Source organism: Pogoniulus pusillus, chromosome 9 (assembly GCF_015220805.1).
Source record: "Pogoniulus pusillus isolate bPogPus1 chromosome 9, bPogPus1.pri, whole genome shotgun sequence".
NCBI classification, from domain to species: domain Eukaryota; kingdom Metazoa; phylum Chordata; class Aves; order Piciformes; family Lybiidae; genus Pogoniulus; species Pogoniulus pusillus.
The window spans coordinates 18,042,693-18,331,050 of NC_087272.1; the positions used below are offsets into that span (position 1 = coordinate 18,042,693).

The following is a 288,358-nucleotide window of genomic DNA, read 5'->3' on the forward strand; positions in this document are numbered from 1 at the left end:
TGAGGTGATACAGATGGAGGCAAAGAGACTGAGAGGCACAAGCGGTGAGCATCACTGATAGCATTTGTTCCTAGAGATGTCACTTAAATACAGGGAGTTGTTCTGTAATCACATGCAGCACCTGGGCCTCATAGACAGAGAAGCTAATTGAAGTTGGTTTTGCCACAAATCTGTTTTAGTATGCTGCCTGGCAGAAAGGGATCTGGGGGTTGTAATGGGGAGGCAGCTGAGTATGAGCCAGCAGTGTGCCCAGGCAGCCGAGAAGGCCAATGGCACCCTGGCTTGTAATAGAAATGCTGTGATCAGCAGGAGCAGGGAAGTGATTGTCCCCTTGTACTCAGCTTTGGTAAGGCCACACCTTGAATATTGTGTTCAGTTTTGGGGACTCCAATACAAGAGAGATGGGTCGGTGCTGGAGTGTGTCCAAAGGACGATGAAGCTGGTGAAGGGCCTAGAGAATAAATCTTCTGAGGAGCGACTGAGGGGTATGGAGATTATTAGTTTGAAAAAGAGGAGGCTGAGGGGAGACCTCATTGCTGTCTACAACTACCTGAAAAAGAGGAGGCTGAGGGGAGACCTCATTGCTGTCTACAACTACCTGAAGGGATATTGTGGAGAGGCTGATGTGCTGCTGGTCCCTTCTCACAGGTAATTTGAGACAGAACAAGGGGAAATGGTCTCAAGCTGAGGCTGAGTAGGTTTAGCTTGGACATTAGCAAGAAGTATTTCACAGAGAGTGGTCAGACACTGGAATGAGCTGCTGAGGAAGGTGGTTGAGTCACCAACCCTGTATGTGTTTAAGAGTCATTCAGATCTGGTGCTTAAGGATATGGTTTAAGGTGAATCCTGTAGAGTAGGGCTATAGGTTGGACTTGGTGATCTGGAGGGTCTTTTCCAGCCTGGATGTTTCTGTGATTTTCTTGTAATGCAATAATTTCGTATAGCTGTTCCACTTTGCAAGAGCATGCTACTTGTTATACTTTTCATTACAGTGTTGTCTGCTGGAGTACAAGTCACATGTGGAGTTTTTCATGGAAACATTTATTTTTCCTGTCCTGAAAATCTGGTTATTGGACAAGTGACATGACATGAAACAAAATTAGCTTCTTCTGGTAAAAAATCCATTTTTGTCCTTACTTTTGTTTAGGTGCCCACCTGTCTAAACAGTGCTTTCAGTTGTATTTACATGAACGTGTTCAGGAAATGAATAGCCAAAGATAAAAATTCAAAGTGGCTTTGCTTTACTAAATTAATGTAGGTATTCTAATCCAGAATTGAAGTGACTTGAATTCATTTTAATTGGCTTATATTTAAATTGAAATTGAAGTTAAAATATCATTGAAGGCACAGCCACTACAGATAGCAAAGCTCAGTGATTTTAACAGACTTTTCAGGTCATTCAGACGTATGTCTACCAAGAATTTTAGTCCAGAGTGATGAAGTAGTCTGAATTTACAGAATGAGATGCTGTTGCAGCTGATCAGATGCGTATCCAGAAGGCATATTTGCCATATTCACTGTTGCTATTCCATTGAGTCTTCAGGTGGGATATCTGGCTGGAACATCTCACAGCTCCCACATAGCCTGAGTACCTGAATTTTCTTTGATTGCAGTGCAAGACACTGGACTAAGGGATAGAGCTAACCTCACTGTTTCACTTACGTTGAGACTTACTAGTAGCCATCACATCAATGTTTTACAGTCAAAAACCCAGACAGTGGTGCTCTCTGCAAGAAGTCTTGTGCTATACAGTCTATATGGACTAAATAGAAGTAAACAAACCAAGCCTTTAGAAAACTGCTTTAGCAACACAGAAAGATAGAACCTAAACGTGAATGCAAGCAGTGTCTCTCATCTGTGCAGACAGGGCAAGAGTGTTATGAGAACTCATAAATCACCAAAGTCTCTGTAGCAGCAATTTACAGCCTGAGATTAGTATTGATATTTTTACTGCTAAAACTGAAGGTTGTTAGAGCTTGACAGCATATGAACTGCAGGCAGAATCTGCCTTAATGGTTATTACAGAGCACTTGGATAATAGCTTCAAAAAGGATCCCCCAAATTAGTATGACTAAGTTGTTAAGATGTCTGAGTGGGACAGTCTTGTTATGATTTCCATCATCACCTTTATAACTGTGACTTTATAACAATGCAACCAGCAAATATCATTTGGTCAGACAAACCACACACAGGTTTCCAGCCGAGGAAATATTTGTTATCTATGTTCGTGGGGGGGAAAAAAATAACCCAAACCAACCACAACAACAAAACCCCAACAACAAAGCCCTAGCAATATTTCATAACTGTAGTAGAAGACAAGTCTTTGGGGATCAAACAGAGTCTCTTCTGCACCAGGCTCAGCCTAAAGGTTTGCCACCCAGAGAAACTATAAAGCATAGTGTGGGCTCAGGCCTCTGTAAAAGCCGCAAGTGATGTTTTTAGTTAAAAGGACAAACCATCAGAAGCATGCTGACAAAGTCTTCTACTGGAGGAACAGCTGATGAAGCCAGACAACTTCATTGCTGGTATAGATTTAAATCATTTCACTGCTGATCTACTGGTATTTATGCTATTGCTTCAGTTAGTAGAGGTGTATTGGCTCAGGCTTAGGATGAATAAAAAGTGATCCTCCAAACTATGATAGTTATCAGGAAATAAAAGCAAAAGTGCAAAACAGGAGGGTGAATTTTCACAGGAACAGAAAATAATTAAGTGTTAATCTAACTAAACTTTAAAATCTAGGTAACACTTGACTCCTTGTTCCTAGACAAGGGACTAGTTTCTAAGCCATATATCTTCTCAGGACCTATATTAACTGAAAATAGGTCACTATATCCAGAGACAATTGAGACAAAGATCATTCCAGTTCAATTCAAAGTCAGTCAGCATCTTGCTGAAGGCTGACAATTTTGTTTTCATTGTATTACATTAACAGGGAAGGATATCTTTTAAGATCAGACTCAGTAATATTCAGCAGGGGGCTAAATATTAAGTGTGAGGAGTCCATTCAATGCTTCTTTTAACACCATATCCGTATTTCCAGCATCTTGTAATCAGGAGCTGAGCTCTGAGAAGCAGGTACTAACTGACCCTGTTTCTCTGAGTTAATAGCTGATGCACAGTGAGGATCCAGGGTCTTTTCATGATGGGGATCTGCTAATTTATAACATTTTTCACTGTTTATTAAAGGTGATAGAGAAATTTTCCTGAGATTGTTTCACTAATCCAGTTTACAGCACAGCCCCAAAGCAACCTCATCAACACAAGTGCATAGGCAGCAGACTGTGCCATAGGTGTAAAAATAAAATGCAGGAACCTCTTAAATGAGCTTTGCTGTCAGAGAAAAGACAGCTTGGAACCATGTCCTGATTTTTTCCATTGAGTTTATTATTTTTTAACTCTGTAGTCTGGACCCTCATGTAGCAATACATTGTCATTTTTTGAGAAAAATCTTTACTAATTATGTGTGTGCTTCAGAAGAAATACTTTGTTTGAATAATCTGAATAATCAGTGGAAATTGAACTGTAATTTAATAGAAAGTCAAACAGTCTCTCAATGCTCCCCTCTGTATGATCAACGTTATGTAAGGAATGAATGCCTTCATGTCTGTCATACAGAAAGCAGTTTAGACTTTCATTCTTCCTTGTAGAATAAGGGAAAGACTAAACAAAGAAAATCAATTATGAATGTTCATTAATAAGGATGAAGATGAAGGTGGAATATATCTGTAACTGGGAAAACCCCTGGCTTTATTCCTAAGGGACTGCCTCTCAATAGTTTTGGCTCAGCAAAGGCTTTTTGAGCCTGCAACTCTTGATCAGAAGTGAACCACTGATGGTAGCACGTGCTCCATGGGGACTCTAGATCTCTGCAATGTGCTCCTCAGGTTGATCCAGACACACTGATTCTCCAGGCACAGTGAGAGACATATTTATGTGATCAAGGTTTTTGAGAAAACTGGGCATATTCCCAGAATGATGATGAATAAAGAAAGAGATGATGGTAATAGTGACAATTATTTAAATAGCATTGGGACTGGTTTTCCTTTGGTTTCACTGCTACTGCTGAAATATTAAGTATAATCTAGGGCTTAAAATTTTATTTATACTAATGTAAATAAATAATCATATAAAACCTGGCAGTCTTATTCCTCAGAATCTACATATGCTGGTAGGGTATATTTAAAAGCACAGAACCAAATAATTACTAAATATGGAACCGATGCTTGAATTTACAACACTCATCAGGGAATTGGTATCCTCTCACTCCTACAATAACAGCAGAAATAGTTCATTTTACTGGCCAAACAGAAACTTCTGGAAGATGATTTAACCAGCTGGTGGTCAGAATTACTACTCATGGTAGATATGGCTAAGCAAATTTGCCTTGTCACCCTGTGGTGAACATCTTTAACATGACATAAACTGTATAAACATAAAGAAAATGCCACGAGTTGTTCTTGGTATTGCTCTGGTTAACTTTTGTGAAAACTAATTCTGTGCGTGGACTTTCTTTTTCTGTGGTTCTTGGTTCCAGTTTAACTGGAACATCCCAATTGTTTTCCAGTATAATTTGGCACAGCTGGTATTGTCTAGGAACAGCTATTTCATGATGGCTTAATGAAAAGCATAAGCAGACCCAAGCTGTGTGTTTACAACAGAACCTATTAATTACCACAGGAGCTGAAGGTACTTTGTGATTTGCAAGAAGAGTGAGCTGCTCAGCAAGCAGCACCCCCCAGGCCAATGATTCTAATCTGTGATAAGAAGGTTTTATGTTATGCTTTAAAACTGATGAGTCAAGTCAGAACAAGTGCTAAATATTCATTTGTGAATGAGAAATAGAGAAATAATTAAAAGCTTAAGCTTTCTTACAGACTGCAATTACAAACATTACGCCAAATGCAAATACATCTCTGCAGCTTATTTTGCTGCCATTATTTTCTTCAAAAGATGAAGGCAGAGTTTCAGCATCATGAACTGCTTTCCATTTTTCATCTATTAAATGTGTCTCCTCCTGAGAAGCATCAAATGGCAGTCAATAAACAGAGCCAGCCACTCATCTGGGACAGCACAGTCATCAATAGCTCCTCCATCTCACTACTGCTTTTTTGACCTTTTTTTTTTCCTGTTTACCTTCAGATTAAAAAAATAATAAATTCGGATATCTCAGCCTGCTCTGCAGGATGACAATCACAGCATTCACCTGTTGGTGTAGGAATCCGTTGGCTGAGAACTACCCTGAGATCACCGTGTAATATGAGCCATTAGCACTAGCTGGGATGCTACATGTCATTTCTCTTCAGTGCCAACAGCTCCAGCCCCTCTGACGGCTTACCTAGGGCTGTCCACAGCTCTGAAACAACTGTTTCTCAAACGCATAGTAAAATGTTTTGGGTTTTTTCCTGGTTTTTTTTTTTTTTTGGCTTTTTTTGTTTTGTCTTGTCTTTTTCAAACACATCAGCTTGCTGATCTGATTTTCCACGTGGCCTTGGGAGGCTGACTTAGGGAGAAATAGTTGTGACAAAACAAAGAGCATAAGATGGGAACAAGTGGCTGAAGGTGAGAGCTATTTAGATGGTATCATCTGGAGGAGGACTGCACCTGGAGCAGTGCTTCCATTCTGGTTGATGTTAATATCTTTGGGTGCCTATGGGAAGAGAGGCTTCTGCAATGAGCAGACGAAGGCTGGCACAGAAGGATGGTCTAAGTTTCCAGTGTAATCCTCCCGAAGGCTCTGAAATCACAAAGAGACCCCCAGTTGTGGAACTTGAGTGAAGCATGGAAGTTCATTAATATATAGTCATGGCTTTTCCTTAGCACTTTCCTTCTCTACATACATGTTATGAAGACAGACATAATGGATAGATATAAAGATAGATACTGGAAATGTCATTTTAATCTTCTAGTTAAGTATCTTCAAAAAGTAGTATACATCACCTGTGTCATATGTCGTGTAGTATGTAACTCTGCTTTGTATTTGCTTAGCTGCTTCTCCTAAATTTGATTAAAAGCCTGCAGCTGGAAGAAAGCAGAAGAAATAAAAGGAAGTTTTAGCCTCCTGTCAATGCTAACAGCCATTAACTGCTAACAGCAGTTAATCTGGATCCTCTGTGAGAATGACTGAAAGTATATAGAGAAGAAGTCCTGCCTGGTGAGGTTTAATATTCGGTGTATTATCTTTGCTTATTTGAGAATATTGTTTCTGAGGCTGTATGGGAAGGTCAAACCCTTTTTGACCTTAGGGTTGCCAGTTGGATCAGGAGATCAGTAGAAATTCCAGGTCACAGCAGTGGAGGTATGTGAATGCATGCCCTTTTTTTTGTTTGGGTTGTTGTTGTATCACAAGAGAGTAGTGTTTTGCTGAAACTAGAAACAAGAAGCTTACAGATGCTATTACATAAATAAGTCTTGTTTTATTTGCAAGGAATTATTTAAGGGATTTAAAAAAAGAGAAAAATCTTCTAATCCTTAAACCATTGGAAAAGTAACAGTAATCATAACCCCACATGAAATACTAGGAACCTGAGAAACAGATGCTTAGCTTTTTATCTTGAGAGTCCGAGAATGCCTATGAATAATATACTAATTGTAGATGAATCTGCTAACTTGTAAAGCTGCAATAACACTCTTGTTCCATTACATGCAATAAGACTCCATAAAGATATCTGTGGCACTAATAGCAAGCTGTGCATTCTTGATTAGTGATTATGTTGTGATAAAGTTACTTCTGGTGCTTTAAAAATAACCCTGACTGTTCCTCTTGTCTCAGAATTACCTGTCAGAAATCTTTCACAGGGGCAATGTCTGTGTCACACAACACTGTTGCAATGTTATTGAATTAAGGACAGTCAGCAAGAAGAGTCCAAAGCACTTCCCAAGATTAGTGTCTTGGGAAAAGTGCTTTCCACAGAATACTCACACCCCTAAGAGGGTGTAATCTACCATCTACTGAAAGTAATAACAATCTTACCATCATATTAGATAAAATGCAGGGTACACAAGCTCTCTGGTAGAAAAAAAACCTCATAGGACATGTAGCATAGTAGTTGGATTGAAATAGGTCTACATGACCTGACATTTTTCTGAATCTCACTTAGTTTTTTAATAGTATTAACAGAGCTGCAGAGGAGTTGAGTAAGTTGTCAGGCTGGTTTTGTTACCAGGTGTTGTATTTACAACTTAAACCATGCAGCTTTGTTGCTGTGTGCTCCTTCTAAGGAGAAGAGTTGTCATTGTGTTGGCTCATAGCAAAGAGGCTATTTAACATGACCTACAGATATAATGTGACTGATTATATTGATGATGCAATTATATCTCAACTATTGTGCTCTGTTCTGGTTCCCCATTCTTATCAACCACATGAAATGATCCTTTAAAATGAGAAAATGTACTGAGACTAGTTGATGTTGATGCAATTATCTACCTGTGCCATTCTGTTTAAGAACTAAAAAGTAGCAGTAATCTAGAATTTGAGACAATGTATTTCACTTTCCTTTTTTTCTGTGAGTCTAAATGAATTTTGTGTTCTCTGTCTCTCAGAAATGACTGAAGAAGCTGCAGTAAAGAATTGTTAAATAATGGCCTTTCTGAATAAGGAAAAGTTACAACACTTTGTAAGTCAAAACTTAGAATTTAATTTGCTAGAAATAGATTAAAAACATCAAAGGAAATACATTTTCACGCAGTTCACTGCTAAATCGAGTCACCTTTTGCTGCAAAGAAGTTGCAAGGCAAAAACTGTGAATGAGATTTAGAGGAATCCTGTCAAGGATATTAGATATTATGAATTCTTAATCTTACCTCAAACTGCAGTATTAATGTTCTTTTGACACTACTGCAGTGTGTAACTCAAGGAGCACATACTCATATACTCAATGCTACTGTAATACAGAGGAAATAGAATATAGAAGTACTCTTTGTGCAATTCTCATTTAGTTACTGCAAGGTACAAATACACTTAAATGTATCAGCCTCTAGATTTGTATTATTTAAACAATCATTATTAGTGTGAATCTACATACAGACCATTGCTCTGACTTAAAAGCAAGGGTCCAAGACAAACTGAGGTTCAGTTTAAAAAGGTACATGGTTTTTAGTCCATCAGTTTTATTCTTGAGTCTGCTCTTTTGTACTGGTGCATTTGAAATTCAGATGGAGCTGTGGCCAGATAATGTCTTTGTAAATGCTGTTACACTGCTAGAAACACTGCGAAAGCTTTGCTGGTGCTCAGCAGGAGGTGCTCATTCACACACACACCCCCCCCCCCCGCACCAAAACCTACTTTCCTTCTTGAATATTGCAAGGGCTTTTTCTCCACTATGCAGATGCAGTGCACACTGTTAAAGTAATGGATGAGAACTGCTGAGCAAGCCACAAAAGCTTCCAGATTGATAAAGTTCATGTTACTATCTCTGAGTGTGCATATGTTTGTGTGCCTAGCACATAACAAATAATGCCTTGTGGTTGAAAAATACCCAGATACTTACTTGGTAAGCAAAATGTAAACAGCTAAAGTACATTTTTTTTTCTATTTAAGCATTAAGCTGCCCAATGAAACTAACAGTACCATTTAATATACATTTTTCAGAACTACATAAACTTTCTTATCTGTATTGCTTGTATTTTAGTCACCAGTCTACCATGCTAAACAATAGGTTAACTGGACAAAGACCAGCAATGCACAGTAATACTGCTCTTTTCACGTTCCTGTAGGACCTGTGGTCCTCTTCAGGCTGAAGCAGCATCCTCGATGTGCAAATGGTTTAAAAATCCTGAAGTCATCACCTACCCAAGAATATCACCCTTGCCTCTACAAGTGCCTCTCCTGTTTAGACACTGCCTTGTGGGAAGAGCGCATTGTGTGAGTGATCTACCCTGGGAAGAGTCCAGACTGCTGCACCTAGGCTCCTGTGCCCACCACCACAATGGCTGCAGGCTCTTCCCCTCACACAGGTACTGAGAACTGATGCATTGTGATGTCCCCTTGTCCTTGCATGTATCTCTGGTGCTGGTCTGGCCCAGTTCCCCACCAGCAGGGTGGAATTCCTGGGGAGGCAGCCCCTGCAGGTGTGCTTGGAGACCTGACTCCAGGTCAGACCCACATCTCTTTCCATAGATACAAGAAGCCTGCTGAAGACTGCCCCTTGAAAAGTGAAATGATTTATCTTTAGGAGACTACAGTTGTAGAGACTGTGACTTTTGGGGTTTCAGCTGCTTTCACTGCTTCATGGGGTCTTTATCTAAAAAGGTGGCTCCTTCACAGTGCTTATGGCTCTTCAGTGTCCTCCACTCCACAAAAGATCCTTGTCTAGAGTTAGAAAATCTTGATTTTGCTGTAGTTGTTGTTCATGGTTTGGTTTGGGGTTTTTTTGTGTGTTTGTTTTGGGTTGGTTTGTTGAGTTTGTGTTGTTTGTTGGCTTTGGGGGTTTTCTTGTGTGTGCTGTCAGAAGGTATGGAATAAGAGAGTCTCAAACAACAGTCTGGCTGACGTGCCTGTCAGAGTTGCCTTGATTTCTACCAGTCTTCAGCTGCTGGTTCCATCTGTTGTCTCCTGCTTTTTCTTTCTTTTGTAATCACCTTAAAAATGATCCATTTCTACATACACAAATCCAAAGGGACTAGCCTGGTGCACTAAAAATCCTCAGTGTTTCAGCAATACATACAATATTGAAAATGCTCAGCAAGAGTTTCCCAGTATATTTTCAACCACATCTGAAATAAACTTCTAATTAATGAATACTCAAGGATAGCATAGTGTTCATTAACTCTCTAGTTAAACATAGATGGCAGCTCTTGTGTAGTGAGCCTTTTTTTTAATTGTTGCTTTAATCCAAACCACCCCTAAAGGGTAGTACTGGACTGGTGACGCGTGTCTGTGCTTGCTTGCTGGCAAATGATGATCTTCTGAATAAGAACTGAGGTGGTGGACTATGGCTCTGAATCACGAAGGGTTACTGACTTGCTCAACAGCATTTTGCTCCTGGCTCTTCCTCTTGACCTTTCTTTGACTCACCTCCGTCTCTCCTCTTTCCAATCTGGTCTCCTATTTTGCACTCTTCTTCCTTTTCCTTTCTCAACAAGCTCTTCCTCAAGCCTTTCAGCCTCATTGTTTTGTGCTGTCTTGCAAGGGTAGGAGTGGACCCAGCCTCTGCCAGACATCTCCAGGGCCTAGGGTACAGCCTTCTGCTGTCATCCGCAGTGGTCATCTGCAATTATATGCTGTGCTGCTTTCCAACAGGGAGACAGCACTTAGGCTGCAGGTAGACTTGCCTCATCCTTCAGGCCTTGTCTTCATGGGAAAGTTTAGCCATTTAAAACACCAGTGTGGCTGAAAAGGTGTAATATAAGCCATGGTGCACTTGTTAGATGTGTTTTTGTTGGTATTTTCATGCAGGAAGGGGAATAATGTTTGTTGTATGTCTTTAAGCTATGAAAACTTCTTCCACAATGGATGGTGCAAGTCAAATTACAAAAGTAAAAGACCACTCTTCTAACTGGCATAGTTACATTTTGTACCAAAAAAACCCCACCCAATAAATCACATAAAGACAAAAGATGGGGAAATATGGGTGCTCTGTTGTTGCACTACAGATTAATTCATATGGCTTAAAAATTTTCAGCAGCGACATGAACAGTAATGTTATTAAAAAGGCTTAAAAAAAATACATCCAGTTTTGAAGCAGCCATATGGTGGACATCAAGATCTTCTCAGGCTGTACAAACAAGCTGTCTTGCTGGAGGAGTCTGCTTCTGAGATGGAGAGGGAGATACAAGGCATCACTGCATCTGCAGCACATGTTCTGCTTTTTTCTACCTGCTTAGACATGGTGGTTTGTTTTATTTCAAAACAGAGTTTCTAAATGAATGACTGTAATAGTGAGGTGCAGTGATCTATGAATACAAGAATGTACAAACTTGCTCCCAAGGTTTTTGCTGAAAGGATAGAGGGGGAAAACCCCCAACTTTGTGTTCTGCTTATTGGATTTTACTGGTAGCAGTATTCATAATGCTATTTATCTGCTAGCAATGCCGTTCATTGTATGTGGTGAGAAGGTGGTAAGCCATGCTAAGAACCTTACCCTTAATACATCATTTTCATGCTTCCCAAGGTTTGACACTGAGAATTATGCTTACTCTGTTACTATACAATGTGGTTTGCTTTTGGTTTATTTTCTCTAGGCAATGCATACACTTGTCAGTACTTGTAGCAGGTCCAAATGCAGTTTAAAAAAGCCTTAGAGATCTCAGATTCTCTCATGGGAGTATGTACTAGCTTTGTCTGCATTTGAGTGACTTCTGTGATGCTGAAGTTTGCAGCAACACTGCAAAATGCATCCCAAATAATAGCCAAATGAAGGCTAGTACTAAGATCACTTTTGCATACTGCCGATCTCTAATGCCACTGTTTCCAGTTGCCAGTCTCTCTCCTGCAGGTTGCCATCCCTGTAGTGACTAACTGACTGGATGCCATATGTCCCCACCAAGGTGAATAGCATTTGCTTCAGTCCACAATTTGGCATCTCAGTTTCAGCTGCAAAGATTTTGAGTTAAGATGCCAGACTCTGGACTGGAACAGCTGAGGCATGGACACATACTCTTCCCCCCTTCCTGTTGTGGAGTGGGGGAGGTTAGGAAACAAAATAGTGGGATTAGTAACATGATAGAACCACAGCAGGAAAATTCACCAAGGCTTCAGAGAGTATATTCAAAATATTTTTTCTTTGGTGTGGGGTTTTGCTGACTTTGGGTTTTATTGCTACTATCATTATTTGTTAATTATTTACTTTAATTTCTGTGAACTGATCTTCTTTATGAATTATGCTCCAGTGAGCTATGTTAGAACTAGCCTGTTCTCCCTGGGCTTGCAGAGTGGACTGCAGGAAGATAGGAAGAGAACTAACACAACTATGAAGTAGGTGACCTGCAGCCACATGAACTATTGATCATGTTGGCAGTTGATGAGTTGCAATAAACTGATCTGTGATAAGATAACATGAATTAAAAGCTGCTTAAATGTTTAATTCTGAGCTCTATCTATATGGCAAGAATTTGAATGAAAGGCTAGGTAAGTCATGACTGGAATTGCATTTTCAATTAAAAAAAAATCAGAATAAAAGATACTGCCTAAATAGATCAGAATGTTGAAATCTCTTGCATTTCAGCATTTTAATGGAGGACTAGAAGGATTTCTGTGAGATACTCTCTAAATATATGATGATAGATGAAGGATTTCTTTAATAGTTCAATTCTTGCATATTTTACTATAATTAAACATTGCTGCATTTGAGGTAGGACATGAGGCACTGTAGGGAGAGAGAGAGAGACTGAAAGTCTGTAGGAAGTGAAAGAAGACTGTTGGCTGAAACTCCATATGTTTGCTGCAGCATTGCAGTGCAGTACAGCTGGAGCACAGCTTGAGTGAAATGAATCTGTAGATGACTGATGGGAGGAAGTAAAGGGGCTAGCTCTGACTTTGGAGATATAGAGAGAGATATATATGTGTGTGTATATACTAAGCAAGAGAATTTGCTGTTGATTCTGCATGGAGGCTTTTAATAGCAGAGAGGACTGATGAAGCCAGTGCCTTGCATGTCAGCAGCACCAGTTGAAGTGCCTTTGATGAGATAGGTCCAGTTGAATATAAAGATTGGCTTCACCTCATTTGCAGAAGAGCCACTCAGATCTGCTCAGCATGCTTGGATTGTACTGCATTGCCCCACAAACCTTTTTGAAGGACTTTGTGGTATCATTGATACAATTTCAAAGGTTGGCATGGATTCTTTATGGGCTGAGGTCCTGCAGTTCCAAATAAATCTTTCCCTTGCTTCTCTCAGCCTTTCTACAGAGAAATGCCTTTAATATAAAGCAGGCCTGATCCTGAGGTAGAAGCGTGTTTTATTTCAGCATTATAGCACACAGAATTATCTTTAGCAAAGAGGACCCTGACTACTGCAGTTTCTTCCTTCATTTTCACCTCACTTCATTCCCCCATGCACTGGAGAGCACTCTGGCAGCTGAAGTTATTCGTCTTGTTTTTTCTCACCCTTCACAAAGGCTGTCCTCTGCTTAACATGCACATTTTTGCCTTTGGAGCCATTTTCTTCTGTAGGCTCTCTGAGCTGGCCAGCTGCCAAACAGTAGGGTGAGCTGCATGAAAAAAGCCTTGATCATTGACAGGCTGTCTTACAATTTCTTTCTTGTATTCAAGATGCAGATGGATGTTATTAGAAAGGTTTTTACTTCGAATGTACGCGGCTTGTCCACATGCCTGAGATTAGTGCTCAATACTCACATAATGATTTTCATCCTCAAAAGGGCTTTACAGCACCAGCCCTCAGAATGTCCTGTGAGGTAAGTGCACACATTTTGTTATATGCATTATAACAAGGAGGAACACATGTTAGTGACTTGTTCAAAGATGTATTGAACAGCAAGTATTATAAAGGAAGGGAATCTTTACACTTCCCTAATGTTTTTCTGTAATGTTATCCTGTCTTCAAAAAAAAATCACCAGATTTCACTGCAACAGCCTGTTTTTCCATACAGGAGGAGTCATTAGTGACTAAAAACCTAAAATGTGTCCCAGGTTATAGTACTGCTAGATAAATATGCAGCGTTTCTACAGTTTATGAGGCCATATTTCCTGGTGCACTGAGCTTCAATTAATACAAGCAGAACAAGCCTAAGGGCATCCTCAAAGAGACTCAAGTTTGACAGCAGATTTGGAGCACTTGCCTCAAACTGTACTTCAAAACAGTGATGAAAAGTGCCTGTCTTCTCAGATGAAAGGATGGTGAAGGATAGCTTCTTCCCTCCTTTAACTGCATGATGATAATCAAAATAGCCACAGTAACAGCAACAGTCCTGATATGAACTCTCTTCAACCGAAAGTTCCTATAATATTGTATCTCATCTTAGTGAGGGGGTTGAAATAAGATCTATCTGTGAAAGGCATCTTTATAATGACATATTCTCATTGAGCTTTTGCTGGCATTGCAATGCTGGCGTTCTTTTCTTTGCACAGACAAGCCAATGAACGCTCCCAGTGTTGACCAGCATACATAATCTGGCTAGGGCCAAGATCACTCTGTGATTTGTTTCTAAACTATGTCGGCAAGCCCTTGAACTGTGTCTAATAATCACCATTAAGGGTCTTTGTAGACCCAGTGAGCCTCAGGGCCTGCATAGGTAGCTGGAGGAAATTGACTTAGAAAAAAAAGTAGAGTTTTTAGCCCCATGAGAAGTTGTTAATAAGGCTGTGAGATGGTGTCGCATTTGTCCTGAATAAATTAGCAGCGGCTAGCTACTAAAAGGCTGTAAGTATTTGCCTGAAACACATTCACCTGTTTTATAATTTCTGGGTAAATAGGTTGAGAATTGCCTGTTTAGCTCAAGTCATGAAGAGGGTAAAACTAGAGAGGCTAAAGCAAGTGCTTATTTTAATTATGCTCCATCTTTCCTATTTTGACTAAGCTTTCTCTTCTTTAAGTTTGGGTTTGTTTTGTTTTCACTGAGTAAATAGTTGCATAGTTATATCTGGTGGAAAAAAAATGTTATGCAGGAACTCAGGAAAGATATTGATAATTGGTTGCTGAACTCTGGCAGAGAGAACTGCTTGTTCACTGGATAAAGCAGGGTGAAGGAAGGCAATAGTAGAAATTGGTTACACTTTTTAAACCTCAATAAGAGGTCTATGATTTTTTGAATAGTTCTACATTCACATCTTTTCTCCCTCTTGTTGTTTGGGGGAAAGTGTCTGGTGTCACAAACTACTCCAGAGAAAGAGAAAATTTTAATTTATTTTCTGTTTTTGTTTTTTTTTTTTGACAAATAGATAACATTTCAGATGAATTCAGGGAAGTGATGGGCAGATTAATGAAAATTATTTAATGGAAAATTACAGCTGGAACAACTTATCACATTTTTATGGATTCCATATCCACAGCCTTTAATGTTAGTTCCCCTATATCATTTCATAATTGTGTAAATGAGTACATCTGGGCCAATTAAGCAGTTTCAGTTGCCTTCAAAAGAGTTGTGAATGCCTGCTAGAGGTTGAAGATACTGTACAATTTATCCTTAAACACTTGAGACAAAGAGATGCTTTACCAGTACTATGCTGTATCTGCATGGTTTTGATGACACATCATTTGTATGCCCATTGCAAAACCATGAGGTGTTTAAATTAATACCTCAAAACTACCTCATGCTTTGAATATGTCCAAGTATTTTTGTTCCTCTCTAAAATTTACTAAAACAATTACAAACACAGGTTCAGGCTACCTGTGGATCACTTCTTTTTTAAAATGCCATCACACCTTCATCCACTTAAGAGTCTCTTTTTTATTTCCTGCAAGACTACCACTGTAACTGTAAGGTTTCAAAATCCCACAAAGTGAAGTGCAACCTGGCTCGCGCTACTTTGAAGATATAACCACAGTAGGAAAATAATTCCCTAGCTTCAGTGTTGGTCTTCAGTTTAAAATCAGATGTGTATCCACACCACTATTTCCAGTTTCAAAAGTACATGTGATATTTTTACTTGAAAGCCCCCTCTGTGCACTTTCAAGATGTGCTAATGTGTGTCTTTAATCAATTGCATTTACATTGCCCAGATGTATCACCCCATTGTTTGGCTCAGATAGACAGTGAGTGGGACCCTTTACTGAAACTGTAGTGATAACCCTGGGTTAAGAATTACAGGTACTTCAAATAAAATTTCAAAAAGTCTATCTGAATGTACAAAAATATCCATGCAAATAGTTATCTTCTGGAGCACTGATATTTTTGGAACACAAGGGACCAAGACAAATTAATTAAAGATTAAATTTTCTCTTGTACTTCAACTCCTCCTCTCCACAGCAAGAGGAATCTAACTTCATACCTGAACACAGTAGTAATGTGAAGGCTTGAGGCAAAATTGTTAGCTGTTCACATCAATGGAATGAAGTTATACAGCTTACTTCCACCTGAGAGAAGAGCCATTTTAAAAGTTGGTGCATTACTAACAAGACACAGATGTTGCTACTGGGCAAACAGAGGCAAGGTTGTTTTGTTGTTTGTCATGCACCCCTTTCCAGGTGCATGGCTGAGTCTGTGTTAAGGAGATCTCTCTTTCTGGGGGGCTTAAAAGTGCATAATTTATTTAGCTAGAGACAAAAAGTGGCACATCCATTCTTTGCCACAACACTGTGAGAACTCTCTGTAACCTCTGATATGGATCAGAGGCAAGGAGCAGATCTTTAGCTATTTTGGACTAGCAGGATTTTGTTGATCTTATGGAAATGTGTGGATTTTAATTGGGCAAGCACCTCCATTGAAACAGAAAGATACACTGACGCAGAAATGATTCACCCTATCTTTTCCTCTGGTGAAGAATCTTCTTTCTCACGTGGGGCTTAATTGCACAGGAACAAGAGCATGCGGATGCCAATCCCCACCCTTCAGTTTATCTGCAGAAGGATACTTCTGAAGTATTTCAAGACTTTAACCCAAGAACTAAGCTGTTTCCATCCCAGCTAGCTCAAGCTGAAGGAAAGAAACAAAAATTAAATAGGGATAAAGGACATATTTATTGTGGCACATGGCACATCTCATGCCAGTCAGATGCCAGCATGCTAGTAGTCTTCTAAGTTGGTAATAGCACAAACCCCAGAAAATTTCTAGCAAAGAGCTTCCTTCTAACAAAATCTTAGAGTTCATGTGTTCTTCAAAAATGTGCCACTTTCAAAGAGTCACTTGATTTCCCACAAAATGCTAATCTCAACTACCTCTTTCTGTACAATTGCTTCTCACATTTTAGTTTCTCTTCCTGACTTGGAAAACACATTCACGAGACATACTTGTTCAGCTAGAAATCTTCATTGGCAACCTCCCCACAACAGTTGCTCTGCTAAGCACCACAACAATGTGAGAGGGGCAATTGTTTTATTTTTTTTGTTTTATTTAATTATTCTGGAGGTGAAAGTGAACTGAAGAGCAGATTGCCATGTTTTTCCAGCAGTGATACTACAAGACAGTGGTGGATGTTCCTGGCACAGGTCAGTTGTTACAGGACTCTATCACAGCTAGCTTTTCAATGTTTAGAGAGTATTTTATCCTCTTTGTAAATGATACAAACAGCAAAATCAATTAATAATTTTTTTAAAAAGGAAAAGTGATAATTTATTGCTGTCTGTCTTAAGTATAGATCCAGGTAATGCAAGGAATAAATTGTGTGAACTTTTACCCCACGCTGTGACTGCCTACTTGCACAGTACTACTTATTTTTGTCTGTTCTTTCATGTGTCTGTTTTTATAGTTGTCCAGGATTTCTTGCTTTAACTTAATTTATACATGAATTTTTCCTAACTTACTTGTACAGAAGCTGAAAGTCCCAGTGGAAATAGGGTTTACTTTGTATTAAGTCATTTACAAAGAGAAAGGAATAGAAAGTCTTAATTTTCATTGCTGACATTACTGGTGCCTGTAGAGTCTGTGTGAAACGAATTTGGTCATTACAATGTTTTGAACACAAGCTGTTTGGTTTTGATTTGCTTGTTTGTTTGTGTTCTTGAACTTTGGATGCAGAGAGGAGCTCTGCACAGAGAAGGTTAGGTATATTCTCATTATAGATTGTCTGGAATGATCTAGACAATTCCATGATAGGCTTAGATCACCTTGGTAGCTTAGTTTAGTGTCAGTCTATCCAGGATGTGATTACTTGGGATAAGGCAAAACTAAATTTTAATACTGTTTTATTCCAGGTATGGGATGGTTTATTGCTGAAAAGTAAATGGAGCATAAACTGATGGAGTGTGGTATTACTGATTTGTAAGAAACAGAAATCATAACTTTTCTAGCATTTACTGAACTTCAAGTTGAGTTTTGCTGTTTAAATTGGTACCTAGTACTTGTCACATTACATTATAGGTGTGAATGTGCTTTGCCAGGATATGCATGCACAGAAAAAAAAATCATTTCAGTGCACACCCACACATCCCCATATGCTTTGAACAGATCTAAATGGTGACTGAAGGATGAGGAAAGCTGAGCCACATAAACATTATACACAATGACTATTAATTGCAAAGCAAGGGAATAATTCATAAAGGTTGTTAGAAAGCAATGTAAATGCAAATGCTCTTCTAATAAGTACTGGTAATGTCATGTTGGAACATATTTCTGATGCAGTATGGCATGCTAAAGTGAGTGGGGAAGAGCACAAATGATTTCTGTGGAAGATGGTGACAAGAGTAAAGAGGTGAAAGCTGACAGGAATGTGGCATTCAGGGATTCAGTCCAAGACATAGTTCTAGCAAGGGCTGACTTATCATTGCAGTGAGCAGTGCTTGAATGGGGACAGGCAGTATCTGGAATAATTAATCAATAATTCATTATAGAAAAATGCTACCAGCTGTAAACTTAATTTATAGAATAATGCCCTGCAGCAATGCCAAAAGTTATAAATATATTCATATTTCTTGAAACAGCTAGCACAGACTGAAGCCAAACGCTTCAATCATGTATAATAAAGCTGACTTAAAAAAAAAAGGACTTCTGATGGTAGGCAGTAAAAATTACTCAATAGAATCATAATACTAAAAATAGTACATTTGGAGTGAGAGGTCTTAATAACAATGTTAACAACATTTTTTTTTCTCAAAATGAATATTTCATATTGTTGTGCAGGGATAAAATTCATACCTCCTATGTGTTTCATTTTCCTTGCAGGGCTTTACATGTTTTATTTATCGTACTGCATGATGTATTAGATAACTGTATCATCTTCTGGTGCTTTATGAAAATAATTATCATTGGATATTAATAATCATCTGGCTATCAATTGTTAATACACATGAATTAAATTCTTCTAAAGACTTGGCCAGCTTTGAAGCCTATAATAATCCTGTCTAGAGTGGCTTTCAATTTCCTCTTTTCATATTTCAGCACAATCATGTAATGTTTGGGTTGTAGAAACTTCAAAAGATTATTTTAAACAACTGAAATACAAGAGTTTATTGCTTGGTAGGTTTTGGGGTTTTTTTAAGAGTAAGTTTGTGTCTTCTTTTAAGAAATATATTATCCTAGCACCAAAACATTGAAATACAAGTTTGAGCTTGAATTCGAGTTTTATTTTGCCCAGTAATGAAAAGTTCAAAGCCAATGTATAAGAACAAAACACTTTTTCCTCATTTGTGATGCTGTGTGCCTAAGTATTATATTAGAAATATACATGACACTGAATATATTGTTCAAAACATTGTGTTGTGTTATATTTTCAGCAGTTGAAATCACTCCTGCATGTTGTGGATAACTATTTAAAAAGGAGTAGAATGCATTTTCTAACCTATATATCATTCAGAAAGTGTCATCTGTCAGTAAAGACCCTGTTATCAGTCTGGGTACCTTTGCCACTGTGTAGTGAGTGTTATTCATGAACCACCACCACCACCGAGCAACTCTCCCTGCTGGCAGCCTGTCCCAGGCCACACCAGCACCAAAGCCCTGACTTATGGCCATGTCCTTTGCACCATCTCCCAAAAGCAACCTCTTTAACTACACATTCTGACAATGATAAATATGCTATTTGACTATTTCTATGTTTGTGGTTAAATTTCTGTTTTAAAAGCTTTGACATGCTGTAAGTAACAACATGTTACAGTGTTTTCCTTATGTTTCTGGACATCTTACCTAAGAAGATGAGTTGATAGTTTCGTACCTCTCTTCACAGGAGGAGAACATGGAGAAGATGATGTTGAAACAAGGTCCTAAGCACCTCTTTCCCAAAGGGGATGCCAGGACAGGATACTCATCATCATCTCCTATTACCACTTCCACTCCTGTAAGGTAAGGGACACACCTCTATCATGACCATAAGCACAAATGAAGCTTGTGTAGGCATACTTGACCCTGCTTCAGAAATACAGGCTTGACCTTCAGCAGAGTGTTCATACAGTAGGTAGCATAAAGGGCTAGCATCTACTACTCTGCCTCCTAGGTGCTGCTGAAATAGAAATTTCCTTTTATCTGGGCACCTTTATCAGTGCAGCTGAAGGGAACACCGTGTGATCTGTCAATTCCTCTCCAAAAAACGTGCAAATACTTGGACAGTTAGTTCGTGCTGGTTCCTCAGCTGCCACCCCTAGTATTAACTAACTGGTTAAAGCCGATTTGCATACATTTGCAGCTGCAGCAGGAGCCAAATGATAAATATTCCCAAATGTAGGTATGCAAATATTGTGAAAGTACAACGAAATCTATGAAATGCATTGTAGTAGTCACAAGTTCTTCTAATTTTCCTTTAAAAAAACCCCAACATACACTTTTTGCTCTATGATACAGGAAAGGTTCTCTTTTATAACCTTTTGAATTTTATATTGCCTTACAAGTACAAAAGGGCTGTACACTGATGGTAAATGTTCAGGGATTATTTTAACACAAACTGTGTTAGGTCACTGATTATCTTTTTATCATTCCCCCTGGTTCAGGGGCACAGAGTGGTGGTCATGCATTGTACATTAACCACATAATTGGAGGATCTTGCCTTAAATAAAGTCACAAACAAACAGAAACCCACATGCCCTTCATCATCTTATATGATGAAACTGGCGTGGCAAATGGTAATAATCCAATCCATACATAAGTCACAAAAAGTGAGAGACAGCATTCTTGAAAATACTGTCATCTACAAGGAGTGTAGAAGCAAATAACAGTCAAGTAGTCTTTCCTTAGTAGGGGCCTTATTGTACCAGAAATAATTTATCTTTGACTTGTAAACTGTTAAAAATGACGTCTGCTGAGCGCAATGGGGATGGCTACTGTTCTCAAGGCCAGCTCCAGAGCTCATTGCTGGGGCAATGCCTCCATTCCCCTTTGCTGTCCACATCCATGGTTATGAAGTAGCTTTTTATGGTTGCTGAGAAGGTGCCAGGAGGCATCTGGGAAGCAAAAGGGTAATTCTGAGGACTGGAACTTAGCCACATGAATCTGCTTCAGCTGCCATACCTTCTTCAGAAGATAGATGAAAATGAGTATTTAGCCAAAGAAAGGAAGTAAAGGGACATCTGTGGGTTTATATCCATACCAACCATATATAACTTACTAAAGTCTCCAAAGAGGCAATGTTGTCTTTCCCTACCAGAGTAGGATGGCCACTCCTGAATAATCTAAGTGTTTAACTGCGGATGACTGATAATTTGTGTCATGAATTTAAAGCTGTGTGGCTAAGTCAAGTGCAAACATTTCAAAGTATGACTATCTTTTTCTTCTCTTCTCTTCTCTTCTCTTCTCTTCTCTTCTCTTCTCTTCTCTTCTCTTCTCTTCTCTTCTCTTCTCTTCTCTTCTCTTCTCTTCTCTTCTCGTTAGCAAATGAACAAGGAGCTAAATGCTAAATTTGTTGCCTTCACATTTTGGGAACTCTTTGACCTGACTGTTTCAATTTATCCCTTGAAAGAAACATAGCTGTTTAGGCAGAAACGCTGTATTTCTAAGGCAGTCCACTTTTCTGAAATACTTCAATGTAGTGCTTAGGTTTGGCTATCTGAAAGGGTATTATGCTGAGCTGTCATATTTCGAGTTGCAGCCTTTTCATATTGTTGAAATATCAGTGCTGCATGTGATGTGTAATGTGCATGGTTAACTCTTGGTTTCCTAGCACAACATGAGGTAGGAAAGCTATGTGAAGTAATCATACAACCAGTGCAATCATCTGCCTTCCCTTCAAGTCCACTGTAAATCAGGCTGGATGGTACAGACTTGCAAAATGAAAGGCAAGTTCTGGTATACATGTGATTTACTGTTCAGGCCAGAAAACTGGAATGACAGTGAGACTAAGAGAATGTTAAAGCTGCTGAAATGTTCAGTGCTTCATATTATGTTTTGTTGAATATTTGCATGAAAAATAGGGGTTTCCAATGATAATTGGATGTGTTGTCTAATGATTGTCTATATCTTGATGATTATTTGATTACTATTTTTTTTTACCATTCTAATTTCATCCAAAAAAAACATAGCATAAAGGACAGATTTGTATCTGCTGTGGAGAATGCAAGCAATCAAAAGCATCTGCATTGCACAAACATGTTACTTATAAGGAATAAAGATGTTAAGACAACACATACTTAAACAATTTTAAGAAGTTGTTGAGTATATTTGTATGCAGTTCTCTAGGTTTTGTTCTTTTCCATTTCTAACACTTGATACAACATATGATGAGGTTTAGATATGCTTTTATAACCATTTAGATTTGTTACACCTATCTGAGTACCATTGGAACCCTCAAAATAGGCATCAGTTGAAGTTACATTTCACTGTGAATCACAGATACTGTGTTGCAAAAAATAACCAAACACATCACATGATGCTGTTACAGCTAATAGGTCTGAAATGAAAGATAATTGCATGTTAAAACAGAGGGGGTAGCTCTGTTTTGATGTAGTGTTATGAAGATGTCAGTCTATAGCAGAAGGGAATGTATGCCCTGAAGAGACTGAGGAGAAGAGCCTAGGAGAGCATTCCTCACATTCCTGTGGCACTCGACCTATAGCTATATCCCACAAACCCAGGGAATTTTAGCACCTGGGATTGGTGAACTAAGCTTCAGAAGAGATGGCACTTTCCTATAGCTGCAGGCCTGATTAGTTTGAAGAAATGATACTCTCTGGATGATGAATGTGAAGCATATTTCAAATCTGTTTTTTCAAGACATAGGGCATTATATTTTCAATGTTAGCTAAAAAATCCATCCCCTCTCCCCCCCCAAAAAAAAACCCACAAACAAAAATCCCACCCAAAACAAAACCCTACACAATCCCTCATAATGGCTACGACAAGGAAGATGTAGTCAGGATGCAGAGCCCTTCCTCGTCTTTTCCAGTGGTCTGCCCAGAATTACTGGTATTAGCTCCTAAAAAAATTTGCTGGCACATGTGAGTGGGATTAGCTCAAAGAATTATCTGTGTTAATGTGTCGTATCTTAAAAACTCAGTAGGTTTAATAGATTACTGTCTGAAGACACAGCATGCTTGAGAATGATGTATGTCTAAAAGCAGAAGGCTTTGACTCGTGTGTACAGCAGTGGATGTTTCATAAGGAAAAAAATTATTATCCCTGTGACTTTTCACAAATGAAAAGCATGAATAAAAGTGATACTACCTTACTTGTGATTAAGATGTGCAAATCCCTGATAGTAGCTGTAAATCAAACATAATTCTTATTGCCGACATTATTTACATTGCGATCCGTATCAGCTAAGGGTACACACCACTTGTAAGCGCAAATACAGTAATAGAATTACACTGCCCTTAATGGCACATTAGCAATGCTTCCATGATTTGTATTTGTCAAGCTGCTGTTGAGACATACTCAGTGTCTGGGTAAACAAAGAACATCAACCATGTTGCAGACCCTTCGTTCTTTACAAACTGAAGCTCACGTGGGAAGAGGAAGCTGCTGGATAACCCCCAGAAAAGTGGTAAACGAAAGGTTTCACACGCTTCCTTTCCTCCTTTTCATCCCGTGTAGCAGTGACAGAGTGCACAGCCGGCAGAGAGGGATTACACTTGAGAAGAGTGACAACAGGTGGCCTCCCCAAAGCCAGGCAGTTACTAGATCCAGCGGATCAAGGCTTTTTTTTCCTGTCCAGCTTGCTCATCACCAGTATTCGCAGGATGCATCACCCAAGCTGTGATGATACGCTTCCCTCAGGATGACGGCGGTCATTCTTCTTTCTTGGGGCTTAAGATGACGGGGTTGAGGGGGGAAGCATGATTGTCGAGGCGAGAGAGGGTCACCAAGCGCTGCCGTAGACGGGATGCCCTCGCCGGCCGAGGCCCCCAGCGAACCGCCCCCCCATCCCGTCCCGCCCCGTTCCGCCCCCCGCCGCTCCGCCTCCCCGAGCCAGCAACTTCCCCGTCGCCGAGGCGGGCGCGGAACCCACCGTCAGCCCGGATGGGAGGAGGAGGAGGACGAATAGGCGAGAGGCGGCGACGGTGCCTGGGGGGATGCGGCGGAGCGGGCCGGCGGGAGGCGTAGAGCCGTGTAGAGAGGGAGTTAGCCGTTGTCGCCGCCGCTGCCGGCGGGGCTTGGCTGCCGTCGCCTCCTGCACCGGGCGGCGGCGCTGCTGAGCCCGCGGTGCCTCCGCGCCGCGCCGCCTCCCATCTCCTCGCCTAGAGTCCCGGCCGCGCAGCCAGCAGCGCCAGGCCGCGGCCGGCCCTCCCCCATCCCCTCTCCGGGCAGCGGCGGAGGAGCCGGGGCAGGCGGCGGCGGGAGGCAGCAGGGCGCGATGGCGTCCTACGTGGATAACAGCTTCCGCCAGGCGGTGATGAAGAACCCAGCGGAGAGGAGCACCCAGGTAGGCGGCTCTTTCTCCCAGCCCCACGGCACCCTCTGGCCCGAGCTGGCCGCCCCGCTGCCCTCCGCGCCCGGCGGGCGGCCCTAGCTCCGCGCCCCCACAGCTAGGCGGGAGCCCGGCAGCAGTGCGCTCCCGCTCTCGGAGCAGTATAGCTACTTCGGTGTGGGCTTCGCCTCCACCCCGAAGCTCCCCGGCGCCGAATTCCCGGCGGCAGGCTCCCGGGCAGGGGAGAAAGGCATTAATGCAGGCAACTTTCCTTCTTCTTAATTCTGGGGTACAGGGCCGGCAGAGAAAGAAACGGCAGCTGAGTTCATTTTGAAGGTTGCTTCCGGTAAAAAGAAAAAGGTGTTGAAGAGTCTGATTCTTGAGGAATTTTTTGGTTGTTTTGTTGTTATCCCGCAGTACATTGTGTCTCCGGGTTTGAATTCAACCCCTACTTTTGCATAGCAGGCTGGAGCTGGCAGCGCTGTTTCATAATGTTGGGTCTGAGGTCAGTGGTATTCTTGGCAAGTCCTTTCCCTCCAGAGCAGGGTGAAATCCTTACACAATGGCACCAAGCAGGAATGTTTTAGATACCTGTACCGGGCTCGGGAAGCTCTCTTTGTTAGAGGAGTGTGTGAGTTGAAGCTGTTTGTAAGTGTAATCGCACTTGAAGAGGCTAAGAAAGGTTAAGCTGGGGACTGGAGTGCGTATGGAAACGTTTTGACTTAACATGACCTGAAAAACAGCTAAACTGAAGGAGTTCCTTCTGCTCCCGAATGGTTGCTGCAGTGGCTGTCGCTGCCAACTGTCTAAAGACTAATAAGCTTTACACTGATCCCTGCATCAAGCTGTGGTTCAATAGCTAATGATACAAGGAGTTACTTTGCTTGGAGTTGTAATGCCATCTGTCCTATTTTCTGAAGGCTTGTGCCGTTCTCTGTGCCGTCCCTGTGTTCTGGTTTGGGGGAAGAGATGGCATTACTGCTTATTTTGGCAGGCAGCTGATTGGTTGTTGATGTTTTCAAATTGGGGGCAAAGAGGAAACCTTGACTTGTGCTTGGCACCCATAAGCCATTCCTCCTACTATAGATACGTCATTGTGGTAAAGTTATTTTTATCCTTGTGCTCATGGACTATGTGTGAGAAAATAAAAGCTCCCATGGAAAAATATACTGACTGCATAGGCATCGTGTTTAGCGTGGGGGGTTCTGAAAAATCTTCTTTTTCTCGTTTTTTTTTTTTTTTTTTTTTTTTTCCTTTTAAAGCTGCTTCTGGAATGTGTTTTTATGATGCTAAAGTTGTTTCTCTGTCCTTGTATGACCTTTTCCAAATGTCTGTTTGCCTTCAAAGCTGGACTCAGCCTTTCGGTGTGCTGTGAAAGCGGAAGGAGGCTGAGCTCTTTCCCGTGGAGGGGGCTCTCCGAAAACTTGTGGCTAGGTCCCTCACATTGGTAGAGGTGTAAATTCCAGGCAGGGGAGTTTGCCAGCGGTGTCTGGCCTCGGGAGATGCTTATCAAAGGACAGTCAGGTGTTCAGGAGGAGTGACACCAGCAGATGCTCAGAAACCAGTTGGTCAGGTAGTGGAGCCACTAGGCTGGGCATGAGGAGACAATGCTTCCACTGTGACATGATTCTGTGATATGTGAACTGTTAAATTTTCTCCTGCTCTTGCTGGTTGGTCTTGTTCTTTAGAGGGGAAAAAATAAAATAAAACCGCCCAAAACAACACCAAAAACCACACCTCCCCTTCCTCCCTCCACCCAAAAAAAGGCAAAAAACCCCCAGCCTCAAAAGCCGAACCAACAACAACCAAACAAACCCCCAACAAACAGGACTAAAAAGAGGGGCAGAGAGTAAGAAATGACGCAGTGAAGAACTCAGCCCAAACACAGGGATAAAGCCGGTACGAAGGGCATAGAGCAGAAAGCTAAATTAGGAACTCCGGGGCTGCATTAATGCTGTAAAACTTCCTGAATCAGCAGACTGGAAGCTTGCTTGAGAATTGCCACCGGAAAAGAAACCTACCCTTAAATCCATAAAGCTGACACTGGCCAAAATAATCCACAAATAAGACCAAATTTGTGGGAAACATAATGTGTTGTTGGCACTGGAAATACTTGAAACCAGTGGTCATGCGTGCCCTCCTGTTGCTGCTGGGCAGAGCATGGCTTGCAGCAGAAGACTTCTTTTTGTGAACAGCTGATGTTGAATTGTGTGGAATTTGAAAGAAATATATTTATGTATACTTCATTCATCTAGTAAATGTTGAAAAAGATCTAGAAAAAGACTTTTTTGAATCTTCCTTAGAGCATCTTTTATTGTCTCTACTTCTGTTTTTTGTTTCTTACTATACTGTGTCACAAAAACATTTAATTTTGGCTTTTGAGGAATCACAAGGTATTTTTAAAGTTGAAAGAGGGCTGGAAAGAGAAAATACATTTATCACACTCATGTCATTACAGGAAGCAACAAGAGAAGTGTGTTATTCATGTATCTGCTCCTTATATGCACTCTCAAACTCATTGCAACTTCTTCTCCCAAATCGTGAGGGGGTATATGTGTGCTTCATGTTACTGATTCACCTTGGCTTGTCATGGTCTGAGTGTGGCAAAATAGTTTCCCTGCAGGGTCAGAGAAGAGGAGTAGCAGTAGGACAGCCAGCTTGTATTTGCATGTACAGCTTGGAGATCTGCTAGATCTGGTACACATTCTTAAAGAAAGCAAAAACTTTGTGTGAACTTCTGTAGTGCAGAAATCTGTTGGTAATTTTGGCCTTCTGGGTTTTTTTGTTTGAGGTAAACACTGTGTTCTGCAATTGCTTTGAAAAGTTGATCGCTCTCTGCCTTTGGTGTATCCTTGCTTAGAAAGCTTTTCTGAATTTCTAGAATAACAACTCAACATTCCATTGACTAAAGAAGCTCAAAAAAGTAAAAGAAGAATGTATGTGTGGCCTTTACTCTAACATGCATGTTGTGTAACAGGACTGTCCTCTTTAATTGCTTTATTAAACTATTAATTTTCTCTTAGTGCCATGGTCTAGTTGAGTGGCTAGGGCTGGGTGCTAGGTTGGACTGGATGATCTTGGAGGTCTCTTCCAACCTGGTTGATTCTATGAACTAGGAAGGTAGTTTAACTACTTTGGGGAATCTATCTTCTAAATGTTCATAGATTACAAATGGGTTTATGCCCTTAAGCTGTGAGTGGTAGTGATTTTTCCTGCCCCTCTTTTTCCTCCCCAAACATCATCTTATATCAGCTCCTTTAAGTCTTTTTGAAAACAAATTTTTCTTGGTGTGGTAGGCCATCTTAGAAATAGTTTTACCAGTAGCTTAATCTGAAAAAAAAAAAAAAGGGTTGCTTTTGTTTTCAGACAAGAGAAAAGGAGTCCTAATCTCTTTCTTGATCCTAACAGCTCATTTGCATGTTATGTGAATAACCAGTTACTTTCGAAACTCCGCATACTAGTTCACTCTTTTCATGCCGTGTGGTGACGGCTTCAGGGAAAAATGTTTTAAATATATGCCTTATATATCTTAAGATGCCTAAGGTTTTCCTGTGGAAACTACCAATCAGGTAGACTGAGGCAATTCAGCACAGTAGTAGCAAAGAGGTAGCAGCAACAGACCACATCTTAAGAGGAGAACTGTGCAGTCAGCCTTAGTTTGATACTAGTGCGTCATTTGGTGTCAGAAGACATCTAAACAGGATGCTACTGCTGAGCAGATACTCCCTTCTCAAGCACTCGAGAGGAACAATGCTTTAATTGTAGGATGTACCTATTCTTTTTCCAAATAAACTTCCAACTCATTCTCCAATTACGGTGGCTGTTTTTTATACTTGTAACCACCGATAGCGTGTTTGTGTGTGATCTCAGATAAACCAAAAATAAACATTTTCTTCTTGCTGTAGTGATCTCTTAGAAAATAAATACAAGGCTGTGGATTTTAATGGCATCATAGGAAAAAAAGGCATTTTATGTGTGGCTCTAGCATAAGGAATTACACTTGGCCTTTAAATTCAGGCTTATTGTCTGTATCTGTGTCAAATACACCAGATGATTATCTTTGTAAAAACTGCTGCTTATTTGGGATTTCCTTCATTTGCAAAACACAGATTTTGGAACATCAGTTTTGCTTTTGGATTTTCTTGCCTGACAGCATGCTACGGTGTTCCTGTGTTTCTGATGAGAGAGGGAACCCTTGTTATGTTGTTAACAGCAGTATAATGCTGAGAATAGTTCTATTGCTAAATTCTCCTGCAAGTTCCTCATAAGTGAAGGACTGTGAAAGCTGATGCCTGATACTTGCTATATTACCAAATTATGATATAGCAAATTATAGTTTGCTGTATTGCTGCTTTTTCATCACAGAATACAGGGGTGTGTAACGTGGTTATTCAAGGGTGGCTTAAGTTAGTGAGAGTTGATGCTCTGTGTTTTAGTTTATTTTTTTTAATTAATTTTGTTTGGGGAAACCTGACTTAGCCAACAAAATGAAATTCCTAACCACCCATGGTAGTGTCCAGACTTTCTGCTCTGCATTAACTAATTCTAAGCAGGGGTGTGAGCCTGTTAGGTTTTGTGTTAACACTGTGAATGTGGTTAGTAACACAGCTTAATGAAGAAAGGCTGTTTCAGGTTTTTTGGTTCAGGTACTTAAAGCTGCCATCATAGTCAGCTGTAAAGGTAGTTAATCCGAGGGAAGAAAAGGCCTCTAGATATAACTATTTGGAAAGGTGTTTGTTTTTTCTTTTTTACTTGACAAAGCAAGTGGAAAGCATTTGTTGAATACAGAAATAATATTGGAGAATATATTTTTGAAATAAGTATCCATTTTTTTAACTCTTACCTCTGGAGCTGGTATTATTATGAAACATAAATTCATGCCTAACAAAAATAATTGTACTAATATCCCTTTTTTTGGCTGATAACTAAACCAGAATACCCTTATGTAGCTTAGATTTTATTATGACCTTTCTAATCTCAGTCTGGAACAGCTCTGCAATGCCTGATTCTGAACTTTCACTGCCAGTTTTCATATCTTTTCCCAAAACTCAGAGCAGGCTGCCCAATATCCTGTTTGTTTTGAAAGAAAATGTTTGTTTCCCAGTTTTTCAAATGGATTTTCCCATAGTTGTTCCTATTGTTGTTTTGAAGACCTTTGAGAGTGTTTGGAATGTTGAGATTTTAATTTCTTCTGCAGTAGTTCTCTCCCATTAGGGCTTTCTGCATTTGTAGATTTCTTTATCCTATAGTACTGAATTTCACCAGCACTTGCAGAGACCTCAGTGTGATCAGGAGGCCTTCAGTTATAGAATAGAAACAGCGAATTTGAAGCCTTATCTTAAACATTTACCTGCTCTCTCATTACAACTTGGAAAGCGAGGGCTTACCTGTAACACTGGTAAGCTTTGTGTAATTTCTGATTTGACTAATTGTCTCTTAAGCAGAATTTGCTTCTGATTTCTGCCCTGCTGGGTTCAGGCTGGGTACACTCCTGGGAGCATGTTTTTGACAGCCTTAAGGTATAGTGATGCTGCCTTGCCTTTTCCTTTTGTGGTAGTCTTGTCAGTTACTGAAGCACTGCTGGGTTTGAATCACTAGGATCTTAGCTCGAGTTTTGTCTGCTTACCTCTTAGCATGCTGTTCAGGTGTAACAGTTGTTTCTGTGCCATCAGTGATGGCAGAGGGACAGAACAGTCCCACCTGTCCTCACCTTTTTGGTTAGCCTGGTCTGGCCACAGTAGGAGAGGGTATTGCAAGGCAGTGCTGTCTGCCATAGCTTGTCTTGCCCTTCCACTAAGGTTAGTAAGGGAAAAAGAGAAGAGTAAGCAAATAGCAAGCAAGAGTAAGTGAATAAGCAAAATAATCTAGTGAACTTCTGACACAAAAAAAGACTTATCTTTTTATTATTATCTTGAGTGTAAAAGTAAATGATACAACTTCCCCAAATCTGATTTTTATTAGAAGGAAGATAGTATTCCCTGGATTATGAAGTCATTAACTGAAAATACTTTGTTCCTGAAAGGGAGGGGTGCATATGTGTAATCTCTGAAAATGCTTTATTTTTTGTAGTGCGTATTGCAATAGATGTTAGCTAAGGCTTTGTGAAAAGTTGTTTTTCTTGAGTTCCATTATTTTTTATAAACTCTATGCTTAGAAGTCTTTAGAAGTCTGCATGCTAATGTTAGTTGTTGAATGTTACCTACTAATTTGTTCTGGTGAATTACTGATCTGATTTTGATAGCTTCTTTCCCTAAATCAGAATGCTGCTACTTAATCTGTTAGCTTGTTTTAGGAATAACCATATGTATACTGAACAGTCATTGTAAAAACTTTGACTTCCTCTTTGAGAGTTTTTTGTATCCTCATGAGAAAATATATTTTGGCTTGTGTATTGGGAACTTTCCCACAGTAGGAGATCTTTTTTTTTTTTTGGGAAGTATTGTTTGGGAATTCAAAAGGAGCACTGACATAAAGATAGCCCTACAAAGATGCTTTGTGAAGGGCAGCTCAGCCTGTGCCTTGTTTGCTCACCCGGTGTTGCAGATTTAATTTACTGGATGTATTTTGCATGAAGGGATGTACTGGAATATAAGTCTTGAAAGAAAAGTTGTGTATTGCTTCCCTTTTTCTGAAGTTGGTGAAGTTGACCACTTTTCCTGAAAAGGGACAGGGAACACCTATTGCAATGCTTTTCCTGTGCCTTTGTTTTGGAGCTGAAAATAGCTATTTGTTCCCTCTGGGTTATGCCCATATATCTTTAGATATGCTTCTCTGTGTATCTCTGTCTTGTCTGACCTGACTAAAAATTATTTAAAGCTTGATTTTCAGCAGTTGTAAAAAATTCTGAGCAACAGTAGTAGGCAGCATGTGTTGTCACCCGATCACAACCCTGAAAGAATAAGCAAAGGTTTAAATATTTACAAGTTCTTTGAGGGGCAGGGGGAGCATGATTTTACCTCATTGTTGAGACAAATGGAAGGATTTTTTAAAATTAATATTTCTGTGGCTAGTGAGATTTAACATTTTTTTCTTATATGTGTTCTGATTAACACAAGTGATATAAAAAAAGTGCATCTGGTAGCAGTGTCAAGTACCTGGGAAAAGTTATTAAGTTTCATGGAAGACACATGGGTTGAGCATTGGTTTTTGTTGACTGGCTTTATGCAGTGGGTTGGTTCAGTTTTCTTGCTGTTTGTAGGCCTGACAGTTAAAATAAGTGTGATAGCTGTGAAGTAGATATTTATTTCTGATTTCCAAAGGGGGAAGATGAATCCTGTTTCCCCTGGGGTGATGCTTTAAAATGTTTGTGGGTTTTTTTGGTGGTTTTATATTTGTGGTTCTGTATTTATTTTTCAGTATAGTCTTGTCCCCCATCTTTATTCTACCAGTTCTGTACTTGGAGGGGGAAAACTGCTACAATCTTTTCCATTTGAAATTAGTAATTAGGACTTCTTTTCCTGTTAATGTGATCTGTAAGCAATTGATAGCAAAATGAGCCTGTGCCACTAATACAGTTGGAAGAATATTTGCCTGAGATTTGACATGCTGAAACTAAAGGCTAAACCTTTCACAGTGCCTTGTAGTTTCATAAGCATCAAAGTTTAAGCTGGTTTCCCATGCTGGTGTCCTCTGTGCCCATACGATTGTCTGTGAGGCTACAGTGTAAGCAGTATAAGTGATACAACCTTAGCTGAACAAAAGTTACTCATTTTTTGAGAGGCGGTGTAGGTGGTTTTTTTCTTTCTACAAACCAAAGTAACTCAATCTGCTTTAGGCTGAGGCTTCAAATGTCAGTGTTGGTGCAGCTGAAGGTGTGAAGGTTTGTGCTACAAGACTGAGAATAAATGCTTGTGGTGTTTGTGTGTAGGAACTTCTGAAACAGCTTAGCCTCCTCCAGAGAGTATGTGATGCTCCACTTTCAAACACTGTCTTGAAGTCTAAATATATATATATGGATACAGTACTATGAAATTGTTTATTCTTGATGGATTTTCTAAAATGATAATTACTTGGGTTTTGTGGGTTTTTTTGTTTGCTGACAAGGTGTATCTCTCAAGAAGCATCTTGCATATATATTTCTATTTGTTCTGATGATTAAATTGAAAATTTTTTAATAAGTGTCTAGTTTTTAAGATTATTTTTTTTCCCCATGAAAATACAGCAGTGGCAGAAAACCTGGGTAGTAATGCTACTTTTGCATGGTGCACCAAACTGGGTGAATAAGAGATAAGGCCTGATACGGTTTTTTGTATTGCTAATACTGAATCTTGTCTCTGTTTACATAACTTTGTTGAAACATGGTTCCTGGTGAACTGTAGATGACAAAGGTGTGGTGTGTGAAGTGAAACTTAATTTGTATGCCAATAAAACTAAGAGACAAACACACTTCAACTTGGTATCTGTCATCAGTTGAGACAATAATGGTTTTGTTTTGATTTTGAGATAAGTGTTTAATCTTATCAGAGAATTATTCCCTCACCTGCACAGAACATTGTACTGAGATATGTGGTCTTGCTGAAATCAGTAGTACTGTGCAATTGTGTGAGTAGCCAGCACTCGTTAGGACCGTTGTGTGAATTTCAACTACTTGTCAAAAGACAACAAACACAGGAATAAATATTTAGGTACCTTTTGAACTGAGAGAGAGACCTGGCCCTGCAGTATCGCACATCTCTTGGTGTCCCTTATCAGTGCAGCTGTGGATGTCCAAAGGACCCTCTCTCGCTAGGCAGCCTGGCAGATGGATGCTGTTGCTGCAACCATGGTGCTTGATCACTTCTATCCATGTGCTGTAGCTCTTTCATGTGTTGAAGCTGACATAGCTGTAGTTGTGAAACAAGACATGCTTTTGTTTAAATAGCTGCTTTAGTGTTTTGAAGTCATAGCATTTTACTGTGCTTATGTGATGGAACTTAGTGTTGAAATAGCTTTGGACTTCATAAGTTAGCAACTGCAAAATGAAAATGCAGTTAAAACATATGAACTTGAATTGTTGAGGAAGAGCAGACCCCACAGCAGATGATACTGTTAAAATATTGCAGAGCCCTGTGATAGCTCATTAGAAATCCTTGCTATTAAATGTGAAACAGAAGAAGTGAGTTATAGAACGGTTTGGGTTGAAAGGTAACTTAAAGATCATCTAGTTTGAAGCCTCTTGCTGTGGGCAGGGACACCTCCCACTAGATCAGGTTGCTCAAGGTGCCACCCCACCTGCTTTTGAACACTTCCAGGGTTGGAGCTCCCACAGCTTCTCTGGGCAACTTGATCCAATGCTTCACCACCCTCACTGGGAAGAGTTTCTTCCTAATGTCTAGTCTAAACATAGCTTCTTCTGTTTGAAGCCATTATCCCATGTCTGGTCATTATGCACCTTTATAAATATCCAGTCCATCTCTAGCCATTCTGTAGGCCTTCTTCAAATACTGGAAGGCTGCGATAAGGTCTCCCTGCAGCCTTTTCTTCTCCAGGCTGAACAACCTGAACTCTCTCAGCATATCTTTCGGAGGGATGCTCCAGCCCTCTGATCGTCTTTGTGGCCCTCCTGTGGCCCTGTTGTAACAGTTCTTCCTTGTGTTGGGAGCTCCAGAGCTACTCTAGGTGGGGTCTCACAAGAGCGGAGTAGAGAAGGAGAGTCATCTCCCCTGACTTGCTGGTCATGCTTTTTTCTTTGATGCAGCACAGGATATGGTTGGTTTTCTGGACTGCAAGAATGCATTGCCAGGCTCATATCAAGTTTCTCCTCAGCTAGTGCTCCCAAGCCCTCCTTGTGCTTGTTATTGCCCTGACCCATGTGTAGGACTTTGCAGTTGACTTTGTATTTATAGAATTACTTTGGTTGGAAAAGATGTTCAAGATCATTGAGCCCCACTGTCAACCTACGACCACCTACAGGCATTAAACCATGTCCTGGCATTGGCTCACTTCTCAAGCCTGTCAAGGTCCCTCTGGATGACATCTCTTCCCTTCAGCATTGTGAGGGGAAATGAGAAGGGGACCAGCTGCGCTCACACTGTCAGTTCTGCTGGGGATCTACCTGTGCAATCATTCCTTGACTCTGGAAGAGATACAGTTTCCTGAATGACTCAAAAACTGGAAGGGAGATGCAGATGCTGGGTGCAGCTGAAGCAGAATGTGAGGTAAAGATGTTCTGTGTGGTTGAGGTTTTTAATCCTAGTTGCTAAAGTCATAAGATGCTGAAAGCTGAAGTGATGTAGTCGATCTTGATGAACATTATGATTTCTTGTTGAAGGTGGTTAATAGCTGGCAGTTTCTACTGTGAAGGGAGTGTCCCATCGATCGAGATTACGTTAGTACTGTTCCCTAGTAAAATATTGATTTAGTTCATGGATGAAATATATGTTGAGAATGCAGAGAAATACAGTTTGATTGTATAGGTTTCCCTTTTGTTGTAGTCTTGAACAAGTAGCAAATGTATCTTGCAGAAACTAGTAAATGGGAGTGTAATTTATGGAGAATACTTTGAGTATGAAACAGGGAATACAGTTTTACACTGGATAATGATGAGTGCTGGTCAGGTAGTCACTCTCTAAACTATTAGTGCAGTAGCTAAGTAGTTTGAATATATTCTCTGCTAAGGAGATGGTGGAAAGGTGGCAAACACTTGCAGGGAGGCAGTTTTCACTCTGAATTGTGGAAAGGTAGTTATGAGGGTCTCAGTCTGAGTCGCATTTTGTCTTCTGTAGTACACGTTTCTAGATGGTACACCAAATTTGTTGAAGGTCTATAACGTATTTGTTACAGAAAAGCTGGCCCCTGTGTGACTCGCAGGCAGTGGTCTGGGCTGAAGGCTGAAGTATTTGACATGCGCCATAGGTATGGAAAGGCAAGTGGCGCCACCAGCTACATGCTGAGGAACAGGCGCTTGCTGGAGTGAGGGTAATTGAGCTTCCATCCTTGTCACAGCTTCTCTATTACTGCTGAAAGCTGCTAATTAGTGCTGATGCCTTGTTTTAATTTGTGATGATTCATGCCAGTGATGCCAGCTCCTCAGTTGTAGGCGACTGATCAATTGTCAGATGTCACACAATTCCAACTCGGCTGTTAAAAAATTTTGAGGTAACAATGGCAAGGGAAGGATAATTATTGATGTAAATATTTGCCAAGGTGAGGGAGAGGAGTATATCCCATTTCTTAGCTAGCTATTTTAGTGTTATTTAGCTCTTAATTTAACAGTCTGAGTATCAATGGATATCTGGTGTCCACTCTATAAGAAGCTTGTAAGACTTGTGTTTAACGTGACTTTTAGAGAAATACTGCTTTAGTAGTAGCAAAACTAGTTCTAGACAAATAGATACTCCTGGAAGACTACTATGTGTGTTACATGGTAGTGTATAAATTATTTGTTAGCTTTGTAACCTGGAGCAAAGCTCTCTGAGGTTTGGATGAGGATGCTTCTTGATCTACATGAGAAGATGGTATGTTTCTGAATGCCCAGATGAATTATTACTCCTTTTTAAAATTTCCCTTTATGTTACTTGTTCTTTGTGCTTCACCTGGTGCTGTGGTTAAACCTTGGTCTTACTGATTTGATGTGTTTTCCCCCTTTCTACGTTTCTATTTGTAGTGTTTTTTTCAGCCTTGTTCCTTCAAGTCATCACTCCAGGTATTTCTCCTGCAAGGATAGCACCGTAAAACAGCAGGGTGGTTTTGCTAATACTTTACTCACATATATTGGTTTCTGAGTGGGTTTTGAATGTCTTCAGAGAAGGAGACTCCCTAACCTGTCTGGGCAGCCTGTTCCAGTGTTTTGACATTCTCACAGTGAAAAAATTCTCCCTTATGTTCACGTGGAACCTTCTGTGCTCCAGCTTGCATCCATGTGACTTTAGAGGTAAAGAGAAAATCATGGCACTTTGTACAATCTATCTTGACTTGATAGTAAACGAACGTTTAACCATGATGAAAGTAACATGGTTTCTGCTGACACAACTTCCATAAATCAAGTTGGATTTGCTGTTGACATTGGCCTGCATTCTAGCATGTGAGTTACCTCTACGTTTCCTTTGAACAAAGGAGGTTTGTTTGAAACAGGTGCTCTAATGGTTAGCTTGGCCTTTATAAATAGCTTTTAGGTAAAGTATTGCTTCTGTTAGCTATGAGTAACTTCACAAGCAGTCTTGTTTTATTGCATGAAGTTTCTATTTGGAGGAGAAAGAAGCTATCTTGGCTGTAGCTTTGCAATGTTTGCTGCCTTCTATGTTGCTGTTTATTTTTAGAATGTGCTTGTCACAATTTGTCAGCCAAATATTGGTCTGTCACCTCTGCTATTAGATAGCTGCTGAATTGCAGTTTCCAAGATGACTTTTTTTGAATTGCACATAATGAATTAATACCTATCTTGCTTGTTCCAGGATAATCTTAGTTTTGGTAGGAAATAATGCAGCTAGAGATTGCCAACTTTGCAAAACACATCAAGTGGTAGAAAAAGATTAGACACTCCTAAGTATTGCAACCATATCTAAATGCAGCCAACCCAAACTCCGTTGGTGTGCAAAAATGGTTTTGAGAGTCAAAACATTTGAAGTAATTTATGAAAGATAGCGAAGACTATTTCTAAGTGAGTTGTAAAATGAGCAAGGAGATGACAAAGAAATAGCAGAGCCAGTATCTAGGCTGCTACTTGAATATTGTGCATTGGTTTAGGGGAACTATATCAGAATTTATTTGAAGGAAAAAGGAAAGGTCTGCTTTATACAAGTGACGTCTGATATGTTACTTTATTTCTTTTCCTGTTTTTTCTATTTATAAACATCTTGAGTTTGGGATTTATCTGAAGGCTAAGGTCAGGAAGTGTCTTCCTCCAAAAATCTTATTAATTTTTGTTCTCTGGCATGTCCTTTCTCCTTCCCAAAAGGAGCTGTAAAGAAAGTATTTTTCCACAGTGAAACACAGATCCTCATCTCTGCGGGTTTCATGCTTTGACTGTGACATATACTGTTTTAAAACAACTCTCAGTGTCTGTATCAGTTATAGAACTTTGTCAAAACAAGTAATTTTGTACTCAGTTTTATGTGTGGAGTTGGTGGCTTTAAGGTGATAGGCTGCATGCTGAAGATGATTCTTTTTGCATGCGCTGCTCTTGGGCTGTTGTCTGAATCTCTGAAATTTCAGAATGGACCTTTCAAGATGGATGCTTTTTTGTGTGGATGCTGGGATTGTGATTTTTTTTTCTGGGGGAAAAAAAAGAAAAACAAATTAGTGACCAATTAGTCATAAAAGTAAGATGTAATTTTTTGTAGATGTGCTACAGTTGCATGTAGTGACAGACCATCAGATGTGGTGGTCTGTGGGCAATGCAGTCATGTTCAGCAATGGTGGCTTCTTGTTGAGCCATTTTGACAAGTTCCACCTTTAAGGATAGTACTGGCCCTGTGATACCTGCCTTGCAGCTGCTCTGGAAGGATAGCCTGCTTGGAGTACACTCACAAAACTTGGAGATGCTGCAGTCATGAGTCATTTAGAAAATATCACTTAGGAGCCTGACGTTCAGGAACGTACATTTGTGTAATGTAGTTTTTCAAATAGATTCCAACTTAATTCACTCCTGAAGTCTTTAAGAATATTGAACTGAAATGATTCCTGGGGAATTAAGTCACTGTTTTAGTTAGCCATTTAAGATCTCTGAAGAACTTGACAAAGGTTTTTCTTGTAATTGAAACAAACAATCAAAAAGAAGCAGAGATTTGAGTAAATAAGTGATGTGTGAGACCACCTGCTAGCCAGAAGATTGTCTTTTGATTCAAGACAGATACAGGAAATGAAGTGAGACGCTTCCAAGTAGGGACAAGATAGTGACCTGATAAAAGCCAGATACAGAGAAAAGTTGGACTGCTTATGACAGCGTCACCCACATAGTGGGTTATCTTTGTGTGGGTCAGCTGCATATTACGTTACCATCACCTAATTACTTCCTGGATAAGCAAAAGGCTTCTTTCTTTCTTTAAGAGTCTCCCAGTTGGCATAAATTGTGATTTTCTTATGTTTAGTTGCCTATTTGGCTATTCTTCTCATTCCACTGCTTATTCTCTCTGCTTTTCTCATTTTTGAAACGGTTGCAGGCTCTTCTGTGCATGTGTCTATTTCTGATTGGTTTGTGCTGCCACGATTCAGCTTTCTAAAATTGAAAAATTACTGACTTTGATAATGAACAATGCAAGAAAAATGCTTTAAGGGTGAAAGGGAATTCAGTCTGTCATAAGCAGTGAACTATTCTTGCTGCTTATTGGCAAATTCCTTCCCCACCCTCACAGAATGCCCCTTCTCTAAATCTAATATAGTGTCAAAAATTGAAGGATGAGACAGAAATTGCATTGATGTTTCTTAGTATGCCAAAATTGTAAAAAAACCCAAAACCCAACCCCATCAAACAAACAATTTTTGAGTCTTTTTTTACTTATGAAATTTTCATTGAATCTATAGTTTCTGTTTTACACTGGGTTTAAAATGGCCAGTAATAACAACCTGATACTGAAATGACACACATTAGAAATGATTTCTGACTATTTAAAGAAAATCTTTTCAAACATCTGCTTACAATCTGGATAAAATCAGGAAAATGTCCTTCTTGTCCCGTGGGCTGTGTGTGGTTTCTTTGGTTTTGTTTTCTTTTACATTAAGAATGAATGAGTTAGGGCAACCGAAGCTAACATAGCTACACAATCAATTGTATTGACTGGTAGCATAAAATGTTTGGAATGGCAAGAATGTGCTCTAAATGTTCAGTTCTGTCGTATTTTTTTGTTTTCATTATGATTTCTTTCTCTGTTTAGTATGAATTATGGCTGCTATTAACATAGGTGTACGAAATTTCTCCACTTTGCATGGGGCGGGACTGTAAAATACTATAAATGACTGTAAAAATTGAGTATGTACTTTCCAAACCAGTACTACTTCATATTGGTGGTTTTGAGTAGCATTTTGTCAGCCTTTTCTCTGGTCTGTTAAGGATGTGACATGGCAGCAAATAAAAATGTTATGCCACCTTAAGTATAAGTGTTATCCAATATTAAGTGCTGTTTAAAAAACAGTGTTAACAATTAACCAAACCCTGGAGCTGTGTCGTTGAGTTTAAAGTAGTTTTGAGAAATAAGCTTTGATTTTTTGCATTTTATGTTAACTGATGACTCTCTGGGACTTGACAGAGTAAATAGTGGGGAAAATTGTGGATCTGGATACCAAGAAATGCTTTTGTAGTCAATATAAATAAACTTAGAGTGAGCATAAAAGGTATACATTTACACGTGTAAAGCAGATATTTTAATAACTGACTGTTTTGTTCTCTGTTGTCATTAGAGCTGGGGCAGCAAGCAGAGAACCTGAGTGCTCTTCTTTCCAGTCAATTTGACTTCTTATAAATAAACCCTGTTGTGTATTTTTGTGTCCAGATCCTTTGAGCATCACTGGTAGTTGCAGTACATCCAATGATAACAATGTAGAGAAAAAGGCTTTTGGGTATTTCTGCATTATGTCTGTACTGCACTTTGGTAATTGCCACCCTGTGGAGGGCTGAAGGATGTTGCCTGTCTCACACAACAGATTCTGAGACTTTTCTCTTGATGGGACTGGTAGTCAGTTCCTGCTTAGAGGAACCTTCAGAGCCATTTCAATTAGCTGAGTCATAAAAAAGTTAATTTTAAGATGCCGCAATAGCTTTATCTGACCCTGTCTTTTTGCCTTCCATGTGCACTTTTAACACTCCCAGGAGAAAGCTGTTTTTGTGTATTTTGTTTTTAAGGATGATGAGAGGTGTCTGATGCCCAGTGTTTTAACTTGATACTCCAATGTGTAAGGATCACATAGTCTTCAGCAGCTAATTCAGTTATACGGCATCTTAGTGGGTATTCTAGGATTTCCATGGCTAGCCTATAAAAATATTCCAGGTTGTGAGGATAAGATGAAGGCTTTTCCTACACCAACTTGATATCAACAAAACCAAAAAAATTAAGTTACTTTTGCAATCTGGAGCACTTAAGAAGACTTTCGTTAGGGTGCTGGTTAGAGTTTCAGGTAACTTTGACCCTCTTTTCTAACTAGAGTGTTTTATCACGGTTAGGCTGGTTGAGTCAAAGTTGCTAATGGAAGTAGTTATTTCTTTTCCTTTTGCCTCGGTCAGCTGTTCTGCATCAACCCAAGCACTTCTGTGTTGCTGTCTGTGTAATGATTTTATTAAAATAGCTAACTGTAACCTTTTTTTTCCACTTCAGAATGAAGAGAGCATTCTATAACTCTGTAGACTGCCTTTTACATACAATTGGTGGTTTTCCATGTTAATATAACTTTTTGTTCCTATTGGAATGTCCTCTATTATCCAAATCCAAGAAATATAGTTTAGTATTGTGGGGTTTTTTTGCCCTGTTTCTCTTAAAAGAAACCTAGTGTAACTTATTTGGTGGCAAAAGACATGTAATGATCAGCTTGAAAGTGTACATTGGATCCTATGTTATGAACAGGTGCTAGTATTTAAGAATAATATAGGCCATAATTACTGTCTTGGACAACTTGGAAATAGTAGCTCCAGGCATTTTAAAATGTTAATAACCTTCAGCCCACTGGTCCAGACAGTTTCTAATGGCTGAGAAAGCTGTTAAATAATGAAGTGCAGTGACTTAGACCAGAAGCAGCCTAACAGCCAGCAGAGTAGGTACTACTGTATGACATTTTAATGTAGAAGAAAATTAACCACTTTGCCAGAATGCTGTCTCTAAGAGCTTGGTGGTTTTTTTAAAGGCGAAGCCGCAGATAAGTAACGTAACAAAAGGAATGAAATGTAAGAGAATAGCAGGTCAGAGTATGTGGTGTGTGTTTCCAGGTAGCTCCCTTTTCCTCCCTCTGTTAATTGTCTCCTCCAGCCACTTGGCACTTGATTTGTGCTTCTCTAGAAAGACAGTTTAATTTACTGTGGTGGCAGAAAAAAAGCAAACCTTTTCTCCCACTACAAGGAGAAAATGGGGGACTTAAATTCACAGCAGCTCAGTGCATTTTTTTTTTCTTTTACTTAAATACCACTGAAGTTTAAAGGTAACCTCATTAATTTTTACTTAGAAGATATTCATACTTGCTTCTCTATTGCAGATCTTCTGTTGGCAAAGCTGCTCATCCACTGATTTAAGAGACTCTGACATCACACTTAATTGCTCTCTGTACTGTAGGTGCAGGAGTTTCTTGTGTCTGGATTGAGAAGCTTAGAAGTAAGAGGAGTAACAGTGATCATGGAATCATAGAACCAGCCAGAGTTGGAAGGGACCACAAGGATCATCCAGTTGCAACCCCCCTGCCGTGGGCAGGGACACCCTACCCTAGATCAGGTTGGCCAGAGCCTCATCCAGACTGGCCTTAAACACCTCCAGGGATGGGGCCTCAACCACCTCCCTGGGCAACCCATTCCAGGGTCTCACCACTCTCATGGTGAAGGACTTCCTCCTCATGTCTAGTCTGATAGTCTCCTGTACAGCAGTACCTACTTAAGTTAGACTCAGATCAGTTTCTACACCAGCAGACATGCTTTTGATCATGTCATATCACCAAATACTCATTTTGTTCTGAGAACTGACACAAACTGTTCTGGCAAAGCAGCTTTTGCAGATGTCTCTCTCTGCTCATGTCAGCTAGATTTGACTGCCTTCACAAGCTGTTCTTTTTATAGACCTGTCTGGAGAGAGAGCTTGTGTGGGAGTGATAATAACAGCTTTCATTTTAATGAAATTTACTGAAGTGTTTGCACTTTCTTTGATATCTCCCTGTACAGGTATTACTTCACCAGTGAATTAAACAACTGTCAAGCTAACTAATCTATGGATGTTCCTGAATTTTCAGACATCCGTGCTGTTGATAGGTGTCTCAGCTTCCTATGCTGCTTGCAAGAGAAACTGAAAAAATCTTTTGACTTTTTCCAGTAGATTACAAAAATTTGGTATAAGTTATTACAAACCTTTTTTGAGGAGTGCTGAAGTGATAAATGCTGCTGGATGGAACAGTTAGGCTGACTTTAAAGGTTGGAGTGCTGTCTGTATTTCATATGTGAGGAGGATGAGCAGGGATATGGGATCACTGGGTCTATTATTTCTGCTTTTATTAATCTGGCATGTCTTTCAGAAAGAGAGCACTGCTGTTGTAAAGAACAGAAGCTGTCCAATGGCTAACGCTGGAAAACACCTCTAAGATTACCGAGTCCACCTGTCAGCCTGTTACCACCGTGGCCATTAAACCATAGATTTGTGATTGCATGCTGTGAGGGGGAGCATACAGTTTTCTTGTGGGGAAACCAGATAGACTTCCAGTAGATTAATGAGGTAAACAACATTTCTGTACTTTTCTGCTTGGCTGCAAAACAGAAAAGGGGAGCTGGTTATCCTTCTTGTCCTTGCACTGACAATGTAGTGTCTGTAAATATAGGTCAGATTGCTTGAAAAATTGGTTGTGACAAGTTGAATTTGAAAGCAACACTGCATATGTCAATTAAAAGAGCTTCAAATTTTGATGCAGCACCCTTACATGGAAAACTTACATTCTTTCTTTCTTACTTTTACATAAACACAAGCAAACTAAAAGAAAACTGACAGAAGTGAGCTGTGTTGGCATTGGTCAGTATACTCCTGGCACAGATTCAAGAGAGAGGCAATATCCAAAATTAATACATGAAATAAAGCTTGAGAGTATGAGGAAAGTAAATAACACTTCAAGACTTCCATATTTCTTCTTTTGCAGTAAAGCTTATAGTCTTAGATTATGTCTCTGTAGGGAAATAAAACCTGACAAAGACACTGGAAATGAAATATATTCACTTTTTGTTATCTAAGACAGGCAAGTATTTCTGTGACTTTAAATGATCTTGCAATACTAAGAGTAGGATCCATATTTGTGTTTGGGATGCTATTGTTCTTTCAAAGGCTGTATTGTGTGCAAGGGATTGAAATAAAAAAGTCATCGCATAGCCTTAAACTTTCTTTTCTTGAGTCTTGGTTCCAGTCTGTACTGGAAAGAGAGAGAGGTTATATTTTGGTAATCAGAAAGCAGATCCACTTCTATCGTAGTTAAACAGCAATTAAAGACAATGCTGCTTGTCTACACTATAGAGGCAAAACCCAGACTTCCAGTAGCCCTGTAACTTGCTTGTTTTTCATAGCTGCATTGTTGGTCATAGGAAGGTTTGGAGTTTAATTACAACTTTATCTGTAAACAATAGAAAAAAATACCACCTTGTTTTTTTAACCCAATGATTCTTTTTCTGTCCTCGGGAAACTGATGTGCCAGATTGGACGGGAAAGCTGGCTGTGTGTTGTATGTTTGCTTGTTTCCCACATCTGAAGTTAAGAAGGAACTTCTCTAAGTAGTCATAATCTAGATTTGCCAGATTTAGAAGTGAATCATTTTAGCAGTTTTTGACAGTACACATTTAACAGCATGTGCTCTGTGTAGCAAAGAGGGAGCAGCAAGTAGATGGAGTGGTCTGTCAGCGGCTGCCAAAACTGTACACTGGATTTAAGCCATAGCTATTAATCTGTTCTGCTATGAAAAGGAAAAAATAATGCATCAAAAGCCTTTAGGGTGTTGGGAGGGGAAATTCCTTCACTCTGCTAGACAGAGATGGACTTTATTTAGTCATACAGCAGCTTCTGAAGTTTCCTGAACCAGCAGAGTTGCCTTTAAACGTCAGTTCAGTCTATTTACTGTAAATGTGCCAATAAGTGTGTTTTTAATGACAACACAACTGAGGCTGTCAGGATTGATTTACTAGCTTTTAAATGAAGATGCTAAGATTTCATCTTTTTTTTTTTTAAGTTATAGATAATGCAACAGTGAAAATTACTGAGATATCCTTTACTGTTGCCTACAGAACATAAGTTGTGCAGGACTAAAAGCAGCACGTTGGTGGAACCTGAGGAAAATGTTTTCTTTCAGATTTACATAAGCTACCCATACTGTTGGACTTGCTCAGATTTTAAAGGATGTATCTGACAAAACTCCCACAGTGAGTCACATTTTTTGCAGGAAACTTTGAGTTTCTATTTCAGGAAGTGGAATATAAATAACTTTTAAGGAGACTGAAGATTCTTTCATATAAATATTTAATAGATAGAATATTTGTGCTACTGGTTTTCTACCTATACTTATTCTAAAATGTGCCCTCAATGTGAAAACAAACCTGATTTATAAGAGTTTGCATCTTTCTGTTAATTTTGAAGGGCCTAAGTCGGCATTCACATTATTACTACAGTATCTGTTGCAGTATCTACTACTACATCTACAAAAAAAGGAAATTGGCTCATGCTTGTGAAGACAACTAGAGATATCTGACAAGCTAGAGGTTGTATATTATTATTCTATATTACCACAGCCCTAGCATTTCCGCTGCTGTGTATAACTTCCTCATAGTGTAAGAGAAAAGAAACTTGACAGCTGCAAAATGAGAAGAAAAATGCCTTTTCTCCTGTGAGGTGTGGCTATGTTGGGCACCCACAGAAGAAAACCTGCCTTATATGTTCAGGCTGAAAGAAAGGATTCTGGATCAGGTAGGAAGATGGAAAATGGGATATTGTAGCTAGTGGAAAAAGTAAGCCTGTTCCTGAAAGAATAGGCCACCATCAGTGAGCGATACTATGGCTTGCTTCTGAAATGAAGAGGAGTGGTAGAAAACTGACAGTACTGGCTTTTAAGGCTTTAACCTCTAGAGATTCCTTGTTTTGCTGCTGCAACTGTGACTGGAGTGGAATCTTAAGGAAGAAGAATCCTAAATTAGAACCAAAGCATGCAAGGAAGAAAGTTGCTAATATTATCTCAGTTCTGACCCTTCTCGTGCTTTTCATGTTCTGTTCAGCAATTATGCTGTCAGGGATGTTAACCAACTGACAGCTATGCTTTGCACACTGGACGAGTGAATGACTGAAAAAAAAACCCTAGCCCCTGTCTCTGTGGCTTTAAAAGAACCCTGAATTGTCTTGGGTGGAATAGATGTGATTTTATGCTGTTATTTAAAATGCAGGGTTTAATTAAAAAGTAATGCCAGCTCCCCTGTGTAGCAGATAAGAAGAAAATAAACATTGTTAAATGAATAGGCAGATAGATTGTTTTTTCTTCTAGGCATTAACTTGCTGTAATGTCTTTGTGGTGCTTCTTGGTAATAGCAAAGTTAGCAATCCTAGTGCTCTCATGGATTAATTTTTTTTTGTGATTCTTAGACTAACTTAATTTAAAAAAAACTAGATAGTAAAGAAAAATTAGTAAAAATTGGTCTGCAGGGTGGTTTTGCCCAACCTATTAAACACAATGCTAACAAAAAAAGAGATATTTACATTTTTGGGTGGGTTAATTAAATAAGGCCTGAAAAGACAGCCCTCTTCAGTCTTGATTTAGCTCACAGTCTTGTTGAGACTTCTGTAATGCTAAAACTTGTTGATGTGAACTACCTGCTACCTCAGATGTTGTTCATCAGTGAAAAAGTTGTTTTGAGTATAAAAACTGTATGTGCGTTCGCTGGCATCTACCATCCATCACTTAAATCTCTGAGCTCTTCTCTTCCCCCAAACTGTCTTTTAAGGTTTTGGGAAGAGAAGAGCTCTTCCCAAAACTGTGTGTTTTCCTGCTGCTTCTGTAGCCTGTGGTGGATATTGTAGGCTATGACATGCAAGAGTTTAATAAGGTAGCTTTATTTCATGGCCTTCCTTTATACAAATGTTATATCTCACTTTATAAAATATTAATATATGTTTTAGCCCATAAAAAATAATTCATGCTGCCCAAGGGACCTTAAGAGTTCATTGAAGATCTTTAGTCAAATGTCTAACTTCTTGGCTTTCCTTGTCATGAAAATATTTCCATGTCACTATTGTATATGTGTAAAAGAGTGACAGTGTCCTCATATTTTTGTGTGGTTTCAAACAATGTGCTCTATTGATCATGTCAAAAATAGCCAATGAATATTTTGTTTTGAAACAGACTTCTCTTTCAAGAAACATTAATTGCTTTATTCTGTTACTTATGTGAGCCTCAGAATGTCATATGGTCCAAATGGGAAGTAATCTCATGGAAGACATTTTCTCGTGGCATTTTATTTCCATTTGTTTTCAGGCAGAAGGTGTGCATGTCCTTTCTGGGGGAGAAATCAGAGTCCTGGAATCTAATGTGCTTAGACCAAATGCAGCTTATTACAGGATTGTGGGTTTACTAGAAGCTGTGGCTTGTATTGAGGTGTGCTTATTCTCAATCTTATAGTTAGGGCTTCATCTTGGCTCATATCATGTTGTTCTTCCCAAAAACAAAGCTCCAAGTTTATTACAGTAGGTGTGTTTGACACCCTTCACCCCCTGTCTCATTTGTCTGGAGGCCTGGTTTGTTGTGAGTTCTTTGTGTCAAAATAAGAAAGGCTAACTCGTTGTATTCTGTGATGAGTCCTACACAAAGTATAGAAGGGTTCATTGTTGTGTTTCCTCTCTCCTCCAAGGAACATATAATCCAAATAATTGACCATGTAATGCATCATGAGTGCAGAAGACTGGGGTAGAGTGATTGACAAGAGATGTAAACTCGAAACTGTGGAAAGCTGACCATAGCATCAGGATGGGCACAGGCTCGTTATGAGATACTAGAGTTACACTGGAAGCTCAAAAAACTGTTGGTATGTGGTGTGGAATAGTGAGGAAGGTGAAACACAAGCTTCTAAAGATACATTTCACTTTTCATATGGAACTGTTTATTATAGTATGCCAATTTCTGACGCTCCCATTAGAACAGCATAGACAGAGGAATGGATTTCTATGGAATAAACAAAGAAATACCACTGATTCTTGTCTCACTGAATAAGTTCCTATCAAAGATAGTTCTGCTGATCTGTAACCCTTCCTGAAAGTAGTCTTCAAGAGTTTATCTAACTCTTACCTAGCTTCTCAGGACCCCTTACCTCCTTTGACTCTGTAACTTAACATTTACTATAACCTAGCTGATAGTCCTTGTAAGGTATCCCTTAGCTCCTCCTTTTGAGTCTGAAACTAAAGGAGGTAGATATGACAAGGATTAACTTGTGGATACTTAGTTGTTATGTTTGCATAACTTGGTGGGAAGGGAAGAAACAAAATGATGGTTGTGATGACTTCCAAGTTTTTTGGCCTGTAATTCAGAAAACCTTTAGAGAGGGAAGTGGTGGGAAAATAGTTGCTTAATGAGAAGGGTGTCTAATGGTAAGGTGGGAAGGGAGGCAAAATGGAATCAGAATATTCAGAAAAATGCATCTAATGAGATACTGCACAAGGGAAGTTTCCTGTGGGAGGACATCAGAAACTACACTGACTCTCTGGCTGCTTGGTTGCACAAGGTGGCTGAGTATGTGCTGTAGAGGGAACTGGGGTGTGTGCTTGTGGAGGATGTGGTTTCAAGCTGTGCCAGGGGAAATTCGGGCTGGATATTGGGAAATACTACTTCACAGAGAGGTTTATCAAGCATTGCAATGGTCTGCCCTGGGCAGTGATGCAGTCACTGTCCCTGGAGGTGTTTAAGCACTGTGTGGACTTGGCCCTTAGGGACGTGGTTTGGTGTTGACCCTTCAGTGCTGAGTGGAGAGTTTGAGTGATCTTTGAGGTCTCTTCCAATCAGATGTTTTCTGTGGTTCTGTGCCAGCTGATGCAGTGGTAATCCTTTTGGCACTTGATTTCTTTGATTCGGTTTTGCAGCACAGCTGCTCTGTGGGACGAGCTCCTGTGTGTGACTGTTGTAGTATTTATGAAGTGCAAATGAGTAGCATTCTTCTTTCTTTGTGCTGAGGCAGGTTAGAGAAAATAAATGGTAATTGTTTGGTAATGAGAGATGTGTCGCTTCCCAAATGAGCTTTAGCTGTGCTTTTTCTTTTAAGCAATTGCAGTCTTCTGTTTGCTACTCCAAATGACAACTTTTATGTAACAGTAAAATATGGTGTACAGAAATTTTCTCAACACTGAATAAATCTGTCGAAGTATGATCTCATTCAGTTCCCTAAATGGATTTTTGTCCTTACCTAAAGTAGCAGCTGTGAAGTTGGGAGGTGTTATGCCACAGAATACTGACCTCCCACAAAGAGCAACAATGCAGTTTTCTTCCACCTTGCACCTCTTGAAGCTTTTGCCTATAGTAAGGGTTATTTTTAAATGAACCAAACAAAAACATTTGTGATTTTTCAGATCATAGTGAAACTCGGGGAAGAATGGACTAATGCTTCTTTTAGAAGTACTAATTCTAGGTAGTGAGGCTCACTTGATAGCTATGCAAAGGATAAACACTATGCCCTTGCTGTAAATATTTTTAAAGCTGGATTCACTGTGCACACTATTTAATGCTGAAAAATGAGTTCAATACAGATTTGTTGTCACTGGGAAGATGACAAAGGAACATATTTCAGAAACGAACTGCTTCTGGCAGAACCAACAGCTAGTTTTGAGCCCTGCTGTCAGAACCCTGTCTCTTGGGAGAGTGTGTGTGGGATGTGCTGTGTTGTGTGGGGGTTTTTTTTGGTGTGGGTTTTTTTTCCCCTTACTAATGTTTTGGCTGCTGTTTACCTTTCCTGTATTAGCTGCCCTCTTTTTGCATACAATTTTTAACTGCCACTTCAAAGCACAATTATAGGTTTTCCCCTTTACATTCCAAATTGTAGACTCTTACAAAATTAGGAGAATGTCATTGAACAATTTTGAGCTGACATTTTCCTCTCTGTACTCATGCTAGGGTTTACTCGTTGAGTGCATTGATTTGGGCATAAGAAGAAAGTATTTGTGGAAGGCTGAAATTCTGTAAGGATGCTGCAGGATACTGCATGTCTGATACACAAGTCTAAAAAGGGCTACTCGGAGGGCATTCAAAGGAACCATCTGAAAGAGTTGAACACTGTTAGAAACTTTGGTTTTGCTGATGTTCCCTAAGTCTCTACTTTTGAGGAGAGATTCCTAATTAACAGAAAACTGATCTAGTAGCACTGAGTACAGGTAGGTCACAAGTTAAACCAAGAAAATTCATAACCCGAAGGCTAGGAGACTACTGGAGTCTCAGCAGATTCTCTTGTTTGAACTCATGGATTTAGTACTGCTCTAGAGTGTGTGGAAGTTGGGGGTATGCTTCTGTATGTGGTGGTAAGTGATCTGCCAGTGGAGGTCAGACTGGTAGTTTGGCATTTAAAACTGAGGGGCACACTGTGAATTCCAGCTATCACTTTTCTGGGAGATGTGGAGGTTATTAATATGATTTAGTTGCATTCCAGCTTTTACCATTACAATGTTCAATGGAAATGGGCACCTGTAGTTGTCGTGGGTTATCCTGATGTTTCTGTAGTTGTAAGAGTCTCAGGAACAAGTAAGATCTCTATCAGCTGGCATCTGGATTTAGTGACTAAGAGCTTTTATTAGCGATGTAGTATTTTAAGGACAATGTTATCTATACTAGCCTTCCTAAGTTTATGTACTTAGTCTCATATGTAGGCACAGGGCTATGAGCTTGCAGCTCCATCTCCCCTTCCTCCTCTTAACAAAGGAATTTGTTTATAATTTAACAAGGAAAGCAGCTTGCCAGCATCGATTGTTTGGGTTTCATTCTGGGTGGTTCTTTTGTTTTTGCTGTGTAACTACTATGAAGCATGAGAACTAAAGAGCTGTGGAAGTGTTTAAAGCCACTATTCTCTTAACTTCAGTTGCTTTTGCCTATCTCACTTCTTATGAATGAGATGACTAAATGGAAGGTTTAATTTACTGTAAATAAAGTAGGTGAAGACTGAAAAAAGACTGTCTCAAAGGTATGCAGGAACAGCAATGTTTGTGGTTCGGTTCACAGAAGAAAACGACCTACTGTTAATCTTGCCACCTTCCTCCTCGTAATTCAGGTGCCAGAAGGTGGGAAGGATATGTGCTGGAGCTGAGATGAGTATCAAAGATAGATTCAAGGCAACTCAACTTACTGGTTTGAGAGCCCTGAAACTAGTTACTGTGCCTGGGCTGGTACTAAAGAATGAGGAACTGGGGATACCACTCTTCTTAGTAATACTAACTTAGAATGTTATTCCATGTGCCTGTCATTCATCTGCATGCCCTGTTTCTTGAGATGAAAACAAGTAGCTTGGGGCAGACTGTGGGTAGGGACTTCTGAACAGTGAGTGGTATCACTTACCCACAGGGGACTATTAACCCTGGTGAATTGTATAAGATTACTAGGTAATCTGTAAAATGACAGTGAACATTTAGGTGATGCGTTTGGGGGTTTGCTTGTCTGCCTTTTTAAATAAAGCTTCACAATACTACAAATATTTCAATAACATTTCTTGGTAACCACTGAAGTTGAACTTGCTTCACTTACTACTTTTTGACTTGGTAGCATGCACACATTCTCTCTATTCTCTTTCTTTTTTTGTTGTTTTGTGGCAAGAATAACCCTTGTCTTAAAAGTTAAACATCCCTATTACTGAGGTAATAAATTGTGCAAGCATCTGCAGGCCAGTGGTATAGTCATTGTGCCGTCTTCTGCAAGTGTTTATTCATTAAGAGCAGATGAGGCACTTAGTGCCATGGTCTAGTTGACTGGCTAGGGCTGGGTGCTAGGTTGGACTGGATGATCTTGGAGGTCTCTTCCAACCTGGTTGATTCTATGATTCTGTGACTGATATGTTACTTGACAGCAAATTAGGAGAAGGCAGGCAGAGACAACTATTTCTTATAAATGTATTTATCTCTGTGTAATTTCACTCTTAGGCAGATTTCTCCTTGTTTCTGTCTTTGACAGACAGCTTAGAAGGTTTGTGTAGCTCTTTATTAAAAATAAATTAAGGAAGAATAGAGAGCTCTGACCTTGTGTTTTCATGTAAGTGTTTAGGAATTGTTTACATGCATGAACATGTGTAAATAGTAATATTCCATGTATGTAACTCCTAGTATAAGTATTACCAAGTCTAATTTATTTCTAGAGACCTCTTCTCTTCTGTGTCTTAACATAGCCAGATCTTTGGGAGTATTCTCTTGTAGAATTGGCTATTTTCTGTAGCTTTCTTGATTATTTTAATTCATTTGAAGAAAGTGTCTAGTAAGTCTTGAGAGACACTTGTAGAAAGGCCTGAATATTTCTGCTGTTATCATAGGATTTACTTCTCTCCTGGCAACATTTTGAACAGCTCTTGGGGTCATAATGTTATCAAGTAGAATACAAAGTTTTTTTCACTAGCTCAGAAATGTTTTTTGTATCATGAATGACTGCTATCCCTGCTCCCCTCCAGATGTAGTTAATATATGCACTGTTCATCCCCTGGCTGTAATTTCCAAACTTTGAACTGTTAGTATTTCTTTGTTATAGTCATACATTTAGAAAAAAAATCAGACCACAAAATTATTCCAATAATACATTTCTGTACTGTGTTGCTGTATTTCCTTTTATCTAAATTTTTGGGGCTTGTTTTTCTCCATAAATAGTTATGTTCTTTAGCTTTAAAATTTTCTGTGTGGCGCTGTGTTCATTGTGCTGTTTATTAAAACCATCTAATCTTTCTGGATCCTGCCTCAGAAAGAAAAATAAAAGGGAAAATAATCAAAATGTAACTATAAAAGAGTTTTGCTTGTATTATTGCCTGTGTGCTGTAATGACTTGCATCATTCTGTCACCTCTAAATTTATTCAAAACCCCTGTATGCTTGAAGATGAGCAAATCATTGAATGCTACAGACTCTATAATTGTTTCTTTATACAACCAACAATCTAATTTCTCTCATTAGAATATTCCATTTAGCCTCAAACCAGCACAGCTAGTTTAACTAGGATATTTTTTCCTCCATTAATGATTGTTTTGCCTCTTATATCCAGTGTTATGTTTTGTCCTTGGCTATTTGTAAGGATATGGTTGATTTTTAAGGTGATACCTTATCTCCCACTACACATTTCAAAACAGACCTATTTCTTCTTTCTTTGCTCTCTGCTAGGGCGTTTGAAGGTGCTTTGGTTGTTTAATTTACCTTGTAAGCTTCAGCTTTGTCTGATTTTGTGATGATTTGGCTTTGTTACTGCAAGTCCTGGTGTCAAACTCTCGCTGCTGTTGTCACTGCTGTTGTAGAATGAGTAGGCACGCTAAGGCTACTGCTTAGCAAAGAGAGTGGAGGTGAGTGCTTGGGAGTGTGGCAAGAGAGTAACAAAACAGTTTTCAGAAATACCTGTCAAGATTTGTTGTCACAGTTTTAAGATAATGCTGTAGCAGTGTGAATTTTCAACTGCTTTGGTGTAACATCTGAGCAGTGAAACCTCTGCAGATAAAGTAAACACGAGCACTCTGAAACTAAAGCAGTTTTAGTGGAATTGCTTTTGGTTCAGCATTGCTTTTTGCACTGCGTCTCATATTGTTCTTGATATCCAACAAATTCATTCTTCTCATCTGAGGGAGAAAAAAAATGAACGAACTGCATCTATATACACCCTGGTTGTCTTCAGATGAAAATTTTCAACGGGCTGCATTGATTGCATCAGTGTTTTTTTCAAAGCTACTGTCTAGAACATACAGGTAAGCCAAGGCAAATAGCACAACTGCTGTAGACTAAGCATTAGTATTGCCAGATGAGTGACAATACTAATTCTAGTTCATCTGGTAATTGCCCAGCTGCGTAGGTAAGAACAACAGTAATATGACAGATGCTTGCTAAAATACTGCCAGTCCTTGAAGAAAATGAAAATCATCGAGATGCTTCATGCTGAACAAAGATCATGAAACTAATTTCAATTAATAAGGTGAATATAATGCACCTGTAATTCTTAGGCATCCAGCCTCAGTGCAAAACCTTGAATTTGAACAGGCATATTTCCTTTCTGTGGAGGAAAAAAAGTTGTTCAGCCAACATTTCCTCAGTGCAGTTCTGCATAATAGTGGCAAATTATTGTATTTACACATTTTGTGCATTATTGAATCTCAAATGGAAGTGCAAAGTGAAGTTGCCCTTAAATTTTGGTGCTGTTTGGAAGTACGAAGGACGTGTGGCTTTTTCAAAATCTGTCAGTAAAGATAGATAGATGTGAAAGGCTTTTGGTACATAAACACTTGAGTAGCAAGTGCTGGGGGTTGAAAACTGTGTGCAGAAGAGAAGGAAGGAAAGCTGCGTCTGTCTCCATTTGCTGGTGCTCTGGTACCTTTGGGAAATAAAATTTAGGGAGAACAGTAGGTCGTGATCTTTTCTGATCGTATCTTTGCCGTGGCGGAAATGCTCAGATGGGTTGGACTGCTATGGCTGTTCTTCCAAAGTGTTTTGCTGGAAGTAGATACTTCCTTATGCTGTAGGGAAGGTGCTTCCTTTAACTCCCATACCATTGTGTTTGTGCTGCAGCTGACTCGTTGAAGTTCTCTCTGTTTTGAACGTATCTTTTTCGTTAGTATGGTAATGCTTTCTGCTGTCAATAGCTCATACTTAACAATGTCATTTCGATGGTACATAACTTTTGCCTATTTTACACACACATTGGTTGGAGTATAAAAGAAAAAAAAATCTACAAAAAACCCCAACAAAAAACCAGCAACCCCCTCTAATAACACAAAAATCAGTCAAACAAAACCACCATAAACCCCGACAAGCAAAAAAGACAAAAAAACCTTCACAGTACTACCACCAACAAAACAAACACCTCCCCCCCAACTGAAAAGCAAACCCACAAACAAACAACCCCTATCAAACCACCAAAACTGAAAGAGAAGAAGTTGCTTTGTACTGGGTCACAAGAAATAACTATCTTAAGATCTGTCCCAAAGTCACCTGGCAGTTTAAGGTTTGGGCACCTGGAAGTATTCCTTTCTAATGAGAACATTGTGCATGGCTGTGTTGCAAGGAACAGTCACACAAAGAAAGAATCTAGCTATTCATCTCAGTCATGTTATGTATGCTACCTAATAGAGATAATAAATGGAGTGCTGCTATAGCTTATATGGTATTTGGTTTCAGAAGCGCCCTAGTATACTATTACTGTGCTTTCAGGGTAAGCTAAAGAAGGAATATATCTCTCTTTTTTTTTTCCTTAAGTCTAATACAACTTCAGTCAACTTGATCTAAACCATGAAAAATACAGCTGTTGCATGGTGCTTCATAAACTTTGTAGGGTTCTGCTATCTTTTAATTAATGTATGCAATGGGAAGCTAGAGAAAAGAGAAATGAGAGGGAAAAACAATACAAAACCAAAGAACTCTCCCCCCAAAAAACCCCAAAAACCACACAGAAAAATGAAATCAAACAAAACCAAAAAGGAAACAATCAAATCCAAACCACAGCAAACAACCAACAGCGTTATTAGTGTTAGACAATGCAGCTTTGAAACTGCCCAGCATTTTTTCCATAAGTAATATGTTTTAAAGGAAAAATGTAGGTGGCAGATACCTGTTACATTGAGCTAACTATAATGTCAAGACTCTTGGCTTATTGCTGTGAAAGTCCATGTCTTTAATTACCCAGATGTCTATCTGATAAGCTTGTATAGATACTCAATGCTATTTTTTAATGAGTCTAGAAGCTATTTAAGAAATGAGTCTGTGTAGCACAATGTGTGTGTAGTGTGTCTTCCTGCAAGCTAGTAAGTGACTTACCCTGTTTTTCAAATGGCTTCTTTATTGCAATTCCGAATGTGTGTAGACTTGTGTGATCTGCTGCAAAAATGATTTTCAAATAGCTCTGGCTATGGCTAAAAGGGAACTTAGATCATCAGTGGCCTGGGACTGTGTGAATTGGTGCAGAATTTATTTAATTTTGAATCTAGGCTTGTTCCTCAACTTGAACGTTTGTCAGAGCTGAATTTTTGTGGAGGCAGCTACAATTTTCTATAAGTATTCTATAATGATGTTCTTTAATAAAAGCATGCACATTAGTTATGAAGAATAATGTAAGGCATTTGGTGAATATTTTGTTACTCCTGGTGGAAGTCATTCTTTTGCTGGACACTGTCACTAATTGATGCTGCAAGCTTGTGGATCATTGAGCATAACAGCAGGGCTAGCAAGCAGGAAAGAGAGTTTCCTCCAACATAATTCGTGTGAACTTCTGAGATGAAAAAGCAAAACCAAATTTGTGTTCTTGGCTGTTGTTCCTTTATTTAGAACCACTCCACTGAATTTTAAGCACATTCCTGTTTCTATTGGTCTTGTCAGAGATCTTTATGGTTTTCATTCTGACTGCAATTTGTTTCCTTCTTAAGTGCTTTTGACAATTATTCTCCTTATCCTCGTTTTGAACGTTTTTCTGAGGCCATGCCTACCTTTCAAGTCCATGTAGAGAACCCAAAACTTATTGCTAAATTTGCCACAGTGGCATGAAGCTCAGTACAGACAAACCACTCAAGACTGTACCTACAGCTTGCCAGGACTGTCTAAGGCCTGCAGTGATGGGACGAGGGGCAGTGGTTTAAAACTGGAGAAGAGCAGGCTTGGATTGGATGTTGGAAACAAGTTGTTTACCATGGGCATGATGGAACACTGGAACAGGTTGCCCAGGGAGGTGGTTGAGGCCTCATTGCTGGAAAATAGTCGAGGTCAGGCTTGACAAAGCTCTGAGAAACTTGATGTAGTGGAGGATGTCTGTGCTTAACTACCAGGAGGGTTGGATTAGGTGACCTCTGAAAGTCTTTTCCAACCCAAACCATTCTATGATCTCTACCTATCTTCCTTATGTATGTATATATCTTAATTTTTAGTCTATGTATGACAGGTACAGTCTTTTGCAGCTCAGATGTTGCTGAATTTGGAGTCTGCTGAGATATATTTGCCTGCTTGGCAACCTGTGTGTTCTGGATGGACCTTGAAAGATGGAAACACTTTTTTTTTTCTGCAGGATGTGGTTTCCTGAAGTCATGCTCCCAGTAAAATGTACTGCCAGCCAAGACAAAAGCATGGCTTTTCTATTATGCTTTTTTTTTCTGTCTTCTCCTTGAAAACTTTTGCTATATGGTTAAAATACAAGTAAATAGCCACTTATAGACTTCCCAGCTGCAAAAAACTTAACTCTTAATGAAAGTTCAGATTTCCTTTTTTTTCCCCACAGGTGTTTTAAGGTATTGCTGGATGTATAGAAAATGGCAGCTCCATAACCTGATGAATATATGTTAAAATGCTAAACCAAATTCCATTATTTAGTGGTTTCTACCAATACTGTTACATTTGTCATGTGTCAAGAGTATAAGAAATTACTTGGATAAGCTACCATATTTCTTTTCTGTTCAACTCTGTGTAGAAAATTTTTTTAAAGATAGTGATTCTCTTAAAGGGGGGAAAAATACACCTCGACCCTTATGTCTTAATCTTCTCATATAGCCAATGAATTGCTGAAACAATAGCAGCCACATCTGATACAAAAACATCTTATTTATAGATGGAAGCAGCTGCATCCTCTGTCTTTGCCTGCAAGGAGCTCTATTGTTTTCAAGTCACCAGGTTAATGAGACTGTGGGAAAACCAAGGCCTACTATACAAGTATTATTAAAGATAATTATTTAACACAAAAAGGAAGGGAGGATGTCTGGTGCTCTTGAACTTGAGTTAGGTGTGGTGTAACTGCTTTTCCACTGCTGAATGCTTACTTTATATGCACCCCTGAGGTGGATTTTCTGCCTGGGATGTCTTGACATGCATTGTGTCTATCAGCAGATACTTATGTACAGCCCTTATCAGGTCACTGGGATGGGGGATTGTCAAGGATGCAGTGGGAAGTGGGTGACACTGTCTGGTAGTACAGTTTTCTTCAGCTAGGAGATGCTCCCTTGGGATCTGTGACCAGCTGGCCACCTCCTGAAAGTGGAACATGGAATTTGGGAGCTGTAATAAGTTGTTAATCCCTCTGTCATTCTTAGTTTTCCCTTCTGTTAGGTGCCCTAGATGGAAGGATTTCTGTTGTTGTGGAAGTACTCTCCCAGGCTTAGAACATTTTGAACTTTGTTACCAGTCCCTGAAAGTTGTTTTGGCCAAGTGTTCACTGGTGTAGTTTAAAGACCTCGGGATAATTAGCATGGAATACAGCTTAGTCCAGTGTATGCTTCCCTTTTGTTGCATATGTTCCAATTTGTGATGTGCAGAAAGAAAAGGGAAAAATGAAACCAAACAAAGAAAAAGGCAACCCAAAACAAACAAAAAATAGCCAACAGTGGATGATAGGAGCCTTAAGAGTGAGCATTTTCTATCAGTGCAAACTGAAGCGACAGCAATGCTAAACTGATTGGCTTTAGTGTACTGCTTTGACACAGTATGCTGTTCCAAGATAGGGGAGTTGTTTTTCACGTGGGGGTGTGTAGAAATAAGAAGTAAGGTGTTGTTTGGTTGTGTGGGTTTTTTTTCCCATCCATTCTTGAACTTTAAAGGTAATAAAAAACAAGGGCTTATTTTGCTGGACAGCTTATTGCCTGGCTTATGTTGTGGAGTTCTTTAAAATGAGACATTTTAATTGAAAATCAGCAAGCTAATTTCTTTTTCCTATGGTAGATTTTTTTATATTTTTAGAAGAAGCTCTTATTAGGGAGATGTTTTGCACTGTTTAGGTCTCTTGACCCTTCTTATTGAAAATCTAGCTTCAGTAATCTTCTCGTATTAGACGACTTTGCTGCAGATTCTTTGGTAAACAGATTAATCTCCGAGTCTTGTGACTGTATTAATCTTGTTCTGCTGCTTAGGTTTGTTGACGGATTTCTAATAATTAGGATGTCTTTGGTCTCAAAATAATTACAGTTTTTCTTGGGATTCTAATGGTGAAGTAGGGAACAGTGGAGACAACCAGTAAGAGGTTGTTTGGTTAGTTTTGCTTTTCATGTTGCGTAAAAAGCTTATAAATATTTTAGTAGCTTTTGCAAGATGCTGACCTGAAAAAGAACCTCCTTAAACCCTATTAACTGTGAGATTCAGTATTGATATGTTCATGTAGGAGATGTTAAAAGAAAAAAAGCAGATTTAAAAGAATTGCAGGCACTTTATTGCACTATGGGTGCTTGTGAAGTGAACTACTGTGAGGTTAAATCAAGGACTTCAATAGCGTCGAAGCGTATTTTTACAGTAACGTGATTCCTCTTGAGTGGTACCTAGTGCTTTGGATGATCACATGCTGTCACTTCTTGCTGAATAACTTGTGCGTATCAAAAGAGTTTGTTTGATTTGCCACCTCATGCTTCTCATTAATGCAATGTTCTGGAGAACAGAAGTCGTAGGATCAGGTTACTAGAGACTACAAGAAACCTTTGTTTTCTGGAGCGTTGCTTCCTGGTGATTTTTGTGCTCTTTGGGCGAATGGTCTACCCAGAACCCTTTTGCAGTACCTGATGTATGTTGTTGGTTTCTAGTAAAGCATGCACTCGCCAACAAAGCACACTCCAGGAGTTAACCCGTGCATATGCGAACAGTAGGAGTGTTGTAAGTGCATTCTGAGACATTCCTCTGCTGGCCTGAGGGCATAAAGAAAATTTATTCTTGCTAATAGTCATATTAAGCACTTAAATGGCAGGCTATTCAAGTGAATGAAATGCCATTAAACAGAAGGGCAATGAGGGTGGTGGTTTTTTTGTGGTGCAGTTTTTTTCTTTTTCTTTTTTTTTTTCTTTCTCCTGTTTAATTTGCTTAAGAGAATCAGATTACAGCCAGAAAATTGTCTTGTCAGACAGCCAGATATTGACTTCTTGGTCTTGCATTGCCAAATGCTCACCCGCCTCCCAAGCACTCTGCCAGGTCACTGTGAGAGCCAAGAGTGAAAGCTTGGGCTAGTCTTTTCCTAGTTGGTTGGCCAAAATGTTACCTGTTGGAGGTGTAAATGTTGCTTTTTTTCACAGGATCTGAGAATTTAGTTAAGTGAAGCTTACTTCAAAAAGCTCCATTTTTCTTGAGGTCACCCTTCAATTGTAAGTGACATAGAAGTGTATCTATAACTTGAAAGCAGGTGGGGTGCTCTGGTTTGCTAACACAGAATTCACTTTTAGTAACCAAAATAAGAGAAACTCAGTATTAAATATTAACTTTAAGGTAGAAAGTCTGGAAAAGCTGAACTCCTGTTTCAGGTCACTTGTGTTGGTATGAAACAGTTGACAGGATTTTTAATTTTTAAAAAGTAGCTCTCTGCAAGCATAAGAATGTGTTTAAATAATTTTGTTTTCAAGTGCTTGATGTTGCCATCTTGAGCCTTCTGTGTTCTCAGTCTTTTAGCTCATTGTTTCCAGTGTCTTTAACTTCTTGTTTTCTTCCCTTCCTGTTGTAAACCTTCCATTCTGTCAAACAGGTTTAAAACCAGCTAGTGGTCTCGTCAGTGTCGAAAATGGAGGCATATGTGGGTTGTGTACAAAAACTTTCTTTCTTCAATCACACAAATGTATTAAAGATGAGATCCTTGGTTCACTTGCTCGATATGTATCTCAGAAAAAAAAGTCTTTTGCGTCAACCATAGCTCTTACTATCTCTTTTCTGTGAATTGTCTTGACTTTTTTAGAGCAGGTTTGTGAGTGTAATCAGTTTCTGTAAAGCTGCTATCATAGTACTGAGTTGGTGGTATTTTTTTGGGTGTGGTGTTTGGTTTTTTTTTTTATCTTTCTCTGCCAGGATGTAAAACTTGGATTTAAGCTTGTTTTTTTTTTTTTTTCTCTTGATGAAATACCTTTGTAATTCTGAAGTTATTTTTGTGAAGTCATTTAAAAAAAATTCCTAGGTTTAATAGAAGAGAAGGAAAATTAAACTTTCAAGAAGTATCTGTGAAATCATATCCATAGCAACTCAGTTAATTTATTGCTGGGACCTTTGCTTTCCTCTGTGGATGTGTCTGGATCAATGTTGAATACAGTATTTGTTCCCCTTCCCCTGTCCCTCAGGAATTCTAAATCACTTGCAGCAAAAATAACATTGATTTGTCTTACATAAACTCCCACAGTTACCAAATGAGACTGTACTGATGCCATAAGGTGTTCAGCTGTTGCCAAAGCCTAAAAAGGAGAAATGCTTAAGGATACAACATTGCTACTCAAGAAGTCCTTTCTTTCACTGTTTAAAACATGAAAAATGTGATTAATTCCCAAAGCGCTTTATTTTGGAAGTAACTCTGTAAAACTCTAACATAGCACAGTGCAAAGTTAACCTGTAGCCTGAGTGTGGTGTTGTCCTGTCATCTCACTGTACCCCCAAACGCCAAAGTAGCCCCAAGCCCCTAAACTCCTAGGAGCTGTCTGCTGGTTCACTGATGTGCTCTGCATACTCATGTGACTGCAATCTTAGCCTGGTACATAGCTACCTTCTAATGGCCAATCTCTTCTTACTCAGCTTGTAACTTCTGCAGGTTCACTGTGCAAGTAAATAATTTCAGAGTGTATGTTCTTGCATTCAATCCTGAGTTTAGACTTATTTCATGTGCCATTGGAAAGAAAATCAATACATATTTGGAAGGAAATCATTCCAGCTTTTAGGTAGAAGTCTCTGACTTATTGATATATTGAAATGAAAATGTAGTATTTCCATGATTTAATAAACACATAAAAAGGCATTTACTTTGCTTGATTTATAAATTGATTCATAAGTCTTAAAAAAAAACAAAAAAAGAAGCCACAAAGAAGAGTGCAAGTCAAAGGCTAAAAAGAACTGGCCTCTGGGTAGGAGACAACTGTGCCAGCTAAATGATGACTGTAGCATTGGACAGTCTCCTCTGGCAAAACTTGCTATAGCAACTTGAGGAGCAGCTGTCTCTGTCTGTCAATGTGGTCTTTCATCTATGCAGTGCCCACCCCAGCAGAGCCGGCAGAAGAGAGCATACAGTATGTGAGCCATGTCAGTATGTAGCTTACAGTTGTAAAGCAATCTCTGGGAAGTTGCAAGAAGGCTCAGTTTAGCAGGACATCAGCGAGTGCAGATTCCCCAGACTGCTTTTCAGGGCAAGTTTTGGGCTGCTGTGTGTACTAAATAGCAGTAAGCAGTTAGGCTTTGGCCAAAGTGGAGTCAAGGTGTTATGTGAACTGAGGACAGCTGAGATCTGTTGCATATGACAGTGGTCCACAGTCAAATCTTGCTTTAGTTCTAGTAGGTCCAGTTGTCAGAGAATAAATACCAAGGGTAAACAATGCAGTCGTGGTGTCCTGCTCTTCAAGGAGAGGAAAGAAGCTGCAGGGTCCCTTCTTTAAGAACAGCCATAAAGTATATACAAATTTGTCAAGAAAATTGTTGCATTGCTGATTGTTTTCATAGACATACACAGCAGATGTGCTTGTTCTGGAGCTCCTGGCTGCTTCATGTACCTTCACAAGTGCCAAAAGTTTCTGTTAAAAGTACAGCTGGAACCTATGTAGAAGTCTTACCATATTTTGCAGGATTTGGCTGGCCATAAAATGTGTGAGGCCTTGGAGCTGCTGCAGCATTCATTCAGTCTTTTTCTGGTATCTGAGACTGCCAAAAGAGGTGACAATTTCTTTCCTCCCCTGGTAGCTTCTTTTTTTCGGACTGTTTGCACTGTAGCAGCTGCCTTAAGGTTTCTTAATTCATTTTTATGCTGGCCGTCAACTATTTTCTGTCTGTTGTGGCTAGTATTAGTGCAAATGTAGAAGGGAAGGCAGCAGAAATAAAATTACTTTATTTGAATTAAGAATGAAGGAAAAAGAAAATGGTAGACAGAATTGCCAGTCTACAGTAATTGTCAAATGAGGAAATGGGTTAAAAAAACCTGGTGAGAGCATGCAGGCAGACCATCTAACAAGATACATTAGGAACTTTGACAGGAGTGCATGGGTCCTAGAGGTAGAAACAATGTCTTTATAATCCAAAACCACTGTAGTTGTATCACGGTTTGCACTTGTGAGAAGTTTAATGTGACTACTGTTTCTTGAACTAGACAGTTTGCCTGAAGCGAGTAACCACTTGCTGGTTAAATGCATCAAATCTGGCAGAGAGCCACCCTTTGATATGTTGAACACTAGAAATAATAATAATGATCTATGTTAAATGTAACTGAGGATGTTATTTTAAAAGGAGAAAGTCTCAGCAGTTGCAGATTACCCTGTCACTTGTTATCTACATGACATGTGCTGTGATGGTCCTTCAAGGAGAGGTCGGGTCCTGCCGGGTGCTTTAGCTGAGACAGTACTGCAAGGAGGCAGCAGGCATGCTCTGAGGAAACCTCATGATGATGTAGGCACTGCCTGAGTAACTCCTGAGCTGTTTTTCTAGAACTGTGGGCAGTGAACAGGATGCAGAGATACCTTGGGTTTCCACAGAGCAAGTTTGTTAGCTTATTGCTCCTGAGCCAATTCCCTGTGGATCTGCCTTCTGCACCCACAATCTCCAGGGTTTCTGTGGCTTATTTTGCCAGCAGAGCAGCACTGTCTAAATGTGTGGAGACTGTTGTGGCTATTGCCAGGCTCCTGACTTAATAAGGCCTTTTCCAGTAGGGTTGGAGAGCAAAGAGTAGAAACAGCAATTAGCTCTACTGGTACCAGCTGAAGGCCAGTGGAGGTCAAAGCTAATAACAAGTCTGCCTGGATCTCAGTTCCTTGTGTCAAATGCCACAGATGTGGTGTCCTTGTGCCTCGCCCTTCCAACCTTCTGCAGCCCAGGAGCAGATTTACCTCAGTCATCAAGCTCAGCCTTTTGTAAGAGTCCTCTGCTTTTAGTCACTGTCGTCATCCCTCTCATCCCACTTCTTTTTGTGCACAAAGCTCAGGCACGTTGATGAGCATGGTGCAGCCACAGGTCCTACTGGATGCTCCTGCAATAAACTCCGTGTTTAGCCCCTGTTGAACACCTGGCTTCTGGAGAGGAGATGGCTGTGCTTCTGTGTGGAACTCGTTTCTTGTCAACCAGCATTATCCCAGGGCATTTTATCTTTAGGAAGCATTCACTGTTGTTTGAAATCCTATTTGCCACTCCTATCTTCTTGTGCCACGCTCAGGAAAGAGTGGAGGAGTGGTTGTCACTTGCATGTTTTAGGATATTCTAGGATTATGTAAGCAGATAATTCATTTTGGTTTTATTTCTTAATACATCCTTAGGAGTGATTTGATGTTAATGCGGTGCTCAAACCTGTTTAGAGTTGGACTTCCAGTTGGGCACTGGTGGAAGAGATCACACCTATTGTCCATTGGAGTGCTTTGGGGAAGGACGTGATATTTCAGTGCCATGCTTAGCTGAGCTCTGGAATTGCTTTTAGTGTTGAGTGAGTCATCAAACTCAGTGGCAAATTACTAACTCGAGATAAGCAGTAATCTGTAGTGAGGAATGTGCATACTTTCAATGCCCAATTTTGAGGTTCAAACACATGGTTTTAAGCTGCTTTGAAGGTATGCATTCAGTGGTTAAGAACAAGTGCTACTTGCTTATCTGTTCGTAAGCAGTATCTTGTTAAGACACTGTAAATTGATGGTTCTCATCTGCTTGGTCTAAATTAGTTTGCAAAGCAGCTACTAAGCTTCTTCATACTGAGACTTAAAAGTTGTAAATAATGATGCTTAAGATTGAGGCAAAAATACTCTTGTTTTCAAAATAAGGTTATGCACCAGGCATTCAGAGTTATCTTTCTAAGCCTTTGCTTAGTTAACTTACACTAAGCAAACTTGGTATATCATTTTAGATAGGCTGTGGAGGCTGAAACCTGTTCCCTTTAATATAGGGTGGATGAGAATTTTGTGAGATTATCTTTTTGCTGTACTGCAGACAGGGTTTCGTGTTGTGGGATACAGGAACCAAATATACCACTTGCTGTTGATTCTTTAGCAGTGTACCACTCACTGACTTGTACATGTCCATCGTTGGGACTAGTGAATGTCAGTAAATAAATAAATAAAACCTCAAACAGTTGTGATGTGCCAGGCAGGTGTCTCATTAGCAGTTATTAGAAATTAAACTCTACTTCAGTAGGCAGTTTGTAAGCAGTCTACAAACCCAACTGCCTACTGGGTTGCTTTGTGTCCTTAACTGCAAAGCCCTTGATCACAAAGAAGCAGTTATTATGTGTCTCTTCACAGGTATTGGTAAAAATGTTGAACAAAAAGTATAGAGCCAGCCAAGGCAGGCACAGAGGAAGGAGCAGATCAACTTTATTCACAACTTGTAGCCTGTCCAGGATCTTGTGTATATGTGTTACTGAGTGGAAAACTGTGTCTGTATGACCATCTCTGTGACCCATGGTACAAATACGGTGCTTTCAGGCACTAAGCTGAAGATTTGATAATGTGTGTGTTAGGTCTTAGTGTTGAGCTATTGGATGCATGGAAGTGGATTTAGATCTGATGGATCCCTTCAGCAGGTGTGATGAGCTGCAACAGATTCCAAGTACTAAGAGAGCTATGTAGAGCTGCTACTGGAGCATGTTAAAAGGAAGCGTTTCCAGATTGGCTCCAAGCACTGTTTAACAATACAGCCAAGCCAATTTGAATGTCTTGTTCCCTCCAGAAGGGATTTTAACTTCTTTTTCAGAGGCTGGCAGAGCATTCCACTGAGGTTTCACCGTGTGATTCTCTTATGTTCCTTAAGCTTCTGTGGTGTTCCTGATGGCTCTCCCTTACGAGTGCAGTGCTGAGTAAGCTTGAATCATGAGAGTTGAGTGCTTCCCTGTAAAGGGCAGTGATCCACTGCATCAGCTGAACCTGCTTTGCATCACTTCATCTTAATAAGCAGAAGCAGAGCAGGTGGGCTGAACTCAGCTCATCCACCTGCCTTTGCTGCCAAGCCAGAGTGGTCTGGTGTGCCCTTCACACAGGGGCAGTCTTATGTCAGTTGGCTGTAGGTTGTATGTGTGCATGACCTCTGCTCATTGGATTTGGACCATTAAAGGGTCAGAGCACTAGCCTGAGTCAGAGAGGGGGCAGCTTTGGCAAGTGAGCTTAGCTCACTGATGTGTCACGTGCTCTCCTAGTACCTGAGAGTAAATACAACTCATTTGGCAATGGAAGGCTGTTTGGTTTTTTCCCATAATTTATGGTACTTACAGCTGCATTTTGGTTGCAAAGTAATGACATGAGAGGCCATGCTTCACTGCTATTGTAACTGTACAGATGCTTGACCTCTATGGTGGTTACCCATTTAACATCAAAATTTTCAAGTGGTTGGTGTTCTGCCTCTAAAAGTACAAAACTGCTCAAGCCGGATCAAAGTAGTGCAAAACTATTTGGGATATGTAAATTAATTAATCTCCAAGTGATATTAAACCAAACCACAAATAAAAACCTCCCAAACTGAATAACAACACAAAACTTGGGTCCATTTTGGAATACTGCCATTACTTATCAGAAGGAAAAAAATCCTGAAGGATAAACATTTGACATGATTAAATGTGGCTTCTGTTACAGGAAATACCACAGCTAACAAATTCAGGTTTGGAGATTATCCTGTGGGAAGTACTTGAGGATTTTTCTAATGTTTGCCTCCTTTGCACAGAAGTGTAATCCCAGCTTTGGAAGGATGTGACCACCAGCAGCTTTCAAGAATAATTTTGTGGTGAGGATTAACTTGACATGCAATTGTGTACTTCAGTATACTGTACTTCAGGGATGCTTTTTCATGTGACCTACTGCTTCAAGTAGAATTGATACCTGTTGGAAGAAGTGTTCTGAAATATGCTGCTGTTAATTGAACTACTCAAAAAAAAAAATGAATGAACATGATTGTTTGCTGTCATCTTCTAAAACATGAAACCAAATGACAAAGCTTTTAAGAACATACAACTCCCAAGTTCCGTTTGCAATGTTTACAGGTAGAGAAAATTGTATCAGTCTAAATGAATCTTAAAGCCTTCTTTAAACACCGTGAGTAAAGAAGACATAGTGGGGTATAAATGTTTTCATATCAGTTGTAGTGTATATATATATTTTTTTTTTACTCCCTCATGCTTTTATACCTGCTTTATATATATATATATAATAAATATAAAAAGACTGAGCAACACAATTTTTCTTAAGGCTAGAACTGTCCAAACCAAACGAGAATGGTACAGTCTAACTTCAGCAAATATCCACTGTTGTCTCTGTGCTTTGAAAGAAAAACTTCATTTTTGTTTTGTTTTGTGTGTGTGTGTTTTTGCTTTGGTTGGTTGTAAGCCAGCAATACAAAATGGTTGTTGGCCAGCCACAGAAAATAACTCACTGTATTTGCCGTTGATTATAGTACTACCGAGATATTTCTGTTGCATGTTCTGGCAGAGCAGAATTTCCAAAGCATGCTGGTTTCTTTTGTTTCTGGATGTGAGTTGTCATGGTAATAAGCCAGTGATCTGCAGCATAGAGCTTCTTACTGGCTCAGCCCTAAGCTGCTGGTGGTGGCCATTTGCAACATGTAATCTCTGGAGGTGGCAGTTAGGGTTTCCCTGGCATCAAGAGGCTTCCAGAAAACTCTCTTTTATAAAGTGGAAGTGGTCGTGATAGTCTAGATGATTCTGGAAATGAACATGTTGCTGGATGGGACTGAACTGTGCTTTGCAACTGATTTTTCTCAAGTGAAGTGTGAGATTTGAGTTTCTGGATTGGTTTTGGTGTGGTTTATTTCTTTATTTAGTTTGTTTTGTGCCGTGTGTTTTTTTAGCAGTTGGGGCAGTGCTGACCCCCCTGTGTCAGTGATGGACTTCTCAGTCCTACCAGCACATGGAGGTCTATCCCAAGGTCTTGTTGTAACAGCAAGGTGTAGATCAGTATACCCAAGATGAAATATGAGCAGTTGAAACCGTTATAGCTTTAGATGCAGACAGGTGATCCCAGGCAACTGTGCAAAGATGGCTTACTGGGATACCTCATCATCAGCCAAACAACACTGCCATCTTAGGTTGTTAAACAAGCTTTCTAAATTTATTGTAATGGGAAGCTTTGAGACTTTATGTGACCAGTCATCACAGATCAGCTGTCAAATGACAGCTCTTTACTTGCTTAGGATTTGGAATACTTGCCCCATTTAACAGGCCTGGTATACTGTGAATACCAGTGTACTACAAAATGCACATGGTTGGGATTTTTTTAATGATCACAACCTCTTTAGTGATACATTTAAAGAAGTAATACCAGTTGCCACTTGGCTAAAATGTTGAAGTACTAGGACCTAGGCTTCACAGAAATTAAGTTTGGTTGTTCTTGTCCACTGCAAGGAAAATCACATTAAGATTTCATCTAGACTAAGTCTGGGGTGATGTGCTTCCTTCCGGGCAATTTGTTTGCTTGGCTTGGTTATAACTGGATTGCCTAGACTTAGTCCTTGTGTTTAAACTGGTGTCACAGATATGAATCCTGACTACTTTGATTGTAGATTAATTAAGCAGTTTAAAACAACCCAACCTTCTGTCAGCAAAAGTATCTGTTGCATCTTCATCTTGCTCTGACAGCTCTTGGGGAGTGCTCTAATCACAGCTAACTTGTAACCCTATTTTTAGTAGACAGTCCTACCTGATATATTGTGGTTTCCTTTTCCAGGCCTGGCCATCATGGTTACTCTTTGCAATGCCATTCTCTAGACTGAGATCCTTTTATCATTACAGCTTGGTGCCAACTAGAAGCTACTTTATGGCTGTTTACTCTGGGACACTTGTCTGTCACTACATTTTTCCTGTTTGCTTCTTTGTTCCTGTTTATTTTATTTTTTAATTTAAACAAACTTTGTTACTTTAAAGCTGCCAATTGCCACAGTCTTCTGTGTATGGGTGGACTTACGTGAAACTCATCTCTGCTACAAGTAGTTCAATAAATCCCACTGTATTTAAGTAGCTGACATATTTGTTAGTGCAAAATTGTTTTATATTTAGTAGACTATTGAGTCTTACTTCCTATAGCTAACAGAAAATGTGGGACAAGTAACAGAGTGTCTCAAAAAATTGAGTGTCTCCTTAACATTACCAAAAAAGAAAAACCTCTAGGAACTCTGTAACAAAAAAATATTTGTGCAATGAATATGAAAATGGATAGAACAGTTTTAATGCAAGCTTCCAACTGTTGGCAATAAATAGTGAAAAGACACAGAAGACAATTACATGATTTTAATGGTGAATACTGAAGTGCCTTTTGTAATTATGGACTGTGTAGTCAGTAGGAGAGATCTTTTGTAGAGAAACCATTGTGTTTGCATTTGGACATGTGACCAACATTTGGATTTTTGACTACAGAACTTAGGCTTTTGTGTTAAGCATTTAATTGTCTGACTTCTGAGAGTCTGAAAAGCAGGAAAAAAATCGCGTGGTGCTACCCTGTAATTTTCCATGCTTGTTAGTTTGTTCTCTGAGTTCTCCGAGATGGCAGGCTTTAATTTCCCTTCTACCCTTTCTGCATTTATCATCATCTTATGGGATGATTATAATCACGAATGTCTTAATTTCTTTATTCTGCTAAAAGCTTTATGACCAGCAGGATACATTGAATTGATTGTACTAATCTTGAGCCAGTGTTAAAAGTCTGTTTGTGATGGGTGGGTCGTTGAACCTTCCAACTAATTTTTACATGTTTGAGCAGATTCTGCTGGCAAGGTTGAAAACCAAGGCCTGTTTATACTACTAAACACAAATCTGTGAGGCACTACATGGAAATAGAGGTTTTTAACCCACCTCCTGTTAGACAAAAAAAAAAAAATCTAAACTTCAAAAATAACATGTAGTGAAATTTGTCCTTTGAGAGAAGCTCATTCACTTCAAAGTGAAGAAAAGAAGAAAATTCACAAAACAAATTATATTTGAACCCAGGAAGGCTGATTGCATTAAGTGTCCCATTGAAATGTTATTTCTCTACAACTGTTTTATTGGGGTCCTATGATATTTCTCCAGCCTCTGTCTTTAAGGCAGTAATGCAGTCGAACTCTTTGGGGAAGCATATTTTGATTCTATACTGGGACAATTCACAGCTAAGACAAACCAGGAAGATGGGACTTCTCCTTTTTTCTTCATGAGGATTTGGAGTTGTTCCTGATTAGCTTCATGTGTAGGTACTTCAGTTCCAGATTAAAATTGCCTCTTCCTCCTGTTTCTAATCCAGTTTAAAAAATCCACCCTTAACCCAGAAAATATGTCCCCACCCTCCCCACAGTGGAGCTAAAAATAGCATTATTTTTTTGTGTCAACAAGGTCAATGCAATTTCCATGTTCCTTTCCTACTGCATAGCTGAAGCAGAGGAAGTGAAGACTTGGGTTGACTTTGACCTGTAAACTGTCCTCCTTACGAGGGCTGATTCCCAAGCTTAGTCATGCCTGGCTGCTGTTTTGTTATGAATTTCCTGAAATACAATGCCATATTAGTTAAGACAAATTCATACAGGTGATTTATTTTTTTTTCAGAACTTTTGTGGCCTCTAATATGTTTGGCTACAATTAAGATAAGTAGCTTGGCATTTAATGTCTCTAACAGACTTTTAAATGCAAAAGTTGCCTTTAAACCCCAGTCGCTTGTTTGTTGGGTAAGAAGAAAAGTTATTTTTAGACACTCCTCAGTTTCAGACTCTCATTATTGCCTGTTTCTAAAAACTGCAGCTCTCCAAGACAATAATGGAAAGGTAGACCAAGCTAGTGAGTAGCAAACTGGGGACAGCAATGCTACTCAGACAGTGGTCTTGTTCCCAGTGCCCTTGTCTTTGTTCCCCACCCATCTTCAACATTACTTGTTCTTGCTTGCCATCCTTTCACTTGTTTAATTTTTCCTGTGCCAAGTGTAAGAAAAGGGAGAAAGGATAACGGAAGAGTGATGCGAGTGATGCTGTTTAGCAGAGCAACTCTGCTGAACTGAGTCTCTTTGAATTTGTTATGAATGTTGAGCTTCTGAGCTTGTAGCTTGTCTGGGAGCTGATAATGCTGCTTCTTAGGTAGGGGAGGGCTGTGCTGTGCTGGATTGAATGGACAGGTCTGGCTTGTTCTTGTAGGAAAACCGGATTCTGCAAGAGAAGGGCAAATGGGCTCTGATACTGTGCTAAAAATGACTGATGAAAAGGAGATAGGAACATCTTCAAGCCTGTTGTGAGATCATTGAAAAAGCCATTGTCACCTGAATTTGTAGATTTTCTGGTTTAAGAATCAGACTTCCAATATTAAGAATGCCAAGTTTGACTAAAGGGAATGCAAAACTGGTAGGCCAGACTTTGCACCCTAGACTGTACTTTAGAAACTGAACATATTAGGAATTAGTAGTTTTGTTCTACATTCAGGAATGAACTTGTGTTAGTCTTTGTTAGCTTATTATTTTTTATGTACTTCAGAATAGTCTGATATAAAGGAAATAGTTGTTTCAAGTAAATTTACCAAAGTTAATTACATAATCTGTATTCATCTTTAAAATATGGCCCATGGCATTTAATTTACCAAAGTATCAGTTTGGACAACTTGACATATATAATGTCACTTAAGTATTTCATTTATATCTGTGTAGCTTACAATTCTTCAAGTCAAATTGTTTCCTATAGCTTTAGATTTAAAGGGGTTTTTTAAGCAACAGATCTCTACAGAAGAATAGCTTGCAGAAATGTACTGCAGAAGCTTTATAATGAAGTTAAAATAGTAATATACCTTAAATTGTAGTATAAACAGTTGAATTCAATCAGGATTTCTGTGTGGCAGGCCCCCCTCCCATTATGAAGGCACTGATGTAAGAAAAAGAATGTAAAGAAAAATGTACTATATGTCAAATACTTAATCTCTTCAACAAATTAGTCTTGGTATGGTTTACTGAGAAGAGCATACTTACCTGGGCGTGCTGTTGCACAACAGCTGTATGCTTGGGTTGTGGTTGTTGTTTGTTCTTCCCCCTCCTTCCTGCCCCAGGAATCTGGGGGTGAAGACGAATACTTCGTTTCTGTGTGTGTGGCAGGAATTTCAGTATCAGCAATACTGGGTTAAAACAAAATCTTTATTTCCACACACCCTCCCCCCACCCTTGGCTTGTCAGCCATGGTGTAAAATAGTTTTATTACGTCTCCCTGCCACGAGAGCTGTTGCCTCTGTGACCCCAACGCTGGACCCCATGGATCTGGAACGCTGGACCCCATGGATCTGGAACGCTGGACCCCATGGATCTGGAACGCTGGACCCCATGGATCTGGAACGCTGGACCCCATGGATCTGGAACGCTGGACCCCATGGATCTGGTGCTGCTTGAAGTTCGGTCCTTGTGGGCGGGTGCTCCTCCTGAGGCCAGGGAGGTAGCAGGAGTGCAGTGGGGAGGGACTGGGTGGGACCTACCATTTTCACAACTGTGAAACCTGGACTTGGGGTGGGGTCAGGCGCTGCCGGTGCAATGGGGAGCAAGTGTGCCCACCCTTCAGAGCCTCGCTGGCTGAACGTCAGCTGAAAATGGGTTATTTTAACAAAGATTAGCCTTTCGATACATGTTGTACACTTAACAGGCAGATGATCTTGAGCCTAAGGTGAAAATTAGGTACCTTGAAAGATCCATTTTCCCCATCCTCTGCGACAGCAAAAAGGAATTGCATTTTATTTTTATGCTTTAATGTAAAGTAAATCAAACTGTGATGAGATGAAAGCTTCTCCGTGCCTGCTTTCCATTTCACAGAACTGAATGAATTTTTGGTCAGTAAGAGAGCAATGAATTTTTCAGGTCAGCATTTCACTTTTTTAACAGTGATGAGCAGTCAAGTTGCTCTTGTTGTTTCACACCTTAATACAAACCAGGACTGACACCAGAAGATTTATCTTTATCAGTCTAAACTTGCAAATTTTCACGTCTCTGTCACTTCAGTGAAGTAGCAACTTCTTCATTAAGCTAGTATGAATTTAGGGCCAGTGTTCTGTTTTAAGCTTGTCTGGTTTGTGTAAACTGCATTACCAAATATGTTTGAAGCACGAATGAAATGGAAAAGTCTGAGAGTAAATAAAGACTTGCAGATTTTTATTAAAACGGGCAGTAGAGATAAGGTTGTGAGCCGATGTATTTCTGCAGTTGAAGTAGAAGTTGAGTTGTGTTAAAACTGGAGCCTCTCTGTTTTCTGTCGAAGCACAATCAGAACTTTAAACCGAGCCAGCTGACACTGTGGAAACAAATGAAGAAGTAACACCGAGTTAAACGAATTTCATCTGCCCCTCGCACAGCAACTCAAGCGCATGACTTTTTGCGCTAGTACAAATGTAAACGTAGATTAGGGTTCACTCTTTTGGCCTTTGTTTAAATGAAAGCATACTTTAAGTGCCATGCTAATGTGTGCTTTGCCTCCAATTGTCTGTTTTCAAATTTCCATTTAGATGGGAGTTGTGTTTGGGCGGTTTTATTAACAAGCTGTGGCCAGCTCTTTTTGTGTAGAGCTTGATTTTTGTATCGAGCAGCCGCTGAGCCTTTGTGTTGCTTTATTGATGCTTCTTCACTCTTCTATTTTAGTTTTCATTTCTGCTGGCTGAACAGAACTAGAAAACGGATAGCTAATGATTTATAGAATCATAGAAGCAACCAGGTTGGAAGAGACCTTCAAGAATATCTGTGCGTTTGTCTAAGTAGTCTGTCCTGTAGTGGTGTTGATTAGCGCTGCTCATTTTGCCTTTCTATACACTGTTACGAATGTATACTTAAACAATTTAAGGGCGAAACCATGTACATGACTTCCTCTGAGGTTTTGGTGGCTCAGTCTGCCACCCTGTGGTAATTCGAATACGTGTCACCAAAAGCTTCCGACCGCTGCTCTTACCTGCACGGCTTTATATACTTTGCGGATTAGAGGCAACTTTCAAAGACACTACGAGCTAGCAAAAACGTTTGTCTGAGCCCCAGTGGGGTTGAATTCAGTTGCTGCTTGAAGATTTGCTTAATTAGCTAGCGTAAATCGCACAGGCAGCTATGTCCTTGAAAGACAAAGTTCTCTTCTTGAGAATGAACTTTTGGGCTTTTTTGTCAAGTGTATAGAATATAGAAATAAACTTTCGTATCTACCGTTGCCTACGTTTGTGTGTGTTATTTTTGAGAAATGGCTTTTACTAAATCATTGCTCTAAGGAATCTGTTGGGTTTTGCCACCCTTAACACAAATATTTCTGGAAGACTCTTGCGTTCCATGCATTCACTTTCTCCTTAGGAAGCCGAAACAGCTATTTACGTTTGATAATGAGTGTGTTTGCTAAGTAAGTAAAGCATAGTGCAGAGTTTTTGAGCTAAATGAAAATCTGGTGACTTAATGACAATAACATGATTTTTTTCCCAAGTGGCTTTCCTACTCTTTAAATGCTGTAGGAATTGCTGACTGGAAGTGTGCAATGTCTACTAACAGCATATGAAAATATTTTCTTTTGCCTCTATTGTAGTTTGCTGTACCTTGCAGTATTATGGAGAGCTTAGTTGGAAGGGGATGATACTTGATTTCAATGCCAAACTTTGGGTGCTAGAGGGTGCTGTTTCCTGATAGTCACCCTCTGGAGAGGTGCGCACAGAACGGGCTACAGCACACTTCTCAAACAGCTGTGATTTTAATGCCAGTGCACATCAGCTGCAGTGTTATAACAACTACTTCCTCTGATAGGACCCAACTGCCTGGAGCAGTGGCCTGCTTTCTTGCTACTTTTTTTGCATATGAAACACCCCCTCCACACCTCCTCCCCTTTAATTCTGTGTCCTTCTGTTGCTGAAGCCAGAAACCTTAATGGGACAGATAGTTAAGTGTTGGTGTGTGGTTTTGGTTTGTTTTTTTTTTTTTTTTCCTTCTTAGCCATGCTCTTTTTCACTTCTCTCTATAAGTGACTTGCAGAAGTGGTTTTTAGGGTGTGTGTGGCTTTTTTATGCAAGGAACTCCATATAGAGGTCCTGATATAAGGACATATGGGATGTTGCATTGGCAAATATTTGACCAGTGTGTTTTGAAGCTGGGATTATTTACGTTTTGAAAAGTGGTCACTGAATTTATACTGTCTGATGGTTGTGAAACTGGTCAGAATGACTCCCTTCATTTCATGCCTTTTCCCTGCTTTGAATCAGTTGCATTTCTCTAGGGATGTAACCTGTGTTCTTCACGGCTTTGTACACTGTGTGGTTGATCATTAGGTTTGTTTCACCCAGCAGTTCAGGAAAGCAAAAGTCGATGGGTCCCTTTTACCATGCCTTTCCACTTGGAGGTCTGTGGATCCCTCTAAGATAGCATCTTTAATAGTCCTTCGTTAATCCGTGAATCCTTTGCTGCAGATAAAGTCTCTGCCACTTGAGAGAAACCTCAGTGCAAGCTGGTGACAGAAGATTAGTCTCCTCCTGTGCTGCCTCTGCTTGTTGTTACAAAGCCTTGCTGGAAATGAATTACAGCAGTACATTCTGGCTCAGCTCTTTTTCCTGTAATCCACTACTGTGGGCACCTGGTCCTCAGTGGTGCACTCCCAGCCCCCCATGGCAGCTCCAGGCTCTGGCCTGTCCGGGTGAGTGGCAGTGGTGCCACAGGCAGTGCCAGACTTGTATCTTACCCCCTACCAGCACAGGGCTCAGGAGCCTCCACTCACCCCCAGCGTGTCTGGCAAGCTAGCAGATCGCTGACTGGCAGACGTCCTTTCACCTTAGTAGTATTAAAGTAAACTAGTAACTGCTCTGTTTTCTTTTCAAAGCCTTCTATGTCCAAGATCCCTTCATTCCACGCTGTACATAATTACTTTTGTCCTTGATGTCTCCTGTGCTCCTCACAGAAGGACCAAAAACTCTAGGAGGCAAGGGAATAGAAGTGAAATCAGAGGATTTTGGTTTGTGTGTTTCTTCCACTTTTTCAAAACCGAGTATTTGCTTTTTTTCAGTGTGGGACAAAGACATTCTTTTTGAGACATCTATTTAAGTCTTAACCACTGAGATTTTTTGATATGTATGGTGGCTTAAACAAGCACAGGAGCATTTCTGCACTTAGATTTTAATTTTTCTTGCTTACATTCAGTTCAATATATTTACCTTCTCTGTGCAGCTTTTAGTCCTAATGTCTCTGTCCAAATACCACATCTAGTATTCTTCCACTGTCCAAAAACTGAAGTTTTTCTGTATTCTGGCCAAATTTAAGTATGCAGATATTTTCCAGTAACTAAATCTTTAATAAATGTATGATTTTTGTATATTTTATTACTTGAGAACATCTTCCTAGAGTAACTCACAAGTGTTACAGGCATTAGTTTATTCCAGCTTTGTCAGCCTCAATAAGCGGTAGTGAGCCACTGCTCTGATTTTCATTGAATTGCAGATCATACGTTGTCTCTTAACAAGCACCCTTAAAAAATGGATCATGAAACAGCATCAAATCCATGAGCCCAATTTAAATAATCCTAGAAATTGGGTGCTACACCGAAGCTTTCTTTTAGGTGTACTAATGATTTGAAATGCAACTTTAGCAAATCCTCTAGACTGACATTAGTGTTTTCCATGGTTGTGTCTTAAGAAGTTTCAGTCATGGGTAGCGTTTTCATATCTTTATTAATGTTTATTAAACTGGATATTGGAGGTCCACCATGGTTGGATGCAATACTTGGCTATGTAACTAGGATTGTATTTATGATGCCTGTATCTTCTTTTTAATTACCTTGTGCCAACCTTTTTCTTGTGAAAGCTTTTGATTTCCCTTGCATTGGAAGAGGATGCAGTTCTATAAATATTTCTGTACTGTTGGGGTTTTTTTGGATAGTTTTGTTTCCCCTAAGCATGAAAATACCAATTTCCATGAGTTCATATTACAAAATGAATTGAAGTTTTTAGATACCTTGCCCCTGGAAAGCAGAACAGTAGTTGTTGAAAAGTTAGCTCACTGGAGTTCTGGGTCAGACTTGTTTCCTGGACATAAGTAGTGACAGCAACAGCGGAAAGGTTTCTGTGTTTGTGTTTTCCACTGTGGGCATATCATCAATCTTCCCCATGTTAGGGTGCATGTTTTGGCAACTTGCCTTTTAATCTCTTGTAAATGTGTTTTTTTCACATATTCCTGCTGCTTCTAAGAGAGTTCCAGGTTCTTTAGAAACCCAGGATTTTAACATCTTGAATGAAATAGAGAATACTAATAATATTTTCCTTATGTTTGTAGGATTTGGAGATCGTGTATTCCTATTTACATGGCATGGAAGCCTTGTCTAATCTGAGAGAGCATCAGCTAAGGTATGATGAAAACACACGTGTTAATGTGTAACAAAGCAAAGAGACAGTACATTTGAGAACTCTACACTGCTTCTGTGTAGCTTTCTGAAACTGAAAAGCTGGCTACCTTGGCATCCATTTCTGCCCTTCTTTGTCGTCCTAGCACTTTCTCCTTGTATGCACACGTGTTTATGCCTATTTGTTTCTTGTGATTTCTATTATGGATATGTTTGTTTAGTCTTTTTCTCAAACTTTCAGACTAGAAGTAAACACATTACATAAAGAGTACAAATTCTAGTCCTCAATAAAAGTGATGTGGTTCTACTTTGAAAGGTGGCCATGATCATATTCAGTTGAAGTGCTTTGTGTTAACACTACTATATGGAAAATTTTTAGCACATCAAGTTTTGCATAGCTGAAGTTGAACCAACGTTAAATTGTTTCCAAAGATCAAAGTGCACACATATGGTTATGTGGTATGTTGACGTGTGCTTCTTGGCTTCCTGTGCAGAATGAGCTTCTTGCAGAGGAATGTGTGGAACTTGCCCTCCCAGCAGAGTGAATTCCTAGAAGAGAGCTTCTGTTGACAGTACCATACATGGAAAAGGCTGGGCTTCTGGCAGATTAGGGACAGAAAGCTTTTATGGTATCCTTTAGGATACAACATTTCTTGTGTCAGTGGGATACCACAGAAACCTCTGAGATGCATTAAAACTCAGTGTATTAAGTACAGCCTCTAGTAGTGAATAACTTACATTATGGTTTGCTGATGATCTCATGCTGAATGTATTACACTTACGTAGGAAGGAGACAGAGATCGTTTTTGAGCAAAAATTAGACACCAGCACTCACCAGAGCTAATTCAATTTCCTAACTATTAGAGAAAGCCATGCAGCTTGTATTACTTGGTTGCTGTAATTTTTAACTCTTTCAATTTAAGACATTTGATTGTTGTCTATATGAGGCATTTTCTCCCCTATTACTGTCCTGATGACAGGCTAAAAGCTGTAAAACTCAAGACAGTTCTAGCAGTGAGCTTGCATGACTTTCCAAAGAATGTGCTTCCTTTACTTCCCATTCAGAAAAGAACAAAACTTGCTTGTTAAATCGATTCTATTTCCTGCAGCTCCTCCTCTTAGATGGCCAGTTGCCCAGCATTGTTTAAGGCTGGTTAGGGCATATACTGTCGATAAGCAGTAGCTTTCAAATATGACTGCTAGTAATGACTTTTATTCTGGTATATTCTCACCAGTAACCTCATGTTTGCTCTCCCCTTACCTCTCAAAGCAGAGGATCAGTGGGAGAAGGTGAGTATCCTGAAGGTAGAAGCAGAGAGCAGCTTTTTGCTGTTTGTAAAGGATTCTGGCAAGACCTGATTTTATATCAGCAAGTGCTCCCTGAGAAAGTTCTTGGGTTTTATTTTGCTGTGCCAGGAAGCCAGAAGATTTTTCATTAGCTGAAATTGATACACAATTAAAAAAAATATTTAAATGATACGATCTCTTCTTGAAGGAAAGTCCTCAAAGGTGATCAAGAGAGTAGATCCAAAATACTGGGCTGGAGGAAAGGCTGTGTTAGCAAAACTTGATTTTTAAATAGGTGTGGTGCAGTTTGGTTTTTAAAACAAATTATCAAACAGAATTAAGATTTCTATTTTCTGTTAACAGTCTATGAAAAATGAAGATACCACTGTAAGTCTGCCACTTGTGAACAGAAAAAGCATTATTTCTTAGATGGTTGAGTTTATAAGTAGAATCCTGAAACAGATGAATGCTGAGATCTTCTGTAGCAGCCTGAATTATAAGGGAAATGGCCCAAACCAACTCTTCCATGCCTTGGATCCTCTCTTTTTTTTGAGACATTCTGCCTCAGCAGGAATTATATGGGGCTTTTGTCCACTTAGGATATCATCTAAAGGAGACAGTTGTTGGTGCATTGAGGTTCTCGTGACTGATCCTGTGAAGAATGAGAATTTCTTGCCCAAATGTAAACACAGTTCCTCATTTGAATGTTCTCATGAGCCTCTTAGGCAAATCTTTGACTGACTGTATGTCAAATAGCCTTGGTGTTTGCAATTTCCTTCAGAGGCATCAAAAGTCTGAGAGAGGCAGTGGGATTTGTTTCTTTCCATCACCACGCTCCCCCTTACCATCCTGGGTAGTTTATAAGATCTCTTTCTTTTAGACAGTAAACAGAAATGACACATTAGGTTTTTTTACACCAAGTTAGCATTGCTTACATGATAAGTACTATTATAGTTGCTGTCTATTATGCCACATTTGTCACACAGAAAGAGAATGTGAAAATGCTTTAATCCTGCCCTCTAGACATAGGATTTTCCTGCATGAAATTCTATTTTGAGGCTTGTGAGGTTTCAGCATCAGAATCCCACGGTAACTTGTAAGTTGCTCCGTTACAGTAAAATGAGAACCACTGATTTACCTTGTAACATAATTTTGAAATGGGAGCTTTTCTATTGTGGTGTCTCTGATTAGTGTTAAGTATCATAGATTTCCATCCATTTCTAAAATTCAGAATTTTCCTGATAAAGCAGCTTGCTTCCTTTTATCAGATCACTTTATAAAGTGAGGTTGCTATAATTTTATAGTGGTTTTTTTTAATGGCAGCAATTACATCTGGTGTCCTAAAGTCAAATCTGATGTTGAATGGAATAATAACTTTGATGCATAGGCTTAACAGTTTTTTTTCTTAAATTAAAAATCATCTTAGCTTTAAATTGATGGTTAGTCTTTGTAAGTGGTGAAGGCAAACATGGAATGCTGACTATTGTTTAGGAAGTGAAATCTTTGTAACACTGAAAGAAATCATAATAAAAACTACTACTTCTCTTTCAGACTGATGTGTGAAACGGTTAGATATGAAAGACACGAAGCAAATGAAGTTCTGTATTAGTGAGTATTTCTACTTCCTTTCATATTATATTGAAAGTAATAATTAATTTTAAACTGTATCAAGAGCATTTATCGTCAACAACTTTGCCCAGTTCACAGCCTATAAATGTATCAGGCACTCAATTTTCATTGTCAAGCGGTGGAGAAATTTACTGGTGCCAGTGAGGGAGCTAAGAGTGACTCTTTCTTGGTGATGTGTTGTATTAGTTTTTGTAAGCAGTAAGATTATATAGAATTAGGGGATGTGGGTTGTCTTCAAATTAGAGTAAGTTGTCATAGTCTTCAGTTTTGCCAAAGTAGCAGTGATCAGCTTGTTGTGACAGGTGCCAAATGGACACATTTAATACAGCTTATAATTAGGAGGGATGTGGTCTAATGTCAACTCAAATTTATAGTGTAGATCTGAGGATCACAGTTGCTTTGTTTATGCCAGCAACTCATTGAAACAATCAGAATTTTCAGGTTTTGCCTCTAAAATTGGACTTTTAAAGGTTTTTCTGAGTTGAAAGTTTTAAGCGTATAAATAATGCAGCTTGTATGCCTTCTTTCACATGTATAATTTTTCCTATATTGACCCTGAGGAAGATGTGATTGAACAAACTTCAGTGCTAACCTTTGACCATTCAGCAAAGTTAATGTCTAATCAAACCCAGTAATCAGCTATGTATGGGAAATGCACAAGATCAAAATCTATAGGTGGATAGATTTTAATTAGACCAGTATAATCGTTATTCATTTTGCAGGCTATAATTTGCCAGTGACCATAGTGCTGGTGATCTGTCCATTTTGTAGCAGTTGTTCTACATCCACCCTATGTGCTAGAATTTTTGTTTAGAACCAGTAGAGCTCATTCTAACTGTTTAAGCTTGAATTATATGCTGGATGAATTTAAAGGTGCTGGTTATGCATATATTGAAGGCAGGCAAAAGTTACTAGGAACCGTGTGCCAGGGAAAATACAGTGCCCAAGCAGAAAATGATGGAATCTGGGTTAACTTGCAGTGCTTTCTGCAATTCTTCTGCACTGATTTCTTTTGTCACTCCTTTCATGTGACTTCATCTTCACCTTGGTTGTTTGCCTGTCATTCCTATTTACTCACTCTTTGACATTTTTTTTTCCCCATGATTTACTCAGTAGAATTAATGGGCAGTTTGGCAATTCCTATATAGAGAAACCAATGCAAAATGTGCTCTTGCTGGCATTTCTCTGACTTAATGTTTAATGAGCAAAACCTGAAAATTACCACCTGAAAATTTTATTTTTTTAAATAAAAAAATCAATGTTTTGAAGCCAGCAGTATAGTTTGTTTACTCTGAGCTTTAGCTTAATATTAGATTTTTCATAGACAGTTTAAGATTTGCTTGGTAAGAAAATATCATGTAACAAAATCTGGTTTAAGTGGCCTATTTTTAGGGTATTGAGCTTGAATGAATGTTTTTGTTTCTTTCACAAATTCACCATATGCATTGGAAAGCAAACACACACACCCACCAAAACCCCACAAAAACTTCCTCCAAAAAACCCAACCACAGAACTGTCATGGTCCAAACAGTGGACTCGTGGTGGTTCGTTAGTGTGATCTCCAAGTGCAAAACACGGGACTCATGCCAAGGGGTTTTACTTCAACAGTGAAACTTCATTGTTTGGCCGTAAGAAATAGAGAAGAGTGAGAAGAGAAAGGGGAAAAGTAAAGCAAAGACAGGAAAGGGGAAGAGGTCCTATGGCTACCAACAATGTGAAGGTCCCAAAGACATCCCTCTGGTTCCAAGGTCCAGTCCTGCTGGTCCTCCTGTTCTTGTTATTGGAAGAGACCTATCCTGTTGTCGTGAAGTGCAGAGATGAAGCTGAGAGCTCAAGCAGAAGCTCTTGGTGTTCTTGGTGCTCTGAAACTCTTGAACTTCTTGGGGCTCTCAAGCTCCTGAGCTCTAGCCTGTTGCTGGGGAGACATCCTTTTATATTTGACTTTTTATCTGCTGATGACTGAACTCCCCTTTCTCTACCCTTTGTGCCCCTCATGATGTGAGGGTTCCACTCAGGCTCAAGGAGTGACTGAAGTGTGGTCTGGGCTTAAGGAGGCGGGTCCGAGGCATGGCCTGCCTTGAAGGCAGGTAGCCTGAGGCCAGGAGGTATGTTTTGGTATTATAATGAGCAAACTTCATTTGAGTCTACTGTTTCCTTAGCAACACCAAAACATCAGTCTCTCATGATGACAGCTCCATTCTTTGGTTCTGAGACAATGCTCTCAAACGGTGGAACTGTCCATCAGAGGTGGCAGGTACAGACCATTGGTACCAGGCCAGTTTCTGCCCACAAAGTCTTGCATCTGTACCAGATTCCACTGTGTGGGAATAGCAGCTTAATCAGTAACTTATTATGGGGCAGGCAGCTGCAGACTCATGCTAAGATGTTAGCATGAGTTTTAGTCAAAAGCTCTTGAAGATAAGGGGGTCCCAATTGTTGATGATTTGCCATTGGAATGGGCTGCCCAGGAAGGTGGTGGAGTCACCATCCCTGGAGGTGTTCAAGAAAAGCCTGGATGAGGCATTTAGTGCCATGGTCTAGGTGACTGGTTAGGTCTGGGTGCTAGGTTGGACTGGATAATCTTGGAGGTCTCTTCCAACCTGGTTGATTCTGTGACAGTGATGAGACAGAGAATGTTCTTTATGCAAACAGCAACAAAACAACACAAAAATCAAACCCCAAACCCAACCAACTTAAAAAAACCCTGAAACCCACAAATAAACAATCAACAAGTCAACCAGCCAAAACCAACAAAAACCCCAAACAAATTCCAATTTTACAGTGTACATGTTTGGGAAAAAAAATAGTGTACCACTACAGGAGATGAGTAATGTGAAATCCAGGGAGCATGCAGTGGGGTCACCTTTTATTGAATATGCCACAATTTATCAGTTGAAGCTCTTATTTTGGTCATGAAGGCTAAGGTTTTAACAAGCATTAAATCTGAACTCTTAAGTTACAAGATTTTTTTTCCCTGTGATGATATGGCTCTCATAGACATCTGAAATCAGGTGCTAATCTTTGCTTTTCGGAAATACCTATTAAAATAGCTGCAGTTTTTGGAGCCATTCATTGGCCTGTGTGTGACCTGCTTGAAGTACAACTTCACTGTGTCTCAGTATGGATAAACTAAATCTTTATCCCAAAATGCTAACCTGAAAATTGACACAAATGTCTGCTTGATCAAAAATTTTTCACTCTAAAAATTTTGGTCACATCTGCACTGTCAGCTGTATTTAAAGGTAAATTTCTTTGCGTGTGTGCAGTGCTGAAAATAAATATCCATATTCAGTAGAAATACACTGGGTTAGTTTTTATTCTCCATTGTTGAAAAAAGTTGTTAATTTTCTTAATATCTCTATAGATTATCCCTTTGGTCACCAATAAAAAAGGAGCATGTTGTTTACAATTAGTGCATCTCATCTGCATTTACTGTACTATCAGCAAGTGTACATGGTAGTGACAAATTCTCAAACCCTAGGGCCATCTCACTGTTTATATGGAAACTGGGTTATTAAAAGTGGCAGTTCAGCTCGAGTTGTTCTTCATTTGCCAGCAGTCCTGCTACTCTGATTTGAAGGGAATTTAATGATAAAAAGGCTTAAAACTTGGAGAGGTTTACTTGACACGCATACTTGATTTCTATTTTTTTTATCTGCTACATCAATTAAAATCTATTTAAATATTCTGTTAAAAAAAACAACCAACAAACAAATGAATGAACAAAAACCCAACCAAACATAAAACCCAAGAACCTTACAAACTCAAACATTTAGCTTGGTCTCTCTTTTTTTCATATCTGCATAGTAGTAACTATTGATATTTCCAGCAATAAGTTTTTAATTAGCATTTTCTTTAGAAATGTGGTGGTTTGGGTGTTCTCCGCCGCCCCCCCCCACTTTAGAAATCACCCAGGCTAGACTCAGCTGGCTCTGGAAATTGAATGAAGCTTGTATTTACAGCTGGCACAATATACAAGCAGATATGTACAGTATATACAGTTATAGACAGAGATAGACAAGGTAAAAAGGTAATACAGAAACACAACTCCCCTCCCAGAAACCTGAGTCTCCAGGAGGGGCTCTCAAGCACCCCTTCACCTTCCTCCTACCCCTCTCAACCTTACCCCAGTCCCAAGAAGAATGGAGGTTTGGCCAGGGGGTTAGGAAGCAAAGTGGATTAGTCCAAAATGGAGGGTGAGATTAGAGAGTAAGAAGCAGCTCAGCCAGCAGCCCAAGTGAGGGTGGTGCCAAGTGTCTTATCTATGTTTTGACTTATGTTTTTATACATCTCAGCAGGCCTATGAGTGAAGTAGACATCACCATTGTTTTCTTTCCACAGCCTGTAATCTGGTTCTTCTCACCAAAACATTCCAGCCTGCTTCAAACTAGCATATATCTCTTGATATATGAATAAAAGTTTTCAAATCTAATTGTAAATGTTTGCATTGATGGCAGGGAGAAATCTTTGGCAGTAGCTGTTCTACATATAAGCAAATTAATATATTAATATTTTTCTAACGAAGAAGCACCTCTTTTTTCCCCTGAGTCACACAGGGACTCTATGTGTTTTTCAGCCCTGCTGGTATAATATTTCTATCTGTATGGTGTTTGGTTTACTCTTTGTAAGGAAGTCCTTGTATATTTTTGAGTTTCCCTTATTTTCATTTCTAATAATATTGCATCAGCAGAAAATAGTTGACGTTTCGACAACCTGCTGTCCGAAGTCATTAAATTATAAAACCTCTTGTTTCTGAATTGCTATGATAGCACAGCATGTTTTCATGATCATATTCTCTTCAGTTTCTGAGCAACTGAACCAGGAACTGACTTAGCTGCTGCCCATAATATTAAAAAAAAACAACAACACATATATATATACATATACACACATAAAGGAAACCCCAACACAGGTTATTGTATTGTAAGGTGTGTTAAGTGTGTTCTAGTATTTTTGAGAACCTTCCAATAAGTCTGATAGGATAGGTGTTCCCACCTTCTACATGTCTCTACTGAGATTTCAAAATGTGTATTTTGAGATTTAAGCTCTTATTGGTAACGAATTCCTTAGTCTGTAGCCTTTCAGCGGTGTGCTACTTGTTCTGATTGCATTGCCTCTTACAAAAAGACAAGTGTTTAAAGAGGGCTAGTTATCTCTTGGACATCTTGAGCTGAGTTTTAGTGTTTATGTCTATGGCTGGAAAAAGCTCTTGTCTAGGTTCCTGTGCTTCTATGTCATTTATGTTGTGCAACGTTCAGTGCTTTAATGAAAGACAGTGTTTTCAGACGACTGTGTTGTGGAAAAAAGCATACACACTGGAGTTGGGAGAGAAAAATGTTACTTGTAAACCCAGGTTATTACAACAGAGAATGACTACAGCTAACATGAGAATTAGCTGTATCTTCAGTTCCTAAATTACTGACTATGGCAGGCAGGGCATATAATACTTCTATTTGTGCAATAATGTTTGTCTTACTTTTTTCCTCATTCATGACCTGTCATGCAACGTGGAATGAAAACCATCCACTTGTATTAAGGTTGTAGTGCTTATGTAGGGGAGGAGGGGATAGAGATGGAGAGAGAAAACAGGGTGAGAAGCAGAGAGGGCTGTAAAAAGAATGAAGATATGTAATTTCAACAGGTCTCTTTCGCTATTTCCATGTTTTGATCTAAACTATGAGGTCTAGTTGTAACAATATCATCATCCAGTCTTAGCCAGGTTGTCTGGGTTACATCAGCACAGCAGGGCACAAAGATCCAAGCACACTTGCTTTGAGCTAGCCATGCAGCAGCTTGGCCTAGCTGTCAAAGCCTGAAAAGAATGAAATCTGGAAAAGAAAATAAAAGAGACCTGACTTTTTGGTTGCTACACAGTTTTCTTAGTGTCTTTCATGAGGGTCAATGGAATGTCTGAAAAACAAGGAGAGTGTTCTCTTTACGTAGCCCTGGGAGAAGTAGTGTTAGAGTGCTGCCTGGAGGTACTGGGAAGATGCACTTGGGGCAGTGACTGCAGGGAGCTTGAAGAGCTTCTTCAGGAGGATGCTTGTCATAGGTACTATCATCTGTCCCAGCACACGTGCCTTAGATGTGTATAGTTGTAAAGCATCTGGGTGCATGTTAAGGAGGGATTTGCATCTGGGTTAGAAGTTAACTGTAATGAGAGTGATATTTATATATGAAATAGAAAGAAAACTTCTCCAGAGTTATTTCCAGTTAATACACACAGGTTCTGTTATGTGGTTGGTAAACCTACTTTTTGCAGAGTGTATGTATACAGTCAGATTATACTGAGATGGTTTTAGGAAAAGCTTTGGAAAATTTAAACAACTGGAGAGTCTTGCAGCACAAACTGCCGCTTAAACCTTAAACTTTAACAAACTTCAGAGAAGAGAGTTAGTGTACTCACTGGTCAGAGTCTCAATATTTGTAATCCAAAAGTATATGTAGACTCATAAACGAGGAAAAATATAGTCCCAGCCTCACGCTGATGATGCGGGAGGAGGGGGGTGTGTGTGTGTGTTTGCTGCTTGAGTAGCTCCAATTGAGCCTGTTGTCTGAGAAGACCCAGGGACGCGAGGCAAATGCTGCGTGGCTCTCCGGAGGTCATGGCAGTGGTCAGCCACCTGGGCGAAGCGGGATCCGCGTTTGCGGGCTGGAGCGCTCCCGTCCGCTGCGCTGCACACCAAAGGAGTCGGCCCTCGGGCTGGCGCGGCGGGCCGGCGGGTCTTGGTGTCGCTTGTCGCACCTCGTTGCTAGGTCGTTGACTAGACTCAGCCAGAGTTAAACGGACTCGGGCTGGGTTAAGCTCAAGTGGGCAGCTGTATCCCAGTGCGTGGCAAGCCATTCCAGACCCTTGGCTCAGTGCGGAAGACAGGCAGGGTCAGGGCTTCCTTTGATGGGGGAGGCAAGCCCCCAGCTAAGCGCAGTGCAAACAGGTAGCGGACAAAACAAAGGCAGCAGCAGCAGCAGCAAACAAGCAAGTTGGCTAGTGTTTTAAGCATTTTGATGAGTATCTGTGGCCAATAGCAACGGATAAAAACATCCCTAGAAACAATCCTAGGTTACTTCACCCAAAAAGGAAGATGCCTTGCATCTGACCTATGCTTACCAAAGACAAAGCAGGGTGCAAAACAGGGTCAAATATGATGTCTCTGTGGTAGACTGAGAGGCACCAAGGCTTTTGTCTGGTTTCCTGCTATTTCTACCCGGCAAGAAGTGGGGGGCAAGATGGGTATTCAGGTGGGTGTTTAGGACATGTCTTGGAAATGTATCTTAGGTGTAATTCGGGCCTTTCACCACAGTGTGTCTTAGCTAAATGACTATGCCACAAGTTTATTTGCAGCTGAAGGTCTATGTAATTAATGTACAGTAGTTCTGTACAAGGATAGGTGATAAATAGATCTGTATAGGTTTGCATCTTATATAACTGAAGACCCAAAAGGCTACAGAAAAAATACTGCTGGAGGAGTGCATGAGCATTGAGCCATTTCCACTAGCGATATTCCAAGTTACCAGGAAAATATATTCTCTTATGCTCTTTGATGTTCCGCTGTTAACCAGAATTTCTGGGTCTTGGGTGGGATACATCTGTTTGTAGAGACCTGCATCACATTTTTGTCCTTGTTCGTGGAATATTCTTGATTTCTGCCTTGGTATTAGAGCAATATGAAATGCTTTGGAAATTATTTAAGCTGCTTTGAATACACAGTAAACTCACAGTATGTCTGTTCAAAGCATTTGTTCTGGGTCAGTGTATAATTTTTCAGGCGACCTCTGCAGGCAGTACCTATATTCATTCTTCTTGTGTATGCACGGGTTTCTGTGAAAGTCATGCAGTGCTAGATTTAATAATGCAAAGAACTGCTGCAGCAGGGCTTGTCTTCGATTTCTCTCCCTCCCCCCTCCAAAGGTGTTTTGCTCCTTCTGGTAGTCAGCCAGTTGCCAAAATACTGTTGGGATACTGCCAAACCTGCACTGCAGTAAATCAGGAACCTGAGTTCATCTGTTGTGTAGTGGATACATTCTCTGTGGGGAATTTCTTAGGCAGTGTGTATCATTAAAACAAATTCAAGGACTTGGCAGTCAGATCTGTGTACGAAAATGCTGAATCAAGCCTTCTTAATAGTGTCAGCGGTCAATGTTACAGTCTGTTGGCTTTATGTGTCCGGTACCAGATCTCTGTTATTGTTTGACTTGATTGAGACTTCTTTTAATGAAGACTAAGGGGCTTTTGAAAGGATTTTAATTTTCACCACCTTTACTGTAAACGTTTAGCTGAAAACGATCATGTTTTTGTTGTAATTTTGGGAATAAAAGCTTGGCTTTTGGAGAAATAGTAAAGGTATAAGATTTAATAGCAGAGTTGTCTGTCTTGGTTAACCTCAAAGTATTTTGAATGCAAGATTATTTTGTGATTTCTGTCATTGTTTTCCTGATTCAGGAAACGAGACTTTTTTATTGTTCTGAACTTCCCTTCTGACATCAAGGGCTGATTCACTTCAAAAAAATGATAGCAGGAGTTCAAGGACAATAGGTCAATTAGCTTGCCTATGTATAGTTGCATAATGTATTTATTGATTGCCTGTTTAATCAGCTTAGGCTGGCACACATTACTGACACTCTGCAATAATCTCTGATTTGACTGAATTTTCTGTTTTATTTTACCAGTTTTGTTTCAGAAGTGGAAAAGAATAAAAATAAATACTCTAAAGGAAAAAAAACCCAAACTTGACATCTGATAATTTGTTTTCATGAATACCAAGGATTTTTTTTCCTGTGGTTTGTTCTTCGTTTCCCACTTTTGCTACCAAGAGACCAGTTTTCATCTTGTGCCCATTAGTAAAAATGATCACAGACCTCAGCTGAAACTTGCACATAAAGATGCCTGTTTAGTGAAAATTGGAGGTTCTGAATTCTGAGCTATCGGTTTTATTACTGGCTGTATCTTAACTTTTTGTTATTTAGACTGAAGATTAGGAGTAAGAATAAATGTGACTTTGTGTAAATTAAAAAATCATCTCATTTGAATTTTTGTTATTTATTTTTTGCAAGTACCCAGTTGGTTTTATTTCTGTTTGGGATATACCCCTTAATGTTATCAAGAGCACCTAAAATGCTCTTGGAGATATCAGGTAACTGCTTAACTATTTTGTTTAGAAGGGTTGCAGTCAGTGCTGATTATGCAGGTAAACAGTTTTCTGATGGAGTGTTGCAACAGTACAGTCCTAGTGGGCAGGACCTTCAGACCATGAGATCTGCCTGAGAGAATTGTTAAACTTGGAAATAATTTACATCCTAAGGCATTTCAGGACTAATATCTAATTCTGACAAGGATTATTCAGTTAAACCTATTTTCCAGCGTACAGAGAATAACCAAAAGGAGCAAAGAGAAACGGACACATTGATTTGCTTATACAATATCCTATTGTGCACAAGCTTGCAGAGTAACGTTTTTATTTCTTCTTGTGTAGTGCACAAATACCTGAAAGGGATCCCAGTTGTGACATGTCAAATTTTCATTGTTTCTCTTCCTCGCAAGTGGAGACTGGGGACATGAACAGTTTCTGTTCTGAATCACTTTGTATTTGCTTCCTTTATTCAGCTCTCAGCAACAATGAGTATGATTTCATGAAAATGTAACCTGTTAGGTACATCTTTCTTTGTAACTTTATTACAAATGTTACAGTTGGTAGCAATGAGACATCTTTCACAACTAAGAACTTGGTGATTGCATGATCTTTCTGTGAAGCACCTTGGAGAATATCTCTGAACTAAAGTGATTCTGGATGCTGATATTTGACTTGAGGGTCCTTCCAGCATCTGGACTTGCTGGACCATCTAGTTCACTGTTGGAAGGAGGATGACACCTCTATTGTTTAGATCTCGGGATAGACACCACTTCTGTAAAGGGAATATTAAGCAGCAGTTATATGGAAGCCATTTCCATGCTTGTTTCCATTAAGATCCCCATATTGTTGAGCTTTTTTTTCAGCTGATGTCTTAAAGGAGTTGTTTGCGAAACAAGTGACCAAGCAGCAAGGGCTTGTTTAGCTTTCAAGTCCAGGTGCTGAATTTTGCACCAAAGTGATGACTTATTTGACAGAATTAAAGCATGTTTGACAGCAGTCATCACAGACACTTGCAAATTCTTGCCATTGTATGTACTTATGTTCATTATCTCAGCTGAACCAAATGCACATAGATAAGTATGTGCCGAATGTGATTAATTGTTCCAGAGGGGTATTTTAAACTCCAAGTACTTTGGAGGTCTCAAAACAGACATATGCTAGAAAATAAGATTTAAGTCTGAGTCTACTCTTTAACCTTATCAGTTGTGGCAGCCTGCTGACATCCTCATAGTCTATTGTGTAATTATGTAACTGAAATTTCCAGAGTTGGTAACAGCTATGAAGTTACTTTGCAGAGATCTGTGTTAAGCTTTTTGGTGTAATTTTCAAAGCTGAGAAGTATACTGCCTGGCTGTAGCTTGTAGTTCTGCAAAAGGACCACATCAAGGAAGCTGGGCAGGGAAATACAATAGAAAGGTGTAGCAATCTGGGCTCTGGATTTCTGTTTCTAGCTTCCTGAATTCCCATCAATAAAGCTTTCTTGCATTGTGGGTAGATTCCCCAGGAAATCCCTTGCTCTCAAAAGTGCTATGATGCAAGAGTAGCTTTAAATAAAGTAGCTTTATTTAATTTTTGTACTAGCTTAAGTGCAGATTATAAGTAAGGACTGCAGGTTGGTGATTGTTTTGGTATTGGCTTTTGGTTTTGCATCACTGTGAGTTTGCTTCTAAAAGAGCACCTATGTTATCTGTAGGTAGCTCTGTTACAGTAGTTATAAGAGAGCATTAAATCCTGGTACCTGAATCCTTTTGTTGTTTTCACAGAATACAAATCCTGGTCTCTCATAAAGATCTCTTGCTCTTAAAATGGCTTTTCTCTGCACTGTAGTCAAGTGCTTTGAGTACATGTAGACATAGAGGTATTAGTCTAGTCTTAGATTAAGTTACAGTTGTAGTGAAACTACTAGATGTAGTCCCGTTGGTTCTGTAGAGGATGGATGGAAGTCTGTGTCGCCAAGGTTTCACTGGAACTTTTTTCTGGCTTAAATGTGGTTAGGACAGACTTACTGAACCTACTGATTTTGTTTTCCTAACTATCCCTTGATGTGTGACTTCTGGGTTGACTTAGTTCTGATTCTCTGCAGGAGAAATTGTTTGTCATCATACTTTCTTGGTAAGAAATCTTGCTTTAACTTGGGAGCATCGTGAATGCAACTTGAGCAATCCTGAGTTTCATCCAGATAGCTATGCAGAAGAGTAGCATGAGCTGGGGAAAAAACCCCAACTGTGATCAAACAAACAAAAAACCAAAGAATGAAACCAAACAGCCAAGAAGCCCACCCCACCAGCCTTACATACACAACATGAAACAACATCCTCCGTCACTAAAGGCCAATAAGCAATTTATTGCTTTCAAGGGTCTGTGAATGCCTGCTTGAAAATGTGCCTGTTCCAGTATCTCCTGCTTTGGGGTATTTCTACTCCTACTGTGCTTACAGCTTTGCAAGACTGTAGGGAGCATGGGAAGAGGAACTCCAGACTAGGTAGAAGTGCTGTTTGCCTGGGCTTTGCTTTCAGCCTGCTGTGGATCATTCACTACCTTTCCAGCTTCTTTTGTCTGTCAGCTGCTGCTTTAGTGGTGGTGGTAATTATGGACAGCAGTGGCACCCTTACAAAACTAGTCATAGGAAGGTCTTACCTGAAGAAAATGTCTTTCATTTCTATGTCAGTTTTGTCTCCTCAACTGTCTTTATGCCAAAACCACCAGTCTCCTGCTAAGGGTGCTTTGAGGGGGAGGTCATCAACATCTATATTGCTTTAGACAATTCTGCATGAAGTTCTTACATGGAGTTATTACTCTTCTGCAAACCTACTCAAGCATGTATTCTGTCCACAAATGAACCCCTTCAAGCATAATTTACTTCAAAGATAACTGAAATTCCTTACAAATAGGTGATTTGACTCTTAAAAGAGGTAAATAAAAAAATGTATATTAGTAGACTTGCAAAAGTTAAAATTTTTAGATGATATATTCTGATTTTTTGCTTCAATTATTTTATCCTTGGAATTGATGGTCTGTGAAAATACAAGATTACTTATCTGGCTTCAGGCTTTATAAAACACAATGTTGTTTTCTGTTAGACTACACTTTTGTACTTAGTCAAACTATCACTGACATCCTAATAGAGTTACTTCCTGGCAGTTTGGGAAATCACTGTCTATGGTGGTTGCTGAAAATGTCTATTTTAAATATTCATGTGTGATAGTAAGTGCAAGTTATTTGTATTTAGAATGACATCTATTTAAAAAACCCAATAAAAACACCAGCAAAATTGCAGTTTAGGAGTAATGCTGGTTATGTATGCCTGTCAACTTAGGACTCTTTGGGGGGAAGTGTTTCAAGATGTCTTAACTCAGGTGCACATTAATGCTTGTGAGAACAGTATTCTCTTTGGAATTGATCTTGAGTTTATCTGCTTTAACCTATTTCTCTGTATTTATATACAATATTGATTTTTCTAGCCTGATGTGCTTCAGGGCAATACAGGCCTATGTTAGAAACAAGCATGAGAAAAGTAAGCTTGGTGTAACTTCAGCTACATAAATCAAAATTATTTGCTGTTGGCACCATGTTACTGCTATCTCCTATTACCTATCAGTATAAAGAAGTATTTCTAGAAGTTGTCATTTTGATAAGGTTGTGTTCACTTAGAGTGTGGCTGACCAGTGAGGTTTTACTGGTCAGGTCGTAGGCTGTTAGAAAAGAAATGTAGGCTTCATCATCTTAGTTAACCACTTTTGTTCATGGTCATAGATTGTGTCCTCAGTTTCTGCTGTTAATTCTCAATGTTTCTGATGTTTGCCTTTCTTTCATGATTATATTATACAGCACAAAATAAAAATGCAGCATTTGTTTTAGATTGGGTAGTTTGCTCTTTTAGGCCAGTTCTCTTTTTAAATTCAGTTTTCCTTTTAGAAAGCGTCATACAGTGAGTGCTGAGAAAACGGCACTCCTATTTTGAGGGCCGTGCTGGGTAACAGGTACTTACTAAACTGAATTTCTTCAATTGAGGAATATGTTGCTGATGTACGTAGCCTACTTAAACCTAAGATTGTTTTCAGTACTATGCTGTCATAATCATTAAAAGAAGCAGGCTGTTCTTGCTTCAAGTTAGAACTAATTATTGCAAAAGACTTGATGTGATTTAAAAAGATCAGTTAAGTAATATGCATCTCAGCATTGCTAGGAATGTGTTTTACAGAATGGCTCACTTGAATCTTATTCACAAGTTTCTTTGGAAGAAGCATGAGTGGTAAAAACTGAAGTACAGATGTTCTTGATGCTATCTATCAGAAAGGCACAAGACTTGTACTGCAGCCATTTCTAGTAACCTTAAACTATTTAGTTGTGTCTGAATGTGACGTGAGCTTGTCCAAGAGGAGTTTATGAAAGCGAAAACCTATGAAAAGGGTTTTGTATTACTCAAGGAGCAAGAGCTATTTCTTGCAGTAGAACAAACTGGACCTGGATGACAGTCATCATTCAATCCCTCTGTAGAATGAGGAGAGGGGAAAGAAACTCTGTCCCTTTGAATGGAATTTTTTTTTCTTGTACCAGGAAGAGGCACGAAAGGGGCGGCGTGTATAGTAGCATCAGGTAAAGCTGACTAACATCTGATGTGGATTTACCATCTGAAAATGTATCCATTGCTTTCTTAAGTTGTGGGAAAGCAGATGAATGCCAAAGCAAATTTCTGTCTTGAAGGAGATGGGTAGAATTGGTGAAAGTAGCCTTATTTATAGAACATAAGATGCTACAGTTCTCTGCAGAAGAGGAAAGCAATGGATTTGACAGGATACAACACAACGAACTAACTGTAGGTAGACTTGATTATAATCATTTTTTGTTAGATTTGTGCTCTTATCAAATGGATGTGTGCTTTTAAAAAAAGTAATGGCAGTGAAATTAGATATTTTATATATTTTTAAAAAAAGTTAAAGTAGTTTGAAGTTTTGTGATTGAGGTATAGCTGTCTTCCATAATTCTGAGCATCTTTGCCTCTTCTTCATACTGTGAATCTGGCAGTGCTATGAGTAACTTAAATCAAGTGTCTTAAACTCTTCTCTTTTTTTAAATTTTCAGCCCTGATGACATTGGTACCTGTTGGTATATCCTGCTGTCTGGTTCAGTCTTCATTAAAGAGTCTATGTTTCTTCCAAGGAGCAGGTATGTCAGCTATTAATGCACTGCATTTTGTATTTAAATAGAAATCTTAACTAGTAGAGTATTTTTACAGTTACAAGGCAATGTGTTATGCTTAAGTACAGAAATACACACACAAATATACTCTTTCTATCTTGATTACCAGTGGTTTTATGTCCACAGCTAGAATTGAAAGCCTGTCATTGTGGATGCTATAGAAATATGCAAAGTGTCATGCAAATGTTGTCAGATTAAAAATAAAAACATGAAAAAAGACAAATGGAGTAAAGCACCAAGAAATCTGTTCCTGTAAGTTCTGTTCCTGGGTGTAAGTTATAGCAAAAGAAGTTCCGCCTCAACACAAGGGGGAACTTCTTTACTGTAAGGGTCACAAAGCACTAGAATGGGTTTCCCAGAGAGGTCGTGGAGTCTCCTTCTCTGGAGACTTTCAAGGCCTGTCTGGATGTGTTCCTCTGTGATCTTTGTTAGATAGCATTGCCCTGCTATGGCAAGGGAGTTGGACTTGATGATCTCCTTGGGTCCCTTCCAACCCCCGATATCCTGTGATCCTGTGAGTAATCAAACTTAAATCACAGGGTGCAGTAGAGCTCATAATGTTTTTCTCAAGCTTTACTTACCGTGCACATGTTGTTAGTGCATGTTTTAGCCTGTGTTTGTCAGTTTTTGGATACTTCTATTTGAATGTGCTTCACATAAATGCATTTGTAATGAAGAGTGGTATTTGATATGGAAGAGGATAAGTTTTGAGTGTGAAGCACTCCAACTTCATATTGCTGCTATAATAAATATTAATAATTTTGAGTTATGGAAAGAATGCAAATGACAGCAAGGATTTCAGGCTAAGGTGGAAGAACTTGATCGTTTTAGTGGCAGCAGAGCAGAACCATTCTAAAATGCTGGTTATATGCATATTCATTCAGATTACTATAAGAGGCTCCTTTGAAGTAAGTAGTGCATAATACAATTTGTGGCAGGCAGACAGAAAGAATGACCCATCTTTGTATGCTGTGATAAGAATGAAAGCACTAGAAACTTCCTTACAGTTTTGAATAGTTCGGAAACCACTACAGAGAGCTAGTGTTGGTTGGCATACAAACCATTAGGTTTTAAATCTGCCTTTCAGTGGGAGAGCAGTACTGGGCTTGGGACTTCCATTTGATCATGGTTGTGTGTTCTTGGCGTAAGCAGTTGCCTTCCATCTGTAAGAGGACAGGCACTGCTGATAGAATGATGCATTTGATGTACCATCAAACTGTATATGCCAAAGGTGCAAAACCAGTTATTGTAAAAAGTAGCACAACAGATTATAGGATCCCTGCTGCTGGCAGATGGAAGAAAATTGTCCCATATGTCATGCATGAACAGGCAATGCCAGAAAAAAACCTGGCAGAAAGTGTTGCCCTTAGATGCCAGAGGAAGGGATATGTGCCATTTGGATTAATATAGTGGTCATACAAAGTTTGTGGCAAGAATCTTCTATTCTTTTGCAATAAAGCAATTCTTTTGCCTCAGACTTTTTTTGAAACCTGATGAGAGGTGAGATTTAATAAGATAAACAATGAACTTGAGATTGTTCCAGGAAGAATGAACAGAAAATTACAGCTCTCATGACTCAAAGCAGACCATTTAAGGGCTGTTTGCCTGGAGAAATTCAGAAATGACATTTAGGACAATGCCTGAGATTTTAGTGAAAGACAAGTGTGCAATTTGGCACTTAAAAATAGCTTCATAGTTGTGGACAGAGTCAAGCAGGTGTCTTGAGAAGCAAATGTAAGAGAGGATTTGTTAATTAACAAAAGACATAAATCTGTGAAAACAAAATTAAGAATCCTTAATAATATACTATAGAGAGTACTTTGGGAAAGGAAGACCATACTCATTCTAGTGAGAGGTCTTGCCTTGGGAAACTGTAATGGTTAAGGGGTAGGTGAGTACCTTATTTCAGTTTAGGGCAAGGCTAATCAAGACTTTTACTTTGTGGAATAAACTACAATGCCTGGGTCTTGGGCTCATCCATAAATAAAACCTTGGGGAAAAATGAGAAGGCACCCAGGTTAACTTTCTGAATTGGAACACTGATGAGCAATAAATTATATTTGGGAAATATTTTTTTAACTTCTAAAATTTTGATTTTGAAGCCAAGGCTTGAGGAGATCAGAGTTTTTTATTTTTGCTTGGGCTGCCAGTGGATTGCTCACAAGGAAGTAGTACACTGCTCAGACTGAGTATAAAAAAACCTGATTAACAACAATACTAAGGTAAAATTCTACAGTGCTCTAGAAAAAAAGGAATGAGAACTCCTAAAAAGGCTACTGTCCAGAAAGAAGTAACTGACAGGGTATTATTTTGAAATGTAAAGAGTAGTGTCAAAAGTGGGCAAAAGGCAGCTTTTTGCCTGTTTGCTTAAACTGACTGTTTAAACACGCAGGAGGTAGTAATTTGAAGAGCCTTTTAAAGCATTCCATAATACGGGAATCTTGATATCTTACTGCTGTTCAGGTGAATTTGCTGTGCTTTAGCAAATGGAGCGTAGCCTGATGCATCACTAATGTCAGGTAACAAAAGGAGACACAAACATTGCCAGAGAGAGATCTGGCATCTTCTGTTGTCAAAAAACTGTCATTTGAATATATATATTGTAAGCTTATATTTAGACTATTTAAGCAAGGCTCTCATACAGTTTAATTCATTCTATCTTTGCCCACCTGGAAAGTCACTAGGAAATAATTTTGCAATGTGAAGCTTGTGACTAAGAGAACAGGTTAGAGCTGAGAAGTCAAAGTGATTCAGAAAATTCTCATTTCTCCAAGTTGTGTTTTTCTTTTTCCCAGAGCCTGGGGTACCTTCTTACCCCCAAGTATCTCACCATCCAAAACTAGTTGTTTCCTTACCTTAAAATTGTGCTTTTTTTGACAGACCACATGCACCTGCATGTGTACAGGTTCTTTGAGCTGCATCCATCTATACTAGTGGGACCTTGGGAGCTGATAGTGCTGCTCATGGGGTCACAGAATGTCAGGGGTTGGAAGGACCCAAAGAGATCATGGAGTTCAATGCTCCTGCCAGAACAGGACCATAATCTAGCTCAGGTCACAAAGGAACGCATCCATCCAGGCCTTGAAAGTCTCCAGAGAAGGAGACTCCACAACCTCCCTGGGCAGCCTATTCCAGTGTTCTGTGACCCTTGCAGTAAAGAAGTTCCCCTTGTGCTGAGGTGGGAACCTGTTGTGCTGCAGCTTACATCCATTGTTCCTTGTCCTATCCCAGGGAGCAGAGCCTGTCCCCCTCTTCCTGACACCCAGCTCTCAGATGTTTATAAACATTTATTAAATCCCCTCTCAGTCTTCCCTTTTCCAGGCTAAAAAGCCCCAGGTCTCTCAGCCTCTTCTAATAAGGCATGTGCTCCAGTCTCTTGTAGCCCTCTGCTGGACCTTCTCCAGCAGATCCCTATCCCTCTTAAACTGGGGAGCCCAAAACTGCTCAGACTGTGGGCTTTCCCTTGCGCATTCTCCTGGCATTCTTGTTCAGCTTCACAGCTGAGTAGTAGTTGGCCAAATGTAAAGCAAAAGATATGGTGCGCACGTGTGTCTGTCTTGTCTTGTCCCTCCCATCTTTAACTTTGTGGCTGTTTGCATGGGAGCCTATAAGGAACAGGATAGAGTCCTATCATCAGATTTGTAGCTGGAACTTGGAAGTGCTTCAGTACATTTGGCTGCATATACTCAGCGTATTATTTGTATTCGGGGCCTCTGTTAGCTAATTTAGTTGCACCAGTTTGGAATATCACATCCTCAGGCTGGCTGGTGGATAAGACTGGAAATGCTCTTCCATCATGTGTATGTCTCAAGTAAATATTTTTTTTAACTTTTAAATAATTGTTTTTATGTCTTTGATTCCATTTAAAATAATTGGGGGAGAATGAATGATGACTAGATTTGGCAGACAGATAATACATAGTTGAGGAAGAAGAGTATCTTTAAAACATAAAAGAAACAAACCTGAAAGCATATTAAATGACCACCCTTGATCTTTCCCACTCAAACCATTACAAAACAATAGTATAGCATTGCAAAAATAAGCAACTTTTGTAATATGTTATATGTAGAATCATAGAATCAGCCAGGTTGGAAGAGACCTCCAAGATCATCCAGTCCAACCTAGCACCCAGCTCTATCCATTCAACTAGACCATGGCACAAATGCCTCATCCAGTCTTTTTCTTGAACACCTCCAAGGACAGTGACTCCACCACCTCCCTGGGCTGCCCATTCCAATGCCAATCACTCTCTCTGTGAAGAACTTCCTCCTAACATCCAGCCTATACCCCCCCCAGCACAACTTGAGACTGTGTCCCCTTGTTCTGTTGCTGGTTGCCTGGCAGAAGAGACCAACCCCCACCTGGCTACAACCTCCCTTCAGGTAGTTGTAGACAGCAATGAAGTAGCTGCTAGTTGAAACAGATTGGAATGAGTAGCATAGCTGCCAATTGTTATGAAGTTATATAATGTACTGGGTGACTTGTAAAACTGCTTTTAACTGTCTACTTGACAAGTCTTTAATTGAAAACACTAAAAAGGTAGCAATACTGGAATACATTAAATCCTAAATCAAGTGACTTCCTTAGGAAACTTTTAACAGCTAAACAGTATCTGTTTTGTGAAAATAGCATGAGTATCATTTAATTTCCCTATAGTAATGTAGTTTAGCCATATTTGTTCTAATGCCAGGCCATCAGCTAGCAAATACTGTTCGTATGATAAGGCTGGATTTTATTAAGTGACTTTTATATTTTGAGTGCAGTTAAAATTCAGAGTTTACAGAATTTTTATTTGAACAATTAAAGCTTCCATATTTTTGGTGACAAAGTACAATTCAATCTTGTCTCCTATTTAATTTCTGTGAATTTCAGCGGTGACATTTATCACCACTCCCACCCCCCAGTATTTCTTTAATTTTCTCCTTCCACCACAACCACCAAATGAGCACTAATTAAGTGCCTTCATCATTTCCTCTGAGCATCTGTACCCTAAAGCAGTTCATATGAGGTTTATGTATGAGATCCAGAAAATAAATGAGCAGAAAATACAATTCCTTGAAGGTTGTCCTGACTCTACGGCTGTCAGTGACCACACAAAATTACAGAGATGTGACAGAGTCTCACAGTATCTTTTGGAATGGCCTCTAGCATCCCTAGCTCTTCTTTGTGCTCTTGCCACATTTTGCTTGGCATATTTGCTCAGGTTTTCGTATGAGGACTTTGCTCCTAGTATAAATTTTACAGTGGTCTTTCATCTTATTTGACTTGGAGCTGCACTGTAAGAACAGATCCTAGATCTCCCATAGCTAACCTCATTTCTTGCTTGCGGCCTTCATGACCAGAGGATGCAACAAAATACAGAATTGCTGGGCAGCTTTTCTCGGGCTGGTAGGCTCTGGTGCTTGGGTTTGTCTGCTTTTATCCTTGAATTCTTTCAAGACTCTTTGAGTGGAGTGTGCTATGATGCCAGCTTGCTGGATGCAAGGCTGGCTTTGTTCTTGTCTTTATTCCCTTATCCGTGCTCTTTACTCGTCTGTTTTTTTTCTCTCCTCAAAAGGGACATATCTATTTAAATATTGATAATTTAGCCCTCTGGTCTTTCCTATACTAAGACAACTTAATTAATGGAAACAATTGAAAAATTGCAAACTTGTGTGGAATGTGTTTAAAACAATAACAACGACTCAGTTTGTGCAGGAATGATTTGTCCTCAATTGTCTTCTGATTAAATGAAGTAAATGACTTCTCTCAGAAGGAAATTTGTTAGCAGTTCTGGAAGTTGTGTTTGTGTGTGTGTTGTTTTTAAATTGATATGTAATGCATGTTGAGTATAAGTTGTGGAACAGAGCTTTCTTGGCTGTGTACATGCATTTACATGTTTCTATGTATCCTGAAACATACTTCCTAATTTTTGTCATGTCCAAGACATACTATTTGGTGTGATTTATATATCTAATTGATGATGCTTTTATTTTGAATAAAGGACTGTAAAGATCTCTTCAGTCAAGAAAATGATTTTAATAGCTTTAATTACAAGGATAAAAGCCTTAAATCATTCTCTCAATGTATTACCCTAATATATTTGCAACTTACTGTTTATTAATAAGTCATTGCTGGCTGAAATGTAAGAGCTAATGGAACAAAGTCTGTTCTAAGTGAAAGTGACCAATATACACAGATACTGACATTAAACTTAGAATTTTGACTAAAGAGGGATATTTTTTTTTTTGTGTGTGCTCCATGAAGGAAATAGTTTGGCAGGAGCTTGGAACTAGATGATCTTTGAGGTCCCTTCCAACTTGAACCATTCTGTGATTCTATAATGACGCGTTTTAAGGGGACTCAAGAGTTGCATTGTATTTTTGAGAGTGCTGGATTAGTCATTTAAGCAATAGAGGGAGCTGATGAAGAGCCATGCTGATGTTATTGAGCACTTCCCCATTTTAGCATTTTGCTTTTGGCAAAGGATTTAGAGTGTCATGATAGGATACATCCATGGGATCTTTGTTTTATGGTTTCAGGTCTAAGAAATTACTTGAAAATGTACATTTAGGATTTAATTTGTGGTTTACCCTGGAACTCTTGGTCTTTGGGTGTGTTGTAGGTGGGTTTTAGGTGTGTAGTTTATTGGGGTTTTTTGGGGTATGTATTTGTTTGGCTTGGTTTTTTTTTGGGGGGTGGTGAATTTGTTTGGGGTATTTTGCTGCTAGCTGCTACTGGATGTTCCCATGACCTGTCTGTTAACTTTATTTGCGTATCCATTAGTGCTGTTCTGAAGCTGTTTGTGACTTCCCTTATAGTCTGAGGGAAAGGTGTATAGCCCCTGATGCTGTCTTATCTTTTCTGTTTTGAATGCCTTGGTTCAGCATTTCAGACTGAATTGAAACTGAAGCATGAAGGAGTGTGATTTTATGGTTTAATCAAGGAAATACTGAGATCATACACTGAAGAAAGAACTAGGAAGCAGTAGTGATGTCAGTCTGTTTGTGTACCCATTGTAAATTTCTAAAAAGCTGTTGAGGAAGTAACTGTAATTGCTCTGTCCCATCTGCATCTACCTGAAAGTCTATATGTCCTTTTGGATGGATATGTTTGCAAGCACAAAATCAAAATATGACACTGGATACAGCTGTGATTACTTTTTAAGGCTCAAACTCCCAAAGAAAATAAAATTTGCTAACAGGAGGGAAGATTATCTGGCCAGCTACCTTCAGTCTGCTCATCTCCTATTGGTATCATGGCCAGTGTTTTCAATGAAGCCTGCAGCTCACTGATGCCTTCTCCCTTGTGAGGTGCTTGAAGAGCTGGAGATGCCATGGTTCTGTCCCTGAACTCAGCTTCCTGAGGGCTGGCAAGCAGGGTGTATGTTCTAGGAAGATTTCAAGGTCTGTGAATCTGGGTTCCTTGCTTAGTCATACAGTCAACTCTGTAGCTGAATTAGCTGAGCCATAAATTACCAGGGCTGCATCTTGTCATGTCACCTGCTGTTACAGCAAAGCTCATGATGCAGAGCACATGCTACTTAGGCTAGTAATGGTGTCTTATACTGTCCTTACTGTTTGCAGAAATTGATGTATCTGACTTTTTTTTACTTTTTAAATGTGAATATTTAGCTGTAAAAAAATAAAATCATTAATTTGATATTTGCTTTATTCCACTCATCTTCTGTTCTGCTGAAACAGAAGAATTTGCATGGCTTTAAAACTCGACATCTTCCAAGTGTGCTGCTGGTATCTGAGGTGCTGGGGAAGAGAAGAGGACACAGTTCTGAAATGTTGAGTTAGTGGTGCCTGGCATTGTGCCTATCAAAACAATGATTTCAGTGCTACTGGAATTTTGTTCTTGCACACCTGATAAAATGTTAAAGAGACTTAATCTATTATGCTGACATCTTTTGAAAATAAAAATAGAAGTGTAGTGTAGTGGGGCTAGCGCTACCAGGCGTTCTTCCAAGTTTGTAACGAGGAGATGTGAAGGTAACAGTCAAGCAGAAAGTGTCAAATGACCTCAATAACTTCTAAGTGAGCCTGACTATTTCTGAACAACAGAAATGGATTCTGCAAGAGTAAATGTGTGAGAACAGGAACTAAATCAGCAGCATGTTCACTAAAAGGTGGAGACCTCTTTTTGGCAGTTGGACAAGCGCTTGTTGCTTATACATCTTACACTTTGTTTATTCGTTTACAGTTGTAGAACACATTTTGCAAGGGTATCTTGAATGTGTCTGTGTGGTATTACTGAGATTTTTGCAAACTACTGATTGAGGTCATGTGTCTAGCCCTCCATGTGAGTGAATTGGTTATATTGAATGAGCTGGGCAGGTCAGTGGTGGTGGAAGATGTATGGTCTTATTTTACTGTTAAAAGCCTACACGACGTGTCAAATCATTCATTTTTAAAATACTTTTATTATGGCAGTTTCTAAAACCTTAATTATGAAAGTCTATAGGGGAATTCAAGCTCATTATACATTTTCAAAGGTAATAGAAAACATTCTTCATTTAGGGTTTAGTATCTAAAGGCTTTGTGTGAAGTTAGAAAAATGTCCTTTTGTTTCAATTAATTTTATGCATGTTAATAAACCAAACTGTGCTCAAACAAGGTCTTGTCTCTTTAGTAATGTTTTCCTACTGTGTCTTATTCTTTGAGACCATTATGTAGATATTGTGATGTCACAGTGCTAGTACTCCATGGCAACAAAGACAGCATTAAGAGGAGCCATAAGCAAAGCTGATTGTATTCAAAGTATATATTAAAAAAAATAAAATTGAATAATAAGAAAAATTAGGTTAGGAAAAAAACTTTTGTCTTTGAATGTTTTCCAAGATAAAATGAAAGCATCCTTATTTCATTTTTAAATTAGAAAACTTTTTTTCCAAAGGAAGACTTTTCTGTCAGCTACAATGTTGAAGTGCTGCAACAAGCTAAATTTTGTCACCAATACTATTGCTCACCGTCCCTGGAGGTGTTCCAGAAAAGCCTGGATGAGGCACTTAGGGCCATGGTCTAGTTGACTGGGTAGGGCTGTGTGGTAGGTTGGGCTGGATGACCTTGGAGGTCTCTTCCAACCTGGTTGATTCTATGGTTCTGTGATTTTTTTGCTTCTCTTTCTCTATTTATAAATATTTTAATGCAGTGTATAAACACAGATTTTGAATTCCACAGGAAATGTCATAAACATTTCTTCTTGTGTAGTCCATAAGCAAGGGTTGTATGAACCTTAAGTGGTCTTCTGATATGAAAATTATTCAGAATCCCTGGCTGCCATAAAGACCCTGAGTATCTGTCCTTATGAAACAAATTGCTGTTCTTTACAGAACTTCTTCAGGCTGAGGTTTTGACCATATTTCTGCTTTAGTTGTAAGATGACACAATAAAAAGATAAAGTGAGAACTAACAAAATTGGAACTTTATTTATTTTAGTTAAACCAGTGAAGCTCCCTTCCATACTCAGCCTTATAACTAGGTAAAATTTCAAAATTCAAAACAGTAGTCAGTATGAAGAGAAAAAGGTGCAAAGTCTATCAGACATGTTTTAGGGATTGACTGAAGGGACTTCCTCTGAAAGGAAAGCTCCATAATTCAGCTAATTGTGAAGTATTCTCTGTGGGTTTTCAGGAACTTCTTCTGAAGGGTTTTCAGTAGTCAGCTATAAATTACCAGATTAATGCAACCTGTGATCTGAATTGTATTTGCATAAGAAATGAAGAAATCCATATGTGGATTATGTAGATAAAATACTGTAGTCTGCCATCTGTAAGGGTGGTAACTGAGCTGAAGCAGGTTAGTAAAGTGTTCAGATGCAGGTGAAATTGTGTCACACATCTTTAGCAGGAATGAAGACATTAATATAAATGTACTTCTCTTAATTTTTAGTGTCCTGCAGACAGACTGGTGCTACTCATAAAGCATTTTCTATCTGATGTACTAGATTCTTCCTGCCTTTACAGCCTCCTACTGCAGTCCCTGAATTATTGTCCTTGACACCATGTTTCTGTTCCCACAGGCAACTCCTCAAACTAGGAGCTGCAGTGATGTTCCAGGCTTTGTTTTGCTTCTTCTGAAAACCCTGTGCTTTTATATATATATATATATTGTGTGGCATGTAGTTAGCTGTGATGTGCCAAGTGAGTTCCTTCCCTGACACATGAGCTGTTGTATCTGAGACTGTAAACATCTAAGCTATCACATGACACTGGATAAGTCTAATCATCCTGATCCATGGTCTGTAGTGAGCTCATGTCACCAGGATTTGCAAACAGTGACAGGTCCACAAATGCCTCTTCAACTCACATTCCAGTTGCCAGCATTGCAGTTTTCTTTTCATCTATAAAAGCAGTTGCATGTTCACGATGAAAAAAACCCCACAAAGCCAACAAGAGACAGAAAATGGCAGCTATAAATATAACACTGTGAATGATGCAAGTATAACATTGTGAATTATGCAAAACCCCCCTACTGATGATTTTGCTATGCACATGACTATCACATTTTAAAATAAAATGTAATGCAAGTCAAAGGACAGGCACTGATTCAGGTGAGAATTTGAGAAGTTGGCTTATCATACAGATCACATTTTCTGATAAAGATCTTCTCTCCTTCAGCTGACAAACATTTGCTTTCATAATTTGCAGTCTTAAGCTTTAAGCATAGGGAAACCTGCTGCTACCTTCCCTTCTTGCATCCTCCCCACTGGTGGGCTGTTCATGTTAGAGCTGATCTGCATGCATGAGGGGTTCTGTATTTTTTTTTTCTGAGGGGTCAGAAAGTGGCCATGCCAATTCTAGTTTTCATCAGAGCACTGAAGAGTTCCCCTGCGGATTCCTTGTACATGTATCCGCACTTCTAAGTTGTAACCCATTTCTCCATCCTTGGCCAGGGTGAACTGGTTGGAAGAACAGGCTGTGGTTCACATCAAATTCATGTGAAATCCAACTGAACCTGGTTAAAATAAGACGTTAAGAGGAGTGTATGTTTTCAGTTTTAATCTGGATGTACTGAAATAAAACCTGGTGGCTTTTAATTAAAAAAAGTTACAGGAGAGGAGGAAACTTGATTGAGTGAATCCCTTGTTATGCCCCTAAGTGGTAGATAAATCTGCCCTGCTCTTCCCAACCCCCTACCCCCCCCCCCCCCCCCCCTTTCTTTTTTAATAATTAAAAAAAAACAAAGTTAAAAAGTTTTGTGTTCACATCTGCTGCATACGGGTGTGTAATATTTCATTCAGGAATTCAGTGTGACTGACTTGCTTTAGAACTAAATTTAAGGCATTTTGGCATTGTTGCAAGTTAGATTTTCAAGATTTGACTTTGGGATTTGGCAGGGAGCAATCATTGGGATTTGCCAGAGAGCATTCTGCTCGTTTTTGCTTCTGTATCATCAGAGAATAATTGATGCAGTGATGGAAAGCAGCTGCTGGTCATGGCTGAGGTCATGGTGCTGGTATGAGGAAGCAGCACCATGCGGCACATAAAGGCAGGGCTTGCAGCTCATCTGTGCTCAGAGTTTGAGAAGTGAAGCTTAGAGGGAGGATGGGAGCTGCAGTAGGAAGCACTTTAGTGTAAACAGCAATGGTAGTAACAGCATTTGCAGGGTAGATGCTGTATAAAAGTCAATGAGGACTCTTTGGCTTGCATAAACTCAAATTCCAAATATGCTTAACAATACCTGTTCTGTGTTTCAGATCAGTAGTTTTCCATGATTCTTCTAAATGTAGATGGCAACTGAAGAAATGTGAGTTTGGAAGGATTGGGGTTATGTTACTCAAATGCATGATAAAAACTGATCTTACATGGAATTTATTTCCTTGAGAAATAAATAAGAAAATAGATTATGCCTTTTGACTTGGATAAATCAATTAAAAAAATAGGATTGTTTAGACTGGAAAAGACTTTCAAGATCAGTCCAATTGTTAGCTTAAGAGGACCAAGTCCAATGCTAAACAGTATCCCTGAACACCAGGAGTACCCATCTTCCAAATACCAGTAGGGATGATGATTCAGTGATTTCCCTGGGCAGTCCATTCTAGTGCCTGACTTTCAGTGAAGGAAGTCAGACAATTAAATAGACTTCATTCTGAACCAGCAGCTTCGTTCAGAATTCTATATTTGCAAATATATTAAATGGTAACAGTGTTTTACACTTAAAAATATGTACTATATAGATGACCACACTTTGTGAAGTGTTCCTTGGGAGACTTAGATGCTGCTTTACTAATTCTTACAATTAATTTGTGAGTTAATTATTGTTTTCAGCTAGAGTAAGGTGGTGAATATCAAAAGAAATGAGTTAACATAACATTATAGGGGAAAACGTACATTTTTATATGTCCTTTTGGAAAAACACTTGTCACTAGTGAAACTTGTTTTTCTGTGAGTGATCTTAGATCCTTAAGAGGCAGGAAAAAAAGGGCTTCTTTCTAAAAAAACCTTTTTCTTGTTGCCAGTGGAGTTTTCTGTAGGTTCTGCATTGCTTTTGATGAATGCGTTTATATTCTGGTGCTGAGAAATAACTTTCCATTTGGGAGCTGGCTGATGTGGAAACAGAAATGTGGAGGCCCAGGGCAAGGGGACAAGGCTGAATGCTGATAGGAATGATGTTCCCTTTTCAGTAGCTGTTGCCTTTCCTGCAAGCTTTGAAAAGAGCATCTGTATGTGTGTGTACGAGTATGGCTGGGGACTCAGGGAAATGGATGGGTCGTGTCTGGAGAAAACTGCATTATCCTCCAGTGTCATGGTGCTAATAGAAAGGATAAAATGAATTACCTCAATACCTGAAAGTTTTTGGCTGTCTCTATGTGTAAGTGCTTACAAAAATTAATGCATTGCTTGTATATTTTTAGTTGCTTCATTAACTGAGGTTAGCTGTGTTGTTTTATTAGTATATCTAATACGTTTGGAGGGGAATAAATACAGACAGTGATCTAAAATTAATCTCACTTTGCTGTTAGCTACTGACATATTTGCAGTAATTATAGTTTTATAAATGCAAACAGTTTTTTAATGAAAAATCTTAAGTGTGAACTTGGGAAAGATGGCAGCTGTGAACTGCTGTGTATTGTGAACTGTTCTTCAGTCAGTGGTGTGTGTTTGGAGTATAATGTATTATGAGATATGTAGTAAGATACACTTAGCAAGAACTGTCAGATACAGACAGTGTAAACTATTTTAGAATGCATTAGAAGGGAAATGATGTTGTGAATAGTGATATATTTAATGGCTGCTTGTAATACACACTAGGCAAAAGATTTTTGTATTCTTTCTTTACCTTTAATGAGTTTATTTGGAGATAATGCTTTTGAATAGCCAGGAAATTATGTTTTTTGTCAATTGCTTCAGGGAATGTTGTAGTTAGAGGCCTTGGGGAGAATCATAGAATCAACCAGCTTGGAAGAGACCTCCAAGATTATCCAGTCCAACCTAGCATCCAGCCTTATGCAGTCAACTAGACCATCCAGTCTTTTCTTGAACACCTCCAGGGATGGCAACTCCACCACCTCCCTGGGCAGCCCATTCCAATGCCAATCACTCTCTCTGGGAAGAACTTCCTCCTAGCATCCAGCCTAGACCTCACCCGGCACAACTTGAGACTGTGTCCCCTTGTTCTGTTGCTGGTTGCCTGAGAGAAGAGACTAACCCCTGCTTGGCCACAGCCTCCCTTCATTCATTTAGAAAATTGCTACTGTAAAGTGGATACCTACAAAAATACTCCCCTTCAAAAAAATTCCTTAAGTTTGTTTTAAGTAGATTTATACTCACGTCATGCATTCAGTAGCATGATGGGGAGTAATTGTAACTGTGGTAGAAAAGGACTTCAGAAGTGAAATTGCCTCTAGGACAGCTACTGTGGAGAGCATCTGTGAAGTTTAATACTCAGGGAATCTCAAGTCAGAGTTTGTAGTAGCAGGGAAATAAAGTGTTGGAAAAGCTGCTGCAAAAGAAGGTTCTTTGGGGAATGTGGGAGAGACAGTAATATCCTAACTAGACAACCATCTGGTTATTTAAATAGTAGTAACCTCTAAATCCCATGTTTGCAGCCACCACTGTAAAGATAAGTTTGAACTGCCTTAGCCTCCTTTGCAAAAAACATCACCAATATAGAGAAAATACTTGCAAAATTTGGGTTCTCTTGGACATTTTTGCTGACAATAGTTCAAAACAAGCTGTTTTTAAGAGCTGAAATGAATAAGGCTTAGATAGAAGAAATTTTATCTTGATATATAAACATAATTTTGATTGTAATTATTAAGGCATTATACAATACAATCAAACTGTGTTCTTTATTTTAAACCTTAAGCTGCATTGTGAAGTCTCCTCCACAGGTTCATTTCATATTACAATGACAGAAGGAATAAATTTGTCAAATCCCTAGTCCATTGAAACCTGCCAGTAAGGCTCTCTGTGTCTTACTTCAGTTGGCCAGTGCTTATGTTGGCTGTTTTTTGTGATCAATGTTGGTAGTCAAACTCTTATCTATAGGAAGTCTATCATCAGAAAAAGAACAGCGTCTAGCAAAAGTTAATGAAATAGAGTTGGTGTTATGAAGGTGATCCATCAGCCCTTCCATTAAAGGGCTTTATTTTCTGTATGATACCTAGCATCCTTCAAGCCAGTTTGCATGCCAGCTTGTGGTGGTCTCTTGTATGAGGTTCCTCTCCTGGTATTTTACCAAAGCCTTTACAGCTTGGGCTTTTTTGATCAGCTCAGTAAACAGGCTGCATTATGTGTCATGTGTTTGCTTCTTTTTACTGCTTGCTAGGCATTTCAGGTAGGAAAGCATGCCACTGGAGTTCTTCCTTTGGTGTTCTTTAATGTTTTGCTTCTTTGAGAACCTCCAACAGGTAAATTCTGATAAAACTTGCTGACTTCAATGTCAGTCTTCTGAGTTGAAACAGTGGAATTCATTGCTTCAGCTGTTTTCCAAAGTTGCATGCCAACAGGTGTTTGTGTGGCTCTTTGCAGGTATCCAAGTGTGGTTCTGCAATAGATGGTACACGATACTGTGATAGATGTTCTAGCACCAAGATGGAAGTTTCTGAAATGTCTGGACATAATGGACAAATAATTTTAGTTTTGTTTTGTTGTTTTTTTTTTTTTAGTTATAACCTGCTGGAGTTATCCCATACATCAGTACAGGTTCTTAAGTTAAAGGAAAGTAACTGTTTTAAATAATAATAAAAATGAACCTTTAATCTGCTGTCAGTCTCAAACCTCATCTTTTGGACAGTTTGATACTGACAGCAGATTAAGTTTTTGGTTTTGGTGTTTTTTGTTGTGTTTTTTTTTGGTTGGTTGTTTTAATGATCAGTTACAGGCACTCTGAGGGTGGCAGAGCAGAGGAACAGGCTGCCCAGAGAGGTTGTGGAGTCTGTCTCTGGAGACATGTTCCTGAATGTGCCCCTGTGTGATTTACTCCAGATGCTAGATGCTGTTCCAGTAGAGAGTTTAGACTAAATGGCTTCAGAGATCCCTTCCAACTGCTACCATTGTATGCTTTTCTGTTTCACTGTCTGTCGTGATAATGATTTTGCTGTCATAGGAATCTAGTAATACAATGATGGAGTTATTTTGCAGTGAGAACCAGTGTGTAACTCTGAGCTGAAATCAAGACTTTTCTTTATAGTAGTTTAGTGTGTGCCTTCCGTCTTAATATGTCAACTACCTGTTCCTTTGTGCTGAAAGGTAAAAATCCAAACAACTTCTTCAAGAACAGAAAAGCACATCCAAGACACAGCTTTTTCTTTTTGCTGTATTTGATAAAGCTTGAAACCACAGGCAGAAGTTCAAAGCTGATACTTAACAGGCAACACTTGTGGAAGAGAACTGGAGGGAAAAAGTGTATGTGCATTTGGGGTTGAAACTTGGCTGCAAGGCTAGAAAATGGGTTAGCAAAAAATACAGCAGTAGTGTCTTGTAGACCAAAACCAGTGGTTGCAAAGAGAGGGGAATAAGTGTGTCACAAGTATAGATTATCTTTGACTGAAGATCACAAGGCACTTCAGACTGCAAATTCACTCTAATTTCTCAAGTAGGAATATTTCTGTGTTTGTTTTCAGTTAAAATATCAAATAAGTTGACTTCCTCATCATCATTTCTGCATTGTTGCTTTTCAATCAATGAGTTGATTTACTTGCTCCTTCCTCTCCCCTTCCTCTTCTATTTTTTTAAGGAAGAAGTGCATATACAGATCAGATTAATGGCTAAGAAAATAAGTTTGACATTTTGCAGCAATGTAATGGAGCAAGATAATAGTTTTGTTTTCTGGTATCTTTATAAGTGTAGTGTAACATTCAAGATGACATTGTGGTTTTGTTGCTGGACTACAGGAGGAAGCATGTGTTTGTCTCTAGGAAAATATGCGTTTCATCGAGACTTCTTTACTGAATATTTCTTTTCATGAGGCTTAGTATTCTGGAATTTTTTTTTCTACTGTAGCAGTCCCCTGTACCGTTAAATGTGATTACTTTGAATAAGCACAGCTGGTATTTCAATATCTGACTGCCTTCTTTTTGAGCTATATGCGTGCTCTTGTCAAGAGATTAGCCTTTAGGGTGGCAAGTGAAATGGCTCATTTCTACCAACCACCTGGCAGGACAGGGGAATAGATATTATAAACTCTCTAGGTATACTGTTCCAAGTACTGTATGAACTGCTTCAGTCTGCTTGTTACAAAATAAAACTTGAAAAGTTACTTGCCACAAACACCATAGCTTAAGCATGTCACCATGGCTGTGCATTACATGATTCGGTAGCCTTTGAGTTTTACGATTTGGCTGGGTTTAGTTTGGTTTTTTTTGTGAACTTATTTAACAGCTCTTGCATTGTGAGCTTCAGATGGGAAGGGTTCCCATGCCTGTTGCACGACGTCAGGTTGAAGAAGGGTTAAATAGTTACTTTGGCTCTTATCAAACTTTAGGGCAGGCTTGTTACAGCAGGCTGTGAAAGGGATCCTGAAGTTCCAACCATTTTGCCACTTGTTCTGTTCTCCAGTGATAGCAAAGATCTGCATTTAGCCTGCAAGCTTAAATATGAACTACCCTGAGTGGAAAGCACACACCTCAGAACCAAACTTTAGCTGATTGTCTCTTCTTCCACTCTAACAGCATATGATTAAGGAACTAACCATAAAGGTCTTGAATTTCACTGAATTATGTACTGGTTCTCTGAGCTCCACCTTTACTGCTGCAATTTCAAGGATTCTTTGCAGTTAAGCCTGCAGACACATGCATCGCATATAGACAGAGGACTTCAGAAACCAAAACTAAAAGAGTTTTCTATTTTATTTGACAGGAAGCACAATAGTATCATGATTAATTACTGCACTAAGGTGAGAATGTCAGGAAAGGCAGAACAACCTTTTGTCCTCATCTATTCAGTTTGCTCACAGTCAACATCCATATTTTATTAATTTATTTTAAGTGAAAAAAGTGCTAATTGAAGTCGATCAGCCTTTTCATTCTTTCCTTGGTATGCTGGTTAGATTTCTTTGTAGAAATGCAGATAGCTTAAGTAACTTAATACTGTAATGTCAGAAGATACTAGATGAAACTCTAATGTAGTTCAGAATCAACCATGCATCCTCAGTAGACAGGACTTGATTGATGTTTTAGTGTTAAGAAAATTATTTAGCATCTAAATTGCAGTATGTAAATATAATACTATGTGAAGACAAAATATACAGCTCATGGGATCCTTGGGTATCAGTTGTCAAAGGATATATGCATGAAGTTTGTCTTGTGCAGAGGTATGCCATGTACACTTTTATATGCATTACAATATCTGAAGATGTAAGTATGATTATTTTATAGCTCTGATTGTTGTTCTGATTGAAGTATTTTTGTCCTTCAGTTTTGGCAAGCGTTCAGCGGGGAGCTTCAGGCGTGGCTGTGAATGCATTGTTTTAGAGCCGTCTGAAATGATTGTGGTAAGAGTAATTTTTTTGTTCAGTTGCTTTCAAATGTTACAAACCAGCTTGGAAACACTTCAAACTCCCACTAAAACGTAGAGTTTTATGCTTTGTACATAGCCTTCTAATAAATCTAAGTTGTCATATGTAGTTTTCTTGCTATTCTTTGTACACATATTTTGATAAAGGCATCTTTTGTAATGTTGTTACATTTCCTTTTGCAGATCTCTAGTAAAACTGAAGTTTTCTTGTGCTAGCAGAGCAGTAGAGCAGTTATGGGTTGTTTTTTGGTTTTGATAGTTGTTATGTTGTGTGGGTTTTAAGCTGCATAGATAAGCACATATGCTTAAAAGTATTGATTTCAGGTTAGCTTTAAAGTAATTCATGTTTTGTTGAGTTGAAATTATTCTCAACTATCTGAGCTTTTAAGAAGCAGTTAAAATATTTTGAAGATCTATTGACTTATCTGGTATCTACTGTAGTCCAGGGGCAGAAGACCACTGTCTGAGAGCTCATAGGCTCAAAAGTTTTCAGTTGCCCCTTCAGGGTGCATCTTCTGAACAAATGCACGATCAGTAGGCTAAGTACTTGTCTTTTTTCCTCTCTGCTACTCAGCGACCAGTTCATGATACAGATGTGACAACTATCTAAGCCATGTATAGATAACTCATATTTAAACTATCATCTGTGACTCTTTTTTCTTAAAAAGTGACAGTTCCTGTAAAACTTGCACAAGCTGAGGAAATTGTGGTACAGCTTTAGGCTTGTAGAAGAGATTAGGTTACTTATTTAAAGCAGATTGATAAACATGGTAGCTTTTTAATTTACCTTCATAAAAGTGCAGGGATGCTGCTGTGGGGTTTAAGCTTTTTGAAATTTCACTGCAAACAGATAAAAACTATTGCATAGTGGTAGCTCTTTCTGTCAGATGTTTGATAGATCTTTCTCTTCCAACTCTAATCAAGAAAATCATCTCATGAAGTTAATACAATATAGCAGAAGCAGAGGACAACATGAGAAATGCCAGCTGTTTTCTTGCTATCTCTAACTAAAACTCTCTGTAGCTTTGTAAAGGGCAGTTCTCAAAAATCACCCTGTTTTGCCTCCTCGTTTGTCCTTGTGTTAGGCTCCTGGTTTGTCTGAACAGTTTGTGTAACTCACATCTGACCACAAACTCAGGAAACAGTTTGTTGTGCCAGGTTTGTTCTCCAGAGGTATATACACTTCAGTTGGTAGCTCTGCGGATCTTTCTTCTGTGCATTCTTTGAGTTATAAGGAAAACTAATATAAAGATAGATTTTTATATATGTAAAAAATTAGGACAGCTGAAACAACATTTAAATCCAGCCTTTCAAAATAATACCTGTACCCTGAACAGAAGAAATCCCACTGCCAGATTTCTTGGCATGGTAACTTTCATTCACAGGGCCTCGGGAGGGAGGAGTGAGAGAGGTTTAGGATGCAAATGTGACAGTGTGAGATGTGAAATACATAGTGGTGAAGGGTGTTACCAGCCCTTCCTGGTGAACCAGGAACTCTGCTCATCCTCTTGTGTTAGTATACTGAGAGCTGTATTCAGTGTTGTGAGCACAGTAATTTGTAACACTTCTGACACACATATGCTGCAAATTCCTAGGAGCATTTTTTCTAGTATTTCTTTTTGGTGTTGAAAAATATGGAGGAACCTTGCAAGATGTCCCAGGCTCTTCTCTATGTCTTCAGAATTACTTTTTATCTCCGGAGAATGGAACCGATGAGGAGTTAACGGAGTCCCCATATATAGCCATTACTGAAAGTTGTGTGTTTATCTGTGTGGTTTGTTTAACTCTTCCCCTACCACCACACAGTGCTTGAGTAAGGTTTCTATTAGTAGGGTGAACACAGAAGACATGTTGATTTTCAGCCAAATGACTCTAGAAGTATTGTTATCTTTCAGGAAAGCCAGAATTCACAGTTCAAATATTTTTGTTGAGTATATGGTTGTGCAGTAATTTAGGACTATGAACTTTGAAGACTCTTTGTATTAGAAAGTACCTAACAGGTGATTTTTATTCTTCCTGTTGCTATTTTGCAATTATTTGCTTCTATGCCATCCAGAGGGACCTGGACAGGCTGGAGAGGTGGGCTTAGGCCAGCCTCATGAAATTCAGCAAGGTCAAGTGTAAGGTCCCACAGCTGGGTTGGTGCAGTCCCAAGCACAAATACAGAGTGGGTGGTAAACGGCTGGAGCACAGTCCTGAGGAAAAGGACCTGGGGTTCTGGCATGATCAAAAGCTCAACATGAGCTGGCAGTGTGCATGTGCAGCCAAGATAGCCAACCCTGTCCTGGGCTGCATCAAGAGAAGCATGGCCAGCAGGGCAAGGGAGGGGATTCTCTCCCTTTACTCTGCTCTCATGACACCCCACCTGGAGTACTGTGTGCAGTTCTGGAGCCCCCAACACAAGAAGGACATGGAACTGTTGCAGTGAGTCCAGAGGAGGGCCACGAAGATGATCAGAGGGCTGCAGCACCTCTGCTATGAGGATAGGTTACAAGAGCTGGGGCTCTTCAGCCTGGAGAAGAGAAGGCGTCGAGGAGACCTTATAGAGGCCTTCCAGTATCTGAAGGAGGCCTACAGGAAGGCTGTGGAGGGACTATTGACAAGGTCTGGTAATGACAGGACAAGGGGTAATGGGGTTAAACTGGCAGAGGGGAGATTCAAATTAGACATTAGGAAAGGGTTCTTCACAGTGAGGGTGGTGAGACATTGGAGCAGGTTGTCCAGGGAGGTTGTGGCTGCTCCGTCTCTGAAGGTGTACTAGGCCAAGTTGGATGAGGCCTTGAGCGACCTGTTCTAGTGGGAGATGTCCCTGCCTGTGGTGGGGGGGGTTGGAACTGGATGACCTTTGAGGCCCCTTCCAAACACAACCATCCTATGATTCTATTCTATGTAAATCCAGTCTATTAGGAATCAAAATATTTGAAGTCAATAATAAACCCAGTACTGTCTATTGAAGGGCAAATGCTTTGCCACAGGTTGCTTGGGGAAGATAACCAAATAGAAGTCAGTAGGAAAGCTACCAAATAGAAGTCAGTAGGAAAGCTACCAAATAGAAGTCAGTAGGAAAGCTACCAAATAGAAGTCAGTAGGAAAGCTACCAAATAGAAGTCAGTAGGAAAGCTACCAAATAGAAGTCAGTAGGAAAGCTACCAAATAGAAGTCAGTAGGAAAGCTACCAAATAGAAGTCAGTAGGAAAGCTACCAAATAGAAGTCAGTAGGAAAGCTACCAAATAGAAGTCAGTAGGAAAGCTACCAAATAGAAGTCAGTAGGAAAGCTACCAAATAGAAGTCAGTAGGAAAGCTACCAAATAGAAGTCAGTAGGAAAGCTACCAAATAGAAGTCAGTAGGAAAGCTACCAAATACTCCTTCATACCAGTTTTGCTTTTGTAGTGTATGAAATGGTTAAATGTTTGTTCTTGTGTAAGAAAAGGGGGAGGGAGAATTTGTACTCTGTCATTTTTTTTTTGCAACATGATGCTGTTCATACCAATGTTTTGCTGTTTTTTGGGGTTTTTTTTTTTTTGAGTAATGGCTTCTGCCTTGGTGCTGAAATTTCTCGGTGCAGGGAATTTCACAGCTGACTGCTGTTTTTTTTTCCTGAACTGAGAATTTGTGTTGCTAACAAGCAGATGCGTGTTTATTTCTTCTGGGAGATGACTCTCCCTTGCATTTGTTTCAGGTTGACTACATGGATGAAAATGAGGAGTATTTTCAGCGCCAAGCTTCTCACAGGCAATCTCGAAGAAGATTTAGAAAAATCAACCAAAAAGGAGAGCGCCAAACCATTATTGATACTGTTGACCCTTATCCTGTGGGGAAGCCACCTCTACCTAGAGGCTATCATACGGTAAGCTGTCTGTATTCATGATTCACAAAACCAGAAAGACTAAAACAATCAAAACTGGCAAGCTTGCAGGCATCTTTAAAGATGGGTTCTCCTGCGGGAAAATGGTGGTTTAAAACATTGTGCATTCGCCTCCATCAGTATGTGAACATGTGTGCAGCTTGCATCTTAGTTCAGAGCTGAAAAGCATGTTTCTTAAGGCTGTGTCATGTGTGATTTCTTAGTCTTCCAGTCATTATTTGAAATTGTCAAAGAGTCTATGTTCTGCTTTCCTTTTGGTATTAATTTACTATACAAATAGCTTTGTGGATAGTTAGTGGAGTGCTCATTGACACTGATAACAGTTGCTGCCTGAAAAGGATCGTGCTTCACTGCTGGAGACCAAATTCTTTGATTAAATCTGTCTTTTTTTATTTTAGTATCCAGAATTTAAATGTAAAATTAACCTTTACTGATGTCAGCCTCAAGAGGCCTTTATGTTTGAGTTTGAGTGAGCTACGTAGTCTGCCCATCGTCAGGGAGATCATTTGGTCATTTTATCTGGTTTTTTTTTTTTTAATTTAAATAAAATGATAATTAATTGCCTTATTCTTCAAAATATTTTATATGGCTCTTAAATTGAGAAAAGCTGTACAGCATGAATATGTTCCTTTGGTATTGATTTCAACTTCAAATTAGAAAAATATACTTGAAAAACTGTTCATTGTTGTCTCTTACTTGTCTAAGCCCCCAAATCTGTTAAAACCATGAAGGCATGGACATAAGTAACTTTGTGCATATTTAATCTCATTTAATTCATTGGGCTGCAATTTACACCCTGTAAGCCACAAGCATACACATTTGCAGGATTAGAGCTTTAGTGTTTTTAAAATACCATCTTTTGATCCAATGCAGTTGTAAGTTGTTTCCATTTCTCCTTGTTTATCCGTTGACTTATTTGCCAGCTCTCCTCTGTGTGTCTGTAAGTGTGTAGATGTTTGGTTATATCTGTTAATTACACAGGCTTCTCCTCATGAGTTGAATAATTACATTTTATGTTAACAATTTGGTTTTGTTTATACAACAGCTTTCAGTAGTTTAAATTTCAGTGCAGTTTTAATTGCCTCTAAATTTAATATGAATCAAGCCAGTTCACTGAGTTTGAAGATTAAGTATTTCACTGGTCTGGTTTTGAAAAAGAGGTCTGTGGTATTGGACTTGGTAGGAATTACAGGAAGAACTGCTGTTATTCATATTACTTAGGTGCATATGTTGTGCTCACCAAACAGTTCTAGTGATTTTCATCCAACTCTAGAAGGGTAATTTGCCCTCTGCAGTGCCATTTGCATTCGTAGGTTCTTGCCTGTTGTATAAATTTAGGTATACCTAGTAAGTTTTTGTAAGCTTAACTGTTACTTCAGAGCAAAAACCCATTCTGTGCCATTCTGTTGTGCGAGTTCATAATAATTTTGCATATATATATAAGGAAATTCATTGCAAGTGAATTTTCATAGTGAGTTGGAAGAGATTGCCAAATAAACTGTAAAATGCACAATAATGACAGTCAAACATTATTTTTAAAAGTGTAATAATGTGCATGTGACTGGCTGTTCCTTTTTTCCAAAGCAAATAGAGACACAGAGCTGAAATGAGTTTTACAGTATAGCCAAGACTAGCCATGCTGACCTAGCCCATCCTATTTTTACAGTTTTTGGTGATCTTGTAAGCATTTTTCTCTCTTTCGCTTCTGCTAGCCATGTTATTATTTTAACACATCTGTTAAAGGCTGCGTTGTCTTCACTCCCTTCATGTTTTACATTCCTTGACCTAGTTTTTCTGGTGTAATTTCTAGAAAAAATGACTGAAGAAAGCAGTTCTTTTGGAAGCACCTAAGAATTGAAAGCATATTATTGCACATAACTCATGGGCTTGTTGCCCATCCATTCTTCGGTCAGCATCTGTAAGGGTCTCTTCTTGGGTTCTACTTCTTAGTTTTGGGTAAAGAAGCATTAAATGTTCAGACATTGAACTAAATAATGTGTTAGTTAAAAGGAGGAAGAATCTATTTGTTTTCAAGTTGCTTTTTTCCTTGTTGTGGTTTAGGTGTTAGATGAGATTGTAAGTAATAAAGCTGCTTTGATAGCATCCTCACAAAACATGTAATATTTCATCTTTTGTTTTACCCTAAATCTGTAGTTACCATGTAGATTTTTTTTCCTGATAAATTATGAATGCTTTAATTGCAGTAGTCACTGAATGTTTTTCTTCAGAAAGTTCAAGTATTTTCTGAAGAAAGTTTTCGATAGCTTTGTGAAAATGTAGACCAGAACTGAAGATGCATGTCTGTGCTTGTCAAGAGTTAGAAATGAAATGCGGTGCTCTCAGTCGTGGCATGGCTTTCTACATTACAGTCAAACTATAAGGGATAATGGACCCTCATTAACATATTTTAACATTATCTTCATAGTGGTGGAATGTACTATGGCATGTTTGATAATGTTCATCTCTTCCTTTCCTCCTATATGGCATTCATTTCATTTTGGCTCACAGGAATGCACTAAACCTCAGGTATTGTAATTTACTGTGTATGGTCCACTAACAATTTATGTGTGGGTTTGCAGAATGATACCATAATATTGATGCAATGTTAAGACTAAAATTGCTTCCTAGCCTTTCTTTTGATACTTGAGCAACCTCACTATGATATAAAAATACTAATGTAAATGTGGAATTTGTTGAGAGCACAAAGTCCTTTGCCCAGTTTGACCATTCTTCCTTACTTTGACGTATTATGATATAGAGCAAGTGGAGAAAAATAAGGAAAGAGTATATGTATGAAATCTTTAGTGTTTGACAGACACTTAATACAAGTGTCCCTTCCATTACATAGAGGAGCTAATCTTTGATTTAAAAAAATAGGCTGCCTGTTGATGTTTCGTTACCTGCATGTCAGTGAAAGAGGGAAATGTGGTGTGACATAGTGAGCCCCAAAAACTCTGCAGAAAGTTTGCTAGCTGAAAATCTGCAACAGTACAACTTGATTGTCTTCTGTTCTCAGAGTATTGTGATGTATCTTGGTATAATGTGTTCTTGATAGCACGTTGTATTCTAGAGGGTAAATTGAAGCCAATATAGTTAGTGTACTTAGTTATCTGTATTGTGTGTAGAATTTCAGCCATTTTAGTTTGAATCAGTCGGAATAGTAGTCAGAGACCTAAAGAAATCAGTTTAAGAGAATACTGTCAGTCTTTCATGCCTGTAATTAGCTGTGGTTTTTAATGTTCCTGCTGTTTTTTTGGATTATCTAGCACTTGCATTCTAATACAAGTTCACTTAGTAAAACAAAGAGCAAACCACAGAATCAGTTGTGAGTATTCCCATTAAAAAAAAAAAAAAGGGCAAAAAGAAAAAAAAGTGTTTGCTTCTAGAAAGTTTCACATCTGAGCTAATTTTTCAAGTCTAGGAAAATTATTTTATAGAGCAAGGAAGCGAGGACACACTGTAAGCTTGACTTCATGCAAAGGTGTAAAGGATATGAAGAGGTCACAAGTAACCCCTTTTTCAAAAGTCTTTGACCTTGGAAGTGTTAAGCAGGTCTGTTTCTGTGCCTTTCTTCCTTTGTAAAAACTACTGTATTACCTTAGTCATGTACACTAGGTTGTCAAAAATGATTGGGAAAGCAGGATGTCTAAAGGTATTTGCTTTACAGTTTCATGAGTTATGGTAGCTGAACCTTAGAAAACAGATTTAATTTTTAACTGGATGCTAACTTAGTTTGTTCCCCAGTTAGAGGAAAAATGTTGGGAGTAAAGATAAAGGCATCTGTGAATGTTCTATGGCAAATTGGAAGCCAAGAGATTGCTTTACTTAAAAAATGAACTGGATTCACCTTGTTCTTGGTTATGAAACAGTTTAATGTGAGCAGAGAAGCAGTAATTCAAAACACACCCCTAAATTGACGTTGTGTTGCTAATGGGAAGTAGCATGGTTATGCAAAGGTGCTTTACTTGCACATTCATGCGTATCTGATTTTCTCATCCAACTTTTACTCCAGTCAAATATTAAGTATAAAATTTATTGATGTTTTTAGTGTTTATATTTAAAGTAAAATACTCCATTTGTATAAGAAAGGGGCTAGGTCTTCATGTTGTCAAATATGAGTGTCCTTTTTCCAGGTAAGGATGTTTTTTTCAGTTGCTTTTCCTAATTACAAAATTTAATGTGCAGTTTCAAAAAGTGCCTCTTTTTATTATTCCATGATGGCAATAATCTAGTCGTGACTTGGAATGAGATTGATGCATACATTGTATTAGAAAGTAATACACAATCCTAAATGGGTGTACATAGCCACAGAATAGTAGAGGCTGGAAAGGACCCCCAAAGCAAGGGTGGTCCACACAGGATGATTTGGTTGAGAATTAATTGGCCAAGGCAAGAATTATAAAATTAGAATTACTTTTATTTTGCTGAAAAGCCCTGCCCCCAAACTGTATACAGACCTAGTTAAGGTTTATTTACAGGTTCTAATTTGGTCGGGACATCTTCGCAAGGAGGGAAAGTTTAGTAATTTAGCAAAGTCAGAAAATGGAAAAGACTAAGCTACAACACAGCTTTACCCCACTTATAAACCAGGCTGAGCAGAGAACCTGAGAGAACAGTGGACTTTACTCACGGAGGTGAGGTAGGAATTTAGCAGTGATTCCTGATGAATTTCTCTGCAAGCTATATCCAGTTGTGGATCTAAGCGGCATTAAGTCCAAGGCAAATAAAACCTGCCAAAGTTCAAAGTGTCTCAGACACAGCTTCCACAAGGCAAAAGATCATGGAGCAGCACTGCCTTAGCAGCACAGGAAAAAAGTAAACTGCTGGTGTGCTGCCCAGGTCAGGTAGCAAGCAGGGAGTCAGGATACGGTTATGGTCTGAGAGAAGCCATGTCCAGGTGCTGCTGGCAGCTCTCTCTTGAATGGACTTAAGGACTTGCCAGACTTGCAGACTTGTGGGGAAGCAGCACAAACTGTGCAAGAGTGAGACTGCACAAAGTGGTGCAAAAGCAGGAACCATCCAAAAGCAGGAACTCCACCTTTTTTTTCCCCTCACTCCTTGTAATTTTTTCCTAGACAATGTGTCCACTTGCCATATATAATGGGCATGAAGGATCCAGCCAATCGCTAGCCAATACCTGCACAGGCTTTCCCACAAGTCAGTATATGTGTGGAAAGGTGCCTTTTGCTGTTCCCCCTTCAAGCCCACAAGGGAGGGGAAAGCAGTTTTCAGGCTGCCTTCTTCCTCCATTCAAAACTCCAGAGACAGAGGTGGGGGAGGAGAAGAAGGGATTTGGTGTGCCCCGCAACAGATGAATGCATCCAAGCGGGTTTTGAAAGTCTCTGGAGAAGGAGACTCCACAGCCTCTCCTGGCAGCCTATTCCAGTGCTGCATCACCCTCATTGTAAGGAAGTTTCTCCTCATGGTGAGGTGAAACCTTCTACGTTCAAGTTTGTACCCACTGCTCCTTGTCTTATTACTGTGCACCACCAAAATGAGATTGGCCCCATCCACTTGGTACTCATCCCTCAGATATTTATACACATTGATGAGATCTCCTCTCAAACAGCCCTGGTGGGTCTCTCAGTCTGTCTTCACTGGGGAGACACTCAGGTTCCCCTGTCATCCTTGTGGCTCTCTATTGGAGTCTCTCCAGCAGGTCCCTGTCTCTCTTGAATGAGGGGGGCCGAAATTTGGCACGGTATAGCCTGTATATACAATATAGTCTGTATATTTAGTATTTGAACCCAATCAGCAATGCTAATTCCTGAAGTCTATGACTGTGTTATGTATACGTAGGTGTATTTTGAAGTAAGACAGTACAAAAACTGTGGAGTAATTTTATCTGAAATATGAGATTCTGGTGATGATTTGAGTATTGCCTGTTAGCCATCTTTTGTATAGAAGCTGGGTGTTTCTTTGTGGGAACATCTATTGGTAATGTTATAACGACAATATAAAATTCCCAAATTTTGTAGCAAAACACAACTTCATATTTTAAGGGGCTGTTACTGTTTAGGTTATGTGTGAGCAATGCTATCATTGTATTGTGTAGCACCTGAAGCAAAACAAAATTGTTAGTTCCTCATCCTTTTAGTAATGTCTACTAGCAAGCTAATGCAAAATTGATGGCATGTAGTGTGTTATTTACTCGCAGCTTCTGTCAAAGGATGTCTATTTTTGTATATTACATCATCCCTGCTGCAGAATGCATGTATCCATTGGGATTTACTGTTCTTCCATTCCCTTTGGAAGGGTTCACATTGCTGTCATTACTGGATTTGTAAGTGTGATTATATTTGGAAATTCAAAGAGAAACACTGAAGGTTTGCATTTTATTTTTTTTGCTGCCACTGAAGTGTCAGTAATGTTATTGAGTTTTTATATTACTGACAATAGGCTTTTTTTTACAGTGCATGGCATTAACAATATTTATGTCCACACATGTGAAACTGATTATTAATCAGCATAGACTTTTCAGATTAGTGTGAGGTTTTTGCTACTACTGAATTGTGATGTGCTCTTCTTTAGTGTATAAAAGATTGCCTTTCTGAGATGCAGGGTATGAAACTAAATATGAAGTCTGTCATCAAAGCAAAAGGTTGTTCATGCAGCTGGAAAAAAAATCTTTGGTCATTCTGTTCATTGCATAATGTAACTAAATACAAATACAGGATTTTCATCACTGAAATTCAATTAATAGTGAGGAAGATAAAGAGCACATGCATGTGTGTGTGTGTTTTAAACATAGGATATCCTCACAGTATCAGGGTGTTTGCTTAGAAACAATATTTGCATCTAAAGTACATATGGGGAAATGGGGTCTGCCGATGCATTATATTCGTAGAATATCAATACAGATGTTTTGAACACTGGCATCTCTATACAAATAATTCACCATGAGTGATAGTCCTAATGTGCAAATTTGCCCACTAAAGCATGGAAAGGAGCTGTCAGTTTATCTTTTTCCCAAGCATCTGAGACACTTATGTGAGCTATGCCTGACATAGTCATTTAAAGATAAAATTATTAGTATTTGGTGTCGGTTTTGCTCAGAAACAGAACCTTCTGTAGAATTTTTAATAGTGCTTCTGTATTTGGTTTGAATCATTTAAAATGGTATTTTTGCTGAGTGAATTGGAAAGCCTGAAAAAAATAAAGTAGTAATTTAAATACTCCAAGCAACTAAGGAAGTGTATATATAGAACTGATACAGGTCAAAGATGAAATGTTCCAAGATGGTCAACAGCATCCTGACTTGTACCAAAAAGAGTCTGGCCAACAGGACTGTGAAAGTGATTGCCCCCTTTTACTCGCCACTGGTGAGAGTGCACGGTGAATCCTGCATTCAGGCTTGGGTCCTGCACTACAGGAGAGATGTTGAGGTGCTGAAGCATGTTCAGAGAAGAGTAGTGAAATTGGTGAAGGGTTTAGAGCACAGGTCCTGTGAGAAATTACTAAGGGAACTGTGGTTGTTTAGCCTAGAGAAAAAGAGGCTCAGGGGAGACCTTATCATGCTGTAGAACTAAGAACTACTTGAAAGGAGGTTGTAGTGAGTTGGGAGTCAGTCTGTTCTCCCAAATAACAAGCAATAGGGTGAGAGAATAGGGCCTCAAGTTGCATCAGTGGAGGTTTAGCATGGATATTAGGAGAAAACCTTTTCACTGAAAGGGTTGTAAAGCATTGGAACAGGCAGGGAATTAGCTGAGTCACCATCTCTGGAGGTTTTAAAAAGCTTAGTAGATGTGGCACTCGGGGATGTGGTCTAGTTGAGACTCAGTAGCCTGAAGATACAGCAATGCCCATCATACGTTCCAGGTATGGACTCTTAAATGCAAGCAAAGATTTTTCTTGGCCAAAGATGCCAAAGTGAAACAATTTGCTTTAACACTAATAAGTCTGAGAAAATCTTCTTGTGGGTAAACTTCTTACTGTACTTGGTATATGTGTATGTTACGGTGCCCAGGATAGTCTGCTGTGTGTAAATACTGTTCATGTTAGTGTCTTGTAGTGGACAGTTCAGTTCAGGGAAGCTAACATGTCCTGAGTATAGCACAGTAGTTATCTTGAATTTACTTCAAGGTTTGTGTGTAAATTCTTTCCCTCTCCTTCACCATGCTTATCTAATCATACACAGGTCACTGTGAAACAAAATTGTTATTTGATGTGAGGCTGAGCTCCCTCGATCACATCTTAAATTCTATCTATTTACACATCTTTGGTGGAAAGATTTGGTTTTCTTTTTGTGTAAGGCAAAAGATTTTTATTATTTTATGTAAGGTTGAAGTATTAATATTTGGTTGTACAAGTAATGGATATAGGGAGCTGGGCTTTAGTTTTGAGCTGTTAGCCTTGTTACCTTTGAATTTTCAGATACTAAAGTTTTGTCATGGGCTTGAGACAACAGGCAGGTGTTACATGTGTTGTTGTGAGTGACATGAACTACACAGATTGTGCACTCTGCTCATTATTTTTATATATGTGTTTGTATGCACATGCTGAAATGAGAGATACTTTACTTTTTCCTCCTTTTACTTGATTAAATTGTCTTCTCTGTATTACTCTGGAATGTTGTAATTTAGTGAGTATAATGGTCTGCAGCTAACTGGTATGCCACGGGTCTTTTTCAGACCTTAGAACAAGAGATTATTTGTAAAAGTAAGCACACTGACAGCTGTTCTGGTAGTAACCTTAAAATACAAAACAATATAGAATTGAATTATTAGTTAGACTCCATGTAGTAGGTGCAGTTCTACCTAATTTTATTTGTCACTAGATAACTGAGCTTGTAATTGGAAGGAAAAAAATGTAGTGTTGAATTTGCAAAGTGGGACATCCAACAGTCGATGTTACCTGGCTCTTCGGTTTGCCTGGGGAAGGGGGGAAAAGCATTTCTTAGAATTTTACATTAAGAATTCTTTATTTGTAGGATGTAATACTGTGTTTTGACTTTTTCTGTCTAAAACCAGCTTGGCTTGTTCTGCTTCACAATTATTTGTAAAAGTAAGACACAACGGAAGTTGTGTTCCTTCTGTAACTGATAAAAGGAAAAGGTTTAGATAAATTATCTCTATATAGTTGCTAGAGCAGGGGCACAAAACTCAACATATGTTGATGCACATGGCCCATTATGCCAAAGGCAACATGCAGGGGGGGCATGAAGAAAGAGTATTGCAGAAAGAAAATGATCTTGTGCTGGTAAACTCCTTTTAGCATTGATTCGAATTGAGAACCCCTGGACTAGGCTTTTTTGGAAGGTCTTCTTGTTTGAGATTGTGGCTAGGGATAAAAATGAAAGTTACTTCCTACCAACAGACAAGTGAAGTGAATGAATGAAAATCCTCTGTAACAGCAATCAGCCCTTTGAAGTTAAACTTCTTCAGAATACCAGAGATGAGTAGGTAGTTACTCCAGGAGATGTCCAAATAAATATTCAAGAAGGTGGACAGAAAGGACTCAATATCACAGATGGTAGTAAGAATGGCACTCGATTTCCACCATAATTTGGGTAATCGTGTAACCTGATGTCACTTGAGGTTGCATGCTAGTCCTGTCTCTTGAACATAATGAGAAGTTCAGATTCTCCCTCAAAGTTTCTAAGTTCAAGTATAACTGCTTAAAACAAATATTCCAATGAGTGAACAAACAACCAAACCCAACAAAAAGTCAGCTGGTATTTAGAGAAGATTTGAAATAAATAAATAAACCCCAAACAACTATTAATATTTTATACTGAAACATTAAATTATTGTTCCTCTGTCTTGCATGATCTCTCATACTTCCCCCCCCCCCCCCGTGCCAAAATAATCATCCTTGAAATGCAAGCATGTCAGTGCGTTTCAGCTAATGGATTCAGTGGGGCTGATAAAGATTGTAACAGTTTAGAAGTTAGATAGTTGATTGACCACAGAAAAATGTCTTATTCTTGACTTCTAATAGTGCAGTAGTACAAATGCATATGACAAAGGTATGCAAGTATCCAACCTCCTTAAAGATGTTCTTCATTGTTACTTAGTGGAGAACATGAAATATGGGGGCTGCCTCACATAGGTGAAATGTGTGTCCCTGGATTCCCACTGTGGAATTAACATGAGCACAATGGTATGTGGCTTTGTCTTTTTTTTTTTTGTGGGTACCTTCGTTTTATTTTGATTTTCCTGCAAGATAGTAGTACTCAGCAGTGAACCTTGTCCTCAGCATGGTACAGATGGTGAGGTATTGTTTAAATCTGGTAAAGAGGCCACGTTAGTACTGTGCCCAACAGCATAATTCTTGACCTTAAAAGAGCATTTGCTTTTTTGCTGTCATGCCTTTTTTCCCACAGTTTAAAAGCAGAAAGCACGTTCTCTGATTTAATTAACACATTATCTAAAAGGCTTGTCCTTACACTAAAGTGAGAAAATTTCATCAACATTGGGAAAAGCTTAATATATCTTGACAGACTATGTGTTTTCCACTCTTGAAGCACTGAAAGTGTTTAAGGAAATTCAACTAATCTGTGACCATTTTGTCAGTTGAAGTAAGTTACATATGGAATTTTAATGTCTGATTTTAATCATTTAATAATGGTAATCTATGCTTCTAAAGCCATGTTATATACATTCCACTTTAGGCTTGTGTAAGTAATAACCCTTTACTTAGCATAAAAAACAGAGACAAATCATATAGTGTCTTAAACATGCATGTTAAATATCAATTTAATCTTGCAAGTAGGAGCATAAAATATATGTCCATTTTAAAAATACACTTTAAATCTACCAATGACCTTTTTATAAATAAATGTGGTGTCCAGAAAAGTTACTGTGGTAAGCCTTCACTCAAGTCAGTTTCGTAAGCTACATTAGTTACACTAGAAATGGGGCATCTTGTCACATTTAGGATGCATATCCATCAGTTACAGGTTTTCTTCATGTCACTTCTAGCATAATTGTTTGTATGTAAAAGAGTTTGATGGCAAGTATTTTAAATGAATACTATGGCTTGCTCCCATTTGAAGATGGATGACATGCAGACAAAGTTTGCTGTACTGCAAACAGAGCTGTGCACAGAAGGTGACAAATGCATCTGCTGTCAAAAGGAAGACTGGCAGTCTGTGGCACATTCACCCAGCTGAGGCACCAGCCTGAATGCTCTGGGCTTGTCATTATTTTAAAGATCCGGATTATAGATTCATCTGCAACAGCAGCTCGACAGAAGGGCATTTGTTCAAATGGTCTGTAACATCAGTAAATGTGTTAGCAAAACAGCACCCATCACTCCATTGTAGCTGATTTGGGTTTTTTTTTTCAGGTGTTGCTAGTGGTTCTGTGAACATTATTGTAATATGTTAATGCCACCACTTTATGAATAATAACATTTTGGTAAATAGTATTACTTTATGCATGTGTTTTGGCTGAAGCAGTGTATTGGTCATAGAACCCCACCTTGGAGAACATTTTGTTTTGTTTTGTTTTCCTTTATTCACAGAGTTTTATTTGAAGCTCCCAAAGCTCTCAAGGAAATGCAGAGGTGTGCCTGGATTGTCCTATGTCTGCATTACACTGACAAACAGGAACTTGCTTACATGAAATTGAGTCATATGAATGCAGATTTAAATTAGTGGCAATAAACTTGTCTAAATACATTAGAATAATACTTTCACATTGTAGGGGACATTTAAATGTTTTGCAGCATTTGGAATTAATTACTGGTAAGGATTTTTAGTGGTTTCAATTGTTTTGAAATCTGGTGGGAGCATCAGATTGTTTTCTAGCCATCTCTCCCATAAAGGTAGAGGGATGGAGTGTGCCTCAGCATCATAAAAATTCAGAAGCATGCTCCTGGGAGCTTAACAGTTTTGTGTCAAATAGCCTTGAGCTTAAAATTATTTTAAAGCTCTATTTCTTGCCAAGTGAGGACAGCAGGAAAAAGTAAAGATACCTGTGTCCTTTCTATCCTTAAAATTATGTACTCTTCAATGTACCTGTCTATATTCCACCTGCACAAATGTGTAATATCTGTGTAGTAGTACCTTAACAGTGAACCTGTGGGAATGCACACAGTGATTGTGGGTTTTTTTGCCTTGCCCCTGGGTCTGTCTTTCTGCTTTGATTTTCCCCTGCTGTGGTGTTTTAGATACTGGAGCCATGAAATGGCAGTAGATTTGGTGACCTTACAATGTTTTGTTGTTTTTTGACTAAGGTTTTGAACAGAATAGGTACTTTACCTTGTGTTTAAAGGGAAGCGGAAAATGAGCTGATAACTTGTGGTTTTGAGGTACTTCAGGAAAAGAATGGGTTCTGTTTATGTAATCTGCATACAATTTTAAGTGCTCCTTTAAACAGTTGAGTTAAAATGTCTGCGTGAAGCTGAAGATCTGAGGTAATCTATTGTTGCAGCATTTGTCATTAACCTAAAAAGGTTTAATACTCCAAGCATTGTTGACACTGCTTAGGAGAACAATATCCATGTGTGATTAGGTTCGGGAATGTGAAACAGTTGAGAGGCATAGCAGTTAAATGGTGCATGAGGCTGAGATCTCAATCAATTTTAACCTTGGATTCAGGACCGCTTTTTACGAATCCTGAATCCGGTGGATTGTTCGAGGCTGTGTGGTGTTTGTAGGTACTTTTAAAAGTGCTGTGTTGGGTTTTTTTTTGTTTGGGTTTTCAAAAAAGTGTTCCTTACCGTGACTCAAATAGATGCCAGCTTTCTTACAAAGGCGGGATTTGGAAAGCAGTGGCGGATGTCCTATCACGTCTCATTATTGCTCATCAGGTTTAGTAAGGTCTCACTCTAACTGCCTAGAAGCATTTGCAAAAATGTCTTTTTCCAAACTTCAAGTGTAAGCAAGGATTTCATCCATGAGTTTTCAAATGTATGTAAGCACAAAGTTGCTGTTAGGTTTTGTACCAACAACTACTTGTTTATGATAGACGCTTTGCAGGATGTGTTGTTCTGATGTCTTACGCTGACTCAAATTCCATTCATTCTTCACTGAAACACATTCGCTAAACTTGTGGTTTAAATATTCTTCTTATAAAATATCATATATAATTATTTACTGAACTGATAGTGAGCAGGAAGTTATGTACACTTGAACTGCACTACTGTACCTGGAAAGTGGTGGCAGTTGAGGAGGAAGGAATGGGGAAATGGAATCAAGCGTTTATTTCTTGCAATTGTTTAGGCTCACAATTTGCCTTTGAGTGGCATTTTCTTCATCTAATCACATTAATAGAACTTCTTACATTTTGAATATCAAGAGACATTTTTTCTATGTTGTAAATCACCATCACCATATTTTCATCTGTTAGACGTTGCTAGGTTGGTTTAAACTTTGCATTCACATATTGAGTACTGATTTAATTTTCTAGCAGGTGAGCAGAGACATATATTGGTGAACAGCCTAAGCAGCAGGGAAGAGTTTCATGGTGTTGTCATCTGGAAGTTTAGGTTTTTTGCTCTCGTTTCACTGGTTTTATCCAAGTCTTCATGTTACACTTGAAGGCTTATGTCGCAGAAACCTAGGGTAGATTTTGATTGGAAGTACCAGAGTAAGGTACGTGCTCCCCCTGTGCTGGGGAGATGTTTGTCTTGGCAGAACTTTATTCCTGATGTGAGCATAAAACACCACACAAGTTCTGATCGTGTTGTTAACTGCGAGGCCACAGACCCAAGAGGATCATAATTGCTGTGTCAACAAGTATTTTAAAATTTTATATTCAAAAAGGTTTGCTAAGCTTCCTGCAATGAGTAACTTCCACTTTTTCTGGTCAGCACCTCATCAGAAAATTGACTACGTTTGGAATTAGATTTTTTTTTTAATGAGGCTTAAGCACAGTTTAATACTTTAAAATAATCTGTCAGTTGCACTGGCACATTGCAAAGACTTGGAACATTTCTAAACTGATTTTTGTAGTTCAGTCATTTAAAGAGTGACTTACTTTAGCATATGCTAGAAGACCAAGTGCACAAGTGTCATTAAACTCTCATAAATGTAAATATAATTCAATTTAAAATGTGTATAAAACACGTTTTGAATTGAATAATTATGCAAGAAAAAAAACCAACAAGATATTTTAAGGTCTTTTCTTGCGTTTCCACTACTTGTGGAATTAATTGCCACTAATTTTTATAGCCTTATTTACTAGTAGTCATGGTCAGTACCGAAAGAAAGCACTGTAGCAAGCTGAACTCGTTATCAGTGGACATGCTGTTTTGGTGGAAGGCAGCTGCAGATTGTATGACATAGTATTCTGTAGTATTTTTTTCCTGTGTGTTTATTATGCAGGTGGTGAAACAACTGTTGAGTAATTTTTCTATTGTTCTTGTTTTTGAAGCTACTTAATTTAAGACCAGATGGTCTTAGATTTCGAAGAATGTGTGGTAGATGTGTTGTAGAGAACTGTAGTAAGATTGAAGCCTAAGGGAAGAGCAGTATGTGCCTGTTTGCCTTGTCTGGGTCTCTCCTGTGTCAAGTGGTGTGAATTCCTGGCACTTCAGTTGTAGTTCATATAGGGCTGACAATTAGTTTATTGCTTGAGCACATTCCCCATTGTCTTTCAGCTCCTCTGCAGTATGATGGTGCTAGTATAACGCGAGAGGTGCTGTAGTGTGAATGAAAGCGATTGGGACAATTTCTGAGTTGAAGATCTAAATGCAGTCAGGGAGAATTATAAAAGCCATGTGTGTGTATGTCAGTCTCTTCCAGATCTTGCATTCCCTCTTGGTTGCAGTGCATTGTCTGTGTATGGTGTGCAAGGAGAGAGAAGCAGGTGCTACCTTCAGAAAGGCTTTAAATGACGTGCTAAAGGGTTCTCTGGACAACGCCTTACCTGCCACAGCCCCCGAGTATCTGTGGCCTGCATAGCTGTGAAGCTGCTGACAATCTGAGAGCTTGTCAAGTGCACTGTTTATAAATACTTGATAACAATGTTTACAGCTCTGCTGCAGCACTCTTTTGGGTGGGGGAGAAAGGGAGGTGGTGTCAAAACCTCTGCTTTATCCTCATCTTCGTAAAAAGTCGTGTTCAGCTCAGGATTTTGGTGAGCTAAACGTGAGTCCTTATACCCACCCTGACTTCACTAGTATTCTTAGGAGCCAGCAGCAAACGGATCCCTCCCCTCTGGGGCTGTCTTGATCTTCAGATGCTGATACCAGATACAGGCAAGAGCTTGCTGTTCTATCTGCATTGTCCGTCTCTACCTTAATGAGTGAAATGGTTAAGTATCCGAGGGGGCGAGCCTCAAGGAATGTGTCTTCCATTTGACTTGAATATTTCGGAAGATAAAGGGAGAGGGAGGGAGAGGAGAGAAAGAGAGAAACAAATCCACTTACCTCACTCGAACTGCATTGAGTGTGTGCTTGTGTGCAGGTTAAGAGACAGACTACAGTGTCTTTGCTTTCTGCAGGAAGCAGCAATGCCGTTTGTATCCTATGAGGAATTTTTTATTTAGAAAAGGAAGCATTCTTTCTACCCAGGAAATGGCTTTCCTTGTGCGTTGCTATGCCAACTGCCTGCAGCCATGGTCTTCCAAAGTAAGCACAATAACGTAATTATATTGGCGTATTGCATTCAGATTCATGATTCTCTGGGATTTTTTGTGTGTGTAAATGTGTTGCATTTTTTATTGCTAACTCTTTGGGCGGTAGACGTGCTTGTCTTGCTTGAGAGGAACAGGCATCATAAAATTAAATGTCGATCAGTGTCACGCTGCTGCGATTAATTGTGCAAACTTGGTTAGCTGAGTGGAACAGAGATCACTGGTCACTACTTTGTCAGCATCATTAGCAGCCAGGGGAGGAGGTCCCTATTCGCGTGCTCTGCCCTGATTTTGGAGGAGTGGAGGGTAGTGGTGGAGAGGGGGGAGGCTGCGTGTGTGAGTGTGTGTGATTGCAAATGAAACAGGAGTATTAACAATGCTTGGCTGAATGCTGGAGGCTGGTTCCTGCACCCTGACTAATATAATACTGTATTAAGCCTTTTTGAGGGAGTCTCTGTGCAGTCAGCCATTTTAGTTTTTTTCTTCCTTTTTCTTTTCTTCCCATTCCTCAGGCTTAGGGAATGGGTTTGTTCCCTTGGATGAGTGCTGGAAATGTAGGGTTTCATCAGGCTCTGTGCGTTCTGACATGCTTAGACTTCCAGTGTTGCAAAAATGGAGACTAATGCTGTCGTTTGGATTGCTGCTCTGCACTACAAGTGCGAGGGGGGTTTTGAGCTTGCCAGTAGTGACACTTTTAGCTCCAGCTTGGTTTCCCCCCCTCCTCTTCTTTTTAATTTAATGCTGTAGAGGCTGACTTGCCATCCATGAGAAATTGGTACATGATGTGTAAATTCAGTTCAGCTTATGTTTCTTCATTATGAAACCACTTGCAATCCCAGCTAACCATGGAGTTATGGGCCAGCAGGAGAAACACTCAGTAAGTATTGCAAATTCTGCTTGTTCTATCAATAACCTGTCACGGGCAAACTGCATGGAGATTGAAACTGCTTGTCGTCCTGCTCATGGGCTCTCCTGCTTGTGAATTTAATAGCGGGTTTCAAGGGAAAGCTGTGTCTGAGGTGACATTAGAGTCAGTGGCTGTATTTAAGATTGTTCTTCAGTGTCAGAAAGGCAATTCTGTAGGTTCTTTTTTGAACTGTAAAATTTTACTTGAAAATGCTAATGTGCTTGCATTGGGCTAGAAGCTGTGAGCATTCAATTAAAATTATTGTGCATCTGTTAAAGTTTTAAAGAAATGTTGAAGCTATATAGCAAGTAATATGATTGAAGATAGTAATAAGAGTAGATTTACTCTGTGTAGTGTGTGGTATCGGTGTGCTGCTGACTTGTAGCATGGCGTTTGACATCTGTGATACTTATGCTGAAAACGCAGAAACTCTTGGTATAACGTGGAATGAACAAAAGGCATAGTACTGATGCTTTCTAATTGACCCCGTGAGTCAGCTACACCTTTGTCATGCTTTAATCCCATAGGCTGCCTGTGTTTATTGTTTGGGGAAAATGCATTCATCAGCAGAAGAGCAAACATTATTTAGCAAGGCCTCAGGTGTGAGAAATAGAAATTTACATTTTACACAATTAAAGGATTCTAGAAGTGCAAGTTCTTACTGTTCAGTTATCACATTTAAATCTTCGTGCTGTGTTTTATACTCTTCAATGTAATTTTCAGTCTCAAATTTCTTTCTTGAAAGGAGGTATATGTATGTATATGTTTTGTGCACACTGTGTGTGTGTTAGAATGTGCTTGAGAATTTGTACAGTATGTCCAGCATATGCAGGTATGAATCCTAACTATTGGGAAGATGTGGTAGGAGGAACTTTTTAGAGGAGGAACATTGTATTCAATAATTTAGTTTTTGATTACATAGAAATATGGAAACTTCAGAATGTGCCTAGTGGATTTTTCTTATGCATGTAGCATATCAGTTTCTCATCGTGTACATTGTTTTGTTCCTTTGCTGCCTTAATTACATTATAAGTAAAAGGAGTTCATGTTACCAAGTTATTTGGTGCTCATGAAATATTTAGAGCTTAATCTAAAAAACCCATAAACCTCCTTTCTTCCTGAAACTCAAGTACTGAAGAAGCTGAAATAGAATTAAGATGCCTTGAATTTGCAAGTAGAAATAAAATGAGAAAGCTGTATATATATTGAATATGTGTTGTGTTTTCCTGTTCCTTCAGCTCTCCAAGGAATGTTGATCAAATGAGTGGTTCTAGTAACACAGTAAATCTAATGAATATAAAATAATTGCTTATAGATAAAAGGAAAAAAAATGAACCTGGCAGTTCAGAGACTGTTACGATTTCTGTCACACCTTAGTTGCACTACTTTGAGTTAATCACATCACAGAGGTGGATTTCCCTCTATGGTCCACAATGTAGGACTAGGAAAGGGGGAAAGGTCAAAGTATTTATTGCTTTACAAGAAAACTGCCACAAGAAATGGCCACATGTATGTAAGAGGCAAAGAAATTGTACTTTGATGTAGGCCTAGCATGTAGTTGCAGATTTTGCATGAAGACAGGGAGAGTTTATGCAGAAATTCGAAATGAAACTGTTAGAACACAATGTATATCAGCAAAAACCCCATCATTTTGGCAGTGGAATTTTCCATGCTTGTTCTTCAGGTAGAGATTAATTTGCTTGGACAATGGGACTGAAAGATGTGAGCTCTTGGTAGAGAGGTAAGGTAAGCTTGGAATTTCAAAGTATACACAATTTGTGTAAAAGGAAAAAAAAAATTTTTTTAATGAGATATTTTCATGTTAGCTTCTTCCCAAAGTTTTAAATCTGTTACTGATACCCACCTTGATTGTATTTCAGGGAGAGCGCCTTAATTGTTTCTCTGACACCTCTGCCTAGAGTCTCACTGTTTGAGTTGCTGGGACAATCTGGAATTGAATACAACAAAAATTTCCCATTCAAAATGTCACAAAATTCTATGAATGAATTTTAGTTGGTGCTGTTGAATCTTGGTTTTAACACAAGTTAGGGAAAGATGAATATGGTTTTAAATCTACTGTCCGTATCAGTGGTATGGAAACTGACCATTAGCTTCATCATAGGGAAAACGAAAAATTGTGTTGTATTTTCTTGGTAGTTTAACATACAAAATAAAAACCATCAGCATCAATAAAGTGTACAGATCTCACATGCCTCATATTTCATATATTGCAAGAGCTTGATGAGGTGCTACAGGCTCTTGTCTGAAGGGGATTATGCTCCTTAATACACAACTGGTGTCATCTGCTGAACAGCAAGTAAAAGTATGGTGTGGGTGAAAGACGGTAGAGGAGTAAAAGCTGGACTGTTGGAAAGGTAGTTCTACTTAGTTCTTGTGTTTAATATATTTGATTTCATGTATTTCAGTAGGTTTGTTCTTTTTTGATATGTGCTTGGTGATTTTTTTTTTTTCTTGGCTGTTGTTTTAAAGGCCTCTGAAGTAGCTTTGTAGTGATTTCATTATCATTTTCCTTCTCTTAAATGTTAGGAGGATGCATGATGTTTTGAAAAATCTTGCTTGTGACTGTTGAAGCAATGATCTGTTGAAAAGCTTCACCTGTTAAATCTGCTTTGTGAAAAATGCCTGGTGCATGAAGGTTCCCACTGAGGGTCAGGCCTTCTAAAATGTTATCTCTGTATCTCATTTCTCCTTTCTCCATGCACGGGTTGTTTGTAGGAGCTTTACTCAAGGTCATTAAAAAAATAAAACAAAAATTGACAAGTAAAAGGGCTTTAAAAAAATGTGACTAGAGATGCACAGTTTTCATGACTGTGTAATCATTAACAGCCCATGAATTGCAGAGTACATTGCAGTAACTTATGCACAACCTGTGAGAAAGTATAAGTTAGATCTTTATTTTGAATATTATTGTGTTGAAGTCTGCTAGTAGTGGATATGCTCAGTGAGTCTCTTTGAATGAGCAGGTACTACCTTCTTTTGATGTGGTCGACCTGTCTTGAATTACTGAAAAAGAGTGAAACAAATCTTTGGCTTACTGTTACCATATTTTAGTTCACAAAGACCTGTGACGTTGTGGTAGGGACTCTCTCACTCCCAGGAGTGAGAAGAAAATGAGTGCTTTGAGGAAAAGGTCTTGAGTGGTAGTTGTACAGATACGGTGATTTTAGTCTGGTGTGTAGTAAGGGTGCTTTTTGGGATGCCTTCTTACATTTAGAGCTGTATGGAATGAGCAGAATTTCCTGTTACTGGAAGAGATTATCAGTATTGTTTTATAACTCAATAACCTGGGATACTTATTTGGCCCTTGAGCGTCATGCAGCACTAGTAAAACATAGGAAAGAGAGGTGTGGTATTGCAATCAGTTGGCTACACTTGGTAAGTTAAATGGTCTGAGGTGGCATTATTCTTGGAGATATATATATATTTCACCTTAATGAATTACATTGCACTGGAACTTGATACAGACTTTTTCTGTTGCTAGGCACCTTTATTTTTATCACTTATGGAGAGCAGATTTCTGCTTTGGCCCCTTCTGTGATTACTCCGTTTTAAATTTATATATTTTGAAAAATCCTCTCTAGACATGTAAAGGAGCTCTGTATTTTTTATTTGATTGGGAATAGTGTTTTACCTCTTCAAGGACACATTATGATACAATCTTTAACTACATGACCATGTATTTTCCACAAGATTCATTTTAGGATAGATAGCTCTGGTTTAATGAGCAGCTGTTTGATATTTTGGGATAGATTTGTTGCTCAAAAAGCCAGGATGCATTTATGGCATACTATTCAAGTCATATCTCAGAAAATAAAAGATGGTGGTTTTTTTTTCTCTGCCCTTCTTTGGCTTTTTAAGGTGTTTAGCTGCAGCGTTCACTAAAGTAGTGTGAAGCAGCATCCTGCCAGGGATCTGCAATAGACTGTCTAAAGTCTTGTTCTCCAGGACAACATTTAACTGCAGGTTTTCTCAAAAGCTTTTAAATTTTGAGATCTGGGTCATATCATAGGAATGACAGTGAATGCATTAGTAACCTGTAGAGATGGCAATGAAAGCATCCTTGGCATGCAGGAGATGTCCTGCCACCTTTCTGTTACAGTTTCAAGACCTGGGGATTGCACAACCCATTCAAAAGAAAGAGGGAAAAAAACCAGCTTCCCTCACCTTCTCCCCCTAGAAAACCAAAATGCAAGCAAAAAAAAGCTACCCTTTACATGTCTATTGTGCATACGTGCACAAAACTGCTTTCTTCAAGCATTTCGTTGCTGTCTTACGAAGTAGATGATTTTTTCAGGTCAACAAATATAGTTGGCATAGACAATCTCACAACATGGTGTTTGCTTAGGAAGTTTATCGTTAGAAAATTTCCGGCGTCAGAGCGGGAACTGGGAAGCTAGTGTAATCAATATTACTGGTTCTGGATTATGTTCTGAAGTGGTGGTGTTGGAATACTTGCAAAGTAATATTTTATGGTGGTGCACAGTGAATACGTAATTTATAGTTGCAACACAGATTTGAACCTGGAAGGTAAAGTTGCCTTCTTCCAAAATGCTATTTTCAGACCAGCAGACTAATACTCAGTTGTAGGCACCCCTGCCTGATCTTCAGGCATACTGAAAATCCAGTTGAAATGCTGATACCTAACAATTAAAAACCAAAACCAGTGACAAAACCATAGCAACCAAAAATCCAAACATTAAAAGGTAATCTGACTGAAACAAATACCAGGTTTTCAGTTGTCATGATTATTAAGTCTGATTTTAGTGTTTGATCTTAGTTACAACAGCAGTTATGTAACCAGATGACTAATTCTTTTCACCGAGTCTCCTTGATGCGTTCTTGTTAGCATTCTCTAAATATAAAAACCAATAGAAGTAATACTACTAGAAAGTGGGGGAAAAAAATCCCCCACCTTGATAGCAGGATATTTCAGGAATTCATGTGGGTGAGAGTAATACTGAAACAATGTTTTCAGTTTTCTGTCTCACCAATGGATGAGAAATAACGCGGAATGCAAAGACCTGATGGTATACAGGATATGTATAAATATTAAAGACTTGAGAAAAGCAGAATATTAGGCTCTCAAGATTTAACCTTTAGCAAAGAACCTTGTACCTGCCACATATAATTTTCAATAGTGTATTTAAAAGTTTTGTAGCTGCAGTGCAACAGACATGTGAGGTGACCCCTTCTGGTCTGCAAGAATTCTAGGGTTCTAACTTCAATGTGCTTAGTCTCCCAGTCTGTAAGTGAAGAGTAACTGGCACTCATACAACATCCCAGTATTGGGTGGTTGGTGGTTCTTGCTGTTTTATCAGCTTGCTACTAGTATTTTTTGCTGTTCATTTTGAGATAGTGATGATTCAGCTGATACCCACAGGAATCATAAACTGTACTTAATGAGTCTTTACTCAGTAGGTTGCTTGCAAAAGCTGATTCTATGCCTAGGAGCTGGAATTCACAGGAGTGTTTGTTATTCCTTCCTAAACCTGTGTTTATATGGGAATACTAGAAGGGTAGATGAAGGACAACAGATTGCAGTGCTTTTATGTGGGTGATGTTGAAGATAAATAGCCTTGTGTTAACGTAGCACCTGACCCAAATAGTGTTGCTGCTTAGTTGCCAGTATATCTCAGACGTAGGAGCACAGATGAGCTATTGCTTATTCTGTATTTTATTTTGTATTGTACTGTTGTTTGGGTTTCTGTTTTTTTTTTCTTGCTTCAAAGTGTTTGGCAAAATAGTGGGAAAACAGGATGAAATTTGATGTAGATATTGTTTATAAATTTGCACTTGTGAGGCAGGATTTGGTTGTTAGACTAGTGCAGTATGGAAACATGCAGAAATGTGTGTTCAGCTTTTGGCCAAAAGGCTTCATCTGCTTCGTCTTGGGTTGCTCTAACTGCAGATGAGACTCTTTCTGCCATGAACCAACACAGTGGTATTTAGTTAACCTGGCATTCTGTACTTGGCCTAAACATTAAGCTAGGCAAAAAGCTAAAAGTAAAGGCACCACTTCTGTGATCCATGGTCTCTGTTGCAAGTGTTGGGGCACACAATCCTGGCATAGTTAGTTCCCTTTTCATGAAACGTGAAAGACAATTTTCCTAAGCGGGGAGCAGCTTGCTAACCCTCACAGCCTACCCTGGCTCCTTTTCTAGCCTTTCCTGAGTCCTGAGTTATCCACAGACAAGTTGATGTCTCCTTTAGGCTGCTGTTACTATGAAAGTCAGTCTGTTGTGCCTTAAAAAGGTGTCAAATAATTTGGTCTCTTAGAAATTGCAGTAGTTCTTGTGCTTCGTGGTCCTTGTGCTGAGCAGTGGATGTAATTGTGAGTGTCCCTTCCCTAGTTCAAATGGGCTTTCTGATTTTTCTTGGCATGTCTTCTGAGTGCCAGTTTAGTGACTACTGTAAATGACAACAGGAAGCACTCAGCTGTTTAACAAAATGTGGAGATTTTAGTTTGCATGTGAAGATGACTGTGACTCTACGCTCAAATACATGCATGCCTCCATAGCATTTGCAGCTTGTAGTGGAGATGCTTCTACTTAGGACTGGGAATATGAAGAACAGTTTAACACCAGCCTTCTCTTTCAGCTCCAGCTTCTTGGCTTGAATCAAGAGCCAGCTGATTTTAGATGAAAAGCAGGCTGCTGAGTTAGGATGCAAAGAAGTGTTCAGTGTTTCGTTATAGCTGCATTTAGTGTCTTTTAATAAGCGGGCAAATACTGTGGCAGTGGTAAAATGTAACTCCGTTTAGCACTTGTAACTTTCTACCCGTAGGCAGTTTATTCCGAAAGTCTTACAATTGGCTGGTGACCAAATGCCAATATTTGGTCGCAATAATGCATCCTCTTAGTAACTGATCTTCAGAGATATGTGGACAGACAGGAACTACAATGTAGTTTAGGAAGGACACTGAGATGCTCGAGCGTGTCCAGAGAAGGGCGACGAGGCTGGTGAGAGGCCTCGAGCACAAGCCCTACGAGGAGAGGCTGAGGGAGCTGGGGTTGTTTAGCCTGGAGAAGAGGAGGCTCAGGGGTGACCTTATTGCTGTCTACAACTACCTGAAGGGTGGTTGTGGCCAGGGGGAGGTTGCTCTCTTCTCTCAGGTGGCCAGCTCCAGAACGAGAGGACACAGCCTCAGGCTGCACCAGGGGAAATTTCGGCTCGAGGTGAGGAGAAAGTTCTTCACTGAGAGAGTCATTGGGCACTGGAATGGGCTGCCCGGGGAGGTGGTGGAGTCGTCATCCCTGGGGCAGTTCAAGGCAAGGTTGGATGTGGCACTTGGTGCCATGGTCTAGCCTTGGGCACTGTGGTAAAGGGTTGGACTTGATGATCTGTGAGGTCTCTTCCAACCTTGGTGATACTGTGATACTGTGAAACCCAGACAATAACCCAGTGGTCAAAATTCCTCAAACCCACGATTTCTTTCAGTCTATAAGTGTATCCTCATTCTGCCTGCCTGCAGCCTTCAGGCTTGCTTGCCTGCAAGCACAGGTGCTGTGCCCTGGGTCATTGAGACGCACCAGTTGGGTAGGATTTATTAGTTCATAGCTTGACTCCAAACTGTGAATTTACAAGTAAGAAAAAATGGATTAAAGCTGCTTTTTTTTTTCCTTCTTCCTCCTCTGAAGAATGATTTCATAAAAATGACGTTGTGCTATTTTGTAGGTCTGCTCCCTTTGTGCATTAAGTCACGTTGGCTGCTTTATAGTTAAAAATAGGCTTTGACTGTTCTGTGCTGCTGTTCTTCCTGCAGAGCCAGGAGAATGGGAGCTGGGTTTGTACTGTTACCGCTCCATCCTTAGCATTGTTTCCCAAATGCCTATCTGCTGCTGCATGCCTGACAACCTACCAAATACTGTAGGTTACATGAATGTAGGGAAGGTCTAATGTGGGATATGTTGAAAGGGCACTGTAGAGCCTGAAGAATCGACTATGGCTGGAGAACTGGAGTGTAAACTTAATATTGCTTGAAATATCAGATTAATATAGCTTGAAAATGGAGTGATGTAAGGACATTGTTCCTGAAAACTGGATATTTGTGGTTGGGAGAAAAAAATCATTCTAGGGTTTGAGAAATCTGAACTAAAATGTGAGAATTATTTCTTATCTATATCCTAGCTGAACCATCAGCCCTGCTCTTGCTCAATGACATTTTTAGTGTGTTGTGCACTCTCAGCCTCTGCTTGCTTCATTGATCAAGGTACAATCTGACCTCTAAAACTTAATGTATTCCTGATAACGAGCTAGGAGAAAAAAAAATAGTCTTCCAAGTACTTGACAGGCAGTAGGTCTTTACTCTTCTAGATTGCTCAGGAAAAAGCCAGATGTCAGACTTGAATATGTCTCCCTGGTGCACTTACCTTTTCAGTTTTGACCTACATCACCAGTGGATTTTTAGCTAGATATAATGACCTTTGAATAATAAGCTGACTAGAGAAAGCTTTTGTTTGAGTTACCCATAAATAATATAGTAGAAGGTTGTTGGGTTTTTTTTATCCTGTCATTTTCACATTTAAAGAACCATGAGGAAAAGGAAAATGCATGAATTTATGTCCCACTTAAATAATTAACATTGTCTGGAATTGGTGATCCACTGAATTTTTAAACCAACAGAGATGACTGGTAATTTTTTTTTAAAGCTGTAGGAGCAGCAGTTTGTAGGAGCAAACTAGAGTGAAAACAATATTAGTTTTCTGTTAACTGTAGAAGTCTGTATGCTAGGTGTACCTGTTATTGCCTGTTGGTATATAACTTCTGTGAATTTTGTGTGTGTGTGCAAATGTAAGAGGTTTCTTCTGCTTCAGAGAATTTTAGATATTTTTGTTTAGCAGAGAGCTTTCTAAGGTTCCCTTTTCCAAGGCTGCTATTCCTAAATGGATACAAAAGCACAGTTTCAGAAACAGTAGCATGTATGTCAGCAGTAGTATATAGAAAATCTGGATGCAGTCAGCATATGAAGGGGGAGTCATATTTGACCAACCTGATAACCTTCTATGAGGATGAAACCAGGTGGATAGATGATGGAAGAGCAGTGGATGTGCTTTACCTTGATTTCAGTAAGGCATTTGGTATTGTCTCCCATAGCATCCTCATAGCTAAGCTGAGGAGTTGTGGTCTCGGTGATGGAGTAGTGAGATGGATTGGGAACTGGTTAAAGGAAAGAAGTCAGAGGTGTGGTCAGTGGGACAGAGTCTAGCTGGAGGTCTGTAACTAGTGGAGTTCCTCAGGTGTCAGTAATGGGACCAGTATTATTCAATGTATTCATTAATGACCTGGATGAGGGCACAGAGTGCACTGTCAGCAAGTTTGCTGCTGACACAAAGCTGGGTGGAGTGGCTGCCATGCTGGAGAGTTGTGCTGCCATTCAGAGAGACTTAGGCTGGAGAGCTAGGCAGGGAGAGATTTAATGAAGTTCAACAGGGGCAAGTGTAGAGTCGTGCACCTGGGAAAGAACAATCCCAGGTATCAGTATAGGTTGGGGACTGACCTGCTAGAGGGCAGTGAAGGGGAGAAGGATCTGGGAGTCCTAGTGGATGGAAGGATGGCCATGAGCCAGCACTGTGCTCTTGTGGCCAGGAAAGCCAATGCCATTCTGGGGTGTATTAGGAGGACTGTGACTAGTAGGTCAAGAAAGGTTCTCCTTTCCCTCTACTCAAGTCTCAAGTTGTGCCAGGGGTGTATAGTCTGGATGTTAGGAGGAAGTTCTTCACAGAGAGAGTGATTTGCCATTTGAATGAGCTGCCCAAGAAGGTGGTGGAGTCACCATCCCTGGAGGTGTTCAAGCAAAGACTGGATGAGGCACTTAGTGCCATGGTCTAGTTGATTGTATAGGGCTGGGTGCTAGGTTGGACTGGATGATCTTGGAGGTCTCTTCCAACCTGGTTGATTCTGTGATTCTACTCTGCCCTGGCGAGACCTCATCTGGACTACTGTGTCCAGTTCTTGTCCCCCCTGCTAAAGAAGGACAGAGAGTGACTTGAGGGAGTCCAGCACAGAGCCCAGGCTGCCCAGGGAGGTCGTGGAGCCTTTCTCTCTGGAGATATTCCAGAACCTTCTGGTTGCATTCCAGGGTGATCTGGTCTGTGTGATCCTGCTGTGGCAGGTGAACTGGACCAGGTATCTTTTGAGGTTCATTCCAGCCCCCGGTATTCTATGATTCTACTTAATCTGCCTTGTTCCTGTGAAAGGAATGAGATTTTAGACAGCTAAATGTTACTCCTGCACCTGCCATTTTCATTAGCATTGTATGTGACTATTTTTTCTGTGGTAATGGTACCCAGGCAAAACTAAATTTAGGAACTCCTGAGTTCAAGTAATATGGTTTTAAGTGGATGTTCAGTGTTCCAGCTGGGGGTTTATTCAGTTAAGCATGCAGAGATAACATGTTTAATGTAGTAAATGACTGAAGTGTCTATCACTTATGAAATAAAGTAACCTTTTTAATCTCCTGCACAATAAGATGTTTTAGGAAAGATCATTCTAGCACTACCATAAATCAGCAATTTAAGATTTGACTCTTTAATTTTCTGGTTGTTGTAAGCTGACCTTATGAGGAGAGGCTGAGGAAGCTGGGATTGTTTAGTCTGGAGAAGAGGAGGCTCAGGGGTGACCTCATTGCTCTCTACAACTACCTGAAGGGATGTTTTAGCCAGGTTGGGGGTTGGTCTCTTCTGCCAGACAACCAGCAGCAGAACAAGGGAACACAGTCTCAAGTTGTGCCGGGGGAAGTATAGGCTGGATGTTAGGAGGAAGTTGTTGTCAGAGAGAGTGATTGCCATTGGAATGGGCTGCCCAGGGAGGTGGTGGAGTCACCGTCCCTGGAGGTGTTGAAGCAAAGCCTGGCTGAGGCACTTGGTGCCATGGCCTAGTTGAGTGGCTCAGGCTGGGTGCTAGGTTGGCCTGGATGATCTCGGAGGTCTCGTCAGTGGAAGAAGCATCTTCCTCTCCTATTCTTAAGTTACTGAAAAGCCAATTAGGAGGAAAACCCCAATAAACCCAACCCCCCCCCAAATCAACACCAAAACAAACGCAACCGACTTCTCAACCCAGCTATTCCTTGATACTATAAAGCAAAGATAATCCTTTAGTTAAAACTCCAAGGGTGACATTGACATGGCTACAGAAATCAAACATTGGGGGAAAAAAAAACAAACCAAACAACAAAAAACCCCAAACATTTAATTGCTTGTGGTTTGTTGTGGTTATTTAAATGCTCATCAAATTTCTGTCAGTTAATTTGGTATTTTATGAAGATAAATTTCAATGTACAAGTGGAAATCTCCAGGTTTTGCATCTATACACAGCAATTCCAAATGTATCTATCTATCTATATATAAAAACTATTTTCCATAAGTCTTTGCTGAGAAGCTATCAGTAAGAAAATCTAAATTGTTCCAATGATAGTTATGTTAATGTTTGCCTTTTTTTACCTCCTTTGGTTAGCTTTCCTTTGAATGATAAATGTATTTTAAATACAGATTTGCTTCAGATTTTTCTGCTTGAAAAGAGTGACTGGAGTCTGGATGGGATTTTTTGGGTCACTGCCATTACATGCTGTTGCACAGCATGTTCATAACTGTCTAGCTTCAGTTTGAAAGTCTTCTGTACCACAGCTCCTGTTGAGCCTGGTTTTGAGAATCTCTGATTCATTAGATAGCAACTTTCTTTCAACTTGCTTCTCATTAGGCTTTGCACCTGCATTGCCTTTCACTAGAAATATTTCTTACTATTTCTAGGTTGTGGTCATGCTTCTCTTGCTCTTTGTCAGATAAGAGTTTTTCTTCTGGTAATCCTGAATCTATGTATGTGTAAGGCTTTAAGTCCATCTTTATTGAAAATATATGGTTGGAAATGTGTGCTGCATTTCCAGTTAAGATCTTTGCTGGGGTTGTGGAGAGGAGCCCAAAACTTCAGTGTTTCTAGATGATGCATGCTGTGATATCATTAGGTTTTATTTCTGCTTCATCACTTTACAGTTTAGTCACCTTCTGATGAGGAATACATTAAAACTCTTCTCACAGTCATTTCTGACACATAAATTCCTAGATTCTTAGGGCTTTGTCTAGAAGTGTATGATGCATTTTCTCATACTACATTTTATTTATCTTTGTCTAAGGAGGAGTCATCCTACTGTCATAGAAGAGTGTCCTACTTCTCCCAAGTGTGTCTCTTTTCACTGTTACCAGCAGATTTTTTCCAGCATTTGGTTTTCCCCTGTTGGGAGAGAGGATACTTCAATTCTATTCTTTTGTATATCTATCATTTTTCATATGCTTTGATTTAATTTCTTTTTATTCTAGAATCAGTACATTTTCATTTCTTTTAAAAGCTCTTGGTTTGGTGCAGTAAAGTTCGGTGCTGTTGTTCAGTAGTGAACTGCAATAGTTCAAAACCACAATCCTTCGTGTTTTGAAAAACTTAACTAAGCTTAGTTATGTTGTCCAGTGTGCTGTAATCATAAAATTAAGTATTGCATGGTCAGGTATAAGCCTGAAGCGTGTAAGGATGCCCTGCTGATGGGAGGAATCAACACTGGAAATGTGTACACATCACAGGTCTTTGCTTTAGCAATTTTAAATGTGCCAGGGATAGATAATTTCACCTTTGGGATAGATTCTTTACTTGTCTGTAGTGGTTTTCAATCCTGAGAGGTGCTTTAGAACTGAAAGTAGTACCGGGCTGCAGATGCCATCAGTTCTACCTCGATGATGTAATTGCTCTTGAGCATCCCTCACGCCTGCTTGTTAAACTGGTGTATAATGAAACCACAGTCACTCTGTGTATGAAGTGTACATGAGCATTCCTCACTTACTTAAAATGTTCTGCAGGATTCAGAACATCTTGCTTGAAAACATTTGAAATAATGTTTTCCATAAATACCTGTGCCCAGAGAAAATGTTCTTGAACTCTTCTGCTTCGGCATAAATCTTTGTCAGATTTCCTGTAGGAGCAACTTCTGTGTCGGGGTTCTCTGTTCCTTCCTCTCCCATAATTACTTGTAGCAGGCCAAAGAGTTCACAGTTTTACAGGTTTCCAAAAGTCACTCAGTGTCCGGACCCAGCAGTATATTATAAACCAGCCAAAAGCAGAAGCATTTTAGAAATAATTAACTGAGGGGAAACATCAACGGGAACATGCATTATTTTATTATGAAAATTGGTTATTCCCAAGAGAGCTCTTTGCAAAGGCAATTTTTAGTCATTTTTCGTCTTCCACGTTTATTGCTGTTGAATAAAGGGGGCCTTTATTTCTATTGTCCTACCTTAAGAGGTAATTCATAAGTCAGTTAAAATGCCTCAGGATGTTTGGAGTTTTTTTCCCTTCAGTCAAAGATGCTGTTCAGTTAATCTATTCCTAATTTTCAGTTTTCTTCATGTACACTTCCACAATGTGAACTCTCTTCCTGATTTCGTTCAGTGTTTTTGAGAAGCTGTTAGTTTATGTGCAGTGTGCGCTGTACAGGCTCTGCGAAGACTCTTAACTGCCAGTGCTTGGTGGGACAGCAGGATACTACCAAACGTGGTATGCTGTGTCCTTGTAAACAAGCAGGCATAGTATGTTGGAATAGAGATTCTGCTTTTCTTACTTCAGACTGCTGTTTAGGAATGGGATTTTCCCTGAATGTCGGGTATGTATAAAGCAGACCAAGCACAGGTATACAGAATGCCAGGTACTCTTGGTTCTGTGATGTTTTAATTCCACTCTAGCCTTCAGGGGAAAAAAAAAAACTTTTGCAGGTGGAACAAAAGTCTTTCAGTAATGAAGCTGAAGGTACAGACAGACACAAAGTTTCTTTGTGAAGATTGAGGGGGGGGAAGCCCATGTGCACAATCTGAGAAATAGTACTTTCTCTAAAAATCAACTCTGTCTATTATGGTAGTACTGCCTTGGTATTAATGCTAAGTGTGAGGTAAAGTGATGTTGGTGTTGTGAGAGAAGAGACCACGTTTCCTTATAGGGCTGAGATTGCCAGAGAAGTGTTGGTACTTAAATGTACAGTCAAAACAGTAGTGGAACAGTTGGGTTTTTTGTTTTTTAAATCTCTGGAGCAGATGCGAAATTACCACGGATGTGCTATTTCATAGAAGTAATTAATTATCCTTTGTTGCATAATGAGAAAGTTACTAGGTATTTTTGGACTGAGACAGACTTCTGAGTAAGATACTAAATAAATGTATTTTCATCTTGCATATATGTTGTTCTCTTTAAATAGGCTATCATGATTTGAGTTCAGCGTTTTAAACCCCTGAGAAGAGCTTTGGAAAATTTATTATGGTTTTGCCCAAATCAATTCTGCCTTTTTTCTTTTCTATTCTTGGTTCACTGTAACTACTTACATGATGTAAAATTCTGTTGAAAGGAAAAATTCTATAATCTGAGGTGTTGCTAATAGCTAACAGTTGTGTTTGTGGAAGGAATATTGTTTACACCAGCTTTCCTGAAGAAGACATGCTTGAATATGAAGTGCTGCATTGAATCTGGTGCACAAATGTTGTCAAAAGAAATAATAACAACAGACCTGTTCCTACAACAGGCAGCTACATTAAATAAGAATGGCTATGGATCAGTGATGTATTGCATACTTTTTTTTCTTTGAAGAGTTGTCCCTGAGAGCTTTTCTCCATTCCCCAGATACCCATTTACATTTTTCAACCTCAGTCCCTCTGCAGAAGTCAATAATCCTTCAAGCAAAGGATAATTATGTTCAGTGCTTTAAATGCTCATAGGATTAGCTGCTGAGAGTTATGAGACGTACAGTAAGTGGCATTCACTCTGTGTTTTTTAAGAGAAACAAAATGAAGCTCCCTTGTACTGGCTCTGTCTTGCTCTCTCTCTGAGACCAGCAGATCATATTGCATTAGCTTAAATCTCTGATTAGTTTTTTAGGGGGCTAGCTATAGCAAAGTATCAGTGTAGGAAAATATGAAGAGCTTACCAGGAGAGATGCTCAGAAGATATTTTCTGTTTGTTTTAGAGGTGTTCTGCTGTGAGCTTTGAATGTAAGCAACTGCTTAGCAGCAATAGTACAAAGGCAGTATTTTCAGAACATGAGTTGTCTTGAGCTGTACTCAAGGTGGAAAACGTTTTTAAAAGGGCCTTATGAAGTGTGAGCCATAGTTTCACATTAAGATGCCTATTTGAGAAAATTTTGCATATTCATAAATACATAAGATAATGCTGTGTAAAATGAATTATATACAAAAGATAAAGTTGGAGTGAAAAGGTTTTTAACTCCTGATGCTCTTCAGAGGAAATGCATAGAAACTTCTTAATGGTTTACATCGCACTCCTAAGTGAAAGGAAGCCTTGCTTTCACAGGAACTGTCTCTTAATTTCAACTCTAAGTAGTTTAAACTTTTATTTTAAATTTAACTCTGCACTGGATATGTCAGGCTGCATCATGTCTCTGGACAGAATCAATAGAAATTACTGTATTATTCTGTAATTACTTACGCTGACTGCTGTTTTAAATCACTGAACCATAAAAATGTTTTCCTTGATGTCTGTCTTGGTTAGTGAAAGAATCATGTTGAAATGTCGTGTCGATGAATAACCACCATTATTTAGAAGTATTTCTTCCTTCAGTCATTAAATATCATAGAACTGGGTGTGTCCTTAAGGTATATGCAATAGACTTAGAAGCTTCTGACATAAACCTGACCAGTTACATAAAATAGTGAAATGAAATATTAATTGCCAGGATATTGAAGAGTATTGAATTGGAGACCTAGAGTCTTCTAGTGCAATATGTATTTTTAAATGTCTGTCTTAGTGCAGAAAAAATAAATTAATGGGAAAGACTAAGTTATTGTTGGGGTTTGAGCAGAACTGAAGTGAAAGGATCAGGCAGAGTAACTGAACAGACTTAGGTCATACTGATAAGGAGGCACAGCTGCAGAAGGGTGGCTTTGGGAGGCTGGCAGAGAAGCTGCTATCTGTAGCTGAGCTGTGCGAGGAGCCAGGCTGGTCAGCCCTGGGAACAAACAATGTTGTGGCAAAGTTGCTGCAAAGGGGAATTAAGGGGGGCAGTTGTTCAGGGCTGTCTCTGTGCATGTGGACAGCCCACTTTTGCCTATGTAAGCCTATCAAAAGTCCACGCCCCTGTACTGAACTCCACTATATAGGTATCAGGCTTAGCCTCAGTAAATGGACTGACCTTTATGCATCCCATTGGTGTAAGCCTGGTGTCTCTCCCTCTCCCGCGCGGCCTAGAAGAGAGGCCAACTCAACAAGTTACAGTATTTTTTTTGTTTGGTGGTTGTTGCTCTTCATTTATGAAAATATAGGGAATACCAAAGTAACTTTGTGGTAATTGACTTATTTAGGTTTGTGAGACTAATTGCTTTTCTTTAAAAGACTTGTAGCATTCTATTAGTAAAGAGACTGTATGGAATAAGCACTGAGATGCATGTGTCCAGAGGCTGAAGAATCATGTTTTGCTTGTTTCTGTAATTTCAGAAAGTGAAAATAGTTTGTACAAGTGATATTTTATGTCTGCTGTATTTGCTTAGCCTTACTGGCGCCTAAATACTTACAGGATCGTTCATTCATCAGGAACTGCATAACAGAATGTTGTACTTTTTGTTCTCTGTAATTCTATCTTTCTGCAGATGTACTTCATTCTCTTTGCAGGTTTCATAATCTTTCATACACTACTGACCAGCCTTTAGTAGAAGACTTTTTTTAATGGAATGTTTACTGATATGTTTGCTCCACAAGGAATGGTATATTGGGGGTCTCTAGCCAGAATTTCTTTTGTATTTTAAAATTTCATTCTGGTATCTCTTTCCCCTTGTAGTTTTATACTTCTTTTCACATATAACAGCATTTAAAAACAACCCCAAGCAAACAAAAAAAGCACACCAGAAAAACTCTTAACAAAAAGCTATAAAGTAATACTGCTTAAACAAAGTGAAAGGTTTGGTATCATTACACTCATGTTTTACTGTTTCCTTACTCCCTTGTGCTATATCCAAATATTTTAATTCTTGTCCTGTAAGTAGTCTGAAAATATATTCTTCTTTTTAAGATACTGCATTAATAGGATAAGCCTGATGATTTTTTGAGTAGAAGTTGCAATAGAAGTTTCCTTTTGTTATAGGCCAAGGCATGCTGTAGGGTAGGAGAAAATCATCATGTTCTTAAAATAGGAGGAACATACTCAAAGTAATTGTTAGCTTTGCACGCATAAAATAGTGACTCAGTTTGAGAGAGTGGAAGTAATAAAATGCTGCTTCTAAGATAAGATGATGTGATAGGGTTTAAGGTATTGTATGGTTCCAAACGGAGCTAGGTTTTTGTCCTTAAGATATTTTCACATAATTGTTTAAGTTTTCATTTGTTTTAGACTTTTCAACAAGTGAAAACTGGGAGTTCCCAGATGCTCTTTATTCTCTAGTTTCTATCCATGTGTGTGAGCTGTCTATATGTGTGCATGCTCACTTAAAAGCTATGTATAAGGTTATAAAATTCCAATTTGACCTCTAACAAAGAAAGAGCTTTGATGGTAACTTACTCTATCATTTTGTGTTTTGTATTAAAAACATTTGTCCCTTTGTTATACTTAATTAGATCTATCCACACATAGCTTTAAAGTTTCTTGTAAAGTTTGTCCTGAAAATAGGTTTTCAGGATAGTTATCTGACTGTTAATGATTTAATGCAGTGTACATATAACATATTTTGAAACAATATTTAGTGAAGAACAAATTAAGTTTTCTAAACTACTGCTGTGTTTTTACTCTTTCTACTAGTTCCTCCTGATGCTGTAAATCCAAGTATTCAGGAATAGAAGTTAAGAAATTCTTCAGCAAAATTGTAGCTTAATGCTATTGCAGAAAATTAAGTGTTCGTTATCTAAAATATGCAAGCTGCTTTTGTTTCTTACTACTTTAAGTGACTCCTTAAAACCAGCCATCATTTAATGTAATGGAAAACAAAATAAAAATGGCATCTGATGCCATTTGCTGTCTTCAGTTTGTGATAGGTGATGTTATTAAGGCAAAGGATATGTCCTTAGATTTTACTGTATTGCCACGTGGTCAGTAGGATAAAGCATGTGCTAGATCTAGCCTGCATGCACTTTAAAATGTTACAAGAAAAACTTTATCTTTGCTGTTATACTAAATACTGAATTCAGTAATAAACTGTTGAATGGAATGATAGTTGAATAGAAGCACAGAGTGCTTTAAAAATTCATAATAAAGAGATATTTAGAGGCACAGCAGTTGTAGTGATGTTAACTGTCGTGTTTCCCCAAAGCAGAGACTCATGTTCCTAGCCCATTCCTTCACTGGGTGTAGTAGCACAGTTTCATGATGGTATTTTCTAATCTTGTTCCACTGCAAGAAAGTAAGTGTAAATATCCTGCTTTGAGGCAGATAATTTTATGCTGGTCACTGTCACTCCTGAGCTTGAGTGTTGCATTTCGTTCTTATTCTGCTTACTGAAAACCATTGACCCGTACAGGTGGAGACTCTTAAGAATAAGACTTGAGAGCTCTCTGTTGCCATCAGTGTTTCTTTTTTCCAATAGCGTACAACTCTGTACACTAAACACTGTTAAATAGCAGTATTTCACTACAATAAAAGAAACATGGGCTTTTCACATGCCCTTTTCAATGAGCTCACTCCTTTAACTGCTTTGGTTGGTTTAATTGTGGTGGAGTTGTTTGAGTTTTGGGTTGGTCTGTTGTTTTGCCCTTTTTTTTGGTTTTTCTATTCGCTCGCACAATTTCTCGCCTTATTTGGGGCTCAAGCAGTTGAAGTGGATGCTGCTTTCAGGCATGTAGCACAGAGATGTAGTATTCTGTGAAGATGTGAGCATGTGCTTTCTGCTTGTGATAGTCCTGTCTGATTAGGATCAAAGTGACTAGTTAGGTTGCCCTAAGTAAAATGCCTGCTTCTGATCTTCTGCTGTCACCACTTGGCAAGTCCAGCTTATGCAGCATGGTTTTGACTTCAGGAGTTACTCTGAAACCATTAGTCACCAAACATTCAGCTGATTGCCTACAAACAAAAAAAGAAAAATGAAATTTAAAAATTGAGGGGGTTTGCTTCTACTTGCAATGTATTTCATCAGTTATTGTGGAATCCCCTGCCTCTTCCCATTGCACAGCAACTGAACACAAATCTTTAACATTCATTTAAAACAGTTAAGTGACGTTATATCAAATAGAGCTTAATTTAATTTTCAGCATGCTGACTGGATTTACTCTGATGTAGAATTTTTAAGAGCTGTTATGGCATTGATAAAAAATAAGTATAATTGCTAATGGCGTAGAGATATTTGCAGGGCACTATGAAAACTGAATGTGTTTGGGACCAAGACTGTTGACATGCACCTCCCTGTTGAGTTAATACATATTTGTTGTTGAGATAGTTACTCCTGTATAAAACATAAAGCTCACAAAATCATGTATCTTTGAGTTATCATCAGATCTGCAATCCTGATGATTTGTGCATGTGTCTTAATTTGTAGAATTTTTAGTGGTAATAAACCTGTGTTGTTTTAAGAGATTGTACTTCTAGGAATATTCATTGGCGTACTACAAAAGCTGTTGTGATTCATTTGCTATACATTCCTCCTGTGGAGTCATAAAAAGATTGATGTAATGGCCTGAATATCACTGAATACTGTCCAGTTTTGTGCTAGTTCGAATGTAGAGGTTGGGAAAGGGAAGTAGCAGAGACAACAGATGCCTGAAATAATACCCTCCTTCGTTCTGTTTTCTCCTTCTGGTGTATCATCAGCAATAGCAAGCATAATTAGATTTTTCTGGAGGCAGCATCCATGGGTATATGTACTGAAGTACTGCCTTAGTTAATTGCCCTTTCTTTGTTGATTGGTATATGAAGATCAACTAGCTCCAGGCTTACTTTTAGGATTATTAATGTCTGATTCCTGTTTGTAGCTCATCTTTCAGGTGAAATGTAAAGAAAGTGCTTAAAATGTAGCTTTATTTTTTTGCTATCATTGATCCATTTGTGCTTTTCAGGATACGCCACTCAGTCTAAATAAGACTAAGGTTTCCAGTTGTCTGTGCTTTTACCACACATCCCAAAGCCAATGTTCTTTCAGGACACATTCCATAAACATACTTAAACCAGGCAACCAACACTAAAATCTGTCAGTGCTTTCAGATATGTAGAGCATATAATTTTCTCAAGCACACTCTTGTGACTTGCAGATACCTTGGGTGTCTTTTTCTGTCTTAACCTTCCATACAGGTCAACGACTCACACCTTAGTGCTGAACAAGCTCTTATTTTCATATCCATCCAGGGAGCATGGTAACAGCACCAAAGTAGCATTGATAACTGATATGGATGGATACAGAGCATACAACATTCTTGGTACAACACACACTTCTGTAGAAAGTATCTGTCTGTCTGAGTTGAAACAATCAAACAAAAGAGGAAATATTGCTTAAGTTGTTGACACTTCTCTTTAATACCATAAGTTATACATGACCATACTTTTATTAACTAGTGGTAGAATGCAATCTTTTTTTGAGAGAAGAATAATTTTCCTCTGAAATTGCATTTAAATATCTCTTCAGACAGCAAACTTTTTCTTTGTCAAAGTTCAGTTTATGGAGTCCTACAAAGTTTGCAGTTTTTTTTCCATGAGAGCTGTGTGCATAAAGCAGCAGTAAAAATATGTGTCACAGATCTTAGTGGATGATTGTTAAATGATCAAATATACTTTTATTTGTTCTTCATCAACATGTGTGGTGTCAATCTTCCCACATTTCCTACTTGCCATCATATTATCTGGCTCAAAATATAACAGATAGCTCAGTGGCTTGCATTTTTTCTCTAATGTGCTTTGTCAACTTCAGAAGGGAGTTAGTCAAATTCAGAGCAACAGCATTTGTTTGTTTTCTGTTTCTGAGGTGTGTTGATTGGTGTGTGTTTGCTTTTGTTTTTTTAGTGTGTGACTTTACATGCTGTTAATCCCCATTCTGTGGGAAACCAGTGATAATGAAACTAGCACAATGCTTATACATGCTTTAATTCTATCCAAAATCTGTAGCAGGGTATTGAATAGTTTTGGCATAAGTTATTGCCTCACTAGTGTTTGTCCTCACATATATGCTGCTTTAAAATTTGTTATTTGCAGCAATTTGGGAGTTATTTGCTGACCTCTGTATGGGCTTAAAAACCTGCAAAACTCCAGCTTCTATGCTATGTTCTTAAGCCTTAATGGTTTTCTTAATGCTTGGTACTGGCAGAGAGTAAAGTATGACATAAATTATTTGAATTAATTTTGCTCAAATAGTAATGATGCTTTTTCTGCTCCACCTATAGCTTCCTGCAGATTTCACAAAGCTGCACCTTACTGACAGTCTCCACCCACAGGTGACCCACGTTTCATCTAGTCACTCAGGATGTAGCATCACTAGTGATTCAGGAAGCAGCAGCCTTTCTGATATCTACCAGGTAAGACTGGAATGGATGCTGATGGGAGGTGCAATTGCCGACATTATGTTAATAGCTGAACAGCCATGCTATTGCCTATTGTAAAGTTTTTCTCTGAAGAAGCACTGAGTAGACATTAATTTTTTTGTTTATTTTATTAGAATTATAGTAATTTCAGGGTTTTATCCACCAAACACTAGATCTGATGTTTGACAGCTTAGCAAGCAATCTGCAACATAGTGATGTGACATACATTGCCATAGCTTGTCCGGATCAGAGTCAGCACCAGAGTGATGTAGTGTTCTGCAAGATTTTATGCTTCAAGAGTTTCTTTGTAATTATGAGTTTGAAGGAGGAGATATTCCTGAATTTCAGCCTAGATAGCTGATGCTGACTTTTCAGCAGATGTCCATGGTAGGATCTAGGAGGTAAAAAGGTTCTGGTCCTGACTGCAGCACTTTACCTCATCTTTGTTTGATACTTTCAACAGCAGCTGTGATCTTTGCAGACTGGAATTCAAAAAAATGTAGATTTAGGACCCTGGGTTTTTTCCTCTTGATGCAGTATTTTACAGATCTTAAGTGTGTGGGCTTCAAAATCTGGAGCATAGTCAGTGGCAGGGAAAAAGAAATACTCAGCAAGCTGCATGTGCTGGCCTGACTTGAGGGATGTATTACAACTTCCCTACACTGTAAAGGCCTGGTGCCAGCTTCATGGTAGTGTTTTCTCTTTTGGCCATTCCGAGAAAGATGGGAAGGTTGATTTGGTGATACTCTTTAAGTAGTTATACTTCTGAGGATGTTTCTTAGGATCACTGTTAGGAGCAACTAACTCTGTTTGCTAGGAGCAACTTGAGTTTTGAGAGACTTACTGTGCAACTGATCTGGAGGGGCCTGTACAGTACTTGAGGGTATGTATGCTTCCTGTAAATACAATTTGGAAAAACACCCATAATAAACCAAAATGAATCAGCATCCTTCACTTGATGTTTACAGCTCTTACAGTGTTGGGGAGGATTTGTCCTGATCAGAAGGCATAGAAGTTTGTTGTTCTGACAAATCTTATTAAAATATTGTCTCAGCAAAGCAATGATTAAAACTCCAAACCAAAAAAAAGACCAGTTCTACATGAAGTACCATTTACTAGAAAAGGAATCATGTTTGTTTGGAATGCTTCAAAAATGCAAATGGAGCCACTTAAACAATGGGAAAAGCATCATCCCTACAAATACATACAAGTACAGTTGTGACTGTAATTACAGCATGTAGTCCTCTTCAGATGAACAAGCTTGTAGGCTTTTTTGTGGGAGAAGGTAGGGTAGAAAAAGGTTCCAATCCAATTTAGACATTTGATTGCAATAATGCAAAGGTTTATATTTTGTGGGAACTGCCAAAGAAACTGAACACTTCAGATATAGTATGTGCCAGTCAAATATGTTTATTGGAAACTCTTCTGAGGAGAGGATTACTGCAAAACAAGATTTATAGGTTTATGTACTGTGAAGGTGATGTAAAATCAGCTTCCTTTTCAAGCCTTCTACAGTTCTTTCATACCTCTCATTCTCAATATTTTCTTTCACCTCAGCATAAAAATAACAGGTGTCTCTAGGGACACTGTTGTGGGTAGGATGTAGTTATAATCAGTTCAGCTGGAACTTAATTTTTGTGCAAAGATTTTCAGCAAAACTTTTGCAACTGAAAGATCACTGAATTTCTGGGAAATTAAAAAGATCTCCACAACTGTACAGAAACTTAGGAGAAATAGTGCTTGATGTAGTCACCAACCTGGTGTATGATTCCTATAAGTTTTGTTTCCAATAGTAGAATTAACAGAAGGGTTGGTGTTTGGAGGGAGTGAATGATTTTTCTGAGGTATTTAAATGGAGAATGTTTATTTTAAAAAATGTTAAATTAATGGTTTTAATTTAAAAATCCATCCTTGGTGATCTTACAAATATTTATGGCATCTTTAATTAATCCACAGTTAATGCCTCCTTTAAAGAAGTCTCATCACACCTATATTGAAGGCTGTGTAATTATATGATTTCGACTTGTTAAAAGGACTTATGTCCATAGAGAAGTATGAGTATGTATTGTGTAATGTAACCCCATGTTTTTGTCTTAATACACATACTTGTAGAAACATTTCATTAAGAAAATTAATTGATAAGTTCAGTTGTGGAAATGGATAGGATCCTTAAATTCAAGAATATAACTTAATGTTACCAAGTGTTGATTTAATGATTTCTCACATTGTGGTAAATCAAATGTCTGACTTGAATTTCAAATAATGTAATGCAGCAGTGTTAAGTTAGGTTACAGTACTGTCCACCCACCAAAAAAAAGTTTGTAATTTGAAGTCTCTAGGGTGAGGAACAAGGATTTAAACAGAAGTACTTTTTAAACTGAAAGATTGCATCAGTCATTCTTTGTTTGCCTTTTAATTCCCTCCTGAGTGATTATTCAAAACCAGTAAATGATAGCCAGGTCACCTGCATGTTGTGGTTTTATTTCAAAAGTGACAGGTCTTAAGTGAAGTTCAGTATCTTAGTTCCTCTGATTCTTGTGTTTTGTATACAATGGCACCATTCTGTTCAGCAGGATACTGATAGATAGTAGGCTGAAGATGAGCCAGTGGTGTGCCCAGGTGGCCAAGAGAGCCAATGGCATCCTGGCCTGCATCAGGAACAGTGTGGCCAGTAGGACAAGGGAGGTTATTCTCCCCCTGTACTCAACACTGGTCAGGCCACACCTTGAATACTGTGTCCAGTTCTGGGCCCCTCAATTCAAGAGAGATGTTGAGGTGCTGGAACATGTCCAGACAAGGGCAACAAGGCTGGTGAGGGGCCTGGAACACAAACCCTATGAGGAGAGGCTGAGGGAGCTGGGGGTGTTTAGTCTGGAGAAGAGGAGGCTCAGGGGTGACCTCCTTGCTGTCTACAACTAGCTGAAGGGAGGTTGTAGCCAGGTGGGGGTTGGTCTCTTCTCCCAGACAACCAGCAACAGAACAAGGGGACACAGTCTCAAGTTGTGTGTGGGAGGTCTAGGCTGGATGTTAGGAGGAAGTTGTTGCCAGAGAGAGTGATTGGCATTGGAATGGGCTGCCCAGGGAGGTGGTGGAGTCACCGTCCCTGGAGGTGGTCAGGAAAAGCCTGGATGAGGCACTTAGTGCCATGGTCTAGTTGAGTGGCTAGGGCTGGGTGCTAGGTTGGACTGGATGATCTTGGAGGTCTCTTCCAACCTGGTTGATTCTATGACTTCTGTTCATTATGGCTAAGCACTTAGAAAGATTGCCATCTTAGCTTGCAAATGATTAAATAAATGTTTTCTTCTTCTAAACTTTACTATTAATTAGATCTTTACTGTTTAAGTCTGAGGTAATGATGTCATACTTTGCATCCTAGTAAGTTTTTGTTCTGTAGCCTTAAAAGCAGCTGTTTGCAGTGAAAATAAGTTCATGGCCTTGTAAGTTGTTTGATTTTTTTTAAATAAATCATGAGGCTGAATCTTCAGATGCTTTCAGCATTGAGCTGAGAATATTTCCTTTTAAATATTAATGCCGTAACTAAATTTGTTTCTGAGATGTGGCACATGAAAAAACTTTTTAGAATAAGTAGTGCTTACCAAAATAAAATAATTAATCCTTTGTGTTTACTCCACCCAAGGCTCCAAAGTATTTCAGATGCTGATTAGTGAAGTCCTTAAATATTACTTTTGTTTTAGGAAACAAGCACAGAAAGTGACAATCTCTGCTGTGTGATTGGAGAGGAAGGGATTAATGGATTGTGTGCCAGCTTATGTTTGCCAGGAACAGTACTTCCTCTTGCATTGTCTTGATGAAACAAGCTGTTCACTGCTGCTTCTCTTGCTTAGTTGATGTTTCCTCTGTGGAGGTATATACCTGCTCCTGTATGCTTCTGAATGCTTCCTAGACCTGTTGCGTGTGTTACATTGATGATCCTGGGTTGAGAGTGACATTTAAACCTCAGGTGTTTAGTGAGATTTAAGTAAAAGGGTGTTAACTCCCCCTCACTTTCTTGAAAAGGTTTTGTTGTGTTGGCTCAGCTCTTTTCTTTACCTTATCCTGTGCTCAACCTGGTGGCTTACTGCCAGCTGTAAGTGCCTGCTGGTATTTGCCAGATACTCCCATCAGTACAGGAAACCAAGAACATCCGTTTTGAGACCCTCCCAGGATGTGTGTGGGTCAAGATGTCAGCTTTGTTTTCTCACAAGTCTGATGTGGTAACTTGAAGAAGAAAGGTCCACCTTCCTTTCAAACAGTCTCCCTGAGAGAGTCCAGAGCTTTTCTCTCTCAAACCAGAGACTGTGCAGCTTTTCCATATGTTGTTGTATGCAAAATAAAGATGTTAAGTCAGTCTTTCTGACTGTATCAGCCTCAGCAGTGCAGGACTGTGGGTGAAGTGAGGATGTCAGAAAAGGTCAGGTAACAAGGTGCTGCTGAACTTGCCCTCAGCAGCTTTGGCTGAGTCCTGTGCAGTACCGTAGCACTCCAAAGTTTGGGTTTTCTAACCTATAACCTAGGAGTAACTTCAAGAGTCATTGTCCTGTATGCCTGTGGTCTCAGCAAATGTTCCTTCTTTTGGGGAAGGTGGTCACTAGTTGATGATAGGGGAGTTCCTAGTGTGTGGTGTCTGGATTACTACATATTCCATCTGTTAGGAGGACAAATTCCTGTGACATACATAGGGTGCTGTGCATTTTTTTGTGGTACATAAAGAATAAATATGAAGAGGATGAAAAGTAAAAATCTTAAGACTGAAGTTGTTTTAAAGTATTTCATGGCTATTTGCACTCATGTTCGTGGAGTCTGAAAAAAAAAGGTGATACCTTCCATTTATATGATTTGTGTGCATGCAACAGAATTTGTTATTGTATGTATATGTGATTGCATAATATAATGGTTTGGGTTTCATAGACATTTGTTTATAGCTTACATTTTGTCTGAGGTGAAACCTAGTATAAATCAGAACCCCAGCCATATATTAGTCTGTTAAAAAGCTGTATCTGATGTGCCTGTATAATCCCAGGAGAAAAGAAATACATTCAAGCTAGTGGAAGTTTTGCATGTGCTTTCACAAGAGATTATGTAGTGGCAGTGTACTTGGTGTTATGTATCAGTATCAGCTTATAAACGATGAAGTAAAAAAAGAATATGTTCTCTAATAAACATTCATAATTTTTCAGTTTGTTTCAGCCCTTAAAATAAGATTGAAAAATAAGATGGGAATGGGGTGAGGGGTTTTTGATCTGAATTTGTCTGCTTTCTTTATTACTTTTGTGGACTTAAGGACTGGACAATGAACATATTTCTGGTTTGCATAGGTATCTTCTGGGCTTTTACATTTTTTTCCCAATATGTTGTTCTTGCATATTTAGGCATTTTTGGTTGTTGGTTGTGACTTTAGTCATCAAGACAATTTGCTATTTAAATGTTGGAGAGACGTAGCTTTATACTTGAAGCTACAACCAGCATTTTTTTCACATGCAATTTCTTTATATTTAAGTGACAGTAATTTCTCACTGCCCGAGAAACAAAGGACAACATGCATCTATGAAAGCACACATTTGCAAGGTGTACTTCACCCTTGAGTACATGCCTTGGGAAGCTCTAAGCTGTTGTGACTGTAGAACAAATTCTGCTGGGTATTCATCTTGTGTTCTCAATTTTCTGCTGCTGAGGTTTATAAGGAAGCTTTATAATCTCAAAGGAACTAATCAATACTCTCCTTTCAGCTTTACACTGTCCTATGTGGGCACCCTTGATTTTTTTTATTGTTTTGTAATGTGAAGGAGTGCAAAAATACTTGAAATGGGTGTGTAATGATGTTTGGTGTATCAGCAGGAGAACCTTGAGCATTGTGATGGTTCGGGTGTTACTCACCCCCTCCCCCTACCCCCACTTTGGAAATCACCCAGACTACACTCAGCCAGCTCTGGAAATTGAATGATGCTTGTATTTACAGCTTAGCAGAATATACAAGCAGATATTTACAGTTATATACAGAAATATACAAGGTAAAAGGTAATACAGAAACACATCTCGCCTCCCAGAAACCTGAATCCCCAGGGGGGGCTCCCAACTGCCCTTTCACCTTCCTCCTACCCCTCCCAACCTTACCCCAGTCCCAAGGAAGAATGGAGGTTCGGCCAGGGGCTTAGGAAGCAAAGTGGATTAATCAGAGAAACGGCAGAGAAATGGAGGGTGAGGTTAGAGATAGATGCAGCTTGGAGTTTGCCAGCAGGAGAAGTTGTGCCTTATCTGTGTTTTGATTCTTATTCTTATACATGTCAGCAAGCCAATGAGTGAAGTAGACATCACCATTGTTTTCCTTCCACAGCCTGTTATCTAATTCTTCTCATCAAAACATTCTAGCTAGCTTCAAACTAGCACAAGTATCGAGTGTCATACTTGGTGCTACTAAGCTTAAAGAAGCTATTTGCAATTCTTTGTAGATAAATTAGTTTGTGCTTTGAACATGAAGAAAGATCAAATTATTCTTAACAATGTAACAAAAGTAATGCAAAACTTGTTGCGTTTATAAACTGAGGGGGAGTCCCTGTGGGGTTGTTTGCTTCTTTACTACTATGAATGCATATTGCCTGTGTGGAAAGGCTGTTTGTGTTCCAATGTTAATTTTTGCCTAGTCATATTTTTTTTTTCATAAAATTGAGTGGAAAACAAGTTTGTTTCTTTGTTTTGTATTCCATATTTTAAAAGGTTAAATTCATAAATTTTCTTGTTATTCTGCAAATGGTTGCATTAAGTTCTGAGCTTATTTGTTGCAGTGGGTTTTATTTTTGGGTGACTAGCAAGTTAGAAATAGTTGCTTTATCATTCAATTTCTACCATTTACTTCAAGTGTAAAAAAAAAACCATTGAACTAGCACTGTACAAAATTATTCTCTTCAGGAAATACTTATTCATAACATACTTTTAAAATTACATAATTGCACTTAATTTGTTTGAGGTTTTTTTTAATAGCATCAATTTTTTGTGATAATAGAGCTTCAGCTTCTACTGGGTTTTGGTCTACTGTTCTAAGGCAGTCAAATAACTTAATCAGTTTTGTACAATATGTCAAATTACGTGAGGTTGGAATTATGTGACTAAATTTAGTGCTGTGTTCATCTTCTCAGTGTGTTTTTGAGAACTTATTCTGGGTAGTTAGGAGGGGCGCTTGTTAGGAATGGGAAGATTTGCAATTCATTTACTCATGAATTAATCAGTCCTACTGTCACTGGAATTGTCACTGTTGGAGACTTGACTTTGACAGACTGTTTGGTAAGCTGTGTGTCTACTGACTCATCGTTGTTAATTTTTCCACCAGTCGCTTTGGATGAAGGCTATTTTGTAAGAGGGCTTAAGAGCAACTCTTTCAAATCTAGAGAACTTGCATGTTAAGCGCATTAAGACTGCTAATGAAAATACTTGTCAGAGCCATCATTTTTGTGATTTATTTGTATGCCTGTATGGCATCCTGCTTAAGAAGTGCTCAGCAGTTCTTCTTTAAAAACACGTGAACAAACAAGCAAAGCACAGTGAGAAATATTGTGTAGATGCTGCTATGTTTTTTACATTAAGACCTTGTTACAAAACTTGTGTTGTCCTACATGACAGAAGCATTGAAGGATGGCACTAGCTGCCCTGATGTGTCTCCAGCCATATGCTACCGTTCACAAAGTGGCTGCATAACATGACTTTAAAGTAACAGATGTCAGCCACAGCCAGTGAGGTAGGAAAAGGGAAGATGATTCTGCAGAAATACCGATGTTATTTGTCTTATCTTCTCCATGTTTGGAGGGTGACCTAGTTTTGAGTGTGGCTGTGGCTTTTTTTGTTGTGTGTTTTTCTTTTTTTTCTTTTACCAGTGTGAGAGACAGATCAATAGAACACCCTTTAGTATCAGTGTTTGCCCCATGGAGTATTTTTAAGGCAGACATGAGTGCATTCTGTCCTTTCAGGATCTCAGAAAGACATATTCCCTGTAAAGTGTGTGAAACTTGATTTCTCAAGCCATGGCTTAAAAATTGGCATTAGAAGCTTGCATTTCCTTTAAAATTGCTGGAGTTGAGCCATGGCAGCTGCCGTGGTATTAAATCATGTTCTGAGAAGAGGTAGCTTTATCATCTGTGACAGACAAATGTTTGTGGGCTTTATAAACTGTTTGGTCTTAAAACTGAGGGGTTTTTTTTAATGTATTTACTATTAGATGCTATACTAATGACATCAGGCTATGTATGGACTATGTTTTCCTTCAGTTAAATAGAATTTGAAGGAGGTTACGTTTGGCAGTTGTTCTATGAAGTCTGCCTATGGTGTTTAAGCAATGACTTCACATTTTTTCTGCATCTGTAAATTCTTATGCAGTTTATCAGCAAATTAAAGCCATATTTAAGTATGTTCACCAGGAACTGTAAGAGAAAAGTACATTCCTTTATTACTGGCAGATAGCAAAATTCCTGTAAAGTTTTTTGTTGTACTTATTTCAGAAAACTACATCCTTAAAATTACATTGCATTTCTAAGTATCTGAAAAATTGAAGACATTGCAGGAACTGCTTAGTTTATATATATATATATATATATATATATATATATATATATATATATATATATATATATATATATTCTGCTAATATTCTAAGAAATTGTGCCTTGAAATATAACTGCCTTCAATTTCCTCAAGACCTACTAATTAAGTCCTGTCTGGTGAGTCCTGTTTGTGTGGCTGATAGAAAAATAATCATTAAAAGCCCATTTTAAGCAGTGTTTTTTGATTGCTAGTTGTTTTAGAAAGTTATGTAAAGAAGCAGTATAAAAGTAATGGTTTTGAGTGATCTGTTAGGGGATAGAATTATTTTCTGTACTACCAGAAAGAATATAATTGAATGTTTGGGTTTTTTTTCATTCTTCACATGTGAATTTAGGCTACAGAAAGTGAGGCTGGTGATATGGATCTCAGTGGGTTGCCAGAGACAGCAGTGGATTCTGAGGATGATGATGATGAAGAAGACATTGAAAGGGCATCGGATCCTTTGATGAGTAGGGATATTGTTAGAGACTGCTTGGAGAAAGACCCAATAGACAGGACAGATGATGACATTGGTAAGTATTGCAGTGTAGTAAAGTGTGGTCAAACGTGTTTTACTGTGTCCAAGCAATACACAGGTGTACCAGAGAAGTGATATAGTGGTCTTCCTCCTTGGAGATATTAAAAAAACCATCTGTACACAGTTCTAGGCAACTGGCTGATAGTGGGCCTGCTTGAGCAGAGAAGTTTGACCAAATGAGCCCTAGAGGTCTGTTCCAACCTCCACCAGTGGTTCTGGTAAATAAAAATATAGGAGATAGATGAAGGTACTATTTACTGCTTTCAGTAATTTTTTTAGATCAAACTGAATGCAAAATATCTGGCATTTAGGGCATATAATCCCTTAGCAGGCCTACTAAGAAAAACTGGGTTCTGTTACTGTGAACAATGTAAAAAACTAAAATACAGAAGTTCCCTGTTGAGTACAAGTGCAGCTCCAGTGCATGCCGAAGAGAGCAGCAGTAATCGCCTAACACACTAATCCCGTCTGGCCCATCCAGGGGGAGCTTTGTGAATCTGCCATGTCACCCTCCAGTATAATATACTGTTAACTAGCCTAGGAGGAGATGGCTTCACCAATGAACTTGTGGAGTTTTGTGACATTCCCTTCTTAATGTCTTGCTGTGGTTTATATCAGCCTATCATACTCTGAAGGTATTTATTGCCCTGGCTGGAGTATTACAGATATCATTGGGTGTATTCAGAGCTTTCAGTTGCATTACAATTCTTCCATTATGCTGACTTACCATCAATTGATGCCCTGCAAAGTATATGACCAGCCCGTCTGTGTCTACAGAATACCCAGTAATTACAACAGGCCGCTGTAGATGATGTATTAGTATACAGGAACGATTGTGCAGCATTTTAGCTTAAGTAGCCTTGGGCATCTTTCTGAAGAACTGCCTTTACTGTGCTTTGTTGTTTTGACATGCATGACTGAGTGGGCTTTTTCTCCTTCAGAACAACTACTGGAATTCATGCATCAATTGCCTGCTTTTGCCAACATGACAATGTCAGTGAGAAGAGAGCTCTGTGCTGTAATGGTGTTTGCAGTCGTGGAGAGAGCAGGAACTATTGTACTAAATGATGGGGAAGAGGTCAGTAGAAGTCGGTTTTGACTCTCCTATTATACCGCGCATCCCAGGTTCCACAGGGTTAAGTTTCTCTTTTCTTGCATAAAACTCAAAAAAGTAATGGTGACCAAGTAAATTCAGACTCATTCTGTTCTGGATTAATTTGAAAGCTTTTGTTTAAGCACTCATTTCTTATGCAATAAAAGCTTACATAAACACTTAACACGAAAGATTAACTTCAGACCCCAGGTTTTTTGAGCTGGAAACAGCCACACATTAAAGGTTAGACTAGATGTTTTTAATAGGTTAGACTAAATGTTTTTAATAGATGCTAAAAAAACCTCCTTTTTATTTTCCTATAGTAGTAAGACTTGTATCTACACAATATCTCCATAAGTGTTGTATCCGTACAGTATGATATTGCATCATTAGGTGATTCAGTCTTCATCTGTTCTTCAATGTTTGATTTGTAGCTGGATTCCTGGTCAGTCATTTTGAACGGCTCTGTGGAAGTGACATACCCTGATGGAAGAACAGAGATCCTGTGCATGGGAAACAGTTTTGGTGTTTCCCCTACCATGGAAAAGGAATATATGAAAGGAGTAATGAGAACCAAAGTGGATGACTGCCAGGTAGAGTGTCAGGCTGTAATACATGCAAATTCACATATGTTAAGGCATAATGCAACTTGATAGCTAGACATGGTTTTGAATTTATGTAAAATCTCTGGTGTGTAACCACGTACAATAGTTGGGAAACATGACTTCTGCATACTCACTGTCTGGTAAATTGAATTCTCTTCATATAGGTAGAGACTATTTTGGAGGAAGAGGTTTGTCTGTATGTTTTCTCCAGAACACAAGGTCCAGCAGCCCATTGCATACATCCTGTTCCTTACATTTTCACTTAGTAGGATCTCAAGGTCCCTTAGCCCTTACAAGTTCTTCTACAAGTAACAGCCATTCTTCTTTACTCAACATAGTTACCAAATCTTAAAGCAATACAAGCTCTGTTGCATGCTGTGAGTGGAATATCTCCTGGTTACGGCTCATCTGACCTGTCAAAGAAAATGCCTTGGTGTTTACTATAACACAAGCAATCAGATGTATTGAATGCTTCTCATGATGTGAAACTAGTCTAATCTGGAAATGTGGTTGCTATTTGCTTGTTCCCATCCAGAAGATAATAGTTAATCCCTGGGCAAATTAAGCATTTTACTTGGTCCTCCGCTAGATGCCCTTTGAAATGGCTGTAAATGTGTGTTAATGTAGTCACCTGGTTTAATTTGCCCATCCAGAACGTGTGTAAGTGTTATCTTGCTAGGATAGTATTTTGCAATTAATCCAAAGTATAGGACTTGCATTTCAGCTGCTATTAGCTGCTGGAAATAGAAAAGGTATGCACATAAATTAGAAAGAATGCAGAAGAAAAATCTCTGTGAATCTATTGCCTTTGTCCAAAGTATGTACATGATGGTTTAACAACTTTTAAATCAGAATAAACACGACTAATTCCTTTCAGTTAAATACATGAGTTAATGTAAGAAGGCAATTTAACCTAGCCCCTGAAAATAGACAATGGCATAAAACTTCTAACAAGTTATAAAAGGCAATTAATTGTAGGTACATTATTTTCTTATTCTAAGGTTTTGTGGGTGGTCTCATTTGTATTTGTGTAGCGTAGGTGCTAAGAGTATTCTTAAAGTATTTATTCTTGCACTTATTCTTGGCTGAGCAAGTTATTGTAGAACATATTTTTCCTGCTGTATACTTTAATCAAGAAGTAATTTATTTCTGTGTGCTTATACCGGTATAATTGAATAAATGCTAGTTTTCTTAATGATTGACTTTGCAGTAGCAGTAAGGGCAAAACCCACAAGGTTTACCTTCCTAAATACCACATGAAAGCTAGGATACCGAGCTTCATCTCTAGGAGAGAGGAGGTCAAAGGAGCTAAGCAAAAATGGCTGATAATGCTAAACCATTTTGCTTTGATGAATCTTGCTCCCTTCTGACTGCAAGACTATAGTGGAAGTACAGTGCTTGTGTGTTCACCTGCTTACTACAGCTGAAATGCTGAAAAGACACCTGGCACACTGCAGGCTGAGAAACTGCTTTATCTTTTCTGTTAATAGACTAAATGCATCTTAAGTCTAAATGCTTTTCTGGAGATCTTACCTTTTAATACTGGTGTGCAATGATTCTTTCCAGTTTGTTTGCATAGCCCAGCAAGATTATTGCCGCATCCTCAATCAAGTGGAAAAGAACATGCAGAAGGTAGAAGAGGAAGGGGAGATTGTGATGGTGAAGGAGCACAGGGAGCTTGATCGCACTGGAACAAGGAAGGGTCACATTGTCATCAAGGTAAAACCAGGAGCATCTTGCAGAAGAAGTCTGTGTTGTAGGAACTTCTTAACTTTGCAAGTTAGGTCCAGGATTGTGTGAGGCATATTAATATTAAGTATTTGAAAATAGATCATCTTTCAAGGTTTTGGCTTCGTGCACGTTGATAACTATGTGATTTCTATGGAAATTAATAGGTTTTTACATTTCTTGTTACAGTGGTCAAGCTGTTATGTTTGCATAGTCAAATAGATGCCAGTATTTTTTCTAGTGCAATGCAGCTTTAGTATGCTACAAGAAAAGCTTACACTGAAAATTTATTTTAATAACCAAGATTATTTTCTTTTTGTAGGGAACAGCTGAAAGGTTAACAATGCATTTGGTGGAAGAGCACTCTGTGGTAGACCCAACGTTTATAGAAGACTTCTTGTTGACATATCGGACCTTTCTTTCCAGCCCAATGGAAGTGGGCAGGAAGTTGTTGGAGTGGTTCAACGACCCCAGCCTCAGGGATAAGGTTAAAATCCCTCGAATTACATCACTGTTAGAATTTGCATTGCTTTTAAGGATAAGACAGGTTTTAGAGAGAATGACTGAACAAATAGCTGGTGACTTCCTTAAATGGCAGGATATATGGATAAAACTGAACATTTTTTTTTGTTATTTATTAATGTGCTCAGGCAAGGTAAATTGGCTGTGTTTTAATTGCAGTGTTTTTACAACGTAATTTAGTTGTTTGTAAATATAGGGAAAGCTTTCTTCCACTAATCAGTACTTGTATTGAATTCATTAGAATTCTGTTGCATCCTGAAACTAGAGCTGTGTTTTTCATACATAATACTTGTTAATGCAGCTTGGCAAACGTTTTCTGATAATTTGTTTTTATATAAGAGGACTGGAAAATATAGCCATTGTTAAGAATCTGTTGAATCGTGTAATCATAAAATAGTTTGGGTCAGAAAGGACTTCCAAAGGTCATCTAGTCCAACCTACTGCAGCAAGCAGGGACATCTTCCACTGGATCAGGTTGCCCAGAGCCCCATCAAGCCTGACCTCAAATATCTCCAAGCATGGGGCCTCAGTTCCCTCCCTGGGCAACCTGTTCCAGTGTTCCACCACCCTCACAGTAAAGAGTTTCCTCCTGATGTTGAACCTAAATCTGCTCTTCTCTGATTTAAAACCATTTCCCCTTGTCCTGTTACTATAGGCCTTTGTAAACTGTCCCTTTCCAGTGTTCTTGTAGATCTTCTTCAGGTACTGGAATGCTGCTGTTAGGTCTCAATGTAGTCTTTTCTTCTTCAGGTTGAACAACCAACCCAAACACAAAAAAGCAATCAAACATCCTGTTTCCTAAACAAAACTGCCATGATGGAAGAATAAAGCCCAGTTTTGGCACACTGTCTATTGAGACTGTACTGTGCTTCACATTATAATGCTTTATTTTCCCTTGTATGCAACTTTTCTCATGTAAAAATAACTAGTAAAAGTTTCCAGATGTGGGCTTTTTTAAAAATATAAATTTAAAATCAAGGAAACTGTATCAGTAAAGTTAAAAAGAAATTTGGTTTTCCAGTTTTACTTAAATCTGGGTATTTTTCCTAGAAATGTTAGTGTATCTATGCCTTGGAGGAAGGATCCTACAGTTGTCAGAGGATAGGCTTTGAAGTTCATACCGTTTAGCATAGGCTTGTTGCAGCTTCAGAGCTATAATGTTGGAGTTAATCTTTAAACTTATTTTTTTGGTCCTGCAATAGATAATCCCCTTAGCCTCTGTAAAAGCATGAGCCAGCACACTTGCTGGTATTATGTCTGAAAACAGAGCAGCTCTTTGTTCTGCCAGCTAAATAACCAATGATTTTAAAATCCTCGAGCACTGACAGAAAGGCAGGAATCAGAGAATGGCTTGGGACAAGTAGAGAAAAGCAAATGGGGAGCAAGGAGTATGGAAGATCTTGACTGTTTTGTGTCAAGGGCTGATAGTCAATGAGGAGAGGGAAAGAGGAGAGTGAAAATTCCTGAGGACAATCAGTTCTCAATAGTAATCAGACTGGAATAGCTCGGATCCAACCTTACTGATGATTTTGCCCTGCAGCAGGCTACTTGACTTTACGGCTTTAATCCTTTTTTTAATGATGTTCTTGGTTGTGACACAAGTGATGGCATTGCTCTGAAGTGACCATTAGACCCTTCCCAGCTCAGTGTCATTTGGGTTTATGTTAGTAAGTCCCAGTTTTGAAAGCACCATTGATACTGAAGTCATCACTGCGGTCATTTAAAATGTATTACAAGTTTAATGAGACATTGTCTGGACCTTCTACTGTCATTCACAGAAATGAGAAACACCACAGGTGTTTTAACAGCAAGGAAGCTCATCTTCAATTTCAAGGGTGTAAACATGTCAAACATATCAGAAATACTACTCCTAGCCTGCATCCCTGTGGTTGGAAGCTGTAGCACACAGTGATGTGCAGTTACTCCCTATTAGAAATCTGAACCCTTCAGGAATTTTCAAGTACTTGATTAGTTCAGTCATTAATTTTACTAATTTGTCTGAATTTGCATGCTTTTCTGGAGTAAAAGGCAAAGTGCTTGGAAACTGCATATAAGGATGACAGAGTCTGGTTTTGCATGCCTGGCATCAGACCTTTGACATAAGAGACTGCAGATACAAAGAATGGATGGGGTTAGCTTTAGCATCCTTCTGGCTAAACTGAGAGAGTGTGGCTGGGACCAATTCTGTTCAATATATTAATTAATGACCTGGATGAGGGCAGAGAGTGCAATGTCAGCAAGTTTGCTGATGACACCAAGCTGGGTAGAGTGGTTGCCACACTAGAAGGCTGTGCTGACATTCGTGGAGACTTGGACAGGCTGGAGGGTTGGGCAGGAAGAAATGTAATGAAATTCAACAAGGGCAGGTGTAGAGTCTTGCACCTGGGAAAGAACAGCCTCAGGGATCAGTATAGGATGGAGACTGATCTGTTGGAAGGCAGCACAGGAGAAAAGGATTTGGGGGTCCTAGTAGGTGGGAGGTTGACCATGAGCCAGCAATGTGCTCTTGTGGCTAGAAGGGGCAATGCCTCTATTAGAAGGGCTATGGCTACTAGGTCAAGGGAGGTTCTCCTGCCCCTTTACTCTGCCCTAGTGAGGCCATATCTGGATTACCACTTGCAGTTCTGGGTCACCCAGTTCAGGAGGGGCATGGAACTGCTTGAGAGTGTCCAGCACAGAGCCACAAAGATGATTAAGGGAATGGAACATCTCTATTATGGGGAGAGACTGAGGGAGCTGGGGCCCTTTAGCTTGGAGAAGAGGAGACTGAGAGGTGACCTCATCAGTGTTTATAAATACATAAAGGGTGAGTGCCAGGAAGATGGAGCCAGGCTCTTCCTGGTGATGCCCGATGACAGAACAAGGGGCAGTGGGTGGAAGCTGAGGCATAGGAAGTTTAAACATGAGGAGGATTTTTTTCCCTGTGAGAATGACAGAACACTGGGACAGACTGCCTAGGGGGGTTATGGAGTCTCCCTCTGTGGAGATATTCACAACCTGCCTGGGCACGTTCCTGTGTGATCTGGTATTGGTGATCCTGCTCTGGCAGGAGGATTGGACTAGATGATCTTTCAAGCACCTGACATTTCGTGATTCTATGATTAGCTGATAAAAATACCATATGAGATTTTGTTCTTAGACTCCAGCTACTGAAACGGTTAGAGGTTTTCTCTGCTTAACTTACTGTTCCAGCTTAACAGAAGAAATGCAGCTGGATTTTCAGAGATAAAGCTGGGTGGTACAACTATTTTGGATCTGAGAGCTTTTTACATATAGTGTTGTATCAGTATTAATTCAAGACATCAAAACTCTTTTTATTTTGTCAGGGCAAATGCTGCTGATGTTCCAGGTAGAATCACATACTAAGATCAGATTTTATGGTTCCATCAGTGGAACCATAAAATTTTTAAAAATTAAGCTTTTATTGTTTGGCTTCTTTGGTAATATTCCTTTAGAGTTTTATCCTGATAGTCATAATTACTCGAGGGAAGTAGGGAAAGTAAGTAAAGAAGGAAGGAGTAGTAAACTAAAAGATCGAGGAAACAAATTGCAAGTGTTCACCATTAAAATCTGTTTCCTGCTTCTCACAACAGCTCCTTTGGTTGTTGTTTTAAACATACAATATCTCTTTTATACAGGCAAGTGCTAAATGAAGTTAATGGCTTGTATAAAGATTTGTGAGATTGAAGAATAAATATAAAGCAGTATTGGAAGGTTTATGATAGTGCGCTTGAAGAGTTAAGCAGATTTGGAAATGTACATGCACAGGAAATTGTTTTAAGTCAAAAATGGACCTATCTCATTGCCTTGTGCCTGTGTGCTCTATTTCTTACTGAAATTTGATACAGCCAGTGATAATTTTATAGCTCATAGTATTCTTTATGAAATACAACACACTTGCTTATACAGCTGTAAACAATTAATCCTTAATTTGTTCTAAGTTGGTAGAGGTAGCGTGTTAGTAAAGTTTAGTTGGGAGCTGGGCCTGTTTAGCCTGGAGAAGAGGAGGCTCAGGGGTGATCTTATTACTGTCTACAACTACCTGAAAGGGCATTGCAGCCAGGTGGGGGGTGGCCTCTTCTCCCAGGTAACCAGCAATAGAACAAGGGGACACAGTCTCAAGTTGTGCCAGGGTAGGTATAGGCTGTATATTAGGAAGAAGTTCTTCACAGAGAGAGTGATTTCCCATTGGAATGGGCTGCCCAAGGAGGTGGTGGAGGCACCGTCCCTGGGGGTCTTCAAGCAAAGACTGGATGAGGCACTTAGTGCCATGGTCTAGTTGATTGGTTAGGGCTGGGTGATAGGTTGGACTGGATGATCTTGGAGGTCTCTTCCAACCTGGTTGATTCTATGATTCTATGATAGTTTGGGGGTGTATATATATAATATTTTGGATTCTGATGGAAATTTGCAGGGGCTTTAAGGAGCAGGTTTTTTGAAGGACTTGGCACTAGTGCTGTTCCGGGTATTCCTGGAGAATACTTAACATTATTAATTAATTTTCAGGTTACACGGGTAGTATTGTTGTGGGTGAACAACCACTTCAATGATTTTGAAGGAGATCCTGCTATGACTCGATTTCTGGAAGAATTTGAGAACAATTTGGAGAGGGAGGTAAGAATTGAGAGGGGTTTATGACAATTTAGGATGGCAGGGAGAAGCCAGACTGCTGTTACGCATAACTCATTATACTTTTCTCTTGTAGAAAATGGGTGGACATTTGAGGCTGTTAAATATTGCATGTGCTGCTAAAGCAAAACGAAGATTGATAACCTTAACAAAGCCATCTCGAGAAGCTCCTTTACCTTTCATCTTGCTGGGAGGGTCGGAAAAGGGATTTGGAATCTTTGTTGACAGTGTAGACTTTGGTAGCAAAGCAACGGAAGCAGGCTTGAAACGTGGAGACCAGGTAGGCAATTTTAAAAGGTATCATTTCTCTTTTTCATTTCTTGTCTCTTTGTCAAAAGGAAATAACACTACTTATTGGTGTTTTTAGATACTGGAAGTGAATGGTCAAAACTTTGAAAACATTCAGCTGTCAAAAGCCATGGAAATCCTTAGAAATAACACTCATCTGTCTATCACTGTGAAAACAAATTTATTTGGTAAGGTTGTGCACGTTTTTTGTTCTAAATTTTGTTCCAATTTGAATGCACTCTTTATGGCTTTAAATAATTTAAGATCATGTTCGAAACTCTTCTGCACCGGGGTACAGAAAAAGCTTTCGTTCATAGTTGCAGAGTTAAAAAGTATGAACAGGGTCTTCTAAGAAGTAAATTCAGCTTCACAACTGCATGTTTCTGGATTAACAGGAACTATTGTAACAATTTAGCTTGAATTTAGAAATGTTTGTGTGTTTCAGTCCTTTCTCAAGAAAGAAGCTTTTGCTGGAATTTCTGTTGTTCTGTGGTTTTGATCTGTCTACAGAGTTTGCTTAGCTTTTCAGTCCATGGTTACAATGAATGTGGCAAGGTGAATAGAAACTTTCTTGCCAGCTAGGTGAAAACAATCCCTCTAGCCTATGAATCAATTTCTCCATCTAACAAGTACTTAGGAGTTGGTTAGCCTGGAGAAGAGGAGACTCAGGGGTGAACTCGTTGCTGTCTACATCTACCTGAAGGGAGGCTATAGCCAGGTGGAGGTTGGTCTCTTCTCCCAGGCAACCAGCAACAGAACAAGGGGACACAGTCTCAAGTTGTGCTGGGGGAAGCCTATAGGCTTAATATTAAGAGGAAGTTCTTCCCAGAGAGAGCAATTTGCCATTGGAATGGGCTGCCCAGGGAGATGGTGGAGTCGCTGTCCCTGGATGTGTTCATGAAAAGCCTGGATGAGGCACTTAGTGCCATGGTCTAGTTGATTGGCTAGGGCTGGGTGCTAGGTTGGACTGGATGATATTGGAGATCTCTTCCAACCTGGTTGACTCAATGATTCTGCTAAAGCAATCATGAAGGAGTCTTTAAGCAGCTCAGGACCTTGGTTAGCTTATCATAAGTAATTAATAGTTTGTAGGTTTTGGTTTTGTGTTGTTGGGGTAGTTTTGGTTTTGGTTTTGGTTTTTTCAAGCGCCAGATGTTTGGATTGTTGATGTAATTTAGTGCCTCTGTCAGGATCAGGTTATTTGTCACACATAAGACAGAATGTTTCCTTAGGATGTCACTGCACTAACTGATGATTAAATATGCTTTGGTTCTCTCCAAAAATAAGTCTGTTTCCTGTGGATGACTTTTTTTCTTTGTATTAAAGATTCTAATATTTAAATAGCTTCCAAAAGTTAAGGCATTGCTTAATACATCTCTTTATGCTTGTTTAGCAGTGTGTACTTGTTTCTGTATGTGTAAGTTCTGTATAACAAACCCTCACACACTAGGTTTTTGGATCCCGTGTGTTGCTTTAGTATCTTTAAGACAAAACCCATTTTCTTCAGCAGTTGAGTTTCTGTACGTTTTTAATCTTGTTGCTCCACTGCAAATAAATAAATTGAATCACAGCAATCACAGTGTTTTCTGTGTACTGCATGCAGTATTTTTTATCAACAAATCCCAAAAGGACTTTTTTAGCAGCAGCATCTTATCTGTATCAAATTTGTCTTCTCCAGCACCCAGCTCCCATTTAACAGCAGAGTTATTGGCTCAGATTGTTCTCCAACAGTTTTCTCTCTGTGTCTTACTTGAAGCTTTTGAAGTCTTTTGGTGATTTATTGTGTACCTCTGGAGATATGGATGGATATTAAGGACAAAATTAATAGTAAATCTTAACCCGTAGTACTCAGATGCCCTTGTTCCCACTTTCTCTGCAATTCCTTGGTTTTAATTATCAGGTTTCATTTTTTATTACAAATCAACTCACTAGATTACTTTTTCCATTTACACATGGAGATGACTTTTCACACTCAGAATGTGTGATTTGATCTCCAGATCAGTTTTGTTTGGTTTATGTAAAGATATCAAAGTTCTTGTGAAGCTAAAACTTGAACTACAGATTCTTTGGGTAATTCTGCCTCAGAAATGACTCCTTGGTAGGTTGCTGAGGGAGTCTGAAAGATTTTCTATATTTAGCAGATAGACACAACAGCTCTGTCAAATATTCAGGTAGTCTAAGTAGTCTTGTACTTAAATTTTTCCTTATGATCTTGTTGCAGTTTTCTCTCTGAATTCTGATTTTTTTTGTTCTTGTTGCTAATAGTGTCTTGTCCATCTAATAGCTTCTTTTGCTACCTGTTTAAAATCTTCCTTCTCACTTTGTAGTTTTCCCATCTCATTTTTATCCAGCATGCTCTTTTTACGTGCTGCTATTCCACAGAAGCGTGTCCTTTGGTTGGGAAGTCCATGTCCTCTGTTGACACTATGTGTGCAATAATGTGGTCATCTAATTTATTTCTCTTCTGACCTCAGGCACTTTACTGTTTTCTGAATCATGCTACAGAAAATGAATGCCCTTTTAAAAAATTAATATTGTTTGTTTTAAGTCTTAGATGTAAATTAATACTTGACAGAAAATCTAATCAGATGTTTTGTAATGATCAGTGTTAAACTGGGGTGGTGCACAGAGCTTGCTTTTACAATTTTGATCTTTCTCTTTCCTCCCTTTTCCAGTTTTTAAAGAACTTCTAACACGGCTGTCAGAGGAAAAAAGAAACGGTGCTCCCCACTTGCCTAAAATTGGTGATATTAAAAAGGCAAGTCGTTATTCTATCCCAGACCTTGCTGTTGATGTGGAGCAGGTAATAGGATTAGAAAAAGTAAATAAGAAAAGTAAAGCTAATACAGTTGGAGGAAGAAATAAATTAAAGAAGATACTTGACAAGACCCGGATCAGTATTCTGCCTCAGAAACCATACAAGTGAGTTTTGTACTTCCTCTTAAATATTTGCTTATGTAATTTACTATTTTGAAATAATTTATGATGATACTTAAAATTTGTCATTATACTTTGTTATTAAAGCAAACTAAGCTTTAATCTGAAAAATATACTAGAAAATGCTAGTCTGAATGTTGGAATGGTCATAGACTACTAAAAATGCAGCTCTTGACATCAATATGGATGCATTTTAATTATTATAGATAAAGTGATGGTATAAATATTTTTTTGTTTTAAGACAACAGTTAACTGGAAGTTCCCTCCCACCTGAAAACACATCTCAATTCATTTCAGAATAGCTGCAAGCAGTCTTGCTTGCAAGTGCTTGATGGGATCAATGGTTTCAGTTTATCCACATTCCAGTGGTCTAAAAATTTCTACCTACTGCCATGAGGGAGATTGAATTGAATATTTTTGTTTTGTTTTAGTGAAATCTAAAAAAGATATATGTTTTGTTCTATGAACACATTTTCAGAATAGAGTTCTGATAAGAGTAGTTGGAAAGAATATATAATGAGTTTTATATGATTTCGTGGGACTGCAGTTCTTGGCCAAGAACAATGGCAGCAATGGGGAAGAATGAGTAGTAGAGGTTAGCTGATCTGTAATCAGTGTTATATCATGCATTTTTCTTTTCGGTGACTCATGGAGGAATTTTTTGTGACTTTCATGAAAAAGACATGTATGCTTAAAATCTAGGACTTTTTCCTGCTATTGATTTGCCACTGGAATGGGCTGTCCCGGGAGGTGGTGGAGTCGCCGTCCCTGGAGGTGTTCAAGAAAAGCCTGGATGAGGCACTTAGTGCCATGGTCTAGTTGACTGGATAGGGCTGGGGGAAAGGTTGGACTGGATGATCTTGGAGGTCTCTTCCAACCTGCTTGATTCTATGATTCATAATGTGAAAGTTAAATGATTATATGTTATTATATCCAAATAATGGATGTTTCTTGGATTTACACTGATACATTTCGGTAGAGTAGAATCTCTAAATCCTCTTCTGTTGTTAGTCTTTAGAATATTTTCTTTTATTTCTCCAGTCTTGTGTGTGTGTTCTCAGATGAGCCATGCATACTATTAAGTGTGATTTTATTTTTTTTTGCGTTGTTCACCATTACTCACAGATTTTACCTTTTTTTTTTTCTCTCCCCTTTGATTCCTTTCATTTTTGCACTTTTTCTGTGCAGGGACCTCTTTGGGTAAGACTCAGAAAAACAGTCCACTTGACCTATTTTCCTTTTGCTAGGTTGACTTCATTTGTTATATATAGCAATTTATTTGCAAAGCCTGTTGACATTCAGATGTTTCTGTCTGCACAGTTTCTGCATAGAGATGCGTAGCTTTGTTGTTTGTGCTTCTTTCCCCCTCCATAGTTGCGTGGAAATTTCTGTCTTGTTCTTCCTATACTGCCTATGCTAAGGGAATTTACATATTTTTGTATTTTTAAATGCCAGAAAGTCAATAGGGATGAAAAAGCTGATTTACTCATTAGTTAAAGTTGGTATTTAAAGGCTTCATGAGTCAGCTAGCTTGTGAGGTGAAACCATCCCACATTTTTTCCAACATGAATATAGTAGAGGTTTGCAGTGCCTCCAGAACATAGCCCTGTAAAACCAATCTTTAAACGAGAATGAGGTCATTCTTAGGGAGTCTGTCTACATTAAATCAGTATTAAAGGTGAATCAGTTTGAACAGGGGATAATGCTTTCTCTCAGTCTTGCTTTTTAGTCCAATGATGTCAAGTAACATCTTGTACTGGGAAAATAACGCTGTTTCCTCTGCATCTACTGCGGAATATATATCCTTCTCTTGATGAGCTATGAGGCATCTCTTGAAATATGCTTCTATCTACAATCTCTGCTCAAGCTCTTTGCCTTCTTTATTCTTCTAATCCAGAGTGGTTTTGTGATCTGTAGGCTGAGTTACTCATACAAGGATTAAACACAGCATTCACCTCCATCTGCTTGGTCCATAGTGCAGCATTGCAGAGAAAGAAGCAGCTCTCCTCTATTTGCAGCCCTCTAGGGGGATGCATAGTATAGTGTGTTTAGAAGGAAGAAGCATTCAGACAGCTCTGGCATTGTATTATGTATTCTACCCTGTTTGTCATTCACCAGGCAAATTATTTCTTAGTTAATGCTATCTTCCTTCGTGGCAAATGCATAGGGAAAGCCATAGAAATGCCTTTCCTTTCAAACCACAGTATCATTTCACCAACATAATTAAATATTTTGTGTAACAACAGGGGCAGTTGATCTTTATGGGATCCAGAGTGTTTTAGTGTTGCTGTTTGCATCTGAAATTTTAGGGGGTTCATTTCTTATTTGCATGAACTAGAACTCAGTTTTAAAAATAGAATGAATTGAGTGTAAGGTAAATGCTTTCCAGTGTCTTATACAGATATTTAGAACAGAGAAGAATTTTAGTAATGTGTGTGTGGGTTTTTACCAACATTTGTCAATTGGTTGGCATTACTGAAGCTGCCTTGGTCATGACACACAGGATAGGTATAAGATTATATAAAAATGTCAAACTGCAAATGTGTATCACATAAGGGAGGTTGTCACATTGTCTTCATTTGGTTTGACCTCAGAGAAAGTACTGACACATTTATGAGTTATACTGTATAGTTGTTTAGAACCACCAGAAAGCATTTTGAGGTTCAGAGGCTTTGGGGTATTTTGTTTACTTGGGGTTTTTTTTGTGTCTGTGAGGTGGTTTCTAGGTGAAAGACAAGATCTCAACTGCTGGAAATGCTTTTAGTTGTCATAAAAGACTCGCTTGTGGCTAGCATAAAAGTGATGTGTGCTGAGCTGATCATCTTTGCTTGTATTTTGTACTTTATGTGGAAGTACAAAACCACAGATGTTTAGATTCAACTTAACTACTGATCGATAGACAATCCAAGAATTTTTTTTTTTTTCAATGTACTTCAGTTTTTCTCTCATGCTCATAGCTTGGGATTTACACTTGATAAACTAGTTTGGTAATAGAGAGTTATCCTATCTTGTTTTTTAAAAAACAAAAGAATGGGAGAACCTAAATGCTTTGTACAGAGATATGTCTCCAACCTTTTTTGAGTTGCATTGTAATTGCTATGTCTATGTAATTATAATTGTCTTAAATGCCCTGAGACGTTGTCCTAGATTCCCAGAGTACTGTTCAATTCACAGCTCTTAAAAGAACTGGTGCAAGAGTGTACTGGGTGAAATAATTCATTCTTAAGCACAGAAGGACACTTTCTTTAACAGCTCAACAGGGATAATTATCAGACCCTTAATGTTTTTTTTCTGAGGGTGGATAGAACACTAGACAAAACCTTAAGTATCTAAAATTAGGATACTAGTGTCTATTTGTGTTACATCGTTTAATTTATTAGCTCGATTTCTTATGGCAGTTGGCAAGGAAATGTAGTTTATGCTGTATTTACAAGTGTTCGTGCCAGTTTAGATGTTCTTGGCTTTTAAAAAGGCTTTGCTTATAGTAGCATTTTTTTTTATATTCTAATGTTCTATAATGTCTGAATTTAAACATTTTACACCTTCAGATTATTTTATTACAGATTTGCACCTATATATTTATAGAAATACTTACAGTATGATGATAACTCTAGTTCATTAGCACTACTGACCTCGTTTTGGACCCAGCCTCTCTCAATTTAGTAGACAAAATCCTTCAGCTTTGTCTCGGAACTCTTTATTTACAGCTGTCAGACACTCCAGAGGGATACAAATAGCATCAAAGTGCAGATGCTTACCTTAGCCTTATAGGTTAGCTGGCTACATGTCAGTCACATTCTGTCTGTTGAAAGATCTTACTGTATGGCTACTGTATGTCCTGAGGTAAGAGCTGCAAATCTTGTGATGAAAGATCTGTGACATTTAGGTCTTAATAAACAGCACTGAGGTGGCAGCAGGTGTTTATCAAAGTTTGAGTGATGGGGTGGAGCAAGCATGCTGAAGTATGTACTGCCTTTTAAATAAAGAGAGAAATGTAAGAAATGATCAAAAGTAGTGAGGCTAGCAGCTCCTCAGAGCTTAGTGGTTAGCACAAAGATCTTCTGGTAATGTTAGCAGGCAAATCTAATCAGAGTAGACATTTGGTGAAGCTAGACAAGCATTGTTGCTGGAAAATTTTAACTTGTAAATAGTGATTACTGTACTGACAATATAAAGTGTGTAGATGTGATGCCACTGCATCCCTCTAGTGTGGCCCACGCTCAGAATGTCTGACACTATTTATTTCTGGATGCAGTGACATTGGAATTGGCCAGTCTCAGGATGACAGCATTGTGGGCCTGAGGCAAACAAAGCACATTCCTCCTGCTTTACCTGTCAGTGGAACTCTGTCGTCCAGTAATCCTGATCTACTGCAGTCTCATCACCGTATCTTAGACTTCAATACTACTCCTGGTAAGAATCCTTTTTTGTGCTTCATATAATCTCCTTTAATAGATTGGGTGTTTTGTCTGGATTTCCAGAGTCTGGAGATACATTTGAGCTGTATGTTGTTACCTACACATTAGTCACATATTAAGACATGAGGATTTGTTACACTTGTTCCAATATGCTTTACCCAAACCTATTAGATGTCTATTTTTCAAGTGTGTTATATATAGAGTGCCTTTTATGTATTGTGTAGTTTTGGCCAGTGACAATTTATTTTGCTTGGTATTTTTTCACTTGCCCTGATATATCAGGTATTACAAGACTGCAATATTTTCAAATAGCACAGCTCATCATTAGCTTACAGTAAAGTGAAAGAGCACTGGACTTGGTCACAGGATATGTTTCAGTCTTTTTCTGCACAGACTTAGAGATGTAGTACATCTCTAAGGCTCAGAGTTTCAAATTTCTGTTAGTCAACCTGTCCTACAGCTGTATGCTGAATTTTTTGTTTTGGAAGTGATTAAAAATCCCATTCTGAAATAGATCAAAATTGAATATATTGATGAGAGAGGAACAAAGCATAGGGGTGAGAAAGGGAGAGAAAGGAGGAGAATATAAGAAACTTGAGATCCTTATCTTATGAGAAGGGTTAGCTGGAGATTCTGGAGACGTTGGGATTTGGGGTCTTATCTGGCTGCAGAAAGGCTATTAGTGGGGAAGCCTCTATATATCTGTGATGGTTTGGGTGTTACCCACCCCCCCACACTTTGGAAATCACCCAGACTAGACTCAGCTGGCTCTGAAAATTGAATGAAGCTTGTATTTACAGCTCAGCACAATATACAAGCAGATATTTACAATATAAACAGTTATATACAGAAATATACAAGGTAAAAGGTAATACAGAAACACAGCACTCCTCCCAGAAACCTGAGTCCCCAACAGGGGCTCCCAGTCACTCTTCCACCTTCTCCCACCCCTCTCTACCTTACCCTAGACGTTGCCTTGTGCCTAAGGGAGAATGGTCGGCCAGGGGGGTTAGGAAGCAGGTGGTGGATTCATCAGGTTAGGTTAGAGAGAGAAAACACAGTGACCAAATGTCTTATCTATATTTACAGTCTTGTTCTTATACCTGTCAGCAAGCCTGTGAGTGAAGTAGACATCATCCTTGTTTCTCTTTCGCAGCCTGTAATCTAGTTCTTCACATCAAAACGTTCTAGCTAGCTTCAAACTAGCACAATATCAAAATCTTTGCTATTAAAATGTAGCTGCTGGAGGAGAATGTGGTGATAGCTGTGCCAACACTTGGCTACTTGAATCTTTGGGATATTCTTCAAAAGTAGAACCAAAAATTCAGTGCTCTTCTAAGCCTACAGGATGTCAGATCCTTTGTGAAAGGAGGTGCTGAAGCATCAGTGTACGGAATGGCCAAGCTGGTGCAATCATTGTGCTTGAAACTGACACTGAGCATCACTTAATCTCAGGTTATTTTGAGCTAGGGAAGACTACATGAAGGTAGTGTGTTGCTTTTACAGTATCACAGTATTATCAGGGTTGGAAGAGACCTCACTGATCATCAAGTCCAGCCCTTTACCACAGAGCTCAAGGCTAGACCATGGCACCAAGTGCCACGTCCAACCTTGCCTTGAACAGCCCCAGGGACGGTGACTCCACCACCTCCCCGGGCAGCCCATTCCAGTGTCCAATGACTCTCTCAGTGAAGAACTTTCTCCTCACCTCCAGCCTAAATCTCCCCTGACGCAGCTTGAGGCTGTGTCCTTTCGTTCTGGAGCTGGCCACCTGAGAGAAGAGAGCAACCTCCTCCTGGCCACAACCACCCTTCAGGTAGTTGTAGACAGCAATAAGGTCACCCCTGAGCCTCCTCTTCTCCAGGCTAAACAATCCCAGCTCCCATATCCTCTCCTCGTAGGGCTTGTGCTCGAGGTCTCTCACCAGCCTCGTCGCCCTTCTCTGGACACACTCAAGCATTTCAATGTCCCTCCTAAACTGGGGGGCCCAGAACTGAACACAGTACTCAAGGTGTGGTCTAACCAGTGCAGAGTACAGGGGCAGAATGAGCTCCCTGCTCCTGCTGACCACACCATTCCTGATGCAGGCCAGTCTCGGTGTCTAAAATTGCTCCTCAGAGAGTGGGAATATTGGTATTTTTGTATTTCAAGTAACACCTAGTATCCAACACTTCATCTGTAAGAGCCTGACTTTTCATCAGCACTTTATAAATGAGTGACGATTCCATTCTCCAGCTTGCCATTTACCTAGACCAGATGGTTCTAGGTAATTAATGGGCCCTTAATGCCAAGCTCAGCAACTGGCTAACTTCCAGAGCTTGTTGGCATTGCTGTCTTGCACAGCTCAAACTCCATTAATTGAGAAGGAAAGTCATTACAGGTCTGAAGGTCCTTCAGTCACAGATGGATTTTGGTGAAGTTTAATAAATTAGTAAAGGTCTACTGTTTGCCTTTTGCTTTGAGGCAAAGGCAGTAAATAATGATATAATGTCATTGCTTCAGCAATTTTTCTATTATCTTTATAGTGCTTGCTTTTTTATTCTCTTAAGATTTGGCAAGTGTCCACATACTGAATATTTTTAAGTAATTTGCAGATATAATTCCCTGTGTGGAAGGGAGGGAAAATAAGAGATGAAGTAAAAAAAAAAAATATATATATACCTTGAGGACTTTAAGAGTGTCTTCATTGTAGGTAGAAGAGTTGAATTACATCTCTTTACACTTTAAGGCTTGGAAAAAACTAAAGCCTGCAATTTTAATGTCTTTTATTGCTTTGGACTAAGTTAGAGATGGAGACAGCTCACAAAAAATTGAATGCAGTGGAGATGAAAGAAAAAATGGCAGAAGAGCCACCCTTTGAGCCTTTAGGGAATATCCCTCAAGACAGAAAATAAAACAACTTGCTGGTTTTGGAGGATAGTCTTCAAGGAGAAAGTGATAACAGCTTGAAATCTGCAAGGAATCATTTTAGTTTCTCTTCTGGTTTGCTCGGGCTTTTTCAAACATACTTTAGAGGTTTGTTTTTAATGCTCAAACAGTCAATAGCACTTTGATTTCTCTTGTGCTTTCTTCGCTATTTGATTTGAAGTCCAAAATAATATTGTAATGATGAGCAGTCAGTCACTGGTACTTTTTTTTCCCCCTACATACACAAGTTTTCTAAGGGACTGGATTGCTATCATGTAACATCTCATTCTTCAGCTTACTGCTCTGGTTTCTTTTTTTTTTTGTTGAGGAGCAGCAAAGGGAGGTGCTTGCAGTTCTCTTCCAAGTGCAGTTTTATTTTAAAATGATTATACTGAATAACTTCCTGCCAGTGCTATAGCTGTAATCATTTCAATTGCTGGCAGACCTCTCTATTCTGTGGAGTGCATTTTCTCCCAGCTCCGATAGGTATGCAGGCTGAGAAACTGGATGGTAGAGCACAGTACAAAGATGATAGTTTTCACTTTGCTGTTCTATACATTTCTTCATATTGAATTCAGTGATCCAGCACAGCAGGTTATTTTCTTCTTGCACAAAATACTTCTTTCTTGGGAATGTTAAGTGAGTTCCCACCTTGGCACTGTTTACAGTAGGTTCCCCTCTTCATAGCACTTCTTTGAATGGCAAGTGTTTCTGTAACAGCAAGAGGCAACAAGATCGAGCAAGCGGTCTGGATTTTAATAGTGTCTGTGAAAGGCTGTGGCTTTGGCACCTGCCTTCTTCACAACATCAGACTGTAGCAATTATTTCAGGCACTGCTCTGTATCCCTCTTCAATTAATTACTGAAGGAAGGTGGGTCAATAATAGAGTTGGTGCTAAAAGGCAAAACTGGCTTGCTAGCTGTAAGATATTTGTACATTTGACTTGAGTACTCAGGGCTGACTGGCCTATATTGATACCTGCTCTCTAACTAGTTGTGTAATTATTCAGTTTTAATGTGGCTGTAGAATTTCAGGCTGTAGAAATACTACGGTGAGCTCAGAAATTACAGGCTTAGTTTTCATTAAATTTGTAAACTAGCATATTTAATTGTAAGCATCCATTGTGGCGTGTAAATCAATTAATATGAGAGAGATTTACCTTAATACTTCCCAAGTTGTTATTTTGGAGACATACAGCAGCAGTGAGATGATGATGATTTTTTCTGTTTGTTTATATGTTCTTTTTTCCTTTTGTCACAAGATTTCTCTTGCTGAATAGGTTTTTGATAGCTTAAATACATTATGCACACATTCAGGCCTCCTCAAAAATAGTTGTATCAAAGCGAATGTTTTCATCTGGCAGTTGTGGTTTCAGGTTTGTTGTTTTTTTTTTGACAACAGTTTTTGGCTCTAGAAAAGAGCCAAAGTAGACTTTCTATTGTTATCATCGCTTTTCTTGTTTGTATGACCTAAACATATTCATTAAAGGCAGAATAATAAACGTCTGTCATGCCACACAAAACTAGGCAAGGGTATTTGTAACAAAGGGAAGAATTAAAATTAATTGAACATTTATGTTAAGAAACCCCATGGTGGATACCTGTACAATTCTACCTTTTTTTTTTTGCAAGTATTCACTGTAAAATTCCTGTCATCAATTGAAACTAATATATTTATGACTTTGATTATTTGTGAAGTGTTTTTCTACCTCCAGCTGCTTTATTTCTTAGTTACTAAAACGTTGGGACAGAGAAATGTCAAGTTTTCAGTCTGATAGCTGTTTTTATTATGAATTAAATTGAGAGTACAGTAATAAGAAATAAACTATGCACAAATATAAAAAACCCCAGACGGCTGTTTTACAGGAAGGGAAGGCATGGAGTGGTACTGAAGTAAAGACTGGTAGCGTTAGCATTTAGACTGAGTGTAACTGATGCTGTTGCTTGTTCTTATGCCATTAATTATTTTTTTGCTTTCATATATTGCACACCTTGCATGCGATTTTTTTTTCCAGACTTACCAGATCAAGTTTTGAGGGTTTTCAAGGCAGATCAGCAAAGTCGCTACATCATGATCAGTAAGGACACAACAGCAAAAGAAGTGGTCATCCAGGCTATCAGAGAATTTGCTCTCACCACAACCCCTGATGCATATTCACTGTGTGAAGTCTCTGTCACACCTGAGGGTGTAATCAAGCAAAGGAGACTTCCTGATCAGTTATCCAAGCTTGCTGACAGGATACAGCTGAGTGGCAGGTGAGACTGGACACTGTGAGCTAAAGCTGATGATGCCAGTTTCTTAAGTCAAAACCCTGTTAATAGCGTTTTTTAATTATTAGTGTTCTGTTTCTGTACAAGAAGTCACTCCTAATGCAACTTCTAATTAATATATAGGTCTGGTGAAATTCAGTTTATTCTGTTACTTCAACTGGTTCATTTCTGTAACTGTCAGTGTGAGTACAGTGTTTGAGTATGTTGTGTCTAGTGTCTCTTTGAATTTTGTTTTTACAGATATTACCTGAAGAACAACATGGAAACAGAAACTCTTTGTTCAGATGAAGATGCTCAAGAGTTATTAAGGGAAAGTCAAATTTCCCTGCTGCAGCTCAGTACTGTTGAGGTGGCTACCCAGCTCTCCATGAGAAACTTTGAGCTATTCCGTAATATTGAACCCACGGAATACATTGATGACTTATTTAAACTCAAATCAAAAACAGGCTGCACTAATCTAAAAAAGTTTGAGGAGATTATAAATCAAGAGACATTCTGGGTGGCTTCTGAGATTTTAAGAGAAACCAACCAGCTGAAAAGGATGAAAATCATTAAACATTTCATTAAGATAGCACTACACTGCAGAGAATGCAAGAACTTCAACTCAATGTTTGCAATCATCAGGTATTGCCCCTTAATAATTTTACTTCTAACTTAAAAGCATTGTCTTTCTTATATCAGTCTGGGAAAAAAAATCTTAAATAATAAAGAAAGGTATTTTCAGAGTTAACCAGTTAATACTCCTAACAGTATTATGGAGGATGGTTTCCACTAATCTGAACTTGACACTGAAATATTTGCTGAAATATTTGGAATGCTGCTGTTGCGTATTTGAGGCAAGAAGTATGGGTGAACATGGAACTGGAGAAACTACTGCACTTTTTAAAAGCAAAGATGAGGAAAAAAAACCCAAACAAACAAAAAAACACAGTTACATGAATACTATAATAAATGAGTGAGTTTCTCCAAGAGACTTCAACTTTTAGTACACAGTTCACAATATCTTGAATTCATTGAGCCATGATGTGGCTTTGGCATTGAGCCTTTGCTTTTGTTTGTATTTAGCAGTTTCTGTGATGGAACTCTGGTGGTCATAGTCAATAACAGACTACCATGTCATGCAATAAGCTGTATATAAAGATCTTTTAATAAGCATAGGAAAAGTACTGAAAATTGTTGGCAGAAAACTTTTCTTAGCTTTGGACCTAAAAGAAGAGCAGCAAACTCTGATGTGTGTACTCGTGTACTCCTTTAGAGTCTTCTAAGTTAGACAGAAAACCCAAGCAAATAAGATAAATCATTAAATATTGTCTCTAATGCAAAAGCTTGCATAAATTCCTTTGAAATGGCAAGTTCATCACTGTCTCTGGCAAAGCAGATTGAGTGTGAGGGTTTTGAATACTATTCAGTTGAATGTGGCAAATTCTGAAGTCAAGGACACAGGCTGATAATCAGTCAGTTTCTCAAAGACATTAAAATCTTGAGATTTAGCTCAGCTATTTCAGCTGGCTGCAATGAGAAATAAAAGCAGCCTGCCTGCTCGCAAAAACTTGAGTGAAGGAAAAATTCTAGATACTAGACTTTCTCATAGGTAGAAAATAATAGCAAGATGACAGTGCCATTAAGGGGAAAAAACCCTGGGGTTTGTACCAGTTGCAGCTTCAGAATAATATCAAATGCAGAGTCTGTTGCATCAATTTGATCTAGACAAAACCAAGTCAGATGCAGGTATCTCTGTTTTTTATAGCTTTTAATAAAATTATCTTAATTGGGTTTCAGTACACACTGGTTCAAGGAAAATTTCATAATCTTTTCCTTTATTGATGTTGTTGTGCTGTGATGTTCTAACTATATGGTATTTCTCCCATACAAAATTTAACATGGTCTTACCTAGGATTGACTTTTGTCTTTTTTTTTCTTCTTGAACTTTTTGTACTTTTTGTTTCAAGTGGCCTGAACTTGGCACCTGTTGCAAGGCTCAGAACTACTTGGGAAAAACTTCCAAGCAAGTATGAAAAACTGTTTCAAGATCTACAGGACTTGTTTGATCCATCAAGGAATATGGCAAAATATCGTAATGTCCTTAACAGCCAAAACCTGCAGCCCCCTATTATCCCCCTGTTTCCAGTTATCAAAAAAGACCTTACATTCCTGCATGAAGGTAAAAAATAAAATCACATCATCTGTTACTGGCTAAGGAAAACCAACTTTGCTGCTGAATAACTGATGTTCTTAATTTTTGATTGCAGGAAATGATTCAAAAGTGGAGGGCTTGGTCAATTTTGAGAAGTTGAGAATGATTGCAAAGGAGATACGCCATGTCGGTCGCATGGCGTCTGTGAACATGGATCCTGCTTTAATGTTTAGAACAAGGTATGTGTGGTCTGTTAGGCAGAGCTTCTCCCAGGTGAAAGAAGGCTAGCTGTCAGCAAGAAGTGCTTTTCAAGCCCTCCTTTTATTGGAGCAGTATGAGGATTTTTGTTGTTAACAATTTAACAAAGTTGTGTGTTGCAGTAGAACGTGAGAAAAAAAATTTTGTGCTTATCAATATAAAAGTGTCTTATATCATTCCTTAGCTGCCAGTTAATTTGTCAAAATAAGATTCCATCAATGGGAGAGAGAGGCTTGAACATATATGTATTAGTCTGTCTGAAATGTTGGTGTACACCAGACTTATTTTTATTTAATGGGAGTGGGAGTGTATCTGAAACAATGTCTGCTAGTAGTGTTAGAAAACGCGGCGTGAGTGCTCTTCAGCTTGATGTTAGACCAGCTTATTGCATACTCTTTTTCTTAATTTGCACTGGAAGAGTTGTAATATCTGGCTGTATGCCCAGATCAAAGCTCTTTGTAATGTTTGTGGGCTTCCAGAACTGCTTGTCCTGAGGTCTGGTCTTTTTCTTTCTGTTATGGTCTTTCTCTGTCTCTTCTTAAACCCATGCTTTACTCTTCCTGGCTCTCACTTGCAGGAAGAAGAAATGGAGGAGTCTGGGGTAAGTGGTTGGAGACAACACACACAAACATTCATTCTTCCTTTATCATTTGCATTGTTTCCTACTTGCTATCCTTAGTTTTCTGGTGTTTCTAACTGACAATACATTTTAATCCAGGAGTGCTTTTGCTTTCGAGGTTAGAACACAGAAGTTGTAAAGTATGTATAAGTGGTTGTAGATAGGAATGGAGTGTTTGCCCTCACCTCTGATTTGAATTGCCAAGGGAAGGGGCTCTCAGTAAAAGAGAAATTACAAAATGGCAAAGTTGTAACAGCTGCAAATCGCTGTTAACTCCCTTGTGCCCAAATACAAAACTTTAAAATTGCAGTATTTGCTAAACTAACTTATTTTAATGTTTTCAGCCATCATTATTACTTAACAATTCAAGAACATTGCTTAGCTTTCCTATGGATGTATACACACTGAAATGTGCATGATACTTATTTCATCATGAACTAGCTGAGCATTTTATTTAACAAAAAGCTGTCTTCAACCTAGTGAGTTACAGGGAAGTTCTGTTTTGTAAAACTGAGATGAACATTTTGTATATGGTCTGATTATAAGAAGTACTCAGAGAACTTCAAAATGCCTTCTGTATATGTATTTAAGTTTGAATCTCAGCTGTAGCTTTCTGTCAGCATTGCCTTACTGCATGAGCTTTTCCTAATGCTCCAGTCTTCTCAGTAGCTGGCTTAAGTGAGAGAGCTAGCTTGAATGCTTTTCTAGATGTGTGAAGTGATATAGCCTAGTTGAAGCAGAATAGGTTGAAATATTTGTGTAATTAAAATAGTGCCTGTAACATGTGAAAAAGATTTCCTGACCCTCATCTTCCTATCTGTTATAGCTGTTTCACTTACCGGAATGAGGCATGTGAGCTTTGATTGTAGACTGACATTCATGCAAGCTTTTGCATGTTTCATATTTATCAAGTGGTAGCACATTGGACTAAGTCATACTCTTCCTCTCTTTCCTCCCCTTCCTACCCCCTCCTTCAGGTCTCTCAGCCAGGGCAGTACTAATGCAGCTGTGCTGGATGTTGCACAAACAGGGGGTCATAAAAAGCGGGTCCGTCGCAGCTCCTTCCTTAATGCTAAAAAACTGTATGAAGATGCTCAGATGGCACGGAAAGTAAAGCAGTATCTCTCAAACTTGGATCTGGAAATGGATGAAGAGAGTCTCCAGACGCTGTCTCTGCAGTGTGAGCCAGCCACCAATACATGTGAGCATAGGCATTTGTTACAGATTCATACAAAACTGTCATATACATCTCTCTTTTGTCTTCAAAGACTTAACCGGGAACACTAACTAGACAATGAAATTGGAAAATGGTATCTGGTCATGTCCAAGTACTGAACCTGGCAGATTAAAAATGTAGAGATATGGCACTTATATAGGAGATAAGGCCTTCAGATGATGTCTTGCTAAAATGCTGACACCTCTATGTGGCTGCATCAGTGGGAGATGTTATGCTGGTTATCAGTTTCATTTTGATTTGAGGCGATCGTAAGCCATTCTCTTAAGGTAGCAAAAAATCAGTCACTATAGTATAAACCAGTTTTGTTTCTTATGGTGGCCCAGTATAACTTCTGGTCATGTTTCAGATCACTGTAAAAATAGTCATCTATATGAGTTCCATTTTGAGAGTAAATGCTCTTGGATAATGTACGTATTTCAAACGGAGTTACAGCTCCGCTTCTCTTCCTCGTCATCTTTTTTCTCTAAAGGTATCCTACTGTGCTAATTTTACACATATTTGAGCACTTCCTAATTATTAACTGGAGGGATTTGCAGTGCTCAGATTAAAACACCCACAATATTTTTAGCTAGTAGTCTAATTATGTGCTTTCTCCCGTTTCTTGAAAGTGCCAAAGAATACAGGGGACAAGAGATCTGGAAAATCTGAAACATCACCAGTGGCTCCCAGGGCAGGCATCCAGCAGAAAGTACAGCAACAACAGCAACATAAAGCAAACCAAGCATTGCAGGTCCCCGCTGTCTCTCTTTATCCCTCTCGCAAGAAAGTGCCAGTCAAAGACCTCCCACCATTTGGTAAGTGAAACAGTGAAGTGATTGGCTCAATACTGTAAGGTTTGTTTGCTTATGTCAGGGAGGCTTTCAATCAAAGCAAATCCTGGCATTTATGGCTGGTAATACTACATGCAGGTTCTGCCAGTTCATGCAGTGTGTATGCATAATTGCATGGAGAGAAACAAATCTAGGAAACTGTCCTGTCAATTTAATCAGAACAAGTATATACTTGTTACTAGAAGCTGGAAAGAATGAATATTTCTGACTGTTTTCCCCGAGATCTTTGCTTAACTGCTTAGTCTTTTTGCTTAGTGTCTTGGAGTTTTTTGAGTGCTCCATCTGAGATTCCTGAGAAGTTTTGGTAATTTTTTCAAAAACATTGTATGTGAAATTCACACCTGCACAAACTCATAGGCTTAAATGTTCACATCAAGAATTGTCCCTTTGACTTCTGCTCCATAGTGCTTTTTTTAAATTGTTACTCAGTTTGTTCTTCCAGTCTGATTTTCAGATCTGTTTCCCAGCATGTGCAGGCAACATAGATATATACATTGTTATGGAACTTCTTACATGGTAGCACTTGAAGCACTGTAATATTCCTAAGTATATATAGTGTAACTGGCCCTTCCTGTTGCGTGATGGTAATTTCACAAGAGCTTAACTCTGATTTCATTTTTTCATTAGTTTCAATTGTGCGCTGCTTAGGCTGCTAGCAAAACATTAAAAGCAGCTAAGTGAGCATGAAACAAATCAATATTTATCTAGTTCTTGTTGATTTTACCATTAAAATTTAATCCTAAAAGGACTTTGAAGCTCCATAGGCCCTGTTTTTGCTCATGATTGGAAGGCTTATGAAAACTGACTAGGTTTTGTTGATGAAGCAGCTGTAAATTATTGATAGCATTATTGTGATCCAGCGGATCAAAGGTAAGTTCTGTAGAATGCTTGAAAATAACCTCTACCACAAACACTGGCAAAACTGACAGAAGCTCTTTTTTCAGTTTTAAGACTGTCCCAGTGTGGATATTTTTTTATAGGGCTGGAAGAGAAAGGTGGATATCTATTGCCTGAGAAAAACAGCTCTCGATGCCCTAGATCTTTACACCATACGTCATCTTCAGGATGTTTTTACCTCTGTAGTCTCCCAAAATAAGATGATGCAGAGAGAGTTCTCAAAAAGGATGTCATTATTTTGTAAATCCAATCTGCTTTCCAGTTTACTTTGACCTTCCAGGCTACTCTGACTAGAAAACCAGGAGAACAGTTTCAATTCTTACTATATAAACCTTGAGTAACCACTGAGAGTCACGTGTTTGCATTCAGTGTAATTTTAGTTCAAGTTTCTCAGTAACAATTACTATGCATAGCCTCGATCTGTATGTTGCAGTGTTCTGCAAGACAAAATGTGTGTTGTCTATTCTGTGACAGGCTACATATTTTAGGTGACAATAATGAAATAGTGTGTGTGTCAGTATACAGAAATAAAGTGCTATACTTTAAACACAAGTAGGTTTAAATATTTGCTTTAAACTGTTGTCAGAAACTCACAAATAAACAGGGAAAAATAGTTTTCCTGTGTCTGCTCTATAAATATCTCTACTCTATAAATGCATTGTGAAACAGAAAGATGTGTTTATACTGCATTTTCCATCTACCTATATTAATTTTTATTTGAAGGCATTAATTCCCCACAAGCTTTAAAGAAAATACTTTCATTATCTGAAGAAGGAAGCTTAGATCGTCACAAGAAACAGTCTGAAGACACAGTCTCAAGTGCATCTTCACAGCTATCTTCTCCTCCGACTTCACCACAGAGCTCTCCAAGAAAAGGTATTAGACTTTTTTCATCCTGTTTCCTGAAGGTCATAGACTTCTGGAAATTCCTGAGAAATACTTTAGATACTCAGGATAAACTACTGCTTCGATTTTTGTCAACCTACGGTCAACAAGAGACAGGAAGTATAGTGCAGAGTGAGATACAGGAAAGGATACCTGGGAACCAAATTTTAGGGATACCTGGAAGTCCTCTGTTTATCACAAAGCCCGGGAAGATACTCTGATCTGATGGAGGATTCACTGCAGTAAATCACACTCGTGGCAGCTGCTTCTGATAAAAATACTCCTATCATCACTGTTTGATGCCAGCGGAAGGATAGGAAGATTAAAACACAGAATCTTTGTGCAGCTCTGTACACACTGACCTGTTAGAGGAGTTATTTGCTGTGTCATACATCTGAAGGGACATAACAGGCAGGTTTAAGATACGAGGCACTGAAATTGTTAATGCACAACTGATTATTTAAAGAATGTGTAGGGATAGTCAAGGAATGTTACTGCACACTGGAGCTTTATTGACTGAGTTATTTTTTTTAAGGTTCTTCATAGAGTTTGTTTTTTTTAAGTGAATTTAGAACTTGAAACAGATTCTTTGTAGGCCTCATTGTTTTTTCATTGCACCTGTTCTGGTTATGAATTGGCAAACCAGAATGGAATCAGTTTTCTTTAGTTTAAACAGAAAAAAGTTCTTTTAAGTACGATAGCCTAGTTGTATTGCAGATAATATCTAAATTATTCTCTTTTCAGGATACCATAAAGGTGCCATTTTGTAGTGATATAACACTGCGATAAAATATATACACATTGGGTTTGAGTCCCTGTATTGGAAGTTAAGAATGCTAAAGAGATGATTGTGTGTTATAGACTTCCTTGTAGCAGTAACTTAATGCTAAATTGCACAGGGATGGTAAGGATTTTCCTACTTTCCTATCAAATGGGTAGTTAAGCCCTTTTCTTAACATGGTAGCTGGCAGTGCCAGTCAGTCGAGGCTTTGTGGCTTCAGACCAATGGACCTAACCAGTGAAAACTGTAACAATTCACCAAGGATCCCTGATAGGTGGGCTTATAGAAACAAAAGGGGAAAAATAAACTGGTTAAGCAGAGATTTGAAAAGGGGAGGAGAGATTAATATGGCAAGCACAAATGTCCATCCAAAAACTCTACTGAAGTGATATTTGCATAGGTCAGATGGAGGAATATGTCACATAGATAAAATAGGATATCACCTTAAGCCCTGTAGGCTATCTTCATGATTCCTTCCGAATGCTCCATTAGCAGAGAGTGAATTTATGTAAACATGGTCAAGCCTGTGCATTTCTCAACAACTGAATTGGTTTTCTGTGCGTGGCTCAGAATGGAAAAGGCACTTGATTTTTGCAAAAAGCAAATTATAAATAGGATTGTAAATGAAAAAAATAAAATCCTTGGATAGATGTAGAGTGAAGTTAATTGTTTGTCCTTGCAGACAAAAATGGCAGAATTAATCCCATGTTCTGAGTCACCGTCCCTGGTGGTGTTCAGGAAAAGATTCTATGATTCTAAGTGACTTAGATCAGTTAAAGTAGTCTTGATACATGCAGACTGAAAGCAGAAAATAGAAACTCCAGTTACTGCAGGATGCTTGCTGTTTAATGATCTTTTCCATAGCTGGGAGGAGCATTCAGGATGATTTGGTTTAATGTTAAAACACCAAAGCTGAGTTTGCTGAATTTGCCTCTGTGACATGGTGTGCAATCTTTACGTGTCTGGTGATTTCACTGCTACTTTGAAATTATGTTATAATCCTGGCAACGTATGCTGTTTGGAATGGAATTAATTAACCAAGTACCACAAAGAAAGCTTGAAAATCTCACAGTCTCTCAACCAAGATATGTAAGAAGCATACATAAGCCCAAACATCTGGGGTTTTTTGTTTTATCTGCTGTTCATCTCTGAAGTGTAGCTTTGCAGAATAGAAAGTTGTGAGAGGGTCTCTTGGATTACTTTAAGAAGTAATTCTGTCAAGGATGTGTCTTTCGTTCCAATCTTGGATACAGTATTTATATACTGGCAGTTTTTCTGAGAAGTGAGACCTCATGATACAGGGATACAAGTATGTTGATGCATTTGACAATAATTTGGAGGAGGAGATCAGAGAAGATGGAAGATGAGTTGGTTTCTAAATGATTAGTGTGTGTCCCTACAATCATAAACTTGTTAAGACTCAGAATACACAATGTTACACAGGCCTGCTATGTATTTGTCTTTTGCAGTGTGGCTTCTGTGTAAATGTAATCATAGGTTTGATTTACTATTATATAGCAGTATTGCAAACTGCCTGGCAATAACTGAGCAGCCCTCTTGGAGAGTCTGTTTAACGTGATGTTCTCTTTGCAGGATATACTTTGGCTCCTAGCGGCACAGTGGATAACTTCTCAGATTCTGGTCACAGCGAAATTTCTTCCAGATCTAGTATTGTGAGCAATTCCTCTTTTGACTCTATGCCAGTCTCACTGCATGATGAGAGGAGACAGAGGCATTCTGTCAGCATTGTGGAGACAAATCTTGGTGTGGGAAGGATTGATAGAAGAATCATGATTGAACCAGATCAATACAGCTTAGGGTAAGAATTTTACTTGTGCTTACTTACCTTATATACTTTCATATACTGTGAATGTAGAAAGTGTATTTGTTCGTGTAACTTTCTCCCTCTCTCTCAAATTATTCCTCCCACCTCCCTTAAAAACTGCTATTTCAATGCAGTATTTTGTGGTACTGCTCCATTTTCTGACAAGAAAAGGTTTTGCACCCTTGAGTGTTTGATGAGGTCTACAGCAGTAAGACTTACCTCAGTAGAATTTATCATCTGAGGATTTCGTAGTGCTGTAGATTATCCTCTTTATGGCAGAGTAGTATCCTAGCTTGTTTTCTAGATAGGGAATTAAGTGAATTAGATGAGAAATTACTTACATCATTATTCAGTGATCAAGCTGTGTACAGAAATAGCTAGTAATTTTCCAGTCTTTTTAATAGAAAAGTGCATATTTATCTAACTCAAGCTTATTTTACCCCAAATATGTCTTCTAGTCAACACTACCTGGAAGTTAAAATTCACATTAGGCTTCTGATTTCTTAGTTATTAACTTAGTAATGAGGAGTTCTCTAAATCTCTAGTGGTGAGTCCTGGCTTGAAAATAATTGATAGCCATTTACTTTTCTGCACTGTTACTGGGTGCTTCAGTCCTCTGAATGATTTCAGGCTTCTTAATCCTCCAAGGTCTGTGGATGGTAGACCTATCACAAAACCAATGCACTTCAGCTTTGGGAATCCCAGCCTATGGGAACTCATTAAATAGATAAGTATTTAGAAGAGCAGAGTTCCAGAGCATTGCAAGGTGCCCTGGAAGGATGAGTTTCAGGAGCCTGGATAGCTGCTAAACAAAAGTGACACTTGGGTTATCTCTGCTGCTGTGTAAGTGGTAGTGTCAGGTTTGCTTAGTCACTCAAAGGCTACACAGAACATACGTGCTCAACGAAGTAGCATGTTTCCAAAATCAAAGTTAAAGTACATTTCTACTTGCAAGAAATGTTGAAAGTTGGCTTTAAGAGTTTCCTAAGCAGAAAAAATATGATCCATAAAGATGTAACTTCAGCCTGAATATCTGCCACCTCTTGCTAAATCTGTTTCCAACTTTCAATGCTTTGCTTCACACAGATGAAAGAGCAGTAGAAACTCTACCTATCAGTCTCTTCCCCTTTGTGTATGTCAGCATGGTTGTCTGTCTTAAAGGGCTGCTGCAAAGTTAAGGTTTTAGGTTTTGAAATTACTCCAATAAAGTGTTTATTTTCATCAGGATATCTATTCAGTAATTTAATATTTTTTGGCTAAGCTTTTTTTCTTCCTTTTTTTTGTTGGTTTTGAGGTTTGTTGTTTTGGTTTGGGTTTTTGTCATTAAGGATGAATGTAGAAGGGAACTGTTTCCAAAATTCATTTACTTGTTAATGCAAATAATTTGTAATATAAATTGCATCAAAGCCTTCAGTCGTAGTAAAGGAGTGATTTGGGCTGGAAGGTACCTTTTTTAAGGCCATCTGGTCCAACCCCTCAGTATATTTGCTTTTCTCTTGATTGCTGAATTGTTCATGTGTTTTGTAAATGTAGCCCAATTCCAATGATGGATCTGATATATTGCTGTTTTTTTCCCCTCTCTTGTCAACGTTCCTCTAGCTCCTGTGCACCACTGTCAGAGACCAGAGGCCTGTATGCGGGAGCAACTGTGCTTTCTTCTCCAAGTACAGAAGAACTATCACAGGATCAGGGGGACAGAGCTTCACTTGATGCAGCTGACAGTGGCCGTGGTAGCTGGACTTCTTGTTCAAGTGGTTCTCATGACAACATACAAACAATACAGCACCAGAGAAGCTGGGAAACTCTGCCTTTTGGACATTCTCATTTTGATAGTTCAGGCGATGGGGCAGGACTGTGGGCCTCAGGCAGCCATATGGACCAGCTGATGTTCCCTGATCATGGCACAAAGTATGGCAGGCAAAGTCAAGGTAGGGAGGGCCTTGATCAAGCACAGTCTAGAGCAAGCTGGGCATCCTCAACAGGATATTGGGGAGAGGACTCAGAAGGTGATACAGGTACCATAAAGCGGAGGGGTGGGAAGGATGTTTCGATTGAAGCTGAAACGAGTAGCATAATATCTGTACCTGCGGAGGAATCGAAGCCAGCTCCCGTGCCCACACATTTAGCAGTACCTTCAAGTAGTTCAAAGGGGCTTATTGGTAAGTTAAGTTTTGTCTACCATGACGTATTTTAATTCATTGGCTTATGGTTCTTTGTTCTAAAACTGCTTTTCTTTTGTCTCCTTTGGGGGGTTTTGTTATTTTAAAAGCAAACCCACACGTTTTGCAGTCTGTCAAATTTTCCCTATGCATTTGTTGCTAGGGAAAATACCACTTAGTGTTGATTCTCAATTCTGGCAGCACCTTTGTATTTGAAGAGAGCCTGCCACACATCAATTAAAAGTAGCTCAACTGTTGGACAGTGTTTTGAGAGGTTGATGTATTTAGATGTCTGGTCTGAAATGTGACTCTCCCTTAACAGGAAGGCTCCACATTCTATATTTAGAAATCTTAATGAATGTGGCCTGTTTGTTTTGTTTTTCTTAAGAAGTGTTTTACTTTACATATCTGTATGACTCGTCTGATAATTATGAATATCCCTCATTTCAGAAAATGGAATCACTTTGTGCTTAAATATCAACTGAGATTATTTCTTTAGACTGCTGAAACTGAAGAGGTTCTTAAGATGTTAGAGCTGAAATACATTTATAATGATTCAACAGGAGAACAATCAGAACATATAAATTACTATAAAGGTGTCACTGGCAGAGCTTAACACGTTACTCATACTGTTCCTTCTATGCATCTCAGTCCTTGGGCCATCCAAGACCTCTGCATTTTATTTCTTTCATTCCCCTTCACTTTGCCTTTCTTCAGGTTAATAGGAAGAACTATCTAACATTTATTTTGTGCTGACACAGCTCAGAAGTTCTGCTAGATTGAGGTCGTGCTGAGACCACTGTGATAAACTGCTTTTCCATTTTCTGCCCAACTATTGCTTAGTAATGGCCCATTGCCTCAAAGCTTGTGTGCCTGAACTATGAAAAGGAGAAAGCTGTTCAGTTCGGGACTCTTCAAGTTCAAATTCATGCCACTTGCTTATTTTACTCCTTGATAAGCTTGGTTTCCACCAGATAGTGAAACAAGCATGCCTTCAAACTTGCTTCTTCAGACACTGCTTGCCACTCCATTTTTGAAGGACCTGAAAATGAAAGAGACTAGAAAAGTCAAACCAGGCACTTCAGCACTGTTAACTAATTATCCTGCAAATGTAGCTCTGCATATGACTGTCCAACATAAAGCACTGTTTTCACATGTTTTTTTTACACTGAACAGATCTTTGTCTCTTGCAGTATTTTGATAGACTTTTTCCACAGAATTTCTTCTGCATCAGAGTTATTTTTTAGAAATTTTTGAGTATAATTTCTCAGAATTTTTTTCACACTGTTGAAACAGTTTGTGCAACAAAAGTACTTACATTCAATTAGAAAATATTAGATTTTGTTATAATACCAATACTTTATTTCTTCTAATTCATAAAAATTCACCAGTCCATTTTAAGCTTGTACTGCCCTTTCAGCCAAAGCCATGCTGCCTAATGCAGGGTGATGTCATCACCACTTGTCATATACTATATATACTCGCACAAGTTATGGGCAGTAAATTGTCAGTGGTTTTTCCTGCTGTGCTTGCCTTTGTACTGTAAATTAAGTAGTCATGTGTTAAGGCTAGACTCACTTAAAGTGTTTGTCAAAGTCCCAGACGATGTCTTCAGGTACCTCACTCCAAAATCACATGTCGTGCCTGTCTGCTGTTTGTCCTTATTGGTGCTTAAAATTCTTAACCACTGTTTCCTCCCTTGAGGTTTTTTGCAAGAGAGAACATTTAAAGAATGCCCAGAGTTAGGCCTTTTTCAGGTAAACAGATATTCCTCAACTCGATCCACAAACTTGCGGTGGTCTCCTATATAAAGTCATATTTGATTGTTGTTCTTGTGAGCATACTTTCAAGTTTTGCAGAGAATATAACTGTGTGAGCAGCAGGAAGTATTGCATACAAAATCCCTTCGCTCTGCAAGAGGCTAAAAACAAGTGATGAGCTCTTAGGTACAAAGCCCACCTTCATCATTAGTTGTGTTTGAGGAGATACCCGTATTCCTGATGCTTGCCACTTCTGTGGACTCTTTAATCTTCTCTGTTACTTTGATCAGTGTATGTTTTTTATTGTATACAATTGATGGAACAGCTTCAGTTGCTAAGCTTGAGCAAATTTCCCATATAACTTGGTGAATTTTATACAAAGAATAGCTACACCCTGTGTATGTTGTAAATTCTGTACTTCATTAAATGGTTTGTTTTTGAAGACGTTACTGTCTACTGTATAGTAGTTAACATTTGTTCTTCAGATTTTCTTCTCCTGGACTTTTGGTTGATGTTTATTTAACTTCTTCTGATTTACTTTGCTTTGGGCAGTTCTCCTTTTCCTATCGCTTATACTAATCTGCTGGTTTTTTTTTCCCTGCAGCACGAAAAGAAGGTCGATATCGGGAACCACCTCCAACTCCTCCTGGTTATGTAGGAATTCCTATTGCTGAGTTTGCAGAAGGTGGTTCACATCCAACTAGAAAGCCTCCAGATTACAACATAGCACTTCAGAGATCTAGAATGGTGGCACGGACATGTGAGTCTCATGGGACATCTACTCCACAGCAGCAGTCACATGGCCATTCAACTACCAGGCCTGTGAACAAACCTCAGTGGCATAAACCAAATGAGTCAGATCCACGTCTTGCTCACCATCCATCTCAAGGGTTTTCCACAGAGGAAGATGGTAAATTTCCCATTGTTTGATTTTGAATGTGATGCATGCAAAAATAGCCAACGTTTTCACAGATACAAAGCAAATTATGCAGGTGTGTTCTGCCCTAGAAATTCTTGCCGTAATTTGAATTTTTTTTTTCCATCTATCAAAATTTACTGTTTGGTATTTTTTTGGAAGAGGAAAAATTCAGTTAATTCTAATTAAAAAAAAGGCTAAAATTTGGAATATCAGTCTACTTAAATCTTGGACAAGTGAGCAGTTGCCTTTGGCAGCTTCTCTGGAGGTGCCTGTGTTCACCAGGTACAGCTTTCCCTCCCCTGACATTTTCCAATGTGCCGAGCGTTTGATGCTGACCCTGTACTTCAGTGGTTGCATAAGTATCCTGGTCTGCAGAACACTTGCCCATCTGCCCCACAGAGCAGCATTAGTCAGGTTTATTTGGATAGTCACTTCTGTTCTCCTTGAAATTGTTACGCTGTGGACACTGGGTCATCCACACCAGCTGCCTCCTGTAATGAAGTCACTGCTCTTTTGTGACCTTGCTTGCCAAAGTGTGCCTGCATCTTCATGCTTTAGCTCAACTATAACGTGTGTAGACACAGTCTTTTTGGTTTGGTTTTTTTTTTCTTTTGTGGAGTGCAAGCATAGCTGGATTACATCTTAAAGCCTAGGTGCTCAAAATTTAGGCAGGGCAGTGTTTGAAATCTTTATTTTGCTTAGTGATAGAAAGGTTCCCCTTCCCTCTCTCACTTAGAGTTACTAAGGTTTTATGTGCATGGGGAACTCTGCAGTTGACTGTGATGCAAGAAAAGAAAATTAAAAAAAAGGTCTGTCTTATCTGAATTGTCTCAAACTTTAAGAATTACCATGACAGAAAATTTTAGTTTTCTACCAATGATGACTACAGCTGACTCACATACTGTGCAGTCAGTTTAAATAAATCACGGATACATTCAGGGGAAAATGTAAGAAGGCTTTATGAAGCTTTTTGATACCCAGGAGTAGCTGTTGTGTTCCATGGGTGTAAGAATGGCACCTAGCTCAGCTATAGCAATTGTCTAATATTCTTTGAGAACAAAATTACATGAGACCCAAAATACACAGATTTGGATTGTTTCAAAATACATACATAACGCAAGAAAAAATGGAAGACACATTACTGCTACTGAATGAAACTCGCACTGTACTCAGGTTCTGTATGAACTAAATTGTATTTTTCCCTGTCCTGTTGTGTTTGCAGAAGATGAACAAGTCTCTGCTGTCTAAGACTTGGTCTTTTCTGGATCCAGAGTGAGCCACCTTACAGGAGAGCACAAGAAGATGTCCCTAGAATAGGAGCCTTGGAACTATAGTTAAAGGATGGTGGACCTATTTGCCTCCTTCCCTGCCTTAAAGCAGCATGGGGCTTCTTCCTCTGCCCCTCCCCTTCTGTCCCCTCTCCCTTTGCATGTGAAATACTGTGAAGAAATCGCCCTGGCACTTTTCAAACTGTGTTGCTTGAAATGCACAGTGCAGCAATCTCCAAGCTACCACTGTCGCTGTCTGCCACATCACACAGTATCATTCCAAATTCCAAGATCATCGCATCAGGATGATTAACTCTGGCTGCACTTCCCAATGCCTGGAAGGGTTTTATTGTTTTGTTTTAAATCTTCCTTTTGGATTTTAATCGCAGTCCTAGCACTTAGTCTCATTGGGATAATGAGATAAGCTAGTTGTTAAATTACATTTGGCCTTTAACCTACAAAGAGAAAAATGCATTGAAGTCTTTCAAGGAGGCAGTGCTTATATACTTGTTTACAATGCCTTTTTTACAGTTTTGTGTTTGCGTTTCAGAGATCAAATACTGCATCTGCTTAGTAATTACAGTATTATTTCATACCTGTAAGTAGGGTTGCCAGCCTGAGCTCCTGGAAAGAGTACTGCTGTTACGTGGCTGAGCAGGGCAGGAAGGAAAGCAGAGGTTATGGATTGCAGCCTTTCCTTGACCCATCTGGCTTCACTCTTATGCGCCCCGCCCCGGAATCTTCAAAAGCTTGTAAACATTAGCATTAATGGCATCCTTAGACGAGTCTGGTGTAAATGCAGAAAGAGGTGCTTGCAACTGGCTGGTGATGGAAGAGGACACTGTGTGTCTCATACCTGTGCCTTGTGGAAAACAGGGTGGCATAGCACAAAAGAAAGTGTCCCATTCTAATGAGACAGATGGCAACCCCACCTTTAAGTTATATATTATTTTATTTTTTACTATATAGTAATATTAAAAGAAAAATTAACTGGATAACATTGCAGTGAAGGAAAGTTGGGGTGCCACAGCTCATGTCAGCTGTTAACACTGATCTAATAACCCCTCTATGTTGACTTTGGCATTAGGGTATAAACGAGCCTTTAAGTAATGAAAAATAACACATTTAGGTTTGCCAGCCCATGCAATACAGAAATAGTCACAACTGTCAATGGCTTCATGGAACACTGCATGTGTAGAGAAGGCCAATGTGTAGCAACCACCTGCTCACAGCTGCTATTAACCCTATAATGACTGAAATGACCCTCCCCTCTATTTTTATGTTGTTTTTTGCACAGACTCCGGAGAAGTGAAGGCTGCCAATCCGAGTAGTACTCAAATGTGAGGAACTGCTGGTCTTGGATTTTATTTTTTTCCATTGAACTCAGCTGATCATATTGATCAGTAGATAAACGTAAATAGCTTCAACTTTTAAAGATCAAATTGCAGTGTTTTTTCACTGTATCGAAAAAAAAAAAGTCAGTGCTTTATTTAATTCTCTCTCCTGTAATCATAGCTTTTGTCTATTTGCTTATATATCACATTGTCAATTATGCATTTGTAATTTTACATGTAATATGCATTACTTGCCAGTTTTATTCTCAAGGCTATGGACCTCATGTGCATATAGAAATACAAAATCCTGGCTCTGTCACAAGTTGCACAAATGTTATATAAGCATTAAGTAATTGTAGACCATAGGACTGCTAATCTCAGTTCGCTCTGTGATGTCAAGTGCAGAATGTACAATTAACTGGTGATTTCCTCATACTTTTGATACTACTTGTACCTGTATGTCTTTTAGAAAGACATTGGTGGAGTCTGTATCCCTTTTGTATTTTTAATACAATAATTGTACATATTGGTTATATTTTTGTTGAAAATGGTAGAAATGTACTATGTTTATGCTTCTACATCCAGTTTGTATGAAGCTGGAAAATAAATAAATATAACATTAAGGAAGTCCATATTGATTCTTATGCATTTTACATGTTCCACATACTTGAACAGATTTATGAAAAATTTTACTTCTCTGTGTATTAATATTAAAGGGACATTGCCAAGTGATGTGGGCAAACTACCAGTGTGGAGTTTTTCTTGCTGTACAGTTGTGCTGCTGGTAACTTTGGAAAAGTCTGGGGTGCATACTGGTGAATGAGAGTGCCTGAAATGATGTGTGGCCCCAGCAGAAACATTTGAGGTGCCAAAACCAGAGTATAACTGTGGTGTTAGGTATATGTGGAATGTAAACAGTTCTAAAAGAAAGTTAGTCTTGATTTTAATTTCTGAATGATGTAAAAGTAAGGAATAGATGTTTTAACACCTGGGTTGGGAGAAGTATGCAAAGTGATCCATTTGAATTTCTACTGAAGATGGCATTTCAAGTAATAAGTATTACCCAATAGAATCCCCAGAAATAAAAGTTGACATTGATTCAATGTCAAATATGTAGATTCCCCCCTGGAGGTTAAAGTCATTAATTCATTATTTTCAGTGTTATGCAGAAGACTGGGTTAAAATGTCACTGCTAACACCATTATCAGCTGTATCTCATTTAGTTTTCAAATGATTGGCAGCTGTTTCCACATCTAAAATTAGTTCATTTCAGGGAGAAGCAACAAAATAGTCTACCTGGATTTAAGTCTCCCTAACATAATGCTTGAAATGTTCCATGTTTAAAATGCAGTCATAAAGTTACAAGTCACTGAAAATATAGGACTAGTAAACAATGTATTTTAAGAACTGAAGTCTCTGGTACTTGAAGGAAAGAAATTGTCCACAGGGTGTGTTTGGGGGGGGATGGGAGGGGGGAGCAGAACTACTATCTGTGCATCTGTGACAAATTAATACTTATTTGGCATATTTCCACAAGATGGAGAACTTGGAGAATTGGTTCTAACATTACTGGAATGAATTTGCATGTTTACATGTTTCACTTGCAACTTTGTTCTTCAGCAATGCTAAAGGTATGTTGTCAGGGGAAATTCCTCATATTAGCTCGTGAGGTATGTGAGCTGTTTGCACAGTTGTCAATTTTTCCAATATGTGTAATGTAGTATTGAATTAGGGAGCATTCTCTATCCTCCAGCATATGCCTGCCTTCTGTGTTTAATGCTTTTAGAGATGTCTTCAATGCCTGTCATCCAATATGCAAAGCTTAATTCATTGCAAATTGGGAGACAAAGGACACTTCACACAACAAGCCACTCAGCAGAAGTGAAGGGGGCCATGTTATGGCAAGACTTCTTTTGAAACAGATTTTGTCGTTGTTCTAATGCATGTAATATGAATTTTTTGCTTTGGTGTGGATGCAGCAAGATGCACACAGGTGAACCACCAGTTACTGGCATTTGGCTTTGCACTAACCGCAATTGGAAGGAACACTGAAATCTAAGGATTTTTGTGTGTGTGTGTGAAGAAATGTCAGTCTATTATCTGTACTCTTATGTAACTTTTTTAAACAGAAACTTGTTGAGCAAGAGGCTATTTCATTAAGCAGTATATTACACATGAGAGTCAGCCTTGGAAGTTGTTAAGAGCTGAGGCATGGAAAGTACTGCTTTAATGGGTTACTGTTGGCCACCTGGAGAAGAATGCACATTATGTATCTGTAAATCTGGCTGAAATACTTGTTCAACCTAAAGCAGAGATCAGTGTTGCTATTTTAAAGCGAAGTAAAACAAAAAATCCCAGAAGCCCTGTACTTGCCTGAAGACTAACAGTAAATACTCACAACTCTCTAGCCCAGGCTAACTCTGGGCAGCTGTGGCTGTCATGTTGAGATACAAAAATCCCCTGGAAGTAAATTAAAGTGAATTGACAACAAAGGGCTGTTTAGTTTGGTTTATTAGAGCCGATGACAACTCTGTAATGGACCAGAGCAGACGGAAAATGGGAAGAAAAAGGAGAGGGGGAAAAAGGGAGTTAAGAGAAAAAGGTATCAGTACTCTCTGGATCTAGTGGTGGTGTCACAAGCGTAGTCCAAGTTCTCGGTGGTAGGTGTACGTGTATGTTCCACCAGGGTCTTCTGCGGCAGATGCACCACATCGGCCTCAGAAGGTGCGGTCCGTTAGTACCCTTTTGGCCGGAATGGGAGGGGTGGAGGTGGGAGGCAGGCGCCAAATCACAAAGGCAGGTGTGCAGAAGGGAGGTGTGCAGAAGGGAGGTGTGCAGAAGGGAGGTGTGCAAAAGTGAAGTGTGCAGAAGGGAGGTGTGCAAAAGTGAAGTGTGCAAAAGTGAAGTGTGCAGAAGGGAGGTGTGCAAAAGTGAGGTTGAGCGCTGCCGTGCAGTGTCTGCCTGTGGCCTTTCTGTGGCGGTGCTGCCGTGGTTTTGAAACACGGAAAGAAGAGATTCACACCTCCACAGAAATCCCTTCTGATTGTTAAGCCCTTCTGCCAGGCCAGCAGCTTTCCTCGAGGGCCATTAAGGAATATCGACGCCGTCACCCTGTCTGTTCAGACCAGGTATGTCACGCCTTGTTCTGAGGCAATGTAAGTCACTGGGCTCTCACAGAAATCTAATAACCTTCCAGGCTTCCTGTCTCCTGTGGGTTGTGGAATAGTTGGAATAAAATCTTCTCACAAGAATGTAAGTAATGATTAAATTACAGGTATTAATACTTAAGTATTACTTCGTGTGTGATGAAACAACAAATACTTTTCTGGACAAAGCTGATGTAGCAGCAGCGGTCGGTCTGTCTGTCTGTCACACAGGTGATGCAGATCTAGTAAGGAAAATAGGAACAACGCTGTTGTTGAAATTGCTGGAAACTGGACCCCTCGGGAGAAAGCAACCATCTGAGATGATTAATGTAATCTGGTCACCTATCCCTAGATTGTCTTTTAAGTAAGCTTTACAATCTTTTGTCTAAAAATGCCACCATTTCAGAAAGGCTGGGAGTGGAAAAAAAAGTTCATTACTAATGTAAGATGGAACTGGTTACTTTCTGTTCTCCACTGAAAATGTGGCAAATGTGAATTTCTAGTTTTTATGAGAATGTGAAAAGCTTTGCTGCTCTCTCTTGCTTTCATGCAGAGACTACTTAGGAATGTGTAGAAACACCCCAGGTGCCAGAATATTAGCTGTTCTTCAGTTCCATTAATTGACATAATTTTAACACAGTAACAAACTAGGCTATAAACCTTGAAGGTATTCAGCTACTAGCAATCATCAATTGCATAATCTCAAACTATTCTCATTTGGTTTTCCTAGCATAAATGTATACAGTGATATTCCACACACAACTGTAGTCTCTGTGGTCTCTGTCAAAACTCAGGTTTGTGCTATCTAGAAGATCTGGCTTCTTAAATGTGGATTGCTCTACCATAGCCTTTTATGTAGTGGCACTCTGTCATGACTGCTTTTTCAGTGAGTCCTTTAAATAGGTAATTTTGTCCTAGGTAGTCTAATGACAGAAAGTAGGATCATTCTAGATGATCTCCAGAGGTCCCTTCCAGACCCTATCATTCTGTGATTCTTTTATTTTCTCTGCAGCACTGTGGCACTTGTGGACAATGAAACTCTTCATATGTGTGTAAATATACAATTCTTATATGTGTACATATGCAACTATGTATATATATATATATATATATATATATAAAAGTCCCTCATTCAATATTAATGCAGAATCCCCAATTTTTGTTATCTAGGCTGCCTACACTGGAAAGGAAGCCAATGTAGTACAGCATTATTTAAAGTCATTTGAGGGGTGAAGTTCAAATCTTTTATTCAGTGAAATTTACACCAAAGTTCATAATACCTTCCCAGTCACTGCCAAGTATTTTATCATGGAGTTGTTATCTTTTGATACAGTTCCAGAAAAAAAATGCCGCTTGCCCCAGAGTCAGTAGCTGTGGCAGAGAGAAATTGCCTGAGTGATATGTTCAGTCTTTATTGAGGCTGTTCTCATCACCAGAGAAATGCTAGGGTTTCTAAGCTAGTTTCTGTTGAGTTTTGTGTAACAAATAAGGTCATCTGAAATGTGGCTTTCTAACAAAGGGTAGTCCATGTGGCCCATAATGACTTCACTTACTTGGTGTCTGCAGTCAGAGTCCTGTGAAACATAAGGAATTGTACTGAAAACAATCAACCTTCCAGCCTGTGACCCTGCTTTTCATGATGAGAGTAGAACTGGTTATTCTGATGTTAAGGGGCAAGGAACCTCATATTGCCCTGACACATGTTTTGCTGTTGATACAGACTTTGTTGCTGTATATCTTAGTTGGAAAGCTGATCTACAGTCTCAGTAGTCAAAAGATACTGAGCCTTCATATGCTGTTTTACCTGTGTATATGATTCTTGCATTAAACATTCTTTAAGCTGAGTTGCTCTCTTCCTTTCCCTTATACATATGTCTTACAGTGGCCATATGTTCTTAGTGTCTGTCTTGTCAGGATAAGTCAAACTTCACTAGGACAGGTAGAGGAGTGGAAACTTGTGTAACCGCTCTGTATCTTGTACAGTTTGGTATTTTGGTTTGGTTGGTTGCCTCTTTTTTTTTTTTCTTTCTTTTCCCTTTTTTTTTCTCTTCTCTGTTAACATAGATATTAAAAAATACTGCTTGAAATGACGCATGATCTAGATGTGAATTTTATCATGTCACTGACTATTGTGTTATTGCATTCTCATACACTAGTTAAGTTGTCGATATTATCATGTGTCATATAGTAGCCCTGATGACTCAATTTGGTTTTGGGGTATTTCTTCAGGTGGGGAATCTTGATTTTTTTTTTTTTTTAAACGTCCAAACTGTCTTAAGTTATGTGAATATTAGTTGTCATGTCCATCATACACAACATGAAATTGTTGTTCTTTGCTGATTTTGCTAATCCTCTGAAGGGCAGGGATGAGATTCTTCTGGTTACTCTAAAAGTTTGTTTTGGTTTGTGTTGGGTTTTGTTATTCTGGAGCCTTATATATGTTTCTTATGTTTGTTGATGACACATTCTGGACAGCTGTTGTGTCTTGTGTTAGCTGAAGAATTCTACTCAGGTTGTGTTACTGCGCTTTGAGAAAGTTGTCATCTTCTAGACAGCAATAGAGTAGAAAAGAAAGTTCAAAGGGGTGTGTGAAATACAGTTTCTGAGAAAAACTGGAACTACAGAACTTTGCTGTCCCTGGGCTTTGTGCTGTGTGATGTGACTGGAGATAGTAGCAAAGTGCAAAGAAGTTGAAAAAAAAAAAAGAGAAATGATAGAGATCTGTTTGTGATTTAGGCTAAGCATAAAAGCTGCTGAATAATTTTGTATTTTTGTTTTATATTGAAATAATAATATTGGCAAAATCACCAAGCTTCCTGAAATTTTGCATGCTGTGTCTCGGTCCATGTGAAGTTCATTTGGCAAGTCAGTTGTTATTTCTGAAAAGCTCATAGCAAGAATTCATTGAAATTTATTTTCATAAGGCTTATGTATTTATTGCTCTTGAGTATGGGTCAACAAATCATTCATGTTCAAGTGCTTTGTTGAGTAAGAAAGAGTATACTTATCTGCTTCTGCTCTTCTCAGCACATACATGCTTTTTCTCTCTCATGCCTGTTGTTGTTCTTTACACGCACAATTCTCCCTCCTCATTAACCTCTTCCTGTTGCTTGTATTAGCTGCTTTCTCACGCAGCTCCTCTTTACTCCTTTGTAGGACATAGTACCACCCATTTCCTTCCTTCCAAAGTGTGTTTTGTGTGCAGACTTCAGAAACAATGGAGGAAGGCGGCACTTTAGTGCTCAGAAACCTTGAAAGGAGTGTGCCCATGGAGGGCAAATTCAGACACTGGTTCCTTGCATATACATAGCCCTTTTCTTAATTGCCTCCCGAAAGCTAGTTTGTCCAGGTTTCTAGTGCAGTACCCTGCATATAGCTGTATTATTGAATTGCATTAGTTATGATCTGATGAATACAGAACCTTTCTTTGTATTTACTGAAGTCTTTGTCAAATGTGGCTTAGGACCTGTGGAGGGAGTTTGGGAGGAGTGGTAGTTCCGGTCAGACCTCTCCAGTCCAAGGAGTAATCATGCAAGCCCTAGGGGACAGTTGTGTAATTAAAAGGATCTAGTCTATCTGACTATTTTTTTAAAACCACATTTTTGCTTTTAATCATGCTTGACCAATATACATTCTCAATAAAAAAACACATTTATTTCCAAAATAATGTTGGAGATCTGTTGTTAATGACCTGTACAGGACTGAACTATGTCCACATAGTCTAACCTTTAGGATGTCTCCATATTGGCATTAGCTATTCAAGCAACTGGTTTCCAGAGGGGTGAGGATAGGCATTTCTTTTTTGTGTAGCTCTGTTGGAATCTTTTTCATTCTCTTTATGGGAACTTTAACATTTTTGGATCTTCTGTAATTCATTGAGTGCTGTTTCCAGTTCCTGTTTGCTTATTCTGCAGAGCTTCCTTGGATACAATTCAGATACAATTGGATACAACCTACTTCTTTTCTTGTGACATGTAAGTGGGTTGTAGTGTTGCAGTTTCAGTTAGTATGGAATAGTTAACAAATTCCTGTAGTTTCTGGATAGCTGAACTAACGCCTTTGGACGGTTCCAGAGGTGGGGAAATGTCCTGTAGGTACTATTGTATCAAATTTTAGTTTGTTTCCCAAGTATTTCTGGCAGGCATTTGAAGGTTGTGATTGTAGCTTTCTTCATGTTATCTTTGCATTAGGGACACAAAATATCATCGTTTGTTGCTAAGGCTCCCTTACTGGCCTATTTGCATATCTGGTTGATAACTGTGCACAAATAGAACTTTCAAAATGGAAATCCATTTGCAAGGAATGAGTTACTCATGCTCAGTCAAGTGATACTGTCTGTATTGCTAACAGGATAAGTTGGCTTAATGTTTGTTTAAATTGCTTGGATCTGATACTGACTTTGTTTTGGTGTCTTCACAACTGCTCATCTGGGGTTTAAATGTCTAATTTCAGCAAATTTTCCCGTGTTTTCCAGGATTTGATTTTATTTTTGAGTTCAATGAGCTTTTCACAAGGTACATGTTGCATCTGTTTAAAATCTGTGCAAAACTCTAAGATGTTGGCATGTCAAACTACATTGTTTGATCTCTGTACATTTTTGGAGGGGGTGCTTGTAGTTTTTTTTCATCTGCACTTTTTGGGGGGGTTGTGGGTTTTGTTATGATTGGCTTTTTTTTTTTTTCTATTTGGTTTCTCACTTAACTACTGTTTAATTTTTTTGCCTTTTGCTTTGAGGGGCATTGAGGTTTTGGAATTTACATGATTTAACTGAAATCAAGACTATGTGATGTTTTTGTAGTACCTGCAGTATTAACCCTGGTTCCTTTCATAGTTGTAAACTTGTTCTTATTTATAGCATTGTCCTGATGGTTGTGTCTTCATAGTTTTAATAGCATTGGCTGAACTTTCACTTCTGCATACTGCTAAAGAAATTATTGCAGCTGAATGCATTTGGTCATGCTGATGTGATAATCTGTTCATCATTGCACTGGGTGTTGCAAGTGTTACAAACAATGTCTTTTTCTTGTTTTGAAGGCACTAATGCTGTATATGCAAGACAAAATTGACATATAAAATGTTTTTTTCTTGGGTATGCTTTCATTTGCACTAATTAATATCTCTGGCCAATAAACAGGACATTTTCTTTTAAGGATGCACCTCAGTATGCAGGGAAATGGCTGTGAAAGAAAAAGTTGATTTTCCTTTATCTTGAGAAGTCATAGCTTATACTGTTGGAAGTCTTAATGCAATATATAGTTTCTTATTATGTTTTCTCATGTCAGCCTTTACTGTACTGTGTTGTTTGGTGATTATTTTCTTAAAAAATCTTCCCTACTGTGGAATGACACTGGTTATTCTGACAAGATATTCCTAAGGGCAAAATTTTTGTTATTGAGAAATTGAGTAGTGCGTATCTGCAGCTCTTTCTGCTGTGTGTATCAAATAGGACTTCCTTAGTGTATATTTTCTATCTGCTAAATGGAGAAGTGCATAACTACCTGTCTATGTAGTTGGATTCTCAACACTTTACACTGTGGAGTGAAGAAATATACTAGTTTGTAATAAGTGTAAAACTAATAATGCTATGCTGTTTGCCTTTTAAAACAAGATTTCTTTAAGCCAATGTTCTACTTCTTCCTTTTATATGACCTACCTTTAACTCCCCACTTTGTCTTCCTGATCTTGCATCTATATTTGTTCTCACACTTTATTTTGTTTTGTTCTAGTGAGTCATCCCAATGGCTACGTGATATGTGAAATGTCATATTTTTCTATACCAGAGTGTCCTAGTTTATTTCACTCTGAAGTAATTTGCATACCATAGGTGAGAAGGTCCTGCTCTCAGTCCTTGTGGGCCTTTATGATGGTTACCTATTGACATGAGTCATTACAAAACAGCACTATGGTTGAAGTATCAGCTTCTGCAGGTTTCTGATTCTCTAAAATTGTACACAAATAAAAGGTACAGAACTAAAATGAGAGGAATGCAAATTGGTGGCCTGCTGAAAGCACTCATCTTCCCGTTTTGTCCAAAGGAGCTGCTTGACAGTAGCTCTTGGGGCATGATGGGCTGAAGGCTCCCCTGTGGGCTGTCTGACTTTCAGTGCCTTGTGGAATCCCCCTGCCTGTATTTTGTCCTTGTTGGAGACAAGGACATCAAGCCAACGTAGTTAAGTGATCAGTGGTGTTCTTTTGGTTATTCACTCAGGCTTGTCATATAAATTGCTGTTGCTGCTGCTTGGAAGTTTGTGGGGTTTAGGTTAATGTTTTATACATTATTTTATTGCTTTCCCTCTCTTCTCAGCTGTATATTTTGCAGTCTTTGTAAATTTAGCCTATACCATTTCTTGTTTCACATATGGGCTTTCACTGCATTGTAACAGAACAATCTGCCTTCATTTTGCTCTCTCTACACAGTTTGCCTTTGCTTACTACATCGAATTTGGATGCTTAATTTGGACTGGAAACACTTTGAGGAAGGCATTATGCATTTATAAAATAGTATCAGTGGATAATTTGTTTCCCTTCCCCCCCCCCCCCCCCCCCCCCCCCTTTCTTGAAGCATGCTCTGCATTGCCAAGGTTAAAAAATCATCATAATAAAAGCCCACCCACTTCTCTTCAGATTTCTTAAATTATAGATACACACTTAAATAACAAAACACTGCTTGCTTGGTGAAGGTCACCTTCTTTCACCTGTAATATTATTTTACAAATTAAATGTGCTGAGATTTTATAAACATGGAATTGGCCAGATGCACCCAATCAATACCTTTCACAAATCTGCTAAAAATATGTATATAAAGAATACTGCATGTTGATGACATAGCATTTATTCATATTACAATAAATAGTGTTTTTCAGAGATGAGAGTTCAGTTAAATTTATTGACCTCTTCATCCACATTTAAGGAAGAAAAATAGTGTTGGAATGACTTAGATTGCTACTGTTGTAATAGCCAAGAGAACATGAACATCTGCAACACTTATTTCAATCTTTATTTTTACTTGTCACAATGACCTTAGTAACACTTTTAAAAAGTTTTTGTTTGTGACTTTCTTTTTGTTTGTTGTTTGTGGGTTTTTTGTTTGGATTTTGTTGGGGTTTTGTGTGTGTGTATGCATTTTTTGTTGGGGTTTTGTTTGTTTGTTTTTACAAAATGGCATGTTTCGTTCCAACAAGTGGTCATCACACTGTTTTGACTTCTCAGTAATCTTTTAGGTATACTCACATTCTAGCCAAATCACAAATGTGTACAGCATTGATAGTGGACACAAAGCAGTCTTAATGCACTTAGTTCTGCAAGTCAGAGTGCCAGCAGTTCTTTCACTGGCCATTAAACTAGACTTGTGAAAGGGGAAGGGGATATCAGCCTTGCTTGTGGCAAGCTGTGGGGTGACATGCCAAGGTTAGAGAGATTGAGTACTAGTGAGTGCTCTCAGCCTGTTGCTCTGAGGTATACTGAGTACACTGCAGGACACTTGAAATCTTACAGAAATGAGCCAGCAGCTCCTGAGTAATAACAGCCAATAGGGAAACACCAGTGAGAAAGGAGAGGTGTGGAGATGTTGCCCTCTACATCAAGGAATGGATAGAATGTGAAGTGCTGTCTCTGAAGAACAGCCATGAACAGGCTGAAAGCTTATGGTGAGAATTAGAGACTGAGTTGACAAGAAGAGCCCTGTGGTTGCTATCTACTACAGACTACCTGGTCAGGGGGAGTCTACTGACACAAATCTTTTTAGTCTAGCTACAGGAAGCTTTGTGCTCACAGGCTCAAGTCCTGCTGGTGGCTTTCAATCACCTAGACATTTGCTGGAAAAGTAGCATGGTGAACTATAGACAATCTGTGAGACTTCTGGAATGCATTGAGGGTAACTTAAGCCAGATAAGTGGGCAGCCTTATTGAAGGGGGATGCAGTATTAGACCTGATGGTCCTAAACATCAGTAAGCTCATCAGTGACCTCAAGATTGGAGGCAGTGTGGGCTGCAATGATCATGCACTGATGGAGTTCACAGTACTGAGGGACATGGGTCAGGTGACAAGTCAAGTTAGATCCCTGGATTTTAGAAAATGGAAAGTCCAACTCATCAAGGAGATAGTCAATAGGATGCCCCTGGGAAGTAGCCATCAATGACAAGGAAGCAGAACGGAGCTGGCAGATCTTTAAGAATACTTTCCATAGAGCACAAAAGCTTTTGGTCTCCGTGTGTGAGAAATCAGGATCGGAAGGCAAGAAACCAGCATACGTAAGTCAAGACCTGCTGGTGAAACTAAAGGACAAGAAGGAAACGCTCAAACAGTGGAACCATTGACAGGTGTTCTGGAAGGAGTACAGGGACACTGCCCAGTTGTGCAGGAACAGCATTAAGAAGGCCAAGGCACAGCTGTAGCTGAATCTGACAATCAGTGCAAAAAATAATAATAGTAAGGGCTTCCAGAGGTATGTCAGCTATAAAATCAAGGTTAGAGAAGGTGTACCCGCCCTGATGAGTGTGACTGGCAAGATAGAAGCATTGGACAAGGAGAAGGTGGAAGTACTTAACAACCTTTATGCCTCACTGGCAATTTCTCTTCCTACACCCCTCCATTGCATAGTCTGAAAGATGGGAACTAGGGAAATAAAGTTCCTTGTGCTGTAGGAGATCAGATTTATGATACCTGAGAAACCTGGATGGGATAATAAACCATATAAAATTTGTGTTTAAAATAGTCACAAGTAAATGGGGAAATCAAGGCTGTATTCCTAAAAATCTTGATAACAGCTTGTGTCCAAATACTGCAATGTGGTTGAATAGGAGCTTGTTACTATTGTATCGTACAGATGATATAGTTACATACAGGTACAGTAGAAAAGCAGGATGAGAAGGAAAGCAGTGGGAAAAGAACTATGAGTAATGATACATGACTGGTCTGAGGATATTCCTGTGTGCCTGCAGCTGAAGTGCAACAGTACTTCCCATGTGTGTTTGTTATAATAACAATTTAAAAGTCAGCTTTCCATTTCTTGCAGCTTAAAGGCTTGGCACCTCACTTTATGTGAGCTTATCTGTTTCAGGGAGAGATCACACATTTCAAAGCTAATTTGTGAGATGCTTTTGTTAGTGCCTTTTGCATGAGGAAAGGCTGAGCAATGAGTCTGAGTGTGCTAGAGACCTCCCGTGCTGACTGTGTGGTACTGCATTTCTTCTGGGAGGCCTGAAAAAGCATATTTTCATTTTTATACTTGTTAAAGTGTTGCATGTCTCTGCAAAAAACGTCCTGAGATGCTTCCTTAACTTTCTGTCTGTCTTTGTCCGTCCATCTTCTCCTAAAGGTACTGATGTAGAGTCCTGTGATTTTAGAAGCAACAATTTTGTAAAGAAAAATAGAACTTCCTCCTAATGTAGAAACAAAATCAGTAGTGGGATACACATGTGAATAGTGGCCTGTTAAATGTTGCCAGTAGCAAGACAAAAAAATACCAATAGATACAGCTAAACAGCTTCAAAATCTGTCAAAAAACTACAACAACTCCAAAGGTCTCAAAATCCAGTGTAAATGCAGCATAGCAGAACGGCTTTTGGAAAGCCTAGAGAAGAAACAAGTTCAGTTCACAGGGGATTGAAACAAAAAACTTTACTCGTTTAAACTGTTTGTATTCACACTCATTGCTGAACATAGAGCTGCCTCTAAGCTACTTGACATTTGGGATGTTTTTTTACAGTTCTGCTTGCCAACTCCTTGTGCATGATGTTTAGCTTTGCCTATGTATGCACGCCTGCTAAATGTATCTAGCATTTTCAAGAAATAGCTTGTCTAATTTTTACAAACTCACAGAATCATTGAGGTTGGAAGGGACCTCTGCAGATTTTCTGTTCAAACTCACCTGCTCAAGCAAGGCTGTCTACAGTGAGTTTCCTAGCACCATGCCTAGATGCCTTTTTAATATTTCCAAAGAGAAAGATTCTACCAGCTCTGCTGGCAATCTCTGCCAGTGCTCAGTCAATAAAAATGATTTCCTCATCTTCAAATGGACCCTCATGTGTTTAATTTTTTGCCCACTGTCTCCAGTCCTGTCACTGGGCACCACTGAAAAGAACTTGGTTCTGTCATCTTTACACTCTTGCTTCAGATATTTGTAAATGTAAATAAGATCTACCCTGAAGCCTTCTTTTCTTTAGGCTGAACACAGAATCATAGAAAAAAAAAACAAACAGTCACAGTTCTCTCAGCCTTTTCTCATAAAAAAGATAATCTTGTCCCTTAATCATCCTACTTTTGCTCCTATCTCCACACCTTTCTTGTGCTCTGGAGCCCAGAACTGGGCACAGCACCCCAGGTGTAGCCTCATCAGTGCTGAGCAGAGGGGAAGAATAAAATCCCTTGTCCTGCTAGCAACACTCTTTCTAATGCTGCCCAAGAATTAGTTATCTAACATGGTGTTCATCAGGAATCCGGGATCCTTCTGCAAAGCTGCTTCACACCTGGAGAGCCCCGAGCATGTAATAATGCATGGTGGTGTTTATCCACAGGTACAGGACTTTGCACTTACCCTTCATGAGGTTCCTGGCAGCCTATTTCTGTGGCCTATTTAAGGATGTTAACAGGTCCCTTTGGATGTCAGCACTGGATGGCAGGTCCTGCTGGCTTACCAGCCACCTCTCAGTTCTATGTCATCAGCAGACTTGCTCAGGGTGCACTCTGTCCCATCATCCAGGCTGTAAATGAAGATATTGAACAGGACTGGACCTAGTGCTGACCTCTGGGGTGCAGTCAATTACTAGACTTCCACTATTTCCACTTCAGCGACCAGGATATTCAGCCAGGTTTTCAGTCTTCCTCATTTCTTACCCAGTCCATGCTTCAAGAGCAAATTTTTGTGAGTAGGTGTCAAAGGCCTTGCTGAAGTCTGAGTAAACAATATCCACTACTCTCCCCTCATCTATTAGATATTGTAGAAATTTACCAGATTGGTCAAATGTTACTTACCCTGGGTGAAATCATGCTGACTACTGTTCACTTACTTGTTTTTCATATGAAAATGTTCCCACAGTCCTGCTGCACTCTTTGGTGGGACCACATTTTCCCATATGTGCAAATGTAATCAAGCTCCTAAATATGGTCAATAGGCAATATTTTCAGAGAGTTTTTATGAAACAATGTACTATATTAACATAAGGGCCTTGCTACAAGCATTTTTACAAGCAAAACTCTCTCTTCTGTTACTGTATTAGCATAAAGGCCTTATAATAAGAGAAACCATCTCTTCTGTTTCACAATCTGTTACATTATAATCATGCTCTGCATGCTGTTAGTGCTGTTGGGGGTAGATACAGCTGGTGCTTATTATCTCAACATATTCATTGTATTACCAGAATCTTCATGTACTTCTCTCTGTTGGCTATAACCTACTTTAAGAAGAGAAAAATATAGTCTGTGTTAGCAAGATAGCTACCCACTAAAGTGGATTTTTTTTTTGGTTGGTTGGTTTTTAAATCTGAATTTTTTTTCTCCTCATTGGTGGTATTAGGATTTATTCAAGAATTTTATAAACATATTTTCTTTAAATTGTGAGCTGATAATTACTTAGACATGCACCCAAGAAACATCAGGCAAATTTCACGTCTTCAGTAGACACTCATGTGTACAGCTTGTGATGTACATGGGGAAGACAGAAATGCCTGTAGCTGTAGAACTGCTACATATAGGGTTAAGAAGAATGCTCTAATTCTGTTTCAAAGTACTTTATGTTAGCAGATTAATCCACAGGCCTAAGAAAGCTTCCGTTGTAAATGTCCTGTCTATAGCCGCATTCTTAATTTTGGGTAGCATAATAATATCTTTCCAACCCTCAAATACAAAAGTATTGAATAACTGTAAAGAAATTGGTCTATTTTGAGAAGAGACCCCTTTGCTCAGATGGCAAGATTCACACATCCAAAATAGGGCTTAAAGCAGTGCACCCTGTCTACAGAGTTATTAGACATTTTAAATTTAAAATATTTGAGTCTGAGTTCCATATTTTTAATTTGCAAAATTATCTTTCCCTGCTCTTTTTTTTCCTTATGTCCCCCTTGCCAGTCCCAGTGCGCAGCTTCAGTGTTACTTAAACCAACATGCCTTTGAAACAGGCAATGCCATCTTTTGCAAGCTGTTTCCACCTAGTGTTAGCACAGGCATTTGATATGCCAGATACTGAAATTGATATGGCTGGAAAGAACTTCAGGAGGAAAAATGTAGCTGGATCAGTTTCCCATTTCTTCCCACAGAAGAAAAAGCAACATGTGGCATGAAAGGGGAGCAGCGCAAATCAGAATTAATTCCATTTAGCAGCTGCAGCCTTCACTCATCCTCTAATTCTTAGTCTTCCCATCTTCTATTACCTTTGTATGGGTTCTGGCTGAATGCCTGATGTATGGAAATGTGCAACACTGCATTGGTCCTGCCACCTCGCGTAGTTTTCTTCCCAGGCAGTAAATGCAGCCAGGTTTGCAGGGGAATGTAGTATTTCTGTCTGTATTACAGAGCTTATTTCTTTCTAAGTCTTTTTAAATGCTGATTTAGATGATGTTCAGACTGCAGCTAATCCATATATTACAATAGCTTTTTCTATAAATAGTGTGTCACTGCAAGTGGCTCTTCAAAAGGGGACGAGAGGATATTTTGTTGTTGGAGGCTTCAGGTTAAACACGATGTTTATCTTCTCCATTTAAACTTTAAATGCAAATTGAAGTGACTTATAAGGAAAGTAACTGAAATTTGCATATTTTAGCTTTCCTTGTATTTTATTACTTCAGATGTCTGCATGTGCATATGACAACATGTGTGCATTTAGCAAGAAAGCCTCAGTGAATTTCTGATTCAATCTGTGACATTTCTTTTAGACATAAATTGAAGTTCTGTTTTTTGATGCCAAGGCAAGTAGCCCATCTTCCTTTCAGCAATGAGGAATTCCTGGTACCATTTACGTGAGAACCTGGAGGGGGTGAGCAAATGTCTCATGCATGTGACTCTCAACTGATTAACACAGATTGAGGGATGACAATAATACTGAATTTAACAAAACTCCCCCTGCTGCCCCTGGCCCTGCAGTAAAAATAACCTAACCAAACACAAAATCCCCAAACTAAACTCCAACCAAAACAAACAAACCCAACAGAAACCCACAAACAAAAAAACCCAAACCCCAAACAAAAAACCCCAAACAACCAAAACCCACAAAATCCCCAAACTTACAACCAACAGACTCCAAACACCCCACCAAGTGCCACCAACCTCAAACTCTAGTGATTCCTTGGTCAATCATAAGAAAATATAATAATAATAATAATAATAATAATAATAATAATAATAATAATAGTTTAAGTAAATTTCTAAATAAATTTGTGATCTGTGTATTAAAAAGAGCAGTTGCATTTTTAACAGAGGAAATATGTTGTAAGATGTTCCCGTTTTCCTTCTTGATTTAGAAATACTCACATGTGCTGATTGAAGAGTGTGAATATTTGAACTCCGAGCACTTTATCAGGTAGTTAGTTTTGTAACCATAGAATAATAGAATGGTAGGGGCTGGAAGGGACACCTAGAGATCTATGCCTAGATCAAGCTGCACAGGAAAGCGTTGATACTCCACAACCTCTCTAGGCAGTTTGTTTCCACTCTCCAAGTAAGAAAGCTTCTTCTTAAATTCAAGTCGAAACTTTCTGTGCTCTAGTTAGGATAAAGCGCAATGGGTACAATCAGTGGCCACCAATGAGAAGAGCCCAGCCCCATTCTCATGACTGCCACTCCTCACATATTTATAAATATGTATAAAATCTCCTGCCAGTCTTCTCTTCCCTAGGATAAAGAGCCCCAGGTCTTTCAGCCTTTCCTTGTAAGAGAGGTGCTTCAGTCCCCTAATCATCCTTATGACCTTCTGCTGGATTCTTTCCAGTAGTTCTCTGTTGCTCTTGAACTGAGGAGCCCAGAATAATTCAAGTGCAGTCTCACTAGGGAAGACTAGATGGGGAGGAGGTGCTTCCTTGATGTATCTGCTGACTTTGAAGGCCAGTTAATATAATGTTAACAATTCTACATGGAATGTAAAGATTTATATTTTTTGTACTATGAACGGAGCTAGAACTCAACCCTGAAAAATTTATTTGGAAACAGTTGTTTGTTTGTGTTTGGTTTTTTTTCCCTTGTTTTTTACCGATCCAAGTCGGGCTGAGGGGTGGTGTTTTTTTTTTTGCTTTCAGAGTCTGAAGCATAATGACATGGCATAGGACTATGATGATTTAGAAAGCGTTTTGTGTTTTTTTTTTTGTTTTTGTTTTTGTTTTTGTTTTAGTTTCCACGGGGCTTTAGAGATTTTTTTTCCTCAGTCTGCTCTTGAACAACTCCTTTGTCTTGATCGTATTAGTGGTTAACGGTCTCCCCAAAGTGGTGGCTTGCAGTTACTGCAGATTAGCTGCTTTTACATAAGGAAGTCGGTGCAGCCGAGAAATTCACATGCGGGGAGCGTTATAATCGAGTGTAGTTTAAGGATGCCCGTTCCTTGAACTGCTTTTCAGATTGCTGCTTACGTGATCTAAACTTTACCTCTTTCTTTAAGACTTAAGATGCGAAGTTAATACCGACAAATCACACACTAAAGAGCTTACACCTGGGAACTGGTCTAGGGATATCATGGGGGATATAGTGAAGTGGCTAGCAGCATTTCTAGCTTCCTTTGCATTTAGTTCAAAGCTTCTCTGATATAGTCTTGTATTCTTTGTGATCTGTATTACATAATGAGACGATAGTTTCACAGGTTCACATCCTACACAGAGGTGGTTTCTGTGTATTATGCAGTTTTGCTGAAAATAACAATGGCATGACTAAACTCCAAATAGTTTACTAGCAAGATAAATTATGCAGTGTTAATGTGTGGCTTTTTTTTTTTACTGACTAATTGCCTGCATCTGCTCTCCATTCAGACAGCTGATTTAAACCTCAGTATTCTATGATGTGGGGTTGGGTGACTACCTTTTAGAAACCTACATTTTCTAGACCTTTTTCAACTTCCTATAGGTCTTGCTCTTGGAGCTCAGTTCAGTTGTACATGCATCAGTATTTATTGTGTGTGCCATAGGATATCACATCTGGTCTCCAAAGGAGCATGGATGTATGTAAGTGACTGGCACTGAAGTGAGCACGTGTAAACTATCCTAGGATACAAGGTAATGGCAACTAAACAGAATTCTAAAAAATTATGCATCCAAAGTAACTATCTGGAACACTAGCTGTTCAGTGACATGAACCTCTTTCTTTTTCTATTTTTTTTTTCCCATGGAAATTTTCCTATCAGCCAAGAAACCTTTCCTGACTATTCTTTTTGTTTGTTTGGTTGGTTTGTTATATCTGTTCTGATATTTTAAATTAAAATTTTGTTTTACAGTACTGAAATATTGCATGCTTTGCTTCTGTGATCTTGTACAATGCAAGTTTGATGTTTCTGCAGTGACACAGAAACTCCTAATAACTGAGCTAACCTGCAGATCTCAAGAACTCAGGCTTTGCTCTGTTGAAAGAATGGCTGACTGGAGGAATCTAGTGTTTCTGTAGACAGAGACTGAGTTGGATGCACATGCAGGAAAATAAATCCCTATATTAATAGCCTGAGTTATGCAAATGTAAATTCAATTTGAAAATGTACTTATAATGAAAAATGGCATAAGTATGCTTATGCTGTCTTGAATTAGCATTGGCTAGCAGTGACTTAATTGATATTTCCTTTTTGAAAAAGGATCTCTAGTGTGAAACTATGAAATGCTTATTATATATTATTCATTGTGAGGCAGCATCCAAAAGATTCAAATCAGAATGGAGTCCTTTGTAGCTTGTATATATTTTATCCTAACACATAGAAAAACAGTGCTTGACTGAAAGGGGATCTGATATTAAAGTTCTGAATTTGAACAAAAGTTAGTGGGTAGAAGCATAAATGCATCTGAGTAGGAGGCAACTCACTGTTCAAGGGCTAAACTGGCATTATATCTGTGTATCTGTGCTTTGTCTGTCATTCTACTCTCTCCACCAGATGTACTTTGGTTTGTATTCTGCAGCAGTCTCTAAGTCAGTGAACTTCATTTGTCTTGGGTGAAACACTGTCAGAAATGCTGCAGAAGCCAGCTAATAGTCACCAGTCATAGGTGTGCTGTTCCTGGGTGTAGGGCAGGGGGAGGGGGAAGAAAGCTAGTCCAAAGTAAATAGATAAACCCCAACCATATATGCAGTGGATGGTAGATCTTAAGGATCAAGTAGTTTTCATTTTAAGTGTGTTTCTACTTGTGCATAGTGCTCCTGGTGGTCTATAGCATTGTGGCTGCCATATGCTGTTGTGCTCCATTGGTGGGCTGTTAAAGAATGACAGTAATGTTTGGTAAGATGTGAACTCACCTGAAACTAGTTTGGGGTAAGTAGCCTGAAGTTAGAATAGAAGGCAAGGAGGTGTAGTGAGGACCTTTTTGAAATACTCTTTCAAATTCAGTAGTGCCATGGTTTCAAAGTGGTTATATACAAGGTGGACAGAACCTTTCCCTCAGGAGCTTGTCACCTAAACTCCCCTTAGAAATAGCTGAAATAGTACCTACAAGAAAAAAAAACAAATCTTCATCCTGAGCTAGAGCAATATATTTCCAGGAAATAAGTGTGTAGTTAATCAGCCTCTGCTCTTTCCAAACACAAATTACACATTTTTTTAAAAAGATCTTACGAATACCTTCAAAATTAAATTTGTGACATTGCTGTCCTAAATATATTTTTACTGTATTCATGCAAATTCATTTGCACATGAATGGTGTTCTGTGACACAATTACAATGCACTAATAGTGTCCTCTGCACTGCTAGCAAGCATGTCATTATTGTAATAGAAAATGATAGTTATGAGTGAAGGCATACATCTGTAATCTGGTGAGGAACAGTGGGAAGAAGAGTTATAAACAATTGTAAATGAAAAGAAGAAAAAAAAATGTTAACCTTATTTTAACAGCAGCTGATTTTAAGGTGTTTAGTCTTTCCAACTTTAGTCAGAAGCAACTGTGTACTGCAAGGACTTTTACTTGTTGTGTAAAAAAGGAAAAAAAAATGTTTTGAAAAGTGACCTTTTATTTCCCTCAAGGTAGAGAAATGATGTTTTTCCAGTTACAGGACATGCTTTGTGTTCTAGTTTGAAGCTAGCTAGAATGTTTTGGTGAGAAGGATTAGATCACTTGCTTCCTAACCCCCCTGGCTGAACAAACCTCCATTCTTCCTTGAGACACAAGGCAACGTAAGGCAGAGGGGTGGGAGAAGGTGGAAGGGAGGTTGGGAGCCCTTCCTGGGGACTCAGGTTTCTGGGAGGGGCATTGTATTTCTGTATTACCTTTCACCTTGTATATTTCTGCATATAACTGTATATACTGTAAATATCTGCTTGTATATTCTGCTAAGCTGTAAATAATAAGCTTCATTCAGTTTCCAGAGCCAGCTGAGTCTAGTCTGGGTGATTTCCAAAGTGTAGGGGGGCAGGTAACACCCAAACCACCACACTTTGTAAGGGCAACACAAGCCTTAAAGAAAATAGGTGGTTGTAAGGAGTTAACAAAAGGCCCACTGAAACAAAGTTCAGACGTAGATTAGGTATCTATGACTCTGATAAAACAACCCCAAATCGTACAAGACATCCTGAGATTAAGGTGATAGCTGAGAAATTGCATGTAAGTATTAGGGAAATATATAGCAAAGTATATATTTACCAGAGAAGGAACTGTATTTCTGTTATTAAATGATGTTGAATGGAAGTGCTTTTGCTTGTACATTCATCAGGCAGCAGCCAGTATCTGCAGATTGCCTCCATCTGCCAAGGACAGTGTGGTGAATGGTATTGAAAGTTCATTTAAGGATTTCAAATTATAGCATTGCAAAAATTCTGAAGACTTACACAAGAGTCAAAAATACAGACTAAATCAAGCAATACTTCATGTTTAGTGCTATGAGAAAAAAATACTGCCAGCAATCAAATATGTGGAGATGTTTTGGGATATTTTTTTTTTACACTGAAGGGAAAAAAAACCCCACAAACACCTTATCTGGTGTAATAGTGTGTTTATTTCCTTAAGATGTACTCAGCAGAGAATGTTACAACTGACTAAAGGATCACAGTTAATATTTTTTTTTCTTTGTGTACATTACCTATTTTTCAGATACAATGGTCTTTGTCAACAGGACAGAGTTTACTGAGACTGAATGTGGTAAATTGGTGCAGGTTTCGACATGAAATTGCTAGAGCAAATTATCTGCTCTACAACAAGGTATTGGTAAGTGGCTTCAGAATAGTTATGGTCATGATAGAAAAGACAAGAGAGTCACTCTAATCCATATTTAATGATGTTAAATTGCAGAGCAGTGTTAATGAGGCATAGTTTGTCATATGCTAATAATGTCATTGCTGCTTAGAAAAATGCTTGTTTGAGTTTGCAGGCATATGACAAGCCAGATAAGGACAAAATCCCCCAACCCCTGTTCTTTGTAAAACTAACAACACTTGGCATGATTTACTGTGCACAGAATTTTCTGTATTCTGTGAAAATGATGTGACCAAATCTATCCTGGACAATGAACCACTGTGCTAGAGTTGTAGAGAGACAAAATCCCATAATTATGGAAATTTCCAAGTTGGAAATATACAGTGTTTTTACTATTTTTACAGAAAATGGTAAGAATAAATGGCTATGGGTCTTATTTATCTAAGAAAGGAGCAGTTGTCTGCACTCCCATCCTCTCTTCAGCCAGACTGTATCTGGAATGATGTACTAGACAAAGAGGCTTGCTTGATTTCTAGAAGTGTACCTGTGTTATGATAGTTGTTCTGTTCTACTTAGTATGGCAGCATGCTGTGAGGATGTTACTACATTGTGTCTGACACTTGATCTGGTCCAGGGATGCATGCACTGCTGTTTTGAGCAGCATAGGCATGCCTTGTGTATAACTGCTGTGAAAGAGAAAGGACAGGGCTGTCACAAGAAATAACCTTCTGAGTAATATGACTTCAGCATCCCAAATAGATACACGCCTTGGAGAAATAAACAACTCTTATTGAACTTGAGATGGGGGGAGGGAGGGAAGTGGGTCAGACTTGAGCATTTTACCTTAATGGGCATCACCTTTGTCTGCGCTGTTTTGACAGGGACAGATTAGAGCTGGTTTAGTTACTGAACCAAGAGAGAATGCTGCAGCCAAGGTCTTGGAGAGTTATTGCTGTGACAACCAAGCCTGCTGTATGTTTGTGTTTCAAGGTGATATGTAAAAAAGCACTCATCCCTCTTGGATAATTCAAAAACTTTGCTTTAAGGATTGCTGATTTGCAGCCATTAGTATAACCCCAAGCAATGCTGTAGCTATGATGTAGTATTGGACTAGTGGTGTTTGTCAGCACTGTTACCTTTTAGATTTGCATATGCCTTTAACCTCATGGATACTTATTTTTCTTGTAATGCAATCACAGAGTCATAGAATGTTAGGGGTTGGAAGAGGCCTCCAGAGATCAAGTCCAACCTCCTTGCAAAGCAGGACCACTTAGAGCAGGTCACACAGAACACATCCAGGCAAGTTTTCCAGATATCTAGAGAAGGAAACTCCACAACCTCTCTGGGCAGCCTGTTCCAGTGCACTGTCACCCCTACAATGGTAAAAAAATTCTCATGCAGAGATGAAATTTCCTGTGGTTGAGTTTAAGTCCATTGCCCTCTTCCTATCACTGAAAAGAGACTGGTTTCATTCAGTGGACAGCCACCCTTCAGATATTTGTAGACATTGATAAGGTCTCCTCTCAGTCTTCTCTTCTCCAGACTTAACAGTCCAAGTCTCTCAGTCTATCATCATAAAAGAAATTCTCTAGTTCCTTAAACATGCTTGTAGGTCTTGGTTGAATTCTCTCCAGTGGCTCCCTGTCCCTCTTGAACTGAGGAGCTCAGAACTGTATACAGTACTGGAGATGTGGTCTAGGGCTGACTAGAAGAGAACCTCCCTTGAACCTGCTGGGCACATTCTTAATGCACTCAACCGTAGTATTTGCCTTCTGGGACATCAGGGCACACTGCTGTCCCATGGATAACATATTGTCAACCAGGATTCCAACGTCCTTCTCTGTAGAGATACTTTCCACCAGGTCAACCCTTTATCTGTACTGACGCGTGGTATATTCATCCACAGGTGCAGGACTTTCATTCTTGTTGAAATTCATTTGGTTCACCTTTACCCATCTGTCCAGTTTGTCCAAGCCTAGCTGAATGTCAGCATAGCCTTCTGATGTGTCAATCACTCCTCCCACTTTTGTATCATCAGCAAATTTGTTGAGGGTATTCTCCCATCTCTTCATCTAGGTTATTGATGAATATGTTGAACAATACCTCACCCAGCACTGACCCCTGGAGGACACCACTAGCTACGGATTTCCAACTGGACTCTATGTCATCCTCTGGGCTCTGTTGTTTAGAGAGCTCTTGATTCATCTCACTGTCCACTCTTCTAAGCCAAAATTCCTGAATTTTTGCATGAGGATGTTATGGTATTCAGTGTCAAAAGCCTTACTAAAAATCAAGGAAGACGATACCCACTGCTCTCCCTGCTTCTGCCCGCTCAGTCACATCATTGTGAAAGGCTGTCAGATTAGTCAAATGTAATTTCCCCTCAGTAAATCAAATTTTCAGAATAACTGCATGTATCCATCCATTTATGCTTTGATCTGCATATGGACATGCAATTATCTCAACTATAGTAATATGTTTTACTCTGACTTTCTGAGTCATATATTTAAATAAGTAATATTAAAATGTGAGGTAACATAAAGAGAAACCCTCAAAGTGTTATCTGTAATGGATTTGAATGTGGTATGAAACTGGCTGCAGTTGGAAGAGGTGATTTTACTGTACCTACAGTTTTGTGGCAAAACCACAGCTTTAATTTGAAGGTATTTTATTTTTAGCTTAGTACTACACTTTCTGGAAATGTATCAGAGGAAGGTCAATGATGCCACTGTGCAATTTCCAAGAGAGGGTTTTTTTTCCAGTGCATTTCCAAGGAGACACTGAAATAAATGTTTGGAGTCCAGGCTGGTAACTCTAAGCACCACTGTACCAAACTCATCAAACTGTTCAATTGTGCAAGGCCTTTGTTAAGAGTGTGTGTTATTAGAAGTTAGTTTATAGAGCAAACAATAGCTGCTGTCAATGCACAGTACTGTGCATTACATCAATGAATAGTGCTTTTGACTTCAAGTTTGCACAGATTCGGAAAAGAATTTGTTCACTTCAGTCTCAGCAGTTGGCTGCAAGAAGTATTTGACTCCAGGTGAACACATTCTTGTTTCTTTGTTCTGTAACCTGTAGGTACGTTGCTGACAGAGGATGCAAAAATCTTATGTTTTTTTTAACTTCTTTTCTTCATTTCAATCATTGTAGGGGTAGATTTCTCAAATAATTCCAGTGTGCTTTATGAACAAGTACATTTAGTTCAACATATTACACTTTGTTCCTTTAATGTTTTGTTGCAATGAAAGAAGACATTGTTATGGATGAAAATCATTGGTGCTGAAAATACATTGCACTTTTAGCAGGATAAACTGAAACTAAAGATTTAGACTCCAGTTACATTGGGCAATACTGAGTTTGATACTGATCTTCCAAAAAGTCCCTACTTCAAGTCATTTTGAGTGCCATCACAAAGCACCTCCAGGATGGCCAGGGATCAGGCCCAGCCAGCATGGGTTTAGGAAGGGCAGGTCCTGGCTGACCAACCTGATCTCCTTTTATGATCAGGTTACCCACATAGTGAATGTGGGAAAGGCTGTGGATGTAGTCTACCTAGACTTCAACAAAGCCAATGACACTGTCTGCTACAAGCAGCTCCTGGCAAAGCTGGCAGCTCGTGGCTTGGACATATTCCAGGTGGCCAAAAGAACCAATGGCATCCTGGCCTGTATCAGGAACAGTGTAGCCAGGACAAGGGAGGTTATTCTGCCCCTGTACTCAGAATTGGTTAGGCCACACCTTGAGTACTGTGTCCAGTTCTGGGCTCCTCAGTTCAAGAGAGATGTTGAGATACTGAAATGTGTCCAGAGAAAGGTGATGAAGCTGGTGAGAGGCTTGGAACACAGCCCTGTGAGAAGAAGCTGAGGGAGATGAGGTTGTTTATCCTGGTGAAGAGGAGGTGCAGGGGTGACCTCATTGCTGTCTACAACTACCTGAAGGGAGGCTGTAGCCAGGTGGGAGTTGGTCTCTTCTCCCAGGCAACCAGCAACAGAACAAGGGGACACAGTCTCAAATTGTGCCGAGGGGAGGTATAGGCTGGATTTCAGGAGGAAGTTCTTCCCAGAGAGAGTGATTTGCCATTGGAATGGGCTGCCCAGGGAGGCGGTGGAGTCGCTGTCCTTGGAGGTGTTCAAGAAAAGCCTGGATAAGGTACTTAGTGCCATGGTCCAGTTGACTGGCTAGGGCTGGGTGCTAGGTTGGACTGAATGATCTTGGAGGTCTCTTTTAACCTGGTTGATTCTATGATTCCTATTGAAAACTGGTAGTGTAATAACAGAATCACAGAATTAACCAGGTTGGTAAAGACCTCTAGGATCATCGAGTCCAACCTACCACCTAACTGAAATGAGCTAAAACCCATGTCACTAAGTGCCTCATCCAGACTCCTTTTAAACACCTCCAGGGATTGCGATTTCACCACCTCCCCTAGCAGCTCATTCCAATGGGCAATCACTCTTTTCTGTGAAGATTTTCTTTCTAATGTTCAGCCTAAACCTGCCCTGGTGCAGTTTGGGTCTGTGTCCTCTTGTTCTGTCCTTGGGTGCCTGGGAGAAGAGATCAACCCCCACTTGGCTACAATCTCCTTTCAGGTAGCCATAGACAGCAATGAAGTCTCCTCTTCTCCAGGCTGAACATAGAATCATAGAATCAGTCAGGGTTGGAAGGGACCACAAGGATCATCCAGTTCCAACCCCTCAGCCATGGGCTGGGACACCCTACCCTAGATCAGGCTGGCCAGAGCCTCATCCAGCCTGTCTTTAAACACCTCCAGGAATGGGGCCTCAATCACCTCCCTGGACAACCCATTCCAGGCTCTCACCACTCTCATAGCAAAGAACTTCCTCCTCACATCCAGTCTGAATCTCTCCACCTCCAGCTTTGCTCCGTTACCCCTAGTCTTCTCAGTACCTGAGATCCTAAAAAGTTTCTCCCTAGCTTTTTGTAAGCCCCTTTCAGATACTGGAAGTCCCAGCTCCCTCAGCCGCAACTCGTAGGGCTCTGCTCCAGCCCCCTTACCAGCCTTGTTGTCCCTCTCTGGACACGTTCAAGCACCTCAACACCTTTCTTAAATTGAGGAGCCCAGAACTGGACACAGTACTCAAGGTGTGGCCTAACCAGTGCTGAGTACAGGGGGATGTAGGTAAAAAAAACTCTTACAAGGTATAAGATAAGAAGCAATCCTTGTGAGTCTCATTCTTAACTGTGTGCTTGCCCATGTCACTACAAAGGTGATTTAAAATATGTCTCTCTTCCACCTGCTGAACTCCTGCTCACTTTGATGCCCTTTCCCAGCAACTTTGAGGCTTTGCATCTTTACAGTTGTACCTACTGCTAGCTAGGCAGGATGCAAAGAGATAGACACCCTGTGGCTGGTAAGAGCCTGTCACTCCTCTGAGGGGCAGGGTCCTTGTGTTCGGGTGGAATTTAAATAAAATCTCCACCTTTTGGTGGGGCTCCTGGTGTGTGCTGTAGATTACACTGTGCTGTTGCTAGGTGGCAATATGCCTTCAGGAAAGACAGGCAGCGGCGGTGAGGGGAAGGGACCTGTGCCGTGGCCTGGCAGGACAGCAACAGTGGCCCCCACCTAAGCAATCCTCAGAGAGCTCTGAGATAACAGAGTCTCCGCTGTTGGGCAGGGGGAGTCAAACCATATGTATTTTTTCCCCACTGCTCTTAAATTTTTGTTTTTAATTATGCAATTGATTGATGGGGCAGGGGGAAGCAGGATATAATATCAATCTCTGTCCTGATTTAAGTTGATTTAACACATAGGATGTAATTTGGGTGTAGATACCAAGAGTTTGGGAGTGGTGAGTGCCTCTTCAGCCAGGGTGGTGCCCTAGCCAGCAGTCTTTTGGTATGAGAGGTGCTGTACCCCAGGATAGTTAGGAGCTGTTAGGAAGAGGCTTGTTGACAAACTTCAGTATGAAACTTCACGTGACTTTAAAGTGACTACTGACAAGGTTTGGCTACTAATTCAGAGGCTGATGAATATTCTTGGGTTTGTGCCTTGTTTTGTTCTGGTTTTAGTTGAAATAGGACCATGCTGCAAGATGCGAACTGAAGACAACTTAAAATCTTCCTGCAACATTTGCATGCACACAAGTGCATTACCTTCCTAGTATTTTTCTTTCTGGTTTCCTTCCTGTTTGTAAGAAGACTTTGTGTAACATGGCTAAATGTAAATTAATTTACCCTGTGCTATTTCATGTGCAGGAGGTAAATTTTGCTTAAGATTGTGATGCAGTCCTGGATTCCAAATGGTTTGCTCTCTATAAACAAATGCCATTTGTTAGAGATGGTGTAACTCCAGCTTTATTTGTGTGCCAAGGAAAGATACAATATTTGTTTGTAAAGATATCTGGGAGAGGAAAGAAAAACTCTTTTTGTCCATGTGACCCTGATTGTTGTTTTCTCAAAAATGACAACTGTTTTAAAGAGAATTAATGATGAGGCAGTCATAGAACTCCAGTTCATCTGGTTGACGATGAGTAATTTGAAAGTGTTAATTACTACAAGTTTGGAAAGAGAGATGGAATGGCCAAAAGTCAGCAGAAGTGGAGCTAATCCTCTGCTGGATGTGGCAGTGAATAAAAAGACCTGTGATAGCATGAGACGAATAGACAAAAGTTGAGGTGATGGAGAATTGTAACTATGAGCTTACTAGATAGACTCTTGAGGCGTAGAGGAAGTGGTGGTGAAAAGCTTAGAGGCTAAAATGCAGGCATTGAATGAAATAGAAACTAACTGGCAGTTTCTGTCCGAGTGGTTATTGGCCCATACACAGTAAAGGATAAACTAGGAAAAAAATCTGAGCAGGAGAATGAGGAATAGAAGAAGCCTCTTTCAGAGTTGAAGCTCTCTGGAAGATAAACAGGACAGAATGTAAGCTGTGGTTTGTTTTTTATCATATCTCCATCATTATACTTTGATAAAAACATGATTATGCAGGTAACAGTAGCCTTATATATGACTAGATTTGGAGCACTAAATATACATCAAAACTAACTTCTGTACAAAAGTGTTTGTGAAAGCTGCTTCTGTATGATAGAAAGAAGTATGTGACAAACATCTCAAGTGAGGAAAAAAGCAAAAAAGTGTATTGTGTGAAAATATGTTCATGACAGCTAAATCTGGTCATGTGGAGGGATTAGAATAATAGTTAAAAAAATTTCAGAAAGGACCCATAAGACTGCAAAAATATGCAAGAAGGATTACAGGTGCTTTATGATTTCTTTAGCACAAGAATGGCATTAAAGAAACTTGTAAATTCTAGCAAGCTGTTTATAAAACATCAGACCCCACATGGGAAAGAGCTACAGTGGTTATGAGGTTGCAGTGAAGTATTTGTATGGCATGTGTAATCTTTGAGTTCATACCTAATAATTTGGTGGAAAAAGATGTCAAAATACTTGAGTGCCTACTGGAGGATTATGCATGTTCAGCCTGCAATCTCTTTCTAGCCCTTCTAAATTACATGATGGATAGAGAAGTGTGGTTTGTCTTTGACAGTTTGCTCAAATAGTGGTTGAAAGCAAAAAATGGCTCCATGAATGGCTCCCAATATCTGGGTCAGCAGGAAATTGCAGATGTATATGGAGGCAATCAAACCAAACCTTAATATGCTTTGGTATCCCAGAAGCTACCCTTAAGGTGCCTATGAACTGCAAATGTGTCTTGAGAGGTGTTCACTGGATTGAATGGGGTTATTATTCCAAGCAGTCCCATATTTTAAACATTTTTTTTCAGTTCTTAGAACACAAGATAGCGCTGAATGAGCTGGCCCGATTGTGGATTAGGTGACAGAACAAGGAGCTTTAATTTGTGGAATTGTTTCAGTATCACCTGACAACTACAATGCCCATGTGGTGGGAAGGTCACAACACAATGACATACACCTTAAACATTGTTGTTAAGCTTACATATGTATGTAGATTTATGGCATTCTAGGTGAAGTGTCCTCTCAGGAGTTTGTGGAACAAGCTGCTCATTTTCATGTGACTGGTTTTGTTGAACAGCATTGTGTTCGAAGTCCAACACAAAATGCAGATGATTTTTCCTTGCCTTTGATTTCTAAATTCTACAGTATGCACAGGACAGACATGTATGCAACTGATCAAAATATACCTGTCACTTCTCTGTCAGAGAGACTAAATTCTGACATAGGCTTTTTATAAAAGCTTAATATGATTTAGATGAGGCTGTCCAATAATTTGGAATATACTTAAACAACAAAATTGAACAGCATTTCTTCAAATAAGCTAATCTCAGCTATACTCATTGCTATAGAGCTAAGAAAATCAGCAACTTGACTGTGCTGTTAATTCAATTTATTTCTATACATATTTTAAAAGGAATATTACCTGAAAAGTCAAAACTATCTGACCTTTGTTGACAGGCTGTAACAACTTAAACTAGCTTGTCTATAGCGATCCCTTTGAGTTGAAAGTAGTTTACAATGGCTAAGCAAATTTATGAATAAGCTTTTATAAATGTTTTAGAAAATAAGACCTTAGCTCCAGGATATATCAGTTAAATACATACTGAGCCAGCAAAGACACCAAATCAAATGGAAGAGATAAAAAAGGCTGTTAAGAGAAAGGATTAAGTTATTCACCTCTGAATGGCGTTTCCATTACTGTGAAACTACTTGGAATGAAATGGGCAAACAGCTTTGTCTGAAGAAAAATAGCTGGAGTGTGGTGATATCATTTGCTTAGGTTATTATGAGTCTGATTTGAAGGAAAGGCAAAGAAGAGTTCAAAAGGAATTTTAATCAGTGTAAGTACCAAAAAAAAAAAAAAAGGGCAGTATGTGATTCATGCAGAGGAATATACCCTGGGTAACAGGTACTTACACAGATGGACAGACTGAGAGTTAATTTGCCTGAAGTGTTATTTTTTATTTCCTTTTTCCAGCTAGGCTGTGAATATGTATCAGTCAGTATTTGTAGTGCCACACACTCAGCCTTTCAAAAACTCCCCTTCTAGTGGCTAGTGACATGGGCAACACTGTTCTGAAGTGAGAGAGACTTCATAGAAAAGCAATGGAGAGCAGTTTGAGGCAGACAACACCATCATTTGGTGAGATTGCATTGTCACTTGTAACCTAAGTATGCATCCTGGATTTGCACCAGATGGTGTAAAGATGTACTACTGTTTTTCCCAGATACCAGTGAAGGGAATTTTATTGAAATTGTGTTAAGGATAATACAGCGGCTGGTGCTATATTCTTTTTTCCTCCCTTATCCGCAGTAAAAGATACTAGTTTGGCTTCAACTGTGACAAGGAGTTTCTCATGAAAATGAAGCAGGTAGTGATTTTGGAAAGATCTGAAAGCTTCCCAACCCAAAAAAGTTGCATACTGCTGTTTTCTGTACTTGTGAGGAAGAAAGATACCTGTGGGAACAAAGGGAGGAGTTACTTAGGTATGGGTGCCTTTCTGAAACCTCATTGTTCTTTATATTGGGAAAGATCTCGTTGCTATTTTCATATTTAGGAAAACTGGGAGGGCTTGGCTTTGCTTTACTTGTTTGTTTTCTGTTTTTTTTTTTTTTTTTTTTTTTTTTTTAGTTTTGTGTTTATTTGACACAAATTTTATCTGAGGATGGAAATGTGTTTAGTTTCCTTACTCCTTGATATTTCCTAGCTTTTGATGGCTCTTGTACCTTTATCCCGTTCAAGAGGACATGCCGGTCAAACTGGCTGAGAGAGAAATACATCAGTTTCTTACTGGGAAGCACATATCCTGGTTCCAAATAGACATAGTAGCTTCAGGATGCCATGGAATGAACTTTGAGACAGAAGTACAATTTCTGCTTGCTTGCCTTTCCCCCCACCTTGACACTTATTGTGTCAGAGGAAGCTTAGTACAAAAGAGCAGTAAAACAGACTGAGACTATTTCAGAACTCTCCAGTGCTGAGAGACACCATTGTCTTGAGCTAAGATGTTTAATTTTCTTTTTCCAGAGTAAATGGTGTAAATTGAGTCTAATTAGCAAGTGAAGTAGTCAGCATATCTTGTTGTCTTTGAGAGTAGGGTTGGGGAGCCAGGCCACAACTAATAGGACAGAAGTGGAGGAGAAGGATGATAGATAGTTGGCTTGTTTGCTGCATGAACTGGGGAAGAGAGAGTGGGACAGGGAATTTCAGAAAGAATATTTGATATTCTTAACCTAGGAAAAGAAATGAAAAAACAAGAGGGAAAAAAAAATCTAGCCTATAGTCCAAATATTTACAGTTATTATCATAGAACATTCACATGACCCCATTCTGCAGTTTTTGGAGAGCTTGTGGTAAGCACTGATTTCTTTCTTTGGATTTGAATGCAGAATGTGCTGGTGTTGCACTATTACACTCAGTATTATACTGTAAGTCCTTCAACTTAGGATTTTTTTCTCCCACTTTGATTTGCTTTGCTGCTACTTTTCCTTTATACTTTTCTTTATCAGCTGAACATCCTACTAAGTTGAAAATAGTTAATAGTATCCTGTGATTTTGTGCATCTTTAGTAAACAAAAAGAATATTGAAAGAAACATACAATGAAAATTATAAAATGAATGCATCTTTATTTGTAAATACTCTAGGTGTGCTATCACCAGCGCTTAGCTCAGGTGGATAATCACCTCTCTGTTCCTGATGGCCACCATGTTTCTAATACAAGACAGGATCCAGTTGGCCTTCTTGACCACTTGGGGATGCTGCTGACTCCTATTCAGTTGACTGTCAGACAATATCCCCAGGTCTCTCTCCAAGTCACAGCTTTCCAGTCACATATCCTCAAGTCTTTAGCTTGCCATAGGGTTGTGACCCAGGCAGAGGACTTGGCACTTGGCCTTCTTGAACTTCATATAATAGTCTTGGCCTATTGGTCTAACTTGTTCAGATACTGCTTTAAATCTTCCCTATGCTCTAGCAGATTGAGCCACCCACCCATCTCGGTGTCATCTACGAACAAACTGAGAGCACAATCAATCCCTTCTTTCAGATAATTGATAGAACTATGAAAGAGGACAGGCACTAGTACTGAACCCTGGGAGACATTACTAGTGACTGCATATTTGCCACATTTAGCTCCATTCACCACCATTCCTTGAGGCTGGCCATCCAGCCAGTTTTCAACCAAATGAAGAGTGTGCTTATCCAAACCTTGTGCCTGAGTTTCTGCAGGAAATGTGGTGGGAGACAGTGTCAAAGGCTTTACTTAAGTCCGGCTAGATTATGTCAATTTCACTTCCCTCATCCACGAAGCTGGTCTCCTTGTAGAAGGAGATGAATTCGAAGTGCTCTTTTTGTGAAGCAAACATTTCTCTCTGTAATACTATTTTTTATTAATGCTTCTCTAAAACTGTAATTCCAACATTGCATAAGGACACATTCTTATACCTCAGATGTACAAAACTGTTCACCATTTGCTTAGGTTATTATTAAGGTACTTCAATTGGGTAGCCACATATTAGATCAAATTTTGCCACCTGGAGAATAAATGTAATATATATGATGGACAAAAGCATTGCATTAATTTTCATGCTCTTGGGAAGGAACAAAGCATCAATTTATTTGCTTCTTGCAAAGAAGCTTTATGAAGGGTTCTCTAATCAGGCACCTCTGTAGCATGAGGAAGGTGAAAGATGTTTTTCTAGTTTATATAGTGTTGTTTAGCTTCAGATGGGACAGGTTGTGGTTGTATACCTTACAGCAGTGGACTTGGTTTGTGAAACCTGGGTAATGTAAGTTAAGCTATTTCCAAGGCTCTCATCTTGAAATACCCATTAAAATCAAGGGGGAGCCTGCAGAGAATTTGGAGTTTGAAAGAGCAGAATTTACTGCTGCACTATAGATTAAACTACCCCTCTAAGACAGGTATGGCTAACAGATAGGTCTCTGAAAACACCAGATGCAAAAGGTCTCAATTAATGCTTTCACCTTACTAAGTAAGGAATAGAATCCACAGAGACAGCAGAAATAATAGACATAATGGAGACTTAATATTGTATTATGCTTCCTATTAGTGTGTTAGCTCTTTCTAAAACTTCAGGTTTACTCTTAGTTTCAAGTGTAGCCTTTTCCCCATTAAACAAGAAGAGTTGCAAACTCTTTAGTTGACATTGGGGGAGAAGATGGATAATCCTTTATATGAACAGGATGATTGAATGGATAATTTTTAATGCTGTAAATGCTCTTTTGAAAGGCAAGATGATGTCTTATCCACAGAATCACAAAATGTTAGAGGTTGGAAGGTACCTCCAGAGATCACAGTGTCCAACCCCCCCCACCAAAACCAGGATCACGTAGGGTAGTCCGCCCAGGAAGGCATACAGGTGGGTTTTGAAAGTCTCCAGAGAAGGAGACAGCACAGCCACTGTGGGCAGCCTTGTTTCAACGTTCTATCATCCTCACTGTAAAGAAATTTCTCCTCATGTTGAGGTAAAACCTTCAATGTTCAAGTTTTTTATATTATTCTTTGTCCGATTACTGCACAGCACTGACACCCACTCCTGTTCACAGAGATTGGTCAGATCCCCTCTCAGACTTCTCGAGATGAAGCAGCCCCACGTGTCTCAGTCTCTCTTCGTAGGGGAGACGCTTACGTCCTCTAATCCTTGTGGCTCTCCACTGGACTCTCTCCAGCAGATCCCTGTCTCTCTTGAATTGGGGAGCTGAAGACTAGACACAGTATTCCCTGTATGCTCTCACCAGGGTAGAAGGGGAGAAGAACCTCTCTAGTCCTGCTGGACACAGCAAAAATCCCAAGCAAACGAAACCCCTCCAGAACCCCCCCTCAAAACCCCAAAATCAAGTTCCCCAACCTCATGTGATCAAATGGTTAACATTAATGCAATGGGAAAGCTATGCATCTAAGTAGAGGTCTGTACAAAATAGTTGCTTGCTGCCTGAACTGTTAATTAGCTCCAATACTAGTTCAGCAGCCACAGCCATGTTTCCTGTGACCTCACTGGCATGGCATCTGGGCAATTATCTTTAGCATAATGAGCCCCTTCATCCATAGCAGAACAACATCTCACTTGGCTTGCAAAAAAACAGAACAAATCTGCTGCTCATCAGGGTGCCTGCCATCACACCTTATTTCAAGCCTACCCTTTCACATCCTACATTAATTGTTTTTAGATTAAAAATTAATGAATCAATTCTAACAGTGTTGGAGGGGGAGGATAACAAGCACAAAGCAACATCCAAGTGATAATTTGGGTCTTAAATATTCCTGTCTGAGTTTTGAAAAGGAAAAGAAACCACATTCCAGACCACTGGTTACAAAGAATCGTAATCTGTTTCATCTGTGCAGAACTGCAATTAACAGAAAGTATGGTCCTTCTTCTTCAACAGTATGGTCTAGTGAAAATAATTCTAACTGTTCACAGAATGTACAAAAAAATTATAGAAACAGCCTCCAAAAGACCATACCTTTACAAAAAAACTTGTATTCCATGCCATCATGTAGAGCAAAGCTTGTAAAACATTTGACCCTTCACAGATGTTTTTCTCTTAGTTAATTCTTAAAGGATAATGTGAAGACTCGTTTGATTGCACTGAAATAACTGAAGATGTAATAGCTAAATTTCTGTAAGTCTACTCTTTCATGTTTATTGATGAGCTATGAAGCTTTTCCCTTTGCTTCGAAGAGTACTTAGGAAGAGATGTAATTTCATGAGGTGTGGCAGTCAGTGCTGGATCATGACATGAATTGCTAATGTTTTGAATTGCTGTGTTTCAACAAAGTATAATTAGGAAATACTTATAGAAGCTTGAATTCTGTCTCCATTCCCTAGATTCTGCAGAGTTTATGTGGTTCCACCTTCTATATCCAACTTGTGAAGTAAGGCTTCTTTTGCTGACTTGGGTTGAATTGAAGGACAGCAAATTGCAGTTTAATTTTCTTAATGATCTGAGTGGAGAACAGCTCTTCCAGCTAAGAGTAGCTATTAAGTTTCCTTGAAATAGCATCTAGAAGGATAGCCATTACCTAATATAAAACAGCAACATCCAATTTTTTTCCACTATCCCCCTTTTATTATAGAAGCTAACACTAATAGATTGTCACATCTGAGACCTACAGAACATATCTTTGGTGGCTCTGAAAATATCTCCCATGGTTTTATTCAGAGGGCTATCTCAGATTTGCCTTTGTGTTCATTAAACTGTAGCTTTCTACTTATGGTTTTGCATATCTTCAAACTGTTAGTTTCATGATTCTTTTTTCCCCCCTTTGGATTAAACTAATAAAATATATTAATTTATGTCATGACCTACAGACTTCTCCTTATCATGCTGCAAAGGTGAAAGTCAGGAGGATGTTTTTATCTGTTAAAATATAGAAAATTCTAGGTTGCCTTGATCATCCTTCTTCATGGTTTAACAATTATTTCAATTTTCATTTGTTCACCTTAGTGGATGCAGTAAGTTGCAAAACCTATCACGGAGTTTAAATTATATGTGATACTTAGTGGTGAAGTATTTGGAGTTATTCTATAGTTCAGCTTTCTGATTAGTCTGCATGGTGTGTTGTGTGGATGACAACTTTTTTTTTTGGAAACTTGTCACACTGGAATCCCAGTATCTCATCAGCTAACACTGATGTCATCTGATGGCTCTTTCTTGTTAGAACTTGTTTCCTTTTATTTTCGATACTGATCAAATACAATTGCTGTTGCTGTACTTAAATAGCGTTTTCCCCACATTAATTATCGTCTGTGAAGTTCCTCTATTGATCCATTCCTGTGTTCTGTTTCCCCTTTCAAGTGCTGCCGCAGCTTTGATGAAGGAGGAAAAAAAAGTCTGTTGTTACCTACAAGCACTCTTCCTTTTCTCTCGATAGGCAATTTGGTATATAGACCCTTTTACCATTAAAGTCCCCGTTACAGATCTTTGAGACATCACAAATGTGTGGAGTGTGAATACTACAGAGTACAGTTCGATCAGCAAAGGCTAACAAAGACAACCTATTAATATCCCACTGGGTTTGTTGCTGAATGCATTGTAGTAAAGGCTTTAATCTCAAGGGAGCCCCCAGTACAGTAAGGCAGGGCAGGCACCACATGTGACAGAAAAATAGAGAATGTTTTTAAGTTCACAGACAAAGGCTCGCAAAAAGTGTCATTGAGCTGACTTAAAAATAAAATTTGAAAGCATGTGAGGACCATTCACAATGGTCCATATCTTCTACTTTGCTGAGATGGCTGTGGAGATATGTCAGTTATTAAGCATGTGATTTGAAAAGGAAGGCAGAAGAAATTGTTTGAACTGGTGCAAATGTGGTCAAATTTAAATAATGGTGGGGTACTTTGCAATGCTGCTGTCCCAGTCAAACTAGTATTATTCTAACTTACAGAGAGAGGCTGAAGATAGATGACATTTCTTATAAAAATGAATAGGAATAATTATCTAAAGATTATGCTCAAAGTAAGAAGAGGTAGAAAATGGATACCTGAGTTGCAAAATTAATTCTCGTCTGCATCACAATTCTATATCAAAAGTATTATCTTTCCTTGCACTTTGTTATTATAAATAAAAGTGAGTGTTTCATATGAAGCAGGAAAATCTTCAATGCATTTGTTTACAAGTTTTATACTTTTTTTTTTGAAGGCATATAATCCAGCTATAAACAACCCTTTCTTTTGTAAATTCAAGCTAGCTCTGATGTGTTCAGGGTTTGAGTCAAATCTTTCAAGGGATTGATTTGCTGGAGAGGGCCATGGCCCACCCAGTTTTCCTTTGTTGCATTATTCATGGTGTTTTCTGCTCCTTTTATAGCTGGTATAATACTGCATAGTTCTTCACATTGATGAGGAATGTAGTTAGTCATTGTTATCTTTTTCTTCCCTTTATTTCCTAGTTCTTGGCCTGTAAAACATCATTTGCTCATTAAAAAAAACAACTAGTTAGATTAAATGCGTGGGTACAAATCGCAAAAGACATCTATTTGCCTAGAGCTTCCTATTTGTCTCTCGCTTTAAATGATCTTGTGCTTCCGTGGTATTGCAGAAGAGGAAATGATGGCTATTGCTAATAGGGAGACTTGCAGAATGTCAATACTAGAAATGTGCTCGCAGCTTTGCTGCTTGCTTGTTCTAAGACCTTTGCGATGCACCATCATACTTCATTGAAGTTTTCCAATCTGGGCTCTAAAAAATGCACTCTCTAGTCACATAGGTATAGCATGCCTGTTAGCATGCTTGTACTGATGTTCAGGGTTGCTCTATACTTAGTCTCCTTACACTTGCAATAATTGCAGGCCTGCATTGTTTCCAGAAATTCAGGTGTTTCCTGTAATGCCAAGCTGTGTGTATAGATTGCTCATGTTGTGCATCCACTATAGTTATTTAAACTGCACCTTACTCTGATGTATTTTTCACCTTGTATTTCCACACCCATCCTCCCCCTCCACTTCTTTCTCCCCAGAACTCATGGTTTTGCCTTTGATCACTTGGGTTGTTACTAATGCCAGACCAAATTCAACATTTTGGGATAGGGCAAGTTATCCACAGGTCATTAAGGGCCAGGCTGTAGCTGCTCTGGTAAGGGACACAGAAGACGAAGTTACTCAGGTTATTCCAGTCATTGCAGATGGGTACACCTGAGGGAAAAAAAATATCTGATTTTGATGCTAGAGGTTGTAATCTGGAGAAGGGAGGCTCTTTTGGTATTGCAGTTATTTCTGAGGGTGAGCTAGGGAGTAAGACACTTGCTGATAGCAGTGGCATATGTGTCATCTGTCAGAGGCTTTCCACATTATCCATCCTGGCTTTTAATAGCAGAGGTAGACCTGGCTTGTCTCTTTGTGGAGCTGATTGGCAAACGGTGCTATTTTAAACAAATCCCTTGCTTCCTTGAGTGCTGACATATGCAGGGTGAAATATTTGCCTTTTATAACATTATGAAATACTGCCACTTCAAGAGTTTCTACCTCGCAAGCCAAACACTGACTTTATGAAATGCAGGTATTAAGTTTGTTAAATCTGTGTTATTGTCACTACTTGAAGAGTTCTAGTGTCCAGACCTCTCTGTATTATGACAAGGGCTAGAAACATGCTGCTGAAAACCCCAAAGGAAAAATCATAGGCCGTTCAGCTGGAACGGAAGCAATAAAAATACAAAATTTAGCATGGTTTGGTGACTCTGAAGATAGCATATCTTGCTGCAAGAAGGAGCTATTTGCAAGAAATATTTTTTACCGTGCCAGTATTCTGGAGTCTGAATATACCGGAGCCAGCAGTGTGCACTTGCGGCCCAGAGAGCCAACCAAATCCTGGGCTGCATGACGAGAAGTATGGCCAGCAGGTCGAGGGAGGTGATTCTTCCCCTCTACTCCACTCTGGTGAGACCCCATCTGGACTACTGTATCCAGTTCTGGAGCCCCCATTACAAGAAGGATATGGACATGCTGGAGCGTGTCCAGAGAAGGGCCACTGGGATGATCAGAGGGCTGTAGCAGCTCTGCTATGAGGACAAATTGAAAGAGTTGGGGCTGTTGAGTCTGGAGAAGAGGAGGCTTCCAGGTGACCTTATTGTGGCCTTTCAGTATCTGAAGGGGACCTACAAAAAAGCTGGGGAGGGACTTTTCAGGATATCAGGAAGTGACAGGACTAGGGGGAATGGAGCGAAGCTGGAGATGGGTAGGTTCAGGCTGGGTGTGAGGAGGAAATTCTTCACCATGAGAGTGGTGATAGCCTGGAATGGGTTGCCCAGGGAGGTGAGTGAGGCCTCGTCCCTGGAGGTGTTTAAGGCCAGGCTGGTTGAAGCTCTGGCCAGCCTGATCTAGGGCAGGGTGTCCCTGGCGATGGCAGGGGGCTTGGAACTAGGTGATCCTTGTGGTTCCTTCCAACTCTGACTGATTCTAAATGTGGGACAATACCAAATGCTGTTGCAGGATGATTGATAGAACAAAATGCTCTCCCCCCTTGGAGACATTCCTTGAAGCAACAGCAGAGCTAAAAGTAACACTTTGAGAAGCGTATTTAATTTACCAGAAATTCCTGAAATTTACAACATCTCTTTCTAGGAAATAACATGATGACAATGATTTTAAATCATCTTGACTATGCATGCTTTAATATGAGATTAATGTCACTCTTGTTATATATTTTATATATGTATTCTATATCATAATGTGCTTAGAAAGTATGCTAGAAACAGTATAAACCATTCATGTAAATGTTTATCATTCCTGAGAACAACTTTAAGCACAGAAAGTTCTGATATTTGAGAGGTAACAAATGTATTTAAAAAGAAAATATGCAAGTCAATGATTTGTAAAGGATGTTAACATAAGTTAATGCCATCTGGCAACCAGTGATTAGATAAAGATGGAGAAAATAAGAATAGGTATGACTAGATGTCATTTGTTACTAGAATTCTAAGCTGTATCCTGAGTTTACTGAAAGGTTACCTTGATTTGTATTTCAGGTAAGTAAATGCTGTCTGAATATTGTAAAATTTCTGAAGTCACATGCTACTTCATGAGCTTAGCAGGCTTGAAAATTGATCTCTTGCAGCAGGTTGTGGCTATGTGGAACAATAAATGTAACAATTGCTATAGTTTTTCAGATTAGTTTCTTTGTGTATCTTCTTTGATCCTTGCTGTCAAAGAAGGTTGAACAGCTTTTCAGTACCCACTTTCCCTGCAGTAGCAATCTGCTAATTCTTTAGTTTTTATGACATATCATCATGTCCAGCTGACAGATTTCAAACCACAGTTGTGTTAAAAAAAAAGGTTGTTTGTTGTTGTTTTTTAAATCTGTGTGGAATGCTGAGTATTATGCTAGAGTTGTGTATGATAGCATTTATGATATAACCAACCTCCATTAAAAGACCACCGTCTCTTAAATATAACTTCTGTCTGTTTGCAGAGATCAGACAGATTCAGGCTTGTGAGATGCATTGCTGGATGTTTCTTGTACTATCTCTTATCCTCTAGTGAAGCATTTCAAATGAGTACTTACAAAAACCTCAGCTATATGATAACCACATGATTTCTACAAATTTGCCTCAGTATAATTACAAAATAATGCAAGTGTGAAAAAGTGTGAGCTATGATGCCTATGGGAACTGTAACTTTGCATTTCCTGACTTCATAGTGTTAAAGTGCAGTGGATTCTTCTAGATGTCACCACCAGCTTCAGTGGTTTTTGGAGAGGAAATAAAACTCTCAGCATATGCTTAGCATCAGCTGATTCATACACTACCTGGGCTAACAAATCCAGGTCAAACTTTAGATAAAATAACCCTTGGTATTTTGCGTAGTTTGCACAGCAAGAGTAAAGGAGAAGAGAGCGCTATTCAGGTATGGGTACTTGTTAAACAGTGGGGAGTACAGAAACTTCTGAATAAAACAAGTCATGCTTGCAAGCAGAAAACAGGGGGAAAAAAAGAGTTTAACTAGAGCACTGCTACTTCGGTTTAGTATAGAGGGGATTTCATGGTACTGTAATAACATTTTAAAGGTTAATACAGACCTGAAAATGAAGAGTTGTTTCAAGCTTAACATGGTTTCTTCTCTCTGTGGATATACTAATGGAATTCTGAAGAGTATTCATGTTGAAGCTGTGTTTTTCTCAAAGGCTGTCTGTGATATATTTAGAATTATGACATCTAATGGGCCTGGATTAGAATACTGCTTCTGACAGAGTCTAGTTTTTTGATCTAGATAATGATGAACATATTTCCTTCTTTACTTCCTCGAGTTTAAAATGAGAAAAAATTATGTTTGAAACCATGGTCATGGGGAACAGTGTCTTCTGGCTTTGTGAAGCTCTTAACGGTGTTTAAACCCTTAGTGTAGGGATAGGAAAGAGAGACTTAAAGAATAAGTTGTTACTGCCTGACCCATTTCCTTTCTGACAGGAAAGTAAAGTTCCCCACTGAAGTTCTCATCTTGGCACTGCACCAAAACAGTGAAAATATCGAGCATTCTTAACAGTTCTAAGTGCATTGATTTTTCTGGTTTATTTTGGTTTTTCATTTGTTTGATGGTTTGGTTGCAGGTGTTTGTTTCTTCTTTCCATTTTATACATCATGTTAGTGATTTAAAAATAGGAAGATGGTATTTTGTTTTGTCCTCTAAATATTTATACTTGGCCATCTTTATCACAGGTAGTCACAGTGGTTAGAGGCAGAAATTGCAGCCTGAAGTTAGATGTTATGTCCCTAGTTCAGAATATTTTTTAATACAGATAAAGAATTATTATAGCTATGGAAAGATAATGCAATGCAGAGTACTCTGTGGGAGTATTTTGTATGCTGAATAATGAATTCAGTAATTCTGGTAACCATATATTCTGTTGAGTCCATTTCATTTTATTGCATCTTCCTAATTTTGCTGCTCCTAGCACTTGTGCTTACTGGACTGGTGCAGAATTGACAAAGTGCCTATCATTCAGGTGGCTGATAATCACATTTGTTAGAATCCATGATCATAGAGCGCAGGCACACAATTACATGGGAGATAATACCTTCATTCTATGTACTTTCATTTGATTATAGAGTTACTGTTGCTACTCCGGTGTTACTATTAAGCTTCACTTTCATTCTGTCTGTTAGTTTTGTGCAACTAAGGCAGCATGTATTTCCTAGTTTAACAGCACTTCTTGTGCATAGATTCAATGATTTTGACAACTTAAGTTCAACTCTTGCCTTTACTTAAGCTTTAGAAATTCAGGAACCACTGTTACTAGTTCTGGGGTGTTTGTTTTTTTTTTTTTTTTTTTTTTTTAAGATTTTTTTAATGGTTTCCTGCTGTTTTACTGATTGAAAACTGAATGCACAACTGTCAGCTTTGTTTCTTAAGAGAGGAGACTCACATGCCATGCAGCTGTCCACTTTATGAAAATCTTTTTAACTTATTGCCTGGCTTCAGGCATATTGAGAGATGGTAGAGCTCTGTAAGGTATGAAAGGTCTGCAAACTTGTGCAATTTGGTGCCTAGAACTAAATGTGCTGAAACTTCTACCTGTCTAGTTCTAATGAAAACACTTTATTCCATGTTCTGCTTAAAACCTGTGTTGATTTTCAACATGTCTTCTCACTCTAACAAACAATGTCAGTCATCACATTAGGAAATGGTAACATTCAGTGGAATGAACGTGTGAGAGGGAGATGAAAGGTAAGTATGACTTCAGGTGTCTAAAATAGTAGATGTCTCAGAGAGTATTCGGTCTCTTTCCTCTTCGTTTAGGTTTGTTGGAACACAGCTTGCTCCTGAATGTCTGTGTGATAACTGTCATTTGTGGAGATCCAAATAAAAGTCAGAATGAATGAAGGAGATCAGACAATTTAGCTGACTTCTCTGATCAAGAATTCTACTCCTGAATACAGTATTTCATTAAGATTCAGAAAACAATTAGCATATTGCTAAATGAATCATCTACTACCATGGCATAAATAAAACTGTAAATAAAATCTTTGAATTTAGTTGTTATTATTCCCATCAGAATATGACTAGAATCTCTTAGTGAGACCAACATTTATTTGCAACTGTCAGTATTCTGAATAATACTTTTTTTTTTTTTTTTTTTTGCTATTAGAATCTGGTCATTCCTGAAGGGAAATGAGTTGTGAAAATACTGATTAGCACATTTAAATACAACCTGATTAAATTATGAACTGGTACTGACAGGATGATGATAAATATTTGATAGGTTGGACTGGATGATCTTGGAGGTCTCTTCCAACCTGGTTGATTCTATGATTCTATGATTTAATTGGTAAATTGATTTAATGATCTCTATTTATTTTCATCTTATAAAGGAGTTAAAAATAACCCTGGTCATATCTCCTTTTAGATTTGTTGGAACACAACTCCATCATAGTCTAAGGTTAGCAGCACTATGAGTCTGCTATATTTGTACTGATGATGTCAAGCATTGGTATTGATATTTGCCGAAATGAAATTTTAGGTTAGTAGCTTTCAAATATTTAAAACTTGCTCTTTGCCTTAGCACACTGTTTTTACTTTGTCTCTTATCTAGCTCGATGTGTGCAATTCAGAGAGCTGAAGACTGATGAAAAAATATATTGACCTTGCAGTTTACAGTTTATTAGAAGAAGTAGTGCGGCAATAGCAGAGAGCATAGCTGGAAGAGAAAATGTTTACACCATAGAAATTAGTCTGAAGAAAAAAGGTAAGATTAAGAAAAAGAAATAACAGTTGATATTCTTACATATGTCATGTGTAAGAACAGTAGAAGCTACTTTTCTAAAGGAAAAAAACCCAAACTATGCAGTCCTAACAAACAAAACAACATATTCCTGGAGTTCATAGTGCTATGTTGGTACAATTCAGAAGTGATCTCAGAGTATTTAATTCAGGCATCAGATTTTAGAGTTATTAAAATCCTCTTTAAATTTTCTTAAGTTTAGCCATACTGATAATCAGGTTTTTTTGACTTAGATTTTGTTCCTGGTTAAATTGTCCTTTATGATTCCTTTATAAAAATATGTTACATAGGTAAAATTAAAAAAAAAAAAAAAAGGAAAAGAAAAGGAAGATATTGAAAATTTTCTATACCCCACACTTTCCTGTCTGCTTTGTAATTTCTTAATCCTAATATTAAACACACAAATGAAATAGCAGAAAAGGCTCTGCCCAGTCTTTAGTTGTAGCTTGGAGGAAAGTAGATTTTAAAGAAAGATCAGCCTGATGTTTGTGAGGTGTTTGTCCTATACCATCTAATTACAATCCATAATTCTCTTCAAATGTTTGCCCTCTTTCAGGAGGGTTTGTGAAAGTGGTATTAAAAATTGTTATCTAAGTAAGAGTACTGTGGGTCAAGGGTTAGTGAGGAACTATAGAGAATGAATTTGGAGAACTGAAGAAATAGTATAATATGAGAGTAAAATCCATCAGAAACTCTCTCTATGACAGTGAATGAGTTGTGTTATCACTTAAACTTGACTTCAGGCAACTGTTATTTGAGAGAAAAGCCTGATATTATAGAGTAAAAAATCAGTCATTGCACATGGAAGTACAAAGATGCCTACAAAAGAGCTAAGATACCAAGGATGGGAAAATTTGTATTGTCCAAAATACAACATTATTCAGTGTTAAAAAGAAGCCCATGCTTCTTGTGTATCCCCAAAATGAGGAGGAGGTTGTAACATGGAGCTGAAAACAGTGGTTTATGCTCAGTGCCACTCATTAAATGATGGAAATGAATCAACCAAAAGATCTATGGCATGTATTTGCGGTTTCAAACTTTTCTGTGAATGGTATCAGGGTTTGTTTCATTGGAATGGCTGCTTATCTGATGGTCAAAGAAGCAGGGTACATCTCTCTACGAATAAGTTGTTGCAAATCTAATGTTGCATGTTCATACATTAATCATTAGTTACTCTATTACCAGTGGAATAACATGCATGCAACATTAGGAATCAGAACGGACAGTCTGGGTAACTACTTGCTCTTTGGGACATATTAGAGGTTGGCTATCTTTCCAAGTTATCCTGACATTGATAAGCAGCTAAGTGGATACATTTTTATCTGTTGAGAGCCAAAACAATGCTCAGCTGCAAGTATACTTAGACTCCAGAGACTTTTAACAGGGCTACAAAAGAGAACTTTTCAATTTGCAGTCAGAAAGAAGATGCAGGCTCCTCAAAAATATTGTTGTTTAAGAATTAGACATCTCAGTGTTTTCATAATTTGAAGTAACAGAAATACTCTGTACTGTTCAGTGATCACAAATGAAACCTAGCTCTTGTGGGAGTTGATACAAATTCTTCCATCAGCATAAAATGAGACAGGTTTTGTGTATTAATTTCTGGATGCATGTGCATTATAGTAATAAATAGATACTGTGAAACACTCTGCATGTATCTGTAAATTTGCATTTTACATTTCTATATTAAAATATATATGTATAATTGCTTATAATACTCTGAGGTTTATAGTCTTAAATACTAAGAAATTTGGTCTTAAATATATCTGTTGACAACTGTACAGATTCCCTGAGAATATCCTTAGATGCAGAAATTTACTGCTGATTATAGACAGTATGTGTCCATATCAATTGCAATGATGCAAAAAGGCTGTTTAAGATGTTTGGATAAACAATATGATGATAACAAGTTTAAAAGGCAATGGGAAATACAAACTGCCAGTGGAAAACTGTGCAGAACCAAAAGTGGACTGTGACTCAAGACATTAGAAGAATACTAAACCTGACAGAGGTTTAAACTAGCTGCACTGTATGTAATAAATGTGTATGACAGAGCATTGTTTTGAGGAATGATGAATAGCTCACTGAAAATGCCTCAAGTTTTCCTGTAAGAACATGAATTTGGAGAGAATATAGAATCATGGAATGGTTTAGGTTGGAAGGGACCTCAAAGATCATCTAGTTTCAACCCCTTGCCATAGGCAGAGACACCTTCCACTAGAACAGGTCGCTCAAGGCCTCATCCAACCCAGCCTTGAACATCTGCAAGGAGTGAGCATCCATAGCCTCCTTGGGCAACCTGTGCCAGTGTTTCACCACCCTCATTCTAAAGAACTTCTTCCTAACATCCAGTTTCACTCTCCCCTCTGCCAGTTTAAACCCATTACTTCTTGTCCTGTCATTACAAGACTGTCAATAGTCCCTCCGCAGCCTTCCTATAGGCCCCCTTCAGTACTGGAAGACCACTACAAGATCTCCTCAGAGCATTCTCTTTTCCAGACTGAAGAGCCCCAACTATCATAGCCTGTCCTCATAGGAGACGTGCTCCAGCTCTTTTTTTTTTTTTTTTTGGCTATTGTTTTAAGCAGTAGAAGTGAATTATCATCCATATTTTAAACCTGCATGATGTTTCTGCATGTTTTGTTTTCAGTTTCTCTGTACATTTTAAATTTATGTGCATAAAGTAATCTCACCAGCAGTGTTTGCACATTCACCAACTCAGGAAACTGGTCTGGTAGTGATGTTCATTTGTGTTTACTCACAATGAATGAAGTATATAATAATATATGAGCTCTTCAGAATTAACCCATAAACTAAGATATTTCTCAGAAGATTTAAACAGTTGCATTCCTGTATTAGGTTGAGGGATTGCAATACAAAATAATTGAAAGCTTCCAGTGACCAGATAAGCTGGAGGACATCTTGTTGTAAGTTCAATGTAGATTTTATTTTCATACTTTTATTTTTCTACATCATTTTTTCTTAGTTGCCTTCTCTCAGTGTCTTCCTACAACACATCCCAAACTCACTTGATACTGTCTAAAAGAATACAATTTTTGTCTAATGACATAGAAATTAAAAACCATTCAGATTTTCTCATAATAGCCTATAATTTATCCATGTTATTTCCAAAAAGTAAAATTGTGCTGTGGTTCCACAAAGGCTTTGAAATCTATGCACAGCTATGTTGATTTGCAGCATCAGTGTGGATTCACCAATGCGTAGCTATGTTGATTTGCAGTATTGGTGTGGATTCATGTGGATCTGATGAACAGAATATAATTCTGACATCTATTTAAAAGTCTTGATCAATTCTGGTTGAGTTGTTTTATTGGATTGGGACTAGGCAGAGGGAAAATTACATTTTTGAGTAATCTTGTCTATTACTTTTTGCGTGAAACTTAACTTCTTCCCATGCTCTGCTCTCTGGAGCTTTGTTAAGGCTGATTCTTATAAGGATGAGTGATGTGTCATTCAATAAGAACCTACAAGGTCTTTTGCTAAAATGCTACTGATGTATGAGAGAATGGGGTATGAGCTACTCTGTCTTTAATTGGAAATTTTGAGATGTAATCTAGATCTAGTGGATGGATCATTTTATTTCACCAAGCAATGATGTTATTTAGATTTCAAATGAAATGAATGAAAACTGACTCGATCCAGAAGGTGTTTTATCTATTAGTTGAGTTATGTTCCCTGTGTGACAATGAAATCCAAACTTATATTTGTAAGTAATCTGATTTAAATATTAAAATATTCTCCTTTCCGCATGCCAATTGGTAGCAAACAGCCCACAGTCACACAAGTTATGTTTCTCTTATTTAATTGCCCCCTAAATGAAATAAAAGCTTTTTGGTAATTTTGTCTGTTTTCAATGAAAACTGTAAAAAATACAGCAGTTTCACTGGGCCAATACACAAGACATTTAATTTTCAGTCTTTAATATGACATTTATATTCTCTTTCTAGATTGGTTTGAAACTTCTTCCATTTTATCTGTGTATACGCTAAATGCCTAAGCACAAATTAATGTTGCAAAGTCTTTACTATTGAAGATTAAGTATTTCCTTCCTGATTGCAAGTTTTGTTTTATTTTCCTAATGAAAAGGGAATGATTGTTGAATTATAAACTAGAGCATATAACTTCAAACTTCATCCTCCACAGTCTATTAATTTAGCTTCAGTTTCTTTACATTTTCCATTTTTCACATATAAACCTGTTATATCAAACTGAAGATACAGCTTTAAAGTCAAAACATTTCATGTTTCTTTGGCTTGCTGATTAACTTTGTCATATTTTATTTTCCTAAATGTCTGTCAAAGTAGGTGTCAAAATTGTGAAAGAAATGTAGCCCAAAGAATCTTGGTCACTTATAGCTGTGTTCAGCTCCAGCATGGTTGGCATCACAACTACAGAGTGCATATGTCGGTTTGAAAGACAATGATTCCTGGGAGAAATACCTTTGTCCTTTGATGGGTTGATCTGCTGATCAAAGATTTACACATACTCAAAATGTAACTGAACTTTACATGCACTCTGGCAGAAAAGACAATGTGCGTACCTCACTTGCTGTTCATTCTGCTATCATGCACTATTTTGTCTTCTGCTGATAGAAGCAACGTGAGTTCATATTTCAAGCCAAATTATGGAAATGGTAGAGATCTAAAACTGCTTTGGGGTGTATTCCCTTAACTGATTTTTTTTTTTTTTTTAAAGTATAGCTCTAGTAATTAATCAAATTTTTGGTGTTTCAGCAGTAACTCTCTATTTTAGGTAGAAAGATGTGTAGTAGATAGACCCAGATCACAGGGTCAGGAGAACTGTATGAAATCTCTCCTTGGCCAAAGTTGTGCTAAATGCATCTTGTTATTTTGTAACTAAACATAGTAAAATAGTGTTGTCTCCAGTGATGACACTTTATTCCTGCATATCAGAAAGCTATTACCCAGGTGGTCATACTTATTCTCAAAGAGGCTGAAGTCAGCAGAAGGGACATCCTTACTTATAAATAATATTTGGGTTCCAGCTTGCTAGACACATGCAGTGACAAAATTATTTACTCATATCCACCCCCTGGGTTATCACAACGTTTCTTTGGGATTGATAAAACATTTTTATAGTACATTGTGTACAAATATCAGTATTAAGCACTTTCAGTCTGATGAGTAGAACTGATTTATCTTTTGAGTCCAAAGTGACTTAACTAAATACACTATTGGCAGATGAAAAACATGTAGGCAAACTGCTATATTTTCTCCATTCAGACAGTTGTTTTGTTCTCCTTCAGTAGTCTTTTCTGTGATGTATTAAAAAAAGTATTTGAGATACACAAAAATCAAAGAGTCAGTAGACTCACATTTGAAACTTAGAAGAAAAATAAGATGCAGCATATTGTTTAAAAGAAAATGCAAGCAAAATGCCTTTTCTTACTGGGTATTTTACATTTTTTCCCCAAGCGTGTTTTTACTGCTCTCATATGTATAGTTCAATCTACCATAAACTCAGATTTACTTTTTTTAAGTAACTCTTTTATTTAATAATATGTCACGGAGGGTAGCAGAGCCCTCAGTCCAAGGTATTTATGTGTATAAATGCTCACTGTATTTTGGTCTAGGGGCATCAAAGTTTGCCGACATTACTTACCCAAGATTTTTATTTCCACTGGTGAATTACATGTAGAGCAGGACATATTAAAAAAAAAAAATAGATAGTTTTAAAAAACTCCAAATATTTAGTCAAGAAGGATTTCTTATTAGAAAACTTCTCAAGTATGTATTACCTATCTCCAAATACAGAGCATTTTTAGAGCACCTCCTACCCAGCTTTTTTTGAAGTTCAACCATTTGGTAAAGCTAATGCTTTCTTCAGAAAGTCAGATTTTTCCAGAGCAAGTGATAGACTTATGACTGAAATAAATACAGTAGCTACTTGATTAGCTGAAATCAAACCATGTGTTTGCAGTAAGCCATATACTAAGCATTGTGAGTATCTACTTGCTGTTAATTTTTCATTGATGTCCTTGTCAAACAACACAATCTATTTGGTTAACCTGGAGAAGAGTAGGCAAAGCATATAATCTAATTTCTATCTCCAGGTGCTTGGTGGGGGCTTACAGTAAAAACCATACAATTCTCTTATGTGAAGAGTGAAAGCTTGAGTACCAAAGGATAAAACTTTCAACAAAGGATATAAGGAAATGAAGGTGGTCAAACACTGAAACAGGTTGTCCTGAGAGGTGATGGAGTCTCCATCCTTGAAGGTGTTCCAGATTCATCTGGACAAGGTACTGAGTGATCTAATCTGATTTTGGAATTAGCAGTACTTTGATAATGCACCTGTGTTTTTAAGTTGGATTACATGACTCCCAAAGAGATTTTATCATTTAATGTTTTTTTATACTTACATGACACAGCTGAAGTGGGAAATTTGTAGCAAAGTGGTAATGCCAGATTATTTTAAATTTTGATTGCAATAATGAGCATCCATACAGAGTCATCTTAATGCCAGATGTTCCACATTGTTCCAGTGAGACAGTTTGCAAAGCAACAGTCATCACATTTGAACAAGTGTTGCAGAAAGAATGAGTATTTACTTTGGAATCTTTCCAATGGGAATAAGAAAGCAAAATCTAATTCCAGAAATAGAGATTAGTGTAAAGGTTCATTTATATGTAACCATGTGCAGGTAACTGAGTGAGCTTAGCCAGAGAAAAATAATGTTTTCAATTTGATATATTTACAAGGTCTGCAACTAAATAAATCCATTCCAAAATGATATAAAATCTATTTGAGCGCTCCTGTGTTAGACAATCCAATTTTACAAACACCAGCTATCTTTTCTGTGGATGATATATGCAAGAAAAAAAAATCCTAGATATAAAAATTAGTCTGAAATCTCCTTAAAGTTTGATTTTTTTTGGTGATCAAACTGAGTATATACCTCTGCTAGCTCAAGAGAATTTGTAGGAGGTTAACACAAAACTTTAAATGATTGTATGATATGTGCAACCAGATAGAAGAATGGAAATACCTTTTTCTACCCACTATATGTCTTTCCCCTCATACAGTTTCCCTCTTTCAGCCATGAATGCTTCCTTTTCCTTACCTACCCCATCAGGCTTTTTCTGTCAACCAAATACAAATGTCATCTTCCATTGTGGAATTACAATTACTTTTTTTTTCTTTTTTTCTTGACCACAAATGCGGCTTTCACCAGAAACAGGAATTATTTGTCCATTCTGGTGCCCCTTTTCATCTCACTCAGTGTTATGGCTCTCTGACAAAGTTTTGTATAACCAGAATATTTGAGCAAGCTTTTATTTCTGTGTTCAGTACGTTTCCTTGGAAGATTTTTGCAAAACTTGCTGCCAGTTTCTATTCTGTAGAAATATTTGAGAATTTTACTTTTTTTTTTTTTCATAGAAGCAAGTTTCACACCTAAGGAAATCCAAATGTTATCCCACCTTAGTTTTCTAAGCGTAATAACTCACTGTATGTTTGGTTACATATAAAATCAATAAGTCAGAACCTACGTATAATGGAACTACCACAAAAGACAGATCCTCTGGATGGTCAGTGCTTACTTGCAGCCCAATGGTGACAGAAGGTAGAATGACATAAAAAGTAACTTTAAACTAGGAAGTACTGCAGTGTTCAGTTTAGCTGAAGGACAGAAGGGTAAATCAGTCAGTCCTCCAAGCTCTATCTCAAGGAACTTGTGAAGAAACCTCAATTTTTAGACTACACCAATGTCTTGATGTTGTTAGCTGTAACCTTAATATATCTGGTACAGATAAACTTTCGATTGGAAAAAAAAATGATATGACACTAAAATCCCATTGACCTCTGAGATGATATTTAGGCTGTGATTTTACACGTTTTGTCTTATACTAAATTGCCCTGGGAAGAGCATGAATGAAAAAGCCTTCTAAAACGTTGTGTGAGTTTGTGAGATGTGAATGAATGTGCTATTGGAATGAGGTAAGTTATCAGACTGTATATTAAAAAGAAAAAAAAAGGTAAAAGCTATTTATGTTGTTTCCTTATGATTTAGATATGAAAGGCAATCTGAGAATAAATTAATATTTCATTTTTACTTAATGATATCAAATTAATAAGTGATAATGCAGATGAGTTCTACATGGTACGTTGTTTTTTCCAATACCAAAATGAATTAATGATCCAAGTTTGTGTTGAAGAAACTGTTGTCTAGACCTTGCATCTATCTTAGTCTCTTGTTCAGTTCAACACTAAAATAAGTACTCAGTCTTTAAAATAGCCTATTAGAGAGATGAAGTGTAAATAAGTATCTATTCCAGTTCTCTTGCATCTATTTCAGGCATTGATTCAGCTTTGAAAATTGCTTGTCTGTACTTAAAAAGATATTCTGACTGGGAGGGAAAAAAAGAAAATGAAAGAAAAATAAAAGGAAACAAAAAAGTAGTAGGTAAAAGTGTCATTATAGTGAGAAACGAGTCAGAGGAGTTAACAAACTACAACTTACCCCAAGGGAAATGAGGCTTTGATGTAAAACATTTCTTGCTAATGTTAGCATCCTTAAAACACAGCCTGTGAGAACCATGCAGGATGGAGAAGCATATCAGGAAATATGCAAACATCACCAAGATACAATCATCTAACTGTGTTACACAGAAATTGTGCTGGTGATAAGAGCTTCTAACTACATCAGATGGAGGAAGGAAAAGGCAATTTAATCAGTATTTAGGATTTTGATTTCTTCTGTGAGAATGGATCTTGCCTGGAATTACAGATATTAAAACTCTGTCTTTTGGCAAGAAGAGCAGAGAACTGGTGATTCCTGCTTAACTATCATGGAAAACATAGGACTAGTGACCAGTTAGGTTCAGCATATGAATGTTAAAACCTGTTGATCCATGATCACATGGAAGCACCAAATTAATTTGCCTGAAATAATGACAGCAGTAAACACCACTCCAAAGTCCTTAATGGAGATTTCCATGCAGTTGTTCTAATAACCTCTGCCAAGGCCTCTAGGAGACTGGTGATCATGCCAGGCTGTGATTGTGGTTTCATGTGAAACTAACCTTATCACAGCTATGAAAGGGAGCTGTTTTGCGTTTGTTTGATTTTCCAGCTGATCTCACACTGTTTGAGTACAGTACTCTGTAAATCTATCTTGACGGCTGGATTCTACTTCTAACCAAGCACTTGCAGCCTTCCTCTCTGTAAACAGACCCTCATAAAAATGGAGAAAATAGTAACAGTGGGTAAAACTGGTGGAATAGATGCTAAGCAGCTGGATTGCTTTCTCAGTTGTGCTCTGCAAATGCTGAATTACTGACATTTGCATGTGCCTGGTCAGATTGCAAGAAGTCATATTAACGAGGAGGAAAAAGCTAATAATCACGTTTTTATTAGAAGTATGTGTGTCTCTTTTTACCAGCTCCATTTTCTATTGTGATCAATTAGTGGAGGTAATTTGATTTCTGGGACAAATGAGTAAACATATCAGCTGTGCCAGAAGGAGGAATTACTTTGACCCTGCCTGTCTGTCAGAGATTATTCTTTGTTGCTGAATGACCATTTAGTCTTGTGTACTTGTTTCAGGCTGGGTTTGTGTACACTTTTAAAATAGTAGATCTTTGATAACTTTGCTGAGGTTGTGATTAACCTTAGAGGTGGTGATGGTAACAGGGATTAATTTGCTTCAAAATGCCAAGGGCTGTCAGTATCATCTGATAGCAGATATGCTAGAAATACAGCAACAGGACATACCTTTTTAATGTGGGAAGCTAAAGACTAATGTGGAACATGGTAAAAAAGGCACAGGGACAACCTGAAGCAAAGAAAGCCACCATAATGTGTGATAAAACCCTACTCTTCTAAAGCTTGCATCAGAGGCAGGCAGCGTTGCTGGTACACATCAATAATGCAGTACCCTTTGCTTTTTTGATTCAAGAAACCTAAGCAGAGTGTGCTACTTGGTAACAAAGACAATTCAAATTAGCTTCCAGAAATTATGAATCTCCAGGGTACCTTTGGAGTTGAATGGAGAGTGATTGCTATTGATAAGAAACAAGAATGCTGAAGCTGATAAAACAGATTTTGTCAGGTCAAAAGCGTGTCAATATTAAAACATCAACATGTTTAAGCTTATTCTGTGTATACTTTTGGGTCACATCAGGTTGGTTTTTTTGAGTTTTCTTTCCCTACTTCAATGTTTTACTATTGCAAAGTGCCTATTCCTGAACCAGATCTCTGCCATTTTAGTTTTTCACATAGCATAGCACTGATAACCAAGTACTGCAAATCCTAAATAATCTCCTTGTCTAATGACTGTGTGGGTGAAAGCTGTCCTCTTTATTTTCTTTCAAATATAGCAGCCTGGCTATGAAAAGAGAAGCAAGGATTAACACCTGGTGATGATTAACAAAAGATGTCTAAAAAGCTTCCCTTCTTCACTCCAGCTTCTCACCTCAGTCACTGCTGACTGCAAAATCATTGACCATTTGTACTTAGGAGTCCCCTAACACAGGTGTTAGTGAAAAAGATTGAATTGGGAAACACTATTACTCTATTTTTCTGCTTCAACAACTTGTGACAATTGTGCATTGCTTGTTTTTAGTCCTCCAAGGTCACCCAGTCCAACCTATCACCCACCCCTATCCAGTCACCTGGACCATGGCTCTAAGTGCCTCATCCAGTCTTTTCTTGAACACCTCCAGGGACAGCAACTCCTATTGGAAATTTGTAAGCATTTGCTATGTTTTTTTTTCTGCCCAGTTTTGACTTCTGTGAAGGAAGAATACCCAAAGTGCAGATACTATTATGTACACACCTGTTTTACTTAATATTTCCCTTTGATATGGCTGTCTTCAGTAAATTGATGTGTACCTTCAGACTAATTGCTGTACCTGTATGCTGTGTGATTTTTAGTTCACTATCTGAAATTTAGGGATAATTTTTCTTCTGTTAAATCTGTTCTAGAATGCCTGAAAAAAAATTATGCTTATGGCAAGTACCAAAATCTTGGAAGTAAAAAAGGATGCGCCTTATTTAATGGTAGTTTCTCACTCTTGTCATCCTAGTTTTTTGACCAAGATTATGTCAACCCAGTAAATTGCAGTGTCTTTTGCAAGCTTGTTTGTAGGTTTGGTTTTAAATGGATAACAGAGGCAAAGGCATTTGGAATCTAAATTGCTGACATGCTTTCTTAATATAAGACCTATAGAAGATTTTGTACCTATTGATTTTATAGACTAAATCCAGAAATTCCAAAGTCATAAAACAACTGATAGTAACTTAGTTTTTCAGTCTGCTTAGTTTATATGGGATTGTTGCACTTCAAGTACTTGAGGCTGAGTGTTGCTCAGTTTTTTTCAATGGAAAATTATGTTCTCTAATCTTAAATGCTGTAACTAATGCTATGACTCTAATGAATTGTGATCCATGTTACTACAGTGAAATATTTACAGCAGATGGAAATCTTAGTTAAGTTAGGGTATTTAGTAGATGGATTTTGTGAAAAAGCAAATCAAGGATGTGGACTAGTGCAGCTTATTTTTTTATGAATGCCGACAGTGACACTCTGGAGATCAGCCATAATTCAGACAAGTGTTTTGTCTGCCATCTTGGAGAACCATGGTCACTAGGTGGAACTATCACTGATAAATGTCTGTACTTCCCCAAAAGAGGCCTGCATAAAAAAAAAAAAATGTAGATACACAGAGATCAACAGAGAATTTGTAATAGTTTAAAAGGCAGTAATGTCAGGAATGATTTACAGTGTAAGAGTTGCACTTACTCTTGTAACGATGGGAAAATGTTCTTGAAGAATGGAAGCAGATCAGCGGGAGTGGAGAGCTTTCACTCTTAAGATTTCTGTGTGTCTTGTTCCTTCATGTGGTTTCAGTCAGAGAGGTGTTGATTTTTTGGAACATATTAACCAATTTCCAGATAATCATACACTTAGCTGAATAAAACTGGGGGAAACAGAAGAGCTAAAAGGTATGTCCTTAATGCACCATGAAGAGTTGATAGTGGTATTAGTAATTCCCTTTTTCACTTCAATGAAATACTGTGCAGAATTGGTCACGCAGCAAATAAACAATTAAGAACTTGGGACTTTTATTCCACTTAATCTATCCTAATATATTGTCTCCACAACTTTGTCTGCAAAAATGCAACAGAAATCTTAAAAAGACCTGCCCTTCCACTGACTTTGTAAAAGGATTTAAACAGAACAGAGATTGCAAAGAAAAAAAACACCACAAAGCATAGCAAAAAAGATGCAAGTCTTCTAGAATTTTTTCATCTGTGTTTGAGTAGAAAAGTGGCCATGAACCATCATAATTGAATTTATTGATGTACTGTTTTTTTTTTTTCAGCTTGGATTTATTCATATTCATGTTTGTGTGTGAGGAGAGTCTATTTCTCTCACTTTATCTGTCTCAAAATGTAAAAAGGAGTAGTTGCAGTATGTACTCAAATTACATTGCTGTAAAACTTCTATGAAAAGATTAGCCTTGTGACTGAAAAGATCTCACACAGAGATGTTGAATTTGTATGAGCTGTGATATTCTCGTATATACATATAATACTTGTATCATTGAGAAAGTACAGGATAATGGAAAAATTGTATAGCAGATAAAGTTCCACAGTTTTAAAAAATTCTTATTTTTCTGATCATGTCATGCCTAAGTATGAAATAGACTATGCTGCCCAAAAAAGATGAATAGGACAGTGAATTAAGAACAATGAAAGAACAAAGGCAAAAAGGGCTTCTTTTAAGAGACTTCTGTTCTTCTGTTGTTAGCTTTCCATCAACTCTGATAGACTAGTAAAACTACTGACATACTAACTATCTTTGGGATAATGGCATAGACATCAGAGACAGTTAAAAAGCACCAGTAACTCATGCTTTTTCTAGTCACTGTCTCTAGCTAAGAGTCTGTCTCATAACAAAGCCAGTTAGCAGTAGAAAAAAAAAGTATAATTTATTCTAAGCATCCCATGTGTACATGCTTGCCACTGTTCATTCCCATGGAACAGTAGGTTGATCAAAGGTCCAGATGAAGGAATTAATACTTGGCAAAAATACATGAGCAGGACACATGTAGAGTCTTTGTACACTTTGACCTTTCAGCTGTCCACAGGGTTTAGATGCTAGTTACCACAAGAAGCATATTAGTCATGGATTCATTTGTACTTTCTACTTGTAGAGATCATAGAATTAGAAGTGTTTGTCCAACCAAGCTGTTCTGGCAGAACTTTCTTTTTCCCATCATTGTCACATATTTTAATTAATTGGTTGTAGCACAAACTCTGTTATGGAGCGCCTATTAAAACTTAAGACTCCTTGGCATTTTTGCCTTTTGCTATGTGCAATTCATTACATTGACATTTAATCATTTCAAGGTTTCCACCTCGATTTTTCTAGTGTTAGTAGACTGACACCAGAGCAAAGGTACACTCTGCAATTTGGACTACAAATGAAGTACTGGAAAATATGATGAATTGGAGTCCTTAAGCACATAGTTAATTTGAGCTGATGCCCTCTTGACTTCAGGAGTGCACCCTTTCTTAAATCTTTGATCAGGTCAATAAAAAACATCAAATAATGTCTTTTTATGCATTACTTTCTGATTAGAGCTTTGGAAGACAAATGACCGGTATGTGATTATTGAGTAACCTTCATGTCGTTTTAAAAGGAGCTCCACTACTCCCATTTACACTTAGAACTGAAAATCTTTCAAAATCACATAAACTACTACAGACAGAGTGTGAACATGCTGGAGAAACCAGAGGGAGAATGTCTGGATCTGATCTGTGTAACGTGTGGGAAGATAATCTTTTGCTGATAGAAACATAGATGGGATGCAGATAAGAAGGAGAGATAGAAAAGAACAAATTTAAATGTCTGCAAAGAGCAGCTGGAGAAGAATGGAAGAGAGATTCAGAAAATTAGATTTCCAAATATTGTACTTCAGCTTTCCAGCATAATTGTTATATGGGTTAGGATTAGTGTTAGATCATTATGGCTATCTTAAGGTTAGGTTTGAGATTAGGGCATTAGGATAAGCATTAGGGTTAGACTATTAGCTTTATATAAAGAGTAAGTAAAATACACATTCTATAGGTAAATCAGGCTGAGACTGATGTTAATCTTCATTGAATCAAAACTTCTTTAAATAATAAATTCCATATTTATGACACCATAAATATTTTTGTTCTCCATAGTTCCTTTTTTAAAAAGCAAATAATATTTGATGAATGTTTTGATGGTAAATATACAGTATTTATCCAGAAATCTTGGTCATTCCCCTTCTTTATACATCCTCTAACTTCTGAGGAGCTGTGTTTCTCTTTATTCTTAGTAAATTTGCAAGTGTGCAAAGGGAGCTGTAGGAAGCCCGTAAGCTATTTCTATTATCTTTTATTTTGTTCATGTTTTAAAAGTGTAAATTCCTGAATTTGCTCTATAGTTTCCTTAGTTCCTTCCTAAAACTCTAAATATTAGTCATAGATGTATCTGTTGTCTACCATGCATTTCAGTGCAGGCTAATTCTGTTCATGTGCACTCAAGCCAAGATTATTTTCTGTGAAAAGTTGTTCTGTTCTTGCTAAACCTATGTCCAAACCAGCATTAATTTTCATTGGCTCACTGGGTATTAAAGACATTTGTCTTAGAGAAAGTGCAAAACTACCTAAGCCTTTGGCTTGAGGACAAGTAGAAGGTAACTAAGAAAGGCAAGTTTAGTGCCAATAGGTCTAAATACATATATTCTTTTCAGGCAGCCTCATGCCTCACTTTTAATTGTTATATATTTCTGTCACATGCATAGGTGCCTCCAGGTTTATTTCTATCTGTCTCAAATAACTGATGTAGCTCTTTTACAGAAATCACAAATAAATTTTCTGCCTGTTTTTTTGTCAGGCTTGCAGAAAACTTTCTGCTTTCTGAGGCCATTGGTGTCAGTCAGTTTAATCAAAAGGAGCAGGACACCTCATGCTGCTAAGTCCCTGGATTGCTGTAGGTATTTACTGTTCAGTTTTCCAAGATTATGTACTGATGTTCATGGCTCACTGTAGGAACAGCTGTGTCTAGGATAAGAAATACAGTTCAATAACATGTTTTCTAAAGATAACATATTAGAAGAGCTGGCATTCAGTTAAGGTTCAGCTAAAAGTAGTCAGAAATAAAACCATCACTCTTGATCCTAATAGCTATTTTTGCATAGTGTCACAGAGGTATTGCCCTTATGTGGGATATCACAGACACTTAAACAGAACAGAAAAGTTAATGAGAGAGCTTGTGTTTCTTCTGAATTTATTTTAGGGAGGAGGAGGGAATGGCCAGCAGGTTGAAGGAAATTCTTTCTTTTCTCTACTCTGCCTTGGTGAGGCCTCATCTGAAATATTATGTCCAGTTCCAGGCTCTCAGTTCAGGAAGGACAAGGAACTACTTGATAGAGTCCATTAGAGAGCCACTAATATGATTAGGGGACTGAAACTTCCACTGAAACTTCCATCTTATGAGGAAAGGCTAAGAGGCCTGGTTCTGTTTATCTTGGAAGGGCACTGAGGAGGGAATCTCATTAATGCTTGTAAATTTATAAGGGGCAAGTTTCTGGAGGATGGAATCAGACTCTTCCCAGTGATGCCTAGTGACAGCACAAGGGACAATAGGCACAAACTGGAACAAGGGGGAAAAAAGAAATAACTTTAAAGGTGTTAGAGCACCGGAACATGCTGCCCAGAGTGTCTGCCGTCCACATCTCTGGAGGCATTCAAAATCTGTCTGGATATGTTCCTGTGTGATTTACTCTAGGTGATCCTGTCTTAGCAGGGGGTTTGGACTACATGATCTTTAGAGGTCTATCCAACCCCTATCATTCTGTGATTTCATGAGGCTTTTCCAGCACTTTGTATGTGTTCTACCTGTTCTTTTAGAAACTCCTATCTCTCCTTAGACATCCCATGATTTAGAGCTTTATGCCCATGCACGTTGAAAGGGGTTAAATATATTCAGCATGCTTATGTGCAAAACGTGTTCTTTGGAGTTGAAGATAATTAAGATTAAATAGTATGAAGTGTCTTTGAACTGTTAAATGGCTGTTTTTGAACAATCTTTCTGCTTTTTACCTCTCCTTGCTCTCTGGATAGTCTGACAGTCCCAAACATTCACAGAATGCAAACCACAAAGTTTCACTATAGGAAAGAGCTGCATTTTACTTTCAATTGCATGACAGTTGTTTGTTATGCCTGTAAATGCATCCAGTTGGGAGAGTATGCAAGCATCCTGGAGCACAGCTGACCGACTGCAGCTAAACGCACTTGGATTTTTACAATTTCAGTTAAACAAGATTGATAATTTATTAGATCTGAAGCAATTTTGAGTATTAAATTTATACACAGGGTAACCTGCTGTAGTTTGTCCTGAGCATACACTCTATCAGAATTGCTGAACAAAAGTGTTCTATGAAAACTTCTGTGAGCTCTTTGCAAAGAACGAGAATGTTCAAAGGTTTCCTTGACCACTTTCTTGACCACTACAGAAGAGCCTGACTGTCTGGCCTCATATGATACTGCTTCACAGTTAGTGATGCAGCTGGCGACACATCTCAGACATAGATAGCTCTAAAAGTTTTGTATGCTTGTGTTCTAACATTTGCTTATTTTTGGAGGCTTCAGACCAACCCCAAAGGATTTGTACAACCTTTGAACTAGCATTTTTGTAATTCACTATCGGAGTGTGTGACAGCCTCAAAACAACTTTTGCAGTGCCAAGATTTTCTTGGGTGTTGGTTCAGCTGGAGCAACTGGGATCTATGCTTGGGAAAAAATCGGCAAACTAGGTTGTTGTTTTCTCTGCCAAATATATCACGGTTTGTTGAAGCCCTGACAGCTGTGTCTTGCCATGGAGAAAGTACTTCAAAATAAAAGTGAATGACCAATGTCGATAGTACATTACTGCCTAATGACTAGTTGCACTTTATATGTTAGCATAAATCAGTTCATTTCTCTTTGAAAATCAGGCTTGGAGCTTTGTATCATGCATTTTATATTTAGTCCCAAATTACCATTGAATGTTATAGAAATCTGAGGGGAATTTGTCTGAATAAGAAAAGCAGTATGAGGATCATTTTGAAAATAGTATCTGACCTGAAGTAAGCAGGGAAATAGTTGCTAGCAAATGACTGCTTGACTATGATGAAAAGGACTTTGCAGTTATGTAGCAGTTGTATTTCAATGTCAGTGTTAGCTTTCACAGATTCATATGGAGTCTGAGATAAAACAATTTCATTATTAGAACTAAGTACTGTTTTTTCTATAGATGTTTATTGGGAAGTTTTCCTTTGAGATAATAGGTTCATGGCATATACTTAGCTTGACTGATTTTTCTACAGCTATGGAAATTAAACCAATTTCATGATCCATACTGATAAATCAAATTAATCTTTCTGTTTCTTTGAAGTGCACCTAGTCACAGAGAACGTGTTAGACTGAAATACTGATATGTCAAGTGACTTTATTTGTCGTCAGACATGCAAAGATGAGGTAAGTGAACATTACTGCCATTCCTGTTGCTTTAGGAAAAGCTGTTGTAGAAAAAGGCTCCTGTGAGACTTAGTGTCTAGATCTAGCAAAGTTCATCCTTTGGCATATTTGAAAGATAACTTACCATTCCTTTTCCTTACCTTTTGCCTTCTTTTTACTTAATCTTGGCTCTGCAGTTCTGCCCTTCCTTATACCAAATTTGATGCCTGTCAGATATTTATGGGAGACGATGGATTTCCAAAAGCCAGCAGAAAGAAGCCTCTGCCACTCTTTCTTTTTTTTGTCTCTGGTTTTCTGCCAGATTAATGCTTTGAATTCTCTTACATGGAAGGCCCAACAAATGTCAGGGCTAGTTCAACACAAGGACACAGCAGTTGGGGTTGTGCAGAGGGAGGAAGCAGTGCAATCAGTGCCAGCAGGAGAGAGTGAGAGGCTGGATGTGAGTATCAGCCAGTTCTATGTTGTTTTTCTTTTGAGAATCTAAAGTGAGAAACAGTCCCCTTAAGTGTTTCCAGTAGCCCAAGAACAGCTAAACAGCTCTAATGTCTGGCAGCAGCTCCATTCCTTCAAAGTCAGGGAATAACTATAAATACTTGGAACAAGTATTTTTGCCTAGTTCTTACTCCTCAGCTCTAGGAGAACTATTGCCAACTCAGGATGCCACTCAATGAATTTGAAAAGTGCTCTTATGAAATAGAATAAAATTTCCAGTGACTAAGTATCTGATACTACTGCTGAGGCAGTTCCAGTTGAGTTCAGACCTTGAAATAATGTGCAATGTCTTGTGACATTACATCTGTTAACTTTGATGTAGAGGACAAGTCCCAGGAGGAAAAGCTGACAATGTTGCCTAGTATTAACATGTTGGTAATATTGGTAAAATGAAAATCCTACAACTGAAATTTCTCTTCCCAATACCTATATGGTCTATGACAACCTCATACTTTTGACCCAGATAGTCACCTTTAGGGAAACCTATAAAATAAATTGATAACGGAATCACATTTATTTCACATAATCATGATTATTTCAAAGAAAGAAAACTCTTTTGACCTAAACACAGTGTGGAAAAAACAGTGAAAACAATTTCATTTTTCACCATTCAGAGTATCTTTTCATCTGGTATTTTATCCCATAACATTTTTTTTTATCCTTAGCTGCTTAATATTTGAAGGTTACAGGGTTTTTTTTTGTTGTTGTTGTCTTTATGTTTGTTTGCTTTTTGTTGAGGTGGTTTTTTAAAAAATTTGTAGTCATCTGGTCTGTCTTGTGTTTTAGAGGACCCAAAGAGCACTTGTTTTTTGTTTTGACACCCCCCCCCCCCCCCTTAGTTATGGTCATCTCAATTTTGTTTTCTGCCCACTGTTATGGAGGGGTAATTAATTAATGAGAGATGATATTTTCCCAAAATTAATATTGTTTATTCACTTTCATAATCAGAACTCTCACCATCCCAAACCACTAATTTTAATAATAATCAGTTCTTTGCATGGTCATGGAAATGTTATACAAATGAATAACTAGATCTAGACATAACTAGCCAAAATACAGAAACATTAATTGAACTGGAAGAGAAGGTTCCTGTGGTGAAATACTGCTTGTGGTCAATATACCAGTTGTTCACTTAGATGGACTCAAGAAGCTTCTTTCTGCTTATGGCAGAAGACTATGATGAATTGCATGAGGCTTTAAGTATTTACTCACAAAATATTATCTCATGACTTGTGGGGCTAGCTACAGCTTCAGACAGTACCCAAATACTTTCAGGGAATTCTGTTACTGTATTGTCAGCTGCTGAGACTTCTGGTTCTTTCAGGCTTCGTAGTGCTGGAGAAAGGAGGCAGACTGTCTCTGACTTTGTCCTGGCTTCTGGACGACCTGTGTCTCTTCAGGACTTCTCATCTTGGCAGGAGACTTTTGGGTGTAGGCAGGATGTCTTGCCATGTGTAGTCTTAGCACAGTGCTGGCTATGCAGGCTGATCACATGGAGGCATTTACAGCCCATTTCTGGTAAACTCAAGGCAGTAGAGTTTCCAGGCAAACAAATCCCTAGTTACTTTGTGGCAGAGCTAGTTTATAGCTTAGCATAGCATGGCAAGATATAACAAGGCAGTAAGGCAGTATACTGCCAGGAACAGAGAGCAACAGCAGCAGGCAACAGTAGGCAGAAATATAACGGCAGAGCATGTTGTGTTTACCTGCTTATCTCTTTTTATCAATGTAGCCTCAGACTAATGGGCTTTGGACACAGAATAGCCAATCAAAAATTACACTTATCCAAACCTGACCATATTAGGTGAAGACCTAGGCTTGCTTTACCCAAATTTGGGAAAAACAGAGGCCTTGCAGAAGGCAGGCACAGTTTAAGTGCCATTGGAATGGGCTGACCAGGAAGGTGGTGAAGTTGCCATCCCTGTAGGTGTTCAAGAAAAGCCTGGATGAGGCAATTAGTGCCATGGTCTAGTTGACTGGATAGGGCCGAGTGATAGGTTGGACTGGATGATCTTGGAGGTCTCTTCCAACCTGGTTGATTCTATGATTCTAAGTGTGTGTAGCTTGTTTACTACAGGACATAAACAAGTCTGGGCAAGCCAGAGTCTTTAGACTCAATGGCTCCAGGTTCTTTGTTCTCTTTCCTGTGGTTGATTCTCCCTAAAACAGAAGGAGGGAGAGCAGAAATACAAGCCAGGACATGTATAAGCCTATTTAGGCCTGCTTAGGCCTACCATGACACACACAGAAGATGAAACTGTTAAGAGCCAACTACTTGGCTGGAGCATGCCTAATAAGAATAGCATACCAGTGCAGTCCTTTGTCTTTTTGATTTGCAAGAGCTTTGAAGATCACTCATTCTCGTTACACTCTTTAGAGATTTTAACTACTAAGCTTTTGAAAATCTCTGCAAGTGATAGACTTTTCATGGCTGCAGAGCCTGGTCAAATGTCAGTGAATGGTGACTTCATGGCAAAGGTGAAGCTCCACCTTGAAGAGTAAGAAGAACTAGAATTTATTGGTGAAATAACCAAATATTTTTAAGATGGGCCTCCCTTCCCACACCTGAAGCTCTCTGAAATGTTTACACATTTATTGTTTATCTACTTCTTAACAAGATTACTGAAAATTAAAACCAAAACTCATCAAAATCCATCAGAACATGCCCACAATCATTGTGAGACATTTAATCTGAAATTAAATATTTTGTGTTCCTTTTCAATAACTAAAAATCAAGATGAGAGCTGTGTATATAATAGTTTTGTTCTCTCCAGCTGTGTATTGTAGAGGTAACATTATTGTTGATGATTTTAAATCAAGCTTTCACTTTTACGTGCTGCAATATGTGTACTAATATTTGCCACATGCTTTTGAAAGAGATGGCAGGAAGTCATAGCCTTTGGGCTTAATTACAGTGATCTCACTACTACAGGGATCTGGGTATTTAACAGGCTGTTAACTCACATCCATTTCCCATCAAATGTTGGCTTACTTGATTGCCTGCTTAACAAACTTTAGATTAATCCACTTTTCAACAAACTCAGTGCAAGATATCTACGTTTTGAGCAGGTGAACCAGGGAAGGTTTAATACTTGGATAAGAAAGGGAATATCAGGATTGCCTCTAGGTGGCAGTGAGTCATTATTTTTTGTCATTCACTAGGCTGGCTGCTTGAAGCGTTTCTGTGGAGAGGCTTTCTAGTTAAGAGTCCGAGCTTTGTTTAATTCTCAAACCATTTTGGATACATCTTGAAATCCTAAACACTGCATTGCAATGGCATACGCATGGTTGCAAGTCATTTAATCTTGGAAATACAGGCAATTGTATTATGTGGCATATACTCTGTGAAACTGCAGATCTCTGATGCCTGTTGCCATGTGAGCAGAGAGCACTCTACCAGCCCAGCTTGTGCCCGGTGCCTGTTGCGTATGTCCACACACAGAATGCCGAAGGGATGTGTAGCATACACGTGGTAAGTTTAGACCCTCTGCATGTGCAATGTGGTGGACTGCAGCTTCGTGTGAGCTTTGGTCACCGTAAACATTGGTGTTTCCACAGTAGATCTTTCCCCACACATCAGTGGCTTCAAACTTTTTTTGTTACTTTCCTGGATCTTTTGCATGCTGATGTGGTTGCACACTAGCACAGAGTGCTTTCAAGGGGATTGTACAGCTGCTTGGACTTAGTGCAATGATGGTATATGTGATGTTCCGTTCAGCTCAGTGATGGCTTCTATCACTTGAGCATGAGGAATGGATCATACTAAGTGCTGCTAATAAAAAGATTACAGGCCCTTTAGTAAGTCCTTGCTGACTGACAGCAGTAATTGTAATGTTGAGAAGATGGAAACTGGCTCTGCAATTCTAATTGAGGCTCTGATTTAATAATGTTTAAACCCACTGCTTTTAGCTTGTGCTTGTGCTGACTGCATTTTAGCAATGTAGTCTCTCCAAGTTAGATGTAAGCAAGTTAGTATGATCCCATTCTTATGAATGCCCTTAATTTCAACCTAGGATAGTGCTTTATGTGCATACACAAATGAAAGCATGTCATGCAACGTTTTAGAAGTTGGGGTATATATCACCAGATATGATACAGTGAATACAGAGCAAGAAGCACAATTTTATGAGCTGTACGGGTTCAACACTGTTCATGAGAAAAACACTTGTTCTTGTTGTGAGCCTTGCACATGTCCTTCTGAACATCCATTTCCTATTCTAGATAACAGTACAAATGCTATCCAAATGTTTGAGGATTTTAAAAATGTGATATTTTCAACTCTATATTCAGCATGGCTAACAAATACCCCTAGTAGTTCATTAGCAAATGGATAACATTAGAATCATGGTGAATCTCTATAGCCTGAGAAGTGAATGTGTCAGTAGAAATGCTTTGTAGATTGTGTCAAACAAAGTAAAATATGGAATGAGTAAACAATTTTAAACTGACTGAGAAGTAAATGATATATTTGGTAGAGGTTTCCATTACAATATATTTTGGCATTAAAATTTAAAATTACTCTGAATATATCTCCCTGAGAAAACACTGTTGTATTGAAAGACTTAGCAGCTTGATGGATGTGAATGAATAAGTCTCATAAATTGAGACGCTGCAACTGGGATTGCTGCATTAATAGGAATGAGATTATCACAGTATTAAATCATACAGCTATACATTTAAAAATATATCCTGGGAATAAATGCGTATTGTGTAATATATCTTTGTCTTCTGTCTCATCCCAGCACTATTACAATACATCACAAATATCCAAGTAGATTTTGGAGGCAGGTTTAATGAATGTTTATATAGTTGTCATTAATGAACGACCATGATTCTTGCTCCTAATACGAATGGAGAAAAAAAGGGTAGGAACTGACGTAGAATATTTTTACCAAAAGTGATATATAAAATAATCTTAATGAAAATCTTTTGGTAGAAGTCAGAGTTTCACTGAAACACTTTACTTCAAAAGGAATTTTATCCATCTTAAAAGTAATTACCATTTTCAAGACGTAGTCCTGATTCCATGTGCACACTCTTGATTTCATGAGGTTTTCTTTGGCATTTTCTTCTGCCTCCCCTAAATTTAAAAATGTTGTAAACTAAGCCCTCTGGAATTACTGACAGAGACAAATATAGCTGCCTCCCTTATCCTTTTCTCACAATCTTATGCAGAAAAATGAGAAAATATTCAGATGTTGATAGATCATCTTTTTTGTATGTCTACAAAGACAATAGTCTCAGAAAAGCTCAGAGCATAAACAGTTTCCATTATAAACCTAGTGTGATTTGAAAATGTTCCACATTTCATTGTGAAGGGCATTGCACTGAGATGTCATTGTATAATCAAATTCTGAACTCAGACATTCAGGTTGGAAAAGACTTCTGGGATCAAGGCAATCATTGACCCGACTCTACAAAGTTCACCCCTAAACCAGATCCCCAGGCACCACATCTAAAAGACTTTTAAACACATTCAGGGATAGTGACTCAACCACCTCCTTGGGTAGTCTCTTCCAATGTCTTGCCACTCTTTCTCTGAGTATTTTTTTCCTAATGTCCAGTCTACTCTGTTGAGACCACTCCTCTTCTATCACTTTGTAATGGGTTAAGAAACTTCCCCTTGCCAATTAAAATTTACCAGACCAGCTCAGAAGATAAAGCTATATTTACAACAAAGCTAAATCTACAAGCATAGATATATATTTACATGTATTTACAATTATATACAATTAAGAAATACATAAATCCAAATTCCCTCCCAGAGAAAAGAAGCCCACAAGGGGCTCAACACTACCTTCTGTCTCCCTTTCTCCCAGACAGAAAACAACCAGCAAAGCTTATTTGTTGTCTGTTAGCCAAGGTTAGTAGAATATCCTAGGAAGAGAAACAAACAGATCCAGTGCTCAGAAGCAAAAGAGGGATAAATTTATACTTTGTCTTTTTATCTCTTTTTAGCAAACCAGTGAATGATGCAGACTTTATCATTATTTTGTTTTTACAACCAATGATCTAATTTCTCTCATTAGAATATTCCAAATAGCCTCAAACCAGCACACACTTCTGCAAGAAATGCCTGTAAAACCTGCTTACTGTGATTAGTGTTAGGTTATTTCGCACCATTTAGAACAGGTTACATTTCTCACTCAACGTATGAGGTATAGCGCTGATTTGTGGTGTGTGAGATTTTCAGAGGAGTGTGTGGCAGGCACAACTGCCCTCACCAACACAAAGGTCCTAACAGACCTCGGACAAATGGCTGAGACTTGCCAGAAGCTGATAAAAAATCAACTCAGCATCCCCAGACACTAGTGGCTTGTCCAAGCCCAGACATTTCTTTGCTGCGTGCAGGACTTGGCCCTCCAATAAAAAACAGACCAGCAGCACAACTGTCATTGTTTTTTTTGTAAGAGCGTGACAAACAGAGATTGTCTTTACCCATTTTCTAAGAAAAAAGGGCAGTAAAATAATAATGCCCTCACTGAATTGGAGAGGAAAATACAGAAAGGCTGTATTTAAAAATGTGCAGGAAAAGATATGGCATAGATGAATCCTTAACACCTACTACAGATACAGGATGCATAAGAATTCCCCCCTAAACCTTATCATAGAATCATGGAATCAAACAGGTTGGAAGAGACCTCCAAGATCATCCAGTCCAACCTATCACCCAATTAACTAGACCATGGCACTAAGTGCCTCATCCAGTCTTTTCTTGAACCTTCCCCCCCCCACTGAAACCAAAAACCACCCAAAACCCCAGTGGTCATTTTCTTTCACCCCCTATTATCTCCCAATTAGGCTGAAATTCACTGTGGCCTGTGGCCTTGAAGGCTGCTTTACCACAGGGAACCCTTGCATAGTTACCAGATAACTCTGGAGAGTTGAAAGGAGAATGAATTGACCTTGCTGCTTACTTTTGAAGTGTTTGCAGGATTATGGGATTGAATAACATAATTACGATATCTGAGGGTGCCCAGTTCATCCCCCCTGGGACACATCTTGGTCTCTCTAGTTTTTTTTAGGGAGTCTGGGATGACCTGGAACCCCTCAAACCACAACAATAACTCAACAAGAATAGAAATGGAGTTCTGCTATAGAGAGCGGGGCTCTCACACAGCAAGCAGTCTGGCAGCGGTGTCTTTCCCCTTAGTCTGGCACTTCTTTTAAGGAGTTCTCAATTGCCTGCTTTGGTGTGTGTATATGAATATATTTTAGGTACCCACGGGGAGATTTTCTCTTTCTGGGTGAGTGTGCACACTTTGATTAATCTTTCCCTAGATGGTTTAACCAGTTGTGCAGCAGTACGTTCCCAGCTAACATCTGAATCTGAAATTTTACTGTGCTGGAGGGAGCACAGAATTTTTACAATAAATCCACAGTTTTCAGGTGGATGTTGCTTGTCTGTTTTTGCGGGTGCCTCTGCAACAGAGCACGACAGTGGCTTCATGAATCTCCTGGTGAAGCATTGTGTACATTGGCAGCTGGTGTTCCTGTGAGAGACAGACCTGGCAGTCTCCCTACGTGGAGTTCAGTCACAGGCCGAAGCCAAAGTTCTCCTGTGGAAATACATTCAGTGACACTAACATCACCTGAAATTGTTCATTAGTTCATATTCATGGATTTTTTTCTTAATGTGATTTTGTCCTAAAGCTGGGATATATTGCAATAATAATTGAGAGGCTTTGATTTTGTGCTAGTAAAGGAGAAGACAGTATTCAAAAGCTTAAGCCCACATGTAATGCAATTGTGTAAACAAAACTAGCTGTAGATTTTTTTAACTTAAATTTGAGTCTGTGTGTTGCCATCATTTCCTCTAGTGTCAGTAACTGGGTGCTTAATGCTTACAGCAAGGTTTACTTTATTTTTCTCTTCTTTGGAAATTCAGCAAAATTCATGACTGATGGTCAGTAGTTTTGTACTTCGAACATTCAAAGGTGAACCATTTAAATGTTTCTCCTAGAAATCTGCGTTCCTGAGCACTCATCCCTTCACTGCATGTTGCTCCTTATTATCAAGGCGCCTCAGCAAAATCAAATGCTTTATGTTACTTCTCTTTTTTCCTTTGTAGCTTCTCTGACTGACAAACACGAATGTTTGTTTTTTGAAGAAAATATTAAAGGAGAGAAATCTGAATTCTATAATTTTTAAAGCCACTGAGTTTTGAGGATAAGCAATGTGGCATAAGCTTTGTTTTTTTACAGACAAAATATAATCTTTTTTTCTTTCTAGCTACAAAGAACCTCCATCCAACTTTTCCTGAAGGAATGTTCTTTCTTCAAAATTAATGCAATGGAAGATCTTATGAGATCAGATGTGACACTACAAGATCTTGACATCTGTTTAACCTAAATCAGCATCTCAGGTATGGCCTCAAGTCCTAATGTACAGTATAAAAACAATGTTATAGGAGGAATCTTTCTGTCTGTTTTTTGTTTGTTTGTTTTTTCCTGTTTATTATATATGACTACATTACTGGTGAAATAGCATCATTATCTATTTTGTCACTTCAAATATGAGAAGAACCCTATGAGGAGAGGCTGAGGGAGCTGGGGTTGTTTAGCCTGGAGAGGAGGAGGCTCGGGGGGACCTCCTTGCTGTCTACAACTAGCTGAAGGGAGGTTGTAGCCAGGTGGGGGTTGGTCTCTTCTCTCAGGCAACCAGCAATAGAACAAGGGGACACAGTCTCCAATTGTGCCCGGGGAAGTATAGGCTGGATGTTAGGAGGAAGTTGTTGCCAGAGAGAGTGATTGGCATTGGAATGGGCTGCCCAGGAAGGTGGTAAAGTTGCCATCCCTGGAGGTGTTCAAGAAAAGCCTGGGTGCAGCACTTAGTACCATGGTCTAGTTGACTGGCTAGGGCTGGGTGCTAGGTTGGACTGGATGATCTTGGAGGTCTCTTCCAACCTGGTTGATTCTATGATTCTTGTAATCTAAGAAAAAAAGATATGTCATAACACAATAATACGTGGTAAGTAAACAATGATAACTTTTCCAAGTTCATTCACCTGTGTTAGGTCTGTGAGCTTACTGGTGGCCAGTCACTGCAGCACAGTTGTGGAGGGGAAATTAATTGACGCAAATTGGTATTTTCCAAAATCAATATTGTTCATTATTTTTGCTATTCAGAACTCTCACCACCCCCAGCCACTAATTTTAATAATATTTCAGTTCTTGCATGATCGTGGAAGCATTCTATGGATAATATCCAGATCTAGTAATAACCAGCAAAATATATAAACATTAATTGAACTGGAAGAGAAGGTTCTGCAGTCAAGTGCTGCTTGTGGTCACTATGCTGCTTGCCCAGCAGATGGGCTCAAGGAGCTCTTTCTGCTCTATGGCAGAAGGCAATGGAGAATTACAAAGAGGCATTGAAGCATTTACTCACAGATGATTGTTATTACCCACTCGTGGGGGCTAGCTCCACTCCAGACAGTGCCAAGATGCTTTCAGGGGACTCTGTCTTGTTGGACATTGAGACTTGAATCTTTCCAGCTTCTGGGGAAAGGATGCAGACAATCTCTGGCCTTGTTCTCCTGGCTTCTTCTGGACGATCTGTGTATATGTCCAGAACTTCTAAGCAGGACCTTCAGGTGCAGAAGGCAGGAGGTTGTGCAGTCTCAGCATGATGTCACGCTGGCCACACAGGCCAATCGCATGCAGGCATCCAGGGTCTGCTCCTGGTAATTTGCTGCAGTGGAGTTTACCAGGCAAGCAATAAGGCAGTGTGCAAGAGCAGCAGGGCTGGGCACAGCAGAGAAAGCAGGCAAAGAGCAGGGAAGCAAAGCAGCTAAGCAAAAGCAGGTTGTTCACCTGCCTATCTCCTTTTATCAATGTGCACCAAGATTAATTGTCCTTTGGGCACAAGAACAGCCAACTGGGATGGCAGTTAGCCAAACCATACCATATTAGGCAAATCCATAGGCTCACTTTTCCCTAATTTGGGAAAAGCAGGGGCCTTGCACTAGGGAGGCACAAGCTAAGTGTGTGTACCTTGCACCACAGGACCCTGGGCAGGCCAGACTCAGCGGCTCCAGGTTCTTTTGTGTCCGTTTCCATTGCTTGCCTCTCTGGTGGAGCAGAAAACATGCCTAGGCAAGGCAGGACATGTATAAGCCTATTTTGGGCCTATCAGGCCTACCACAACAAGCACACCCAGAAAATCAGCTCATTTGCATCTGGTTATTGTCTTGCTTTTTGTGTGCCACTTAGTTTTACTGCTGAAATACAAATGGATTCCTTCTGGATTTGTGAAAGTGAACAGCTTTCCCACATAAACCAAATCTGTCTTCCTACTACTAGCTAAAAAAGGATCAGCTCTGCAAAGATTGTCTCAAGTGAATGTTGCATTTTGATTTCACTATTTGAATTGCACAATAATGTTTCTACAAAAGTATTTGTGGTCGTTAACTTCCCAGCTACCACCCTGGGCATCTGTCTGTGCTACAGCTGGTTATTTGTAAGGAAATTCTCCAGTGAATAAATTACCAGAAACATTATTACTATGGTAAAGAAAATACAACTCCTGAATTCTCCATCAACATTTATATTCTGCTGTAAGTCTCAAAATTGCAATTCTAAAGTCAGGGTGAGAGTCTAGATGAGGGTCTGGTGTCAGAGTCAAGTTAATTAGGCAATATTTTCCTTCCAACCAGTTGACTATGTGGATATTTAAAAATCGTAGAGAAAGCCTGAAATCACTCTAGTTTTAGTTGAAATTAAAGCAATTAAATGTTTCAGGCCAGTGATGTTTTCTTTATTTGATCTGTGATAACTTGACGTGTAGGATTTTGGCCTATAACCTCAGGGTGGTGTGGTTTATAAGGCTATCAAGCTTTATTTAAACCATGTCATATCTCACATTTAGTTACTATTATAACATTTAAAATTGAATGTGTCATTCCTTTCAGGCATGTCTGCTATCAGAGAGGCTGAGAAACAGGATAAATTAGCCATTACTGACCGCAGTGCTGACGAGACAGACATCATTTAAATATTAGCTTAGGCATTTTTATATTGCAGGGAAATAGCTAAAGCTCACTGAAAAGGAATTAAAGCCTCTCTTTCCTCCTTTGTCCTGCTCTTCATTGGCAACAGTTGCTTCAGTAGCTCTGACTCAAGTCTTATGGCCATGCAGCTCCCCTTCTGCCTTGCCTCTTCCTGCAGCTGGCGTGAGCTATCTCAGACCTGTATGAGTCCTTTGGTCTCATTGAGTACGCTTTACAATTCCTCTTGGATTTTTTTGTACCCTGCCTGGTGTATGACACAAATGCAATCTCAAGTTAACTGCACAAGGTTAAGGCAGATATTTGCTACTAGTGCTGGGATTTCCAGAGTAGCTCCTAGTGCTGTGTGTCCAGCTTTCTTTGGCCTTTGTATGCACACTGCCATACATACATCCTTTGACCCATACATACATCCTTTGAAAATGCAACTGTGAGCTTCTCTGCTCACATGTAGTCAACAAATCCCTGAAGCACTTTCTCACTGACAAACAAGGTAGTCCCTATCTGGCTTTTTCCAGTGGTAAAGGTGTTTTCATTCGAACACCTTCCTACTTGCCTCAGTCTGAGGGTTTGTTAATCATGCTGCTGTGATTCTGTGTGGAGTCACGCTCCAGAACAATTTGATTTAAACACCAGCAAACAACCCACATCATTAAGTTGTCTCACTGCATAATGGCAGGTGCATGACTTGGGCCTGAAGAGAGGAGGTGTTTTCTTGAAATTGCTTTGATGTTGGAAAAATTATAACATAGGATCCCAAGGTGTTTCTGAGCATAAAAAGACTGCCAGGGATTGCTGTAGAGAAAAGTGCTAAAAAAAAGTTATGTTTTAGTTCTACCCCAATACATAAAGGTAATATATGATTTCAGGAGAAACTTGAGGACTTTGAATTTTAATTATGACAAAGTATCTTGTCCTGATAGGTGGTTTAATTGATGTATTTCTGGTGTTGGGGAATAAAATTAGATAACCTAAAGACTTTTTTTTTTTTGCTAGTTCTGGTTTGAATAATGATAACATCAGACTGTGCAAAAACCATTGGAATGATGACATATTATGTGTCAAAAATTGTTTGTTTTCACAAATCAGAAGACAAAGAGATAGCTTCTCTTCAGATTTTAGCACTTGCTATTACAGTATGAATTATATTGTATAATCTTTACTTCCATTCTGAAAATTGTCTGCAGTCACATATATTCAATTTAATGGGAAAACACATAAAGTAAATTAGGTTTAAAGAACTCTCAAGTCTGCATTTTGTAATGCTGATTTAATGGAAAGCAGCCCAGAAAGAATAAAGTAATGATATAGTGTAAATGTTAACTTATGCCTGACATCTATACATGATGTTTTCTTCTAAATTTACTTTAAGAACTGAGTTAGAATGGATTTCCCTTGTGGATATAAATGCAGAATATCTGACAAAGGTCTGGCAAACAAGAAGTTTATCGAAAAGCAAATGATAGGAAATCATGTAAAATTCAACACAGATCTCTCCTGAGTAATCTTACCAGCCATCCTCCCTCTTCTCCCAGCTTGGTGAAGCTGAGATTGATTGTAATGATGCACATTTTAGGTCCCTCTGGAGGCACAGGGCTGGGAGCTGGAGAAAGACTACATCTGGGAAGTTTCTAAGGAGCATGGCAGAGCTTAGTAAAGAAACACAAGGGAAAAGGAAGACCAGATGGTGTATGAGATGTGTTGCAGGACCTATGATTAACTTGACTACCAGATTTGGAAATTGATGATTTTTCTGTTGAAGTACAGGTTTAATATTTTTATCCTTAATAAGATACAGGGTGAAATTAGATCTTACAAGTCAGAGAAGCCTCTCACATATTAATTTTTCCTCTTTTTGCTTCATCTTCAGAGTTTTACTGTGGTTACATTTTTGAGATGATTATGGGGTGTAAAACTATAAAGGATTAATTTAACCACTAAATGTAAGAGACTGGTACACTATGATTTTCTAATTGAGTGATGATAATCAATAAAGAGGAGACAGTTTTAAATGGTAAACAGAGAAGTCTGGTAAACAGAAAAGAATTATCTTGCTGTTCATTATCTCAAGAACTGAAGGTACTTGTTAACTGTAGTTCCCATTTTCTCTTTGAATTAATTTTTAGCTAAACTTTACCAAGTGTATGTTCTGACTACACTCACTGTATAAAGCAAAGAATAAATTACACTTTTACAGTAAACTAAGATTAATAGAAAGATCAATAACTTAATTTTCAGGCATCTTAAAGATATCTATGAAATAGATGTTCTGGCATCTCCTGCAATCTAATTAGTACTTTTCAGCAATTTTAGAGAAGACTGCTTAGTGACACTGGTTGCTCCATCCAATGATATATTAACATATGGAGATATGGCTTTGTGAAGAATGTCTGCTTTTGAGGTTATGGAATCTGAACTCTGACAGTTTCATATTTACAAAACATCCACTTTGCTTTACAGTCAATACAATTAGCAAAAATTGTAGTGTTTATGAGCTTTATATGTAGTGCTGGTATCTTCTGCTGCAGATTTCAACTTCTGGTAGATGGAGAAAGCAGTCCTTCAGAAGAGAGAGAAGCCAGGAAAAAAGGTCAGCGTCATGGGTGTGGTCAGTTCCGAATCACTGATTTTGGTAAGTGAGCATCAGGGTCCTGATAGGAGCTCTGAGGACCGCTGCTGCCTGTCCTCTACCTTCTGACTCTGCACAGTATTTCTAGCTGTAGATGGCACTAATAGAAAAAAAAAATAATATTATGGTTTGTCCAAGTTGACAATTGCCATATTTTCATAGACATGCCACTTGATCCTCCCAAGAAGGAAAATCTGAAAGGTAGATGGCAATGGAGTAGCTGATCTGATGGCTAACTGGTAGAAAGCTTAAAAACACCAATAAAAATGTCTGTTCCTGAGCACTGCTCATATCCATGGAGGTGTTCAAGAACAGACTGGATGAGGCACTTAGTGCCATGGTCTAGATAGGGCTGTGTGATAGGTTGGACTAGATGATCTTGGAGATATCTTCCAACCTGGTTAATTCTATGATTCTCTATCTTTGAAGTTTTAAGGAGGTATTCTAAATTAGCTCACTGTGAAATATGCCTCTGAGATAATTTGAGTTTCGTGGACTGTGGCAAAAAAATGGCTAATAAAATGATAATAATAGTAAGAAAGTTATAAAATGGTTTTTAAAAGCTTACTTCAACCCAAAATGTAGATCTTGAAAACTGTAATTGTCTTGCACAGGATTTTCAACTGTAATTTATCAGAATAACTTACTCTGAATATTTTAATGTACTGAAATAAATTATTTCATTGTAACCTTATTTTTTTTTAAATGTGTGGTGTTATTAGGCTAATGGAATAAAAATGGAAAATCTGTGATGTGCTATACATTGTTGTAATTTTATTGCTGATCATTACTAAAAGGATTTGTAAGCAGCCCAGATTTATCTGTGCATTGAACCAGGCATATGTTTGTTCAATTCCATTAATTTTCATGTGCAATACTTGCTATACTTTTTATTTAATTATTTCTTTATAATTACTATACTTTGTTGTATGGTGAGGAAATGGAATGCGAAGATTCTTCATTTCTTCATTTCATGCACATCAGTTATTGTAGTAGAATATAGATCAGCAAGAAATTATTACAAAATCCCATAGGTCCTGCTCATGGAGATTTGACTGGTAGATTTCAGAGGTCCTTTATATGTAGAGTATGGAATGTCAAAGATTACTTGCCTTTATTTCCTATGGAGTCCTTAGATTTCATGGACTTGGTTATCCTTCTCCCTCTGCTCAGGCTAACCATCCAGTGTCTTCCAAATACTGATAAAATTTCTGAACATGTTAATACCATTTAATTAGCAAACTCCATTAAGAAAAAACACAATATTTGCCTTTAGAGTAGTTTTGTTAGGTGCAACCAGCAATAGAACAAGGGGACACAGTCTCAAGTTGTGCCAGGGTAGGTATAGGCTGGATATTAGGAAGAAGTTCTTCACAGAGAGAGTGATTTCCCATTGGAATGGGCTGCCCAGGGAGGTGGTGGAGGCACCGTCGCTGGGGGTCTTCAAGAAAAGACTGGATGAGGCACTTAGTGCCATGGTCTAGTTGATTGGATAGGGCTGGGTGCTAGGTTGGACTGGATGATCTTGGAGGTCTCTTCCAACCTGGTTGATTCTATGATTCTATGATTCAGTCGAATGGCACATGAGCTGATAGCATTACTGATACTTTACCTGTGTTTTAGAGCTTGGCAAGCTCATGCATGTGTCTGTCACTTGGGCCTATAGACTAGGTTGTTTAAAGAACAGTTACACTTCTTTATAAATACTCACCTGTATTTTCTGCAAATAACAATTTTTTTATTACAAGTAACAAGTATAGAACATAGAAAAGTAAAGTCTTTCTAATTTGCTTTTTGCTAATGCAACCAGTTTTGCAGCTGGTGGAGCTTTCACATAGTAATAGGAAAGTGAAATTTTTTATTTTGATTATAAAATATGGTTACAAAATAATAACAAAAATGTCTGGAACAGGTGTTGCATCTGAAAGTATTTTTAAGAACTAAGTTGTAGATTACATTTTTTGTTTTGTTTATTTTTGGGGTAGTGGTGGGGAGAAGGCTTCAGATTGTTATTTCATGTTGGCAGCATCCTGTTAAATTGTTTTGTGAGACCTGGGAGTCTGCTGGATGATGAATGCATACTCTGTAGTGTGTGATGCCATGCATATAAAATGGTTTATTGAGCAAAATAAACAATTCTCTGAAGTCTCTGTCAGACAATTCTACATTTGTCTGCAGTCTCATAACTGACAGCTATGACCAGTCAAGTAAAGTCTTCCTGTGTATTTGCAGCAACTTCTCTCTATTTCATGTAATTTACCCCTAACTATCTCTTTAGTAGTGTACGCACATTACTTGTTTTGTTAGTTGGAATATTTTGATGCTTTTAATCGTATGGTATGTTTCTGCCTTTTTAGATGAAAATAATGAGGTGTCCCCCACCTCCCAGCATCTCATATGAAGCTGTTGTTAATTCCTAATTGAAAATATGTAATTATTCTATCCATTATTTCCATTAGTGTAGGGATGATTCAGGTAGTGTGTGTTATTTAGTTGTTGCTTTAAAAAGAACAGATTGTATGCAATTTATTTTCATTGTCCAGTTTTCTTGGTTTCTAATTGGAAGAAGTGACACTTGCAGCAATACAGGGGCCCTAAGATTTAGAAAGTTTTATTCTCATGTGGCACTTGCTAAGTGCATAGTTTTATTCAATCTTTGCTGCTGATTTTGTGTCTTTTATTTACTTGTGCCAAATACTTAGGAAGACAGTGGAGATAGCAGAGCCATTATAACTTTATCCAATGCATCAAACTGACTTGTAAAATTTAAAATTATCTTGTTTTTTTCTAGTGCTTGGTTTTTAACAAGGTAAGATTTCTGCACTCTTATGTAACCTACCAACATCCTTCATCAGTGCTAAGTATAATGAAAATGAAATTAATGGAGTCTGTACCCTGATGATGTGGTTCTATGCTCATTATTTCTGAAATTTGAACAGAGTTAATATTCTGCTAGAGATGAGAGCTTGACAAAAAACAAGCTAGTCTTTAAAAAGTTTTCAATATCATCAATATACAGGGTGTGTTGAGAGCTGCTTTGATTTTTTTTTTTTTTTTGTTAATGAAGGGAATTCAGAAGTAAAAAAGAGGTGCACAAATCTGAGTGTATCCAGCTGTTGCACTGTTTCTAACGTGGCTGACTGCCTTCAGCACTCCTAAAAGGAGAATGCTCTTCAGAAAGCTTATTTAATGTCTGGTAGATTTTAAAACACTTTGCAAAAGGGAAAAGTGAACTTATTCCTAATCTACAGAAAGATAATTTGCAATCAGTCAGATTCACTGCTTTGTCAATGACTTTTTTGCAGAAGGCCATAGAAAAAAAAATTGAATCAAAAAGAAACCCAGAGTCTGTGCTGAAGAGGAACATCATGCAGACGTGCAGACAAAGTGATGTATTTCCCTATTATCTTTGAAGTAGGTAAGTAATAATAGCCTAGGTTAGTGTCAACAGAAAAATTCCAGCAGGAGTCTGGGTCACTGTTCTAGTTTCTCTTTTTAAAAATCACACTAGGAAGAAAAACCTTCATACTATAAGTATTAAGTAACTGAGACAGTTTATTTTGGGGAGTTTTACAATGTACCATGTCTTTTGACCAGCAAGGTATGAAAGTTCGATTATTTCCATGTGACAAGCTGCTCAGCACCCTCATGCATTGAAATCCAACTCTACTTTTCTAATACAACTGTGAATTTATGAGCGTTGTGAACTTCTGTAGCATGGATCAATACCAATTTTCTGAACATGCTTCTTATGGGACATGCTAAAATAATCAAAATTTGAAAAAAAATCTTTGTATTAAATTGTACAAGAAAGTACTTGAGTCTTACTGCTGTGTTTTTAGAATCTGAAGGTTCCTATGAAGGACTTGCCTAAGGCAGCGTGTAATAGTTTCTGTGGTTTTCAGTCAAATAATTCAGCACAAGGATTAAGAACATATAATTTATTCCACTCACTAAGAGAATAATTAGCTATTTGAGTAGCTGACAATTTTTGGCTTTCGAGCAGACTATTTAGACCCATTTTGGTCACCTTGGCACATTGACCATGAACATAGACTCAAATTGTCTCATGTCAGTGCAGACTCTGACACAGTTCTTGCAATTTGTTGCCTATGTGGAAGTGTCTGGGGTAATGAGTTGCCCAAAGGGTATCCAAGACATCTGTGCAGAACTGGAAGATACAGTGGAAGACTACTGGAAGACCCATGCTCTTCTTGCAGGGTAACTGAAGGCCAAGCTAAAAGCTCTGAAACATCTGGAAATGAACTAGCTGCCTACCTATGGGAAACAGTATCAACTCCATTAGACAGTTGAAGAGCGAACAGCTTGCTGTTCTTATTGAGACACTGAGTGGATGCTTAGGTTGTTTTTGACAATTTTGATTCTACTCTTCCTTCAATACTCCTCTCATTCCAAAACTTCTAGTCACTATATATCTGATCTTACTTTTTTTTCCCACTTGATGTGGTATTTTGGCTTGTCATATGTAAATATATTCATTTGGTTTGGTCCAAAATAATTATGTTCATGTTTTTCACATTTGTAAAGCCATCACAAATTCTGGAAGACAGCTACATATGCTTATTTATTAATTAAACATGAACCCTGTGCATGATTGTAACTATGGAGAATTCCCTGTGTTGAGTATTTTGAACATACAAGTTAAGTAGACTCTGTGATGCAGTTGTTGGATGTAGTCATGATCAGAAGTGCAAGGTGAAAGCACTTATCAGAAGCAGAAGCCAAGTTTATTGAGGGGGAGAGTCACTAATGGAAATTTAAGCATTAGCTAGTGAGAGTGCAAGATGCTCTATTGTGTGATACAGTAATAGACAAGCTCACTCCAAACAATGTCACTATCTTCCCCACCACGAACAGAGAGAGGAAGCCTAAATATGCAAGGAAGTGCTGGTGACTGAAGTTCCTAAACTGATGGTTATTTTTGATCACGATCCACACTTTTAATGCATGTCTCATAAAGGAATGTGCACTCTAGTAAGAAATAAGCTGCAATGAAAATATTCAGAAAGGACGTATTGTATTCTCTCCTTTCTTGGATAATGCTCTGAGCATCATAAAAAGAAGTTCCCCAGTACTCATTATACATAGTTTGGTTTACTTATTTGCAAGCAGAATTTTAAATCAGCTGGCTGGGTGAGGTAAAGATCTCACAAGTGAATTCCACATCCACTGTTTATCAAAACCGTTGCTTTTTTGAATTCTAGTGTAGCTTTTCCAATGTTAGATGGTGCCAAGATAGAGCTGGAGAAATGTTGATTATTGCAAGCTTTATGGATTAGTCAGTGTGAAAATCAGTACCTCAGGGACTCCAAAATGTGTGCAAGCTCTGCTTCCAGTGCCCACAAATCTCAGACAGGTATATCAATTGAAATGGTGTGTTTTTTCCCTCTGAATCACTAAGTAGTAAGTGAGACATCGTTGCTGAAATAAAAGCAATTTACTTTTGGTGACATAGAAAGTGGGAAAGGAGACCATAGGGACTGTTCTAATCTCTCCTTCATGCTTATACTGAATATAATCACTTGCTGAGGTGATCAGCTCCAGTGCAGATGCTTGTGGCAATCAGTGGGGGGTTTTCTGAACCAGGGAAACCCCAGGGGAGTGCAGACACACACTGGAAGCCAGCAGCTCTTGTCAGAGAGCACAGCTGATGAGGTGTAGGCATGCTCAGAGGTAATGGTGGCAAATCCCTAAACCCACAAAGGGTGACCCTGGGCAGTGCCAGTGACCTGGGACACTGTGAACAGGGTGGCCAAACAGAGAGCACACCTATTTGAAGGAGGAGCATTCTACTGGTCAAGTGGGAAGGTTTGGTGTTTGCATAACCCAGCAACTGGTAATCGTTCTGTGGCCCGTCTGCACAGGTCAAGGGCACTCATCCTATCTGACTCTAAAAGTAGACTGGTGGGCACTTGTCTGATAGCAAAGACTAAAGCTCCAGCTGGAGGATCTGAGCTATCTCCCACAGCAGTGCCAATGCCACCAGATAGACAGAGATGTTGAAGGGAGGTTTGCAGTGCAGACCTCAGATTGTACCAAGTCCTTTGACCTTTTCCTGGGGCAGGAGGCTGACTTGTCTGCAAAAAGAGGACATGCTGAAGCACATGACAGGGCTGTGGGAGGTGGTGAGAAGGCTACATTGAATTAGGGAGGTGAGGAGTTAGCTGGCTCCAGGTGCAGTTTGCAGTGGACCCACAGCCCATGGCCAAAGAACCAAAAACTCCTCCCTAGGCACACATGGCATGGAAGTAATGTGTGAGGAGGTCTCTGTGTATGGGGTAACACTGGAGAAGAAAGTAAGCTTACAATAGCAAGGACCTGCATGAGGATTAGACTCTTCCTGTAGCCTGAGGTGTCTTTGCAGAACTGCTTCACCTCTCTGCAGACTGGATAAAAAAAAGAATCACATCAGGAGAAGCACTGGAGCTGAACATGGCAGCCCAATCTGCTCTGTGTGTAACAACCAGCACAACTAGGAAAGTGATGGGTGATAGCAGCAGGTGATTGTTCTTCTGAGAGGTACAGAGGCACCCATCTACCAATCTGATGCCCTATGTAGAGAGGTGTAATGCTTACTGGGTGCTCATATCAGAGATGTCACCAAGAGACTAGTAACCCTCATACAGTCCACTGATGATTATCAGCTGTTATTTCATGTGGGCAACAGTGATACAGCCAGGAGCATTCTGAGGAGTATCAAGGAGTACAGAGCAGTGGAAGTTTTGGTTAGTAACTCTGGAACTCAAGTGGCCGGTGAGGAGAGCTGTTGTGCTGGACCTTGTTCTCCCCAACCAGGAGGTGCTACTGGGGAATGTTGAGCTTGAGGGCAGCCTTCACTGCAGTGACCATGAAATGGCAGAGCTCAAGATCGTTAGGACTATGAGGAAGGTGCACAGGAAGGTTGCTATCCTAAACCTCAGGAGAGCAGACTTTGGCCTCTTCAGGCTTCTGCTTGGTAGAGTACCATGAGATAAAGCCCTGAAGTGATTCAAAGATCACTTCCTTCAAGTTCAGGAGTGACGCATCCCAACAGAGGAAGTTAGACAAAACTAGCAGAAGGCCTGTGTGGATAGAAAAGGAGCTTCTGGACAAACTCAAACACAAAAAGAAAGCCTATACAAGGTGGAAGCAAGGACAGGTAGCCTGGGAAGAATACAGAGAAATTGTCCAGGCAACCAGTGATCAGAGTTTGGAAGGCTACAGCCCAGGCAGGATTTAATTTGTCCAGAGATGCCAAAGGCAATAGGAAAAATAGATATGTTGGTGATTAAAGGAAGACTAGGCAAAATATGGGCCCTCTCAGGAGAGAAATGGGAGATCTGATTGTCTGGAATGTAGAGAAAGCTGATGTACTTGACTTTTTTGCCTCAGTCTTTGCCAGCAAGTGCTCTAGCCGCACTGCCCAAGACATGGAAGGTAAAGGCACAGACTGGGAGAAAGAAGAACCACCCACTGCAGAAGATCAAGTTCAAGACCATCTAAGGGTCCTGAAGCTGAACATGGGAAACTGATTAGATGTATCTGCAGGTCTTAAGTCATTATCCATCTTGAGTTGTTACAGTCTGGTGAAATTTCCACTGAAATAGGAAAACTTGGGGAACTATATGCTAGTCAGGGCCACCAATGTACCCAGCATGACTCTGGAACAGATCCTCCTGGAAACTATATAAGGCACATAGCAAATAAGGAGGCGATTTGTGACAGCCAGCATGGCTTCTCTGGGAGTAAATCATACCTGACAAGTTTGATGGCCTTCTATGACAGGGTTACAGTGCTAGTGGATAAGGGAAGAGAAACTGCTATCTACCTGGATTTGTGCAAAGAATTGCATACCATCCTACATGACATCTGTGTCTCTAAACTGGAGAGATAATGGATATGATGGATAGACCACTCAGTGAATATGGAATAAGTGAATATGGGCTTCATCGAAAGAAGTGTTACCAGCTGGCCAAAGGAGGTGATTCTCCCTCTCTGCTCTTGTGAAACCCCACCTATCATACTGCATTCACCTCTAGGCCCCCTGATCCGGACAGACAGGAACATTTTGAGCAGGTTCAGAGGAGGGCCACAAAAGTGGCTAGAGGTCTGGAGCACCTCTCCTATGAAGACAGGCTGAGAGAGTTGGGGGTTCATCTTGGAGAAGATAAGGCTCCAGGGAGACCTTACAGCAGCTTTTTAGTACAAAAGGGGCCCACAAGAAAGCTGGAGAGGACTTTACACAAGGACATGCAGTGATTGCACAGGTGGTGGAACTGTATGATCTTTTAAGATGACCTTAACCAAACCATTCTATGATACACTTTTTGTCTTTTTTTTTTTTTTTTTCCTAACAGGTTTAAAAACAAGTGCTGTATCTCTTGTCTTGTGGTTTCATAGTTTAATTGTGTCTCCTCTGAATCTCATACAGGCAGATTCAATTGAAAAAAAAAAAAGGAAAAAAATCCTATTGGGAATCACTTTATTTTCACTTGATTTTGGATTTTTAGTGCTATAGTATGTTACTATAATCAATGCAAAATAAGAAAAATGTTAAGGTGGTGCATCTAATAATCTGCAGATGGAACAGATTTGTCTGAAATTTACTCTGTCATGTTTTCTGTTGCTCACAGCTGTACAAAACAAACATAATAGCCTTGCAGTTAAGCTGTGTTTACTTCTCTTTAACCTCATCAGAGTAACATGAAGATGATAGAATGTATGAAGGGTTTCCTTTGCTTTACCTTTCTTCTTGCACATTTCCCAGTACATTTGTGTACCCACTGCTGCCCTTTTCTTTCTACCTTCTCTGGAGACTAGATCTGACATAAAGAATAGCTGAAGTGAAGAAATATTTATGATTGACAATTCCTTTTGCTGTCCTTTAAAATAGAAAGCTTTGGTCTCAGTAGACAGGAGGAGGAAGACAATTATTTTCTTAGAAGAAATTTTGCAGCATGGATGTTAATTCATTTTAGTCTCTGTGAGAAGAAACAGATCTGTATCTGTCACACCACAAGGTATTAGGGAATAGGAATACAGAGACAGTAAATATTTTTAGTAAATATTCCTGAGACTGATGGAATTAAAAATAACTCTTGTACAGAATTATAAATTAAAAATTAAAGTGGCTCAAATTATTTTAGTAAACGTTAACCAGAAGCATCTTAACTGTGAAGGCAAAAGCAAAAGAATAAGAGAAAGGTCTTCAGTATTTTCCATTTCCAACTGCTCTATCTGTGTTATTTTACTAGAGAGTGTCCTGGAATGCTAATAGGCCTATTAGATGTCCTGGCTTGCCCCATCCTTCTGCTAATGGGGAAAGCAAGGTTGGGAGGAAAACAAAGGCTTGGGTAATTATGTCCCCTCCTAAAGTGATAAACAGGTACCCACAGGTGTTTAGGTACTTGTTGGTGTCTTCCCAAATAAAGGTGAGCAAGCCCTGGTTTCACCTAATATGATCAGTTTTACAAATGCCATTTACAAATGGCCAAAGGAGCCATTACACTCAAGCAAATAATATAAATGGAGCTAAGTTGAAAGCAGCTGTGCTGTTTCTGCCTTTCTGCCTCTGCCTCACTGCTCTGGGACAACATTCTGCTCTGCCTTGTGCTTCAGACCAGCTTAGACCTGATATTTTGGACTTGAACTACCTGGAAACTTAAGTGCTTCAAGTTTCCCAGGAGAAGGCATTTAAGTGCGTCACAACGTGGCAAGAAGTGCCACTGACGTCATGCTTTCCACACATGTGCAAGAGATCCTGCCTGCACCTCTGCAAATCTCCATGCCAAGAGGAACCAGGATCAGGTCAGAGATTGTCTGCTACTTTCCCAGCACCTTGGGAAGATCTGGAAGCCTTTCAATGGCTAAGCAGTTGCAACACTGCCACAAAGCAGGCAGAGACTGTCTTGAAATTTCTACTTCACTGCTGTGAGTAACACAGACTTTCCCTAGGGCTTCAGGCTACCTATTTGTAAGTGGGCCAAAGCCATTTTGTGGCTAAGCTTTTCCAAATTTTCTGATTCTCCTAAATGAATGAATTGCCCATAAGCATCCTTGTGAAGATTTTCCTGACTGAATTAGAACCCAAATTTAACTTATGTACATATAGTGGTGGGCAGGGCTTTCAGGAAATAAAATTAACCACATATTTTATGATTTCTGAGAGCTTGCATTTACTATGACTTTAGCCAAGGGGTTTTTTTATGTATCAAAAAGTAAGTAAAAGTAGCTTGTAATCATTATAATTGTCAAAATGTTCTCATTAGTTAAATATTTTAGTGATTTGAAACAAATTTTCTTAGGTCATCAGAAGCCTGCTGACTTAAATGGCAATCTACACTGCTAGAGCTGGTTTTGATGTACACCAAGGACAACTGAAATCCTTGCATTTGAACTATTTAAGGTAAATAAGAATTATATAAAAAATGCTAGGGTTTTAAAGGAATCATTTCCAAATCAATTTTAATTCTAAGCAACAATTACTTTGTATTTTGATTTTAAAATCAGATATGCAGTGTAAGTCCTTTAAAACTGGATTAAAAAATGCCTTGATACATTGGAAAAGTCTGGAACTGCTGTTTTCTGCACAAAACTCAGCTTACCCTTTGCAGTGGAGCTAGAAACAAAGCTACTGTTAAATGAGAAGCATACCCTTGGTGTGGTGAGGGTATGTTGTTTTACTGAAGAGTTGTGTTGTGATTCAAGAGCACATGGGAGCCTCAGGTTCTCTTTGTGACAACATAATGCAAACCTGGAAGAAAAGGGACAGTCCCTGGGTGAAGTGTTCAGGTGTGTGAAGTTTTGCATTTGCACTGCTGGCACCTAAAAATCTCTTAAGATCTGTGTTCATTTACCTGCATTCATAACCTTTCAGAAGAACCTGCGCGTTATCATAGTCTCAAGTTGTGCCGAGGCAAGTATAGGCTGGATGTTAGGAGGAAGTTCTTCACTGAGAGAGTGATTTGCCATTGGAATGGGCTGCCCAGGGAGGTGGCGAAGTCACCATCCCTGGAGGTGTTCAAGAAAAGCCTGGATGAGGCACTTAGTGCCATGGTCTAGTTGGACTGGATGATCTTGGAGGTCTCTTCCAACCTGGTTGATTCTATGATTCTGTGGCAGGACTCATGGTATCACTGAAATGCAGTTAACATCTGGGGACCCCTACTTGCTATCTAACTGTTCCATGGACATTGCTGAGGGCAGATGCTGCGTGGATCTTGGATCCTAGTTTGGTTTTGTGTCTTGTTTCCAGATTCTCTCAGTGAGCATTACATAACATATTTTTGAAGTGTGGCTGTAAATAGGACTATGTATCTCTAGCCTGTCCTTATGAAATATTTTGGTGTGATATTACTTCTTTTCATGTTAAAAAATCCCACATTTTTCATCATTAATATCTTTGATAATTGTGTAATAGCATGATAGCTTGGGGTGGACTCGATGATCTCTCTGGGTCCCTTCCAAACCCTGACATCCTGTGATTTTACTATACAAGAAAAAATTACTGAGGCCATCTGAGAAACTGCAGATTTAGTGGCAGATCTATAGCTTCTGTAAAGTATGCACTTCCTTTGTGTTTATGAGGCACTTTTGGTGATAATCTTGAAAGCTTCACTTTTGTTTCATTCAGACATGCGCTACTAGGTTGTAAAGAGTTAACCCTCCTGGGGGAGTGGTCTTGACTCTGACCCCAGGTCCTTCTGACTCCTCCCCAGTGGTGGGTCCAACCCTTTCTCCAGGTGTAGTGCTTAGCTCACTCCCACTTCCTGTCCAGACCCCTATAAAAGCAGAGGAACTTCCTCTTCTGTTCTCTCTCTCTCTTGCCCTGCTTGCCAGTGTCGCCTGCCTGTTCCTGATACTCTTTGTTTTACCATGTGGCCATCAGTCCACAAGGAGACAAACCACTGCAGTCAATCTGGTTGTATTTACATATTTGGTATCTTCTTTTCTCTTCCCTATAGCTTTTATAACTCCCCTACCTCAAATACCTTTTATTTATTGTTAAAGTTTTCTCTTTTAACTTTGGAATTGAAGTGAGATTATTTGTTTGGGCGTGCTTTACCTTTTCCTCTCTACACCTAATTCCTTCTCTTAGAAAAAAGAGGGAAAGGCATCCTATAAATTGTTATTGGTTCTATTAACTATATTTGAGTCTCTGGGAAATTTAAACTACAACCAAGACATAGGTGTAGTAGATTAAGGATTCGCTGTAAAACCATAGAGAAGAAACTCCCCCAAAGGACTGAAAAGTCCAAGGGGAAGGCACAGGGTGTTGTAGTAGTGCTATTCCATTTCATACCCTGTAATTATCCCTATATAACGAGCTGACCTTCTGGTCAGTTTTCTCTTGGCTCCAGGCTCTTAACTTTTGCCTTCATTTGCTGTGTGGGAAGGAGGCTTTGCTGGCGGGAAATTTATTTTTGCTGCATAGCAAGGCCTACCTGGGCAAGGGGCACAGGGCC

At 38.9% G+C, this 288,358-nt stretch overlaps 1 protein-coding gene and 2 long non-coding RNA genes across 13 annotated transcripts in view; 2 read left to right on the top strand and 1 right to left on the bottom strand.

Moving 5' to 3' along the window:
• Positions 1–6,011: 6,011 nt before the first annotated feature.
• On the top strand, positions 6,012–201,360 carry RAPGEF2 (Rap guanine nucleotide exchange factor 2). 11 transcript variants are annotated; one of them, XM_064148730.1, is made up of 34 exons: positions 6,012–6,154; positions 7,543–7,616; positions 8,716–8,955; positions 19,715–19,830; positions 23,330–24,334; positions 76,181–76,251; positions 79,086–79,142; positions 93,374–93,457; positions 111,336–111,411; positions 115,116–115,283; positions 117,810–117,827; positions 153,072–153,203; positions 162,130–162,307; positions 163,254–163,390; positions 163,840–163,998; positions 165,577–165,729; positions 166,061–166,225; positions 170,767–170,874; positions 170,966–171,169; positions 171,257–171,365; positions 173,853–174,099; positions 178,370–178,527; positions 183,454–183,694; positions 183,950–184,333; positions 185,659–185,870; positions 185,959–186,082; positions 186,679–186,702; positions 187,698–187,921; positions 188,566–188,751; positions 190,408–190,560; positions 192,944–193,169; positions 194,775–195,334; positions 197,699–198,004; positions 199,236–201,360. In XM_064148730.1, the coding sequence occupies exons 5-34, from the start codon at positions 24,266–24,268 to the stop codon at positions 199,259–199,261; spliced, it is 4,959 nt and encodes a 1,652-aa protein (XP_064004800.1). In that variant the 5' UTR covers positions 6,012–6,154; positions 7,543–7,616; positions 8,716–8,955; positions 19,715–19,830; positions 23,330–24,265; the 3' UTR covers positions 199,262–201,360. The 11 variants fall into 11 exon arrangements, with proteins under 11 accessions (XP_064004800.1, XP_064004801.1, XP_064004803.1 ...); XM_064148731.1 differs by having other exon boundaries at positions 23,387–24,334; XM_064148733.1 differs by having other exon boundaries at positions 23,506–24,334.
• On the bottom strand, positions 68,942–71,216 carry LOC135178446 (uncharacterized). The gene is made up of 3 exons (XR_010303534.1): positions 71,127–71,216; positions 70,901–70,981; positions 68,942–70,094 (listed from the first exon to the last, which is right to left on the bottom strand). It is a non-coding gene; the product is annotated as an uncharacterized LOC135178446 (long non-coding RNA).
• Positions 201,361–287,736: 86,376 nt separating the features above from the next.
• LOC135178447 (uncharacterized) overlaps positions 287,737–288,358 on the top strand; it is an 11,204-nt gene continuing 10,582 nt past the window's right edge. The window contains exon 1 of the long non-coding RNA XR_010303535.1: positions 287,737–287,814. This is a non-coding gene — a long non-coding RNA (uncharacterized LOC135178447). The remainder of the gene's footprint in view (positions 287,815–288,358) is intronic.

What these genes read in the sequence shown, in the direction of transcription:
- RAPGEF2 (XM_064148732.1), top strand. Translation starts at nt 24,266, where the DNA reads ATGGCGTCCTACGTGGATAACAGCTTCCGCCAGGCGGTGATGAAGAAC. An exon ending in TCAATGTTTGCAATCATCAG is followed by an intron (nt 184,334 to 185,658) that starts GTATTGCCCCTT and finishes TTTTGTTTCAAG; the next exon opens with TGGCCTGAACTTGGCACCTG. An exon ending in CCTTACATTCCTGCATGAAG is followed by an intron (nt 185,871 to 185,958) that starts GTAAAAAATAAA and finishes TTTTGATTGCAG; the next exon opens with GAAATGATTCAAAAGTGGAG.